The sequence below is a fragment of the Oncorhynchus masou genome, chromosome 16 (genome assembly GCF_036934945.1).
Source record: "Oncorhynchus masou masou isolate Uvic2021 chromosome 16, UVic_Omas_1.1, whole genome shotgun sequence".
Taxonomy (NCBI): Eukaryota; Metazoa; Chordata; class Actinopteri; order Salmoniformes; family Salmonidae; genus Oncorhynchus; species Oncorhynchus masou.
Window position 1 is genome coordinate 20,606,022 of NC_088227.1, and position 288,358 is coordinate 20,894,379.

The 288,358-nt window shown below is 44.6% G+C and overlaps 7 protein-coding genes and 1 pseudogene across 13 annotated transcripts in view; 4 read left to right on the top strand and 4 right to left on the bottom strand.

The window, feature by feature from the left end:
• LOC135557638 (nuclear receptor coactivator 1-like) overlaps positions 1 to 3,446 on the bottom strand; it is a 96,862-nt gene extending 93,416 nt beyond the window's left edge. For both annotated transcript variants that reach the window (XM_064991109.1, XM_064991107.1), the window contains exon 1: positions 3,303 to 3,446. The gene's annotated coding sequence lies outside the window, so the exon portion shown is untranslated. The remainder of the gene's footprint in view (positions 1 to 3,302) is intronic.
• Positions 44 to 10,114, top strand: LOC135557640 (ribosomal protein uL30-like; annotated as a pseudogene).
• Positions 10,115 to 12,809: 2,695 nt separating this feature from the next.
• On the top strand, positions 12,810 to 37,827 carry LOC135557639 (sodium-dependent multivitamin transporter-like). Of its 2 annotated transcripts, XM_064991111.1 has the most exons (16): positions 12,810 to 12,900; positions 28,964 to 29,450; positions 29,917 to 30,399; positions 30,775 to 30,840; positions 31,074 to 31,125; positions 31,303 to 31,370; positions 31,493 to 31,647; positions 31,765 to 31,905; positions 32,017 to 32,146; positions 32,784 to 32,872; positions 33,075 to 33,187; positions 33,416 to 33,483; positions 33,670 to 33,756; positions 33,926 to 34,113; positions 34,268 to 34,493; positions 34,656 to 37,827. In XM_064991111.1, the coding sequence occupies exons 3-16, from the start codon at positions 30,052 to 30,054 to the stop codon at positions 34,833 to 34,835; spliced, it is 1,911 nt and encodes a 636-aa protein (XP_064847183.1). In that variant the 5' UTR covers positions 12,810 to 12,900; positions 28,964 to 29,450; positions 29,917 to 30,051; the 3' UTR covers positions 34,836 to 37,827. The 2 variants fall into 2 exon arrangements, with proteins under 2 accessions (XP_064847183.1, XP_064847184.1); XM_064991112.1 differs by lacking the exons at positions 12,810 to 12,900; positions 28,964 to 29,450 and having other exon boundaries at positions 29,474 to 30,399.
• Positions 37,828 to 42,405: 4,578 nt separating this feature from the next.
• On the bottom strand, positions 42,406 to 44,361 carry LOC135557289 (transcription factor 23-like). Its single transcript, XM_064990474.1, has 4 exons — positions 44,331 to 44,361; positions 44,194 to 44,240; positions 43,090 to 43,380; positions 42,406 to 42,834 (listed from the first exon to the last, which is right to left on the bottom strand). The coding sequence occupies exons 1-4, from the start codon at positions 44,359 to 44,361 to the stop codon at positions 42,697 to 42,699; spliced, it is 507 nt and encodes a 168-aa protein (XP_064846546.1). The 3' UTR covers positions 42,406 to 42,696.
• A 383-nt stretch (positions 44,362 to 44,744) lies between these two features.
• LOC135557642 (epoxide hydrolase 1-like) lies at positions 44,745 to 51,683 on the bottom strand. 2 transcript variants are annotated; one of them, XM_064991113.1, is made up of 9 exons: positions 51,365 to 51,683; positions 49,516 to 49,734; positions 49,238 to 49,418; positions 47,344 to 47,562; positions 47,070 to 47,199; positions 46,643 to 46,857; positions 46,406 to 46,514; positions 46,147 to 46,269; positions 44,745 to 45,961 (listed from the first exon to the last, which is right to left on the bottom strand). In XM_064991113.1, exons 1-9 carry the CDS (start codon positions 51,563 to 51,565, stop codon positions 45,757 to 45,759), a joined length of 1,602 nt encoding a protein of 533 aa, XP_064847185.1. In that variant the 5' UTR covers positions 51,566 to 51,683; the 3' UTR covers positions 44,745 to 45,756. The 2 variants fall into 2 exon arrangements, with proteins under 2 accessions (XP_064847185.1, XP_064847186.1); XM_064991114.1 differs by having other exon boundaries at positions 49,516 to 49,709; positions 51,365 to 51,448.
• Positions 51,684 to 54,826: 3,143 nt separating this feature from the next.
• On the bottom strand, positions 54,827 to 57,659 carry LOC135557205 (signal recognition particle 9 kDa protein-like). Its single transcript, XM_064990408.1, has 3 exons — positions 57,352 to 57,659; positions 56,818 to 56,886; positions 54,827 to 55,472 (listed from the first exon to the last, which is right to left on the bottom strand). The coding sequence occupies exons 1-3, from the start codon at positions 57,421 to 57,423 to the stop codon at positions 55,359 to 55,361; spliced, it is 255 nt and encodes an 84-aa protein (XP_064846480.1). The 5' UTR covers positions 57,424 to 57,659; the 3' UTR covers positions 54,827 to 55,358.
• Positions 57,660 to 59,778: 2,119 nt separating this feature from the next.
• Positions 59,779 to 205,453, top strand: LOC135557643 (protein enabled homolog). 4 transcript variants are annotated; one of them, XM_064991115.1, is made up of 14 exons: positions 59,779 to 60,130; positions 135,603 to 135,768; positions 143,904 to 144,087; positions 164,622 to 164,703; positions 187,047 to 187,414; positions 191,583 to 192,329; positions 194,167 to 194,483; positions 194,731 to 194,888; positions 195,124 to 195,172; positions 195,761 to 195,815; positions 196,081 to 196,147; positions 201,592 to 201,676; positions 202,108 to 202,165; positions 202,530 to 205,453. In XM_064991115.1, the coding sequence occupies exons 1-14, from the start codon at positions 60,126 to 60,128 to the stop codon at positions 202,565 to 202,567; spliced, it is 2,379 nt and encodes a 792-aa protein (XP_064847187.1). In that variant the 5' UTR covers positions 59,779 to 60,125; the 3' UTR covers positions 202,568 to 205,453. The 4 variants fall into 4 exon arrangements, with proteins under 4 accessions (XP_064847187.1, XP_064847189.1, XP_064847190.1 ...); XM_064991118.1 differs by lacking the exon at positions 59,779 to 60,130 and adding an exon at positions 112,059 to 112,181 and having other exon boundaries at positions 192,225 to 192,329; XM_064991117.1 differs by lacking the exon at positions 135,603 to 135,768.
• Positions 205,454 to 208,676: 3,223 nt separating this feature from the next.
• Positions 208,677 to 221,038, top strand: LOC135557644 (delta(14)-sterol reductase LBR-like). Its single transcript, XM_064991120.1, has 14 exons — positions 208,677 to 208,801; positions 211,383 to 211,557; positions 211,776 to 211,973; positions 212,290 to 212,361; positions 214,710 to 214,881; positions 215,112 to 215,305; positions 215,904 to 215,958; positions 216,157 to 216,351; positions 216,544 to 216,647; positions 218,315 to 218,440; positions 218,527 to 218,695; positions 218,820 to 218,900; positions 219,010 to 219,132; positions 219,291 to 221,038. Exons 2-14 carry the CDS (start codon positions 211,387 to 211,389, stop codon positions 219,449 to 219,451), a joined length of 1,821 nt encoding a protein of 606 aa, XP_064847192.1. The 5' UTR covers positions 208,677 to 208,801; positions 211,383 to 211,386; the 3' UTR covers positions 219,452 to 221,038.
• The last annotated feature ends 67,320 nt before the right edge of the window (positions 221,039 to 288,358 follow it).

The following is a 288,358-nucleotide window of genomic DNA, read 5'->3' on the forward strand; positions in this document are numbered from 1 at the left end:
TTTCTGCGACAGCACATATTGTTACGCATGCATGGGATTCGTGATGGCAGAACAGGATTCTGAGTACGTATTTGTTTTCATGTCGATCTAAATGCATCCTTTGCTAAATTAATAATATTCATACATTCTCTAGTTTAAATGTAACAGTCCAATAGAAGTCCGTCAAGCCGTGTATGTGTATGATTTGTCTGAAAGATAAGCAATACAGAGCGCGAGATAAATGGGTCAGTTACACATGATAGTCCCATCAGCCGGAACTATGCAAACATAATGACATTTTACGGGTTCGACACGGGTAATACGACACAATCTGCAAACAAATAATTGTGCAATGTGATCAGCATGGCATGAAACTAGTAACTTTATTTTCGTTTGCTTTCAAATACTGGCTAGCTTGCCTCATTTCACTCAATCAGATCCGAATGTCATGCATTTTTTTGTCACAGCTGGATAGGGGAATAATCTTGTCAATATACCCATTTCTATGTTTGCAAACATTGTCGCACGAGGGCGATGCGCACAAATTGGTGACTGAACAAGGGGGAGTTTCTTATGTGTGCATTTAACACTACTTTTGGATTTTAATGTTCGCATGAATGTCACGCTTAATGTGTTTGTCATCGCAAATCAACTGCGTTATACTTAAAACACTTCAACCAGTAAAATGGCTCTTTGGCTAGCTTTAGCTACAGCCTATATCAGTGAGCGTTAGTAATCTAGCCAACTGCTGAATATACCACAACCAAATGCAATCTTTGCGACTGTTCAATCAATAATCAAAACATAATTATTAGCGTATAAGTAATAACGTAAATATAGGCTGTTGAATTGGCGCAGATGGCGACGTCTTTCTTACTGCCACCAAGAGTCGCTCGCATCTGTGCATGACGTCAGTGTTATGTACTGGGAAGTAGTCTGTAGTTCAGTGTGCTTTGTCATTTTTGTCTCACCATTGTATAATCTGTATATAAGTGTTGAGATGTCTTTTTATGTTGTCTTGTGCATTTATTTTGTTCGTTATTATCTTATAATTTCTTATTGTTGCATTGTCGAGAAGGAACCAGAAAGTGTGCATTTCGTTGGACGTGTATACCATGTGTATCCTGTACATACGATCAATCAAACCTGAAACGTGTTTAGAGCGAAGAGGGTGATACAGTTGGTTCCTGAGAACCTTCTGAAGAAGAGGAAGGCCTATCAAGCCATCAAAGCCACAAAACCGTGCACTTCTAGAGAAGGGAAAGGTAGTTAGCTGTGGTCAGTTTTACCATAGTGGTCTTCCAGTCATTTACCATAAACGTTTTGATGAATTTGTTGGACATCAACAAGTGTAGATTGTGTTCATCCAGGTATCCAAAGGCAAACCCTTGAAGTTCAAGCGCTTGGAGGACTTCCTGAAGGATAGCCATAGAAAGCATCGCGATGAGACCCGTGTCAGGAGAGCAGCTCACAGACCAGCTCCAGCCCTGCCCCCTGCAAAGAACAGACTGGCCTTCGCTGTCCGCATCAGAGAGTGAGTGACTGAAATCTGTAGCTACATGATCAGCTCATAGACCAGCTCCAGCCCTGCCCTCTGCAAAGAACAGACTGGCCTTTGCTGTCCGCATCAGAGAGTGAGTGACTGAAATCTGTAGCTACATGATCTGATTGCAATGGTGGCGCAAATAAAGCTGTTGGCAGCCCTTTTTGAGCTAATCTTTTATTCAGATCCCCATTAGCTGTTGAAGCAGTATCTATTCTTCCTGGGGTCCACACAATACAGAACATGAGAAAACTATTGTACAAGAACACCACAACCAAAGAACACGACTGCTTCAAAAAAAATAACCAGACTAAGAACAAATTAAAATAAACACTATTCTCAAACCATTTTAAGTGCTTTGATATGTAGACACTTTAGGCTGTTGCAGCTGAAGAATAGAGCTGAAACTTTTGTGTTCACACACCTATTGTGTATACTCACAATGGAGTAGTGACTATGCACAATCATCTGGAATTACACATTCACCAGTTCCTCTTTAGTGGTCTGGCTGAATATCGAGGTAATATTTTCATATTTTCTCTCTGTGCAGGATTGAAAGAGTCCCGGAGTTCAGAAGGTGGTTCAGATGTTACGACTAAGAAAGATCTTCAGTGGTGCCTTTGTCAAAATGAACAAGACCTCTATGGCCATGTTGAAAATGGTTGAGCCTTATGTGGCATTGGGGTAAGTAAGAGGGGAGGGTCTGACTTGAGAATGAAAAGCTTAGCAACTTGATGTCATGAGGTGACTCCACTTTGATGTATCTGCTATCATTTCTTATAACCGACAATAACTTTTGAACACCAGATCGGCAGTTACTTACATCAATTCCGCCTTCAACTTCGATTATCTGTTCAGTCACTTGATAATAAGATGGATGACCTCCGATCGCGGATTTGCTATTAAAGGGACTGCAATACTCTCTGCTGTTCTGAAACATGACTTTTGGACAAGATACCCCCCCATGCAATGTTCCCTCTAATATTTTTAGTCACTGAGAATTTCAGGTCTGCTGAGGGCAAACTTGTGAACCTTGTGAAATTTCTGGTGCGCGCTTACTGTGAACAGTGAGGCTGAACCCAATTTAATTTACCATTTTAAGTGGCCAAGTAGTGTGGGCCTATCAGAGCGGCCTACCATAAAAAAAAAATTACAAAAAAAACAATGGAGAAAATGCATCCCATAACATCTTAACATGTAAATAGCTGTTTTATCGTTCCGCCTATACTAGTAGCCAATGTGTGGTGTTCAATGTAGGCCTACGTTCCGTGAGACTTTTGGGAGAAAGAAACTTGACATTAACCTGTTTATCCACTTGTCCTTTAGATAAGGTGACTAAACATGTTGTTGTGGTGTTTGATGCAAGAAACTAGGAACAGGAACAATAAACAAAGTTCCTTATTCCCCATACCATTATTCCAGACAATGAGACATATTATGCTACACTCTGCCTATTGGCGACTTCACTTATTCAAGCCTGTCTCAAATAACAACATTGCCCCATTGTAAGACATAAAAAGCTCGACCTGACTCTTTTCAAAGATGGCTAGAAATATACATGTTTAGTGCCCTTATTGGAAGCAATCACTCCCACATTGCTGACTATAAATGAGCTATGGCCTTGCCTAATAACTCACTATCTAGCAAAGAATATGAACAAAAGTGCACACGTGGCTACATGCAGCTCTTTCTTTGATTGCAAAACAAGCACATAATAATTGACGCCGCTTATGTTGTAAAACAGTTCAAAGTGAATGGCATAAATCCATGTGTGACTCACCAGCTGGATTCGGTCTTGTAGCAACATTTTGAATTTCTTTTTGATTTCTTTTTTACATTGGCTACAAGTAGAGACTCTGAGCTACAAAATGGTATATCATACACCGCATTTGAGGAAACAATGGGAAAGTAATTATGCTTTAAGTCTTTCACTGTTTTGGTACTACTATTGGAGTGCCCTTTGTCTACACCCATTCAACATTGTTCTCACCCTCTTATGCCTTAGCCACACCCATCTCTTTAAGAGTTGATCTGAGCATTCTGTACTAACTTGCCAGCTACTTCCAGACCTTTTAAGAGAGAGAAAGAGAACAGCTCACTGAACATTACTCACACTAGCATAGCTGGTTAGGCTGTTATGTAATCCAGAGCGTTGGTGACAGATTGTCCTTTTGTAAATGCAGAGCGTTTCGCCTACAGAGCGCACACTGGACGCTCTGGCCAATAAGTAAGGTTGATCCAAAAACTCTGACCTCACAACGACAGTCAAGCACCCAAGCTAACTGGCTAACATTGGCTAGCTACTTCCAGACACATAATGAGAGAACACCCTACTCTGACCATTTTATTCAGCCTAGCAGAGCTGGCTATCCAGAGCGTTGGTGACTAACTGTGCTGCTGGCAACAATTGAATTGCGCTTTGTTGCCAATGTTTACTGACACGGACATATTCAACAGGTATTGAGTGTTCAAAAATGAATCAGTTATTCTGCGCTCTGGCACACTAAGACGAGTATTTTGTTAAATGTAGCTAGATAACATTTTTTACCTTCTAACGGCTCTCCTGTGAAGTTGTGACTTGCGACATACGCCTAGTTTCCTGAATCGGGTCACATAGACCAATGGTCTATTTGCATATAGGCTTACTGCAGCTTAGATTGGTTATGGGGCACTGTTCTGTGTAGGGTACGGGTCAGTTGCAATAGAATCCTACTCTGATGCGCTCTGCCACAAAAATCTCTTGCATAGCTCGTTTTTGTTTTGGTATGTTGCATTGAAAGTGGATATTGCGTTAATTTGATCACACTTCCCACGGTAAAGGGAAAAGTTAATGGTGTTAACTAACATGAGAAAACTAAAGGAAGTTGAGTGGAGTTCAATCTTGTGCTTCTCTGAACGGGCTGATTTTTCTTCTGCCCAGCAGTCCCCGTGGAGCTGTGCTCCCACGCGCAGCTTGGAGGAAACATTGCCCCAATGGCGATCCAGCTTGATGGCTTCTCCATTCACTAAGCGGACTGTCAAGGAAATGGGGAGGAGTTTGTCTCATCAACAACAAATGGTTTTCTGACTCGAGCACTGTGGAAGTCTCAAACCATTGTTCACCTGATGATCAAATGCCGACCCTTGTACCTCCCGAGGGAGTTTTCAGCTGTTAGCATGACTGTTGTATACATTCAACCTCAGAACAAACAAATAACAAATTATAAACAAGCAGGAAAACTTGCACCCGGAGGCTGCTTTTCTTGTTGCCGGCGATATTAATTCTGCGTCGTTAAGACACGTGATGCCCAACTTCCAACACTTCTCCTTCACCACTAGGGGCGATAAAGTCCTAGACCACTGTTACTCTACCCACAAGCAGGCATACAACACCCTCCCTCATCCCCATTCTGCAAATCAGATCAAGTTTAGCAGAAGCTCAAACAGGAAGTATCTGTGACTTGTTCTGTTGAGAAATGATAATCGTAATCAGAGATTATGCTACAGGACTGCTTTGCTAGCGCTGATTGGAATATGTTACGAGACTCAACGAGCTCACCACCTCAGTCACCGGCTTCATTATGAAATGCATCGGCGATGTCCCTACAGTGATGGTTCATTGCTTCCCCAATCAAAAACCCTGGGTTAACACTGAGGTTGGCGCTAAGCTAAAGGACAGGGCTACCGCGCACAGGGCAGCCAGCCTTGAGGCTATGGCTGAGGACGGGATCAAGTACATGAAGTCCCACTAAGACCTCCGCAGAGTCATCAAATGAGCAAAAGGACAATGTAGGAATAAGGTGGAATCATATTCCAGACTCCGACTCCAGCATGTGGCAGGGGCTACAGTCGATTACAGATTACAAAGGAAGATCCTGCCATCGTTTTCCCAATGATGCCGCTCTACCAGAAGAACTCAACAACAATAACAACAGCATACTGTGCTGTGCGTGAGGGCCTCCACCGACTCAGAGGACTGGGCGATTTCGCTCTCCTAGGCTGAAGTGAGTAAGGTCTTAATCAGGTCAACACTCGCGGGGCCGGACATCATTCCAAGATGCGTTCTCAGAGCATGCGCAGAACAGCTGGCAGGCATCTTAACATTTTCGACCTCCTTGTCCCAGTCTGTAATCCCCACGTTTTAAATTGACCACCATCCATCATTCCTGTTCCTATTAACTCTAAGGCGTCATGCTACAATGACTACCACCCTGTAGCACTCACATCTACAATCATGAAGTGCTTAGAAAGGCTGGTTATGGCACACCCACAACACCAAGTTTACTGACGACACGACGCTGGTAGGCTTGATCACAGCGACAATGATATATCCTACAGGGAAGAGGTCAGTGACCTGGCAGTGTGGTGCCTGGACAACAACCTCTCCCTCAACGTCAGTAAGACCAAGGCGCAGATCGTGGACTGCAGTGGAGCGGGTCAATAGCTTCAAGTTCCTCTGTGTCCAAATCACTAAGGTCTTAAAATGGTCCACGCACAGTCGAAGGCGCAACAGCGGTGTGAAAGGACAATCGTTAGACTCCAGTCACCAAAGCCATAGACTGTTCTCTCTGCTTCCCCGCGGTACCAGTGCATCAAGTCTGATGTCACCCGGGTCCTGAACAGCTTCTATCCCAAGGCCATAAGACTGCTAAATATTAAACAAAATGGCTACATGGACTGAGTTTACCCTTGTACACTATGTGAACAAAAGTATGTGGACACCTGCTCTAACATCTTATTCCAAAATCATGGGCATTAATATGTTGCTTTGTTGCTATAACAGCCTCCACTCTTCTGGAAATGCTTTCCACTAGATGTTGGAACATTGCTGCGGGGACTTGCCTCCATTCAGCCACGAGCATTAGTGAGGTCATGCACTGATGTTGGGCGACTAGGCCTGGCTCGCAGTCGGTGTTCCAATTCATCCCAAAGGTGTTCTATGGGGTTGAGGTCAGGGCTCTGTGCAGGCCAGTCAAGTTCTTCCACACCAATCTCCAGAAATCATTTCTGTGTGGACTTCACTTTGTACTTGGGAATTGTCATGCTGAAACAAGAAAGAGCCTTCCCCAAACTGTTGCCACAAAGTTGGAAGTACAGATTTGTCAAGAATGTCATTGTATGCTGTAGTGTTAAGATTTCCCTTCACTGGAACTAAGGGCCGAGCCCGACCATGAAAAACGGCCCCATACCATTATTCTTCCTTCACCAAAGCTTTACAGTTGGCACTATGCATTTGGGCAGGTTGCGTTTGCATGGCATCCATCAAACCCAGATTCATCTGTCGGACTGCCAGATGTTGAAGCGTGATTCATCACTCCAGATAACGCATTTCCACTGCTCCAGGGTCCAGTGGCGGCAAGCTTTACACCACTCTAGCCGAAGCTTGGCATTGTGCATGGTGAACTTAGGCTTGTGTGCGGCTGCTCGGCCATGGAAACCCATTTCATGAAGCTCCCAACAAACAGTTATTGTGCTGACGTTACTTCCAGGGGCCGTTTGGAACTTGGTTGTGAGTGTTGCAACCAAGGACCGACCATTTTTGACACGCTACGAGCTTCAGCACTCGGCAGTCCCTTTCTGTGAACTTGTTTCCTACCACTTTGCAGCTGAGCTGTTTTTGCTCCTAGACGTTTCCACTTCACAATAACACTGATTACATTTGAACCAGGACAGATTTGTTGAAAAGGTGGCTCTCAATGATGTTGCCACGTTGAAAGTCTGCCAGTGTTTGTCTATGGAGATTGCATGGCTGTATGCTTGATTTTATGCACCTGTTGGCAATGGGTGTGGCTGAAATAGCAGAATCCACTAATTTGAAGGCGTTTCCACATACTTTTGTATATAGTGCATTTTATTTTTGCACTGTCTATGCACACTCATGCACAGTCATTTACTGACACACATAACATGCATACACATTGATACTGACCCTATACTCATGCGCACACATTCACATACAAATATGTACACTGTTGCTACTCTATCATATATCCAGAGGCCTAGTCACCTTACCAATATACCTTTCTACCCCTATCACTCTAATATCCCTGCACCTGATAAATATGGTATTAGAACTGACCCTGTATATGGTTTACTTTCTCATGTCCTGTTTGTATTTCTTGTGTTTTGTTCTACCTTATTTTCACAGAACAAAAATATAAACCATGTAAAGTATTGGTCCCATGTTTCATTATCTGAAATAAAACATCCCAGAAATGTTCCATTTGCAAAAAAAAGCTTATTTCCCTCAAATGTACACATTTGTTTTCATCCCTGTTAAGGAGCATTTTTCCTGACGACAGGTGTGGCATATCAAGAAGCTGATTTAAACGGCATGATCATTACACAGGTGCACCTTGTGCTGGGGACAAAAGGCCACTGTAAAATGTGCCGTTTTGTTACGCAACAAAATGCCACAGATGTCTGAAGTTATGAGGGAGCGTGCAATTGGCATACTCGCTGCAGGAATGTCCACCAGAGCTGTTGCCAAAATGTCATGTTCCCTTCTCTATCATAAGCTGCCTACGTCATTTTAGAGAATTTGGCAGCGCGTCCAACCGTCATCACAACTGCAGACCACGTGTAACCACGCCAGCCCAGGATCTCTACATCTGGATTCATAACCTGCAGGATTGTCTGAGACCAGCCACCTAGACAGCTGATGAAACTGTGGGTTTCTGCAGAAATTGTCTCAGGGAAGTTGATCTGCGTACTCGTCGTCCTCATCAGGCTTTTGACCTGGCTGCAGTTTGGCGTCGTAACCGACTTCAGTGGGCAAATGCTCACCTTCGATGGCCACTGGCAGACTGAAGAAATGTGCTCTTCGTGGATGAATCCCGGTTTCTACTGTACCGGGCACATGGCAGATAACGTGTATGGCGTTGTGGGCAAGCAGTTTGCTGATGTCAATGTATTGAACAGAGTGCCCCATAATGTGGTTATGGCATACGCTACGGAGAACTAACAAAATTGCATTTTATCAATGGCACAGCGATACCGTGACAAAATCCGGTGGCCCTTTGTCCTGCAGTTCATCCACCGCCATCACCTCATGTTTCAGCATAATGCACAGCCCCATTTCGCAAGGATCTTTACACAATTCCTGGAAGCTGAATGTCCCAATTCTTCCATGACCTGTATACTCACCAGACATGTTACCCATTGAGCATGTCCGAGATGCTCTGGATTGACGTACGACAGCGTGTTCCAGTTCCCGGCAATATTCAGAGACTTCGCACAGCCATCGAAGAGAAGTGGGTCAACATTCCACAGGCCACAATCAAGTCTGATCAACTCTGAGAAGGTGTCTCTCTGCATAAGGAAAATGGTCACACCACGCCCCTTTTTTATTTATTTCTATGGATCTGTGACTATCTAATCCCAGTAATATGACATCCATAGATTGGGGACCTAATTGACTGATTTCCGTATGAACTGTAACTCAGTAAAATCTTAAATGTTGCATGTTATATTTTTGTTTGGTAATACTGCATTGTTGGGTTTAGAGCTTGCAATGAAGACATTTCACTTAACTTGTAGAACCAGCTAATTTGACAATTGTATTGTACTAACGATGGTGAATTATTCACACTAAACAGGTTTCCCAACTTGAAGTCTGTTTGTGAGCTGATGTTGAGGAGAGGACTGGCAAGTGAAAGGTTGCTCTCACAGACAACACACTCATTGAGCAGCATATGGGTAAGGATCCATTTATAGTATGTATTTTTCGTCAATATGATGTAACAAGTCTTGATACAATTTGTATGTGCATGTCAACTTTAGCAATCAAAATGTTGCATCACGCTCAGATCATACAGAAAATATGAAATGGTGGTTTTCCGACAGTGATTTTCATTGAGATACGTGTACAATGTTTCTATCTCCTCTCAGGCAAATACGGCATAATCTGTCTAGAGGACCTGATCCATGAGATCTACTCTGTGGGGATGAGCTTCCGTGTGGTCAGCAACTTCATATGGCCGTTCAAGCTGTCTGTAGCTCGTCACACTGCCAGGGACAAGGCAGGTCTTTTGAAGAACATTGGCAACCCAGGGCTCAGTGGGATGGACGGTAACTCAATCATCAGGCAGCTAAGCTGAGGCTGCACGACAGACACTTTCACGTCATACTTTTTCCTACAGCCAGTGATTAACTTTTTTTGTTGTTTTTTTTTTCTTATTTTTTTTCATAGCCTACTCATTGGTGGCTCTGTAAGTAATTTCCTTCATGTCTGCAAGATTATGAATTGCCCAGTGTGGCATGAGAATGTATATATTTTTTTTGATCCCTTCCAGATTAATAAGGATTCAATTCATCTTTGTCTTACCACCACTGGGACCCAGCTGGCAGAGATCATACTGGACCTGATCAGAATTTTACACATGGAAAGACTGCCCCTCTCTGGACTACGTTGTGATTAGACAGCAGTTTGTCTCTCCGTTTTGTTGAACAGTCGGTAATCTCATGTTACCACCTCTGCAGAGGCTCCGTATGTAGGAGATTCTAATAGCTTTATCACTACTCACTTTTACCCCCCAGGATGTTGAGGGGATGTAATTATGCTTACTATGTTTGTGAGATGAATGTTTCTCAATAAACTGAAACGATTTTGTACTTGGGTGCAGACAATGTTGCCTTTTTTTAATGCTTTAATTCTTGCAATTTCTTCCTCAAAAGGTTCACCTGCCACTGGCTGCTCATTGTGTCAATCAATTTAGGGAGATGTGACTCGTCCAGCCCAGTGGGGGGGGGGGGGGAGATCTGGGGAAACTGCATCCCAGGGTGCTGCAATGCAGGGACACGTGCTACTTGTGCCTGCAACATTTGATTTGTCTATGTATGCATTTTTTTATTTCGGTACATGAATGGTTGACAATGTAAGACAATGACATGATATGCATGTTAAAATTTATAGTAGAGCATGACAGTAAGTATATATTGAGGGACTTAAAAGGGGGTACAAATCTGTCTCGCTGCTCGGCGTCATATCAGGGTGGTCTGGTCCAATATTTTCATGAAAAAAAAAATCACATTGCCTTGCCTTTTGAGAAATACGTGTTTTAATGACACCACACTGAAGATGTAGATGATAAAGCCCTAACCAACCACAATGTGTCTGTATTGATGTACGGTCCTGATGCTGGAGTAAGAGAAAAAAAAGATACCTGGATTCGGCAGTATTGGATGTTTTGAAATGTTAAGATAAATAGGCTATGTAGATCAAACATGCCTTTCTGACATGTATACTTAAACATATAAATGCAGCATGCAACAATTTCAAAGAGTTAGTTCAAATAAGAAAATAAGTCATTAGAAATAAATTAGGCATCTGCTTTGCATGGGGTTGATCAGGTTGTTGATTGTGGCCTGTAGAATGTTCTCAATCCTCTTCAATGGCTATGCGAAGTCGCTGGATATTGGCAGGAACTGGAACACACTGTCGTACATTGATCCAGAGCATCCTAAACATGTTCAATAGGTGACATCTGATGGCCATTGAACATTTTCAACTTCCAGGAATTGTGTCATGCTGAAACAAGGATGGCGGTGGATGAATGGCACGACAATGAACATCAGGATCACGTCACGGTAACTCTGTGCGTTCAAATTGCCATCGATAAAATGCAATTGTGTTGGGTTTCCCTAACCCCACCACCAAATGAACAAACCGCTCGCCCACACAATGCCATATGTGGTCTGCTGGTGAGGCCGGTTCGACGTACCAAAAAATTCTCTAAAACAACGTTGGAGGTGACATATGGTTGAAAAATTAACATTCAATTCTCTGGCAACATTTCTGGTGGATATTTCTGCAGTCAGCATGCCAATTGCACACTCCCTCAACTGGAGACATCTGTGGCATTGTGTTGTGTGAAAAAACTGCCCATTTTAGAGTGGCCTTTCACTGTCCCCAGCACAAGGGGTGCCTGTGTAATGATCATGTTGTTTAATCCACTTCTTGATATGCTACACCTGCCAGGTGGATGGATTATTTTGGTGAAGGAGAAATGCTCACAAATAGGGATGTGAACACATTTGTGCACAACATTTTAGAGAAATAAGCTTATTGTGCATTTGTTAAATTTCTGGGATCTTTTATTTCAGCTTATGAAACATGGGACCAACACTTTACATGCTGCAGTCATATTTTTTTCAGTGTAGAGTAAGGAGTCACATCGGCTCTATTCATGACCAGCTACACGCATAAGCAGTTGCTTAGGGCCCCCGGCCGCTAGTGGAGTACACTAAGTAACATTTTGAAATTTGGTTGTGCATCAGCAGTGTCTCTCTTGTTTTGTCAGTCACTCAATTAGTTGATCAGCTAACTATTTAGATTGATAAGTTAGTTTTAGCAATTAATTAAACTTATAGTAATCATGGCTGTATACCTACTGGCCATGTTCCCAGATGTCCTGACCTCCAGGGGGCCCCCATTGATTTTGTTAGTCACTTTTACTCAGTTATCATTATCATGACATAAGTCATGGCAAAATGTGTAAATTTGCAGGAAAATAACTTTAAAACGGCAAAAATGTATCTCTGCCCCTTTTATAACAACTGTCACGTAATTATACTCATTTTGCATTTATCCCCACCCTACGGAAAAATGTATAGAATTGTAGGAAATTAACTTAACATTTTCTCCATTGTCAATGTTGCCTGCCCCCCCCCCCCCATCTAATTTCCTTAATTTTGTGGCATAGGTCAAATACCTTCTCTATAGAGCAAACTTCACGTTTGGCAACCAAAATTAATTTTTAATGTGTTATATTAAAACAGAGGAGGGAGTAAAATGTAGGCAAGCAATAAACATTTCAGAACAACTAGTCGAATAAGACATGGGAGAGATGACGAATTTTGGCAAAGAGATTTATTTATAGACTAATACACTTGAAACAAATAGCCAAACCGAAAATTGCAGACATTACTAGTGCCTCCCCGCAATCAAACCGACATTAAAAAATATAATGAAATGCAGCCCAACGTGAACAGAAATCTCAACTAGCAACAGGTCGCAGCAACGAAAAATAGAGTGCGTGGGGGGGATTCTGGGAGGGGGAGCTTTTCGGCACAACACCGGCACCTCCTGATTTACAAATTAAGCACTGTATATACACATGTCCTGTATGATCCATGCATTTTAAGGTCACGATTAAATTGGTGGTAAACATTCTGTTCGTGATAAACATGAGGACCCCCAAGTAAGGGTTTTCTGCTATTACTCGAGATGGACATTATTTGCACGGAAGACTATTAGAAGCAATTTAGTAGCATATGTTAGTCATGTGTGAAGCAAGGCAGTAGTGTCGAAGCTATCAATGAGAATGGGCGGTTCGTAGAATCGCTTGTTCCTCCTCCATAACGAACCGAATGAATGGCGACTCACGCATCTGATCACGGTGAGATGTGCATGTACTCCTTACAACTAAATCAACAAAGTCGCCCGATATGTGTACTTGACATTTAAACAAGCCATCGTCATGACAGTCTTGAATGCTTACATCAGCACATTGGTTCAAACCTCATGCCGGTAGCCCGACGCACGAGTTGAAAGTTCGCTTCAGTGGAAGCTCATTAAACTCATTTATTTATAGTTTAACATTTGAGTTATATAGTCAACTGGGGACTTGGCTTGGGAAATACGTTATGTTGATGTCCATGGTAGTTAGTTTCTTGTTTGAAATAGAGCTAGCTTGTTACTGTAGCAAGCTAATGTTACACGTGCTATGTAGCAATCGCTGATGACCGTGTAACGTTATAATTTATCTAAACATTGTTGAACCCAGCGTGTCGGTTGCTAGCGTTTAACTTGAAAAAAAATAATATTTTGATTTGTTATTTTCAACTTTTGCTGTTGTGTCTAGCTCTTGTGGCCAGGTTGTAACATATTTCAAGACAAAGTTCCATGTTTCGAAATTGACCTGTCAAACATCGTGATATCAACCCGATTCCATTCTGCAGAGTAGGGTTGTCAGGTAGTTACCACTCAGAACCCTACCACAAGTCCAGAAAACTAGCCCAATTGTTTTGTTTCGCAGCAACAAAGTTGTTGCCACACTTAGCCAAACCACTTTTAACCCCATAACGCGAAATCAAATGAAGGAATATCAATTTAACTTGTAATGTGAATAGCAAAAATCGGTTTTCCATCAGAACAATTATTGCTAGTTAACTGACTAACCTAATAAAATAATTACAATGTCCTAAGAAATGATAAACTAACAAGAGCATAAATGCAACATGTAGAGTGTAGGCCCCATGTTTCATTAGCTGAAATAAAACATCTCAGAAATGTTCCATACACACAAAAAGCTTACTTCTCAAATGTTGTGCACAAATTTGTTTACATCCCTGTTAGTGAGCATTTCTCGTTTGCCAAGATAATCCATCCACCTGACTGGTGTGGCATATCAAGAAGATGATGAAGCAGCATGATCATTAAAATCAAATCAAATTTTATTTGTCACATACACATGGTTAGCAGATGTTAATGCGAGTGTAGCAAAATGCTTGTGCTTCTAGTTCCGACAATGCAGTAATAACCAACAAGTAATCTAACTAACAATTCCTAAACTACTGTCTTATACACAGTGTAAGGGGATAAAGAATATGTACATAAGGATATATGAATGAGTGATGGTACAGAGCAGCATAGGCAAGATACAGTAGATGGTATTGAGTACAGTATATACATATGAGATGAGTATGTAAACAAAGTGGCATAGTTAAAGTGGCTAGTGATACATGTATTTCATAAGGATGCAGTCGATGATATAGAGTACAGTATATACGTATGCATATGAGATGAATAATGTAGGGTAAGTAACATTATATAAGGTAGCATTGTTTAAAGTGGCTAGTGATATATTTACATCATTTCCCATCAATTCCCATTATTAAAGTGGCTGGAGTTGAGTCAGTGTCAGTGTGTTGGCAGCAGCCACTCAATGTTAGCGGTGGTGGCTGTTTAACAGTCTGATGGCCTTGAGATAGAAGCTGTTTTTCAGTCTCTCGGTCCCAGCTTTGATGCACCTGTACTGACCTCGCCTTCTGGATGATAGCGGGGTGAACAGGCAGTGGCTCGGGTGGTTGATGTCCTTGATGATCTTTATGGCCTTCCTGTAACATCGGGTGGTGTAGGTGTCCTGGAGGGCAGGTAGTTTGCCCCCGGTGATGCGTTGTGCAGACCTCACTACCCTCTGGAGAGCCTTACGGTTGAGGGCGGAGCAGTTGCTCACCTGGTTCACCAACTACTTCTCTGATAGAGTGTGTCAAATCGGAGGGTCTGTTGTCCGGACCTCTGGCAGTCTCTATGGGGGTGCCACAGGGTTCAATTCTTGGACCGACTCTCTTCTCTGTATACATCAATGAGGTCGCTCTTGCTGCTGGTGAGTCTCTGATCCACCTCTACGCAGACTACACCATTCTGTATACTTCTGGCCCTTCTTTGGACACTGTTAACAACCCTCCAGGCAAGCTTCAATGCCAGTCAACTCTCCTTCCATGGCCTCCAATTGCTCTTAAATACAAGTAAAACTAAATGCATGCTCTTCAACCGATCGCTACCTGCACCTGCCCGCCTGTCCAACATCACTACTCTGGACGGCTCTGACTTAGAATAACGTGGACAACAACAAATACTTAGGTGTCTGGTTAGACTGTAAACTCTCCTTCCAGACCCATATCAAACATCTCCTATCCAAAGTTAAATCTAGAATTGGCTTCCTATTTCACAACAAAGCATCCTTCACTCATGCTGCCAAACATACCCTTGTAAAACTGACCATCCTACCAATCCTCGACTTTGGGGATGTCGTTTACAAAATAGCCTCCTATACCCTACTCAACAAATTGGATGCAGTCTATCACCGTGCAATCCGTTTTGTCACCAAAGCCCCATATACTACCCACCATTGCGACCTGTACGCTCTCGTTGGCTGGCCCAAGCTTCATACTTGTCGCCAAACCCACTGGCTCCATGTCATCTACAAGACCCTGCTAGGTAAAGTCCCCCCTTATCTCAGCTTGCTGGTCACCATAGCATCTCCCACCTGTAGCACATGCTCTAGCAGGTATATCTCTCTAGTCACCCCCAAAACCAATTCTTTCTTTGGCCGCCTCTCCTTCCAGTTCTCTGCTGCCCATGACTGGAACGAACTACAAAAATCTCTGAAACTGGAAACACTTATCTCCCTCACTAGCTTTAAGCACCAACTGTCAGAGCAGCTCACAGATTACTGCACCTGTACATAGCCCACCTGTAATTTAGCCCAAACAACTACCTCTTTCCCTACTGTATTTAATTAATTAATATATTTTGCTCCTTTGCACCCCATTATTTTTATTTCTACTTTGCACATTCTTCCACTGCAAATCTACCATTCCAGTGTTTTACTTGCTATATTGTATTTACTTTGCAACCATGGCCTTTTTTTTGCCTTTACCTCCCTTAAATCACCTCATTTGCTCACATCGTATATAGACTTGTTTATACTGTATTATTGACTATGTTTGTTTTACTCCATGTGTAACTCTGTGTCGTTATATGTGTCGAACTGCTTTGCTTTATCTTGGCCAGGTCGCAATTGTAAATGAGAACTTGTTCTCAACTTGCCTACCTGGTTAAATAAAGGTGAAATAAAATAAAATAAAAATTGTCTGAGGGGAGGAGGGACGGGTGCTGAGGAGTATTTCTGTCTGTAATAAAGCCCTTTTGTGGGGAAAAATTCATTCTGATTGGCTTGGCCTAGCTGCCAAGTGGGTGGGCCTATGCCCTCCCAAGCCCACCCATGTCTGCACCCCTGCCCAGTCATGTAAAATCCATAGATTAGGGCCTAATTCGTTTATTTCAATTGACTGATTTCCTTATGTGAACTGTAACTCAGTAAAATCGTTAATTGTTGCATGTTGCATTTTATATTTTTGTTCAGTATAACTTGAGGGATGAAAGTTGGAAAGAGGATTTCGATCTCTGTTTAAGAGACACTTGGACAAACTTTAAAAAATTATTTCAATTGTGACTTGTGTGCCAGGTATGAAGACTTCAAACTGTTATAAATGGCCTATATGGGAGATTAACATGTCATTTCAATAGGCTAGGCCTACAGACTAAAATCTGGGTTTATGATTGTAATTCAACTTTGTCATAGTTTGGTTAGCTAGATGCAGGTAGCCTACAGCCCCTGATAGGACGGCATCTAGTTTCAGCCTACAGTAACCTAGGCAATATGTAAAATGAACACTTTAGCAGCTTGTTTAGTTCAAATTGACAGACAAATGTATTCAACATGATAGCGAGGCAATTTTGAGATAGGAAGTGCTTCTGTTGCCCTGCTTGAATGGACTAATGAGGATGGGGGTCATCATTTTAACCACTAAATCAAATATTAATAATATGGATATGAACTGAATCGGCCTATGCTTGTCATCAACATTCAGGTAAAATTGTTTTTTAATATTATTTTGTAATTGTTGCCTAATCTGATTGACTGTAACCTTCAGTCTAATGCATTCTAATAACCGCTGATTGGCAGTTGCGATAGAACTGTGACCATGATCACAATTGAGAACTTCCACCTGCATTTAACTAAACATGGCCATTAATAATTGCATAATAACACAAGGCTACAACAACAATAAACACAAGTTATAGGCTATGTATTAAATATGTTTGCCAACTCCAGGTAGGTTACCCAAGGGGCACAAATGTATTTGCAATGACTCCAGTGATATCATCATTTCAACATATTTATTGAATCAAATGGTAGGCTACTTGATGCAAATGGAGGCTATCATTCTCCACTTTTGATGTCAGTTTCATTGTGGACTTTTACCAATATCACGGCACCAAAATGTCATGATACTTATACCAACATTTTAGAGTACTTTTTCAGCCCTACTGATCCAAAGAACCTGCTACAAAATGTTTATAAATTCAGTTGAATTTAACCGAGAGCCACTATAGTCTCAATAATATCCAGTTCACTTTCATGCGCATTGCACAGCTGTAATCAGCCAGCCTCATCCCCAACCAGCCCTACCGCTACTCTCTGTCCACTCTTCACCTGTCTATTCCACCTTCAGTTCTAAAACAATATATCATTTAGCCGTGATGGCTAGCAGGGATGCACACCCAGACCCTGATGAGTCTTCTGTTAGATTTGTACATTTTGTTACATTGGAGCGTAGTGCAAAGCGAGCAATGTTGACACGTCGTATCGTTTCATCACCTGTTATAACCAAGAGCACAGATCAGTCAGAGTAGACTTTGCAAGTTCACTGTCATGCTGCCTCTGAGTGTCAGGCTACACGCATGCAGCTTTCCAGCAAAGAAAACGACGTGTCTCTAGCTTAAACGGTTAAAACGATATGACCCACGTTACCAGATATACCTTTTTTCTTTCTGTCAGGATTCGTGCGCATTTTATATGATTTCACACACCATGTCGCGGGCCGTTTTAAACTAATCCCGGGTCACGAGTTATTGGTTTGATAACAAAAAACGTTGTTCAATCATGTTACTAACTAACAACCTAGTAACTTGACATTAGGTTTAGGCAAATTTGTTTGGCCCAGGAAGAAAGGAAAATGGTTTGCTACTCATGAGATGTGCCTCAAAAGGTAGGATTATAGCTGCTCCAGTTTCAACTGTTCTGCCTTATTATTATTCGACCATGCTGGTCATTTATGAACATTTGAACATCTTGGCCATGTTCTGTTATAATCTCTACCCGCACAGCCAGAAGAGGACTGGCCATCCCACATAGCCTGGTTCCTCTCTAGGTTTCTTGCTAGGTTTTGGCCTTTCTAGGGAGTTTTTCGTAACCACCGTGCTTCTACACCTGCATTGCTTGCTGTTTGGGGTTTTAGGCTGGGTTTCTGTACAGCACTTTGAGATATCAGCTGATGTACGAAGGGCTATATAAATAAATTTGATTTGATTATAGGCCTAATGTAAGCCTAAACTATATCAACAATCGATTCAATTCTGGTGCTCCTTTAATTCTCTGTTGCCGAACATTTTAAAAGTTGGGAGCTGTGTGTGTGTTTTACGAGAGCGAGGAAGAGTGTGTGTGTGTTAACTGAAGAGTAAAGGTTTCATGCAGTGTTTTCTCCTTACTGACACAATAACATGCAGATCATTATGCATGTATATCACAGGAGGTTGGTGGCACCTGAATTGGGGAGGACGGGCTTCTGTTAATGGCCGGTGCGGAATGAATGGGATGGTATCAAACACATGGTTTCTATGTGTTTGATGCCATTCCATTTGTGCCGTTCCAGCCATTAGTATAAGCCGTCTCTCTTGTATATTCCTTCCTCCCGTTCCTCCAGCCAAATCACAGGTAGGCCTTTGCAAATATGAGTAAATCAGCCATTTCTACGCAGCATTCTATTATACAGTGTGAAGTTGTTGTATTGAGTAGAAGTGTGAATTTCAGTGACAGGTTTTTGGAGAATGTTTATAAAACAGGAACAAGCTTCCGGGGGGCGGAGCTAACCGGATGCTAGGCTACTTTTCTTTTTTAACCGTGGTATCGCCATACTTGGCCTGGTATCATATTGTTTGTAAAATGTTGGTATCGTGACAAGCATACTGCCTGATAGTCAGCCGCAGGTCACAGCAAAAAATATATACAGTGGGGCAAAAAAGTATTTAGTCAGCCACCAATTGTGCAAGTTCTCCCACTTAAAAGATGGAAGAGGCCTGTAATTTTCATCATAGATACACTTTGACTATGACAGACAAAATGAGAAAAAAAATCCAGAAAATCACATTGTAGGATTTTTTAATGAATTTATTTGCAAATTATGGTGGAAAATAAGTATTTGGTCACCTACAAACAAGAAAGATGTCTGGCTCTCACAGACCTGTAACTTCTTCTTTAAGAGGCTCCTCTGTCCTCCACTAGTTACCTGTATTAGTGGCACCTGTTTGAACTTGTTATCAGTATAAAAGACACCTGTCCACAACCTCAAACAGTCACACTCCAAACTCCACTATGGCCAAGACCAAAGAGCTGTCAAAGGACACCAGAAACCAAATTGTAGACCTGCACCAGGCTGGGAAAACTGAATCTGCAATAGGCAAGCAGCTAAGTTTGAAGAAATCAACTGTGGGAGCAATTATTAGGAACTGGAAGACATACAAGACCACTGATAATCTCCCTCGATCTGGGGCTCCACGCAAGATCTCATCCCGTGGGGTCAAAATAATCACAAGAACGGTGAGCAAAAATCCCAGAACCACACGGGGGGACCTAGTGAATGACCTGCAGAGAGCTGGGACCAAAGGAACAAAGCCTACCATCAGTAACACACTACGCCGCCAGGGACTCAAATCCTGCAGTGCCAGACGTGTACCCCTGCTTAAGCCTGTACATGTCCAGGCCCGTATGAAGTTTGCTAGAGAGCATTTGGATGATCCAGAAGAAGATTGGGAGAATGTCATATGGTCAGATGAAACCAAAATAGAACTTTTTGGTAAAAACTCAACTTGTCGTGTTTGGAGGACAAAGAATTCTGAGTTGCATCCGAAGAACACCATACCTACTGTGAAGCATGGCGGTGGAAACATCATGTTTTGGGGGCTGTTTTTCTGAAAAGGGACCAGGACGACTGATCCGTGTAAAGGAAAGAATTAATGGGGCCATGTATCGTGAGATTTTTAGTGAAAACCTCTGCAAGGGCATTGAAGATGAAACGTGGCTGGGTCTTTCAGCATGACAATGATCCCAAACACACCACTCGGGCAACGAAGGAGTGGCTTCGTAAGAAGCATTTCAAAGTCCTGGAGTGGCCTAGCCAGTCTCCAGATCTCAACCCCATAGAAAATCTTTGGAGGGAGTTGAAAGTCCGTGTTGCCCATCAACAGCCCCAAAACAACACTGCTACCGAGGAGATCTGTGTGGAGGAATGGGCCAAAATACCAGCAACAGTGTGTGAAAACCTTGTGAAGACTTACAGAAAACGTTTGACCTCTGTCATTGCCAACAAAGGGTATATAACAAAGTATTGAGAAACTTTTGTTATTGACCAAATACTTATTTTCCACCATAATTTGCAAATAAATTCATTAAAAATCCTACAATGTGATTTTCTGGATTTGTTTTCTAATTTTGTCTGCCATAGTTGAAGTGTACCTATGATGAAAATTACAGGCCTCTCTCATCTTTTTAAGTGGGAGAACTTGCACAATTGGTGGCTGACTAAACACTTTTTTGCCCCACTGTATATAAAATAATCACACAGTGCATTTGGAAAGTAATCAGACCCCTTCCTTTTTTCCACATTTTGTAACATTACAGCCTTATTCTAAAATTGATTTTTTTTAAATTCCCCCCCTCAATCTACACACAATACCCCATAATGATAAAGCGAAAACAGAAATACAATATTTACATTATTATTCAAACTCTTTGGTATGAGACTCGAAATTGAGCTCCGGTGCATCGTGTTAACATTGATCATCTTTGAGATGTTTCTACAACTTGATTGGAGTCCACCTGTTGTAAATTCAATTGATTGGACATGATTTGGAAAGGCACACACTTGTCTATATAAGGTCCCACTGTTGACAGTGCATGTCAGAGCAAAAACCAAGCCATGAGGTTGAAGGAATTGTCCGTAGAGCTCCGAGACAGGATTGTGTCGAGGCACCGATCTGGGGAAGGGTCCCAAAATAATTCTGCACATTGAATGTCCCAAAGAACACAGTGGCCTCCATCATTCTTAAATCTAAGAATTTTGGAACAACCTAGACTCTTCCTAGAGCTGGCCGCCCGGCCAAACTGAGCAATTGAGAAGGTGACCAAGAACCCGAGATCACTCTGACAGAGCTCCAGAGTTCCTCTGTGGACATTTTTGTCCTTCTGGAAGGTTCTCCCACCTCTGTAGCACTCCACCAATCAGGCGGTAGAGTGGCCAGATGGAAGCCAATCTTCAGTAAAAGGCACATGACAGCCTGCTTGGAGTTTGCCAAAAGGTACCTAAAGGACACTCAGACCATCAGTTTCAAGATTCTCTGGTCTGATGAAACCAAGATTGAACTATGTGTCCTTTAATGTCAATTGTCACGTCTGGAGGAAAGCTGGTACCATGCCTATGGTGAAGCATGGTGGCCGCATCATGCTGTGGAGGATGTTATTCAGCGGCAGGGACTGGTAGACTAGTCAGGATCGAGGGAAAGACAAACTAAGCAAAGTACTGAGAGATCCTTGATGAAAATATGCTCCAGAGCGCTCAGGGACCTCAGAATGGGGCAAAGGTTCCCCTTCCAACAGGAAAACAACCCTAAGCACACAGCCAAGACAACGCAGGAGTGGCTTCGGGACAAGTCTCTGAATGTCCTTGAGTGGCCCAGCCAGAGCCCGGACTTTAACCTGATCAAACATCTCTTGAGACACCTGAAAATAGCTGTGCAGTGACACTCAACCATCCAACCACACTGGAGAGGGTCTGCAGAGAAGAATGGGAGAAACTCCAAAAATACAGGTTTGCCAAGTAGAGGTTGACTGATTTTCAAGTTTACATAACAATCGGTAATCAGAATTTTTGGACGCAGATTATTGCCGATTTACATTTCACTCTACGAGGAGACTGCGTGGCAGGCTGACTACATGTTACGCGAGTGCAGCAAGGAGCCAAGATACGTTTAATGCTCGCTAGCAACTTATCTTATAAAAAAAACAATCAATCTTAACATAATCACTAGTCTCTTCGTGGAGTGCAATGTAAGGCAGGTGGTTAGAGCGTTGGACTAGTAACAGGAAGGTTGCAAAAACGAAACCCCGAGCTGACAAGGTAAAAATGTTGTTCTGCCCCTGAATAAGGCAGTTTTAACCCACTGTTCCGAGGCCGTCATTGAACCTAAGAATGTGTTCTTAACTGACTTGCCTAGATAAATAAAGGTGTAAAAAAAAATAATAATTTGGCAAATCGCCACTGGTGCTCTGTGCTCTTCACAGATGAAAGCAGGTTCACACTGAGCACATGTGACAGAGTCTAGAGATGCCGTGGAGAACGTTCTGCTGCCTGTAACATCCTCCAGCATGACCGGTTTGGCAGTGGGTCAGTCGTGGGGTGGCATTTCTTTGGGGGGCCGCACAGCCCTCCATGTGCTCGCCAAAGGTAGCCTGACTGCCATTAGGTACAGAGATGAGATCCTCAGACCCCTTGTGAGACCATATGCTGTTGTGGTTGGCCCTGGGTTCCTCCTAATGCAAGACAATGCTAGACCTCATGTGGCTGGAGTGTGTCAGCAGTTCCTGCAAGAGGAAGGCATTGATGCTATGGACTGGTCCGCCCGTTCCCCAGACCTGAATCCAATTGAGCACATCTGGGACATCATGTCTCGCTCCATCCACCAAAGCCACGTTGCACCACAGACTGTCCAGGAGTTGGCAGATGCTTTAGTCCAGGTCTGGGAGGAGATCCCTCAGGAGACCATCCGCCACCTCATCAGGAGCATGCCCAGGCGTTGTAGGGAGGTCATACAGGCACGTGGAGGCCACACACACTACTGAGCCTCATTTTGACTTGTTTTAAGGACATTACATCAAAGTTGGATCAGCCTGTAGTGTGATTTTTTTTTTCCACTTTAATTTTGAGTGTGACTCCAAATCCAGACCTCCATGGGTTGATAAATTTGATTTCCATTGATCATTTTTGTGTGATTTTGTTGTCAGCACATTCAACTATGTAAAGAAAAAAGTATTTAATAAGAATGTCATTCATTCAGATCTAGAATGTGTTGTTTTATTGTTTAGTGTGTTGTTTCTTTATTTTTTTGAGCAGTGTATTAATACTTATTGTAATATACTAATGGTAATATATATATATGCGAACGGAGTAATAGTGACCAGTAGCAGGATAAATACTAATGTTTATGGCAGTCAATAATCAATGAACAGCAGCGTAATGGAGAAATGCATCTAATCAATGTTAATTTTAGAGACCTGGGTAGATACCTGTGGATGGGTATATAATCTGTGTGGATAGTCTGTGGGCGATGGAGAGCAGTAGTTGTTTGGCCATTTAAGTCTTATGGTCAGGGGATAGAAACGGTTTTGGAGTCTGTTTGTCTGAGCCATGATGCACCGGTTCTGCGTGCTGGATGGGAGCTTAGAGAACAGTCTATGTCTCGGGTGGCTGGAGTCTTTGGCACTTTCTCATTCCTTTCTCAGACACCGCTTGGCATGTACGTCCTGGATGGCTGGGAGCACTGATTACTTTATGAACCTCAATGACCTACATATATTGGAAGAAGGCAACCAAGTTGTTGGCAACACATTTTCAATTGCCCCTGATCATGCATCAAGACTGGCATTTTAAGTAGCTTTCCCTGTTTCTATAAATACCTCTGGCTCTGCAGTAGTTATTTTTCTACCCTGTTGGAGACACACACACAATGCTGACCCATGCTGTGGCTGACTTTATGGCCTGAGACCAGACCAGCAGGGACTCTCATTAAAGGAGCCATGAAAAATAACCCTCTGTAGTGACAATGAGCAGTGGGCACAGTGTTTGTGTCTCTCTGTTACACGGCTGGCACAGGGCAAGTGAAACCCCATAAGACACCACTGCTGTTTCAGCAGCTGTACAACCTGTAATTATATCAAACCTCACTACAAGTGAGTACGTTGATTTGAATAGGCCCTAAACATGTTTGCGTTTGCCAATGACTGTATCTAGCCTATTTGATGAGTCTGGAGTCACTCATGACCTTATTTACCATCATTTTCCTAACTGCTGGTATATTTAGGAGCCCAATGCATCGGTTTTCTTTTCCTGTAGAGATTATGCTGCGGCATGGACTGCTCTCTCTCGTTGTCTGTTGTACCTCAGAGGTGATGACTCCTAACGAGTGGTGTTTAATTGGTCAGACACCCTGGGTTTGATCACATAGGCTCAGGAGAATCACACAGACAGCCTGTCAAGGCAGGCTTTCACCGTTTGATCATCACAGACCTTGTGACTGGAAGAGATGATTCAACAGGACCACTGAGCCTTAGCCCAAAGCATTTAGCTGGTCAGAAATTGTTGCGATAGATGGTAGGCATTTTGCACTCTCTAACATTGCAGTAAGGACATTTTTTAAAATGTTTTATGTAATTTCTCATGGACAGATCTACGTAAATATAACTGGTACCGTAGAATCTGTTGGGACTGAACGAGATGCGAGAAACCATAGTTCTGGTGTTTAGGTTTTTCGCTGGTTATTTGGACAAATCTCGATTCCGCAGGTGTTAGCATCTTTGGAATTTCGGAAGGGGAGATTGTATTTGGCCTGTAACTTGCGAAGAGAGAGGGTGGAGCTCCTCTTTCCGCCTTTCATTCTAGTGTCACTTGGTGTCTTCTCTTATGATGTATCGACCCATAACTTAATTGAGCAGCTGACCAATTACGCAAGACTTCAGTTCTGGGTTAACTGTTCAAAATGGATTAAATCTTTATTATTTCCTCACCCATCTACACACAATACCCCATAATGACAAGGTGAAAACATTGTTTTTAGATTTGTTTGCGCATTTATTAAAAATTAAATACAGTTATCTAAATTACAATAGTATTCACACCACTGAATCACCTTTTAGAATCACCTTTTAGCAGCGATTACAGCTGTGAGTCTTTCTGGTTAAGTCTTAAGAGTTTTGCACACCTGGATTGTTCAATATTTGCATATTTATTCTTAAATTCTTCAAGCTCTGTCAAGTTGGTTGTTGATCATTGCCAGGCAGCCATTTTCAAATCTTGCCATAGATTTTCAAGCCCATTTAAGTCAAAACTGTCATTCGGCCACTCAGGGACAATCAATGTCATCTTGGTAAGCAACGCCAGTGTGCCTAAATGATTATCACCCTTTTTCTAAACTTTCTTGCCGAGCTAAAATATGAGACTTGATTCATTCTCAGCTAAGGTCTTTGAAATATATTGCAAATGTACGCCAGTTTGGTTTTAGACCAGGTCATAGCACTATCTCTGCTGCATCCCTAGTTATAAATTATGTGGTTAACTGTATGGATAAAGGCAACGTGCTGCCCTCTTCATTGACCTGTCGAAGGCTTTCGATACTGTTGATCACCCACTGCTAATTCAGAGGCTTTCCTCAATTGGTCTAGACCAGGCTGCATGTAACTGGTTTAAAAATGACTTGACAGAGAGAACTTTATCTACTTATGGTGTTAAATCAGGTTTCTTGGATATCACGAAAGGTGTCCCGCAGGGGTCGATTCTGGGTCCTGTACTTTTTGCTGTTTACCTTAACAATATTGACTTGTCTGTGAACAATTGTAACCTGCACTTGTATGCCGATGATACTATCGTGAATGCTATTTACCCCACGGTTGACCAGGTTCTGTGAACTACAGTTTGCCTTTATTGTGTTAACGACAAACTTTATTGACCTGAAATTTGTATTGATTGCAGGTAAAACTAAGTATATGTTCTCTAGAGCGCATAAAATTAACTCTGATTTAAGTATATGTACTTTGGATGGTGTCCATATTGATTGTGTCCCTGCTTACAAATATCTGGATAGATGAAAAGCTGTCCTTTTTAAATAGAATATTGACAAGTTAGTTAAGAAGCTCAGAATAAAAATGGGCTTGTATAGAAATACACTACTGGACCAAAAGTTTTCGAACACCAATTCACTCAAAAGTTGAATTTTTACTCTTTTCTACATTGTAGAATAATAGTGAAGACATCAAAACTATGAAATGACACATAAATAATGTAGGGGAAAAAAGTTAAATCAAAATCTATTTGATATTTTTCAAAGTAGCCACCCTTTGCCTAGATGACAGCATTGCACACTTGCATTCTCTCAACCAGCTTCAGGAGGTAGTCACCTGGAATGCATTTAATTTAACACGTGTGCTTGTTAAAAGTTAGTTGGTGGAATTTCTTTCCTTCTTAACTTCTTGGCGCACCCATCCCGTTAGCGGGATCATTTTCGTCAACATCCGCTGAATTGTAGAGCGCCAAATTAAATTACTAAAAATATTTAATTTTCATGAAATCACAAGTGCAATATAGCAAAACACAGCTTGTTGTTAATCCACCTGGCGTGTCAGATTTCAAAAAAGCTTTACAGCTAAAGCAAACCAAGCGTTTATGTAAGGACATCTCTCTCAGCAGACAAAACATTACAAACAGCTATCAGCAAAGTAGATTGGTCACGAAAGCAATAAAATGAATCGCTTACCTTTGATCTTCGGATGTTTGCACTCACGAGACTCCCAGTGACACAATAAATGTTCCTTTTGTTGCATAAAGATTATTTTATATCCAAAATACCTCCATTTGGTTGGCGCATTATATTCAGTAATCCACAGGCTCGAGCCGTCACGACGGGGCAGAAGAAAATTCCAAATAGTATCCGTAAAGTTCTTAGAAACATGACAAACATTTTTTATAATCAATCCTCAGGTTGTTTTTACAATAAATAATCGAGAATATTTCAACCGGACCGTAGCTTTTTCAATAGGAGAGAGAGAGAGAGAAAATGTCTGCTCCATGCTGTTGGCGCATGCAAAACTCTGCTGGCACCCAGCCATCCACTGATGCGATGTGATCGTTCTCGCTAATTTTTTCAAAATAAAAGGTTGAAACTATGTCTAAAGATTGTTCACACCATGTGGAAGCCATAGGTTGATATCCCTTTAAATGGATGGTAGGCATGCAATGGAACAGGGAGCCTTCAAAATGAGGCACTTCCTAGTTGGATTTTCCTCAGGTATTCGCAGTAAACAATATTTTGACAGTTTTGGAAACTTTAGTGTTTTCTATCCAAATCTGACAATTATGTGCATATTCTAGCTTCTGGGCCTGAGAAATAGGCAGTTGAATTTGGGTACGTTTTTCATCCATACATCAAAATACTGCCCCCTACACTCAACAGGTTAAAGCGTTTGAGCCAATCAGTTGTTTTGTGATAAGGTAGGTGTGTGTGTGTGTGTGTGTGTGTGTGTGTGTGTGACCCCGTCTGGCAGACTACTGGTCCACTATATTTACCTGTCTGAAGCATTTGAGTTGCAGCCCAGTGTAGAAATATCTATTTTTGTAGTACCAAAAGACAATCCTTCCCTGACCAATAAGACTGCTAGATACCATTGCCTCCCTGTTGGCCTGCGGAAGGATTTTGGATTGTAAATCTGTCAGTCCTCCCTTTGCCTCTCTTTGGCTCAAAGATTTGATGCGATTCCTAAAATTAGAACAAATAAAGTATACCATTAGAGGGTCAACCAACAAATGTTATTCCACCGGGGACACGATGATATCTTATTTTAAACACCCCCAAGGCTTTCTCCAGATTAGTACTCTTGGACCCCACCCCCACCCATTGAGGTTCCAGCTATATGGGCCTATAAGATCACCTAAAGTTTTTGCTTTGTATTTAAGAAACATTATGTTGTAAACGTTTTTGTTTTCTGATATGTCCCTCAATGACTTTGCCTTTATTTTTAGAATGTGTTTGAAGGCATTCTGGAGGGGGGGGGGGTTGAGGGGAGTCAAAAATGGGAAACGTACAATATCTTAATCTTTCATTTAACTGTGAATAGAAATCTGATGTATAAAAAAGGCAACGTGAGAGGATAATTTACTGTCAGACATACTGGCGTCCTACTTTGAAGTGTAACATGGAGTGAATGAGGAGAAGTCGGGTAGTTTATTGTTAACACACAGCCGGAGCTTTAAACTTCTGCATCCCTTGGAATCTAGGATTTATGATGATGATGATGATTGCACAATGTAAGGACTGAAGTCATGGCACTGACCCCTCACTTACTTACACCAGCTCACCCTCTCATACATTCACACACACACTCTCGCATTAACACATGACCGCTTGCTCTGAGGACTAATGGAATGAGAGCTCAGCGTCTCACCAGAACTCCTTGACTCGCCTCGCTCTGCAGGAAGCTGCCAGTTATGCAGGACAGGACAGTTCAGATCAGCTGAAATTGGGTGTGTTGTCAAAAGGCACGTTGTGTGAAAGAAAGTATTGCATGTTTTGACTGGTAGAACAGTGAAAGTGATTAAGAGTGTGGTGGGTCCTGATGTTTTGACTGGTAGAACAGTGAAAGTGATTAAGAGTGTGGTGGGTCCTGATGTTTTGACTGGTAGAACAGTGAAAGTGATTAAGAGTGTGGTGGGTCCTGATGTTTTGACTGGTAGAACAGTGAAAGTGATTAAGAGTGTGGTGGGTCCTGATGTTTTGACTGGTAGAACAGTGAAAGTGATTAAGAGTGTGGTGGGTCCTGATGTTTTGAAAGTTGATAATACAAATATTGTCAGTAAGTACAGACTGTAAATGATAGTTTGTTTAGTGGCAGTGCAAACGATGGGTAGGATCAAGTTTGGTATTATAATGTGCACTTATACTTTTAAAACAATATCCAAGATGTTCTGAATGATTATTTCTGTTGTAACTATGAAAACCACTTTATGTTGTTGCAGGTCTTCCCTTTGCCTTCTACAGGGGTTTATGATTGACGCCTATGAGGAAGACACTCCCACAGCTTGGCTATTATTAAGTTCCAGGTTCTGTGTGAGACGGCCAACCTCAGACCAGCGTTCGCCAGCCAGACCAACCACTGACACGGTAAGACCTGCTTCAAGCGTATCAATTAGCTCTCTCTCTCTCTCCCTCTGCCTCTCTCCTCTCTCTCTATTCCCTGTCTTGTCTATATTCCCCTCCCTCGCTCTCTTTTCCCTTTTTCCCTCTCCCATGCCTATTAGTTATTTAACGATCAGTATTCTCCCTGTCCTGTAAATGCACGAGTCGGGGTCCCAACAGGATGTTATCCTTGCATCAGTGAGGTGATGTAAACGGCATACTGTAAATACTATAGGCAAGCCCCACTATAATGCCTGTCTCCTCGCTGAGGGAGCGCGAGACTGTGAAGACCTCGGACACCGCGATCTCTGTCAGTTGCACCTTGAGGTGAATTTATCATTGTGTGTTTGGCCGCTGATTAACTAAATGTTGTTATGTTAAGGAGTTAGGCTAGGTCAGTCTGCCCTGGCTCACACTCACTGTGGTGTGTGTCAATAGACCGCCAACCGTCAGTGTGTTGGAACCTTGAGAACTAATGCGCATTTGATTAGCACTTTTATCAGCAGCGACTGTGTTGCCATGGCAGACGGACCTACCGTAGAGAGGATTTACCATGTGTTTCAATGTTCAACTTTTAGCCGTTACTGAGACGCTCTGTAATGGAAGAGTAACCAAGTGGAAAATTAATAGATGTGAGTTATATTTGGTTATAGGGCGGTGTAAAATGTTCCCATCAGAGCACCTACTGTATGCATTGCGTGTATCTAGCTCTTCATGCTTGTAGAGGAAAAACTAAGAGCGCAGGCGATGAGAATAACTACGCTCTCCGTCTCCCAACTCTTCCTCACTATAGCATTTTATCCTTCCACTTCGGTGTCTGGGAGGAGACCTATAGGTGAGTGTCCACTAACACCGTCCTCATCCACCCGGGCTGCGCCACCCACGGGCCAACCCCACCTCCATTCCCAGCCCCTCACCCCGCGGCATCATGGGGGACGTAGTCCAGATGCACTTCTCCACGCCGGACTATGTGATCTTTGCCCTGCTGCTGGTGGCGTCCACGTGCATCGGCCTGTTCTACGCCCTGTCCGGCGGGCGCCAGCGCACCACGCAGGAGTTCCTATTGGCCGACCGTTCTATGAGCTGCCTGCCCGTGTCGCTCTCGCTGCTCGCCACCTTCCAGTCGGCCGTGGCCATCCTGGGGGTGCCCTCGGAGATCTACACCTACGGAACGCAGTACTGGTTCCTGGGAGTCTCCTACTTCCTGGGTCTGCTTGTCCCCGCCCACGTCTTCATACCTGTCTTCTACAGGCTCCGCCTCACCAGTGCTTATGAGGTGAGCTCTAAACCCTAACCTTACCTAGAGAGGAAACCGTGTCTGTGAATGATGAGGAGTTTGTGTGCAGCGGTGTATCTCGCTGTGCCTCTGTCTCGCCAGAACCCTGGCAAGGGAGGCTAGTTGAACACAAAAACAACATTCTCAGCATGTTGTCTGCTTTTTCATTTTGACAATGGCTAACCAGAGTAGCGGAATCAGAGTGAGTACAGCAGAAGAGACGGTGCTGCTGACAACAAAGGACTGTGCCCCGGCCCTTAGAATCTCCACTTCTATTGCGCTCGGAAGCGACCGTCACAGATGACTAAGGCTCTATGATCAGTGGTAGACTTTAACATCCCTCTTTCCTTCCCCCGTCTTTTCTTCATTGTGTAGTATTTGGAGCTGCGCTTCAATAAGACGGTTCGCATCATGGGCACCGTGACCTTTATCTTTCAGATGGTGAGTGTATTTGTGTCCTCCAGACTGTTGGTAGTTATGTCTGTCTGTGTGTGCTCCTGGTGTGTTCCCACGTGACTAATATCCTGGACATGCTGTGCTCTGCAGAACAGGGACATTCTGTACAAGTAGGAACTCACCACTTGATGTGTAATTGATATGTATTTTAATCAACCACCTATGGCTCCTACTCAGTTTGCGTCTGAATTTGGACCGTTGTTTGACTGTCTCTGCAGGTGATCTATATGGGAGTGGTCCTCTATGCACCAGCACTCGCACTCAATGCAGGTAAAGGGATCTGTCACGTGTATTTCCAATATAAAGTGGTAGAATAATACTAGTTTCACTGAGTATGTTCGGTGAGAACTTTAGTACCTGTTCTGGCTTTATAGACGATGAATGACTGGTGTGGTGTAAATGTGATCCATGTTGGAAGTGTGTGCTGTTGATACTGTCCACCTGCAGTGACTGGATTTGACCTCTGGGGGGCAGTGCTGGCCATGGGACTGGTGTGCACCCTGTACACAACATTAGTGAGTGTCTCTTTTTTTTCGTCAGTGAGTTTTCAATTTAGCCACCCATCTCCCTACAACTCCAAATGCAATTATTATATACAGCTGGATACACAGTATGTATATCTTGTCTTGCGTGTCAGGGAGGGCTGAAGGCAGTCATCTGGACAGACGTGTTCCAGACCATTGTGATGTTTGCTGGCCAACTGGCGGTCATCATAGTGGGGGCCCACCAGGCAGGAGGCATGGGAGAGGTGTGGAGGAAAGCCATCAACGGCAGCCGCATCGCAAGTCTAGAGTGAGTCTTTTCCTTAGTGGATCTAATGAGACTTAGAACTGTCCCTGGACCAGTTACAGAGTATTTTAAAAGTGTAGTGTTGTAACCCTCCTCCTCTTTGACCTGTGTCTCATGCAGCCTGAACCCTGACCCGACGGAGAGGCACACGTTCTGGACGCTGGGCGTGGGCGGGGTGTTCCTCATGCTGGCGCTGTACGGGGTCAACCAGGCCCAGGTCCAGAGGTACCTCAGTTCCCGCACTGAGAGGGAGGCGGTCATGTAAGCAACTGAATTACATCATGTAAACAAACAAAAAAAAAATATATATATATAAAAAGGAACAATCGCTTAGACGCAATGGTAATATTATACGTTGTGGTGTGTCGCCAGGTCGTGCTACGTGGTGTTTCCCTGCCAGCAGGTGGTGTTGTGTCTGGGCTGTCTGATGGGCCTGGTGATGTTTGCTCGCTACGGTGAGGATAGCCCACTGGATAAGGGTTACGTCAAAACCAACGACCAGGCAAGTAGGACTTGCTACCTCCATAACAACACACTTGGTGGTCCCTCGCTGTGCTGACATCCTGATGTGACTGTTTGGCTGTGGTTATGTTAACGGCAGCACGATATGGGCATTATTGTAATTGTTTTATCAAAGATTGCTATTTTTGTTGTTGTTGCTGTTGATCAACTCTTGGGTGAACTGTTGAAATCAGTGAAGTATAATGTCTTCTATTAAGAAGCAAAGTGGAAAGCGGCATCGTTCTTGTTTGGAACAATATGTTGACTGCATTTGACCTACAGTAACAGAACCGCATGCAAACTTAATAGTGAATCTAACAGCGAGATTGAGGAACTGCGCTGCTTGCGTGACAGGGTGTGGGACTTGGCGTGTACGCGAAGCAGCCGCACGAGGAGAAAAAAACCCGGATGTTACACTTTTCAAAATATTGCGTGCGATATGAATATTGCACATATCAGTATTTTGATGTGAATCTGATTCATTTTGAAGCCCTAGTTAATGAATATCTCTTCAGATCATAGACAAAGAAAGGCTTTTGTAAAGATGTTTGAGTTGAGGCCATTGTTTGGTTAAGTAACTCCTATAAATGTAATTTTGTCACTGCTGATCCAGTCTAAATGTTCCTTCCGGTCTGCAGATGGTGCTGTACTTTGTGATGGATGTGTTCAGGGACCTGCCTGGCCTACCAGGGCTGTTTGTCGCCTGCCTGTTCAGCGGCGCTCTCAGGTACTTCACTTAACTGCTACTGGCTCTCATGTTCTCGGTCTGTAGTACAAGTCAGACCCCAGGGAACTGTTTCTCTGCTACATTAATGTCATGGTGTTGTGGGACACCAGTAAAGGTTGTATTATGATACCGTTATGAACACACTACACCACACACGCCCCATGACATTACTCATTCAGCTTCCCTCCCTCTTGTGTTGCAGTACCATCTCATCAGCGTTTAACTCCCTAGCGACGGTAACCATGGAGGACCTAATCAAGCCTTACTGCCCGACCATGACGGAGGCCAAAGCCACACTGCTCTCCAAAGGCCTGGGTGAGCTGCTGTTCTCTGAGTGGCCACACGCTGGCAGTGTTTATGAACAGTGGCAGGCAGTGTTCATATTTTATCAAGCTTTTTGTTTTATATATATATATATATATATATATATATATATATATATATATATATAATTATTTTTTTTTTGTTTTTTTTTTTGTACACTATCAGGATTGTACTACTGTGGTCCTGACCTGTTTTTCCCTTCCTCTTTTCTCCTCCCAGCGTTTGCCTACGGGCTGGTGTGTCTGGCCATGGCCTACACCGCGTCTCACATGGGCTCAGTGCTGCAGGTGACTGACCCATGTCCCCTGCTGTCTTTGCTGTAGTTCATGGTTACTCCTCTACCCAGCAGAATGACATTTAGCAACGTTGCCTCCACCCCCATAGGATCACCTACTACTATCTTTGACAGAGGCTTCATATTACATAAGAGTAAAAGATGATAAACCTCTTTTTCTTCTCTCTCTCTCCTCCAGGCAGCATTGAGTATCTTTGGGATGGTGGGTGGTCCTCTCCTCGGTCTCTTCTGTCTGGGAATGTTCTTCCCCTGGGCTAACTCCACTGTAAGTCAAAATAATGCATTGGTATCACGGGTCAAGTTGGCTGGCATTGAGGGATACTAATGCAGAGGACATATGGGTTTCTTCACTGAACAGTAAAATATACCGTAAGATTGTGATGACTTTTTTTTTCCTTATCTGTGGTGAATTTTATGTAACTCTCTGTCCACAGGGTGCGATAGTAGGGTTGGTGGCAGGCCTGGTTATGGCCTTCTGGATTGGCATTGGGCATTTCGTGTCCCGTATGGGGGTGCCCACTACTCTGCCCCCCATCATCAACGGCACCGCTATGCCCCTCCCCGGCAACATGACCACTGCTGTCATGACCACCCTGATTACCTTGATCACCGCCAAACCAAAGTACAGTGACTTCTTGTCCTCGTTGAATTGGTAGCATTGTAACCAGAACACCAGCATCAAACATAAAGAACTTGAACTGTATCCCTCCAAAAATATTCAAACTATTTTAAGGAAGATGATATGAATCTGACCAAGTACCTGTTTGTCTCTCCAGGCCTACGGGTGTGCAGGCCCTGTACAATCTATCCTATTTGTGGTACAGTGCCCACAACTCTACCACTGTGGTGATAGTGGGACTGATAGTCAGCCTGCTGACTGGTCCTATGAAGGAGCAGGACCTGACCCCAGGGACGGTGTACCCTGTCCTGGGCAACCTGCTCTTCTTCCTGCCTGAATGCTACAGGGAGACACTCTGCTGTGTCACCCCACTGCCACAGAAGGTAGGCTGTAGGCCTCCGAGATGGAGGATACCGCCTATGAACCAGTGACAACCAACATACCAGCCGTAACATTGTCACAGAGTAGTAATTGTGAATGACCTTTACAGTTATTGTGATAGCCACTCGCTGTTTCTTTTCTTCATCCTTCTAAATGTAATTCAGCCCAAGGCTATCGACACGCATCCTTACCTGATGGCTCGGAAGGAGAGCAATGGAGTGTCCCATCCCAAAGAGGAGATGAAGACTGAGGAGACGGAGCGAGAGAAGGATGAGGACGAGGAGACCGCAACTCCTCAGCCTTCCTGCCGACTGGCTCACACGTTGCAGGAGACGGCCTTGTAGACACACACCCCCCCCCCCCCCAACACACACACACACACAGCCCCCAGCCAAGTCCCAGCACTTTCACAAGCCCCCCTACTGCTCAGCTTTCTCTGCCCCAGGGGAGAAGATCCACATAGGACCGGAGGGCAATGGAGACTCAGGGTTCCTGGACATGACTTCCATCAAGCGCCACAGGGTCAATGTGGAGGAACAGGGAGTTTCACCTCTGACCCTTACTTCCTGGAGAAACTGATACACCACAAATCGCTGGTGGTTAAGAGAGTCAGGGCCCGAGTCCTTTGCTAGATTGAAGAATGGTGTAATAAAACGCGTTTAGTGGATGGGGGTCCAGGGGTATCTTGAATTCATTGGTACCTCATTAACGATGGCACTGGTCAGTTTTCCTGAACTGAAGTAACTGGAAATCACTAGTTATGAAACTGGAGTTTTGAGAAGAGCCAAAATGTCTGAATCAAGGTGGATTCCTGGATGGAGAAATACTAACGCAACACAAGTGGCAATCACGCTCCGAGCTGAGGAGAAGTCTCGTCATTGTTGGACTGAACTAAAGCCTGGACTGTGATTGTGTCACTCTGTGATTTTGTCCAATTATGATTGAAGGATTGTGGCCGCACATGCACACAATGAGTTGTTCCAATGACTGTGAAAATGGACCCAAGTCTTTTCTGTTTCTAGAAGAGAATCAGGTAGCGACCAGGCAGTGAAGAGCGAGGTACTTCAGATGTAACTGTCACTGCATGTTATTTTTATAGAGAAGATTAAGCAGGTACGTCAGATGGACTAAGAATATGACAAAATATTTTATGTCCCAGTAGACAACTTAAGGCATAGTGACCGTGTTCTAGGTCCTTTTCACATATGAAATTCGGTATCCTTGATCGGTTTCCTGAATTGTGACAATCTACAAAAATACGTTTTGCTTTCTCAAGATCTGAAAATAACTGTTTCAGAATGTGATTTGCGAGACACATTCCACATGCCGTTGGGAAGCTAGCTTGTTAACAACGGGCAAAAAGTTTCACACGACTCACGCTGCTGCGTCACAATACCTTGTACTCTGGTCCTGGAACTTGGACCCGCCATTCAACCAGGTCCAGGATCAGTTTGAGCCAGGGCTCATTTGCGTTTCACATGTTTTATAGCTCGGATCAGGTACCAAATGCTCTAAGATACGGATCACACAGAAATATGTGAAAGTGCCCTTAATCGATAGCTTTGGTTTCTTAAGCTCCGTACGTCTGTTTGCTTTACATGGCCTTTGTTTAACGTTTGCCTTTCAAGCTGCTATAATAAATGAATACGTACTTAGATAAGAGCGAGATAAGTGCAGCATACAGATCTATAGAGCACAAGGGATCACCCTCATTTGCCATTTACTGGGATCATGTTTTTAGAGAGAGAAAGGCCATTGAGTCTCTACTTACTTCATTGAGACAACCAGACAAACTGTTGGTTTGCTCGTGACATTATTGAATGTAGAATACCATGTCCTCTCAATGCATCCACACTGTAGATCCCATAGTTGAATGTAGAATACCATGTCCTCTCAATGCATCCACACTGTAGATCCCATAGTTGTCATGAAGTGCCTCATCAGTAGTCTGTGTTAATTGTAGTTCTGTTAATTTGACAACTGATCAGTGTGTAATCAGGATGGTGATCAAGTAGACTTCTGCTGTATCGCACAGCTATAATGATTCTCCATGTGTGTCTTGGATGTTTGCTAACTTGACGTACATTACTTTTGGCTCGTCCCCCCCCCCCCCCCCCACTGCTTTAACAGAGGATATTTATGTCCTGTGACTGACAACGTTGGTGTTTTGTTGATTTAAGTTGATGTATAGAGAGAATCTATTTAATTGTCTGATCAAATGGGACAGCATTGATTCCTGTATTATACTTTAAGTTACTTGAAATGTGTATCTGTAATGCTACCCTTTAAATGAAGTGAAGCCCACCTCATTCCAGGACATGTTTCAGGTGAACTTAGTCCGACGTGAACAGATGTCAACTTACCCAATGTGGGTTCATCACTGTGTTCTAGTAATACTGAAATACACTCTGAGCACCATCAAGACCAATTCTGTTGCTGTTATCTTTCTCTAAAGTTGGCACGGCCATCTACCTAGAAAATATGTAGAGCGACAGGTGCACATGAAGGCCAAAACAGTTGTATTGTGTTTGCTTGAATTTTAAACCCCTACAAATCACACCAGGAAACTCCAAGATCGAATAACACAAAATGTACCCATGTAAAGTGAACCTGTAAATCATGGCCTCTTAAATGACCAATCCTGAGTAGTCTATAACCATAGCATCAATACCAAGTTACTATGAAGTGTGTTTAGTTTAGGGTACATTTAGAACGCACTTGGCCATGACAGAGAAGCACTTGATCATTTCAAACGATGATAAATATTCTGACTCTATTTATTGTCAATATTTGTTCTCCCATTTGTATGAATTATTCCTAGTATGTATTCCACAAAACCATAAGCAGTGGAGTTTGGTCAACTACACTGCTTTGGCTGGGCCTTCATTTGATCTCTGTATTGTAATCTTTTTTTAATGTTGTTCGATTTCATGGATGTTGATTGGCTCATCCTACCAGCACACTACACAGGGGCGGCTGTGACAGGTTGGAGTAGAGCTCCATTCCTTCACCAAACAGAATGTCTGTGTCCTGTTCATTAAGTCAAAATGGGAGTGAACGTTTTCAAAAAGGGAACAGAACTGAGCTTCCCTATTGGAAAAGTGGTACCTTTTCCGTTTGCAAATAGTTTCTCTATTTTGGACACTACCGAACATGAAATGAGTCTTCAATAATTCTGTGCTAATTCTGTGTCTGACCACTCTAGTGGTCATTATTTCACAACATTGGCATGTATTTGTCCTCTCAAGATGAAATGTTTAAGTGAATGAATTGTAAGTGGTAAGATCCGTCGTTGCTCTGTTTTTGAAAATAAAATGTTTGATTGGATGATTTGAAGTTTCTTGTAAATCAATGTGATAGAGCCCTCGCAGGGTTTGTTTAATCAGCATTCATTTTGAGCGAAAGAGTGGGGGCCTTCCTCTTGTGTTTATGCCTTCCCCATCCTGAGGGAGGGCTGTTATCATTGCAGTATCCTGTAGCCTTCATTCTCCCTGCTTCTTTCAGCTCCTCTCTCTCTCGCTCTCTCTGGCGGGTCACTCTGACTCTGGGTCACTGGCAGGGTAGCCTAGTGGTTAGAGCGTTGGACTAGTAACCGGAAGGTTGTGAGTTCAAACCCCCGAGCTGACAAGGTACAAATCTGTCGTTCTGCCCCTGAACAGGCAGTTAACCCTCTGTTCCTAGGCCGTCATTGAAAATAAGAATGAAGAATGTGTTCTTAACTGACTTGCCTGGTTAAATAAAGGTAAAATGAAAAAAAAAAATGTGCCACTCCTGTGGCGTCTCGTTCCCCATGTTGGAACACTATTATCCCAGCTTTGTGTCAATGACCGCAAACCGTCTGTTGCCACCACACCAGGCCCCTCGCTCAGCCCCACTGCAGTACCTCCTACTGGTGATATGCTAATTCAAGTGGTAGACTCAGAGGGAACTCTATCCGTTGCCAAGTATTGTTGCCTCTGACTGAAACCTCAATAGTTGAAGTAAGTAGCCTTGTATGAGCCCTGGCTTGTGCGAGCCAGAACGGTTCATAGGAGCAGGTGAGGCACCAGGTCCCTTCTGGTATGAGTCAGCTGTACAAGTACACCACCTGGACAGGACAGTAGTCTATCGCAGGGCCTTGCCCCCAATATTGGTCCTTAATGCGGAGTGCCAAGCAGAGGTCCCTTTGGTATGAGTCAGCCGGTCCCTTTGGTATGAGTCGGCCGGGGATTGAACTCCCAAACTCAGGGCAGACACTCAAATCACAAGGCCACTGAGTTGGTAAATAGACTTGGATTTGACACATTTTAAGCAGGAAGGAAGCTAGACAGAAGGGGATGTTGTGTGTATTAGGAACCTCTCTTAATTTCCTCTCCTGGACCTTTCCCTGGATCAAGCCATCAACATGTCTTGTATGTTAAAAACGCTCTATTTTTCTCATGGACCAAGTTGTTGAGTTTTACCGTACTCCCTACTCCTCTTCTTCCTTGTCTGCCTTCTCTACTTCCTCTGCTCGGTTCCAGCTAAGCCAGGCCAACGAGGGGAAACTGGACAGAAAGCTTCATAAATTTACTCAGAAATCAGTGTGTACTGGATATAATGAGCTGGAGATACAGAAACAATTATCTCCTAACATGAAGGGAGATCAGGGTTATAGGGGTTTATTGGCACAAATATCCACATTCACTCACACCTAAAGATCTGTTTGCGGTTCAAGCCAAAAGGGACGTTTTAAATCAAGTTTGTTAGTTGATGACCCTCACTTTGAGGACACTTGGTACATTTAGTTAATACAATTGGAGAATCCATGGCCTGGCATGCAGTATGGGTTTGTCATTAAAAATGAGTATATGAGAATTCAAATTTATACCCATTCATTATATTGCCCAATGCAACAGATCCTCCCTGGCCAGTCGGCTTTATGCACTGAGATCTCGACTTCAGAATAACCTTAGTTGGAATGCTGGAACGTTGGGCAGTACTGTCTGTCTAGCATTCCCACGTTCTTTCACCACAATGTCTGCCCTCTCCTTTCCCTCCGTAACCCCTGGCTTAGTAGCACAGCTCTGGCAGGTCCAAATTATCCATTAATATGAGAGTGAAGGGGGGTGGGGGTTTATCAGATCCCCCCCCAACAGATTTATAGAGCTAGCCTTGAACGTTGTACCGTTCCTTGTGGACCTGAGCCCATGTTGCTCAAGGGGGAGACATGACGACCATGCTTCTATGGTCTCGTCCATGTTACAGCCAACAAAAGCGGTTTCTGTCTGCCTGAGCACAAATACGTGGCAATAGTCTGTTTAGACATTAGCTGTGTGCTAGTGGAGTTGAAATCATTGTGCATTGTGTTTGTCACAAGTGTATTTCTTGGTCAATATCAGAATATGAAATATGTGTCTACCACGTCTCTCCTGACGAAATCGCCTCATGATTTCACGGTAGTGTACATTTTCTGGGCGATAACTCCAGCACTTTAGATTTGAAATGATACAATGACTATGAGGTTAAAATGCAGACTGGCAGCTTTAATTTGAAGGTATGTTTTAATCCATATTGGGTGAACTGCTTAGAAATTACAGCTTTCTGTACATAGTCCCCCCATTTTAGGGGATCAAAAGTATTGGGACATTCACTTGTGTATTAAAGTAGTATTTGGTCCCATATTCAATCAATCAATCAAATGTATTCATAAAGCCCTTCTTACATCAGCTGATGTCACAAAGTTCTGTACAGAAACCCAGTCTAAAACCCCACACAGCAAGCAATGCAAGTGTAGAAGCACCTGCATATTCATAGCACGCAATGATTACATCAAGCTTGTGAGACTACAAATTTGTTGGCATTTGCTTTTCATTTTGGTTGTTTCAGATTATTTTGTGCCCAATACAAATGAATGGTAAATAATGTATTGTGTAATTTTGGAGTCACTTTTATTGTAAATAAGAATAGAATATGTTTCTAAACACTTCTACATTAATGTGGATGCGGCAATGATTATGGATCATCCTGAATGAATCGTGTATAATGAGTCAAAGTTAGACACATCAAACCCCTCCCAAAAAATTATTGTAATGGTGAGTGGTTATTGTAATGGTGAGTGGTTATTGTAATGGTGAGTGGTTATTGTAATGGTGAGTGGTTATAGTAATGGTGAGTGGTTATTGTAATGGTGAGTGGTTATTGTAATGGTGAGTGGTTATTGTAATGGTGAGTGGTTATTGTAATGGTGAGTGGTTATTGTAATGGTGAGTGGTTATTGTAATGGTGAGTGGTTATTGTAATGGTGAGTGGTTATTGTAATGGTGAGTGGTTATTGTAATGGTGAGTGGTTATTGTAATGGTGAGTGGTTATTGTAATGGTGAGTGGTTATTGTAATGGTGAGTGGTTATTGTAATGGTGAGTGGTTAGCATGTCTTGGGGGGGTGATATTTGTGTCTAATTTATTCAGGATTCATTCAGGATTATCTGTAATCATGGTAGCATCTACATTCATGTAGAAGCATTTACAAACATATTCTATTCTTATTTAAAATAAAAGTGACAAAGTGCTCTAATTTCTAAACGAATCACCCGATATGGATGAAAATGCCATTTGAAATCCAAAGTGCTGGAGTACAGAGCCTAAACAACAACGTGTCCCTGTCCCAATACTTTTGGAGCTCACTGTATGTCAGATAGCTCAAACAAAGCCATAACATCAAATTAATTACATCAATTTAGTCATGTTTGTCTGCTGTTTTACTCTAAAGCAGTCATTATATCAGGGCGGCAGGGTAGCCTAGTGGTTGGACTAGTAACCGAAAGGTTGCAAGTTCAAATCCCCGATCTGACAAGGTACAAATCTGTCATTCTGCCCCTGAACAGGCAGTTAACCCACTGTTCCTAGGCCATCGTTGAAAATAAGAATTTGTTCTTAACTGGGTTAAAAATTAAAATAGCACAGAGCTGGACTAGTACTCAGGGCTCCACAGCTGAATGCATGGTTGCCAAATATTTTCACAACAATCCTCCCTTTCTGTCCATCCTTTCACTCCAACCCCTAATACAACTATACCACTAAAAATTAAACAAATCCAGGAGATCAACTTTAATTCATCTTAAAGCTGAAAACACAATATAAGTCACTGGAATATTGCTTTGAATGTAAAATAAAATAAAAAAATAGGAACCACAATGGAAATAAGTCCCTGACTTTATTGTGCAATCCGGGTCACTTTTCAAATCTTTACAAATGACATTTATCCTTCAATCAATCCAAACTGTGCAGCTGCCAATTGCTGAATGGAAAGAGACATCTGTTACAAAACACCAAAAAGTGAAATGACATTCTGAGATTGTCAAGCCATCGAGTCTGGTTAAGCCTACAAGGTAAGGTGGGGAATTTTCTGTTTGTCGATATTTATCTAGTCTATTTATTGTGTTGAAAACAGAAACCACGATATTGATTTATTTGACCTTTATTTAACTAGGCAAGTCGGTTTAGAACAAATTCTTATTTTCAATGACGTCTTACCCCCGCCAAACCCGAACCCGGACGAAGGTGGGCTAATTGTGTGCAGCCCTAATATTGAAGTGGCCGAAGTCGGTATGCTTTGTTTATCCGTAGTGTGGTGCATTGGCACAGAAACCTGTTGGTGGAAAATTCGTAGCATATATTTTATATAATTATAACTACGGCATCAAAATGTTGAAAATCTGATTTCCCCCGAGCTGATCATTGTCTGCAGCCAGCTCTGATCGCAGTGTAAGGAAACACTACCTCAACCTTCTGGCCCGTAGTCCTGCATGGCATCGACTGTACCACAAAAGCATGCTAAAGTGGCACAGTCGACATCCCCGTTTATAAACCGTTATTATTTGTGGTCGTATTAATAATTTAGAGTTAATTCGACGAGAGGGGAGGGTGTTAAATTTTATTTTTCAGTACAATGGGAGGGTCATGTGAAAATATTGTTTTATGTTTGGGAGAGGGTGCATTTATTTTGACACCTTGAGTTGGACCTGCCCCTCCCCCAGTAAATTTTAGAAATGTCCCAAACAAATATTTCACACACTTTTCTCAAGTAGTGGTTTATGCTTCTGTAATAAATGAGTGATTTAATGTGCTAATCAAAGCGATCCTTTGATTTTGGTGTATTTGATTTCTATCTTATACATTACATTGCCATTCGCTGCAGTTTCATAAGCATCACAGTTGGATATATTGTATTTCAACGCTCCTAGTCCTAAACGGATTGGTCCATGTCGACCTCTGGGGTAGGGGACAGTGGATGTGTTTCCTCCTCCCCCGACGCTGGCTTCTGATTGGCTGACAGTAGTGCTCCCACACTCCCACAGTACAGCAAGGAGCGCATCGGCCACTTCTGTCAGGACAGGAGACATGTTAAACTTCAGTTAGTCTGTTTGATTGTAATAAGTCATACCAAATTAAAACTCTTTGTGAATGTCATAGAGATAATGTAAGAATTAGTAATGCCTGCTGTGGACATCCTACTACAGTGCTGTTACACTACAATTCATGTCTGATTTTAACTGAGCATCTGGACAGATCAGGGTTATAAGCTATGATAACCAAGGAACGAAAAAGATAGGCACCCAGGTAGTTTGATGTCACCAACCTTGACTGGGTGGAGGTAGCCCCCTGCCCTGGGGGGCACTGTGAGTTCAGAGAGGGCCCCGCCCTGGTCCAGGGTCTCAGTAAGGTGGGCGATGTAGTCGGTGGCCAGGACCAGGACGTCCAGCTTGGAGAGCTTGGTGTCACGGGGGACGGAGGGTAGGGCTGCCTGCAGGCTGTGGAAGGCCTGGCGGAGGTTACGTACACGGCTCCTCTCCCTGGCCGCGTTCTCTGGGGAGTGTTGGGACTTCATAGCCCTGCTGGGCTGCACACCCGTCACACCCCCAGACCTCACCTGTACCACGCAGTAGGAACACTTAAGTTTCATTACATTTATAGGGTAAATGAGAAAGTAATGACATACCAATTAATGTAACATTTAAAGAGCGCTATAAAATCAGTTTTCATAACACAAGCAGTGCTGTAAAGTGCTTAAGTAAAAACACTTTAAAATACTACTTAGCCCAAAAACATGTTATCTGTACTTTACTATTTATATTTATGCCAACTTTTGCTTCACTACATTCCAAAAGCAAATAATGTACTTTTTACTCCATACATTTTCCCTGACACCCACAAGTACTTGTTACATTTTGACAGGAAAATGATCCAATTCACACACGAAAACATCCCGTCATCCCAACCGCCTCTGATCTGGCAGATTCACTAAACACGAATGCTTCCTTTGTAAATGAGTGTTGGAGTGTGCCATTCATCAAACCATCTGGTTTGCTTAATATAAGGAATTTGAAACGATTTATACTTTTAGACTTTGACTCTAGTATTTTACTGGGTGACTTTTACTTGAGTCATTTTCTATTAAGGTATCTTTACTTTTACTCAAGGATGACAATTGAGTACTTTATCCACCACTGACCACAAGATCTGACGTGCGAATTTGAATCTTCAAATACCTAACATAAAGGGTCTTAACATTGTCCAGACATCAACAATGAAGGAGTTCAGTAATTCAGAAAGAATTCACAATTTCATTTCGTAGAGCTACTTAACATGAACAACAGCTGAGAGGACCTTCCAAATACTTAATTTCTTTCCAGCTATAACCCTGAGGGGTGGATCTACTGTGTTCTGTAGAGGTTTAACTCACCCACTTCTTAGGATCCCTACGTGGCTGTGGTGCCCTCAGACTGTCCACTTAACTCAAGAGCAACCAGCTCCAGACACCCTACGGAAAACCAACCGAGACCCAAAGCTCGCCTGTTTTCTGACCGCAGCCCCTCTGACAATCTCCAGTCACAGCTTCTCCTCTGCGCATCGTGGTCCTATGTCCTCCCTCTCCCACCATCCCTCTTTCTCCGTCTCTCTTTCCCTCCCCTTGCCTTATCTGGTGAGGTCCTGTGGGGATCTCAAGCGGCCCTTATCTCCCCCACCCACACCTCCCCCGGGTGTGCTCTGCCAAGGGGAGCAGCCTCAGAGTAATGGGGTGGCCCAGGCCAGGACACAGGGCTTGGGAAACACCAGGGCCTGGCAGCAGCTGGAGGAACCTCTGGTCTCCCTGCCATAACAGACAACTAGGAGAATGGCACTGCACTTGGTACCATCATCATACCATTTTTGGGTATTAAACCTTGAATGGGGACCAAGGCCACATATCTTAGGTGTGATTCCATAGACATTAGCAGAAAGACAGAACAAGAATTGAATTTAAATGTTTATTAATATAATTTTTCCAGAAAATATAGATCAGGAGATTAGTTTCTGAAATAAATGCAAAGTGCTATTTATGGATTGCTATAACATTGTAAATAACAACAGAACAGGTGATCAGAATAAAATACACATTTCAGTCTCTGGCAACTATTGCAAGAAAGAAAACATATCTGATATTTTGTGCATCATTTGATAACCACTCAGAGCTAGACTATGCCAGTAATCAAAACATAACTATCTGTGCTCTCCTCAACATTGATTCAGGAACAACCTTCACGAAATTGTCTTCTATTCACTCTTCTCAATTGGTCCATGGATCATTTCCTAACTAGAGAGTAAGTTGAGGAACACTTGTTCCCCATCTCATTGGTAGTAGTCATTGGGAGGCTTTACTGTACTATATTAGCCTGGTCACAGATCTGTTTGTGTAGTCTTGTCACATATCCTTCCTCCAGGATTTCATGGGGATCCTTTGTGATATTTGCAGGCAAAAATGCTTGATTTTGCTGCAGCAATTCTGACATTTTGCTTGGCAATATGCAATGAATTTGTCCAATTTGTCATGGAAATGCGCTGATCAGGGGAAAAGTTTGTTGACGTGTGGCTTGATTGAACCACATAATGCAGCAAAATGTGCGGTGATTGGTTGAAATTGCAAGCCCTATGCGATAATATTGCAATGCTAATATTGCAATATTGCAGAAATGCTTAAAATGCGGTGATTGGTCAAATTTGCAAGCCCCTCGCATAGTATTGAGTTGCGATCGCAGAATCCTGGAGGGACTGTCATGGTCGTTGTCATGCCAAAACAGCACAAACAGATCTGTGACATGGCTAGAATCATTTCCAGATGTGTGTAAAAAGGCAGCTATGGCAGAGGATTCTCTCTATGGGCCGATCAGGGAGTAACTTCACATGTCAGTGCTATTGTAATACCAGTGCTCGCTGACCTAGCATCTGGTGCCGTTTGGTAAACAGGGAAGGCAGACGTGCAGAGCGATCACTTCATCTTCTCCTGCATCTTGGTGAAGTTCTGGATGTCCTGGGCCATGAGTTCTGGCTCCTCCATGGCGGCGAAGTGTCCTCCTCGGGCCATGGGCGTGAAGGTCTTCAGCTCGCGGTACTTCTGCTGCACCCACAGCTTGGGGGTGTGCATCAGCTCGTTGGGGAAGCAGGCAAAACCGGTGGGCACGTGCACCGGCATCCTGGGTAGAGAGGAAGTGAATACGTGCAATAGTTAACCAAAACATCAATTGAGTTTGTCTTTTCTACTTCAACAGCATCACTTACCAGGACAAAGTGATTTATGTTCTGAAGGTGGACCTTCTCGTGCTAGTTAGACTATTACACAGCACAAACATAGATATTCCATAGCAACATTCCCACTGACTTTGAGTGTGGCTGGTCAAGACCCTTGCTGAAGTTCTCCTTGTAGAAGCGCATAGAGGAGATGATGCAGCCAGACGTCCAGTAGATCATCACGTTGGTCAGCAGGTCATCCAGACTGAACTTCCTGCAAGGAGAGAGAGGTGCTAAAAAACCAAAGGCCATAAAACTAGACATGGTGATCTGATAAAGAAGCCTTTTGAATACTAACCAACTATCCTATTCTACAACAACGGCTGCGGTTCAGGTCTAAGACGTTCTACCTCGTAAGTCCTCCGTCATCCAGGTTCCTGAAGTCATGGTCAGTCCAGGTGGAGAACTTCTCCAAGATATAGGCAGCAAGACCCACCGGAGAATCATTCAACCCTCGACCTAATAGAAAGAGATCAGACATGATACAGCACAGTTTCTTATTCCTGGGCCTGGTCTATACAGAAGCAGCAGTTGAAGCTGTGTGTAGCCCAGAACACTTCCCCTTCTAAACTGGTTCCATCTCTTACCCACAGTGTCAGGCTTGGTGGCCTGGATGTGCATGTATCCTGACTCCTTGACAGACTCCACCACTAGGTTCTGCACAACGGGGTAGATGCGCTGAATGTCGTGTTCGTTGAAGCCAAACAGCTTGGGGAAACTGCGGCCCAGCATTATAGACAGAACCATGGGCAGACCCGGTTTGGAGGGGGGAGCAAAGTTGAGATGTAAGCCTTTGATTATTCTGGGGTGAAAAAAAAAAATCAGAGAGGAGAGATGAAGTACAACAAACATTGAATCTGAGTCAAACTGAGGCTTTTTCACTTCCCATCATTCACTCATAAAACATTATCATGCATTCTAAATCCCATAAATAAGGAGGCAAACATAATATTGGATATGTCTCCCATTGCTTAAGATAAGATCTGGCCATATTTCTGTGTCTGTCTGTCTTACTTGGGCTCCAGCTGGGCCATGTTGGTCGTGACGATCCATCCCCAGTCTCCTCCATGAGCATAGAACTGTTGGAAGCCCAGTCTCTTCATCAGCTTGTGGAACACACGGGCCGCACACACCGAGTCAAAACCTGCAACATAAACAGAATCATTCATTTGAAAAAATGAATATAAAGTCACTGAATATAAATGTTCATCTGGCAGAAATACTTTGTTAGATTCAATGGGCTGGGCATATGTGACCCTTAACCTCAGACAGGACTCTAACCACTTACCTTTCTTATGTGGAGCCTCGGAGAAGCCGTACCCAGGGATGGAAGGACACACCACCTCAAACACGATGTCGTCTGGGTTGGAGGGTTGAGTCAGAAGGGGTATCATCCTGTAGAACTCGTAGAAAGAGCCTGGCCAGCCGTGCACCATGAGCAGAGGCACAGCAGTCACGCCCTCAGGGAGGTTCTTGGGCCGCACATGGACGTAGTGGACATCAATGCCTGAGACATCATCAAATCAAACTTTATTTGTCACGTGGGCCGAATACAACAAGTATAGACTTTACAGTGAAATGCTTACTTTACAAGCCCAACAGTGCAGTTCAAAAAGAAGAAAATATTTACCAAGTAGACTAACACAAAAAGAATAACGAGGCTATATACAGGGGGCACAGGTACCGAGTCAGTGTGTGGGCGTACAGGCTAGTTGAGGTAATCTGCACATGTAGGTGGGGGTGAAGTGACTATGCAGAGGTAATAAAACAGAGTTGCAGCAGTGTACAAAATGGAGGGGGGGTGTCAATGTAAATTGTCCGGTGGCGATTTTATGAATTGTTCAGCAGTCTTATGGCCTGGGGGTAGAAGCTGTTGAGGAGCCTTTTGGTCCTAGACTTGGCGCTCTGGTACCGCTTGCCGTGCGGTTGCAGAGAAAACAGTCTATTTCTTGGGTGACTGGAGTCTCTGACAATTTTATGGGCTTTCCTCTGACACCACCTAGTATATAGGTCCTGGATGGCAGGAAGATTGGTCCAGTGCGCACTACACTCTGTAGTGCCTTACGGTAAGATGCCGAGCAGTTGCCATACCAGGCGGTGATGCAACCGGTCAGGATGCTCTCGATGGTGCAGCTGTAGAACCGTTTGAGGATCTGGAGACCCATGCAAAATCTTTTGTCTCCTGAGGGGGGAAAAGGTTTTTTCGTACCCTCTTCACGACTGTCTTGGTGTGTTTGGACCATGATAGTGCATTGGTGATGTGGACACCAAGGAACTTGAAACTCTCAACCCGTTCCACTACAGCCCTGTTGATGTTAATGGGGGCCTGTTCGGTGCTCCTTTTCTTGTAGTCCACGATCATCTCCTTTGTCTTGCTCACATTGAGGGAGAGGTTGTTGTCCTGGCACCACACTGCAAGTTCTCTCCTCCCTATAGGCCGTCTCATCGTTGTCGGTGATGTTGTCTCGTCAGCAAACTTAATGATGGTTTTGGAGTCGTGTTTGGCCACGCAGTCATGGGTGAACAGGGAGTACAGCAGGAGACTAAGTACACAACCCTGAGGGGCCCCAGTGTTAAGGATCGGCGTGGCAGACGTGTTGTTGCCTACCCTTACCACCTGGGGGCGGCCCGTCAGGAAGTCCAGGATCCAGTTGCAGAGGGAGGTGTTTAGTCCCAGGGTCCTTAGCTTAGTGATGTGCTTTGTGGGTACTATAGTATTGAACACTGAGCTGTAGTCAATGAATAGCATTCTAACATAGGTTTTCCTTTTGACCAGGTGAGAAAAATAAGTGTGGAGTGCGATTGAGTCATCTGTGGATCTGTTGGGGCGGTATGTGAATTGGAGTGGGTCTAGGGTCTCCGGGAGAATGCTGCTGATGTGAGTCATGACCAGCCTTTCAAAGCACTTCATGGCTACATGAGTGCCACAGAGCAGTAATCGTTTAGGCAGGTTACCTTCTCTTCCTTGGGCACAGGGACTATGGTGGTCTGCTTGATACATAGGTCAGAGGATGCTTGAATGAACCATTTCCTGGAGACTCAATTTGTTTGTTTTTTGTGTGTGCAAAGTTTCACGTAGAATTACAGTTAGTTATGTTGTATTTACTGGCAGCCAATAGATCTGCTTGTTCAGTTTCATCTTGTTCTATACATAACTGATAAATCTCTACACACCATCTCACCTTCAATGTTGGTTTTGTAATGTGGGAATTTGTTCAGTTTTTCCACTTGTCTCCTCCAGTCAAAGTCACGTCTCCAGTAGGTGACCACCTTCTGCAGATAGTGGGAGTTGAAGCCGTAGTTGAACTGGCTGTCCTCTAGAGAGGGGAAGGGTCGGGTCTGGTCTATTCGCCTGTACAGGTCCTGGGTGGAGCATTGAGCATGAGGTTCAACTAAAGACTGTTGCATAAGCCTTAACTCTAGGAGCTCGGCCCTCTAGACCCATAATCCCCCACCTCACCTCCAACTCCTCCTCATCCGTTTGGACTGTGTAGGGGCGAATGCTGAGATCTTCTTCCCCAGCCATGGGAGTCCCCTCCCCCCACCAGCCATCCTCACTCTTCAGCTGATGCCTCTTACTCCTCTGCACCAGGAAGTAGACCACTCCTCCCACCACCAGGGCTAACAGAATCTCTGTAAACATGGTACTGCCTTCTGGGTACCCAGTGAACAGAATAAACTACATCGGGGACAGCAGACATGTTACAATGCACGCCTTTCATAATGCCATTCACTGTTCTTATGTAATGCTTAGTAGGGGCGGCAGTGTAGCCTAGTGGTTAGGGCATTGGACTAGTAACTGAAAGGTTGCAAGTTCCAATCCCCGAGCTGACAAGGTCCAAAATCTGTCGTTCTGCCCCTGAACAGGCAGTTAACCCACTGGTCCTAGGCCGTCATTGAAAATAAGAATTTGTATTTGTACTAGACAACTGACTTGACTAGTAAAATAAAGGTTAAAAAAATAGTTTTTGTTTGGAGGCAATGTGTAGCATGTCATTTAGAACAGAAAAATAAGAATTTGTATTTGTACTAGACAACTGACTTGTCTAGTAAAATAAAGGTTAAAAAAAAAATAGTTTTTGTTTGGAGGCAATGTGTAGCATGTAATTTAGAACAGAAAAATACAATCGGCAACATCTGAAATGTATAGTTACCAGCACAACAGACTTGACTATTTTATCCATTATGCAAACAAATTGCTACTGAAAAATTATGACAATTGGCCAGAGGTTTGCAGACAATGTGAAAAATAGAACAAAAGTACTGGAGCACTGTTGTTGCACAGAATTCTGTTCTGAAAGGATTAGGTAAAGAATGAGGTGGACAAGGCCCCATAGTCACAATTCATTGGGGTCAAAATGCATGACAAAGCTTTTCTCTAGCCGGCCTCTGATACCATGACTTTCATGGAGAATTTAGAAACATAGATCTGATTTCGTTGTGAGCATCTCTTTATTGATAGACATAACTTGTTTTTTACCTGACAGAAAGTTATATAAATATATCCTTACAGCAATTCAGAAAATAAATGTGTTCCTTTGGATCTTCTGATTACAAATTATGAAATGAAAGTAGTGAGCCCTAGAAGTTCCCTCCATGGGCGCCGAGACAAAACCTTTTTCTGGAACAAGCAGATGGCAACTAGCAAAAACAGGCCTGTGATGAGAGCCGACTGAGGTTGTACTTCAAAATGCCTAGGGCAACACATTTACAATGGTGACAACTTGGCATGCATAGTTAATACAACATAACTTGTCTGCTCTGCTATGGACCTGATTGTTGTCCAATACTGCAGCTGTTCCTAAAAACAGGTCGAGTTATGCACTAATCTGACTAGACAGGCAACCAATTGAAAAACAAAGATTGCATTGAGATGACTGGAATTACAAGTACGGTATGAAGCGTATTCAATGTTGAATCTATTCACAGATCATTCCTAACATATTTAGATATTTCAGATAACAGTTGGGTAGGCCTACAATGGATATGCTACAATAAGCATAAGCACTATAAACAGGTAGGCTACCGTAGGCACTGCTTTCCAAAATTGTTACCAAATTACACCAAAATATACTTATTTAAGGGGACATACGCCTACTAATATTATTTTTGTCAAAAATTCTAGCATTCCACGCACCGTGATTTCGTCACAACAATCAAAAATACACTTTTCGACTTGCAACCGTGTTTCATTAGTCTCAATATCCTACATGATCGATTAATACATTATCGATAAGAAAGACATATCGACCAAGAATACTTTTAGCGCTATTGTTTCAGGTATTATTAAAAGCAAGAGTTAATCTTACTTGTTGCTGTTCCACAAGATGCAGTGTCAATTCTCCCGTCCGCCAGTTTATAGTGTCGAAATAGAGACCAGTGGTTCGTGGGAAATGTAGTTCTTGTCTACTGGACTCAAACCAGTGCAAATTTTGGCCACGTTCAGTTGTCAAACATTCTCGAACTTTGCAGTTAGAAATTCCACGAATAGAGCTGACGTGATTCCTCATTCTCCCATGTCAGAAGCATGTTTGTTCTACATAGACTATTTCTATTATGAACGTTGTAAAAATGTATACCGACTCTACACACACATACAAGCTGCTGCTATTCTGTTGATCAAATATCCTGCCTAGTCACCTTACCCCTATAGATATATATAGCTCTGCAGCCTGGTCTCAGACTTGACGTAACATAGTAAGAGAAAATCCGGGACACTCAAATTGGTATGATATGTTATGTTTGGTATGGTTACGAAAGACAGGTGGTTACTTAATGCAAAAAGGGTGGTTGGTCGGGATGGATACAGGGTGTATAATGCGAACGTCTATCAACCGAAAGGTTACGAGTTTGAATCTCATCACAGACAAGTTTAGAATTTCAGCAACTTTTCAACTACTTACTAATTTTTAGCTACTTTGCAACTACTTGATGCTAGCATGCTAGCTAAGCCTTCCCAAACATCTACGGACGACTTTAGCATTTTAGCTAATTAGCGACTTTCATCTACTTACTACTTTTTAGCTACTTAGTATGTTAGCTAACCCTTCACCGTACCTTAACCCTTTTAGCTAACCCTTAGCCGAACTCCTAAACTTAAGCCTAGCTTTAACCCTAACCCCTAGCCTAACTAACATTAGCTACCTAGTTCAAATTCGTAATATATACATTTTGCAAATTCACAACATCATACGAAATAAGTGGTGGACATCCACAAATGAATACATACTATTCGAAACGTAACATATCATACTAAATGGAGTGTCTTGGATTTAAGTACAGAATAATAGGAAATGTTCTGACAGAACTATAGATCCAGTACCCCCCCTGCACATTGTACGTATGGTACTGGAACTGACCCTGAATATAGTATGTTTGCTTACTTTATCGTGTTTCTATTTCTTATTTATATCTCTTGTGTTTTTGTTCTGCCTTATTTTTAATATTACATTGTTATTGATTACTGCATTGTTGGGGTTAGAGTTTGCAAGGCATTTCACTGTACTTGTGGATGTAACATTAAATCTTGAAATGTCCCCAAAAAAAACATGCTACACAAGGTGGGATCTATTTGTGTTAGTAAAATCAATCATGCGAGAACTGTCGACGGAAAAGCTTTTATGCGCAAATATTGATATAACAACCATCATATCGAAGTAAACTTGGGAGTCACGCAATGACATGTGTGGTCCTCCCACTACGACTCATCAAGAAAGCTACAGATTAAATAAATTGTTAACTTCACAGTGTGGTGAAAGGGCAAAGGTGATGAGCTTGATGCTCCTTTCCAAAAAATTGTGAAGGTTTTATTCTGGTGACATGATCATCGATGCTTGGCTGCCGTTTGACAAATAAAATATTACATAATAATCTCATCATGTAGGCGATGTATCTGCGTGCTGTTGGCCATATAACACAAAACAACAAATTGTGAGAGAACGAACGGTACAGCCCCCCCCCCCCCCAAAAAAATAGATGGAAACCCATTTAACGTGTTAAAAAATAATAATAAAAAAATAAATTAAAAATCGGTAGATGGGAACTTAACCGCAAAATGTAATAGTGCACTACAGTGCCTTCAGAGAGTATTCAGACCCCTTGATTCTACTATACATTGTTACGTTACAGCCTTATTTTAAAATTGATTACATAAATAAAAATCCTCAGCAATCTACACACAATTCCCCATAATGACAAAGCAAAAACAGGTTTAGACATGCATTAAAAAAACATACCTTATTTATAAAAGTATTCAGACCTTTTGCTATGAGACTCAATGTAGCTTAGGTGCATCAGATTTCCATTGATAATCCTTGAGATGTTTCTACAACTTGATTGAAGTCTTCTTGTGGAAAACTCAATTGATTGGACATGATTTGGAAAGACACACAGTTGTCTATATAAAGTTCCACAGTTGACAGGGCATGTCAGACCAAAGACCAAGCCATGAGGTCGAAGGAATTGTCCGTAGAGCTCCGAGACAGGATTGTGTCAAGGCACAGATCTGGGGAAGGGTACCAAAAATGTATGCAGCATTAAAGGTCTCCAAGAACACAGGAGCCTCCATCGTTCTTAAATGGAAGAAGTTTGGAACCACCAAGACTCTTCCTTGAGCTGGCCGCCTGGCCAAACTGAGCAAATGGGGGAGAAGCGCCTTGGTCAGGGAGGTGACCAACCCGATGGTCCCTCTGACAGAGCTCCAGAGTTCCTCAACCATCTCCGCAGCACTCCACCAATCAGGCCTTTATGGTAGAGTGGCCAGACAGAAGCCACTCCTCAGTAAAAGGCACCTAAAGACTCTCAGACCACGAGAAACAAGATTCTCTGGAGGCCTGAATGCCAAGCGTCACATCTGGAGGAAGCATCATGTTTTTCAGAGGCAGGGACTGGGAGACAAGTCAGGATCGAGACAAAGATGAACAGAGCAAAGTACAGATATCCTTGATGAAAACCCGCTCAGGACCTGACTGGGTCGAAGGTTCACCTTCCAACAGGACGACACAAAGCACACAGCCAAGACAATGCAGGAGTCCCTTCAGGAAAAGTCTCTGAATGTCCTTGAGTGGCCCAGCCAGAGCTCGGACTGAATCAAACATCTCTGTAGAGACCTGAAAATAGCTGTGCAGCGACACTCACCTTCCAACTGGACAGACCTTGAGAGGATCTGCAGAGAATGGGAGAAACTCCCCAAATACAGGTGTGCCAAGCTTGTAGTGTCATACCCAAGAAGACTCAAGGCTGTAATCACTGCATTAGGTGATTCAACAAAGTACTGAGTAAAGGGTCTGAATACTTATGTAATTTGATTGTTTTTGTTTTTTTAAACTACTACTTGCTTTGTCATTATGGGCTATTGTGTAAATTGATGAGGGGGAAAAACAATATTTAATCAATTTTAGGGGTCTGAATACTTTCAGAATGCACTCTTACCACACACAGTCTTATCTGCTTCAACATCTGCATGACTTGCTGTTTGGGGTTTTAGGCTGGGTTTCTGTATAACACTGACATCTGCTGTAAAAAGGGCTTTATAAATATTTGATTGAATTTGATGGATGGTGGGAAATTGGATATTGTTTTTATGCAGATTTACAAACATTTGCATGAAAATCTGTCACCAATTGGATGGAAACCTACGTAGCTAGTGACCTGGTTTGGAGACAAATTATTTTCAATGATTAAATAATGTCACAAAATCTGGCATTCTTGATGAATAAAGATAAATCTGAAGACATTCAGGAGGGCCGTTATGGCAGCTTGATCAGCAGCGATATGGGGAGACATTGACATTTAATCATACATTAAAATCAATCTTTCAGAAAGTTTATAGATGTTGGCTGTTGAGGTTATATAAACATTTATTGAGTAATGCAATAATATGCAAAGTTAACTAAGTGGCATTGGAGACATTGTTCTTTCACTGAACTAGCAAGCAAAAGGACCTGCTTCATTCATAGTCACCTCAACATGGTCATGAACATTTCTCCTTGTGGAAATGGACATTTAAAAAAAAAAAGCATAACAAAAATAAATCTAACCATATAAATAAATAGACATGCGTCCCACCATCTTAAAACTGAAAATAAATACAAGCTCTTTAAAAGAACTCCAGCAAAAACCTCTTCAGAGCACCGAAGGTTACGCTCGCCATTTTCATTTTTGGATTCCACCAACCCTCCCATTTCCCCTCCCTTCCTTCTCTCTCACGATCCGATGTAGTCATTCCAGCTCGGTTCTCTTCCATTGTTTAATATTAACAAACCACAGTACAGACTCAAAGGAGAGTTAACACAACTAAGGGGTTCAGTCCGTTTCCATGGCACCACTTTCCTTGGACACCATAAGCCTCATCAGTTTGCCATGTAGTTTCTCGATCTTCTTCACGTCCTGGGCCTGGTCCGTCTTGTATTGTAAACACTGCAATGGAACAAAATGAGTCGTGGATTAGGTAGAGGGAAACAGACATGAGGCAAATATTTTATATACAAAAAATAAATAAACATGTCTCATAAGCAACTGCTTAGTTTGCCTAATAGAGCTCCACAGTGGTGTTGTCATATTACCCATTAAACCTAGCGGTTAAACAGGAATATGGTTCCAATCGTGATTAGGATTAGGCCTGGCTCTTCGTCAGCGTTCCAATTCACCCCAAAGGTGTTTGATAGGGTTGAGGTCAGAGCTCTGTAAAGGCCAGTCAAGTTCTTCCACAATGATCGACAAACCATTTCTGTATGGACCCCGCTTTGTGCATGTCATGCTTAAACAGGAAAGGGCCTTCCCCAAACTGTTGCCAAAAAGTTGGAAGCACAGAATCGTCTCATTGTAGCGTTAAGATTTCCCTTCACTAGAACTAAAAACAGCCCCAGACCATTATTCTTCCTCCAATACACTTCACAGTTGGCACTACTGTAGTCGAGCAGTTAACGTTTACCTGGAATCCACCAAACTCAGATTTGTCTGTCGGACTGCCAGATGGTGAAGCGTGATTCAATACTCCAAAGAACAAGCTTCCACTGGTCCAGAGTCCAATAGCTGCAAGCTTTACACCACTCCAGCCGACACTTGGCATTGCACATGGTGATCTTAAGCTTGTGTGCGGCTGCTCGGCCATGGAAACACATTTCATAAAGCTCCTGATTAAGAGTTATTGTGTAGACTTCCTTCCAGAGGCAGTTTGGAACTCGGTAGTGAGTATTGCACCGGAGGACAGGTGATTATTTTTTTTACACACATCGTGCTTCAGCACTCAGCGGTCCCTTTCTGTGAGCTTGTATGGCCTAACACTTTGCAGCTAAGTCATTGTTGCTCCTAGAGGTTTCCACTTCACAATAACAGCACTTACAATTGACCGGGGCAGCTCTAGCAGGCCAGAAATATGAAGAACTGACTTGTTGGAAAGGTGGCATCCTATGACAGTACCATGTTGAAAGTAACCAAGCTCTTCAGTAAGGCCATTCTACTGCCAATGTTTGTCTCTGGAGATTGCATGGCCGTGTGCCCTATTCTATACACCTGTCAGCAACAGGTGTGGCGGAGATAGCTGAAGCTACTAATTTGAAGGGGTGCTTTTGTATATACAGTCCAAATGAACGTGATTTCAACATTCTGACTTGTAATGGGACTGTTCGGAAATGTTTAGCCTCCATGTTAGATACATGTAAGTCTTCCACTCTCGGATTCTTAAAACAGGGACTAGTGGTTAGTGTAATGTAGGATACAAACAGACGTGCACAGTGAACAGACCGTGTTCTCTTGAACATACCACTGCATCATCGGTGACTTTGATGCGAAGGTGACCATCACAGTGTCTGTATTTGAGAACCACCCTGACCTGCATTAAAAGGAGGGAGAAGAAAATATTTTACAAACGTTAGCTAACTCGTTTCAACAAAGGCAACTGAAAAGACCTTAAACCTGTTTATTGAATTTAAATAATATCCAACAAACAGAGCTACATGTATTACAACGTGGTTGATTATCTTAATAGTACTCAGACTTCAACAGTTGACTAACCTTACGATTAGGCCAATTTATAGTTTCCTTCCTATTCACATTTGCCAGCATATTTAACGTTAACAGTTGGCTTCTCGTAAACTGTCTGCATTGCTTGAAAACGGCAAGCTAACAGTAGTTCGCTATCCTGGCTGCTCCTCGAGACTGCATGGCCCTCCAGCGGTGATGGTTATTATGGGCTAGCACATTTATTTGTGCTGTGACATAACCATTACTAAATAAATGTTGCTAGGTAACGTTAGCTAGTTCCTGTAGCTGACAAAGTTTTAAACTTCATGGTTACCTTCATTGGCGCTGTCAGATATAGTTTTTCTGCTGCACGGGCGAACTCTTCCCATGTTTGATAATAAGGCATAATCCTTGTGCATAAGAAGTCAATTCCAAAAGAAAAACTGTTGAAGACGGCCTGTTAGGTTTACCAACTTCTTAAAAACCACATCAGCGAACTACCAGGTAGAAAAGAACCGATGAATATAAACGTCTGCGATTGGACGAGCGCTCTGAAGACCAATCACAGAGCACAATACTGTGGAGTTCAAGGTATGTCGTAATTCTAGAAAATATTCTATTTAGCTACGAGACATGATACTCCTCCAGAGAGAAGCCCAGTCTTTGCTGCTTTACACTCATGGCTATACACTCATGGAGGCCTTCACGCATCAGCCAGTAGATGGCAGAAATAGTTATGTTTTTTCAAGAGCGCAAGAAGGGTGCTTTCATTAGAAAGTGAACATAACAGAAATGAATAAAATTAGATTTCATTCTTCTTGATAAAAAATATATTATTCTCAACAGTATAAGAAATTCAACTAAATTTCACGTTTCATTGAAAAGTGGCCTGTTTGACAACAAACCAAAGAGATTTGACAAGCAAAAGCAGTCCATAGACCTATTTGATTATTGATTAAATATACAGTACCAGTCAAAAGTTTGGACACACCTACTCATTCAAGGGTTTCTTTATTTTTGCTATTTTAGTAATAGTGAAGCCATCAAAATTATGAAATAACACATATGGAATCATGTAGTAACCCAAAAAGTGTTAAACAAATCAAAATCTATTTAATATTTGAGATTCTTTAAAGTAGCCACCCTTTGCCTTGATGGCAGCTTTGCACACTGGATCCTGGACTTCCTGACGGGCTGACCCCAGGTGGGGAGGGTAGGCAACATCGCCTCCGCCACGCTGACCCTCAACACAGGGGCCCCACAGGGGTGTGTGCTTAGTCCCCTTTCTGTACTCCCTGTTCAACCACGTACGACTCCAACACCATCGTCAAGTTTGCTGACGACCAGCGACAATGAGTCAGCCTACAGGGAGGAGGTCAGTGACCTGGCAGTGTGGTGCCAGAACAACAACCTCTCAATGTCAGTAAGACCAAGGAGTTGATCATGGACTACAGAAAACAGGGAGGAGAGCACACCCCCATCCACATTGACGGGGCAGCAGTGGAGTAGGTCGAGAACTTCAAGTTCCTCTGTGTCCAAATCATTAAAGACTAAAAATGGTCCGAACAAGTTTGGTATGGGCTCTCAAATCCTCCACTACTACCATTGAGAACATTTTGACTCGCTGCATCACTGCCTGGTATGGCAATAGCAATGCCCTTAATAGCATGGCCATACAGAGGGTGGTGTGGACAGAACAGGGATCGAACCCCAGGCTGTAGTGACACCGCCTTAGACCAATGCACCACTCAGGAGGCCTCATTTAACACACTTTAAATGGTTTAGATAGTTATCACAGTGTAAATAGCTATTTATAATTCAATACTACTCTTGCTCCCCAGACCAGGTGAAATTGAACTTGAATGAGAAATCAAATAGCCCACTGAATCTCTCGGCCAGTAAGTATTTTCTGTCTCTAAGATAGATGTGTCTTCTCTCTTCCAGAAGCAGGTTGATGTTTATTAGAATGAGTCTTGTTCTGGAGGCAGAACTGAGCAATTTCTGCTAGATGGGCTATATTGTAAAAATTATTGTGGTTAGGGTTAGGTTTCAAATCAGTTTAATGACTTTGTGGCTGCCGCTTTGCAGAGCTACCTAAAGAACAAGTTAAATTACGAAAAACACGCTAACCTGCCTTCCAGGATTTACAAAAAATTGCACAATAAACTGTTTTGTTTTCATGTAGCCTATAATTAATATTATATCTGAAATAACAAAGCAAAAACTTGGGCCAATTGAGACATCGATCGTGACTAACAAATGTCAGTCAATTACGATAGCTCCCAGTGTAATTTTGTAAATGCCGGATATCATGGTGCTTTCAAGACAACTAGGAACTCGGAAAAAAAACTTGGTCAAATTATGAAGTCATTGATCTTCAGGTCGGAAAGTTGGAGTTTGAGGAAAAGATGCCCGAGTTTCCGATTTAGAATTCCGAGGTCGATGACCTTTCAAAAAAAAAATCCCAGTCGTTTTTGCCGAGTGGCCAGTGGTTTTGAACGCAGCATGAGCTGGTACGAACGGAGACAGACCCACAGTCCCCTCCCAAATTAATCGTGGGGGACAATAACTGACATCCACATAGTGGCGCACTGAGGTTGTTTATTAGCCCCCATAAACGTCTCACTCAAAAATCCCGTTACTCCCCTTTTTTTGCAAGGGGTACTTGCTATCAAAAAATCGAGGGGGTGTGGCCTGGTATGTTCTGTACGTCTCCACGTAGTTGAGAAACGCTTTGCGTCAGTGTTGTAGCAGAGACGGGGATCCCAGCGGCACGTTGTCGCTGTATGAGACAACTGCAGTCTCGCAGTAGCGAAAACCATATACTTTTTTCCCCGTCTTTTCTTTCATTAGAATTTCGTAAACGGTGGCGCGATGCACTCGATCATGTAGGATAAATACTTTTTACATTTTAATTTTTCTTTTTTTTTATACTATACTGGATGTAACTACGAGCCTTTTTCATACCGCGGCGTTCCATTGATATTATTTTGTGGCATACTTAAGTGCGAACTTTCTGAAAACCATTGCAAGATAAGTCATCAGTTAAATAACTTATTTGAAGCCCTTGACGAAGACCCTGTTCTGTGACAGCACTGTGACTGAATCATGAGGTGAGTAATGATCTAAGTCTTGATTAAAAACATTGAAGCAACATGACGCGAACATTTTGTATTACATTCACACAGGTAACTTTTTGAGAGGCTATATGTCCAACAAACTTTCCAACCGGATGCGATCAAATGCATGTTATTCATTAGGTTATTTGGTCGTTTAAATATAGGAAAAATTGTATTCTATTCTGCATATACAGCAAATTGCAGTGCAGCAATGTCGATGTGGATCTTGTCTCGTTGTAAAATAGCAAGGCATGCAGTGCGCAATTGTATTATCAGTGGCTGCTACAGAGCTTACTGAAAAACACATTTGTTTTTTTATTTCAAACTGTGTCACACCTCCACACGCCTCCAGAAAGAAACATTTGCCCAGTATTTGCAATCAATACAGTAACGGGCAGGAGCAATAACCGCAAATTGGATGGTTAAACCGAGGCTAATTGACCAGTGTACTTTCAGTCAACATGAATGTCAATTTGATCATAGCAATTTCCCATGCATATTGTCAAAAAAGACCCGTGGAAATGTTGCTAGCGTTGTATTCTACGTGCAATGGGCTTTAATTCATTGTGGATTTTTTTTCGCTGGTTAGACATTTTGGGATTATTTACGACGATAATGAATATAATTGTTTTGATGTCACATTAATTCAAACATCCGTTTTTTTCGTTGATGTTGACAATTGCATAGGGGTATGACGGTTTATTACGCAGGGCTTGCGCACTAACTGACTTGTGCCTTAAAAAAATACATGTATTTGCATTGAACACATTTAATATCACACAATTCAAAACCTGTATTTAATATGTATGATGATTTCATTCTTAACGTTTTATTGGTCCTCTAAGGTCGTTCTTCCACCAATGTCACACTTGACTTGCTGATGATGACCACTGCACTTAGGTGTCCCATGTCGCTGCAGTGCAGGTGTGCAGTTTACTGTAACCCCCGGATGAAACAAACATCTCAGATTTGCATGTTATAGTATACAATATTTACTCTTCCTCTATTTAAAGGAGTTATGTTGCCGATACAGATGTTTATAAATATAACGGCTTTGTGACTGTTTGAAAAGGGCTCTCGTCGCGTTGCAGCGCACTCATCACATCGTAGTGGAGGGAGTTGTCTGTGGGCTAGGGAGAGTTCAGATGTCAAGGCTTGGTCCACAGGCAGAGGGTGAAACACTAGGGTGACCCCTAGTCAGATCCATTACTCAATATGGCGGGGGTGTGGGGCGGATGAGGCCCCTCGAGAGAAAGGCCTAAATGAGGCCAGCTGCTGGCATCTCTCCACTCGACCAAGCTTCATCTAACAATGACTCTGGCTGCTCCAAGGAAATCCAGCGCTGCTGCAATTCTCAAATATATATATATATATTTATCCATCTTGCTGATTGGTGATCACATTACTTATTGGAAATAGTAAATTACTAGGTTTCCATCCAATTGGTGACATATTGTCATGCGAATATTATACAATCTGCATAAAACAATATGCACATATTACCATCAAACTGGCTATTTGCGGATTAAAGATTTTGCATGATGACGTAGTGCACATAAAAAAATCATTTTTGAAGTTAACTTCCCATGTGCCGAATAAAAATAAAATAAAAGTTAAATGGGTTTCCATCACATTGTCAACTCTACTGATGGTTTTGTCACAACTGTTGCGTTATATAGCACGTGCGCTCTAACCAACAGCTCACAGATACAGTGCGAGTAGGCTACCTACATTAGATTATGGATAAGAGCGAGATTATTTTTATTTGTCAAACAGCAACCAAGCATCAATCGTCATGTCACTAGAATAAGACCCCCAATATTTATCGGAAAGCAGCATCAAACTCATCACCGTGCACTTTCACCCCGCTGTGAAGTTCATCACAATTGGTGTAATCTGTTGCCTAATAAACTGCATGGTTTCCCGGGTCATAGTGGGAGGACAACACAATATATCACCGCGTGACCCCAAGTTTACTTTGATATCACAGTTATATCAATATTTGAGCATAAAGGCGTTTCCACGGCCGTTTCTCGCATTATTCATTTTACAGACACAAAAAAATCCCACCATGTCGAACGAACAAATTCTCTGTTGACATTTATAAAATTGTTTCCGCATCCGCATGGAATGGTTGGATGGAGACCTTGTTAGTGATAGTAAATGGTGGGTGAAATTGAAGTTGTCCTTTCTGTTTTGATTCATTAGACAACAAAGATCAATGTCAAATGGGGGGCTAGGCTAATTGATGTGCCTGGTGGGTTTGTTCAACAGGTGTGAGGTGGTTGCTTGGGTTGACTGCTAGGCCAAGTTGCTGGCCTGACTGACTCATGACCATTTGTTCGGTGTGTGTGTCAGGACAGACAGACAGCATGGAAGTTGTCTTTCTCCATGTCAACTGATCAGTCACTATAAGCCCAAAGACCTGTCAACATAAGACACCTTTCCTATGTCAGTGGTGATTCCTGAACTGTCTGTTCCTTTAAAATTCCTCCCCCATGATGTTCTAAAATAGAGCCCCCAGTCAGTTATGCATCATGGGAAGTGACGTTGACGTTTTATCGCTCCTGGTTGACGGTGAAGCAGCAGGCTGTGATGTGTCACAGTCACATCCCCTGACAGCCTTTTCCTTTTGAGGAGCCTGTGACATTTACACGGATCCTGAGGAATAACAGCTGTGGAAATGCTGCTGCTATTTTTTGTATACATTTCTTCTTCAGGTTTTCCTGATAAATGCCACAATTGTATTCAGCCTCTGGATTCTGAACGGACTGGAGTAACCCTCCGAATAAAAAAATCATTTAGTCCAAGTTTGTCTTGAGCCGAGCGACGCAAGTGGCTCATCAGACAGCAGTCAATAGGGATGAAGTGTGTGTATGTGTGTGTGTGTGTGTGTGTGTCCACAGTCAGCCGTGAGTGAGCGGAAAACCCGGGCTTAATACCAGATAGTGTTACCATGCAGTAATAATTGGACGTAATTTGTCTGTTTCATTTGCTAGGGGACTGTCATAAAACGGTGGCATGAGTCTTCGGAGTAGGATGTGAGGAAGAAGTTATGGTTCTCCAATGATTTATTTTGTCAGTTTTCTCCGATTCTATCATCCACCCGACCCTCCACCCTCTGATCTCTGCTTTTCTCATCCCCCTCTACCTCCAGCTCTCTATCTGACAGTCCATCCCTTATCGCTCAAATTTCTCTCCTCTGTTCACAGATAAACTGCAAACCAACCTTTCTGTAAGCATTTTTTTTGGGGGGGGGCCTCTATCTGATGTCATTGCAGAGGAGTTTCATCTTTCACTCTGTGCACTTCACTCATCTCTGAGTGATTGTTCGTCCAAGCAAAGTGGACCCAGGAGAGAACTAATCACCACAGTGTTTCATCTTCCAGGATTAGGGCTGATTTACAGGAGACTAGAGATTTTGTGCTCAAATATGGTTTACGTAATGTTTAATCCACTGACTGCGTTAAAACATTTTCGGCTGGTGTGTTTCCCCTCCTACCTGTTGTGTGTGAATCGAAGTTTAACTGGGTGTAAGTAAGCTGCTCTGTCTTTGTGTGTGTGCATGTGTGTACACATTTTACTATACTTGTGAGTACCAGAAGTCCTCACAAGAATACTAAACCAACTAAAATTCAGAGAAATGAGGACATTTCGTCATCATGAAGTGCTTTGAGAGACTAGTCAAGGACCATATCACCTCCACCCCACCTGACACCCTAGACCAGGGGTGTCAAAGTCAAATGGACGGAGGGCCAAATAAAAAATTTAGCTACAAGCCGAGGGCCGGACTGTTCGAATGTTCATTGAAAAATTTTTAAATGACGCATATAGTCTAGTGAACCTAATTGAACCTACTGAAAACCTAACAAATATATTCCAATATGATCAGATAAATAAAGCAATATTTTCTTATGGCTCTGTCAGTAATCTTTAATTTTCAACAGACACAAAAGACAAATTTCCTTTATATAAAAATCCCCATAACATGAACATTAAATGAAAGAAACCGGTATTCAAGGCACCATCAGTAGCCTATATTTTCTATTTTAGCAAAAGTGGGCTAAATTTACTTCAAAGAAAAAAACAATAATAGCAATTTTCTATCATCCACTCAACTGAAATATTTTTAAAATATAATTGGATTGAAATACAATAAAATAAAGTGCAAAAATCTATTAATCAAAAACAACACTTTGTTTAAGGAGAAGTAACATGCAGTGAAAACAAATATTAAACTTTAACTTTTAAACTTGAACTGAGTAAAAACTCTAAATATGTGATTGCACAGTAATGTTCACTTGCCAAGGAATATGCAATGAAATCTTTTCCCTTTTTCACAAGCTGCTCTTTTAGATTGATGGACAACTGGTCTACTCTCTCGGCAATGGTGTTTCTGCTCAGACTCACATTTAAAAAGAGTTGCCTTTTTTCTGGGCAAACTTCGTCACAAACTTTAATCATGCAGTTTTTGATGAAATCCCCCTCCGTAAATGGCCGGGCTGATTTAGCGATCTCTTCTGCCAAAATAAAACTGGCCTTGACAGCAGCCTGGCCTTGTGATTTGGCTTTTTTGAACAGAGCCTGTCGAGATTTGAGGCCTCGTTTTAATTCCTCTGCCTTTTGTAGCCTTTGTTCCATGTCCATATTCTTGTTTTTGTCCGCGTGTTTCGTTTCATAATGTCGTCTCAGATTATACTCTTTCAGTACCGCCACACTTTCTCCACACAGAAGACACACAGGTTTTCCAGCTACCTCCGTGAACATATACTCCGACTCCCACCTTGTTTGAAACCCCGGTTCTCAGTGTCCACCTTCCGTTTTGCCATTTTTGATGGGTGTCTGAAAGTTAATTTTACTGTGATGCTGACGACTGCTGTGCCAATAAATATTGAAATGAAGCAGCCTACTGCTCGGTGCGTCACCGTTGCATTGTGGGAAATGTAGTATTGGTGCGTGTAAAAGATCTGCGGGCTGCCGGCTTGCTGCGGTCTGCGGGCCGGTTCTAATAATAAATCAAGATCATCCCAGGGGCCGTAAAAAACCTTCTCGCGGGCCGGATGTGGCCCGCGGGCCTTGACTCTGACATATGTGCCCTAGACCCACTCCAATTTGCTTACCGCTCAAATAGGTCCACAGACGATGCAATCTCAACCACACTGCACACTGCCCTAACCCATCTGGACAAGAGGAATACCTATGTGAGAATGCTGTTCATCTCTCTCTGAGCTCTCTCTCTCTGAGCTCTCTCTCTCTGAGCTCACTCTCTCTCTGAGCTCACTCTCACTCCCTTTCTGAACTCGCTCGCTCTCTCTCTCTCTGAGCTCACTCTCTCTCTGAGCTCACTCTCTCTCTGAGCTCACTCTCTCTCTGAGCTCACTCTCTCTCTGAGCTCACTCTCTCTCTCTGAGCCTACTCTCTCTCTGAGCTCTCTCTCTCTCTCTGAGCTCTCTCTCTCTCTGAGCTCTCTCTCTCTGAGCTCTCTTTCTCTCTGAGCTCGCTCGCTCTCTCTGAGCTCTCTCTCTCTCTGAGCTCACTCTCTCTCTGAGCTCACTCTCTCTCTGAGCTCACTCTCTCTCTGAGCTCACTCTCACTCCCTTTCTGAACTCGCTCGCTCTCTCTCTCTCTGAGCTCTCTCTCTCTCTGAGCTCACTCTCTGAGCTCACTCTCTCTCTGAGCTCACTCTCTCTCTGAGCTCACTCTCTCTCTGAGCTCACTCTCTCTGAGTTCACTCTCTCTGAGCACACTCTCTCTCTGAGCTCGCTCGCTCTCTCTGAGCTCTCTCTCTCTCTCTGAGCTCTCTCTCTCTCTCTCTCTCTGAGCTCGCCCTCTCTCTCTGAGCTCGCTCGCTCTCTCTCTGAGCTCTCTCTCTGAGCTCGCTCGCTCTGTCTGAGATCTCTCTCTCTCTTTCTGAGCTCGCCCTCTCTCTCTGAGCTCGCTCGCTCTCTCTCTCTCTGAGCTCGCTCGCTCTCTCTCTCTCTCTCTCTGAGATCGCTCGCTCTCTCTCTCTACGCTCACTCTGTCTCTATCTCAGCTCACTCTCTCGCTCTTTCTCTCTCTCTGAGCTCGCTCGCTCTCTCTCTCTCTGAGCTCGCTCGCTCGCTCTCTCTCTCTCTGAGCTCGCTCTCTCTCTCTGAGCTCGCTCTCTCTCTCTGAGCTCGCTCTCTCTCTATCTGAGCTCGCTCTCTCTCTCTATCTGAGCTCGCTCTCTCTCTCTGAGCTCGCTCTCTCCCTCTGAGCTCGCTCTCTCCCTCTGAGCTCGCTCGCTCTCTCTCTCTGAGCTCGCTCTCTCTCTCTGAGCTCGCTCTCTCTCTCTGAGCTCGCTCTCTCTCTCTCTGAACGCGCTCTCTCTCTCTCTGAGCTCACTCTCTCTCTGAGCTCACTCTCTCTCTGAGCTCACTCTCTCTCTGAGCTCTCTCTCTCTCTCTGAGCTCTCTCTCTCTGAGCTCTCTTTCTCTCTGAGCTCTCTTTCTCTCTGAGCTCGCTCGCTCTCTCTGAGCTCACTCTCTCTCTTTCTCTCTTTCTGAGCTCGTCCTCTCTCTCTGAGCTCGCCCTCTCTCTCTGAGCTCGCTCGCTCTCTCTCTCTCTGGCTCGCTCTCTCTCTCTGAGCTCGCCCTCTCTCTCTGAGCTTGCTCGCTCTCTCTCTCACTCTCTCTCTCTCTCTTTCTGAATTCGCTCGCTCTCTCTCTCTGAGCTCACTCTCTCTCTGAGCTCTCTCTCTCTCTGAGCTCTCTCTCTCTGAGCTCTCTCTCTGAGCTCTCGCTCTCTCTGAGCTCTCGCTCTCTCTCTCTATCTCTTTCCGAGCTCGCCCTCTCCCTCTTCGCTCGCTCGCTCTCTCTGAGCTCGCTCGCTCTCTCTCTCTTAGCTCGCTCGCTCTCTCTCTCTGAGCTCGCTCTCTCTCCCTCTCTCTGAGCTCGCTCTCTCTCTGAGCTCACTCGCTCTCTCTGAGATCTCTCTCTCTCTTTCTGAGCTCGCCCTCTCTCTCTGAGCTCGCTCGCTCTCTCTCTCTGGCTCGCTCGCTCTCTCTCTCTGGCTCGCTCGCTCTCTCTATCTGAGCTCGCTCTCTCTCTATCTGAGCTCGCTCTCTCTCTATCTGAGCTCGCTCTCTCTCTATCTGAGCTCGCTCTCTCTCTATCTCTATTCCCTCACGACGCCAGGACAGCGGAGTCAATCACCACCTTCCGGAGACACCTGAAACCCCACCTCTTTAAGGAATACCTAGGATAGGATAAAGTAATCCTTCTCACCCCCCTTAAATGATTTAGATGCACTATTGTAAAGTGGCTGTTCCACTGGATGTCATTAGGTGAATTCACCAATTTGTAAGTCGCTCTGGATAAGAGCGTCTGCCAAATGACTTAAATGTAAATGTAAAATGTAATCTGAGCTCGCTCTCTCTCTATCTGAGCTCGCTCTCTCTCTATCTGAGCTCGCTCTCTCTCTATCTGAGCTCGCTCTTTCTCTATCTGAGCTCGCTCTTTCTCTATCTGAGCTCGCTCTCTCTCTATCTGAGCTCGCTCTCTCTCTACCTGAGCTCGCTCTCTCTCTACCTGAGCTCGCTCTCTCTCTACCTGAGCTCGCTCGCTCTCTCTCTACCCGAGCTCGCTCGCTCTCTCTCTACCCGAGCTCGCTCGCTCTCTCTCTACCCGAGCTCGCTCGCTCTCTCTCTACCCGAGCTCGCTCGCTCTCTCTCTACCCGAGCTCGCTCGCTCTCTCTCTACCCGAGCTCGCTCGCTCTCTATCTGAGCTCGCTCGCTCTCTATCTGAGTTCGCTCGCTCTCTCTCTGAGTTCGCTTGCTCGCTCTCTCTCTGAGCTCGCTCGCTCTCTCTCTGAGCTCGCTCGCTCTCTCTCTGAGCTCGCTCACTCTCTCTGAGCTCGCTCTCTCTCTCTCTCTGAGCTCGCTCTCTCTCTCTCTCTCTGAGCTCGCTCGCTCTCTCTCTCTCTCTCTGAGCTCGCTCGCTCGCTCTCTCTCTCTCTGAGCTCGCTCGCTCGCTCTCTCTCTCTCTGGCTCGCTCGCTCTCTCTCTCTCTGGCTCTCTCTCTCTCTATCTGAGCTCGCTCTCTCTCTATCTGAGCTCGCTCTCTCTCTATCTGAGCTCGCTCTCTCTCTATCTGAGCTCGCTCTCTCTCTATCTGAGCTCGCTCTCTCTCTATCTGAGCTCGCTCTCTCTCTACCTGAGCTCGCTCTCTCTCTATCTGAGCTCGCTCTCTCTCTACCTGAGCTCGCTCTCTCTCTACCTGAGCTCGCTCTCTCTCTACCTGAGCTCGCTCTCTCTCTACCTGAGCTCGCTCTCTCTCTACCTGAGCTCGCTCTCTCTCTACCTGAGCTCGCTCTCTCTCTACCTGAGCTCGCTCTCTCTCTACCCGAGCTCGCTCTCTCTCTACCCGAGCTCGCTCGCTCTCTACCCGAGCTCGCTCGCTCTCTCTCTACTCGAGCTCGCTCGCTCTCTATCTGAGCTCGCTCGCTCTCTATCTGAGTTCGCTCGCTCTCTCTCTGAGTTCGCTCGCTCGCTCTCTCTCTGAGCTCGCTCGCTCTCTCTCTGAGCTCGCTCGCTCTCTCTCTCTGAGCTCGCTCGCTCTCTCTCTCTGAGCTCGCTCGCTCTCTCTCTCTCTCTCTGAGCTCGCTCGCTCTCTCTCTGAGCTCGCTCGCTCTCTCTCTGAGCTCGCTCGCTCGCTCTCTCTCTCTGGCTCGCTCGCTCTCTCTCTCTCTCTGGCTCGCTCTCTCTCTATCTGAGCTCGCTCTCTCTCTATCTGAGCTCGCTCTCTCTCTATCTGAGCTCGCTCTCTCTCTATCTGAGCTCGCTCTCTCTCTATCTGAGCTCGCTCTCTCTCTATCTGAGCTCGCTCTCTCTCTATCTGAGCTCGCTCTCTCTCTATCTGAGCTCGCTCTCTCTCTACCCGAGCTCGCTCTCTCTCTACCCGAGCTCGCTCTCTCTCTACCCGAGCTCGCTCTCTCTCTACCCGAGCTCGCTCTCTCTCTACCCGAGCTCGCTCTCTCTCTACCCGAGCTCGCTCTCTCTCTACCCGAGCTCGCTCTCTCTCTACCCGAGCTCGCTCGCTCGCTCGCTCTCTCTCTACCCGAGCTCGCTCGCTCGCTCGCTCTCTCTCTACCCGAGCTCGCTCGCTCGCTCTCTCTCTACCCGAGCTCGCTCGCTCTCTATCTGAGCTCGCTCGCTCTCTATCTGAGCTCGCTCGCTCTCTATCTGAGCTCGCTCGCTCTCTATCTGAGCTCGCTCGCTCTCTATCTGAGCTCGCTCGCTCTCTCTCTGAGCTCGCTCGCTCTCTCTCTGAGCTCGCTCGCTCTCTCTCTCTCTGAGCTCGCTCGCTCTCTCTCTCTGAGCTCACTCGCCCGATCTCTGATCTCTTTCTGAGCTTTCTCGCTCGCTCTCTCTGAGCACACTTGCTCTCTCTTTCTCTCTCGCTCTCTCTGAGCTCGCTCACTCTCTCTGAGCTCGCTCGCTCTCTCTGAGCTCGCTTGCTCTCTCTCTCTCTCTGAGCTCGCTCTCTCTCTCTCTCTGAGCTCGCTCTCTCTCTGAGCTCGCTCTATCTGAGCTCGCTCTCTCTCTCTCTCTGAGCTCGCTATCTCTCTCTCTGAGCTCGCTCTCTCTCTCTCTGAGCTCGCTTGCTCTCTCTCTCTCTCTCTGAGCTCGCTCTCTCTCTCTCTCTCTCTGAGCTCGCTCGCTCTCTCTGAGCTCGCTCTCTCTCTCTGAGCTCGCTCTCTCTCTCTGAGCTCGCTCTCTCTCTCTGAGCTCGCTCTCTCTCTCTGAGCTCGCTCTCTCTCTCTGAGCTCGCTCTCTCTCTCTGAGCTCGCTCTCTCTCTCTGAGCTCTCTCTCTCTCTCTGAGCTTTCTCTCTCTCTCTGAGCTCTCTCTCTGAGCTCTCGCTCTCTCTCTCTGAGCTCTCTCTCTCTCTCTCTGAGCTCTCTCTCTCTCTCTCTCTGAGCTCTCTCTCTCTCTCTGAGCTCTCTCTCTCTCTCTCTGAGCTCTCTCTCTCTCTCTGAGCTCGCTCGCTCTCTCTTTCTCTCTCTCTGAGCTCGCTTGCTCTCTCTCTCTCTGAGCACCCTCGCTCTCTCTCCCTGAGCTCCCTCGCGCTCTCTCTCTCTGAGCTCCCTTGCTCGCTCTCTCTTGGCTCGCTCTCTCTTGGCTCGCTCTCTCTCTCTCTGGGCTCGCTCTCTCTCAGCTTGCTCTCTCTCTCTGAGCTCGCTCACTCTTTCTCAGCTCGCTCGTTCTCTCTCTCTCTCTGAGCTCGCTCGCTCTCTCTCTCTCTCTGAGCTTGCTCGCTCTCTCTCTCTCTCTGAGCTCGCTCTCTCTCAGCTTGCTCTCTCTCTCTGAGCTCGCTCACTCTTTCTCAGCTCGCTCGTTCTCTCTCTCTCTCTGAGCTCGCTCGCTCTCTCTCTCTCTCTGAGCTCGCTCACTCTCTCTCTCAGCTCGCTCGCTGTCACTCTCTACTATATTTATTGAATATTATATGAGTCCACAAAATTAAAATGGCCAATTTTGGAAGCGGCCAATTTTGGAAGCAACCGATTAACTACATTTCACAGACATCCAATTATATTTCAGCCAAATAATGTTTCAGGAATGCTAATATTGTCAGTGTTCAAACTACAGAAACGATTTCAGAGCAATCTGAGATGGTGGGTGTCATGACTTGCTGAAATTACATGGAATGACCCCCCGTCAGTTGACTCTTAATCATGTGACCCTTCGCTCTGTCCAAATGCACCTCGGGCTAGAATCACTGCAGTACCCATGCGTCTAGAGCTGTGCACTCTGCTACAATTTTCTGTGTGTTATTGTGCTTGTGTGTGCATCTGTGTTAGCAAACCCGTTGCATAACTCTGCATAATATTCTGGGTTCTGGGTGCTTGGACATGTGTCTGTGTCTTTTCTCCCTTTTTCAGTTGAAGCTCATTTAGGAGAGACTCATCAGCAGCACAGCATCGAGACTTGCCTGCTGCACGGCCCTGCCACTACACATGGAGACATTTAAAACGTTAAAGTTGTCATTTGTGAGGAGCTTAGGGCCAGTATGGGAAGGGGGTGGATGTATCTGTGCTTGTATGGAGGAGGACACGGATGAATATACAGACCCGGAACACATTGGAAACAGTATTATTGAAGCCTCCTCTATCTTCGCTCACAGTGCCTTCAGAATGTATTCACACCCCTTGACTTTTTACAGCCTGGATTTAAAATGGATTACATTTAGATTTAGATTTTGTCACTGGCCTACACACAATACCCCATAATGTCAAAGTGGAACTATGTTTTTCAAAAATGTAACACATTAATTAAACATGAAAAGCTGAAATGTCTTTAGGCAATAAGTATTCATGACAAGCCTAAATAAGTTTCGTAGTAAACATTTGTTTAACACGTTGCATGGACTTTGTGTGCAATAATAGTGTTTAACATGATTTTTGAATGACTACCTCATCTCTGTACCCCAAACATCTCGAGGTACATACCAGGGAGGTAATCCAGATATTCCAATACCTCACAAAGAAGAGCACCTTTTGGTTAAAAAAAAGACAGTGAATATCCCTTTTTGCAATTAAAGTGGATGGTGTATCAATACAGTCACTACAAAGATACAGGCATCCTTCCTAACTCAGTTGCCAGAGAGGAAGGAAACCGCTCAAGGATTTCACCATGAGGCCAATGATGACTTTAAAACAGTTAGAATTTAATGGCTGTGATAGAAAACTGAAGATGGATCAACATTGCAGTTTAATCCACAATACTTACCTAATTGACAGAGTGAAAAGAAAGCCTTAAATCTACTTAAATCTATGGCAAGACTTGAAGATGTTTGTCTAGCAATGATCAACAACCAATTTGACAGAGCTTGAAGAAAGTTTAATCGAGTAATGGGCAAATGTTGCACAATCCAGGTGTGGAAAGCTCTTAGAGACTTACCCAGAAAGACTCAGGGGTGTGAATACTTTTGTAAATGAGACATTTCTGTATTCATTCTCAATAAATTTGCAAGAATGTCTGAACATGTTTTCACTATGTCATTATGGGGGTATTTGATTGATTAGGATCCCCGTTAGCCGACGCCAACGGCGACAGCTAGTCTTACTTGGGTCCGACACTACAGACAAAATACTTTGTAATTTACATACACTACATGTTAATGTTTTTAAATGTACAGTGCCTTCGGAAAGTATTCAGTCCACTTGACTTTCACATTTTGTTATGTTACAGCCTTATTCTAAAATGAAAAAAATAATAATATATATATCCTCAGCAATCTATACACAATACCCCATAACGACAAAGCAAAAACAGGTTTTTAGACATTTTTGCAAATGTATTCAAAATAAAAAACCGATACCTTATTTACATAAGTATTCAGACCCTTTGCTATGAGACTCAATTGAGCTCAGGCGCATCCTGTTTCTATTTATCGTCCTTGATGTTTCTACAAGTTCATTGGAGTCCACCTGTGGTAAATTAAATTGATTAGACATGATTTGGAAAGGCACACACCTGTCTACATAAGGTCCCACAGTGTATGAGCAAAAACCAAGCCATGAGGTTGAAGGAATTGTCTGTAGAGCTCCGAGATGGGATTGTGTTGAGGCACAGATCTGGGGAAGGGGACCAACACATATCTTTCAGCATTGATGGTCCCCGAGAAGCACAGTGGCCTCCATCATTCTTAAATGGAAGAAGTTTGGAACCACCAAGACTCTTCCTAGAGCTGGGACAAGGGCCTTGGTCAGGGAGGTGACCAAGAACCTGATGGTCACTCTGACAGAGCTCCAGAGTTCCTCTGTGGAGATGTGGGAACCTTCCAGAAGGACAACCATCTTTGCAGTGCTCCACCAATCAGGTCTTGATGGTAGAGTGGCCAGACGGAAGCCACTCCTCAGTAAAAGGCACATGACAGCCTGCTTGGAGTTTGCCAAAAGGTACCTAAAGACTCTCAGACCATGAGAAACAAGATTTTCTGGTCTGATGAAACCAAGATTTAACTCTTTGGCCTGAATGCCAAGCGTCACATCAGGAGGAAACCTGGCACCACCCCTACGGTTAAGCGTGGTGGTGGCAGCATCATGCTGTGGGGATGTTTTTCAGCGGCAGGGACTGGGAAGATCGAGGCAAAGATGAACAGAGCAAAGTACAGAGATCCTTTATGAAAACAAGTTTCTAAATGTCCTTGAGTGTCCCAGCATGACCGGACATCTCTGGAGAGACCTGAAAATAGCTGTGCAGCAACGCTCCCCATCCAACCTGACAGAGCTTGAGAGGATCTGCAGAGAAGAATGGGAGAAACTCCCCAAATACAGGTGTGCCAAGATTGTAGCGTCATACCCAAGAAGACTTGATGCTGCCAAAAGTGCTTCAACAAAGTACTGAGTAAAGGATCTGAATATATATGTAAATGTGATATATCAGATTTATTTTATAAATCAGCAAAAATGTCTAAACTTGTTTTTGCTTTGTCATTATGGGGTATTATGTGTAGATTGAATCAATTTTAGAATAAGGCTGTAACCTAAAAAAATGTGGAAAAAGTCAAGGGGTCTGAATACTTTCTGAAGGCACTATGTGTGTATGTGTGCAATAACAGTTACACATGTCAGTACATACACACAACAAGTAGGTCACATGGGGGAGAGGCATGGTAAGGTGTTGCTTTATTTGTAGTTTTAAACCAGGTTTGCTGTTCTCTTGCGCTATAGAAGATAGAAGGCACTCATGGCTCTGTATAATACTGTATGTTTCCTTGAATTGGTTCTGGACCTGGGGACTGTGAAAAGACCCCTGGTGGCATGTCTGGTGGGGTAAATGTGTGTCAGTTCTGGGTGTAAGTTGACTATGCAAACAATTTGGAATTTTCAACACATTGTTTCTTATAAAAACAAAAAGTGACACATTGTCTCTCCTCAACGCTTAGCCAAAAGAGACTGGCATGCATAGTATTTATACCAGCCCTCTGATTACAATGAAGAGCAAGACGTTCCGCTCTGTTCTGGACCAGCTGCAGCTTAACTAGGTCCTTTGCAGCACTTGACCAAATGACTGGACAATAATCAAGATAAGATAAAACTAGAGCCTGCAGGACATTTATTCCCAGATTCAGCTGTCTGGCCATAGAGAGGCTTTTTATTCTCTATTTTGGTTAGGCAAGGGTGTGATTAGGGTGGGCATTCTATGTCCTTTTTTTCTATGTTTTGTATTTCTATGTCTTGGCTTGGTATGGTTCTCAATCGGGGACAGCTGTCTATCGTTGTCTCTGATTGAGAACCATACTTAGGTACCCTTTTCCCCCCACCTGTTTTGTGGGAAGTTAACTTTGTAGTTGTCCAGGACACAAGCTTCACGGTTGGATTTTTGTTCTTCGTTTTGTCTGCGTCATTTTAAAATAAAGTTCAAATGTACGCTTACCATGCTGCACCTTGGTCCAGTCCTTCAGCCAGCCGTGACAATGCTCTTTTTTTTGAGAGATGTTCAGGACCAGTTTATTACTTGCCACCCATTCCTAAACAGACTGCCACTCTATGGTGTGTCGATGGGTGAGAAAACACATCCGTTTAATCCATTTTGAATTCAGGCTGTAATGCAACAAAATGTGCAAATAGTCAAAGAGGTGTGAATACTTTCTGAAGGCTCTATATGTCTTCATGAATTGTCAGTGTGGTGGCCAACATAAAAAAAAATGGTCATGCCTATAGGAACATTTGTGTTAACTATGGAGTGAGCAGGGTGCGTTGATCGACACGCACAGAGACAGACCAGCAGTTTAGCTCAGGTACTTAATGCAGCCTTGATTGACCTCCTATGCGCGTGTGCAGTCTTCCATGCTGAGCGCATTGAATAGTTCATGCAGAACGTTTTGCCGGGGGCACCGGCAGGACGCTCCCGCCAGAGTTGAACCTGTCCTCTATGTGCGGAGAACGCTTTCTAATGATCCATTATCAAAACTAAACACGCATCAGGCCCCTATTGTGGAGAGAGAGTTTGTTGTTGGCGAATGTGTTGTGGTTAAATAACACTTGCTTTAGCCTAGCTGAACTACGTCATAATATGAACTTACAGTCTGATTGTTTCGAGACTTTTAGCTAACACTTCCATAGATGTTGTTTCAGAGCTGGAGCAGTCGTTATCACTGACTACTGTAGCTTTGAACAGAGCCACTCGGCCCGAGTCTGACTGAAACAAACGCGCACACTTCACCTGACCTTTTGTACAGCTGGGGATCTCATTATCCACACTGCACCTCCCGTCCCTCTGCCAGTGTCTGTTTAAATGTGACAAGATGTTTCAGTCCTTTGGCCAAGGATATGTGATTAAGTCCTTGCTCTGCTAAGAGGCTCTGTGTCAGTGTGAGATCTGACACTAGCTTTTATTCCCCTACGATTATTTTTCAGCAGCTGTGGCAGTTGGTGGTGGTGGGAAGGGGGGGGGTTCTGTTTGATATTAAGAACACAGAATTTTTCCATGGCAAAATGCGTAGAACTGCAGGAAATGAGCATTCATTCTGCAGTATTTTCCTTTGACTCCATGGAAAAATGTATAGAATTGCAGTAACCCAGCTGTCCCAGTGAGCCAAGAGAATAGAGCGGGATGGAGAGAGCCATGTGACGCTCCACAGGGAACCCCTAATCGCCACCGGGTCAGGATAATCAAAGTGCCTACTAACACACTGCCATACGACACTACTGCTGCTCAACATGCAGGACGTGAAAGTTATTTGGGTCCAATGCAATGTTGTCATTGTATGATTTTAGCATTTTGTTTTACCAGTATTGTATTATCATTTGATCGTCATTCTGATATCAGTTCAGCCTTTTCTATATCCAGTAAAAAACAATCTATTCTTCCAGTTGGGTTGAAGTGACTAAATATCCAGCATATAACTTCCCTGAATGAATGGTCAATACCGTTGTCACAAAGCTGAATGAGAGGCTCTGCGCAACAGGGGTGTGTCAGTGAAAGTGTGTGACACACGACCTTCTACTAGCCCACAGCAGCTGACAGCAGATTCTCGACCCTTTTAGCCTCTGACCTTCTAAATCGCTCATGAGGACAAGATGCTGTTCTGGCTGTTGCCATTGTATGATTCAGTTTTCTGGGGAAAAACCTGTCCGAATGTTGAAGAACGGATAGAAATTGTCTGTCACGATCAAGATCTTATTGAGTAAAGGCATTCCATTCATACTCAACCCTTTTTTCCCTGGTATGTATAACATATTACCCACGAGGCATTGCTTTAAATAGCCAATGTTGGTTCTGTGTAATGTTACTTTGGCAGGTGCAGATCACTGTGTATAGGGCAGTTCAACACCAGCATAGCACAAATATTTTCTGTCTATCTTTGATTTTTCTGGCAATTCTCACACACTTCATTGGGAGGAAGGATGTTTGACATGCTTTTTACATTTTGTATCATTTTTTGGTTAAGAAAATCATTAGTAAAGTGTCCACTTTAGGCCCTTTTTAGACCTATACATGTCTCCTGTAAGACCCTATGACCTGCGAACTGTACTTGATACAGACAACCATACTCCTTATCTTGTGCTCTAACCTAATAGAGTATGTCTAGATTCTGAAATACAAATTCACGTTTAATTTATTCACCATTACAAATATCTCAAAAGTACTCTTTGATTTTGTTCATTTTTTTCCATTTGGAACAATATACTCGACAAGTACATCACATTTCCAGAGTGGGCTCTCTGCTATTTCTGAAGTTCTGATCCATTTTATGAGCACCGCCATTACAGTGAATGGTACATGGATTTAAGGGAACTCTGCTGGTGGTTTGTTGAATGTGCAACCCTAAAATAGGACTGTGATTGGTTAATGACCACTAATGTCAATTTCTACATAAAATAGGTCGTATCATGAAAAGTACTTGAGATCCACTCTGGAAATTTGACGTGTTTGAAGAGTATATTGTTCCAAACAATATGTATAAAAATAAGCAAAATCTAAAATAGTATTTTTGAGATTATTGTTAAAGTTGAATAAATTAATGTGAAATTGTATTTCAGAATCTAGACATTCTCCATATTTTAGAGCACACTATAAGGAGTATAATGACACCAAGATGTTGTCTGTATCATGTACGGTTCACAGATCATAGGAGTTGCTTCCTATAAGACCTCATCCCCATATTGTTATTTATTTCTTGTGCTTCTTTGCACCCCAGTATCTCTACTTTCACATTCATCTTCTGCACATCTATCACTCCAGTGTTTAATTGCTATATTGTAATTACTTCGCCACCATGGCCTATTTATTGCCTTACCTCCCTAATCTTACCTCATTTGCACACACCTGTATATAGAGTTTTTTCCTATTGTGTTATTGACTGTTTGTTTATTCCATGTGTAACTCTGTGTTGTTGTTTGTGTTGCACTGCTTTGCTTTATCTTGGCCAGGTCGCAGTTGTAAATGAGAACTTGTTCTCAACTTACCTACCTGGTTAAATAAAGGTGAAATAAAAATAAATAAAATAATGTCTAGGCCTGAAAAGTGCTTAAAATGTCTGCTTTCATCATGATTTGTGATATGAATGTCAAACATTCTTCCTCCAAATGAAGTTTCTATGTGAGAAATGCCAGAAAAATCGGAGATAGGGGAAACATTTTCTGCCTATGCTAGCATGGAATCGCCGTAGAGCAGTGGTTCTGTAACTTTTTATAGTCCCGTACCCCTTCAAACATTCAACCTCCAGCTGCGTACCCCCTCTAGCACCAGGGTTAGCTGTACCCCCTCTAGCACCAGGGCGCACTCTCAAATGTTGCTTTTTGCCATCATTGTAAGCCTGCCACACACACACTATACGATACATTTATTAAACATAAGAATGAGTTTTTGTCACAACCCAACTCGTGGGACGTGACAAAGAGCTCTTATTGGACCAGGGCACAAATAATATAATGATCAATCATTTTGCTCTTTATTTAGCCATCTTGCATATAAAACTTTATTAGTTCATCAAAAATTGTGAGTAACTCACCACAGGTTAATGAGAAGGGTGTGCTTGAAAGGATGCACATAACTCTGCAATGTTGGGTTGTATTGGAGAGAGTCTGTCTTAAATCATTTTCCACAAACAGTCTGTGCCTGTATTTAGTTGTCATGCTAGTGAGGGCCGAGAATACACTCTCACATAGGTACGTGGTTGCAAAGGGCATCAGTGTCTTAACAGCGCGATTTGCCAAGGCAGGATACTCTGAGCGAAGCCCAAGCCAGAAATCTGGCAGTAGCTTCTGATTAAATTAAATTTTCACTTGCTTCACTTGCTGCAATTTTGAGGCTCCCTTGTTCAGATATTGAAAAGTGGACTGGAGGCAGTGCATGAAAGGGATAACGAATCCAGTTGTTTGTGTAATCCATTTCGGGAAAGTACCTGCGTACTTGCGCACCCAGCTCGCTCAGGTGCTTCGCTAGATCACATTTGACATTGTCCGTAAGCTTGGGTTCATTTACAACAACAAAAAATCATACAATGATGGAAAGACCTGTGTGTTGTCCTTGTTAATGAAAACAAGAAGAGAAGAGCTCCAACTTCTTAATCATAGCCTCAATTTTGTCCCGCACATTGAATATAGTTGCGGAGAGTCCCTGTAATCCTAGATTCAGATCATTCATTTGTGTGAGAAACTCGTCATCATGCAAACGGTCAGACAAGTGAAAATTATGGTGAGTAAAGGAAACTTTAAGCTCGTCTCGCAATTTAAAAAAATGTGTCAATACTTTGCCCCGAGATAACCAGCACACTTTTGTATGTTGTAAATGTGTTACACGGTGTCACTTTCTGACCTTAGTTCTTTTGTTATGTCTTTGTTTTAGTATGGTCAGGGCGTGAGTTGGGTGGGTTGTCTATGTTCTTTTTTCTATGATTTGGGATTTCTGTGTTTGGCCTGTGTTTGGCAGCTGTCAATTGTTGTCCCTTATTGAGAACCATACTTAGGTAGCCTGGTTTCACTTTTGAGTTGTGGGTGCTTATTTCCTGTTTAGTATTTTTGTCTTTCACCTTACGGGACTGTTTGTTTGTTATTTATTGTTTTGTTCAGTGTTCTAGTACGTCATTAAAACACTTACCACGCTGCGCATTGGTCCTCCTCTCTTTCTCCCAACGATGAACTTTACACACGGTCGCTGACCATATCATTGCATAGTGCAGAAAATACACGAGAGTTCAGGGGCCTTGCTTTAACAAAGTTAACCATTTTCACTGTAGTGTCCAAAATATCTTTTAAGTTGTCAGGCATTCCCTTGACAGCAAGAGCCTCTCGGTGGATGCTGCAGTGAACCCAAGTGGCGTTGGGAGCAACTGCTTGCACACGCGTTACCACTCCACTATGTCTCCCTGTCATGGCTTTTGCGCCATCAGTAAAGATACCAACACATATTGACCACCAAAGTCCATTTGATGTCACAAAGCTGTCCAGTACTTTAAAAATATCCTCTCATGTTGCCCTGGTTTCCAGTGGTTTGCAGAAGAGGATGTCTTCCTTAATTGACCCTCCATTAACGTAACGGACATATACCAGGAGCTGTGCCAGGCCCGCCACGTCTGTTGAATCATCCAGCTCATCCATGCATAGAATTCACTGGCTTGTATGTGAAACAGTAATTGTTTCAAAACATCTGCCATGTCACTGATGCGTCGTGGAACAGTGTTGTTTGATGAAGGCATTCACATGAAGGCAAGGGACAGTTTTTTTGGCCTTTTCCCTCAGCATTGTCCCAGCCTTATCTGCGTTAGCAGGGAGAATTAAGTCCTCCATAATAGTATGGGGCTTGCCGGTCCTAGCCACTCGGTAGCTCACCATATAATGATCTTCTAGCTCCTTGTTAATGGTATCTGTTGCGTTTATACATGTCTTACTACTTGAAAGTCGTCTTAATTCTCGCTCAAACTCCCGTGGTTTATTTTTCAAATTGGCATGTTTTGTTTCTAAATGTTAGCGCAAGAGTGAAGGTTTCATCAATTTGTGAGATAGTACTTTTGCACATATAACACACTGTGGCTGAGGAAAGGCACTACTCCCAATATAAGTGAACCCCAAATCAACGTAGTTCTCATCATATTTGCGCCTCTTCGATGGTCCAACGTCCCTGTCTGTTGTTCGGTGCTTTCCCGGGTATGTGGGCAGTAGCTCTTCGGCTGCTTCAGATTCACAGCTGTCAGTGTCCATGCTAGCTGGGCTAGCAACAACACGTAGAAATACTGATGCTAAGCATTGGATGTGCTCGTGGAAGCAGAATAACTTGTGTCGTGGACAGGTGCAGGTGGAGTACTGATGACAGTAGCAGTACTACCAGTAGAGCTGTATGTGTCTCTATGGATGTGCTTGTGGAAGCAGAATAACTTGTGTCGTGGACAGGTGCAGGTGGAGTACTGATGACAGTAGCAGTACTACCAGTAGAGCTGTATGTGTCTTTATGGATGTGGGCCTTACTTTTCTTTAACCATTTATCAATTTTCGAGCAAACTGAATGAGCAGCAGCTACGTTTGGCCACGTACGGACCGTTAGTGGAATTCCCGTGAGAGAGTAACGGTTGTGATTGGATGTTAATTATTTGACTAGGCTACCTGTATTTGATGTTGTTATTTAGCTGAACACTAGATGGTTTGAATTTTTACTTTTGCAATGAAACGAGGCTATTCAGGCGAGGGGGAAAAAACTCAGCCAAACGTATAGCCCCATTGAAAAATATACATGGACTGTTTGAAAATGTTAATCACATTTTTATTTGGCGTACCCCCGACGGCATTGCGCCTACCCCCGTTTGGAAATACCTGCCCAATAGAAATGGGTCTAATAGGAGTGCTGTTGCAGTGCTGGAAAGGAGTGCTGTTGCAGTGCTGGAAAGGAGTGCTGTTGCAGTGCTGCCATTTGGTGGGTGTGAATGTTGATCCTTTTGACCACTCAGCTGTTCTGGAATGGCTTTCACTGAGGAGAGTTAGACCACAAAAAGGAGCACTTGAAAAGCTATCTGCTCACAAAGAAAAGTGAAGGGAGAAGAAAACCCTGTTACTCTGTGAAAGCCAGTGCTATTTGTACTATTTGAACCTCTAATGGATTTCAGTCTTTGTGTGCTAATCTAAATCCAGGCTTTTCTCACTGACTGATTGTTTTAGAGCTGGGGCTCCACTTGGCTTTGATGGCACTCCATAGTTGAGTTCCTAATGTCGTTTTGGATGGATAATATTCCCAGTAGCCTCCCACTGAGCAGTGAACACTAGCCCGTACAGTACAGTCGAGAGGAAGCTGTCAAAAGCTCTCTTACAGAAAACAATCTAAAAGAGAGCTGATATAAACTTTTAAAAGGCTGTTCTGTAGGTTGTGTTTTTCATGCCTGTTTCCATTGACTCACTCTCTGCCGCCCAGCTGCCTCTGAAAAGCATTTGGTTAATCACTTGTCGCACGTCTAAACACCACACACACACACACACAGCTGTGGGTGGGTCTAGTGGCCTATTTGACAGTTGTCGTTTTCTGCCTTCCTCTGGTGTCCATGTGTGTTGTTGTTTACCCCACTACAGTATGTACTTGTTTTTCCTGCCACTGGTTCTGGCTCAGTGACTAATCCCACTAGAGAACATTAGGCTGATTACTCCTTTCTCGCCTGGCCTGTCTTAAGATTTAGAGGAGAAGAGCTCAGTTGAACCAAGACATCCATCCAATGATACGCTATTAAAGCTCACCCCCGCGCTTTACCGACCTTTCTCTTACAATTGTCCATATGGGTTAGCCGCGAGCTAGCCAATGACGTGAGTCTACCAGACGAGCTAAATGCCTTTTATATTCGCTTCGAGGCAAGCAACACTGAAGCATGCATGAGAGCACCAGCTGTTCCGGAAGACTGTGTGATCACGCTCCCCGTAGCCGATGTGAGCAAGACCTTTAAACAGGTCAACATTCACAAGGCCACGGGGCCAGACGGATTACCAGGGTGTGTACTCTGAGCATGCGTGACACGACTGCCATTTTCAACCACTCCCTGACCGAGTCTGTAATACCCACGTTTCAAGCCGAACATCATAGTCCCTGTGCCCAAGAATGCGAAAGTAACATGCCTAAATGACTACTACCGCCCCGTAGCACTCACATCAGTAGCCATGAAGAGCTTTGAAAGGCTTGTCATGGCTCACATCAATAACATCATCCTTGAAACCCTAGACCCATTCCAATTCGCATACCGCCCCAACAGATCCACAGATGACGCTATCTCATTCGCACTCCACACTGCCCTCTCCCACCTGAACAAAAGGAAAACCTATGTGAGAATGCTGTTCATCGACTACAGCTCAGCGTTCAACACCATTGTGCCCTCAAAGTTCATCAATAAGCTAAGGACCCTGGGACTAAACACCTCCCTGTGCAACTGAATTCTGGACTTCCTGGCGGGCCGCCCCCAGGTGGTAAGGGTAGGCAACAACACGCCTGCCACGCTGATCCCCAACACCGGGGCAACTCAGGGGTGTGTGCTTAGTCCCCTTCTTTACTCCCTGTTCACCCACGACTGCGTGGCCATGCACGACCGATAAGGAGGTCAGAGACCTGGCAGTGTGGTGCCAGGACAACAACCTCTCCCTCAATGTGAGTAAGACAAAGGAGATGATCGTGGACTACAGGAAATGGAGGGCAGAACAGGCCCCCATTAACATTGACAGGATGTAGTGGAGTGGAGCGTGTCGAGAGTTTCAAGTTCCTTGGTGTCCACATCACCAACGATCTATCATGGTCCAAGCACACCAAGACAGTTGTGAAGAGGGCATGACAAAACCTATTCCCCCTCAGGAGACTGAATGGGTCCCCAGATCCTCAAAGTTCTACAGCTGCACCATCAAGAGCATCCTGACCGTTTCCATCATCGCCTGGTATGGCAAGTGCACGGCCTCCGACTGTAAGGAGCTACAGATGGTAGTGCGTACGGCCCAATACATCACTGGGACCAAGCATCCTGCCATCCAGGACCTATATACTATGCAGTGTCAGAGGAAGGCCCAGAAAATTGTCAAAGACCCCAGTCACCCAAGTCATACCGGGGTGCCAAGTTTAGGTCCAAAAGGCTCTTAAACTCTACCCCCCCAAGCTATAAGGCTGATGAACAATTAATCAAATGGCCAACTGGACAATTTACTTTGAAATGTCCTTGTTTCCCATGAAAACATACATGAAATGAGTTGCAAAATGAATAGGAAATATTGTCAAGACGTTGACAAGGTTATAAATAATTTTTAATTGAAATAATAATTGGGTCCTCCCACAACAGCTCAATAGGGTTGAGATCCGGTGACTGTGCTGGCCACTCCATTATAGACAGAATACCAGCTGACTGCTTCTTCCCTAAATAGTTATTACAAAGTTTGGAGCTGTGCTTTGGGTCATTGTCCTGTTGTAGGAGGAAATTGGCTCCAATTAAGCGCCGTTCAAAGGGCATGGCATGGCATTGCAAAATGGAGTGATAGCCTTCCTTCTTCAAGATCCCTTTTACCCTGTTCAAATCTCCCACTTTACCACTACCAAAGCACCCCCAGACCATCACGATTGACAGATGCCGTCAAGCACTCCTCCAGCATCTTTATTTTTTCTGTGTCTCACGAATATTCTTCTTTATGATCCTCAAACCTCAACTTAGATTTATCTGCCCATAACACTTTTTTCCAATCTTCCTCTGTCTGGTGTCTGTGTTCTTTTGCCCATCTTAATCGTATCTTTTTATTGGCCAGTCTGAGATATGGCTTTTTCTTTGCAACTCTGCCTAGAAGGCCAGCTTCCTGGAGTCACCGTCTCACTATTGACGTTGGTACTATTTAATGAAGCTGCCAGTTGAGGACTTGTGAGGCATCTGTTTCTCAAACTAGACACTCTAATGTACTTCTCCTCTTGCTCAGTTGTGCACCGGGGCCTCCCACTCTTTCTATTCTGGTTAGAGACAGTTTGTGCTGCTCTGTGAAGGGAGTAGTACACAGCGTTGTACGAGATCTTCAGTTTCTTGGCAATTTCTCACATGCAATAGCCTTCCTTTCTCAGAACAAGAATAGGCTGATGAGTTTCAGAAGAAAGGTCTTTGTTTCTGGTCATTTTGAGCCTGTAATGCTCCAGATACTCAACTAGTCTAAAGAAGGCCAATTTTATTGCTTCTTTAATCAGCACAATGGTTTTCAGCTGTGCTAACATAATTTCAAAAGGGGTTTCTATTGATCATTTAGCCTTTTAGAATGCTAAACTTGGATTAGCTTACACAACGTGCCATTGGAACACAGGAGTGATGGTTGCTGATAATGGGCCTCTGTACGACTATGTAGATATTCCTTTAAAAAATAGTTGTTTCCAGCTACAAAAGTCATTTACAACATTAACAATGTCTACACTGTATTTCTGATTAATTTTAATGGACAAAATGTGCTTTTCTTTCAAAAACGGGGTCTAAGTGACCCCAAACATTTGAACATTAGTGTACATGTGTAGAAACTACCCGTGACTAACCTGATCCCCCACACTTTGACTTGGTACCGCTACCGCCTGTATACAGCCTCTTCATTGTTATGTCATTTTGTTACTTTTATTTTGTTACTTTTATTTTTAGTAAATATTTTCTTAACCAACAACGCAGTTCAAGAAATAGAGTAAAGTATTTGGTGCACGGTATTTGGCGCATGTGACACATTTGATTTGATTGGTTCTCTGGGAGTGTGTCTGTGTACATTAGAGGTGTGTATTTTGTGCTCTTCTGTTAAGTAACAGGTCATAAGAAGCAACTGAGAAAGATGAAGAGGATTATAGTTAAACCTGGTCTAGACGCAAAGCTTGCAGCCAACTCTTGACACATGGCAGTGTAATTCCTTGTGCGGTCGTCTACATGACAATAAATGTCTCAGGTTAAATTATTCTTCAATTCCTCCACTTAAACACCGTAGGCTAATTATGTCCCAATACAAAGGGCTGCATGGCATGTTCTGTAACAAATTCATTGATGCCATATCTCCATCAGAGCCTAGCAGCCCAGTCCGCTGCGCCTTCTGTGGTGCGGTCAGTAGGCGGACGCAGATCGGTCGGCATCTCTATGACCTTTATGGTGTGTGTATGTCGGCGCACGTCAGCGAGCTGTGAGCACCCAGGGACACCCATGGGGGCGCTCAATACTGTCCTGATGGATGTCTCTCTGTGTGTATCTGTATCATACATGAGCCAGGGATGGGCCTGTCTGCTTGGATGCTGGCATTTAGCAGCAGCAGATGTCACTAGTGAAAAATGGAAGGGCTTAGGGGGGGGGGGGGGGTTTGGTGCTGCGTACCCGCCTGCTGATGTGGCAAGCCAGACAGGAGCCTGGACAGGACATAGCCACTACTGAGGCATGCTACCACGGGCAGGCGCCTTTCACTGGATGTTGATTTATCACACTGTTTATCTGATGGACTGAATGAAGTCATCTTGACCAGGGAGGTGTTTTTCTCCCCAGTAAATCACCTCCGACAGACGTGATGGACTCCCAGAGCAGTGTCATCTTACCTGTCATTTCTGCATGATTGCAGAATGAGGATGTGTCTGTCTCCATCTTTGTCATGTATTATCTCTTTCTCTCTCGTGCTTCACTCTCCCTCCCTTTTCAACTCCCTCCTCACTCTCTCTCTCTCCTGTTCTCTCTCTTCTCTCTCTCCTGTTCTCTCTCTACTATTTGTTCATGCCAACCCCATCCCTCTATATCCCCCTGTACTCTCCTCTCCTTTGGTCTTTGAAACCCCCAGGAAGACTTGGTGGTGCTGGGAGCCGTGTGGCTATTTGAGGCCAGAGCATTGGGCATTCCATGCTGGGCAGGGTTTCTAAACAGGTGGCACCTATCTCTGCCCATCTGTCCCTGGTAAGAGCAGCTGTCCCTTGGCAACTTTTCCCTTTCTACCTCCCTGCCATCTTTTCTCCAGACTGGGTGTCATGTTGCTTGGTTCCCATAGGTAAGATTTCCAACCTCTTTCTTTCATAGTAGGTCAGGGAAGCCCACGGGAGCTAAGCACAGTCAGTGGAACACACCTGATGTCTCTGCAACAGTAACGCCTTTGTTCTTTCCAGGTTTTTGTGTGAAATGTGTTTTGTTTCGGGGGTGGGGTGACTGTAGGAGCTGGTAAGACTCACCTTGAGACCAGATCTTGATAAACCAGTTTCACATTTCTCATTAAAGTGACAATATGGAACCTTTTGGGCGACCTGACCAAATTCCCATAGAAAGATTTATAACTCACATATCATTGTACCTGAGAGCTAGTCTAAGAAGCAGTAGATCTGTTCTATATGCACTCTTTCTATGCTTCCCGTTAAGTTTAGTTTTTGCGTCTTTTACTTTCGGTTTTGTACACCAGCTTCAAACAGCTGAAACAACAATATTTTTGGTTATAGAAAATATATTTCACAGCGTTTTAAATGGTACAAAGATGATCTACACTATACCAGTTTATTTTGTCACGAAGTGAAACTAGGTGTCACGTTCTGACCTTAGTTCTATTGTTATGTCTTTGTTTTAGTATGGTCAGGGCGTGAGTTGGGTGGGTTGTCTTATGTTTGTTTTTCTATGAGTTGGTATTTCTGTGTTTGGCCTGGTATGGTTCTCAATCAGAGGCAGCTGTCAATCGTTGTCCCTGATTGAGAACCATACTTAGGCAGCCTGTTTTCATCCTTGATTTGTGGGTGATTATTTTTCAGTTTCAGTGTTTTGCACCATTTGGGACTGTTTCGGTTTTCATTTTGATTCTCTTGTTCTTTTGTATTCATTTTCCATTAAATTACATTATGGATACATACCACGCTGCATTTTGGTCCTCCGATCCTTCCTACTACTCCTCCTCAGAGGAGGAAGAAGAAACCTGTGACACTAGGCTAATGACTATTAGAGTTTTAGTAACCAGGAAATGGCTGAGTCATTTATACATAGTGCAACTTTAATACTTACTGTATCTGTTAATGAACTACAACTGGTGACCATGTCTGTCAAAACTCTTAAAGCTTTTTGAGCTGGAAGTTGTTTAATCAGGGTTAGTTGAGGGCAAGGCTGTTGCTGGTCTGCAGTGTTTTCAGCCTCTGATGTTAGGAGTCTTAGGGAAGAAAGGAAATGACTGGACTAATTGGAATCAGCACTGGGTTCTGCTGCTCACAATCTCATACTGCAGCATGGCCAAGCTGTTACCCTGCAACAGACTTTTCCCTAATTCCTTAACACCCAGAAGTACTGAAGTCGTAGCCCCAATTGTGGATCTCTCACAAAGTTCTAACATGTTGTACTTTTTTATTTGTACTACAAAACATTTGGTTATGGTTTCATCATGGCTACATAAAGATGTGTTCCAAGGCCTCTTCACTAACGGTTGAAACTTGTTTTGTTTTTTAATCTATCAAATCGAGAACACACTTTGCACACCTACTGGCTCTAGCAACATTTGGGTGGCATTGTTGGATATGTCTCCAATCCCGGGAAAACAAGATGAAACGGTAAACAAGAAGACACGACGAAGACCAGCAACAAGAAGGCGGATGCTAACGGATGCTAACCATCCACACAGAAATGGCTACACTACGCTCTGATTTCATGACCGAACTTCGTTCCTTTGTGTCAAGTCTTCAAGCTGAAATTATGAAAGAAGTCCAGTCAACTATGGCGACACTACAAACAACTATCTCGACACAAACCCAAAAAATAAAGGATGTGGAAACGTTGTTGACCTTCATCGATAAGCAGCTTACTGAATTGGAGACCAAAAAGGATGCGCTTACCTCTTAGAACGTGAAGCTAATGGTTAGTCTATATGAACAGGAAAACCATTCCCGGAAACAGAACATACGTGTGGTCGGAATCCCAGAAGAGACAAAAGGGCGCAACCCTACCGAGTTCATGGCCTCTTTCCTGCAAGACGTCCTCGGAGGAGAGACATTTGACAGGGCGGTGAACACTCTAGCTGCTAATCCACAGCCCGGTCGCCCTCCAAGAGCAATGTTGGTCTGCCTACATTACTTCCAGACCAAAGTTTCTAAAATTCTCCGGACCTCCCGCGAACGAGAACAGCTGGACTGCAATGGCAAACGGATCGATATCTTCCCAGATTAATTGGCAGATCTGGCAAAACAAGAGCTGCATACAAAGATGTGAAAGCCCACCTTCACAAGGCAGCAGTCAGATTTGGTCTGATACACCCGGCGAAACTGAGGATTACTTTCCAGGGGGCTAGCCACACATTTGACAACCCCCAGTCTGCGCTCACCTTCTACCGGGACAATATCCACTCTACAGCAGCACAGAACCCAGATCCGCGAAGGCAGCTAGTTATGTTATTAAAGTGCACACATGGTCAGTTTATGGACGTGAAAGTGAGTAACTTTTATTTGCCTTATTTGGGCAGTCCATGCACCGCATAGATGGCTGACTACCACGGGATGGAACAGTCTACCATGCCATGGTTTACAACATAATCGTTAAGATGTAATGTAACTAAGCTTTTCATTTATAGAATGGAGGTTCTTTATAAACATGTCAGGAATGAATAAGCCAAAGCCCAATGACATTCCTGTGGATTTGCTCATTTAGTTGGGCCTCGAAGTAGGCAAAGGGGTGTAATTACTAGGCTATATTAATTTACTTTAGGCATGCAATATATATTTTATTTAATATATTTTATTTATTATATAGGCTCAGTTACGTGTGTGTGTGTGTGTGTCACGTGATTATGAGTGCAATAGTGATAATGCTTAGGACAATTTAAAAGAGGAGGTTATTTATTTTTCATCCACATGTCCATAGATCTATGTTAATTACCCTTTATTCAATATAGGGCATAGTGAAATTTTTTCTTTCTTCTTTCCTTCTTCTTAACTCTTAGTGGGCTTCTTGTCAGTAACGTGACAGAAAACAGGGTAGGTACTGTTTATGGGGTCTGTCGTTTCATTTGGGGACTCTGTAGGTGGTTTTTATTTTAGTCTAGGGTTACACAAATGTCTAATTGTTTTGTTTTTGTGATGCACTACTCAGTCTGTGTTAAGTTATTCTTTAATACTACTGTAACATAAACAGATCATTTTAAAGCATTCTCCTGGAATGTTCGGGGCATTTTTAAAGGAAAGAGTTTCAATTGCTGTGCTACAGGAAACCCATTTATCTTCAACAGAACATGCTAAGCTAAAGAGCGACTGGGTGGGCCAGGTGTACTTTTCTTCTTTTAGTTCAAACAAAAGAGGCACGTCTCATGTATATTTGAGCACCAAGACACAGACCCTGAAGGATGATTTATTTATTTTGATACTTGGTCAACATATTACTATACTAAATGTATATGGCCCGAACAGACTCCCCCAAATTTGTGTCTGACATGATTGTATTATTTAATCAACACTGCAAGGGATTTGGGTTTATTTCAGGAGATTTTAATTTTACTTTGGGTAAATCATCAACTGCTCCAGTCTCGAATCATAGAGCCTCAAATGCTCTCAGAAGCATTTGTGATTCATCTGGTTTAGTAGACATAAATCCTAAATCCTAATGTCAGAGACTATACTTTCTACTTTCTACTCTAGACCCCATTATTTATATTCTAGATTGGACTATTTTTGTATGCCCTCTACTTACATGAATGTTGTCCAGTCATGTGCTATTGGTTCTAAAGTAATTTCTGACCATGCTCCAGTGTATTTCAATGTTGAAATTGGCAAAACAATCCCCAAAATGAGATATTTTGACACTTAATACATTTCTGCTTAACAATGAAGGATTGCGCTAAAATATAAATTAACACATTTCTGTCTCGACAATCAACTCTCTCCTGTCTCAACTGCAACTATCTGGGATGCTGCTACAGCAACCACAAGGGGTCATATCATATCCCAAGCCCCTCTGATCAAGAAGCTTAGAATGGAAAATAGGGAAAAACTGGAGGCTGAAGTAAGAATTTAGAACCTTTTCATAAACAACCAATCCAGGCAAATTGGAATTCACTAGCTTGTGCTAAAGCCAAACTCCATTTAGATCATACAAAGCATGTCAAAAAACTTGTTTTTCACCAAGCAAAAATATTAGACGGCTCAGCAATCGTCCGAGCCGTCTACTTGCACACCAACTTATAAAAGAACAGAGTGAAAGATCTACTAAGTCTATAAAGATGGCAGATGACTCCACTACTTATGATCCATTGCTTATCAATAATATGTTTTGCGACTTCTATAAATCTCTTTATACTTCACAATGTACAAAATCAAACAACGAAATTGACAAAACATCTGAATAAGATCATCTTGCCCACTATATCAGATGAGCATAGAAATAGAGTAAATGCTCTTTGTTTAGACCTATCAGTTTGCCAAGAGTTGATGTTAAAATAGTCGTTAATACACTTGCCCGCAGGTTGGCGGTCCTACTTCCAGACCTCATTAAACCCGATCAGACTGAATTTAGTAAAATTACTTTATTCTGACCAATCAGCGGCAGTTAACAAAAATGGCAAATTATCAGAAAGATTTTCTATCGGTAGGGGCTGTCGTCAAGGCTGTCCTTCATCTCCTGCTTTGTTTACGTTAGTCATAGAATCACTAGCTGAGGCAATAAGGTCTAGTAATAACGTCAGGGGCATCTCTATGGATGAGGAAGAGCATATAATCTCATTATTTGCTGATAATATGCTTTTATACAGTTGAAGTCGGAAGTTTACATACACCTTAGCCAAATACATTTTAACTCTGTTTTTCACCATTCCTGACATTTAATCCTAGTAAAAATGCCCTCTCTTAGATCAGTTAGGATCACCACTTTATTTTAAGAATGTGAAATGTCAGATTAATAGTAGAGAGAATGATTTATTTCAGCTTTAATTTCTTTCATCACATTCCCAGTGGGTCAGAAGTTTACATACACTCAATTAATATTTGGTAGCATTGCCTTTATATTGTTTAACTTTGGTCAAACATTTTGGGTAGCCTTCCACAAGCATCCCACAATAAGTTGGGAGAATCTTTGCCCATTCCTCCTGACAGAGCTGGTGTAACTGAGTCAGGTTTGTAGGCCTCCTTGGTCAGGGCTTTGTGGTGGCCACTCCAATACCTTGACTTTGTTGTCCTTAAGCCACAACTTTGGAAGTTTGCTTGGGGTCATTGTCCATTTGGAAGACTCATTTGCGACCAAGCTTTCACTTCCTGACTGATGTCTTGAGATGTTGCTTCAATATATCCACATCATTTTCCATCCTCATGATAACATAAATTATGTGAAGTGCACCAGTGCACCAGTTATTGGATTCGCATGGAATTGTTGTTCAATTTAAATGTTTGAATATCAAATTATTTGTGATGGGATTAAATGTGATTTTAGCTTCTAAAATGTGAGAATTGTTTTTTTATAAGGTTAGGGCTTTGCTCAATCAGTGGCCCGCCCCTGTGAAGGGACATGGGCTATAAAACCTTTCAAACACGCCCTCCTCTCCCTTCCTATATAAAGCCTTGACGACAATATAACCTCCTGTTCCGAGGATGTGAGGACGACGGTCCGATGTCAGAATGGTTCAGATAATAACTACAGAACGAAGCCAACCTCAGCGTGAGCTTTGGTTGCGAATGGTATGGACTTTGAACTCTTATTCACTACAGAATTGATACCTCCTAGCCGTTAAGTTAGCAACAGCAGCTGCAAACGTAGGTTAGGAAGGAACAGACAGAGTATCCTGTCTATCACACAACGACGTTGCTACAACGTATCCAATTGACCACCAGAGACATTCTTCAAAGGACAAAGGACTCAGTTTGGCAACACAGCCTTCCATCTACCACCAACCTACCGAAGTGCAGCTCAGAGTAAATATTTATTGCATTTTCCTTTTCCAAATGGGCGGTCATTTAGAATGCATAACATACTGTATTTACAATAACACAGCTTCGCCCTTTGTTCCTCAGTCTTCTCGCTATTTCACTCAAACCCAGACCTTTTCTTTTGTGTCACGAACTGTCATATCTGTTCCGCCCGCTAGGGATGTTTTCCTTAATGACGTAATTTGTAATCAAGTTCTGATTTAATTATGTGTGATTAGTTAGGTATTTAGTAAATAAATAATTAAACCCAATTTTGTATTGCGGATTCAACTTGTTAGCCAGGGTTCTTGCAGATAACCAAGAATTTACAACTTTCAGATGAGACTGAATTAAGGTGACGATAATATTGACTGCTTTTGATGGAAAATATTACTAGGACTTTAAGAGTTTATTCGGAAGATAACAGCTCTATAAATATTATTTCGTGGTGCCCCGACTCTCTAGTTAATTACATTTACATGATTAGCTCAATCAGGTAATATTAATTACGGAGAAATTATTTTATAGAATAGCATGTCATATCACTTAATCCGGCATAGCCAAAGACACGACACATGGTATTTACACTTGCGTACTACTGTTTGTACAGATGAACATGGTACCTTCAGGCATTTGGAAATTGCTCCCAAGGATGAACCAGACTTGTGGAGGTCTACAAATTTGTTTCTGAGGTCTTGGCTGATTTCTTTTGATTTTCCCATGATGTCAAGCAAAGAGGCACTTATTTTGAAGGTAGGCCTTGAAATACATCCACAGGTACCTCTCCAATTGACTCAGATGATGTCAATTAGCCTACCAGAAGCTTCTAAAGCCATGACATTATTTTCTGGAATTTTCCAAGCTGTTTAAAGGCACAATCAACTTAGTGTATGTAAACTTCTGACCCACTGGAATTGTGATACAGTGAGTTATAAGTGTAGTAATTTGTCTGTAAACAATTGTTGAAAAAATGACTTGTCATGCACAAAGTAGATGTCCTAACCGACTTGCCAAAACAATAGTTTGTTAACAAGAAATTTGTGGAGTGGTTGAAAAACTAGTTTTAATGACTCCAACCTAAGTGTATGTAAACTTCCAACTTCAATTGTACATGTAGGTAGCGTTAATTCAAATGACTATGCACAGATGACCTAGATTTGGCGCTCCGGTACCACTTGCCTTGTGGTAGCAGAGAGAACAGTCTATAACATTTTTTAGGGCCTTCCTCTGACATCGCCTGGTATAGGGGTCCTGCATGGCAGGAAGCTTGGCCCCAGTGATGTACTGGTCTGTTCGCACTACCCTCTGTAGTGCCTTGCGGCCGAACAGTTGCCATCCTAGGTAGTGATGCAACCAGTTAGGATGCTCTCGATGGTGCAGCTGTAGAATCTTCTGAGGACCCATGCCAAATCTTTTCCGTGAATAGGTTTTGTCGGGCCCGCTTCACGACTGTCATGGTGTGCTTGGACCATGTTAGTTTGATGTGGACACCAAGGAACCTGAAGCTCTCAACCTGCTCCACTGCAGCCCTGTCGATGAGAATGGGGGCGTGCTCTGTCCTCTTTTTCCTGTAGTCCACAATCATCTCCTTTGTCTTGACCACGTTGAGGGATAGGTTGTTATTCTGGCACCACACGGCCAGGTCTCTGACCTCCTCCCCATAGGCTGTCTCGTTGTTGTCTGTGATCAGGCCTACCACTGTTGTGTCACCGGCAATTTAATGATGGTGTTGGAGTCGTGCCTGGCCGTGCAGTCATGAATGAACAGGGAGTGCAAGAGGGGGCTGAGCATACACCCCTGAGGGCCCCTGTGTTGAGGATCAGCGTGGAGGGAGTTGCAAAGGGAGATGTTTAGTCCCAGGGTCCTTAGCTTATTGATGAGCTTTGAGGGCACTATGGTGTTGAATGCTGAGCTGTAGTCAATGAATAGCATTCTCACATAGGTTGAAAATGAGTTGAAAATGTCAGTGAAGACACTTGCTAGTTGGTCAGCGCATGCTCGCAGTACACAACCTGGTAATCTGTCTGGCCCTGCAGCCCTGTGAATGTTGACCTGTCTAAAGTTCTTACTCACATCGGCTGCCAAGAGCGTGATCACACAGTCTTCCGGTACAGCTGGTGCTCTCATGTATATTTCAGTGTTATTTGCCTCGATGCGAGCATAGAAGTAGTTTAGCTCGTCCGGCAGGCTCGTGTCAATGGCCAGCTCTCAGCTGGGCTTCCCTTTGTAGTCTGTAATGGTTTGCATGCCCTGCCACATCCGACGAGCGCCAGAGCCGGTGTTGTACGACTCGATCTTAGTACTGTATTGAGGCTTTGCCTGTTTGATGGTTTGTCGGAGGGCATAGCGGGATTTCGTATAAGCTCTAGCCTTTAGCTCAGTGCAGATGTTGCCTGTAATCTATGGCTCTGGTTGGGGTATGTTCACGACTGTACAGTCACTGTGGGGACGACGACATCGATACACTTATTTATGAAGCCAATGACAGATGTGGTGTACTCCTCAATGCCATTGGAGGAATCCCGGAACATATTCCAGTCTGTGCTAGCAAAACAGTCCCGTAGCTTAGCATCTGCTTCATCTGACCACTTTTTTTATTGATCTAGTCACTGGTGCTTCCTGCTTTAATTTTTGCTTGTAAGCAGGAATCAGGAGGATGGAATTATGGTCAGATTTGCCAAATGGAGGGCGAGGGAGAGGTTTGTATGTATCTCTGTGTGTGGAGTATAGGCGGTCCAGAGTTCTTTTTCCTCTGGTTGCACATTTAACATGCTGATAGAAATTTGTTAAAATTGATTTAAGTTTCCCTGCATTAAATTTCCCGGATACTAGGAGCGCCGCCTCTGGGTGAGTGTTTTCTTGTTTGCTTATGGTGGAATACAGCTCATTCAATGCTGTCTTGGTGCCAGTCTCTGACTGTGGTGGTATGTAAAACAGCTACATAGAATATAGATGAAAACTCTCTCGGTAGGTAGTGTGGTCTGCAGCTTATTATGAGAAACTCTACCTTGGGCGAGCAATAGCTCGAGACTTTCTGTTATGTACTTGAGTGAAGACCCAAAAGCGGCTTTAACAGAAAACAGAGTTCTTTAATGAAAAACAGGAATGGCATAAATCCTCTTCAAACGTTGACAATGGAACAAAAAGAACGTAGTATAGTGCAGGGTGCACCTGCCAGGCAGACTCCGACAGGATAGGACAAGGTGGAAGCAAACGAGACGACAGCTTGCTTCTGGCATCAAAAACACAAACAAGAATCAGACACTGAAAGTAGCAGGAACAGAGAGAGAAATAGAGACCTAATCAGAGGGGGAAGAGAGAACAGGTGTGAAAGAGTGAATGAGCTAGTTAGGGGAGATGTAGAACAGCTGAAGAATGAGAGACAGAGAAGGTAACCTAAAAAGACCAGCAGAGAGAGACAGAGTGAAGAGAAAGGACAGGAACAGACATAACAAGACATGACAGTACCCCCCCCACTCACCGAGCGCCTCCTGGCGCACTCGAGGAGGAAACCTGGCGGCAACGGAGGAAATCATCGATCAGCGAACGGTCCAGCACGTCCCGAGAGGGAACCCAACTCCTCTCCTCAGGACCGTACCCCTCCCAATCCACTAGGTACTGATGACCACGGCCCCGAGGGCGCATGTCCAAAATCTTACGAACCCTGTAGATGGGTGCGCCCTCGACAAGGATGGGGGGAGGGACGAGCGGGGGCGCGAAGAACGGGCTTAACACAGGAGACATGGAAGACCGGGTGAACGCGACGAAGATAGCGCGGGAGAAGAAGTCGCACTGCGACAGGATTAATGACCTGGGAAATACGGAACGGACCAATGAACCGCGGGGCCAACTTGCGAGAAGCTGTCTTAAGGGGAAGGTTCTGAGTGGAGAGCCATACTCTCTGACCGCAACAATATCTAGGACTCTTGGTCCTACGCTTATTAGCGGCCCTCACAGTCTGCGCCCTATTACGGCAAAGTGCCGACCTGACCCCCTTCCAGGTGCGCTCGCAACGCTGGACAAAAGCCTGAGCGGAGGGGACGCAGGACTCGGCGAGCTGAGATGAGAACAGCGGAGGCTGGTACCCGAGGCTACTCTGAAAAGGAGATAGACCGGTAGCAGACGAGGGAAGCGAGTTGTGGGCGTACTCTGCCCAGGGGAGCTGTTCTGACCAAGACGCAGGGTTACGAAAAGAAAGACTGCGTAAAATGCGACCAACAGTCTGATTGGCCCGTTCGGCTTGACCGTTAGACTGGGGATGAAAGCCGGACGAGAGACTGACGGAAGCCCCAATCAAACGGCAAAACTCCCTCCAAAATTGAGACGTGAACTGCGGGCCTCTGTCGGAAACGACGTCAGACGGAAGGCCATGAATTCGGAAAACATTCTCGATAATGATCTGAGCCGTCTCCTTAGCAGAAGGGAGCTTAGCGAGAGGAATGAAATGAGCCGCCTTAGAGAATCTATCGACAACCGTAAGAATAACTGTCTTCCCCGCTGATGAAGGCAGTCCGGTGATGAAATCTAAAGCGATGTGAGACCACGGTCGAGAGGGAATGGGAAGCGGTCTGAGACGGCCGGCAGGAGGAGAGTTCCCAGATTTAGTCTGCGCGCAGACCGAACAAGCGGCGACAAATCGACGCGCGTCACGTTCCCGAGTGGGCCACCAGAAACGCTGGCGAATGGAAGCGAGCGTACCCCGAACGCCGGGGTGGCCGGCTAACTTGGCAGAGTGGGCCCACTGAAGAACGGCCGGACGAGTAGGAACGGGAACGAACAGAAGGTTCCTAGGACAAGCTCGCGGCGACGGAGTGTGAGCGAGTGCTTGCTTTACCTGCCTCTCAATTCCCCAGACAGTCAACCCGACAACACGCCCTTCAGGGAGAATCCCCTCGGGGTCGGTGGAGACCTCAGAAGAACTGAAGAGACGAGATAAAGCATCAGGCTTGGTGTTCTTTGAGCCCGGACGATAAGAAATAACAAACTCGAAACGAGCGAAAAACAGAGCCCAACGAGCCTGACGCGCATTAAGTCGTTTGGCTGAACGGATGTACTCAAGGTTCCTATGGTCAGTCCAAACGACAAAAGGAACGGTCGCCCCTCCAACCACTGTCGCCATTTGCCTAGGGCTAAGCGGATGGCGAGCAGTTCGCGATTACCAACATCATAGTTACGTTCTGACGGCGATAAGCGATGAGAGAAAAACGCGCAAGGATGGACCTTGCCGTCAGAGAGAGAGCGCTGAGAAAGAATGGCTCCCACGCCCACCTCTGACGCGTCAACCTCAACAACAAACTGACTAGAGATGTCAGGTGTAACAAGAATAGGTGCGGATGTAAAACGATTCTTAAGAAGATCAAAAGCTCCCTGGGCGGAAACGGACCACTTAAAGCACGTCTTAACAGAAGTAAGGGCTGTGAGGGGAGCTGCCACCTGACCGAAATTACGGATGAAACGACGATAGAAATTAGCGAAGCCCAGAAAGCGCTGCAGCTCGACGCGTGACTTAGGAACGGGCCAATCAATGACAGCCTGGACCTTAGCGGGATCCATCTTAATGCCCTCAGCGGAAATAACGGAACCGAGAAAAGGGACAGAGGCGGCATGAAAAGTGCACTTCTCAGCCTTCACATAAAGACAGTTCTCCAAAAGGCGCTGGAGGACGCGTCGCACGTGCTGAACATGAATCGAGAGAGACGGTGAAAAAATCAGGATATCGTCCATGTAAACGAAAACAAAAATGTTCAGCATGTCTCTCAGGACGTCGTTAACTAGTGCCTGAAAGACAGCTGGAGCGTTAACGAGGCCGAAAGGAAGAACCCGGTATTCAAAGTGCCCTAACGGAGTGTTAAACGCCGTCTTCCACTCGTCCCCCTCCCTGATGCGCACGAGATGGTAGGCGTTACGAAGGTCCAATTTGGTGAAAAACCTGGCTCCCTGCAGGATCTCGAAGGCTGAAGACATAAGAGGAAGCGGATAACGATTCTTAACTGTTATGTCATTCAGCCCTCGATAATCCACGCATGGGCGCAGGGACCCGTCCTTCTTCTGAACAAAAAAAAACCCCGCTCCGGCGGGAGAGGAGGAGGAGACTATGGTACCGGCGTCGAGCGAAACCGACAAATAATCCTCGAGAGCCTTACGTTCGGGAGCCGACAGAGAGTATAATCTACCCCGGGGGAGTAGTTCCCGGAAGGAGATCAATACTACAGTCATACGACCGGTGTGGAGGGAGAGAAGTGGCCTTGGAACGACTGAACACCGTGCGCAGATCGTGATACTCCTCCGGCACCCCTGTCAAATCGCCAGGCTCCTCCTGTGAAGAAGAGACAGAGGAAACAGGAGGGATAGCAGACATTAAACAGGTCACATGACAAGAAACATTCCAGGATAGGATAGTATTACTAGACCAATTAATAGAAGGGTTATGGCGCACTAGCCAGGGATGACCCAAAACAACAGGTGTAAAAGGTGAACGAAAAATTAAAAAGAAATGGTTTCGCTATGATTACCAGAGACAGTGAGGGTTAAAGGCAGCGTCTCACGCTGAATCTTGGGGAGAGAACTACCATCTAAAGCGAACAAGGCCGTGGGCTCCCTAACTGTCTGAGAGGAATGTCATGTTCCCGAGCCCAGGTCTCGTCCATAAAACAGCCCTCCGCCCCAGAGTCTATCAAGGCACTGCAGGAAGCAGATGAACCGGGCCAGCGGAGATGGACCGGAAAGGTAGTGCGTGATCCAGAAGGAGAGGCCTGAGTAGTTGCGCTCACCAGTAGCCCTCCCCTTACTGATGAGCTCTGGCTTTTACTGGACATGAGGTGACAAAATGACCAGCGGAGCCGCAGTAGAGACAGAGGCGATTGGTGATTCTCCGTTCCTTCTCCTTGGCCGAGATGCGGATACCCCCAGCTGCATAGGCTCAGCATCCGAGCCGGCGGAGGAGGGTGGCAGTGATGCGGCAGGTGGCAGTGATGTGGAGAGGGGAGCAACGGAGAACGCGAGCTCCTTTCCACGAGCTCGGCGACGAAGATCAAACCGTCGCTCTATGCGAATAGCGAGGGCTATTAAGGAGTCCAGACTGGAAGGAACCTCCCGGGAGAGGATCTCATCCTTAACCTCGACGAGGAGACCCTCCAGAAAACGAGCGAGCAAAGCCGGCTCGTTCCAGTCACTAGAGGCAGCGAGAGTGCGAAACTCAATAGAATAATCCGTTATGGATCGATTCCCCTGACATAGGGAAGACAGGGCCCTGGAAGCCTCCTCCCCAAAAACAGAACGGTCAAAAACCCGTATCATCTCCTCCTTAAAGTCCTGAAACTGGTTAATACACTCAGCCCTCGCCTCCCAGATTGCCGTGCCCCACTCACGCGCCCGTCCGGTAAGGAGAGAAATGACGTAGGCGATGCGGGCTGCGCTCCTGGAGTAAGTGTTGGGCTGGAGAGAGAACACCACATCACACTGAGTGAGGAATGAGCGGCACTCAGTGGGCTCCCCAGAGTAACAGGGCGGGTTGTTGATCCTGGGCTCCGGAGACTCGGAAACCCTGGAAGTGGGCGGTGGATCGAGGTGGAGTTGGTGAACCTGTCTTGTGAGGTCGGAGACTTGGACGGCCAGGGTCTCAACGGCATGTCGAGCAGCAGACAATTCCTCCTCGTGTCTGCCTAGCATCGCTCCCTGGATCTCGACGGCGGAGTGAAAAGGGTCCGGAGCCGCTGGGTCCATTCTTGGTCTGATTCTTCTGTTATGTACTTGAGTGAAGACCCAAAAGCGGCTTTAACAGAAAACAGAGTTCTTTAATGAAAAACAGGAATGGCATAAATCCTCTTCAAACGTTGACAATGGAACAAAAAGAACGTAGTATAGTGCAGGATGCACCTGCCAGGCAGACTCCGACAGGATAGGACAAGGTGGAAGCAAACGAGACGACAGCTTGCTTCTGGCATCAAAAACACAAACTAGAATCAGACACTGAAAGTAGCAGGAACAGAGAGAGAAATAGAGACCTAATCAGAGGGGGAAGAGAGAACAGGTGTGAAAGAGTGAATGAGCTAGTTAGGGGAGATGTAGAACAGCTGAAGAATGAGAGACAGAGAAGGTAACCTAAAAAGACCAGCAGAGAGAGACAGAGTGAAGAGAAAGGACAGGAACAGACATAACAAGACATGACACTTCCTTAGATATCGCGCACCAGCTGTTGTTTACAAAAATACATAGACCTCCGCCCCTTGTCTTACCAGACGCCACTGTTCCATTCTGCCGGTACATCGTATAACCAGCCAGCTGTATGTTGATATTGTTGTCGTTCAGCCACGACTCCGTGAAGCATAAGATGTTACAGTTTTTAATGTCCCATTGGTAGTTTAATCTTCCCAGTAACTAAGTAATCTAAGTGTCTTGAGTGACGTCGGTAAGTGTGTCACGTGCAGCACAGTTTATCAGGTCCTTACTAAATTGCTCTGACACTCTGACAGGTTAGCATAATTCTCACCTCTCCACACACGTCAGCTGTTCCCTGGTTGTTGCTCACCCTCTCGTTCCCTCCCTCCCTCCATCTTCACACCCACAACAACAGGTGCTCCTTCAATACAAAGAACTGAAGGCAGTTCTCTGACATTCATCAGCCTGTTCAACACCGAGCGTTTCACTAAGCATTCAGGCTGATGCTGATGTAGTGCGACTATGGGATGTCTTGGGAGGACTCATATTGCATGCAATACATCATCTCTCCTATTACCACAACCAAATGTATCTGCCGTGTATGTCGGCTCTGAAGTGTCCTCTCCAAAACACACACCACCTCTCCCCCTCTCGTCAGCGATGTTGACAGCAGGCCTGAGAGACTGTCTCTGAGCTCAGTAGGCCAGTTAGAATATTAACACGCAGCCCCCTCCCTCTTCCTCCCCTTTCTCCTGCTCATTCGTCTCCTCTCTTCCTCCCCTCTCTCACTCTTCCTGCTGTCCGCCCGCTGAAAAGGCATTTAGGGTTCTCATGGCACACAACCAGCCTTTGTGAAAATGTAAAGAATTCCCCTGTTCAATTCCCCTATCCTGCTTTTCTCTAGTCTTGCATGGTAATTCTACCCCACACAGAGCATCTTACCCAACAGCCAAGCTCAAAGCAAGGCTTAATTTTAAAAAGGCAAAGCAATGGGATGTGCAAGGAGAGGAGGAAAGGGGGTGGTGGTTTCATCAACACATGCAGAAATGTCATTCGGAAGAGAGCCTGATGTTTCTCTTGCTTATCTTGTTGTGTTCTTAAGCTTCATTGCCAGCACGGCACCCCTGGAAGCATTCTGACACAGTAAAACTGCTGACCCCTGGACATTTCCTAAGTCCTCTTGGCCTTGTATTAGATCATTCTACCCGTTCTCTTCGGTTCCCTTCCTAGTTCAGAGGGACGCCTACTGCTCCTGGAAGATGCAGTGAGAAGAACAGACCCATGTTAGTCTGCATGTCTCTTCTCTGATTCGTATTGCTCGGGAGACTGTTCTTCTCTGGGAGACTTGTTCAGCTGTAGCTTTGGCAATCTTCTGGTCTATGGGAGGATTTGAAGGCTCCGGTTTGGCAAACCTTAGGCATGGGGTTTAGTGGCTTTAGAGTTACTTCCTCTTTAGTCAAACTCAAAACACATTCACATCTCTAAGGAACAGCCAAATGGAAGTGTGACTCTCCACTTCTTGAGGCATGTCTGAAGTCAACAAAGCAAAGTGCAATATAGGTTACCCACCCAGTGCATGTTCAGAGTGATACTTTAGCTTGGTGCATTCACGAGATAAAGATGAACGGCAAAGTCCAAGTAGGCTGGGTCTCTACTTGTCTTCTGTTATGATGTGTGGCTCATTCACAAGATAAAGATGAACGACAAAGTCCAAGTAGGCTGGGTCTCTACTTGTCTTCTGTTATGATGTGTGGCTCATTCACAAGATAAGGATGACGACAAAGTCCAAGTAGACTAGGTCTCTACTTGTCTTCTGTTATGATGTGTGGCTCATTCACGAGATAAAGTTGAACGACAAAGTCCAAGTAGGCTAGGTCTCTACTTGTCTTCTGTTATGATGTGTGGCTCATTCACGAGATAAAGTTGAACGACAAAGTCCAAGTAGGCTGGGTCTCTACTTGTCTTCTGTTATGATGTGTGGCTCATTCACGAGATAAAGATGAACGACAAAGTCCAAGTAGGCTAGGTCTCTACTTGTCTTCTGTTATGATGTGTGGCTCATTCACGAGATAAAGATGAACGACAAAGTCCAAGTAGGCTGGGTCTCTACTTGTCTTCTGTTATGATGTGTGGCTCATTCACGAGATAAAGATGAACGACAAAGTCCAAGTAGGCTAGGTCTCTACTTGTCTTCTGTTATGATGTGTGGCTCATTCACGAGATAAAGATGAACGACAAAGTCCAAGTAGGCTGGGTCTCTACTTGTCTTCTGTTATGATGTGTGGCTCATTCACGAGATAAAGATGAACGTCAAAGTCCAAGTAGAGTAGGTCTCTACTTGTCTTCTGTTATGATGTGTGGCTCATTCACGAGATAAAGATGAACGTCAAAGTCCAAGTAGAGTAGGTCTCTACTTGTCTTCTGTTATGATGTGTGGCTCATTCACGAGACAAAGATGTTCCAAAACGTCTTGGTACAGTCTGTAAAATGAGTGTGAGGCGTAGAGATGAGATCTGGAGATATGTTTATGTAGGCCTAGCTCTTCCTACAAATGTCAACAAGCCACATTCAGAGTAGCACAGTCCACCTATAGATGACGACGTCGTCGTTGTTGTTGTGCATGGGAGCACTTCGTCTCAGCGTCCATGTGTATTAGAAGATGCCAGGCCAGTTGGAGACTAGCTGACCACACCACTGCTGATGTCTCCCTGGGGACTGCCACTGCTACCTCCCTGTCTCTCCCTCTGTGTCAGCACTATTACTGCCACTAGGTCACCCAAAGGTCATACGGACCGCTCCAGACCCTGCTCCTGTTTCATAATCTATGTCCAGAAGTTTGCATAATCAATTCACTCACTCTCCACAGTAATCCAGAGTAACCACTCTTCACTCAATTGTCGTGAGAGTCAAAAGTGGCAGGGCATGACACCACTCCCCCTCCCCCACGTATCACACGGTCTGTTTGGGCTATAAACAGCACTGTCGGCACAGTTTCTCCTCAGGCCAGAGACTGTGTTTTTCCAGGCTATCTCTGTCCTTCCTCCTGTCTACAAGGCTTTACAGAGATGGATGTTTGACAGAGAGCCTCGTGAAACTTTGACCCCCCAACCCTGACCCACCCTTCATAGCCTGGACTCCTAACTGAATATTGCTCTGTTTCAGTATGGATTCCAGCGATATTCAGTGTGAGTTCGTACAGATTCCAGGCTACCTGCCGAAACCATTCTATAACAGTCCAGAATGTGGATGCTTCTCAGCACCAGACTGGGACTGGAGGCGGGCGATAGCTACAGATCCTATTCCATCAAGAGCTGAATTAAATACTGGGCTTCCAACCAGAGTGGTGTAATTTGCGTTTAGAGCAGCATAGCTCTCCTGTGCATCTCCTAGCTTGAAGGCTTTTCATTTTAGGCCTCCCTGGCTGACTGTTGCAGTGCTGATGTGGAAGGAATGCAGTGTAGACATTCCTCTTGTTGAGTGATCCGCTGTGGAAAGAGGCTCATGGGAATAATGGGATGTGACGGTGTGGAGGACGACAGAGGCCTCTGTCTCTCTGTTTCACTGATTTTAACGAGGGCCTAATATGCAGAAACACACACACACACACACACACACACACACACACACACACACACACACACACACACACACACACACACACACACACACACACACACACACACACACACACACACACACACACACACACACACACACACACGACATCCCAGACAGTAAAACACCTCTCCATAACCTGGAGGAGAGGATTAGACCAACATCCCAGACAGTAAAACACCTCTCCATAACCTGGAGGAGAGGATTAGACCAACATCCCAGACAGTAAAACACCTCTCCTTCACCTGGAGGATTAGACCAACATCCCAGACAGTAAAACACCTCTCCTTAACCTGGAGGAGAGGATTAGACCAACATCCCAGACAGTAAAACACCTCTCCTTAACCTGGAGGAGAGGATTAGACCAACATCCCAGACAGTAAAACACCTCTCCTTAACCTGGAGGAGAGGATTAGACCAACATCCCAGACAGTAAAACACCTCTCCTTCACCTGGAAGAGAGGATTAGACCAACATCCCAGACAGTAAAACACCTCTCCTTAACCTGGAGGATTAGACCAACATCCCAGACAGTAAAACACCTCTCCTTCACCTGGAGGATTAGACTAACATCCCAGACAGTAAAACACCTCTCCTTAACCTGGAGGAGAGGATTAGACCAACATCCCAGACAGTAAAACACCTCTCCTTCACCTGGAGGATTAGACTAACATCCCAGACAGTAAAACACCTCTCCTTCACCTGGAGGATTAGACCAACATCCCAGACAGTAAAACACCTCTCCTTAACCTGGAGGATTAGACCAACATCCCAGACAGTAAAACACCTCTCCTTAACCTGGAGAAGAGGATTAGACCAACATCCCAGACAGTAAAATACCTCTCCTTAACCTGGAGGAGAGGATTAGACCAACATCCCAGACAGTAAAACACCTCTCCTTAACCTGGAGGAGAGGATTAGACCAACATCCCAGACAGTAAAACACCTCTCCTTCACCTGGAGGAGAGGATTAGACCAACATCCCAGACAGTAAAATACCTCTCCTTAACCTGGAGGAGAGGATTAGACCAACATCCCAGACAGTAAAACACCTCTCCTTAACCTGGAGGAGAGGATTAGACCAACATCCCAGACAGTAAAACACCTCTCCTTCACCTGGAGGAGAGGATTAGACCAACATCCCAGACAGTAAAACACCTCTCCTTCACCTGGAGGAGAGGATTAGACCAACATCCCAGACAGTAAAACACCTCTCCTTCACCTGGAGGAGAGGATTAGACCAACATCCCAGACAGTAAAACACCTCTCCTTAACCTGGATGAGAGGATTAGACCAACATCCCAGACAGTAAAACACCTCTCCTTCACCTGGAGGATTAGACCAACATCCCAGACAGTAAAACACCTCTCCTTAACCTGGAGGAGAGGATTAGACTAACATCCCAGACAGTAAAACACCTCTCCTTAACCTGGAGGATTAGACCAACATCCCAGACAGTAAAACACCTCTCCTTAACCTGGAGGAGAGGATTAGACCAACATCCCAGACAGTAAAACACCTCTCATTCACCTGGAGGATTAGACCAACATCCCAGACAGTAAAACACCTCTCCTTCACCTGGAGGATTAGACCAACATCCCAGACAGTAAAACACCTCTCCTTCACCTGGAGGATTAGACCAACATCCCAGACAGTAAAACACCTCTTCTTAACCTGGAGGAGAGGATTAGACCAACATCCCAGACAGTAAAACACCTCTCCTTAACCTGGAGGATTAGACCAACATCCCAGACAGTAAAACACCTCTCCTTAACCTGGAGGAGAGGATTAGACCAACATCCCAGACAGTAAAACACCTCTCCTTAACCTGGAGGAGAGGATTAGACCAACATCCCAGACAGTAAAACACCTCTCCTTCACCTGGAGGAGAGGATTAGACCAACATCCCAGACAGTAAAACACCTCTCCTTCACCTGGAGGAGAGGATTAGACCAACATCCCAGACAGTAAAACACCTCTCCTTAACCTGGAGGAGAGGATTAGACCAACATCCCAGACAGTAAAACACCTCTCCTTAACCTGGAGGAGAGGATTAGACCAACATCCCAGACAGTAAAACACCTCTCCTTCACCTGGAGGATTAGACCAACATCGCAGACAGTAAATCACCTCTCCTTAACCTGGAGGATAGGATTAGACCAACATCCCAGACAGTAAAACACCTCTCCTTCACCTGGAGGATTAGACCAACATCCCAGACAGTAAAACACCTCTCCTTAATCGTTCTGTTAACTCTATGTTGGTACTGTAGTGCTCATCATAGAGAACGTTCTAGCAGTGATACTGACAGTTCAGATGGTGGGATCTTTTCGGTGCAATTTCCTCACGGTCCACTTTGCGTACAGGAAAGTCTGAATTTACACCACTGTAATAAGCACAGCAAACAGTCGTCTCGTTACATTTGCATTGCAGAATTCTGCCCGCATCCACTTCAGAGGTTGCAATGTGTAAACTCCTCTTATCCCAAACAAGCAGATAGATTTCTGCTGTGAAAGTTTACTTCCTGACCAGTCTTTGTTATTTTAATCAGAAGCAAATTTCTTGTTTGTTTAACACCTCTGGAACTGGCTTTATGGTGACTGTGGAATTCCACTCACTCACTCACTCACTCACTCACTCACTCACTCACTCACTCACTCACTCACTCACTCACTCACTCACTCAATTCCACTCATGTGGGAGTTATTTCACTGAGATTCATGGCTTCCTTCCATCAATATATGTTTGTACTCTATAGCTGTTATTGAGTCTAACAAAAGTACAGCCTTAACTTGTTTTAGTACGCTGTAGATCACAGGAAGTTGGTGGCACCTTAATTGGAGAGAATGGGCTCGTGGTAATGGCTGGAGCAGAATAAGTGGAATGGTATCAAATACATCAAACACATGGTTTCCATGGTGCCATTCCATCCACTCCATTCCAGACATTATTTTGAGCCGTTTTCCCCTCAGCAGCTTCCACTGCTGTAGATCCACATTGGTGGGTCGCACTGAGCATTGATGCTATCAATTATCAGACCAACGGAGTCAATTTGCTAAGTGGATGTTTTTAAGGTCAATTCCTCAATATATTGATTTTTCAGTTTGTGTATATCGACTTATTTCACTGACTCTGCATATTACCCATATACTGTAAAGCTTTGCTTCTGCCTCTTCTCTCTATAAGGTGTCTTTGGAGGTTACAGGGATAAGTTAAGGCCCGGTTTATAGTCGACGACGGTAGCATAGGCCTTGAGGTTTGCCGTGTGTATGAGTGCTGCATGTTCGAGAGTTGTCAGATTCAGCCCAACCCCAGAGTCCAACCTCACCGTTGCTGTGAAACCAGATCTTTGTCCAGCGTGGCATTTCTGTCCATACAGCAGAGCATTTTCAACATGATATTAAAAGATTTAGGGATTACGGTCTCAGCGTTGCAGTGGGCCAGATCCAGCTTGTGACCAGGCTGGGAAGTCCGCTGACAAGCTGACTGATAGAACCCACAAGGCAGACTACTGCTTCTGTTGACCTGTCACTCAGGGGGCCTCAAAGGATAATTTATCAACTATGCCGAGGGTCCCAGGGGTGCCCGTCTGTGATGCCAGGGAAAAGACACAGCAGACCTTCCCACCTATCCATTTTTATATTCGATTCATTTAGCAGACACTCTTCTCTAGAGCGACTAACAGTTAGTGCATTCTCGTCTTAAGATGGCTAGCTTTCCCGTCGTGTACGTCTTCTATCGATCAGGAGAAATGTAGAGAAGGAATCACTGTTGCGATTTAGCCCCTCATCAGATACATTTGATATGCTTGTTGGGTGCAATTACAGCATGGTGTCTTCAAAATCTCTTAAGCGATGCTTGTGTTGTAGTTCAGGAGAAAATGTCCCTGGGGTGGTTTTACCTCGACATCTCTCACACCACAACCCAGTCCCCTCTGCTTTAGATAGACAATAACAGTCTCTGCTGGATTCCCAAGCATACGTACGTCTGCAATGAAAGCAGTGACTGAGTTTGGGCCACAGAGATCAGGGCCATAGAGGAACAACCAGCCCTCATCACTCAGCTCTTTACTGCTCAGAACAGAAAGCTCTTTGGCAGTTAGTTACACAGATCAGACCAGACCAGGGCCCATATACACAAAGAGTCTGAGTGCATATCTAGGTTTGAACCCCAAAAAAGTACTGCTTTATATCGTTCCTTTCTGTTCCTTTTTTAACCTGTGAAATAACGTTGTTTTTTAAAAAACATTTATCTCATTACATTACATCGGTCAGACTCTACTCACAGTACTAAGGTAGTGCCTGACTTCAAGCTCATTGTGCGTGTTAGGAATAGTATGCAGACAGACATGAGTGTCCTCAGATTCCCCCCCCCAGCTCTCTGCTGTGCATCAGTGAATATTCACAACCAGTTTCAAGGTTATTGTAGCAACGGCTGGTTGCTAACAAATAATACAAGCTTCTCCCCAGCCACCCAGCTAGCTCAGCAGGCCTCTGATTTATGTGCGGATTCAGACACGACTGTGATTCCCTCCATGGGACAATTTCCTCTCCGGCATCTCACAGATGCAACTCCACTTACGGCTGCATTTTTAACAGGTGGTGTAACTTTTTATATATATTTTTTTTCACTGTGAAATCATTTTTTAAAAACTTTTAGCAAATGAAATGACTCCTCCAATCAGTGCTGATAGAGCAGGCAAGCTAGTTGTTTACGTGCGTGATGGACAAGTGTAGCCTATGGCGCAAGATGCAACTGAAATTTTGCAGGTTGAAATAGAGCGAGAAAGTTTGAGGAGGAGGCTCGAAGGCTGGACATCTTGTGACCTGCATCATTTGACTTAAGTCCACAGAATTCTACAGTCGTGGCCAGAAGTTTTGAGAATGACACAAATATTAATTTTCACAAAGTCTGCTGCCTCCGTTTGTATGATGGCAATTTGCATATACTCCAGAATGTTATGAAGAGTGATCAGATGAATTGCAATTAATTGCAAAGTCCCTCTTTGTCATGCAAATGATCTTATAATCCCCCCCCAAAAACATTTACACTGCATTTCAGCCCTGCCACAAAAGGACCAGCTGACATCATGTCAGTGATTCTCTCATTAACACAGGTGTGAGTGTTGACGAGAACAAGGCTGGAGATCACTCTGTCATGCTGATTGAGTTCGAATAACAGACTGGAAGCTTCAAAAGGAGGGTGGTGCTTGGAATCATTGTTCTTCCTCTGTCAATCATGGTTACCTGCAAGGAAACATGCCGTCATCATTGCTTTGCAGAAAAAGGGCTTCACGGCCAAGGATATTGCTGCCAGGAAGATTGCACCTAAATCAACCATTTATCAGATCATCAAGAACTTCAAGGAGAGCGGTTCAAATGTTGTGAAGAAGGCTTCAGGGTGCCCAAGAAAGTCCAGCAAGCACCAGGACCGTCTCCTAAAGTTGATTCAGCTGCGGGATCGGGGCACCACCAGTACAGAGCTTGCTCAGGAATGGCAGCAGGCAGGTGTGAGTGCATCTGCATGCACAGTGAGGTGAAGACTTTTGGAGGATGGCCTAGTGTCAAGAAGGGCAGCAAAGAAGCCACTTCTCTCCAGGAAAAACATCAGGGACAGACTGATATTCTGCAAAAGGTACAGGGATTGGACTGCTGAGGACCGGGGTAAAGTCATTTTCTCTGATGAATCCCCTTTCTGATTGTTTGGGGCATCCGGACAAAGCTTGTCTGGCGAAGACAAGGTGAGCTCTACTCTCAGTCCTGTGTCATGCCAACAGTAAAGCATCCTGAGACCATTCATGTGTGGGGTTGCTTTTCAGCCAAGGGAGTGGGCTCACTCACAATTCTGCCTAAGGACACAGCCATGAATAAAGAATGGTACCAACACATCCTCCGAGAGCAACTTCTCCCAACCATCCAGGAACAGTTTGGTGACGAACAATGCCTTTTCCAGCATGATGGAGCACATTGCCATAAGGCAAAGGTGATAACTAAGTGGCTCGAGGAACAAAACATCGATATCTTGGGTCAATGGTCAGGAAACTCCCCAGACCTTAATCCCATTGAGAACTTGTGGTCAATCCTCAAGAGGCTGGTGGACAAACAAAAACACAGAAATTCTGACAAACTCCCAGCATTAATTATGCAAGAATGGGCTGCCATCAGTCAGGATGTGGCCCAGAAGTTAATTGACAGCATGCCAGGGCGGATTGCAAAGGTCTTGAAAAAGAGGGGTCAAGACTGCAAATATTGACTCTTTGCATCAACTTCATGTAATTGTCAATAAAAGCATTTGACACTTATGAAATGCTTGTAATTATACTTCAGTATTCCATAGTAACACTGAAGCAGCAAACTTTGTGGAAATGAATATGTGTGTCATTCTCAAAACTTTTGGCCCCGACTGTACATAGGAGGAGCGGCTTCTATGGAGTAACTTTGATTGTCCTTTGAGCTAACTAGCTAACTATGCCTATAGCATCCTTTACTAGCTCTGAAATGTGAATCCATTCTTCTCTAGCTTATAACAAAAAATCTCCCTATCTTCTGAATTATGCTCGTAACATCCGTACAGTAGCCTGACGTTCGGAGGGGGGAGTGGCAGGTAGCGTAAACATGCCCGCGCACACTGGCAAAGATTTTCAGCTTGCAGGCAGACACTGGAATATGTTTCTGAGTGTCAGTGAGGGCTTTGGGGGGGGGGGGGGCATGACGACTAGAAAGAAAAGCCTGGGACATAAAATAATGTTATTAACCGGTTCCCATGCTTTAAAAAAAAACGAATTGTCCGGTACACTAAAGATCACTTTCATTCACGATTCTGTTCCTTGGAAGAATGTCATCCTGGTGATCTGCAAGGCCCTGTGCCCTCCCTCCCTCTGCAAGGTTAAGAGACTTGGCCTACAGTGAGCTGTGTTTAGTACCAACCCACCAGACTACTGACCTGGGCTGGACCGGGTCTTCATTCTGTGTTTTTAGCAGAGCAGGATGTTTTTAACCCAGGACAAAAGGACACACACACAATGTGTCTGGGAGTCAGAAAGATGTCTCCCTCATCCTGAAAATCCACTGGCCCATTTCCCTGCGTTGGAATGAAAGGGCCACGTCACCATAGAAACAGGATCAATGGACCATAAGGATCAAATGTTAACTGGGGAGGGAGAGAGCTCTTTTTATTAAGTAGTGATATATTTGATCGCTGTCTTAAGACAGTGACTTGTTTATTGTGTTGGTGGGTTTTTGTTTCAGTCACAGTTGCAAGTTTCTCCTCCTCTTGTTCTCTTCAGTCCACTCTCATGGTGGTGCCATCTTCCCCATGGATACAGGAGAAAGTCCCAGAGGGCGGGCAAGGCCGCTTTGGTTGGGGGGGGACACAGACTCAAAATCTACCCTTAGATCACTGTCTATGGGCAACTTCATCCTACTCTGGCAAGGATGCCACAATCCTTTCAGCTCCTGCAGTCTGATGGCCAGCAAATGACAAAGTATTAATTAATCCTCTTACAATAGTTGTGGATGGGGGGCCAGTGGCCTGCTCTGCTGAGGGTTCAGTGAGTATGGATTCTATTTGGGTGCTGATTTAGGACCCCATTGTTCTTGTAAACTCCTCCTAGCCCTGGCGGTCTGGAAAGGGACCTTGTGACCTTTTGGTCCTTGACATATAACACACTAAAGTCTTGACCCACATTTCCTATTTGAATTAGGTTGGCCTTTCAGAATGGGCAGAATGTCGTTCTCTTAATTACCAAATCACAGTTTGATGGAAAAGACTAGATGTTGTTTTAAAACACCTCGGGAAGTCTGAGAGTCTGATGAACCAATACGACGAGGCAGTGCTTCACACGATGTATGACAAGACCTATATCATATCTCTCTGTGAAGTCAAGGGTCTATCATTATGTCACATGGTTCCATTGATTTAGCTCGAGACTTGGACTGAGTTGGGTGATACTGTATGGCCAAACTGATACTCCATGGTGATACAGCTTTACAGTCAAATATATATTGGCTTGTCCGTCAGTCTAAAATGTCCCCCTTGCTCACCGGACCAACATATCAGAGCGCTGTACTGCGAGTGCTAAAGGGTTGTTGGGCAGGGGGTAGGATGGGTTTGGAGCAAGGGAGGAGCCCTGAGAGGTGAGAGGTGAGGTGGTGGGGTGCTCTCTCTCAGAAAAGCCCCTGGACAAAACCGTCCCAATGACGCCTTTCAGTCAGCATGTTTATTCCTGGGGTGAGGGATTCATTCTGTGGGGGGCTGCCTGAGCGCCCGATTTAGCCCCTTGGAGGAGGGGTCATAGTGACAGCAGGCCCGTTGGAGCCTCTAGTCTACACAGTCGCCTCACTGTGCTGTCGGGCAGTTCTTTGGACACCTCTCTGGACCTCGCAGGACACAGACGAAGGCAGACCCTCTCAGACAGACAGACGTTTCTCAGTTGTTGGTGCTGGATACACCTGTTGCTGCCTCCACCGCCATGACACGTGACTCGTAAGTCCTTGCTGTGGCAATTCTGTCGAGCAGGGGAAGAGTGGGAAGGGAACGTAGTGGGTTTGAAATGTTAGCAAGCGGTTTCCTTTGAGGCCTCTTCCTCCATATGTCTCTGTTTTTTAAGAAGGCTCTAGAGTTGACCTAGTCAGTGACTACATTATTCCCAGTTTGGATTAGGGCAGAGTCTGTCTGTGCTGATTTCATAGCTGCTGATTTCATAGCTGCTTCATGAGCCTCTCTACTCATCATCCCAGCACTGATTCATTAATAGAGCCTAGTCTAATAGGGGCTTCTTTCTACCAGCAGAATAGCTCATATTAATAGACCATGTCCTCTTAGAATCCATTCAGATCTAGTTCCTGTCCAGTTACAGGACAGTATTTCTCCTGTGATGAAGTGACTGGAGCATTCAGCTGCTTGCTGCTGTGGGTCTATATTTATTGATGCACACTCGGTACGAGTTCATAAAAAGCCTTTTAGTTAAGTCCTACCCTGGGGGTGTGCATGAGTGTTCATGTATGTACTGTAAATATGTATGTACACTGCTGTTCAAAAGATGGGGATCACTTAGAAATGTCCTTGTTTTTGTCCTTTAAAATAACATCAAATTGATCAGAAATACAGTGTAGACATTGTTAATGTTGTAAATGACTATTGTAGCTGGAAACGGCTGATTATTAATGGGATATCTACATAGGCGTACGGAGGCCCATTATCAGCAACCATCACTCCTGTTTTCTAATGGAACGTTGTGTTAGCTAATCCAAGTTTGTAATTTTAAAAGGCTAATTGATCATGAGAAAACCCTTTTGCAATTATGTTAGCACAGCTGAAAACTGATGTTCTGATTGAAGAAGCAATAAAATTGGCCTTCTTTAGACTAGTTGAGTATCTGGAGCATCAGCATTTGTGGGTTCGATTACAGGCTCAAAATGGCCAGAAACAAAGACCTTTCTTCTAAAACTCGTCAGTCTATTCTTGTTCTGAGAAAGGAAGGCTATTCCATGTGAGGAATTTCCAAGAAACTGAAGATCCCGTACAATTCTGTGTACTACTCCCTTCACAGAACAGCGCAAACTGGCTTTAACCAGAATAGAAAGAGGAGTGGGCGGCCCCGGTGCACAACTGAGGAAGAGGACAAGTACATTAGAGTGTCTAGTTTGAGAAACAAACACCTCACAAGTCCTCAACTTGCAGCTTCATTAAGTATTTCCCGCAAAACACCAGTCTCCACGTCAACAGTGAAGGGGTGACTCCGGGACACTGGCCTTCTAGGCAGAGTTGCAAAGAAAAAGCCATATCTCAGACTGGCCAATAAAAATAAAATATTAAGATGGGCTAAAGAACACAGACACTGGACAGAGGAACTCTGCCTAGAAGGCCAGCATTCTGGAGTCGTCTCTTCATTGTTGACATTGAGACTGGTGTTTTGCGGGTACTATTTAATGAAGCTGCCAATTGAGGACTTGTGAGGCGTCTGTTTCTCCAACTAGACAATCTAATGTATTTGTCTTCTTGCTCGTACAAATTAAGGTGTGTTTATCCCTATTTCGTCACGTTCGCTTCATTTAAGAATTTTTTTTTTAACAGAATCGCCGGAATGAATACACCCCATATCACATACAAACACAGTTCACTTTCAGAGCAGCCACATATAAACAGTATGATCATTTTGCTTGTTGTGGAATTCCTTCTCACATGTACACTCTTCTCAGCTTTTCCCTTCACGTGTGGATAGCTGTAGCCAGTTAGGTCCCTCTCTGTTTGCCAGTCCCTCTCCATCCCTCTCTGTTTGAGCCATATGTTTGAGTAGGCCAAACTAACTAGCTGCATTGGCTAGCTAAGTAAGTGAAAGTGAAGAGGACTGAAGCTAGCTGTCCTCCAGCTACACCATGGTGCTACCCTGCAGAGTTCTATTGAGGCAACTGTAGACTTTCATTGGAAAACAGTGTGCTTTAATACATTATTTGGTGATGTTAACATATCTAGGATAGTTTTATCTAAAAAAGGATAACTTTTTTAAATGTTTCACTATTTTTATTTGTATGATACTCTTCCTCCTCTGAGAAGCCTCCACTGATGTATATGTACTGTATGTTCAGCCATGTGTTCTATATGTAGCTGTTTTACATTAGTGTACAGGACAATGGGACGTAGTATAATGTGTATATTGTCTTTCGTTGTGTGCTGTGCTGTTCTACAGAACACGTTTATCAGCTGCTGAAGTGTGGCTGTAGCCTCCCCCGGGTTTGTGGAATCAATTTGACTTAATTGCCGTAGCTGTGTGTTTTGTCTCTCTCCCCCGATGGTCATGTTCCTAACCAGCTGCACTTTAGAGAGCCCTCCCCGGTGCCTCCGAGGAGATGCAGCTACAGAAAATTGGACACATTGCCATATGTCAAAGGCATGAACAGATGGCGTTAGGGTGGTAGTCCATTTCATCAAGAGTTAGTATATAGATCACCGTGGTTTTATGGAACCGGCGTGACAGTCAACTTCTTGTTATTGAGGGACTGGTTGAGCCATTTTCTCAAGACATGTTTTTAATGGGTGTTCTATTCCTGGTTGAGTTGGTTATGAATTTGTCCGGCATGGTTGTTTTTCTTCTTGCATCGCTATAATTGTTTATCTCTTCATGGCCACACCATAGTGAGAACTTTGTTGTTTCCCCCCCCCCCACAGGCACTTGTTTCAAAGCAGTCTCTGGCTTATGACAACAGTACCTAGCAACAATAACATCATCGATCAGACTGGAGCTGGAGAGGATGCCAATAGAACAACAACAACATCAGGAGTTAGATATTGAGCTAAACATTAGCACTAGAGATGTGGGGTGTGGTAGTAGTCCTGTCCACCAGCCAGCTCTCTAGCAATTAGCCTGGGGGACAAGGTTATGTAGCTAGGGCATTAAAACTGAGCCTTCTCTTCACATCAGGTGAAGTTTCCTCACCATCATCATCATCCTGACAGTTCCCATACACAGGTAACAGAGCTAGCCCGTTGGCAATGGCGGGTTCTGTTGGGTGACACACCTGTGTACATAGATGTCACCTTGCATCAATGTTGGCAAGAGACGAGAGTCGAGACATACCCATTAGGTTCCATCACTCTGGATTGGCTCGGAGATGCTCACACCAAAGTTGCTGCGTTAACAAGCTTTGGCTGAAGAACAATAAAGTTGAATGAATAAACAACATTACTATGCAGATCTGTCTCTGTTGGGCGACCTTGTCAGAAATGAAGAAAGTTATTGCTGAAATGAGAGAGACTCTTTATAGCACACCACGCCTGCTATTCAACAGATTTGTGCAATTTCTTTGTACTTTTTCCACATTTGTTGTCATTGATCCAGAGAATATTATTTGTCTCAAAGGTCCCTGGGGGGAAATGTGTGAAGGAAGAAATACTGCTTCCTGTTCCTTTAGGTCAAAGGCTGGAACTCAGTCTGCATAATAAACCATATGTGCCCAGGCTTTGACAGATGTCTTGTTGTCTGTCTGAATGCTGCCCCCAGGCCTAATTTTGTCATTAAAGCAAATTGGTGACAGAGTGGAATTGATGTACACCTACTGTACCAGTCAAAAGTTTGAGTTTTTCTCAACTTTCCTAAATAGTGAAGACATCAAAACTATGAAACAACAAATATGGAATCATGTAGTAACCAAAAAAGTGTTTAACAAATCAAAAATAGATTCTTCAAAGTAGCCACCCTTTGCCTTAATGACAGCTTTGCACACTCTTGGCTTTCTCTCAACCAGCTTCATGATGTAGTCACCTGGAATGCATTTGAATTAACAGGTGTTCCTTGTTAAGTTAATTTGTGGAATTTCTTTCCTTCTTAATGTGTTTGAGCAAATCAGTTGTGTTGTGGGGGGGGTAGGGGTGGTATACAGAAGATAGTCCTATTTGGTAAAAGACCAAGTCCATATCTTGGCAAAACAACTCAAATAAGCAATGACAAAGGGCAGTCCATCATTACTTTAAGACATGAAGGTCGGTCAATCTGGAAAATTTCAAGAACTTTGAAAGTTTCTTCAAGTGCAGTCGCAAAAACCATAAAGCATTATGATGAAACTGGCTCATGAGGACCACCACAGGAAAGGAAGACCCAGAGTTACCTCTGCTGCAGAGGATAAGTTCATTAGTTATTAGCCTCAGAAATTGCAGCCCAAGTAAATGCTTCACAGAGTTCAAGTAACAGACACATCTTAACATAAACTGTTCAGAGGAGACTGCGTGCATCAGGTCGTCATGGTGAATTGCTACAAAGAAACGCCCACTAAAGGACACCAATAAGAAGAAGACACTTGCTTGAGCCAAGAAACACGAGCAATGGACATTAGGCCGGTGGTCCATATTTTTGGTTCCAACTACCGTGTCTTTGTGAGACGCAGTGTAGGTGAATGTGTAGTTTCCACCGTGAAGCATGGAGGGGGAGATGTGATGGTGTGAGGGTGCTTTGCTCGTGACACTGTCAATGATTTATTTAGAATTCAAGGCAAACTTAACCAGCATAGCTACCACAGCATTCTGCAGGGAATATGCCATCCGATCTGCTTTGCACTTAGTCTCACTATCATTTGTTTTTCAACAGGACAATGACTCAACACACCTCCAGGCTTTGTAAGGGCTATTTGACAAAGAAGGAGAGTGATGGAGTGCTGCATCAGATGACCTCGTCTCCACAATCACCTGACCTCAACCCAATTGAGATGGTTTGGGATGAGTTGGACCGCAGAGTGATGGAAAAGCAGCCAACATGTGCTCAGCATATGTGGGACCTCTGTTTTTCATGGTTCGGTCTAGGCCCCATAGTTCCAGTGAAAGGAAATCTTAACCCTACAGCATACTATGACATTCTTGACGATTCTATGCTTCCGTCTTTGTGGCAACAGTTTGGGGAAGGCACTTTCATGTTTCAGCATGACAATGCCTCCGTGCACAAAGCGAGGTCCATCCCGAAATGGTTTGTCGAGATTGGTGTCGAAGAACTTAACTGGCCTGCACAGAGCCCTGACCTCAACCCCATGGAACATCTTTAGGATGAATTGGAACGCCGACTGCGAGCCAAGCCTAATCGTCCTAAATCAGTGCCCGACCTCACTAATGGAAGCAAGTCCCTGCAGCATTGTTCCAACATCTAGTGGAAAGCCTTCCCAGAAGAGTGGAGGCTGTTACATCAGCAAAGGGGGACCAACTCCATATTAATGCCCATGATTTTGGAATGAGATGTTTGACGGGCAGGTGTCCACATACTTCTAGTCATATAGTGTATCTACCGATCATCACAGTCCAGTTCTGCAGCTGGTGAATAACCTACCCTTTTGTGTGCAGTCCCATCTGCATCCTCGGTCCTTTGATCAGTGTAAGAAAATTAGATTTTTTTAAATTATTTTTTAATTGATTATTGAATTAAATAGATTTTTGTCTTGTTAGGGCTTTTTGTTATTTATCCTCGTGTTTAGTATCCGTCAGTGTTTGTGGGAGTTGCCCCTCACGCTGATCCAAGTTGAGTTTTACATATCCCTCACGGGGACTTGTTGTGATCCTGTCTCTCTACTGAGCTGGATGCCAGAAACATGTCACCTTCTCATTTGGAAACAGAGCAGCCCACCAAGGAAAGTATTTGCATACAGGAAGCCTACGCTATATACCGGAAAAAACCCCCACCATCTGTGATGAGGATCCTAAACCATTTGATAACACTGTAGCTCATCAAAATGCAGCTTCGAATTCCACCAGTTGCCCAAAACGCAGCAGACACATTTCTGTAAAACATACCTCTGTTTGACATATACATAAATGTAAAACCCGTTGCAGCACAACTGTCTGCAGAGCTGTTAAAGGCATCTGGTGGAGCAGGGAGTCTTTTCCATGTGTTGGTTATCCATTACCTCTGTCTGGGCGTGTGACAGCCCTAATACTTTGAACGGTTATCACTAACCCAGCTTGGCGAGCTCCTTTTAAAACCCAGCCTTGGCGGAACGTCTACCTCAACTCTCTTCCTCTCACACTCTATCTTGACCTATCTCTGTCTTTACCTCTCAACCCCTTCTCTCTTTCACTTTCCCCATCTGGCTCTTTCTGATCATTCTTGATATCATGAATTGTCTCATGCTTACTGGCTCTTTCTGTCCTCCTGTCTCCAGACTCCTGTCTCCTGTCTCAAGACTCTTTCTTCTCTCTCTCTCTTATCTGATATATAATGAATAGTCCCGGTGCTTTGAAGTCAGTGATGCCATGATGCAGTGCATTGCGTTGCCTGGCAAAGTGGCAAAGTTAAAGGCAGACGACTGGAGAATTGCCTAACACTTTCCTGATTCACTCTTTTTATCACCGTTTTTCTTCCCCAATCTGTTTTGTTATTCAGGCCGGGGTCCCACAAGGCTCGGTAGCACTGCCACACGTGACTGTTTTTGCCAGTGTGATCTGAACAGCGACTGACTTGGCTTGTCTGTGCAGAGAAAACACAAGTGAACGAGAAGAGCATTTGGGCAGCTGGGTGTCGTCCTTAGTTTAGCAACAAAAGACACATTTATTCAGCACTCTGTAGTTTCCCTGCTGTTCTCTCTCTGTTGTACATTTCCTTGTGAACTGCCTCGGTTGCCTGTCACTGGTCAAACTCAGCCATGACCCTTTTCCCACCCCGTGGGCAGAAGAGTGCTGACTTACTGCTTGATTACTCATTCTACTCTTAGTTACTCAGCTTTCATCCAGACATGCTCAGATGCTGGACAGATAGCGGGGAAGACAGAGGGGATACTGGCATATCAGTCCTGATGTATGTCCCTTCAGTGGGTTGAAGGGCTCCTTTTCCGGGCATTCGGATGTCATGTAGTCATGGAGCGCAGCTGGAAAGGGTGAAGGTGATCTAAGCAAGGTGTCGGTGGTCCTGTACTGTTGAGTGATGAATGGCTCCTCGTCAAGCCTCGCCCACAAAGTGATAACGCTGAAGTAGATCATGTGATCATCTGCCGCCTGCATGGTATTGGTGCTTCTGAGAATAAGAGCCTCCCCAAAGTCCCTTCAGGATTCGTTACTTAAGATCCAGGAAGATCTATGATGTTGTCGTCCTCAGCTGCCTGCGCCATTCATTTTACTGAACAATTGGTTCCTGTCAGTGATGTCATGCTTGTCTGAATGTGTTTAGCTATGCCTCCCCCTATCTGTGAGGTACTGGAGCCTAAAATGGCTGTGATTATTGTGAACATGACCAATGGAAAAACACTCATTTGTTTGTGCTTTTAGAAAGGACCACCATCTTCTTCGTGACTCTTGTATGGTCAAGGCACAATCTTAATACTCCATCACTGTTTCAGGAATCCCAAGGTGAATATAATGTTCAATTTCAGCTCTTCTGACTGTCTGGCATTGTGGCTGTGTCTTAGCTGCAGGCTGTAGAAGTGAAAAATGGAATCATTCATGCCTCCTTGATAGTGGTCTTATCTCTCTCTACACTTTGTTTTGCCTCCATCTTTCTTTCACTCTTTCCCTCCCTTCCTTTCTCTTCCTGTTCTCATTCTCGTTCTCGTTCTCTCTCTCTCTCTCTCTCTCTCTCTCTCTCTCTCTCTCTCTCTCTCACCCCTCAGTCTCTCTCGCCCCTCAGTCTCTCTCTCTCTCACCTCAGTCTCTCTCTCTCTCTCACCTTAGTCTCTCTCTCTCTCACCTCAGTCTCTCTCTCTCTCTCTCACCTCAGTCTCTCTCTCTCTCACATCTCAGTCTCTCTCTCTCTCTCTCACATCTCAGTCTCTCTCTCTCTCTCTCTCTCACCTCAGTCTCTCTCTCTCTCACCTCAGTCTCTCTCTCTCTCACCTCAGTCTCTCTCTCTCACCTCAGTCTCTCTCTCTCTCTCACCTCAGTCTCTCTCTCTCTCTCTCTCTCACCTGTCTCTCTCTCTCTCACCTCAGTCTCTCTCTCTCTCACCTCAGTCTCTCTCTCACCTCAGTCTCTCGCCTCTTTCTTTCTTTCCTTCGCTCTCTCGCACTCTCTCTTTCTCGGTCTGGCATCTTAGCTGCCTCCTTGAGTGGTCTTATCTCTCTCTACACCTCCCTCCTTTTCTCCCCTTTCTCTTACTATCTCTCTCTATTCCTATCCTTCACTATTTCCTCTCTCTCTCTCTCTCTCTCTCTCTCTCGCTCTCTCTTTCTTTCAAGGCTGTGGAGAGATAGATGGCTTTGACTGAGTAACCTGCCAAACATGCCCCAGCCACCTGTTGTGGCACTAAACTCAAAATACCATCACATTCCCAGGAGGTTGGCACAGAGGAGTCTCACACCCCCCTCCCTCGCACCATGTGTGCTCCCGAGAGGTGGCGGGGGAGTGAGGGGAGGCAGGGGTGGGAGAAGGCAGAACTCCTTCTCACATATGGTCAGCCTGGCTTGCCTAGCTTTAGGGGCTTGGCAGTATACAGGTGAATACCACTGCTTGCTGTCAGTTTATGGCTGTGGTGGTTGGGGTACCAAACAATGTGTGTTGCGGTACATTTATAGATCATCTGCACTCTGTTTTTTGGGGGGGCATTCTGTGACAGTAAACGTGTCTGTTGTCAGTACATGTTTGGTACTCCTTTGTGAGTGCAGGCCCTAATTGAATCGTACAGCTCTTAATGTGAGACCAGTGTTTTGACAGTTATTGACTTTGCAGGTTGCTGAACGTGTGAGGAGTAGCTCTCATGTAAGTGCTTTTATTCATCTTTGAAATGAATTCCCAGGACAGATGTATTTCTTCTCAACCAGGGTTTTATACTGTCCCCATGAGGAAACAGAAACCGAGGTGGACAATATTGTCACAATTCATTGTGTCATTTTTTGTTTAGCATGTAAACACACTCTGATCTGCTCTGTGATTTAGTCATCTATAGATCACTGGTTCTCAGTCCTGGTCCTGGGGACCCAAAGGGGGGCACATTTTAGTTTTTACCCTAGCACTACACACCTGATTCAAATGATCAACTTATCAAAAGGCTTTGGTGATTTGAATCAGGTGTGTAGTGCTAGGGTAAAAACTAAAATGTGCCCCCCTTTGGGTCCCCAGGACCAGGACTGAGAACCAGTGATCTATAGTGAGATGAGTCGCATAAACGAGGTATGGAAATGTTTCTGGAAATGGAAATGCCTTAATCAACACTCAGATTAACAGCAGTGTTTATGGGTGCAAGGGTGACTGGGGTCCTGATTAACAACTGTGCATCTGCTGGGACAGCCCTGCTCTGTCCTGTGACCGACTGGGTCCTTATCCTGCAGCTGATTTAACACTCACTCCCGTTCCCATGGCGAACCAACAGCCGCTTCACATGCGGTGAGGTCTGGAATCCCCCCCTCTCTCTGCCGCCCACCCTCGCCTCACGCCATGACCAGAATGCATCTGTTCTGTCAGACTTCCTGGGGCCTTATGGACGGGGGAAGTAGAATCTTTGGAGTTGGTAGACGTTGTCTCAAACCACTGATACAGGGACAGATATTTTTCACCCCTCTAATGCTTAGACTAAGATTAGGATTATGGGTCTGGTAATCTGATCCTAAATCTGTGGTTAAAGACAACTTTGACCTCAAGCTGCTAAAGTGACGGTGAGCAAGTGGTAGGGTTCTATGGTTTAATCAGCCAGGGTTAAAAATATCCCCCCTGTTGTAGGGGCTACAACATGGGTTAATCCTGTCCTCTCTCACTGTGCTGACAGACCGTTTATATCAAACATGGAGTAGCCCGTATGTAACCTTTATTTAACTAGGCAAGTCAGTTAACAACAAATTCTTACTTACAATGATGTGTTCTTTCTATACTGGAGCCTACATATGTTACATAAGCCTTTAACACAGGTGATTCAGGTGCATTCATTTTCAGACAACGGCTCCTCCTTAGCTTTGTAGTGTTATAATCAGTATCACCTGCAGGAAGGGAGAATTCCTCCCCGTCGAACGTGCCATGACAACGCTTGGTTCAGGCTCGTTAAGATGCTACGAATCGCCGATAATTCTGCCTGGTTATTATGATGAGTATATTCTGGAGGGAGACGCAGATGAGAGAGGAAAGACTGGGTTGGGAGAGAGAGAGAGAGAGAGAGGGGGGGGGGAGAAGAAATCTCTGCTGAACTGCGCCCCAGTGTGTGTGTGTGTGTGTGTGTCGTGATTTCATCTTCTCCAAACGTGATCTTCCTTTAACAACTGGCTGCCTGCGACGGATGGAGAGGAGAGCGCCTGTTGCCAGGTTACCCCTCTACCACTGCGAAAAGCCGGATTCAGCATCAGCAGCCGTTCACATCACAACGCTAGGCTAGCATGGAGGAGCATCACTGACTGGCTGGTTGACTAGCTGACTGGCTGACTTGCAGCACCCATGCATCGCTTCATCATGACTCACGGATGCCTTTTTAAGAAGTGGGCATCAACATGAATCAGACAGGGTGGTAGAGCGGAAGGTGGAGGGAGGGACGGACTGCACCACAGAGCGTCTGGCAGCAGTAACAACCGTTGGGCACTGAGTCTTGGGGAGCGTGGAGGTGGGTGGAGGGGGGCCTGGGGGAGAACCATGCAGCTCCACATCTCCACACACTGCAAGGCTTCCAGCTTCATCCTCAATGAAAGAGCATGCATCTTGTCTTCCAAAATGGACATCTACCGGTAGGTACTGTAGCCCGCCTGCCTGCTGTACTGTATAGTCTAATATAGTACTAGATCCCTCCTCTGCGTTGGATCTTTGATGGGTTGTCTCTCAGTACAGAATGTGTCTTGTCTTCCTCATCAAAGCAACTGTTGCATATTCATGCCAAGCAGAGCCTCTTGGCTTTTGTTGTCTTGAACACATCTTGATGGGTTAGACAGGAGTGGCTTGAAGCCTTGATGTATGACAGAGATAGAGGCGAAGGAAGAGTTTGGGCTGTTAATGTCTATTGTGAAATGATTCCCCTGGTATGATGTCGGATATCTTTTTTTGACGCGGATGTTGTTACTGTTACAATGAGTGGTTCCCAGATGCTGCGGTTTCTCTGTTCATCGTATCATTCTGCTGCATCGCTCCCTAAGGAGCTGCGGACATGTACTCTACTGCATGTGGCCGCCAGGAACATTAAGCAATACATCATGGTAAGCAAAGGAGGATCCTCGTCAAATATTTATATCAGTTTATTCACATATCAGCCCAATGTGCGCTGACACAAAATCCTTGTTTGTAACTAGGCACATACATTTGGGAATGTCACTTCTTTTCACTCTACTTTTCAAGTAACATTTTTCAGGGTTCTCTCCCTTTCCTTTGAACGTTCCACTGTGGATTGATGCATTAGGAACGAGTCTCGCTTTCAAAATCCCATGTTCAGTAACAACAACACCAACAAACAACTTGGCCAGTCAACCCTGAGCCTAATGAAAACCAGTGGTTCCGAGCCTGCTCTGTTAGCCCACGGGGTGATGGGAGATTGATTGCTGTCTTCCATATGAATCCCTCTCTGTGACTGGCTGAATGGACTCATCCAGTGAAAAAACTCCACAAGAGGAACTGCTTACCTGCTACTTTCTCACCGCCCCGCCAGCCACCCTGTAAACACCTGATGAGGTTGGCGGGTTCACAAACACAGTGCTGCTGCTGTCACTCACACACGCTAGCAGTGTGCTCACAAGGTCAAAGCTTCTGGTGGGTTGTGGCAGCATGCAAACTAAGTTTCCCCCTCAAACACCTTCTGTATGACGACATGTTTGTCTTTGGGTTGCAATTGTCTCTGTCATCATGTTGTTGATGTGGAACCTGTTTTGGGTTGTTGTTGTTTTGCTTTGTGATTTGAGTTATGATTCTGTCACACCCGGTGAACGCAGAGGAGGACAGTTTTGGTATGACAACAATGGATTATGATGTCTCTCCCACGCCTCACCACGAGTCCCTTTCTGGTATTCAGAACCCCAGAACGACACAGTGTTTCCTCCGCCACTCCCCAGGGGGTCTTTCTGGCGCTCGTTGGCATGGTGCTGTCGAAGGTCAGACCAATTACAGCCAATGAGAGCCGTCTGTCTACCTGTTGATCACACCAGGGAAGGACCCCAGTAACCTAGTGCTCCTCTGTGTCCTATGGTGAATGGCTTCATTCGGGTGGAACTGAATCCACAGGGATGTTTTCAGTGTTCTTCACATGATGTTTTTTCCCTGTTAAAGGTCCATTGGAATTTGACTAGATTCCTTGGACCTGACGCAGTTACTTGCAGTTACTCTGTGTTGTAAGTGTTGAGGTTCCACTCAACAAGCTTTGCTCAGGTGAACAAGAGAAGGTACTGACGCTCGTCATCTGGCCTGAAGATGCACGGAGAATACCACCTGTTCAGAACGAAGCTTCACAGAAGCGAATCAAGTTGAGTGCCATTTCCACTAATCTCCTGAAAGCAAGCAAAGGCCTCCTGTTCCAGCTGAGCTACATGTCACATGTTAATTGTGCCCAAGTACTTTGCACTCGCCTCTACTGCATGAGGCCTAGTGTGACCAGCCCACAAAGTCATCGTTATGAAGGTATTAGCGCTCAGTCAGTCGCCTCCCAACCATCCCTTTTTTTTAGAGTGTGTTCCTGTCTGTGTGCCAGTCGACTGAGAGCTGCCTCCCCTGGCTCGTCAACACAGCCCATCTACTGGAGCTGTGGCCCCAGCATGCCTGCTAGAAGAGATCACCTAAGGGGCCCGCCCGCCTGTTTTTACAGTGGTCATGCCTCACATTGTCCTGCCTAGTGAGCAGCATGAATGAACACTGGCTCTCGCTATCTCTCCCTTTCCATCTTTGTCTATCTATCCCTCTCTTCCCACCAAATCTGCTGGTGTTATGGATGACTCATGGCCGTGAGTGTTTTTAGGCCGTCAGCTCCCTCTGTGCTGTACTGGGTTGGGTAGGGTTGGTGGTGGGGAGGAGTGGGCTGCCTGTGTATGGCTGTCGTGGAGGATAATCAGACTGCATTGTGTAATGACAGAGTCCAGGCTGTGGCCATAAGTCTTACTCGCTGTGAGTAGTAACAGTTGTTTTAGATTTTCTCGATTCTTCACTCTCCCTCCCCACCCGTGGACATAGTGACACACACACACCGTCACACACACAAAGGCGATAGGTCAGTCCCTCCTGTCTGATATTCATCAGGTGTGTGTGTGTGTGTGTGTGAGTGAAATAGTGAGAGATTAATGGTTAAGTCTAGGAGTGTCTCACTCTCACAGCTATGTGGAAGCAGCCAGGGATCCACATTAAAAACCCACCCACATACACACAGTGTTGCTAAGGCGATGGCTATAGTTTCTCTCAGCCTATTAAAAGACTGGAGGAAATGTCAATGAAGGATTGTGACTAGTGTAGCAGGGCTGAGGGGAGGGGACTCACTACGTATTTCTACAACATGCAATTAGACGATGAGGAACTGACATTTATCACGCATAGTCTACCCCCCTACCCCAATAGTCTACCCCCATAGTCTACCCCCCTACCCCCATAGTCTACCCCCCCATCCTCGTTACTAGTTTCACCTGGTGAGATTGAGGGGCGTGACTGTTCCCCCTGCACTCTGACATGCTGTGGAGGGGATGGAGAGCAACACACATGGGTAGGCACACACACACACACACACACACACACACACACACACACACACACACACACACACACACACACACACACACACACACACACACACACACACACACACACACACACACACACACAACCTTGTCTTTTAGGGACCAGTCAAAGTTGTCAGTACAAATTGTAACCATTTTAATGCAACAGCTTGGACTTAAACTCCTGAATCTGCTGTTGAGTAATGCTACTCCTGATGACCAAGGCTATTCTTTCTATTTCTGTTACATTATTTAGTCAGTTCCAAAAAATGTAGTGTATTCAATGGTATTTCTTTCTTACACTGGGACTGACAGTGCTAACAAGACCACAAAGTGCTCCAATGCTCCTGCTAGAAACGATTCTGGCTACAGATCGCTATGTTGTCTAGCCAACTCTTATAACGATCTGCCACGGACTGTTGTCATGCCAGACATGTTTGCTAGAGCACATACAGATGGGACCAGACTATCGATGAACCGTTTCACGAAGCAAATGAATTCCTTATTGATGACATCGTCACTCGGGTGTCTTAAGTTGTATACACGTCGAAGCGGAGGGAGAGGGCACGGTGTTTCCGTGAGTAGCCTGCTGGCGTCAGCCTTGATACTAGATCTCCCATATATTTCTCAACAGAGGCCAGGTGCTGTTGGTCCTACTTTTAGCCGAGGGGAACACCTCCACCTGACTGGGACACTACTAAGACCTGTGTGTCACCACTGTTTTATGTCAGTGTGAACTCTAGTGCTGTTGTGTTTCCATCAGGACTGGGACTCTACTCAGACCTGTGTGTCACCACTGTTTTATGTCAATGTGAACTCTAGTGTTGTTGTGTTTCCATCAGGACTGGGACACTACTCAGACCTGTGTGTCACCACTGTTTTATGTCAGTGTGAACTCTAGTGCTGTTGTGTTTCCATCAGGACTGGGACTCTACTCAGACCTGTGTGTCACCACTGTTTTATGTCAATGTGAACTCTAGTGTTGTTGTGTTTCCATCAGGACTGGGACACTACTCAGACCTGTGTGTCACCACTGTTTTATGTCAGTGTGAACTCTAGTGCTGTTGTGTTTCCATCAGGACTGGGACTCTACTCAGACCTGTGTGTCACCACTGTTTTATGTCAATGTGAACTCTAGTGTTGTTGTGTTTCCATCAGGACTGGGACACTACTCAGACCTGTGTGTCACCACTGTTTTATGTCAGTGTGAACTCTAGTGCTGTTGTGTTTCCATCAGGACTGGGACTCTACTCAGACCTGTGTGTCACCACTGTTTTATGTCAATGTGAACTCTAGTGTTGTTGTGTTTCCATCAGGACTGGGACACTACTCAGACCTGTGTGTCACCACTGTTTTATGTCAGTGTGAACTCTAGTGCTGTTGTGTTTCCATCAGGACTGGGACTCTACTCAGACCTGTGTGTCACCACTGTTTTATGTCAATGTGAACTCTAGTGCTGTTGTGTTTCCATCAGGACTGGGACTCTACTAAGACCTGTGTGTCACCACTGTTTTATGTCAATGTGAACTCTAGTGCTGTTGTGTTTCCATCAGGACTGGGACTCTACTCAGACCTGTGTGTCACCACTGTTTTATGTCAGTGTGAACTCTAGTGCTGTTGTGTTTCCATCAGGACTGGGACTCTACTCAGACCTGTGTGTCACCACTGTTTTATGTCAGTGTGAACTCTAGTGCTGTTGTGTTTCCATCAGGACTGGGACTCTACTCAGACCTGTGTGTCACCACTGTTTTATGTCAGTGTGAACTCTAGTGCTGTTGTGTTTCCATCAGGACTGGGACTCTACTCAGACCTGTGTGTCAAAACTGTTTTATGTCAATGTGAACTCTAGTGCTGTTGTGTTTCCATCAGGACTGGGACTCTACTCAGACCTGTGTGTCACCACTGTTTTATGTCAGTGTGAACTCTAGTGCTGTTGTGTTTCCATCAGGACTGGGACTCTACTCAGACCTGTGTGTCACCACTGTTTTATGTCAATGTGAACTCTAGTGCTGTTGTGTTTCCATCAGGACTGGGACTCTACTCAGACCTGTGTCACCACTGTTTTATGTCAATGGGAACTCTAGTGCTGTTGTGTTTCCATCAGGACTGGGATTCTACTAAGACCTGTGTGTCACCACTGTTTTATGTCAGTGTGAACTCTAGTGTTGTTGTGTTTCCATCAGGACTGGGACACTACTCAGACCTGTGTGTCACCACTGTTTTATGTCAGTGTGAACTCTAGTGCTGTTGTGTTTCCATCAGGACTGGGACTCTACTCAGACCTGTGTGTCAAAACTGTTTTATGTCAATGTGAACTCTAGTGCTGTTGTGTTTCCATCAGGACTGGGACTCTACTCAGACCTGTGTGTCACCACTGTTTTATGTCAGTGTGAACTCTAGTGCTGTTGTGTTTCCATCAGGACTGGGACTCTACTCAGACCTGTGTGTCACCACTGTTTTATGTCAATGTGAACTCTAGTGCTGTTGTGTTTCCATCAGGACTGGGACTCTACTCAGACCTGTGTGTCACCACTGTTTTATGTCAATGTGTACTCTAGTGCTGTTGTGTTTCCATCAGGACTGGGACTCTACTCAGACCTGTGTGTCACCACTGTTTTATGTCAATGTGAACTCTAGTGCTGTTGTGTTTCCATCAGGACTGGGACTCTACTCAGACCTGTGTGTCACCACTGTTTTATGTCAGTTGTGAACTCTAGTGCTGTTGTGTTTCCATCAGGACTGGGACTCTACTCAGACCTGTGTGTCACCACTGTTTTATGTCAGTTGTGAACTCTAGTGTTGTTGTGTTTCCATCAGGACTGGGACTCTAAAGACTTGGGGTAAGCAGAATTAACAACCTCTGCATCAACACTGTTGCTTTGTGAGAAGGTGTTAAAGGTCACAGACATGGTTTGTTATGTAAACGCCACTGAAGAGCACCAGTGGCCCGGCATTGGCCCAAGTCAGAGCAGGTCCACCCGGAGCCGTGGTCCAGTGAGACAGGCGTGCCGGCCCGCGTAGATGGAAAAATGCAAGTCTGAGCCTTTTGGTTTAAACACCAGGGTATATCTCAGATAGAAACCCAACATTATGTTAAGGCTCTGAAACCCAACACCTCCACCTACATTGGGCCTCTAACAGTTTGAGGACCAGCAGGCTCCTGGCACCTCAATCATCACTGAGTTTTCAGGCATTTCTCTCCGCTTCCCTTCCGCTCTTCTACTATATGCTGAGAGGAATGGAGAGTGTTTTCTGCTCCGGGTTTTTAGGTGGTGAACCGCAGGAGTGTATAAACTACCTCTGTGGATGTTTGCTGAGCAAACAATCGCGCCACATTCTGTGATCTGTTGAAGGAAGAGCTCTTGAAATGGAACAGTCCACTATCTGCACACATGATGAGTTGTAAGGTTAAAGTGTTGTCCCATCTCTAGCCAGAAGTACTCTGGTATCAGGCTAGCCCTGAGCTTCTGCTCCTCCTCACTCCTGTGTGATTGACACTAGCCGGGGGCCACCTGAGAGGGGCTGGTTGTAAGGCAAAGTGGGGACCAGTACTGTACTGGCATTCTCACTCTGCTGCACTGAATGCCCATGTGGGGAGGTGTGCTGTCCTGCTGCACACTCCAGCTGCGGTGTGTATGCGTTTGCACTTTCTGGGTTTTGGAAATATCTTGGCAACCAGCCGTTGGTGGATCAAAGCATTCTAGGCTCGCCTCAGTGGTGTTTGTCTACAATCTACCATGCATTGGGAAAGTGTTCAGACCTGTTCCACATGTTGTTACGTTACATCCTTATTCTAAAATGGATTCACATTGTTTTCCCTCATCAATCTACACACATTACCCCATAATGGCAATGCAAAAATTGTATAAATTAAATATCACATTTAGATAAGTATTCAGACCCTTTACTCAGTACTTTGTTGAAGCACCTTTGGCAGCGATTACAGCCTTGACTCTTCTTGGGTATGACACTACAAGCTTGGCACACCTGTATTTGGGTTGATTCTACCATTGTTCTCTGCAGATCCTCTCAAGCTCTGTCAGGTTGGATGGGGAGCATTTCTGCACAGCTATTTGCAGGTCTTTCCAGAGATGTTCGATTGACTTCAAGTTCGGGCTCTGGCTGGGCCACTCAAGGACATTCAGAGACTTGTCCGGAAGCCACTCCTGCGTTGTCTTGGCTGTTTGCTTAGGGTCGTTGTCATCTTTCCCTCGATCCTGACTAGTCTCCCAGTCCCTGCCACTGAAAAACATCACCACAGAATGATGCTGCCACCACCATGCTTCACTGTAGGGATGGTGCCAGGTTTCCTCAGACCAGAGAATCTTGTTTCTCACTAAAAGGCTGTCGTGCATTTTACTGAGGAGTGGCTTCCGTCTGGCCACTCTACCATAAAGGCCGGATTTGGTGGAGTGCTGCAGAGATGGTTGTCCTTCTGGAAGTTTCTTCCATCTCAACAGAGGAAATCTGGAGCTCTGTCAGAGTGACCATCGAGTTCTTCCCTGATCAAGACCCTTGTTCCCCGATTGCCAGACAGCCAGCTCTAGGAAGGTGGTTCAAAACTTTTTTCCATTTAAACATGATGGAGGCCATTGTGTTCTTGGGAACCATTAATGCCGGAGACATTTTTTGGTACTCTTTCCCCAGATCTGTGCCTCGACACAGTCCTGTCTTGAAGCTCTATGGACAATTCCTTCGAACTCCTGGCTTGGTTTTTGCTCTGACATGAACTGTCAACTGTGGGATCTTATATAGACAGGGGTGTGCCTTTCCAAATCATGTCCAATCAATTGAATTTACGACAGGTAAAAACATCTCAAGGATGATCAATGGAAACAGGATGCACCTGAGCTCAATTTCGAGTCTCATAGCAAAGGGTCTGAATACTTATGCAAATAAGGTATTTCTGTTTTGTTTTTTTTATAAATTTGCAAACAATTCTAAAAACCTGTTTTTGCTTTGTCATTACAAGGTATTGTGTGTAGACTGATGAGGGAAAAAACTATTAATTTTAGAATAAGGCTGTAATGTAGAAAAATGTGGAAAAGGGGAAGGAGTCTGAATACTTCCCGAATGCACGGTATGCGTCGGTGTGTCCCGTAGGAGTCCTCACTCAGACTCTACTGGAATTTCTGCGTCCAGTTGGAGTCTTCAGCCCTAACTTTGAACCAGGCCCTCAATATGTCTACGACTGCCTGTCGGCCTCCCCTACATCCTTCCCCATCCCCTAATATCTTACAGATGGACTGGCTGGCTGGAAGAAGGCTCTTGTTTCCCCTCACTGACATGTGGTTGACATGTCATCACGTCAGGCAGAATGCTGAACTGACACATCCATATTGTGTTGGGTCACTGTGGAGATGATAAATCCACCCTGGCGTGTTTCATGAGACCCTCTCCATGTAAATGAGCCCTCGTTAGATGACTGAGGTACTCTGACTACTTATCTGACTGTTTCTAGGTAGCTTCTAGTAGGGTTGTACAGCCTCCCTGTGTTTATTTCTGGATGCTACTACGCCCTTGCCAGCTCTGTCTGCAGTGGGCAGTAAATCTGCCCCAGTGTTGGGTGTTCTGTGGACAGGTTGGAACCGGATGCTCCTGTCTCTCATCACTGCTCCATGAACAGCCCCCCAGCCCTCAACCCTGGTCCTCTCATCCAGCCACAGGAGCCAATAGATGTGGTCCCCAGCATCCTCTGTGAGTCAGAGCAGACACCATGGAAATTCCATTCTCTTCTGTCTTTGGGCCTCAGAGCTGAGTCAAAGCCCAAAACAAACATGTTCTATCGAAATCTACTCAGAGCCTCAACATTAGTCGTGGGGGAAAAACACTGTCCTTCGTGTTTCTTTGTCTTACTTGGTTTTGTTTAGATTTGACAGGGTTTGTCCTCTTTTTTTCAGCTTGGAAACGGGTCCCTCTGCCCAGACTATGAGTGTAGAGCCTAGTTCAGCGTCTTATTAAAGCCAACAATAGCCATGGCATTAAAACTGTGGACAGATACCTATGCCAACATTCCTGTTTGTTAAGTCCTAACCACTGCATGCAAGTACACAATTTAGAGATCAGGATTTCCTCTGCTCTCTCTGTGGACATGTGGAAAATACACAGCCGTCGACCAAGGCCTCTCTTTGGTGTTGCGCCTACAGGGGACAGAGGAAGCGGAGGAGGGAGTGATGTCTGTCTGCTGACGAACCTCCAACGGGGTCTGTTCATTTGACTGTGTTGAAGAAAATAATGATTTGGAGCCTTTTACAAACATAAAAAGTATTTGCCTTCCTGTTCTTAGCAATAACAGGCCTAGCTAGTCCCTGGAGCGCCTCTCACAGCTTTGCTGGCTCTGACGTCAAGAGGCGCTAGCTGCCTGCTCTCTCACAGCTCTGCTGGAGGCGCCAGCTGCCTGCTCTCTCACAGCTCTGCTGGAGGCGCTAGCTGTCTGCTCTCTCACAGCTCTGCTGGAGGTGCCAGCTGCCTGCTCTCTCACAGCTCTGCTGGAGGCGCTAGCTGTCTGCTCTCTCACAGCTCTGCTGGAGGCGCTAGCTGGCTGCTCTCTCACAGCTCTGCTGGAGGCGCTAGCTGCCTGCTCTCTCACAGCTCTGCTGGAGGCGCTAGCTGCCTGCTCTCTCACAGCTCTGCTGGAGGCGCTAGCTGCCTGCTCTCTCACAGCTCTGCCGAAGGCGCTCCACAACCACCTCCATTGAGAAGCTAGCTTCTTTTCTTTACATTTGCTTGGCTTTACAGCCATTCTTCCTATTCCCATTAGCTTCACAGTGATGTGAAGAGCCTTTTGGGGTCTCTCAGTCTCTGTGTTATGACAACAGTAAGCCGTGGTAACTAACACGCATTACTCAACCCATATGTGTTTGGGAGGGTGCTCAGCCAATGGCAGCCATTGCTTAGATGACTGTGCAGATTTTGGGGTGAAAGACGTGATAATGAAGGGGTAATGAGCAACCTCTGATCCGACTGCTGATTTTATGGGGAAGGGCAGTCCACCACCAAGGCCGTGTTGCTGCCTCAAGCTCACTCGGAGGGCTGAGAACATCATGCACTAGAAGGCATGTCCCCCCTGCCTTGGACACTTGGTTTGGGGTTGGATTCCTCTGGGTTTCAGTTTCCTGTGGTTGGAAAGTGGTGATGGATCGGAGCCAAAGGCCTTAGTTAGGTTCCAGATTCTCTCTGGTGGTTTAGAAGAGAGCACTTTATTACACGACTTCTACAAGAGTCCCGTGAAACAAGAAAACTGGTGGAAATGTGGAACAAGGGAATCTTGTAATAAGAGCTTGGTTATCAAATGTATTTCAGTACTGATTAGAGCAGTAGCCCATGAATAAATTAGTGTTTTATTTCCATTGTTCTTCTCCATTCATTTGCATTGTATATTATGCCCTAGTTCGTGGTCGATGTGAGACTATATCTGATTTTGACCAGGTCCTTTACTATTCCATGTCACCATTATGTGTTGTTCTATGTGTTGTTCACCAGTTCTTTTCTACTGAAGACTGTAGGGTTTCTATTGTTGTCCTTTAGGAGCATATTAAGGTGCGCTGTAGCGTCAGGTGTGTTCACACTGGGAAGGTGACGTGTGTGTGTGTGTGTGTGTGTGTGTGTGTGTGTGTGTGTGTGTGTGTGTGTGTGTGTGTGTGTGTGTGTGTGTGTGTGTGTGTGTGTGTGAGACTAGGACGTTGGCTGTGTATTGGGGGGATAAGTGGGTTCATGTCTCTTGGCAGGTTATTAGTACTCTGTCACTACAGACCGACTACAGCAGGCAGGCAGATATAGAACTGCCTGGCGAAAGCAATTCAGGTCTGAAGATAGTCAGGGTAGCTAATGGAATGATGATTTTCTCGGATGAAAGAGCATAGATCACCTTCTAGCGCCGCCACGAATATAATGCGCTTTAGTTATAATACAGTTGTTTTTTTAATAAAAAAACAACAATCTGTGAGTGGTCTTAAAGGGTAAATGGTGCTGAGGCTCAGGTTTCCTGTTGTTGACAAAGCAATTTGCTTGTTGCAATTACCTTTTAATGGACAGCCAGTAACCACAGCTGTTATTATGTCTGTGCCTACCCTGCTTTCATGGGTCATCGTGTCGTAGATGGAGTGATGCTTGTCTCAGTGAGCAAGAGGTTGCTTTGTGTTTATAGCTGTTTTCCTTTGAAGAGAGAGGCTGGTGACCTTCATGGCTATGTCTGTTTGGCAGGGCATAGTTCATTTGTTGTACTGCTATATGCTGATGGGTGCTGACAGTGAGGCGTGGGTGGGGTTCTCCCTTGCAGAGGGAGTGAGATGACAAAGGTACTGCTGAGTAAGAGACCCTCCCCTGTTCTTCCATTCCAAAGCATCCACTTCCCACATCAAGTCTGGGAGCTCTGCGCTTCCCTCTAGGGCCTGTTCGTGTTTCGCAAGCTTTGCAATTCCTCTTATTCTTTTCTTTTCTACCTTCGAGAGCAATTCCACAAAAGTCTCAGGTCTCTGCCATCCCCGGTCTGACTAGAGTTCAATAATCGGGAAACGACCGCCAGATGAAATTGAGTCTGATGTATCACGCTGCGGAGGGGAGATGCATGTTTCAAGACTCTTTCAAAGACAAAAGTGGAAAACAGGCTTTCCCCTGCATGGTTTAATGTTGTCGAACAACACTCCCTTCTCCCCTGCTGACACTCACCTGAGAGAGCTTATGTGGCGGTTCTCTTCCCCTGGGCCTCTACCCTCTCTCTTTGCCTCTCTCTCTTCACATTCTGCCCCCCTCTCTCCTGTCTGTCTCCTCCTGTTGGAGTAGTTGCTATGGAGTGGGAGGGAGGGTGAAGGATGTTGGTGAATAATTTACTGCCTGACAGGGCCTTGGCCTAATTGTTTTGTTCTGCTGGTCGGTAACAGAGTTGGCCAAGTCTCAAATGACACCCACTACTGCAGCCTATATAGTGCATTAGTTGTGACCAGAGCCCTTGTGGGGATGCAGGAGTGTGGTGGTGTGTGTAGTTACCAAGACTCTGTTAAATTCTAGGCCTAGGCTGAATGGTTTCCCTTCCACAGGTGAACTGCCCATGTATATTGCACACTCACCCTGATATGCTCTCTATATATACTAAAGTATGTGGACACCCCTTCAAATTAGTGGATTCGGGCTATTTCAGCCACAGCTGTTGCTGACTGGTGTATAAAATCTCAGCACATAGCCATGCAATCTCCATAGACAAACATTGGCAGTAGAATGGTCTTAGTGAAGAGCTCAGGGACTTAAAATGTGGCACTGTCATAGGGTGTCACCTTTCCAACAAGTCAGTTTGTCAAATTTCTGCCCTACTAGAGCTTCTCCGGTCAACTGTAAGTGCTGTTGTTATGGTGAAGTGAAAACGCCAAGGAGCAACAGCAGTGGTAGGCCACACAAGCTCACAGAACGCGACTGCTGAAACGCGTAAAAATTGACTGTCCTCGGTTGCAACACTCACTACCAAACTACCTTTGGAGCAACGTCAACACAAGAACTGTTCGTCAGGAGCTTCATGAAATGGGTTGTCATGGCCGAGCAGCCGCACACAAGCCTAAGATCAACATGCGCAATGCCAAGCATCGGTTGGAGTGTTGTAAAGCTCGCCGCCATTGGACTCTGGAGCAGTAGAAACGCGTTCTCTGGAGTGATGAATCACACTTCGTCATCTGGCTGTCCGATGGACTAATCTGGGTTTAGTGGGTGCCAGAAGAATGCTACCTGTCCCAATGCATAGTGTCAACTACCAACTATAAAGTTTGGTGGAGGATAAATAACTCTGATCAACTGTTTGGGCTAGAAACCAATGTCCCCTTGTGTACTGCTGTTTAACGTGTGCACCCCTGTTTCTCTCTCCTCTCTGCAGTGAACAGAGTATCTGTCAGGCGCGGGCCGCTGTCATGGTGTATGACGATGCCAATAAGAAATGGGTTCCAGCCGGCGGCTCCACGGGCTTCAGCAGAGTGCACATATACCACCACACGGGCAACAACGCCTTCCGGGTGGTGGGACGCAAAATACAGGACCATCAGGTGAGTCAGACTGGATGATTTGAGGAGTATGTAGTGCTTGAGAAGACTTTCTGAATGCAATAGAAATACTTTAGAAGTGGGACTAGGACTTCATGTGGCTGAACCCTGCGCTGGTCGGAGTTCTTTACGTTATTCCGTCTCTGACGTGTTTCGTTTGGGGTAGTAGCCTGGCAGCCATCTTGCTTGTCTCAGTGTCTCTCAGGAATGACCCAGCTCTGTAATTGGAAACAGATAGGAGAGCTCTGCTGCTCCACTAGTCACCGTCACATCACAGCCGTGACTGGACTGCTCGAGCCAAGCTCTCACAAACATCCACCTGTCAGTGTGTTTGTCCCTTGTCCAAGAGTAAAGCCCATGGTGAGCTAAAGAGTCAATAGACAACAACAGCAATATAGATCCATTCCAGAGAGGAAACGTAACTGTCTCCTGTACTCCTATCCTCTCTCTTGACTGGTTTACTGCTTTTACTCTGTACGATATGATCTGGCCAGGCAGCCAGAGATACACATCTGCATTTAATGACGGGAACATTTATGTGGAAAATGAGTGGATGGCCTGTTTTTTTAGGAAAAATAGGATACATATTTGGAGAAACAAGACACTAGGTGCTGCTGAATTGTTTCCACGGTACCAGACTACACCTCTCCGATTGGATTAGTGTTGGCGCTGATTGTTGTCTGTTTGGTGTTTGTTTGGTATTTGGTAGCCCTCTGTGTGTGTTGCTAGCTTACACAATGCCGCTGACCCTTGTCCAAACCCATCTCCTGGGTTTTAAATGAATTCCCTCTAAATTCAGTTATGTCAGCGGGAACTCTTGTTTTCCCTCTTTGTCGCCTGTTATTCTCATTACAAACATATGGCTTTCCCTGAAATAGACTTAAAGGAAGCCATGATGGGCTGTTTTCAGCATTGAGAGTGAATAGGTTTTAGTAGAGGTTTATTATACTGCCTGGGTTGGGACTGAACAGACGGTTAGCTTGGTCTGATGGATCCTGCGTGTCCTGTAAGAGTTAACTCTACATGTCTGGGGAGTATCTCTCTGTCAGTGCACCAGACTGTTGGGATTTAGTAGATTTCACTGTAACGGTGCTAGCGGATAAACTTGCACAGAGAGCACTTCTGCCAGTCCATTAGTTGGGGGATGATCACTATAGGATCCAGTCTGTTGCATCCCAGAACATCAGTGCTGTTTCCCAGGGCCTCGTTGCCATGCAGGAAGAGTGTTTGTGGAGATGGCTGAGTGCAGTACTAGTGTAGTCCACTGAGGCACTGTCTACAATCAGAGCCACTGCGGGCCAGGGGCCTTTTCTGCAGTAGCAGATCCTGTTAAAATCTCCTGTCTCAGGAGAGGCCAATGGAGAGATGGAGCATCGTAGGACAGGTCAGACGAGTGGAGAATAGAGGCACTATTTCTGTTCTGGGTCTAGTATCCTTGTTTATTGGGATTATCTTACTATCCCAGAAGCATGAACTCCCTCTCACTGTCAACTGTGTTTATTCTCAGGAAACTTCACGTGTAAATAAATATGTGTATGAACAAAACAAGATTCAACAACTGAGACATCAACTGAACAAGTTCCACAGACATTTGACTAACAGAAATGGAATAATGTGTCCCTGAACAAAGGAGGGGGGTCAAAATCAAAAGTAACAGTCAGTATCTGGTGTGGCCACCAGCTGCATTAAGTACTGCAGTGCATCTCCTCCTCATGGACTGCACCAGATCTGCCAGTTCTTGCTGTGAGATGTTACCCCACTCTTCCACCAAGGTACCTGCAAGTTCCCAGACATTTCTGGGGGGGAATGGCCCTAGCCTTCACCCCCCGATCCAACAGGTCCCAGACGTGCTCAATGTGATTGAGATCCGGACTCTTCGCTGGCCATGGCAGAACACTGACATGTCTTGCAGGAAATCACACACAGAACGAGCAGTATGGCTGGTGGCATTGTCATGCTGGAAAGTCATGTCAGGATGAGCCTGCAGGAAGGGTACCACAGGAGCGAGGAGGATGTCTTCCCTGTAACACAGCGTTGAGATTGCCTGCAAAGACAACAAGCTCAGTCCGATGCTGTGACACACAGCCCAAACCATGACAGACCCTCCACCTCTAAATCTATCCCACTCCAGAATACAGGTCTCAGTGTAACACTCATTCCTTCGACGATAAACGCGAATCCGACCATCACCCCTGGAGAGAAAACTGCGACTCGTCAGTGAAGAGCACATTTTGCCAGTCCTCTCTGGTCCACGCCCGTAGGCGACGTTGTTTCCGGTGATGTCTGGTGAGGATCTGCCTTACAGCAGGCCTACAAGCCCTCAGTCCAGCCTCTCTCAGCCTATTGAGGACAGTCTGAGCACTGATGGAGGGGTTGTGCGTTCCTGGTCCAACTCAGGCACTTGTTGTTGCCATCCCATACCTGTCCCCAGGTGTGATGTTCAGGTGTGATGTCATTTCGATTTTTTACGAATTATCTTTGAAAGACAGGGTCCTGAAAAAGGGCAGTGTATTTTTTTGCTGAGTTAGATAGTTACTGGACTCAGCCGTTTAGTCCCTCTGACGTGTTCCTGGTCAGGACCATGCAGTGATTGAGACAGAGCTGTTGGAGCGTAGTGGTCAGACATGAACATGCAGGTCACAGTGGGCCCCTTGGTGCACAGAACCTCCAACAGAACCTCCATCCTGCGGGACTTGTGGGCCCTGACGGAGATCATTGCAGTGCAGTCTGCATTTTTCATGCTGCGGACGGTCAGACGACTTTGAGATGAAAATGTAAAAAAATTGTCCCGCAGATTGTTTGGGGAAACTGTCTTCTTTTTGCTTTGTTAGTATGTGTTATCCTAGGCATGCCTATTGTATTAAAACCACCTCTTTGTCATGTTATTCACACACTCAGTAGCCTACTTCCTCTCCTAGTTGGGCGTGATCAACATCAAGTGTGCCTATACGGTATTTGTGGTCTCCTTGAAATGGAGTAGGCTGCCTATGCATGGGCGGAGAGCCAGGTGGCAGTTGTCTTTCCAAGGAAATTAACTTCCTAAATATGATTTAGGCTAAAGTTTACTAAATTGCCTGGAAAGAAATATTGATCACCTATATTAGTCTTCGTCTGAAAACCGCCCCACTCCTAAAAGGTAGGCTATATGCTAAATGTAGCTTGAGAGAAAGTGCAGAAGTGTCCTCTCTCTCACCCACTCTGCGCTCTTCAAACTACGTCTATCCTATTGGCTGATGTATCCCAGTAATACCGATAGCCTAATATGATGGGCCACGTGAGAATTGCTGGTAATTTAACAACTCTTGAAATTGCCTATAGGGTGCAAAATTCCTGGAAAATGGCTGGCAAGTTAGCTTCGTTACTTATGCCTAAGATAACATTGTGGGACTGCCGTTGGGTTCGGGCCCAGTGGGTGGGAGTCGGACAGAAAGCCAGCGGGAGCGGGTGGGAGTCTTACAGAAAGCCAGCGGGAGCGGGTGGGAGTCGGACAGAAAGCCAGCGGGAGCGGGTGGGAGTCTTACAGAAAGCCAGCGGGAGCGGGTGGGAGTCGGACAGAAAGCCAGCTGGAGCGGGTGGGAGTCGGACAGAAAGCCAGCGGGAGCGGGTGGGAGTCGGACAGAAAGCCAGCGGGAGCGGGTGGGAGTCTTACAGAAAGCCAGCGGGAGCGGGTGGGAGTCGGACAGAAAGCCAGCGGGAGCGGGTGGGAGTCGGACAGAAAGCCAGCGGGAGCGGGTGGGAGTCGGACAGAAAGCCAGCGGGAGCGGGTGGGAGTCGGACAGAAAGCCAGCGGGAGCGGGTGGGAGTCGGACAGAAAGCCAGCGGGAGCGGGTGGGAGTCGGACAGAAAGCCAGCGGGAGCGGGTGGGAGTCGGACAGAAAGCCAGCGGGAGCGGGTGGGAGTCGGACAGAAAGCCAGCGGGAGCGGGTGGGAGTCGGACAGAAAGCCAGCGGGAGCGGGTGGGAGTCGGACAGAAAGCCAGCGGGAGCGGGTGGGAGTCGGACAGAAAGCCAGCGGGAGCGGGTGGGAGTCGGACAGAAAGCCAGCGGGAGCGGGTGGGAGTCGGACAGAAAGCCAGCGGGAGCGGGTGGGAGTCGGACAGAAAGCCAGCGGGAGCGGGTGGGAGTCGGACAGAAAGCCAGCTGGAGCGGGTGGGAGTCGGACAGAAAGCCAGCTGGAGCGGGTGGGAGTCGGACAGAAAGCCAGCGGGAGCGGGTGGGAGTCGGACAGAAAGCCAGCGGGAGCGGGTGAGAGTCGGACAGAAAGCCAGCGGGAGCGGGTGGGAGTCGGACAGAAAGCCAGCGGGAGCGGGTGGGAGTCGGACAGAAAGCCAGCGGGAGCGGATGGGAGTCGGACAGAAAGCCAGCGGGAGCGGGTGGGAGTCGGACAGGAAGCCAGCGGGAACGGGTGGGAGTCGGACAGAAAGCCAGCGGGAGCGGGTGGGAGTCGGACAGGAAGCCAGCGGGAACGGGTGGGAGTCGGACAGAAAGCCAGCGGGAACGGGTGGGAGTCGGACAGGAAGCCAGCGGGAACGGGTGGGAGTCGGACAGGAAGCCAGCGGGAACGGGTGGGAGTCGGACAGGAAGCCAGCGGGAACGGGTGGGAGTCGGACAGAAAGCCAGCGGGAACGGGTGGGAGTCGGACAGAAAGCCAGCGGGAGCGGGCTGGTGCGGTATGAAAAGCTGAGCGTGGGATGAAGAAATCAGTCCCATACAGACCACTTTGAGTGGCGCAGCACTCTAAGGCACTGTATCTCAGCGCTAGAGGCGCCACTACAGACCTTGGTTCGATTTCAGGCTGTATCACAACCGGCCGTGGGAGTCCCATAGGGTGGCGCACAATTGGCCCAGCGTCGTTAGCGTTTGACCAGGGGTAGGCCGTCATTGTAAATGAGAATTTGTTCTTAACTGACTTGCCTAGTTTAATCAATCTTTTTTTTAAAATAAGTACTTTCTACCATAATGCCAGTAAATCCTGGAGGTTTGGAATCCCAGTGCAGCACCTCGCTCCCCTCAGAACTTACACCACAGAGGCCAGTTAAGGATGACATCAAACCCGGCCCTGATGCAGGGTGACAAGTAATATTTCACTCTGGCATGTTTTTCTTTCTTTGAAAACTTTATTTTTTTTAAAACTCAGTAGTCGCTATTTGTTCCCCCTGAAGCAATAAACCCTGACCACTTTTTAAGAATCTAATTTAGAGTTCCTACCCCCCATTAACTTTGAAGGCCTTATTTCTAGAATGCCCGACCCTGTTCTGCCGGTCTATTACTTAATGTAGAGCAGCAAACTGGAGCAGAAGGATTTAACGCAGTGGAAAAAACTCAATGTTATTGGTTTAATTTGACCAATCCAATAGAAAGCTATTGCTGGTCCCCTCCTTCTCTTGGTCTCACACTTGTCCTTACAATTGCTGTAGACCTATACTGCATGTGAAGGACACTTTGATATAGATATCAAAAACAGACACCACAGTTTCTAAACACTGATCCAATAGATCCAATAGTCTCATTCCTGTGATGAGTGAAGTGTCTATAGTGTCTATAGTGTATATAGTGTCTATAGTGCAGTGTCTTCAGAGTAGGAAGGTCTTGCTGTTGTCTCTACAGCCGCTAAGCGTCGCAGAATCCATACCCTCAAGGCCCTGCAATGTCTTGTGATGGATGAGTACTGCACATAGACCCCAGGTGTCACGGGCGTTGTAAGAAGCTGACCAAGGTGCAGCGTGTTGAGCGTACATTTCTGTTTATTTAGGTAAATGTCACCAACAAAACAAAGACACGACCGTGAAGCTTAACATAGGCTATGTTGCTACCCACACTGAAGGAGGGAAAAAGGGCTACCTAAGTATGATTCCCAATCAGAGACAACGATAGACAGCTATCCCTGATTGAGAACCATACCCAGCAAAAACATAGAAATAAAGAAAAATAGAAAACAAAACATAGAATGTCCACCCCACATCACACCCTGACCTAACCAAATAGAGAAATAAAACGTCTTTCTAAGGTCAGGGCGTGACACCAGGAGTGTGTGTGTGTGTGTGTGTGTGTGTGTGTGTGTGTGTGTGTGTGTGTGTGTGTGTGTGTGTGTGTGTGTGTGTGTGTGTGTGTGTGTGTGTGTGTGTGTGTGTGTGTGTGTGTGTGTGTGTGTGTGTGTGTGTGCGCGCGCGCGCAGTCACGGAAGGCTGTTTGTCCGCTGACACTGTATGACGGCGAGGCGGGACTGAGAATCCATCTAACACACAGCATTCCTCCTGTGAGGGAGGGCGAGGGAGTGCTCGCCGGTCAGCATGTGCTTCATCAGCAATCCCAGAACCCTCTCCGTCTTCTCCCTGACGTCTCCCGTCCCGTGGGAAGAGAGGAGGATAGGTCATTACGAGGCCCCGCTCTCCTGCTGTTGTTGTTTGTTTCAACACAATGGGAAAGGTCCTTCACGCCACCCCTATAGACACTCACAGCGACATTTGTGTCCTCAACATGTAGGAGGGACTTGACTGCTCTTTGAACTGGGTTCAGATGATCCTTGGACTCCATTGAAAGGTCATGTTGACACCCTGTTATGGGTTCATGGCAGCAAACTGGTTTGCAGCCCAAGGACCCCTAAAGGCTTAACGAACACGGACCTGATGTAGGATTTCTGTTATTACATATGTAAAGTCGCCACTCTCTACTTAGTAAGTCAATAAGCTCACCATGAATGGAGATGTTAAAAACATTTCTTCATAACTCTTTTAATAAGACTTTAATCCGACAGCAATCCAGATGCATGTTAATTAGGCCCTCTGATGGATTTCTGGTTTCTAATTATTATGAGCAGAGATTTGCAACACTACACACGCTGCACTGTGTGATTTAATATGGATTAATATCAATAACATGTGATTATTGACTTATCTAAAATGAGACGGTATGGAGGCAAGACGTGTGAAGATTTGATGCTGCTTATCATTATTCGACTGATACAGCCACCTGTCTGCGTCTGTTTAGTGCAGAGAATCGATCATAGGAAGATGGACTTGTCTATCTGGAGTGTTGAGGCTTTGGCTTGTCGAGGTAATTTCACACACTTATGACGGCTAAAGTTGAAACGAGTTGGTCTAAAATCGTTTTAGAAAATCAAAAGATGATAAATTATTCGTCAATTGATGCATCTTTATTAGACTGTAAGGTAGCAATCTACTGTGGAATACTTTCCTCTGCTCGGACTCTTTCAACGGGGGACTGCAGCAGTGAGATCTGTAGCCTCGGCCCTGAATACCACTGAGACCCTGACGAGGCTGAAGAACTAACAGAGTTCCTGAGTGTTTCTTGGCTGGGGTACAGTACTGCTGATTTCTGATAGGGGCTAGACGAACTATGTTTGTTATTCTCCGTTCCTCTACTGTTCCTCTGTCTCTAACTGGAGTTGAACCGACTGCCTGTTTTGTTTTCTCTGCTCCGTTGTGTGCCTCAGTGTGCTCATCAACAAGAAACGAGAGAGCAAGATTATGTAAATCTCTGGGCCGGCCGCCCAGAGGAGGGAAAAAAAGAAGCTAGTAACCAACACATCTTCACGTTCAAGAGCCAAAGGAATGTTCAATTCATTTCTAGATATTTAAAATAAACGTGGTGCGGATATCAATAGGGTTTGGCGAAAGCTGTGGAAAAAATAGCTCACATTCTAGAACTGAAGAACTATCTTGATCCTCACGCTTTGAATGATTGCTTGGGAGCTAAACGCAGCTCATTTGATTCCCTCCATTTATTTATGAAAGGTGTGCTCATGTTTCTCTGACCTGAAGACTGACACAGCGTTTCTTCTTGGTCTTGTGCCAAAGTGATTAAATAACCACACATATAACATTTCAAGGTGGCTTGTACTTTACTGTAGTGAGTGTGGCGGCTCTTAGGTGCTTTTACACTGACTGAGGTGTCTTGGCTGTAAGGTATGACTCACTTTATAGAGGAGACCTATTATGTGCTCTAGAAAGCTGCATTTCCTGTTATCATGATAAACACGCTCTGAGCAACACAGTTCTTTCTGTGCTTCAGACACCATCTCACCTCTCCTTCTCCCTGTAAGTGAGTAAACTTGTTTTGAGTAACACAAATAGTCCTTTCAGTACTTCAGAATAACCCCCCCCCTCTCTCCGTCTCCAGGTGGTAATAAACTGTGCCATTCCCAAGGGGCTCAAGTACAACCAGGCCACACAGACCTTCCACCAGTGGCGCGATGCCAGGCAGGTCTACGGACTGAACTTTGGCAGCAAGGAGGATGCCAACGTATTCGCCAGTGCCATGATGCATGCCCTGGAGGTGCTCAACTCTCAGGACACAGGTGCAGGTAAGCTCCATTGACTGGCAGGAAGACTGCTGTAAAGACCTGAGTCATCCAATCAGCTGTTGGTTGGGTTTTTAACAAATGAGAGGTGGTCTTGCCTGTTGCCATCCTGTTGCCTCACTCACTGCAGTGGTTGGAGTGAGAGGTGTCCTGCATGGTAAGTAGGCAGGCATGCAAACCTTATGGCTGATCTAGGAGATGGGTATGGGTTAGGCTAGGAGGGCCTTGCTCAGACACACAGCTGGTTAACCCCTTACGCTTGTGGAAAGTGGCCTATATGGACGGGGCCAAATTGAAATGATTCTAACAGAAGTAGTATAAAAAGCATATGCATGACCATGGTAGCAAATGACCATGGTAGCAAATGACCATGGTAGCAAATGACCATGGTAGCAAATTGTGCATTTGAACATCTTGGCCATGTTCTGTTATAATCTCCACCCGGCACAACCAGAAGAGGACTGGCCACCCCACATAGCCTGGTTCCTCTCTAGGTTTCTTCCTAGGTTTTGGCCTTTCTAGGGAGTTTTTCCTAGCCACTGTGCTTCTACACCTGCATTGCTTGCTGTTTGGGGTTTTAGGCTGGGTTTCTGTACAGCACTTTGAGATATCAGGCAGGACCAAATCAGAGAGATAGGTAAGAGCAAGCCCATGTAATGCTTTGTAGGTTAGCAGTAAAACCTTGAAATCAGCCCTAGCATTAACAGGAAGCCAGTGTAGAGAGGCTAGCACTGGAGTAATATGATTAAAAATAAATTCTAGTCAAGATTCTAGCAGCCGACATCACCAAGAGGTCAAATATATAGTGAAAACAATAGTGGTCCTAAAACGGAACCTTGAGGAACACCGAAATGTACAGTTGATTTGTCAGAGGACAAACCATCCACAGAGACAAACTGATATCTTTCCGACAGATAAGATCTAAACCAGGCCAGAACTTGTCCGTGTAGACCAATTTGACTTTCCAATCTCTCCAAAAGGATGTGGAGATTTCAATGCAACATGCCGAAAAAAACAAACAAACATGCAAGACATTTTGTTGTTGAACGCCTCAAAGTAAGATTATATTGCACGCATGACTCAGCCTGTAATCTACACAGACCGGTCCGTTATAACCAATCAGAGCTGCAGTAGGCCTATATGCAAATCGACCATTGCCATATATGGATCTGTGTCATTTACTTTGAACTGGACTGTGTTTACAGCATGAGCGGTCGTGAGGAGATGTGCTTGTTTTGAGATCAAAGCGAGAGCTGCATGTAGCCACGTGTGCACATTTTGTTTATATCCTTTGCTAGTTAGTGAGTTATTAGCCCAGTTATAGATAATGTGTAGTCAGCAATTGGGGAGGGATTGCTTCCTACAAGAGCACATAACGTGTACATTTCTATGAAAAGAGTCAGGTAAAGAGTTTTTTTAAATTTCTTAATGGGGTAGTGTTGTATTTTGAGACAGTCTTGTATAAGCTAAGAAGCCAATAGGCAGAGGGTAGCATATTTTTTTCTGATTCTCTGTAATAATGGTATGGGAATAATGCATATTTTTTTGTAAAGTGGTTTCTTGCATCAAACACGGCACAATTTTCAGTCACCTCCTTCTCTGAAGGACAAGTGGATAAACAGGTTAATGTCAAGCCCTTCATGATTTTATTGAATTTTTTCCAAAAGTTATTTTCCAAAAGAACACCACACATTAGCTGATACTGTAGGCTGAACGATAGAACAGCTATTTCCATGTTACAATTCTAATTCGATGTATTTTCTCCATAGTTTTTTATGGTAGGCCACTCTGATAGGCCTACAATATGATCAACTAGCCACAGTAGCCTATTGGCCACTGTTAAAACTGTAACTTAAATAGGTACAGCTTCAGGGTTCACAGTAAACGTGCGTTGGAAGTTGCACAGAATGTTTACAACGTTGAAGTTTGCACGCAGCAGACCTACAATTTGCTCAATGCCGAGAAAGATTTGAGTGAACATTGGCTCTAATGTCATGTATAGCATGTTACTGTACAGCAACTGGGTTAAAATTTTAGGCGTTTATCATCTGCCATTTTCAACCTGTATTAAGTGGAATGTGTGAACGTGACTAGGTATTTGAGCAGGACCCAAGAGTCAGAGAGATGCCGGAACCCTCTATAAGGGTGTTATCAAACACTGTTTATCATTCATATCACACTTGAGCATAACACTAAAACTGCAGTACTTGGCCAGACATTTTCCAAAGGCACTTTAATGTTTGAGTGTTTAAAGTCCACATAGATGACTCATCAATGTTTTACCTGACTTTGCTGATTTTTTTTTTTGCTTCACTAAGCTGAAAAAATTACATTTGCGTATATTTCTCTTTGAACCACTGTTTATATTGGTTTGGCAGAATAACTATTTTGTCCTCAGTAGAGTGAGGTCATATGTTAAGTGAGGACCTGCTCTTGTAAAAATTTGATGTAATTAGTCGTTCTGATGTATGTCTTGTGATGTATGTTTTGGCTGATAGTGGTCAGTGTGTGTGTGATACAGGAACTCTGGTATGTTTCAAGTTTTGTCACGTGCACAAGTACTAGAGCCGGGACGATACCAATATCACTGTTGTGGTAAGGAAACAAAACACAAAGTGGATTGAACTTCTTTAGGAAAACAGCCCAAATGTTGGAAACAAACATCATTATGTTGTCATCCAGAGTCACATTTATTTTCCAAGCTATAGATTGCAGTATTTTACGTACACAAGCTTTTTAAAGTACCAAAGAGTTTAGTCTACTTGGTGTTTTTGTTATGGAAAAAATATTGCGTCCCGGCTCTAAAAAGTAAAGTGAAATGCCTTTCTTGCAATTTCTGTCCCAACAATGCATTATATCAGTAGTAGTATCAATATCAGTAGTAGTATAAAATAAAGTAGAACATAAACGCACGAGAAATAAGAATTGGACGAGCAAGTAAGCTATACTATATATACAAAAGTATGTGGACACCCCTTCAAATGGGTGGAGTCGGCTATTTCAGCCACAGCCGTTGCTGACCGGTGTATCAAATCAAGCACAAAACCATGCAATCTCCACAGACAAACATTGACAGTAGAATGGCCTTACTGAAGAGCTCAGTGACTTTTGACGTGACACTGTCATAGGATGCCACCTTTCCAACAAGTCAGTTCTTCATATTTCTGCCCTGCTAGAGCTGCCCCGGTCAACTGTAAGTGCTGTTATTGTGAAGTGGAAGTGTCTAGGCGCAACAATCTCACAGAACGGGACTGCTGATTCCATATGTTATTTCATAGTTTTGATGACTTCATCAATCTTCCTGATTGGTTAGAGTTAAGAAGATGGTTCTGAAAGAGATGAGAGAGTTGGTCAGAGATTGCATGCTATAGGGCCTCCAGTGTGGCGCAGCGGTCTAAGGCACTGCAGGGCTTGAGGCGTCACTACAGATCCGGGTTCGATCCAGGACTTTGTCGCAGTCGGCCTCAACCGGGAGACACATTTGGCCCAGCATCGTCTGGGTTAGGCGAGGCGTTGGACGGCCGGGATGTCCCTGTCCCATTTAGCGACTCCTGTGACAAGCCGGGTGCATGCATGCTGACGTGGTCGCCAGTTTTATGGGGTCTACTCCGACACATTGGTGCTGCTGGCTTCCAGGTTAAGCGAGCAGTATGTCAAGAAGCAGTGTGGCTTGGTGGGTCGTGTTTCAGAGGACGCAAGGCTCTCGACCTTCGCCTCTCCCGAGTCCGTACAGGAGTTGCAGCGATGGGACAAGACTGTAGCTACCAATTGGATATCACGAAATTGGGGATAAAAAGTAAAACAAAAAGAGACTGCATGCCCAAGTGTTTTGGAAAGAAGGGAGACCGGTCTGTAGGTGACCTCAGAGGGGTCGATTGTTGGTTTCTTGAGGAGGGGAGCAACTCTGGCTATTTTGAAGTCAGAGTGCACACAGCCAATGATCCGGAATGAGAGAAGGTCTCCAAAGATGGTCTGGATAAGGGGATGGGGTTGAGCGGGCAGGTTTATCGGGCAGCCGGACAAGGTGTCAAGCCCATTGAGGAAGACTCTACCGTTATGGGTTTCATATTTATATTTATATATCAAATTTAATATGCATTACCAGGCCTTGAATCTTGAGCCTCGTTAGTCTATGTACCTTAACATATTGGCTGAGATATAGTGTAACTGGTTGTAGTCTACTACCCATAAAGGGTTATCTGAGGTATTGTGCTTTGGACATGCTTTTGTGATCATATAATCAAGGTCCTTGTGAATCAGATGTAAAATGAACTGGAATAAAATGAGTTTCACCTAAGGTCCTTGGCTCCCGCTGAGACTTTCACCTCAGCCGCCGTGATCGAAGTTAACAGACGTGAACGTGGCAACTTTGAATCGGGTGTAGTTTCTTCCCTCTAAAGTTTCCACTTAATGGTTTCCACCTCAGCAACTTATCTTCCATTTCCATTTCCAGCAGTCTGTGCTGCGCCAAGCCCATAGAGTGACCTCAGACAAAGAGGCCTTAGAACAAACTGAGATTATGCTGCTTGTCTGCTTGTTAGCTTCATTTGTGGACTATCCTGAGTAATATCCACACAGTGGATTTGGTGCTATTTCTCAATGAGGGCTGGCTGTTTTGGACAGAGGGAGGGATGTGTGTTTTTGTTGTAGAGAGGCTTGGTAGGATGGTTGCAGAGCAGGCTTGGTAGGATGGTTGCAGAGCAGGCTTGGTAGGATGGTTGCAGAGCAGGCTTGGTAGGATGGTTGCAGAGCAGGCTTGGTAGGATGGTTGCAGAGCAGGCTTGGTAGGATGGTTGCAGAGCAGGCTTGGTATGATGGTTGCAGAGCAGGCTTGGATCTTCTGCCATTTGAAAGGATCTGACGGTGGTTATGTTTCAAAAGTGTGTTTTCAGTTCAGAGTCACTGTCATGAACGTATTGCAGCAGCCACAGCTCTGAGTGCAGTCACTCTATTTCAGTGTCCTTGTCAAAGTGTTTGGAACAAGACTGACTGGTCAGAAAATGGTTTGACCAACTGTGAATTAATCCAGGTTTAACACAGTTGATAAGGGAACGCTGAACATTGAATAGCCTAGCTGCTGATAACATTATGCACCTCTGCCTCTCTCCCTGTCCTTCATCTCTTTGTTCCTGACTAGACCATTTCCTGTTTACCCCATTGACTTGTAGCCCTTATCTCTCTCTGAGGCTGGATGCTTGGTTCTCACTGCTCTCTAATAGCCTGTGATAATAAGCTGATAGTGATGTGCTTGGTTATGGAAATTGTTTTAATGAGGCATTCTCCGGTGGTGTGGGTGTTATCACACTATCAGAGCCTGGTGCAGCCTGCTGCTGACAGGAGGAGACCCTGGGGGCTGCTTTGACGGAGTCTATAAGAATATCCTCAATGTGTGTGAGAGCGTGGGGATATTTCTGCCTTCTCCATTTCCCCTGTCTGTCTGTTTGCAACAATGTTTCTAATGTGAGCTGTCTTAACCAAGAACCTTTTGCCTCATCAGGCCTCCCCCGGGCTAGGCTTTGGGATACAGAGCGTGTTAGCCTGGCCTTAACAAAGCCCTACCTGGCAGACAGAGGGGAGGCGAAGCCCGATTGGACACTTTAATTGGCCCTGCCTCAGTCAAAGTTCCATTGTGCTGAGTAAGCTGTTTAGAGCAGCATACTCCAGCACGGGCTGGGACTGACGAGATGGGGCTACAGCGACCGCTGAGGGCTGGAACAGGTTACAGGCTGAGGTACAGCAACCCTGTGTGTGAGCAACTTTGTTTGAGGACTGTGGTTGAGATATGGATCTGATTCTCTGCTCTTCTCTACCACCTGTTGGTGGTACATAGAACTGCACCCATAAGCAATGACAACCAGAGGGTTTAACACCCCAGTGTTTTCTATAGTATATTCTTATCATCCTAGGTGATGATACTGCTATTCTAATAGGTGTCCCTTTTAGACACGATAAGCCTTCAATGACACATGCGGCTCAACATCATTCACTCCCAGACTGGGTGATCAGCACCGGACAAGAGAGGAATGGAGTCACTAGTCAATCTTTTTATGAGACTTGTTATTTATTTCACAGCTGGCTAAATCCAGTATTGACATGGTTGACTGAGGCCTGCTGTGGTCTGTGTTTGGGTCTCTGGTCATGCAGGCTGAATGTAGATGCAACTGATGTCTGTTCTGTTGCATGCGCTGCACTAATGCCATTAATTAGTAACCTGCCTAAATGACTACCGACCCGTAGCGCTCACGTCTGTAGCCATGAAGTGCTTTGAAAGGCAGGTCATGGCTCACATCAACACCATTATCCCATAAACCCTAGACCCACTTCAATTTGCATACCGCCCCAACAGATCCACAGATGATGCCATTTCTATTGCACTTCACACTGCCCTTTCCCACCTGGACAAAAGGAACACCAATGTGAGAATGCTATTCATTGACCACAGCTCAGCGTTCAACACCGTAGTGCCCTCAAAGCTCATCAATAAATAAGCTAAGGGACTCAACACCTCCCTCTGCAACTAGATCCTGGACTTCCTGACCAGCCGCCCCAGGTGGTAAGGGTAGGTAACAACACATTAGAGGTTGACCGATTATGATTTTTCAACGCCAATACTGATACCGATTATTGGAGGACCAAAAAAAGCCGATACCGATTAATCTGTCTATTTTTTTTATTTTTATTTGTAATAATGACGATTACAACAATACTGGACGAACACTTATTATAACATGATATAATACATCAATAAAATCAATTTAGCCTCAAATGTTTTATTTTGTAAATTTTTTTAAACCTTTATTTAACCAGGCAAGTCAGTTAAAAACAAATTCTTATTTTCAATGACGGCCTAGGAACAGTGGGTTAACTGCCTGTTCAAGGGCAGAACGACAGATTTGTTGTACCTTGTCAGCTCGGGAGTTTGAACTTGCAACCTTCTGGTTACTAGTCCAATGCTCTAACCACTAGGCTACCCTGCCGCCCAAATAAATAAGAAACATGTTCAATTTGGTTTAAATAATGCAAAAACAGAGTTTTGGAGAAGAAAGTAAAAGTGCAATCCTTGTCTCATCGCGCACTAGCGACTCCTGTGGCGGGCTGGGCGCAGTGCACTCTAACCAGGTCATCAGGTGCACGGTGTTTCTAGTTAACTGTAAGGTTGCAAGATTGAATCCCCGAGCTGACAAGGTAAAAATCTAGTGCAGGTGGCTTCCGGGTTGGATGCTGTGGGGTTGGACGCTGTGTTAAGAAGCAGTGCGGCTTGGTTGAGTTATGTTTCGGAGGACGCATGGCTTTCGACCTTCGTCTCTCCCGAGCCCCGAGTACGGGTACGGGAATTGTGGCGGAGACAAGATACTAACTATAGGATACCACGAAATTGGGGAGAAAAGGGGGTAAAATTAATTTAAAAAATAAATTTAAAAAAGACTCAAGCCACCCTAGTCATAGACTGTTCTCTCTGCTACCGCATGGCAAGCAGTACCAGAGCACCAAGTCTAGGTCCAAGAGGCTTCTAAACAGCATCTACCCCCAAGTCATAAGAATCCTGAACATCAGAGTGAAAAGAAGGAAGTCTGTACAGAATAAAAATATTTCAAAACGTGCATCCTGTTTGCAACAAGGCATTTAATTAATACTGCAAAAAATGCTTTTTTGTCCTGAATAGAAAGTGTTATGTTTGGGGCAAACACAACACATTACTGAGTACCACTATTCATATTTTAAAACATGGTGGTGGCTGCATCATGTTATGGGTATGCTTGTCATCGGCAAGGACAAGGGAGTTTTTTTTAGTATAAAAATAAACAGAATGGAGCTGAGCACAGGCAAAATCCTATAGGAAAACCTGGTTCACTCTGCTTTCCAACACACTGAGTGATGTATTCACATTTCAGCAGCACAATAACCTAAAACACAAGGCCAAATCTACACTGGAGTTGCTTACCAAGATGACATGAAATATTCCTGAGTGGCCTATTTAATTTTGACTTACAAATCTATGGTAAGTCTTGAAAATGGATGTCTAGCAATGATCAACAATCAACTTGACAGAGCTTAAAGAATTAAAAAAATAGTAATGGGCAAGTAATGTACAATTCAGGTGTGCAAAGCTCTAAGAGACGTACCCAGAAAGACTCTTTCTGTAATCACCTCCAAAGGAGAGTCTACAAAGTATTTACTCAGGAGGGTGAATACTAGTGTGATTGAGATATTTCTGTATTTCATTTTCAATAAATTTGCTAAAATATCTAAAAACATGTTTTCTCTTTGATTATGGGGTATTGTTTGTAGATGGGAGAGAATTTTTTATTTTATTTAATCCATTTTATATTTCAGGCTGTGAAATAAGTCAAGAGGTAATGAATACTTCCTGAAGGCTCTGTATCTCCCTGGAGTCTCTACAGTAGCATGTCTAATTTTAGCAGAGTGAAATGTGTGCCTTGCAATCACATGGCAGGCAGTCGGCGCTAGGCTGGTTAGTGTGACGCTGACACAGGAGCTGTGTGCTCACTGTGCTGCTACTGTCTGAGACTCAGGCATGTGGGCTTTTCTAAAATGTCTGTTGCCACCTTCTCTCCCAGTCAGATAACACACTGGACCACTGGACGACTGGGGAGAGAAGGGATGAACTGCTGGAGGTCAGGGTCAGGGAGGTCGGGGGTTAAATGTAATGTTTGCTCTGTATAAGGCCTGTGACAAGGTGGTGTAGCCTGCTGACAGACATGAGTGCATAATCTAACTATGAGCTGTCTGACTGTCTGTGTGGAAATGCTTAAAAGCCCACTGCAGTCAAAAACGAGATTCTTCTGTGTTTTATATATTTTTCCACACTGAGGTTGGAATAATACTGTGAAATTGTGAAAATGATGATAATTCCCTTTTAGTTTAAGAGCTGTTTTGAAGACTGCCTGAAATTTTTGCCTGTTTTGGTTGGATGTAGACTTGCCTGGTGAATTAGTTAATAGACCAATAAGAAAGGGTTCCACACCTCTCTGCCAATAACGGCTAGTTTTCAGTTTTCCCCTCCCCATTCGAACCACTCCCAGACAGTCCTAGAAAAAAATCTTGTTTGAGCAATTGCTCTTTGCTAAGAAGCTAGTTTTGTTTCTTTTTGACCATTTTAATTTAAAACTATCGCAGTAAGGAACTTAATTGTTAGCCAGAAATGATTTGATATCAACTTAAAAATGGTCGTATTGGACATTTTTTAATGTGGGATTTGGTTTACACAGAAACCAGCTAGACCACACCTTGGCAGACCTCACCCATTCTGCTTCTCGAGTCCCAGGTGCTGTGAATTGAACCTTTGTCAGAACAGGACAGAAACAGCATTGGTGTGTTTTTTTTCTCTTCCTCTTTAACAGGAAGGAATGTGTGTGTGTGTACCAGGACAAAGGAGCGATCGGTTACCATCGGAGACAAGGTGGTGGTTGTGGTCTGGTGAGGCCATGTGAAGTTTGGTATTACACGTCAGTCAGGTGACTGGTGAGGGGTTAAGTCTGATGGAGGTCTGTGACCCTCCTCCAGTCACACCAAAGCAACCCTCTTCTCCCCATGTCTAGGTCCAACATTAAACCATAACTTCAAAGCTGGAAACCACCACGCTACTTCAATCAACATTATTTCCCCCCTCGAACATCACTGAACATCACTGAACATCACTGAACATCACCTAAACATCATTGCGCACATGATAGAACAGCAGGCTATGTACCCCGATTTTCTTTTTTACCATGAAGCTCATCTCCTCGGTTTAAAAAACAAAACAATAACAACTGCACCTGGGTCAACCAGGGGCGCTATTTCACCTTATGCAGATCTCAGCTTTAACATTTGTGACCATCCCTATGTATAAAGTCAGAGAGGCAGTCTGCTGGTGAATGTTTTGGGCAGTAGCGGACCTTAGTTCTGGGCTGTGACCTGAAGTCACTCTGTGATTGGTCAGTCATGTCCAGTAACCCATACAGACAGACATACAGCCATCGGACTCCTCTCTGTTCTCCTAAAATGGGTAAAAGAGGACTGGACTGAAGGGATGGTCAGGCCGCTGGACGCCTGTCGGTGTTGTGGTCTGGCTGTAATCCCTCCTTTTCTTCTGGTTGTGGACAGATTGATATAGAGAGAGAAGAGAAAGGAGGCAGTGTGTGAGAGAAAGGGCCATGTAAGGCTACAAAACACAAGTTAGACGGCGGAGGGACAGTGCTTTTCAGACACGTTTCAGTCAACTCCACAGCTTCTGTTTGGACCTTCATTTTGACAGACGCCGGTCTGTGCCCTGGGACAAACAGCTGAACACACTGACTCTACACAGTGGGGTCCCTCTCTTTATGGGTCCCCTGGCCCCCCTCAACCACCACCCCGTTCTGCCCTCTACAGCCCTAGCAACACAACCCAGCATGGTGTCAGGGATCAGGGGTAGATTTATCAACGTGCATCTTTGTGGTATTAATACCATGTTGTGATGGCCTGTTGACAGAGAAGAATACAGAGCGATTATGCCTGTTACCATGACCTCATCAGTGTGTGAGAACAACACAGGAGCAGGGCTGACTGATAGTCTGTCATGTTGGTCCCGGGTCCCTGTCGTCTCCTTTTGTGTCTGGACCTTGAAGTTGTGTTTTCCTTGGACAGGGGCAAAATGTAAAGTTGTTTAGTATTTTGAGCCTTTACAGCCCAATCTCGGTGGCATGTGAAAGTCTTTCAAGTAGTTGAATATTGGAATGTATTTGAAAATACTCAAATACTTTCAAGTACAATTTGGTTGAATATTTGGTTTTTACAAATAACCATTCAAATACAAAATAAAACCAGATTTAAATAACAAATACTCAAATATACATATTTATACCCAGGTCTGGGATGTGTTTGTGTGTGTGTGTGGCCTCCCCTTGCCAGGGACACTGTCATAGAAACAAGCTGCATTCCTGAGCCAAAATGAGTTTGTTTTTGCAGCCCCAGGGCCTGGCTTTGAGGGTTGCAGACAGACAGAGAAGGGGAGGGGGGTGCAGACACCTACCACAGTGTCTCAGGATGTCTGGCATGTGTTTTGTTTCTTAACTCGTACCACCATGTGATCCCCATTGCATCATTCGCCCAGTAGATATGGAGGTTGGTGTGACGTGACGCCCGACTGCCTGCCGCACTTTTTATTGACGAGCTCATGCTCTTTGGCACCAGATTGTCATAGCCCACGCTGCTGCGAGGTTCTCCGCTAGCAGCCAGCTTGCTACTACTACTATTACTACTAACAAAACTGACAGAACAGCTGCCCTGCACAGCCCAGCACAGCCCAGAGAGAGAAACTCCAGCACTGTGCCTACCAGAGACTACAACTCTGTACTTATCAGGGAAGGAGACTAGAGAGACCAGACATCAGGAGCAGTGAGAACCAGAGAGCGAGGGCCCCTGGTGTGATCCAGCCCAGGGTTGGTGCTGTGCTGTTTGGTGCTCTACTCCCTAAGACTGCTGCCTCTAACTCTTCTGTGAGGGGGAGAGACTGCTGCCTCTTGGTGTAGGGCTGCAGAGACCGAGGAGGAGAAGGCCTCCCAGGCGTCCACAGACATGCCTGCTCCCAGAGTGAGCCGCTTCCAGCCGCAGCAGAAGATCAGTCGCGCTCAGATCATCCTCAGCAGTAAGTAGAGCTGCTCTGGTAGGGTGGTGGGTGAAGGGGTTGCAGATATGGTTGGGTATTGGTGCCATGAGGCGGGGTAGGGTGTTGTTGTATAGTGGGACAGCTGATGGGCGTAATGGGTAGGCCAGTGATGGAGGGTAAGGCTACCAAACCGCCGACAGCATGCTCTTCTGAATCATTGCAGTAGTTGAAGAGTGCCTCTCTTATCAAGTAGTGCGAACAAAAGTCTTTATGTAAATTGTATAACATTAATTTGTTATGCTCTATCCGAGGTGTCAGTGAAAACAAGGTTTTAGTTGCCTGTAGTGTAATCTACTCTAAATGCACTGATGGGCACAGTTCTGCCAGAAGGAACATGAGTCCTCTTATGGTTGGTCACAGATCAGTTGCTCTTTCTCCTGATTTGCTAAGCTGTGTTCCATAAGTTGGTGCCCTGTAGCAACCAACAGTAAGCCTCTGGCAGAAGGAGAAAAGGCAAGGAGAGAGAGGGCAGCCTTGACCTCTGCTTTTGTGCATGGCTGATCTTTGAAAGAAAAAAAAATCACATCAACTTTGTCACTGAGTTTCCAAGCTGCAAAGTCAGCGACGCACAGGCTCTGTCGAGTCCACACAACCAGTACAACCCTCCAGTACTGACAGAACAGATACAGATAGGCATCGTCCTGAATGCTAGAGTGAAATTCACACACCGTTTCAAAGACTGAATCAGCAGACTGACAAACGGTGCCTGGCTGCACCATTTCACACTCATCTGCTCAGCACCGGTGTTCAGTTAGCTCCGTTCAGCTAACTCGGAGTGTTCAGTTAGCTCCGTTCAGCTGACTCGGAGTGTTCAGTTAGCTCCGTTCAGCTAACTCGGAGTGTTCAGTTAGCTCCGTTCAGCTGACTCGGAGTGTTCAGTTAGCTCCGTTCAGCTGACTCGGAGTGTTCAGTTAGCTCCGTTCAGCTGACTCGGAGTGTTCAGTGCAAGCTGAGCGTTTTCGTTACACGGCGTGCCCTGTGGAAAGCTTTGTCTCTAAATGCATGGTTACTAATCAAATTGGGAATGTCCTAACAATGCAAAACAGTTGCATTTGGGGTTATCCCATGGGTGCTGGATCTTTGTGGCTGGGGTCTAGTGCTCTGTAGCGGCTGCTAGTTCCGAGGCTGGGGTCTAGTGCTCCATAGGGGCTGTTAGTTTCTGAAGCTGGGGTCTAGTGCTCCATAGGGGCTGTTAGTTTCTGAAGCTGGGGTCTAGTGCTCTGTAGGGACTGTTAGTTCCGGGCCTGGGGTCTAGTGCTCCATAGGGACTGTTAGTTTCTGAAGCTGGGGTCTAGTGCTCTGTAGGGACTGTTAGTTCCGAGGCTGGGGTCTAGTGCTCTGTAGCGGCTGCTAGTTCCGAGGCTGGGGTCTAGTGCTCCATAGGGACTGTTAGTTTCTGAAGCTGGGGTCTAGTGCTCTGTAGGGACTGTTAGTTCCGAGGCTGGGGTCTAGTGCTCCATAGGGGCTGTTAGTTTCTGAAGCTGGGGTCTAGCGCTCTGTAGGGACTGTTAGTTCCGAGGCTGGGGTCTAGTGCTCCATAGGGACTGTTAGTTTCTGAAGCTGGGGTCTAGTGCTCTGTAGGGACTGTTAGTTCCGAGGCTGGGGTCTAGTGCTCCATAGGGGCTGTTAGTTTCTGAAGCTGGGGTCTAGTGCTCTGTAGGGACTGTTAGTTCCGAGGCTGGGGTCTAGTGCTCCATAGGGGCTGTTAGTTTCTGAAGCTGGGGTCTAGTGCTCTGTAGGGACTGTTAGTTCCGAGGCTGGGGTCTAGTGCTCCATAGGGGCTGTTAGTTTCTGAAGCTGGGTTCTAGTGCTCTGTAGGGACTGTTAGTTCCGAGGCTGGGGTCTAGTGCTCTGTAGGGACTGTTAGTTCCGAGGCTGGGGTCTAGTGCTCTGTAGGGGCTTAGTTCCGTGGCTGGGGTCTAGTGCGCCGTAGGGGCTGTTAGTTTCTGAAGCTGGGGTCTAGTGCTCCGTATGGGCTGTTAGTTTCTGAAGCTGGGGTCTAGTGCTCCGTATGGGCTGTTAGTTTCTGAAGCTGGGGTCTAGTGCTCTGTAGGGACTGTTAGTTCCGAGGCTGGGGTCTAGTGCTCCATAGGGGCTGTTAGTTTCTGAAGCTGGGTTCTAGTGCTCTGTAGGGACTGTTAGTTCCGAGGCTGGGGTCTAGTGCTCTGTAGGGACTGTTAGTTCCGAGGCTGGGGTCTAGTGCTCTGTAGGGGCTTAGTTCCGTGGCTGGGGTCTAGTGCGTCGTAGGGGCTGTTAGTTTCTGAAGCTGGGGTCTAGTGCTCCGTATGGGCTGTTAGTTTCTGAAGCTGGGGTCTAGTGCTCCGTATGGGCTGTTAGTTTCTGAAGCTGGGGTCTAGTGCTCCGTATGGGCTGTTAGTTTCTGAAGCTGGGGTCTAGTGCTCTGTAGGGACTGTTAGTTCCGAGGCTGGGGTCTAGTGCTCCGTAGGGGCTTAGTTCCGAGGCTGGGGTCTAGTGCTGCGTAGGGGCTGTTAGTTCCGAGGCTGGGGTCTAGTGCTACATAGGGGCTTAGTTCCGTGGCTGGGGTCTAGTGCTCCGTAGGGGCTGTTAGTTCCGAGGCTGGGGTCTAGTGCTCTGTAGGGGCTGTTAGTTCCGAGGCGTTGGCAGAGCTCCATGATGACCTCATCCACAGGTGCCAGCTGGCCTGGCCTGGTCTGGGGCTCTATAGGCCTGGTTGCCTCCCCTAACATTGTGGCTGAGCCAGAAATACAATGTTTACCTTCTCCTATGGAGGGGGGGGATATGCGCTGCGTCTGCTTATGGCCGAAGTGTTTCCAAGCAGAGCGGCTTTTATTAGGTGATGGTACCTCAGACCTGAGCTGAGGCACCCGGCCACCTGAGCTGGCCTGGTGTGGCGTGCTGCGTCTGTATCAGTGGCCCTCCCTGGGGTAATGGAGATGGCAAGCTCTGCTGCTGACATCCCTGTTAAGGACAGGGGGAAGGGGGAGTAGAGGGGAGACGTCACTGTCCTACCGTCACCTCGACTCCCTGTCTCCCCCTCTGCCCCAGAATAAGACCCCACCTTGGAAAGGTGCAAGGGTTTGTGGGTAGTGTATATGGCCTGTCCCGTCATTACATTTGTCTACATGTCTGTACTGTGTGTCTGTCTTCCTATGGGAGACAGGAATGCTTGCACTGCAGTCATTAGTATTCTATCACAGGCCGCCTGCCATCGCAGACAGCTAGACTCCTCTAAAGCTGTCTCTGTAACCGTAAAGGAAGATGTTCTGACATGCAGCACCTCGCATCATCTATCACAGCTGCTTAACCTGATTGGCAGCCCAAACTACAGTGAAACTCTTATAGCCTAGGGATAGCGAACCTGGGGGAGTCAGGAGGGCCAATCATCTGTACCCTGACGACTCTCCGTTTCTCTCCCAGCGTCCGACCATACATCTGTCAGCCTGTTAACAGTAGCAGCACTCCATTTCACAAGTGGGGAAGCCATTGTTTAGACACTGCATGTTTGTGAGTGTTAAAGCTGCGAGACTCTCCAGACTCGTCTGGGGGGATTCATGTGCGGGTGGCACGCAGTGTTACAGCAGTAGTGTTGGGGTTGAAGTAATGAGACAGGCAGCCAGAAGGTGTTAATGTCACTCTGGGAAAGTGATGGAACACTTGGGGATGCATTAGGTTTCTGTTGTTGACACATAGAAGTGGCTTACATCTGTATGGTGAGACGGAGAGAATCAGCTGATGTTTTGGTGGCGATTTAAGACTTGTTTTGGTCCTCTTGCTGTTACTTAGATTATTGATTGGTGGAATTAGATTAGTTGGAAATGAGCAGGAGCTTCTCAGCGCATGATACTATAATGACTTACTACTGGTCACTAGAGAAAATAACTAATGGTTCAACATGTATTTGTCACTCTGATACCGAAGCGCACTGAAGAGTAAACACTATTAACAGCCCACATTTCCAGCAGTATATTTGACCAGAAAATGCATGTGGAATGGAATGGTAATTGTTAGTTTTGCCAAGTCATGTGTAATTTCACTCTGAGTGCCTCCTGCCTTGGGCCTGTCAGCAGAATGTAGAGGACTGTGGGTAATTAGACTGGGCCTGTGGTCTCTCTTGTCAGTGGGGAGCCGGCCTCCCGTCTCTCAACATGATTGATCAATAACCATTACCCGAGATGGCCTCCCAAAAAGTAATTTTGGCTCACCTAAAGTACATCAGTCATAATTTCCCCTCCAACTTTTTCCTGGTCCTCTTCATCAGCACTATGTATAGGGCTCTAACTGTCCTCTTCATCAGCACTATGTATAGGGCTCTACCTGGTCCTCTTCATCAGCACTATGTATAGGGCTCTACCTGTCCTCTTCATCAGCACTATGTATAGGGCTCTACCTGGTCCTCTTCATCAGCACTATGTATAGGGCTCTACCTGTCCTCTTCATCAGTAGTATGTATAGGGCTCTACCTGGTCCTCTTCATCAGCACTATGTATAGGGCTCTACCTGTCCTCTTCATCAGCACTATGTATAGGGCTCTACCTGGTCCTCTTCATCAGCACTATGTATAGGGCTCTACCTGTCCTCTTCATCAGCACTATGTATAGGGCTCTACCTGGTCCTCTTCATCAGTAGTATGTATAGGGCTCTACCTGGTCCTCTTCATCAGCACTATGTATAGGGCTCTACCTGTCCTCTTCATCAGCACTATGTATAGGGCTCTACCTGTCCTCTTCATCAGCACTATGTATAGGGCTCTACCTGGTCCTCTTCATCAGCACTATGTATAGGGCTCTACCTGGTCCTCTTCATCAGCACTATGTATAGGGCTCTACCTGTCCTCTTCATCAGCACTATGTATAGGGCTCTACCTGGTCCTCTTCATCAGCACTATGTATAGGGCTCTACCTGTCCTCTTCATCAGCACTATGTATAGGGCTCTACCTGGTCCTCTTCATCAGCACTATGTATAGGGCTCTACCCGGTCCTCTTCATCAGCACTATGTATAGGGCTCTACCTGTCCTCTTCATCAGCACTATGTATAGGGCTCTACCTGGTCCTCTTCATCAGCACTATGTATAGGGCTCTACCTGGTCCTCTTCATCAGTAGTATGTATAGGGCTCTAGCTGTCCTCTTCATCAGCACTATGTATAGGGCTCTACCTGTCCTCTTCATCAGCACTATGTATAGGGCTCTACCTGTCCTCTTCATCAGCACTATGTATAGGGCTCTACCTGTCCTCTTCATCAGCACTATGTATAGGGCTCTACCTGGTCCTCTTCATCAGTAGTATGTATAGGGCTCTACCTGGTCCTCTTCATCAGCACTATGTATAGGGCTCTACCTGTCCTCTTCATCAGTAGTATGTATAGGGCTCTACCTGGTCCTCTTCATCAGCACTATGTATAGGGCTCTACCTGGTCCTCTTCATTAGTAGTATGTATAGGGCTCTACCTGTCCTCTTCATCAGCACTATGTATAGGGCTCTACCTGTCCTCTTCATCAGCACTATGTATAGGGCTCTACCTGGTCCTCTTCATCAGTAGTATGTATAGGGCTCTACCTGGTCCTCTTCATCAGCAGTATGACAGAGCCCCATCACACAGGTCCCAGGTCAGCAGTCCAGGGAACAGACCGAGGCAGTGATTTACGTCTTCCTGATCCAGGAACAGTGAAGTAGGAATAGAGAGACACTACAGGGGCTGGAAGGGGCTGTAACACAACATGGCTGTTTCACAGAAAGAGGAAAACCTCCGAGACCACTCTCATCTCTTCCTCTCTTCCCTCCATCTCCTCTGTAGACCTGTGTGATGTAACAGGGAGGAAACCAACACATGTCGTTAATTTGAAAATAACACATTAGAAGAGAGCCCATCAGGCTGTTTGTACAATACCTTCACGGTCCGGTGAGGAAAGATACCAAGGCAGTGTGATCAAAGGAAAGCTCTGGTTTGTTGTTTGTAGCTCTTTCTCTAGTATACATCTCTCTTCTTACTCTGTGTGCCACTTTCTGTGTCTCTGTTTCCATTTCGTCATGTCTTCCCTCTGGGTTCTTGACTTGGTTTGTCTCTAGAATTGATACACACATGGTGTGATGAGGTGAAGGGCGATGGGGGGTGGGGGGGGGGTGGTAGGGGGGGGGGCAGTTCTCTGCCCTTCACCCATGAATAATTGATCAAGACCAGGAAGTGTGCCGCGTGGACCAACTGGAGCGTGGGACTACATCCTGTAAATACCCCTCCTCCCTCCCTCTCTCTCTCTCTCTCTCTCTCTCTCTCTCTCTCGCTCTCTCTCTCTACTCCCTTCCTCACTCCTCCCTGCCTGTCTGCTGTGTGTCTTATTGACCTGAGCATCCGCGTAGCCCTGGCTCCAGGCGTGGCGTACTGTTAGTAGCAGCTCGGGACGCTGTGTGTGTCCAGAAACATGGTGCTCTATCTGAGCTCCCAGGGCTCTACAGATGGGGTGGCTGCAAGCGGAGCCATGATGCCTGGGACTGAGTTTGGGACTGGATCTGGGGTTTTAGTTGGTACTTTGTCTATGGTTAAGACTAGGTCCAGGGCTGTGGTCGGAACACATAAAGACTGCCTGAATGGTGGACTGTGGCAGTATATGTGCTGTCAGAAGAGGCCTGCAGTCTCCCTGCCATCATGTAGGTGTGATGATGCTCTCTCTGCTCCCTGGCTCAATGGGACTTCTACTGTTACACTGGATTTGTGTGTTTGTGTGCGGTTTTGTGAGGTATAGCGATCTTACCATTTGTTTCTAAGTCCAGTGACACATTCTCGAGCATTAATCAGAGAATCATGTATGGTCTGTATTTCAGTAACGGGGAAGTCTTGATGAAACATGGTTTATTTAACTGTGGATGCACTGTTGTCGGTCTTTAGCCATAGAAAATGTTGTCAGGATGGATTGTAAAGCCATGCAGCAGAAGTATTTCAGTCCCAGTATTGGATCTAATGATGTGAGAGGATTGAAAAGAGGTGGAAAACTCAGTGCCCATCTTTACAGAGACTAAGTGCTGTTGGGTGCCGGCCAGCCGGGGGTGCTTTGTCTTACCTGGCTCTGGATACCCTGAATACGGCTGCAGAAGCGTTTGGGGGGGGGGGGGGTTACATAAAGGGGTGGGAAGGTGGTGAAGCCTGTTGGTTCCATTTTGAGGAGTGAGTTGTTGACTGTAGAGTACACACACACACACACACACACACACACACAGACACACACCGTGGAGGGTGCGGTCATCCTGGACGCATGGCCTGTGTCAACATATAAACAGAAGCAGGGCTGACTGTAATTCAGTAATGCTGTGGACAGAGGATGGAGCAAACCTCACCCCCACCACCCTGCCTGATGCTATCTGCACCAGATGGCTAGCTACTAACTTAATACTGCTTGATTTAGTGGTTGGAAAAGGAAACTGCTTTGTTATTAGGTTTGGGTGATTCGTTCCACAACATAAATCGAGACATTGTCGATGAGAGCTGGAGTTTCTTTACTGTTCAGTGCTGGTGTACAGGAAGAAAACACAGTTCCCCACGTAGCTACTTATTGTTTCTCATTACATAACGTGATTATCTGAATGCATTGCTCCTAGTCCCATGTCCAAAATTAATTTAGCTCAATGTCTAACTCTCTGCGAGGGGAGGGGTCCTTTCACAACACTGTTACTGTCCAGACAGACATTGATCAAGAGGCCCATGCCAAAGAGGCCAGGCTGGGTCTATATGAGCCTTTTAAAGGATACGTTTTCTTTTTGTATGACCAAATCTCTATTTGTGATGTAAATAGCATGTTGTTGAAGGGTCCAGACGCCTTTTTTTGTGATTCCACTTGTTTTTGATCAACTTACCAAAAAACCACACCAATAAAGGCTAAAAAAATATGGTGTAGTGATGCAGGTCTTTAGACGTTGTAATTGACATGCAATTGTCATTTCGACCTTTATCCACAACATTATATTCCATTTTGTAGCAGTTCATAGGTGGTACATGCTTGTTCAGCAGATCGGCTTGTGGCTGAGGAGTGTAGAGGCCTGAACCTGGTGGCTGTGGACTGTCACTAGCAGGTCTGGTGTATGGACAGAAGGTTATATAGGAGTCACTGCTGCCAAACCGTTCCGGATCAAATCCGTATTCTTCTCTCAGATCTGGAGCCCTCCCTCTACTCCTCGTTGTCCCGCTCTCTGTCTGTCTGGAATAGCATATCAATGTATCACTGCTCGACACAGACACTAGTCAGCCAGAATACTGACAGCCTCTGACGATTCTTCTCTTTTGGGCAGATCCAAGCCCTCCAACTTCGGTCGATACACTCTTAGTCTGGCCACCACCGTGGAGGCTTTTCACCTATCGAACGTAGGCTTCAGTGAATCACTTAGAACCACTTCAGCATGTATACCTTTTGTCAACGGCAATATATATTTGGTCCCTGACATGTGGAGCTCTCTCACTGATTGATCATGTGTGTTTGTGTTTTCTTTCGATGGCCTTGTCTCTACAATCCCCAGGTAATCAGTGGTTTTGTCACTCCATGACCCTTTGGCAGTGGTCCAGTACCGTCAGTGGATATGATTGCTGATTGGTTGGAGTACCTTTGAGAGAAAGCTGACGGACAGCTCTGGGAGTGGATCAGACATTGGGTCACTACCCAGCCGGCCGCCAGTGAATTATGCTTGAAAGGATCGGTTTGGCCTGAAAAGGAGAAGGGAAGAGAGTTTAGGAGGAGGTAGTTGAAGTGCGGTTTGGGTTTGATCTATCCTGATTTTGAAAGAAATGCTGAGAATGACTTGGTGGAACAGAAATCAGACTACATTGACGTCAATGTTTAGGAGTTGAGATTTAAGTCAAAAGCCACGAGTCCAGAGGCCATTTTCTCCGAGCAGATATGTGACCGTCTCTGTGTTCTCTCTACAGGCCCCACGTTGCCAAGACAGAGCCCCCAGAGCCCCCAGGTTCAGAATGGACCTTCGCCAGAGGACCTGGAGATGCAGAGAAGGTAAGATCTAGGCCTACAACGCCACTGGACACAAGAACACTAAACACAACACTATTCCTCAGCCCAGTGATGTTACACACACTTCTAAGTAGAATTCCCTGTTTGAGTTCAGTGTTTCAATCAGATATGAGCCAATTGGACAGTTGCCCTGCTCGACAGTGCCTGCTTGCCTAAATATATTGTTCCAAGTACTTTAGAGTGGATATGGACGGTCTATTGATCCCAAAGCATATCATCTCTCCAGCCTCGCCACTCCCATATTAACCAGGTAGGCGGTGGAGAGTTTGGTTGTCTGCAGGCGGTGGAGAGTTTGGTTGTCTGCAGGCGGTGGAGAGTTTGGTTGCCTGCAGGCGGTGGAGAGTTTGGTTGTCTGCAGGCGGTGGAGAGTTTGGTTGCCTGCAAGTGGTGGAGAGTCTGGTTGCCTGCAGGCGGTGTTCTCTAACATTTGTATTAAATGTTTTACCTTTTATTTAACTAGTCAAGTCAGTTAAGAACAAATTCATATTTACAATGACGGCCTACACCGGCCAAACCCGGAAGACGCTGCTCCAATTGTGCGCCGCCCTACGGGACTATCAATCACGGCCGGTTGTGATGCAGACTGGATTCGAACCAGGGTGTCTGTAGTGACACCTATAGCACTGAAATGCAGTGTCTTAGACCGCTGCGCCACTCGGCAGCCCAACATTCTTGTACCGGGAGAGGCTGATGGTTGCCAGTTTGTGTTCAGGCACAGCGGCAGACACCCCTGGAGAAGAGTAAAGCAGGGCTGGGTGGGAGGATGATGGGGGGGCTGTGACTAGCAGGCTGTAGTAAACAGGCACCACATCAGCATGTCCGGTGGAATCACAAAACACTTATCCCCTGCTGAGTACAATGGTAAACTTACAGCACAAGGTTAGGAGCTGGCTTAATACACACACACACACACACACACACACACACACACACACACACACACACACACACACACACACACACACACACACACACACACACACACACACACACACACACACACACACACACACACACACACACACACACACACACACACACACACACACACACACGTACACACACAGACAGAGAGAGAGAGAGAGCGAGGATCTGAAATGGACTGATACTCAGAGACCTTCTTAATGAAAAGCTATTCTACAGCGAGCCCCTATCACTCTCGGGAGACCTTGGCTCAGGCTTTCTCTCCACTTCTAAAAACCCACTGCTCTAAATCCTCTGAGCCTCCCTCCTGCTACACACATACACACTCAATAACGCTTGGCATGAGATCTCTTCCGCATTCATATTCAGCTTTTACAGAAGGTTAAGTGTGTTGTGTTTTCTCCTGGTTAATGCAGTCCGTTCTGCTTTGCGGGTCTTAGAGGGGATATTGTACCTGTAATTGTTTTTCCTTCTCCTTAAACTGCCAGACTCCTATTCCCCCGTAGGTAATAGTAATGAGTGTATGCTGCTAACTCTGTATTTCTCTGTGTGGAGAAGAGACCCCCTATTCGTCAGTGGGGGCAGTGCAGTGTAGCATTGTAGCAGCAGTATTAATCTGAGCCAGCTGCTCTCTCACCTGATCACAGAAACCTGTCACATGTTATTTAATTACATGCAGCCTAATTTCACAGGCCCACACAGGGACTGCCTCATGTCCTGTCCCTGTGTACACGAAGACGTGGCATCGTGACAATATAACCACCCGGATTGAAGGTGACTGAAGTCAACTCATTACCATATCCTGCGTCACAGCAGTTCAGTAGTGAGTGTTGGGAGGTTGGATTGGCCCTGGGCTTCTCTCCTTGTTCTCCAGCTGGTTACAGAGGAATATGCTGTGGATTTAGATATTCTGCCTGACTGACAGGTAGTATAGGGGGAGAGTGTGTGATGGTTGTAGTGTCAGCGGCTGGTGGTGGTCCAGGTGCTGTACTGTGTTATGAATGAGTTCTGAATCCTGGTATGGCAGCAGGCAGCAGTATATATCGTCTGCATCTCAGACTGTAAAGGAACTGCAGTGATTTGAAGTTAAAGTGGTTCTGTATTTGAAGTGGTTCTGTGTGAGTCAGGGACGTTTCAATCCCAGACACCCTGCCCATGGGATTTTTAGTTTAACAGCTTTACAGTCGAAAGATAAATCATACATGACATTTTTTTGTTAATGGGCCTAGATTTGGTTTCTTTAGTAGCAACTAGTCGTTATGGACAATTAACCGTGACGATTGTTCAGTGAGTAAGAAAGAATGAGAAGATTCTGTGTGTTTGTGTGCGTGTCAGTCCGGTCGTTGTGTATCTGGCCTTTTTGGTCTCTTTGTGGTCCCTTCCTGTCCCCTAATGAAACCTGCCACCATCGTCCAATCATTTATGACTCCGCCAACACATACACTTCGAATGAAATGAATCATCTTATTTCACCAGACTCACTGAGACACCAAGGCCTGCTGTAAGGCCACTTGATCATTTAGTTGGCCACAGTTTATTGGTAGCGACTGCCTTGGGAATGTGTCGTCGTATTGTATGTTTGTAAAACCTCTCATCATTCATACCCATCCATGTTAGACTCAGATGCAGTTACATAGAGTATATCGCATCTCTGGTTCATATCCTGTACTTTAGCCGTTTTTAATGGCCTTGTTCTTAGTGTTACATCGGTGTGCGTGGTTGTGTGCGTGGTTGTACTGGAGAACAAATTCATGAAGTGACTTGTTTAAGTTGGAGCCTCGTAAAGTCGACCCGGCCCGCTCTCTGCCATCTGACAGTCGTGAACTTGTGTCCTGACATGGATTTGATATTAACCCTGTCATTAACAAGCTGGATTATTGCTCCATGCTAACATGCGGTGCACACACACAGGGAGGGGGGCTTGAGAGGTGGGTGGCCTGGTCCTAATAGGCTTGCTGAGTGATTACCTTGTCTAAAATACTTACAGTACACATTCAGACATATGTCTCAGGGGGAAAACATTTTCACCGTATTCTCCCTGTAAAGAATGTCCCTGGACCGTTCCAAATGTTCTGAATGTTCCCTGGTTGGTGTATGACATCATACAGAGACATACCTGACATAGCAATGTGTCGGTCTGTGCCATAGCGCCCTACTCTAGTGTTAGAGGGAGCATTCCTTTACTGTGAGTAGTAGGACAACTCCTTGTAAGGATATCTGACCCAATCTTTGTTTCTCTTCCAGAAACACAAAAGGCCTGAATGTGTTCAAAGGAGTTCTTTTAGTGTGTGTAATGGATCTGGCCCTGAGCCTCCCCCTCATTCTGAATCTCTTCTGTTCTGGTCCGGCCCTCATCTATATTTAGCTGTTGCAGTCAATGTAACTGGCCTGGGTGCTTAATGCCTGATGTCATCCCGGTGACGCAAACTCGCAACAATCCTGCCCGACCAACCCTGGGGAGATGGAGTGGAGAGGGTTGATTATAGGCTACACCCGCGCAGGCTCACACACTCATCCGTACTCTCTCAAAAACACGCACATGCAGAATCACATCAACACTAGGATGCAAGCACGCACTGGTGAACACACACACACACTTTCATTGAGAGGTCTGTTTACTATCAGGGGACAGCCTACCGACCCCAACCCTGAAAGTGCTTTATTTTTACTAACAATTTTGTTGGTCTATAATTCCGCCTTAGATTTAGCCTGAAGGTCAGGCATGCTTAACCATGAGCTCACACTCTAATCTTTAGTGATAGGTGTATTTTAAAGGTCACTGTTGTTTTCTTTCCTTTTATAAATAACCCCAATGATTAAATGACTGTCTGTTCATAGTAGCTTTCCAATAGACCCATCCCATCATCGAGCCTTGTCGTGGAATAGCCTAACACCACCAGGGTTAAGAACTGTTCTGTGGTCGGTGCTGGTGACCCTTCAGTAATGCAGAGGTCCAGTTTGTTCTTGTTCCAGAGCTGATCTCTCCTCTGTGTGCCTCTGCTCTGTCTACAGTTAAAACTAGTACTGTCAGCAACACTACACCTGGCTGCTTCCTCTCTGCATGGAATATCTTAATAAAATACTGATTGCCAAGGGAACAGATGTCAAATTAAAAGGAGGAAAGGGGTGAGAGGGATAGCGAGCAAAAGGCCCAGCTGTTGACTCGTAGCTCCAGCTGGACAGACTAGTGGCGTGGACTCAGCCAAACAGCTCTCTGACTACTCAGCTATGGCCTCAAGGCAGCACATGGTATCCCAGGGATCAGTGTGTGTGATTGAGTGTACAACACATTAGGAACACTTTCCTAATACTAAGCTGCATCCTCTTTTCCCCTCAGAGCAGCCTCAGTTCGTCGAGGCAGGGACTCTACAAGGTGTCCAAAGCGTTCCACAGGGATGCTGGCCCATGTTGACTCCAATGCTTCGCACAGTTGTGTTAAGTTGGCTGGATGTAAATGTAATGTCCTTTGGGTGGTGGACCATTCTTGGGGAAACTGTTGAGCTTGAAAAACCCAGCAGCGTTGCAGTTCTTGACTCACTCAAACCGGGGCGCCTGGCACCTACCCTGTTCAAAGGCACTTAAATCTTGTCTTTCCCATTCACCCTCTGATTGGCACACATACACAATCCATGTCTCAATTGTCTCAAGGCTTAAAAATCCTTCTTTAACCCATCTCCTCCCCTTCATCTACACTGATTGAAGTGGATTTAACAGGTGACATCAATAAGGGATCAGCTGTCAGCTGGATTCACCTGGTCAGACTGTGTCGTGGAAAGAGCAGGTGTTCCTAATGTTTTCTACACAGTGTATGTGCGTGAGGGGAAAGAGCAATAATGTTGAAACCCCATTGACATTACATCCCACAATGACACACAATTCTTGAATGACCACATGAAATCAGCCCTGCTTGTTTGTATATCCATCTCTGAAATCCATTCTGTGCTCTGTCGTGCATTGCTACGTCTACTGTGACTATTTCTGTCATTTTTTTCCCACCACACAATAAATAAATATTCGGATTTCTCTCCTTGGTCAGAATGTTGCTGGTTGTGGTTTCCAGAGGATTACAAAGATGTGGATTTATTTTTTCTCCTTACCCCCCAATCCTCAATCCCAGTCCCTCTGAAGACGCCACAGACACCACAGCCATGGGAAGACTGTTAGGCGCCTCTTTAAACGTACCGGGGATTCCCAGTATTAACCTGCCGTTAGATAAAAAAGACACGAGCTGGAATAATGGCGCATATAAATAACTAGTGTGAAGCTGTAGCAGGTTGGCTGTAGCGCTGCAAGTGCTGAGACCAAAGGCTGATCTCCTTCATACTGATGCAGGGAGATTGAGGAGCTTTTCTTTGCTGCTTGACATTGAGATCACATGGTATTAGTGGTGGAGGGACAGCTTCAATCACCTGCAGCTGTGGCAGCACAAAACATCAGTAACAACCTCCTAATATTGAGTTGCACCCCCTTTTGCCCTCAGAACAGCCTCAATTCGTCGGGACAGGGACTCTACAAGGTGTCAAACGTTCCACAGGGATGCTGGCCCATGTTGACTCCAATGCTTCCCACAGTTGTTTCAAGTTGGGTGTCCTTTGGGTGGTGAACCATTCTTGATACACACAGAAAACTGTTGAGTGTGAAAAACCCAGTAGCGTTGCAGTTGTTGACACACTCAAACCGGTGTGCCTGGCACCTACTACTATACACCATTCAAAGGCACTTACTGTGCATTCAGAAAGTATTCAGACCCCTTGACTTTTTCCATCATTTACAGCCTTATTCTAAAATTGATTAAATTGTTGTTTCCCATCATCAATCTACACACAATACCCCATAATGACAAAACAAAACCTGATCCTTTACTCAGTACTTTTGGCAGCAACCTACAGCCTTAAGTCTTCTTGGGTGTGACGCTACAAGCTTGGCACATCTGTATTTGGGGAGTTTCTCCCATTCTTCTCGGCAGATCCTCTCAAGCTCTGTCAGGTTGGATGGGGAGCGTCACTGCACAGCTATTTCCAGGTCTCTCCAGAGATATTTGATCAGGTTCAAGTCTGGTCTCTGGCTGGGCCACTCAAGGAGACTTGTCCCGAAGCCACTCCTGAGTTGTCTTGGCTGTGTGCTTAGGGTCTTTGTCCTGTTGGAAGGTGAACCTTTGCCCCAGTCGGAGGTCCTGAGCACTCTGGAGCAGATTTTCATCAAGAATCTCTCTGTACTTTGCTCCGTTCATCTTTCCCTCGATCCTGACTAGTCTCCCAGTCCCTGCTACTGAAAAACATCCCCACAGCATGATGCTGCCACCACCATGCTTCACCATAGGGATGGTGCCATGTTTCCTCCAGATGTGAAGCTTGGCATTAAGGCCAAATAATTCAAACTTGGTTTCATAAGACCAGAGAATCTTGTTTCTCATGGTCTGAGAGTCCTTTGGGTGCCTTTTGGCAAACTCCAAGTGGGCTGTCATGTGCCTTTTACCGAGAAGTGGCTTCAGTCTGGCCACTCTACCATAAAAGCCTGATTGGTGGAGTGCTGCTGAGATGGTTGTCCTTCTGGAAGGTTCCCACATCTCCACAGAGGAACTCTGGAGCTCTGTCAGAGTGACTATCGGGTTCTTGGTCACCTCCCTGACCAAGGCCCTTCTCCCTCGATTGCTCAGTTTGGCCAGGCGGCCAGGTCTAGGAAGAGTCTTGTGGTGGTTCCAAACTTCTTCCATTTATGAATGATGGGGACCACTGTGTTTTGGGGGACCTTCAATGCTGCAGACATTTGTTTGGTACCCTTACCCAGATCTCTGCCTCAACTCAATCCTGTCTCGTGGGACCTTATATAGACAGGTGTGTGCCAATCCAAATCATGTCCAAATAATGGAATTTACTACATGTGGACTCCAATCAAGTTGTAGAAACATCTCAATGGAAACAGGATGCACCTGAGCTCAATTCCACGTCTCATAACAAAGGGTCTGAAAACTTATGTAAAGAAGGTATTTCTGTTTTTTATTTTTAATACATTTGCAAAAATGTCTAAACCTGTTTTCGCTTTGTCATTATGGGTTATTGTGTGTAGATTGATGAGGGGAATTTAAAAATATATATATTTTTAGAATAAGGCTGGAACGTAACTAAATGTAAAAGTCTAGGGGTCTGAATTCTTTCCGAATGCACTGTAAAACATTTCTCCTGCCCATTCACCCTATGAATGGCACACACACACACACAATCCATGTCTCAATTGTCTCCATGCTTAAAAATCCCACTTTAATCTGTCTCCTCCCCTTCCTCATCCATCACTGATTTGAAGTGGATATAACAAGTGACATCAATAAGGAATCATAGCTTTCACCTGGATTCACCTGGTCAGTCCATGTTTCTAATGTTTTGTACACAGTGTACTGTATGTATTTGTGTTCTGTTAGTGTCCAACACACACAGGGCTGCTGTTGGACAAAAATGAATTCCCCTCCTTGACTAGTGTTCTGAACTGGTCTCCTGCACTTGGCTAGGGGGACACGTGGTAGTGACTGTGAGCTGTAGATTTGGACTGAGTCCTTTACAGAGTAGCTCCATATGGACTAACTGGGCATCAGTCCACACAGACAAAACTGTTCAGGCCTCTGAGCCAATGAGGAAAGCTGCTCTGACTGACTGGACTGTGGGCTTTACAGGCTTTGTGATTCTGCCGCTTTGCTTTCCTTGGCTGTCGGAATAAAGGATAACAGCATCACACTGTTGCTACACCCAAAAGCTTGGACTGTTTGCAATTTGTTCTCATACCACTCCAAAGACGCTGACTCAATGCAGAATGTTCTCTGTTTGTGAAAAGGATGTTCTGTAACTGTATACCATGTTGCCTAACATCTGTTTGTGGAAAGGATGTTCTGTAACTGTATCCCATGTTGCCTAACATCTGTTTGTGAAAAGGATGTTCTGTAACTGTATCCCATGTTGCCTAACATCTGTTTGTGAAAAGGATGTTCTGTAACTGTATCCCATGTTGCCTAACATCTGTTTGTGAAAAGGATGTTCTGTAACTGTATCCCATGTTGCCTAACATCTGTTTGTGAAAAGGATGTTCTGTAACTGTATCCCATGTTGCCTAACATCTGTTTGTGAAAAGGATGTTCTGTAACTGTATCCCATGTTGCCTAACATTGCTTGTGAAAAGGATGTTCTATAACTGTATCCCATGTTGCCTAACATCTGCTTGTGGAAAGGATGTTCTGTAACTGTATCCCATGTTGCCTAACATCTGTTTGTGGAAAGGATGTTCTGTAACTGTATCCCATGTTGCCTAACATCTGCTCTTGCCCCAACCTTGGTTCTAATTTGGTCATTTCTATTCTGCCCTCGTCCTGAGGCATTCATACTGTCAAGCCCCCCCACCCCCCCCACCCCACCCCCCCCGCACAGTTCTGACTGGTCTCCTACTGTCAAAATAGGTCATTTGTCAAACACATTTGTGATTCTTTTTTTCTTGTAAAATAGAGACCAAGCTTCTTTTTTTTGTTTTTTTTGTCAATAGTAGTAAGTTGTTGGAAAATGTTCGGATTCAGGCCATGTTCCGCCTACACTCCCTTAGCAACCGTTCCCCAGGCAACGCATGTCGGGAACTGGGACGCCAGTAAATGGATCAGCAAGGTTTTTCACATCTTTGAAGCCTTCATTCCCTAAAGTGGGAGAGAGGCAAAGTCCAAGACAAATCCAGCCTTTTTCCACTGGGCTCGTTGTGTATGTTGGTCTCCTGTGAGAAAGTGAGGGAAATTCTGTGTTTGTGTGTTGAGGCATCCTTTGATCATTTCTCATCTGGTTCCATTCTTCTATTCAATAGGACCTGCAGGGAGCTGCCTTCTCTCTCAGCAAGACTGAGATTCATTGTTAATTCTCCATTTTAGCCCACAAGATAATACATTGTATTGTTAATTCTCCATTTTAGCCCACTATGATAATACATTGTATTGTTAATTCTCCATTTTAGCCCACTATGATAATACATTGTATTGTTAATTCTCCATTTTAGCCCACTATGATAATACATTGTATTGTTAATTCTCCGTTTTAGCCCACTATGATAATACATTGTATTGTTAATTCTCCATTTTAGACCACTATGATAATACATTGTATTGTTAATTCTCCATTTTAGCCCACTATGATAATACATTGTATTGTTAATTCTCCGTTTTAGACCACTATGATAATACATTGTATTGTTAATTCTCCGTTTTAGACCACTATGATAATACATTGTATGGTTCAACAGTCTGAGAGATATAGTTGTCATATCCCAAAAAGCTTCTATATTGGAATGAACTTGGTCATTCAGCTAATGGGTACATTATACACTAGTACTCAAACTGACATCTCTGTTTTCTTAATGATCCCTCATCTGAGAAGGCTGATGACCTTACTGCTTCAGAATATCCATGTTTAACTCAAAGAGAACATTGCTCCAACATGACGTCCCTCCCTTGAAAGCTACACAGGATGTAAACGAATCGCTGTCCCCTTGGCGAATGGCAGGCAGTCCGCCCATCTCAGCTTCTCCGTCTTAACTCCCCTCCATCTCCCCCCTCCTTCCCTCTCTCCCCTCCATCTCACCCTCGCCTTCCCTCTCTCCCCTCCATCTCCCCCTCGCCTTCCCTCTCTCCCCTCCATCTCCCCCTCGCCTTCCCTCTCTCCCCTCTCCTTCCCTCTCTCCCCTCCATCTCCCCCTCTCCTTCCCTCTCTCCCCTCTCCTTCCCTCTCTCCCCTCCATCTCCCCCTCTCCTTCCCTATCTCCCCTCTCCTTCCCTCTCCCCCCTCTCCTTCCCTCTCTCCCCTCCATCTCCCCCTCTCCTTCCCTCTCTCCCCTCCATCTCCCCCTCTCCTTCCCTCTCTCCCCTCCACCTCCCCCTCTCCTTCCTTCCCTCTCTCCCCTCTCCTTCCCTCCCTCCCTCCCCTCCATCTCCCCAATCCTTCCCTCTCTCCCCTCCATCTCCCCCTCTCCTTCCCTCTCTCCCCTCTCGTTCCCTCTCTCCCCTCCATCTCCCCCTCTCCTTCCCTCTCTCCCCTCTCCTTCCCTCTCTCCCCTCCATCTCCCCCTCTCCTTCCCTCTCTCCCCTCCATCTCCCCCTCTCCTTCCCTCTCCCCCTCTCCTTCCCTCTCTCCCTCCATCTCCCCCTCGCCTTCCCTCTCTCCCCTCCATCTCCCCCTCTCCTTCCCTCTCTCCCCTCTCCTTCCCTCTCTCCCCTCCATCTCCCCCTCTCCTTCCCTCTCTCCCCTCTCCTTCCCTCACTCCCCTCCATCTCCCCCTCTCCTTCCCTCTCTCCCCTCTCCTTCCCTCTCTCCCCTCTCCTTCCCTCTCTCCCCTCCATCTCCCCCTCTCCTTCCCTCTCTCCCCTCCATCTCCCCTCTCCTTCCCTCTCTCCCCTCCACCTCCCCCTCTCCTTCCCTCTCTCCCCTCTCCTTCCCTCCCTCCCCTCCATCTCCCCAATCCTTCCCTCTCTCCCCTCCATCTCCCCCTCTCCTTCCCTCTCTCCCCTCTCATTCCCTCTCTCCCCTCCATCTCCCCCTCTCCTTCCCTCTCTCCCCCTCTCCTTCCCTCTCTCCCCTCCATCTCCCCCTCTCCTTCCCTCTCTCCCCTCCATCTCCCCCTCTCCTTCCCTCTCCCCCCTCTCCTTCCCTCTCTCCCCTCCATCTCCCCCTCGCCTTCCCTCTCTCCCTCCATCTCCCCCTCTCCTTCCCTCTCTCCCCTCTCCTTCCCTCTCTCCCCTCCATCTCCCCCTCTCCTTCCCTCTCTCCCCCTCTCCTTCCCTCACTCCCCTCCATCTCCCCCTCTCCTTCCCTCTCTCCCCTCTCCTTCCCTCTCTCCCCTCTCCTTCCCTCTCTCCCCTCCATCTCCCCCTCTCCTTCCCTCTCTCCCCATCCATCTCCCCTCTCCTTCCCTCTCTCCCTCCACCTCCCCCTCTCCTTCCCTCTCTCCCCTCTCCTTCCCTCCCTCCCCTCCATCTCCCCAATCCTTCCCTCTCTCCCCTCCATCTCCCCCTCTCCTTCCCTCTCTCCCCTCTCATTCCCTCTCTCCCTCCATCTCCCCCTCTCCTTCCCTCTCTCCCTCTCCTTCCTCTCTCCCCTCCATCTCCCCCTCTCCTTCCCTCTCTCCCCTCTCCTTCCTCTCTCCCCTCCATCTCCCCCTCTCCTTCCCTCTCTCCCCTCTCCTTCCCCTCTCCCCTCCATCTCCCCCTCTCCTTCCCTCTCTCCCCTCTCCTTCCCTCTCTCCCCTCCATCTCCCCCTCTCCTTCCCTCTCTCCCCTCTCCTTCCCTCTCTCCCCTCCATCTCCCGCTCTCCTTCCCTCTCTCCACGCCATCTCTCCTGACCGACAGGATGAGACCTGGTGCTTATTTGATTTGATTTAAACTATATTTCAAATGTTCACAATTATCCCCACACAGGGAGATACTGTACAGTTGAACCTGAATTCATCCGAGGTTATTTATTTTCTTTCCCTCACCCTGGTGCTTATTTGAACTGTTCTCCATGCGTGTTGTGTAGGAATGTTATGATCTCGTATGCCAGGGAATGCAGTACGTGTCAGATAGCATTGCACATAAAAAATAAATAAATATACGCTGTAGGGAATTAGTCTGATCCATGGCTGTGGACAGATGGAATGTCATGCCACTATAACTCAAGTTAATCAAATGCTTGTAAAACGTAGTCCCTTTATGGTGAAGCAAGTCTTGTTTTATATAGAGTGTGTAGCATGAAAATGTACCATACACTATCCCCTGGTATTAGGCTATTCCTATACAGTTGACCTCTGTTTTTTGTATGCTGTAACTACTCCCCATATATGATGGGTCATTGGGATATTGCACGACAGGTGCATTATCCCCCATTGACCTTCTCCAACCCTGTCTGTCTTTCTAGTGGTGTTGCGTAATAAACCCTTCCTGCTGCTCTCAACAGCATCCTGCCAAATGTAACCTCTGACATTCTTATATTAGATATCACTGCCGCCCCTCGTATATTTTTTTATCGTGGTGTTTAAAGGCTTGTGCAGTGGTCTCCAGTAGCCTGTCAGCACTCCTGTCACAGTTTGACGATCATCTAGTTGGTGGAGCTACCAACCTACCCCTCCCAGACTGCCCCTGGGTGGAGTATATGCTAATCTCTAGAGCACTCCTTATCTCACTACATTATACAGTAGACTCTCTGCTGTACTCTCTACTGTACCTATATCACTGTGGTGATCAGGGGATGTTATCCTATAGAGACACACCTGGGAATGGTCCTTTGAGCCTCGTACTCTAGTGGCCCAGCGCTTATTGAACAGTAGGGCACTCCTCACTCCTGCTCTCTTTAATTAACTCCGTGAGGGAGAGGGAGGAGGTGAGGGAGGAGGGGGTTGAGGTTGAGGGAGGGAGGGAGGGAGGGGAGAGGGAGGAGGTGAGGGTGGAGGGTGTTGAGGTTAAGGGAGGGAGGAGGTGAGGGAGGGAGGGAGGGGAGAGGGAGGAGGTGAGAGAGGAGGGTGTTGAGGTTGAGGGAGGGAGGGGAGAGGGGGGAGGTGAGGGAGGAGGGTGTTGAGGTTGAGGGAGGGAGGGGAGAGGGAGGAGGGTGTTGAGGTTGAGGGAGGGAGTGGAGAGGAGAGGGAGTAGGTGAGGGAGGAGGGTGTTGAAGTTGAGGGAGGGAGGGAGGGAGGGATGGGAGATGGGGGAGGAGGTGAGGGAGGAAGGATGGGAGAGGGAGGAGGGTGTTGAGGTTGAGGGAGGGAGTGGAGAGGGAGGAGGTGAGGGAGGGGGGGTTGAGGGAGGGAGGGGAGAGAGAGGAGGTGAGGGAGGAGGGTGTTGAGGTTGAGGGAGGGAGGGGGGAGAGGAGGTGAGGGAGGAGGGTGTTGAGGTAAAGGGAGGGAGGGGAGAGGGAGGAGGTGAGGGAGGAGGGTGTTGAGGTTAAGGGAGGGAGGGGAGAGGGAGGAGGTGAGGGAGGAGGGTGTTGAGGTAAAGGGAGGAAGGGGAGAGGGAGGAGGGTGTTGAGGTTAAGGGAGGGAGGGGAGAGGGAGGAGGTGAGGGAGGAGGGTGTTGAGGTTAAGGGAGGGAGGGGAGAGGGAGATGGTGAGGGAGGAGGGTGTTGAGGTTAAGGGTGGGAGGGGAGAGGGAGGTGGTGAGGGAGGAGGGTGTTGAGGTTAAAGGAGGGAGGGGAGAGGGAGATGAGGACTAAACTGGAACAGTAGTCCTCTGCTCTCAATACTCCCTTTCTTACTGTAATGAGGCTGTCATTATGAAGTGCTCCAGGAGAGAGGAGTTGGGCCTTCCTCTGGGAGCCTGCTGGGCATAGCTACGGTTCGGTGACAGTGCAGTGTGATATGAGGACACCTTGTAGAGTGAGACTGGTGAATATGTAGAATGGGGTCAGTGGTACTGAGGGAAGCCTTGCTGAGGCGACAGCGAGTCAAAGCCTTCTCAGCCTCCTCCACACTGGTCCTGGGAGAGAGAGGATATCCACCAGCTGACTCTGACTTCCTCTCTTCCTCTGGCTAATCCAGCCTACAGAATGGATTGGAGCCGCAGCCTGTAAAACTGTCCCTGTAAAACTGTCCCTGTAATACTGTCCCTGTAATACTGTCCCTGTAATACTGTCCCTGTAATACTGTCCCTGTAATACTGTCCCTGTAATACTGTCCCTGTAATACTGTCCCTGTAATACTGTCCCTGTAAAACTGTCCCTGTAATACTGTCCCTGTAATACTGTCCCTGTAATACTGTCCCTGTAATACTGTCCCTGTAATACTGTCCCTGTAAAACTGTCCCTGTAATACTGTCCCTGTAATACTGTCCCTGTAATACTGTCCCTGTAATACTGTCCCTGTAAAACTGTCCCTGTAATACTGTCCCTGTAATACTGTCCCTGTAATACTGTCCCTGTAATACTGTCCCTGTAATACTGTCCCTGTAATACTGTCCCTGTAATACTGTCCCTGTAATACTGTCCCTGTAATACTGTCCCTGTAAAACTGTCCCTGTAATACTGTCCCTGTAATACTGTCCCTGTAATACTGTCCCTGTAATACTGTCCCTGTAAAACTGTCCCTGTAATACTGTCCCTGTAATACTGTCCCTGTAATACTGTCCCTGTAATACTGTCCCTGTAATACTGTCCCTGTAATACTGTCCCTGTAAAACTGTCCCTGTAATACTGTCCCTGTAATACTGTCCCTGTAATACTGTCCCTGTAATACTGTCTCTGTAATACTGTCCCTGTAATACTGTCCCTGAAATACTGTCCCTGAAATACTGTCCCTGTAATACTGTCCCTGTAATACTGTCCCTGTAAAACTGTCCCTGTAATACTGTCCCTGTAAAACTGTCCCTGTAATACTGTCCCTGTAATACTGTCCCTGTAATACTGTCCCTGTAATACTGTCCCTGTAAAACTGTCCCTGTAATACTGTCCCTGTAAAACTGTCCCTGTAATACTGTCCCTGTAATACTGTCCCTGTAATACTGTCCCTGTAATACTGTCCCTGTAATACTGTCCCTGTAATACTGTCCCTGTAATACTGTCCCTGTAATACTGTCCCTGTAAAACTGTCCCTGTAAAACTGTCCCTGTAAAACTGTCCCTGTAATACTGTCCCTGTAATACTGTCCCTGTAATACTGTCCCTGTAAAACTGTCCCTGTAATACTGTCCCTGTAATACTGTCCCTGTAATACTGTCCCTGTAATACTGTCCCTGTAATACTGTCCCTGTAATACTGTCCCTGTAATACTGTCCCTGTAATACTGTCTCTGTAATACTGTCCCTGTAATACTGTCCCTGTAAAACTGTCCCTGTAATACTGTCCCTGTAATACTGTCCCTGTAAAACTAGCTATGGCTTTAGTCTTAAGTAACATTCAAATCATTCTCATGTGGTTCCTAAACTATGTATGTTAATGATGGATTATATGTCACTGGTGATATTAGTCAAGGGTCATCATTTCAGTCAATGTTAGGCATTTCAAGGCTTTTTAGAGCTCCATCAGGAAAAGAGGAGAGGTTTGCCTTCCATTAAATCCCCTGCCTTAGGTCACTGGAGTCCATTAAGTCATTGTGGATTGATTGATCCTGCAGTTCCCTGAGTTGGCACATTGAGGGTTTACTGATGTCCAGCTTCCACTCTGACTGGTCTCACTGCTTCTCTCAGCACATAGTGTAGAACAGATTCAGCTACAGATGAGTCCTATTCTACTGGGTATCGCTGGGTGGATAATGTGCTGCATGAGTAGTTCAGGGGCAGGTGGGCGGGGAGGGGGGGCTTTTTTTCATGAACAGGTGTATCGTAGGTTGTTTACACCCCAGGTGGTCTGACATCATTCTCCTCCAGGCCTATAATGGACATGGAAGCAATTGGTTCCCATCATGTTCCTCTCTGAAGGGCGTGTGGAGACCTGATGTTGCCTTACCAGGGGATGCAGAGCCAGAGATGTAGGAGGGGTTCAATGACAAGCTGGCCTGTAACAGGTGGTGACAGGTGGGATTCAGGAGGCGTACCTGGAGGGAGGGAGGGGGCGGGGCGGGTGTCTGTTTGTGACATCATCATTGCAGAACAAGTGTGTGTGATTTAGATAGGTCCAGGCCAGATGGAGAGAAGGGGAGATGTGACGTCACACCAGATAGGACCCACGTTGAGCTGGTGATTCAACCCGAACTGGGTTTGGTTTACAGCAACAAGAGAGGGGAGGGAACAATTGTCTGAGGGAAAAGGTCATGCGTACCGTTCGTTTAAGCAATAAGGCCAGAGGAGGTGTGGTATATGGCCAATATACCACGGCTAAGGGCTGTTCTTATGTATGACGCATGGCAGAGAGCCTGGATACAGCCCTTAGCCATGGTATATTGGCCATATACCACAAACCCCAGAGGTGCCTTATTGCTATTATAAACTGGTTACCAACGTAATTAGAACAGTTTTGTCATACTGTCTGATATACCATGGCTGTCAGCCAATCAGCATTCAGGGCTCGAACCACCCTGTTTATAACTCGAAATAAAGCACCACAGATTATTTTGTCATGCCAGTGGAGTTCTTTCCTTGACATTTGGTCAAGACAGGTAATGGAATCAGGTTGGCACATACTGTACACTGAGTGTACAAAACACCTGCTCTTTTTAAGCCTTGAGACAATTCAGACATTAATTGTATATGTGTGTCATTCAAAGGGTGAATGGGCAAGGCAAAAGATTTAAGTGCCATTGAATGGGTTATGGTAGTAGGTGCCAGGCGCACCGGTTTGTGTCAAGAACTACAACGCTGCTGGGTTTTTCATGCTCAACAGTTTCCCGTGTGTTTAAAGAATGGTCCACCACCCAAAGGACATCCGGCTAACTGTGGGAAGCATTGGTGTCAACATGAGCCAGCATCTCTGTGGAACGATTTTGACACCTTGTAGAGTCCATGCTCCGACGTGTTGAGGCTGTTCTGAGGGCAAAAGGTGGTGTAACTCAATACTAGGAAAGTGTTCCTGAGGTTTTATACACTCAGTGTATGATCCAAATTGTGACCAAATCCAAGATGTTTCAACCCCCCCCCCCCAACCCCCACATCATTGACATTACACACACTCCCTGATATCAGCGACATCCATCTGTCCTCTCCACACCTCAACACTGAGCTGTAGCGGTCTGTATGTACAGGAGATTGATAGGGTTCTCCAGTATCATTATGACATTCTGGGTAATGTTGGACAGAGGCCTGGCTGAGGCAGATGAAGCCCCACAGAATGGCAAGGTACATCAGTCACAGCCTCCATGGCAGAGATATGAGGAGAGAGAGAACAGTCTGTGAAATGGTTTGGAGCCTGACTCTACTACAACACAGTTAGCTACAGTAGACTATGCCAGGAGGCAGCCTGCCTCACCTTTTATTGGAGAATGCTGCCCTCTAGTGGTGAGATACAGTGAGCTCCAAAAGTATTGGGACAGTGACACATTTGTTGTTGTTTTGGCTCTGTACTCCAGCACTTTGGATTTCAAATGATACAATGAGGTTAAATTGCAGCTTTAATTTGAGGGTATTGCCATATCGGGTGAACCATTTAGAAATTACAACACTTTTTGTACACAGTCTCCCCATTCTAGGGAACCAAAAGTATTGGGACAAATTCACTTATGTATTAAAGTAGTAAACAGTTTTTAGTCTCATATTCCTTGCACGCTATGATTACATCAAGCTTGTGACTGACGGAATGAATATAATTTTATTTTCGTGTCAAATCTCCAGTTGGCAACCCATCCCCAATGGGATTAATTGACAAATAAACAAACATTACAATAGTTCACTGTGATAATTCTTCTTCCGGTGTTCTCTGCAGTACTCATCACATAAAGAGTGAAACAATTTAAGCTAAAAAATCAATACATAATAGTAAATAAGGTTATCCAAACAATAATAATCCTAGAGCAGTAAAACATTTACATACATGCATACATACATGCACGCATGCACGTACGCACGCACGCACACACACACACACATACATACATACATACATACATGCATACATATGCATACATACAAACATACATACATGCATACATATGCATACATATGCATGCATACATATGCATGCATACATACATACATATGCATACATACATACATACATACATACGCATGCATGCATACATACATACATACATACATACATACATACATACATACATACATACATACATACATACATACATACATACATACATACATACATACATACAGTACCAGTCAAAAGTTTGGACACACCTACTCATTCCAGGGTTTTTCTTTATTTTTACTATTTTCTACAATGTAGAATAACTATCAAAACTATGAAAATAACACACATGGAATCATGTAGTAACCAAAAAAGTGTTAAACAAATCAAAATATATTTTATATTTGAGATTCTTCAAGGCTGTTGGAAAAGCATTCCAGGTGAAGCTGGTTGAGAGAATGCCAAGAGTGTGCAAAGCTGTCATCGAGGCAAAGGGTGGCTACTTTGAAGAAACTCAAATGTAACATATATGTTGATTTATGAAACACTTTTTTGGTTACTACATGATTCCATATGTGTTATTTCACAGTTGTGATGTCATCACTATTACTCTACAATGTAGGAAATAGTCAAAATAAAGAAAAACCCTGGAATGAGTAGGTGTCCAAACTTTTGACTGGTACTCTACATAACATATAATATAACATATAAAGATGCAGAAGGCATTTGAACCCAGTCTGGCACAAAACAGAAGATTCATGTGGGAGACAAGCCTATACACAATCTATATACACACGTACCATTTACCACATAGAAGATTCATGTGGGAGACAAGCCTGTACACAATCTATATACATATGTACCATTTACCACATAGAAGATTCATGTGGGAGACAAGCCTGTACACAATCTATATACATATGTACCATTTACCACATAGAATATTATAATATATTCATGTGGGAGACAAGCCTGTACACAATCTATATACGTATGTACCATTTACCACATAGAATATTCATGTGGGAGACAAGCCTGTACACAATCTATATACATATGTACCTTTTACCACATAGACGCTAAATATTTTCTTATTTAGTTATAGGTAGCCCTGTTATATTCTGCAATATTCTGCAAACGGAAATACACAATGGACAAAAAAAAAACATTTCAGTTTCTCCTCCTCGCTCAGCCACATAATGCCAGTGAATATCTGGTGTGCTTTCTGGAGTAAGAGCAAGCATATACCGTGGTAGGAAGGGGAAAAGAGGATCAAATTAGTTTCATTCTCTATTTCTTAGAGGTCACAATTTAAAAAAATGTAACCTTCATTTAACTAGGCAAGTCACTTAAGAACATATCCTTATTTACAATGACGGCCTACCCCGGCCAAACCCGGACGATTCTGGTCCAATTGTGCGCCACTCTATGGGCTCCCAATCACAGCCAGATGTGATACAGCCTGGATACGAATCAGGAACTGTAGTGACGTCTCTTGCACTGAGATGCAGTGCCTTAGCCCAATAGATGCATAGTCTTTCCTCTCCCATTTAATCACAATACTGTTTCAACACGCAGAGGCAATATCCCTGATCTGACCTGCTTCAATACGCAGAGGCAATATCCCTGATCTGACCTGCTTCAATACGCAGAGGCAATATCCCTGATCTGACCTGCTTCAATACGCAGAGGCAATATCCCTGATCTGACCTGTTTCAATACGCAGAGGCAATATCCCTGATCTGACCTGCTTCAATACGCAGAGGCAATATCCCTGATCTGACCTGCTTCAATACGCAGAGGCAATATCCCTGATCTAATCTGTTTCAATACACAGAGACAATATCCCTGATCTGACCTGTTTCAATACACAGAGACAATATCCCTGATCTGACCTGTTTCAACACGCAGAGGCAATATCCCTGATCTGACCTGCTTCAATACGCAGAGGCAATATCCCTGATCTGACCTGCTTCAATACGCAGAGGCAATATCCCTGATCTAATCTGTTTCAATACACAGAGACAATATCCCTGATCTGACCTGTTTCAATACGCAGAGGCAATATCCCTGATCTGACCTGTTTCAATACGCAGAGGCAATATCACTGATCTGACCTGCTTCAATACGCAGAGGCAATATCCCTGATCTGACCTGTTTCAATACGCAGAGGCAATATTCCTGATCTGACCTGTTTCAATACGCAGAGGCAATATCCCTGATCTGACCTGTTTCAATACGCAGAGGCAATATCCCTGATCTGACCTGCTTCAATACGCAGAGGCAATATCCCTGATCTGACCTGTTTCAATACGCAGAGGCAATATCCCTGATCTGACCTGTTTCAATACGCAGAGGCAATATCCCTGATCTGACCTGTTTCAATACGCAGAGGCAATATCCCTGATCTTACCTGTGCACATAGCGACTCTACAAACTTGTTGGATGCATTTGCTGTTTGTTTTGGTTGTGTTTCAGATCATTTTGTGGCCAATACAAATGAATGGTAAATCATGTATTGCGTCATTTTGGAGTCACTTTTATTGTGAATAAGAATAGAATTTGTTTCTAAACACTCCTACATTGATGTGGATGGTCCTGAATGAATCGTGAATAATAATGAGTGAGAAAGTTACAGACGCACAAACATCATACCCCCAAGACATGCTAACCTCTCACCATTATAATAACAGGGGAGGTTAGCATTTTATATCATACCCCCAAGACATGCTAACCTCTCACCATTATAATAACAGGGGAGGTTAGCATTTTATATCATACCCCCAAGACATGCTAACCTCTCACCATTATAATAACAGGGGAGGTTAGCATTTTATATCATACCCCCAAGACATGCTAACCTCTCACCATCACAATAACAGGGGAGGTTAGCATTTTATATCATACCCCCAAGACATGCTAACCTCTCACCATTACAATAACAGGGCAGGTTAGCATTTTATATCATACCCCCAAGACATGCTAACCTCTCACCATTATAATAACAGGGGAGGTTAGCATTTTATATCATACCCCCAAGACATGCTAACCTCTCACCATTATAATAACAGGGGAGGTTAGCATTTTATATCATACCCCCAAGACATGCTAACCTCTCACCATTATAATAACAGGGCAGGTTAGCATTTTATATCATACCCCAAGACATGCTAACCTCTCACCATTACAATAACAGGGCAGGTTAGCATTTTATATCATACCCCCAAGACATGCTAACCTCTCACCATTATAATAACAGGGGAGGTTAGCATTTTATATCATACCCCCAAGACATGCTAACCTCTCACCATTATAAAAACAGGGCAGGTTAGCATTTTATATCATACCCCAAGACATGCTAACCTCTCACCATTACAATAACAGGGCAGGTTAGCATTTTATATCATACCCCCAAGACATGCTAACCTCTCACCATTACAATAACAGGGCAGGTTAGCATTTTATATCATACCCCCAAGACATGCTAACCTCTCACCATTACAATAACAGGGGAGGTTAGCATTTTATATCATACCCCCAAGACATGCTAACCTCTCACCATTACAATAACAGGGGAGGTTAGCATTTTATATCATACCCCCAAGACATGCTAACCTCTCACCATTACAATAACAGGGGAGGTTAGCATTTTATATCATACCCCCAAGACATGCTAACCTCTCACCATTACAATAACAGGGGAGGTTAGCATTTTTTGGAGTTGGTTTGATATTTATGCCTCTAAAATTCTCACTCATCGTCATTCACGATTCATTCAGGATGATCGGTAGTCATGGTAACATCCACATGAATGTAGAAGTGTTTAGAAACATTTCTATTTTTACTTACAATAAAAGTGACACAAAATAAACTCACCATTCATTTCTATTGGGCACCAAATAATCAGAAACACAACCAAAACAAACAGGAAATGCATCCAGCAAGTGTGTAGAGTCACATGCTTGATGTAGTCATCGTGTGCTAGGAACATAGGTCCAAATAATACACTTTTGACTACTTTAACAATCATAGAAGTGAATTTATCCATCCTAACATGGGGGGGGGGGGGGGGGGGGTGGACTATGCACAAAAAAGTGGTGTAATTTCTAAATAGTTTCACCTGATATGAATGTCAATATCCTCAAATCATAGCTGACATTCTGCACTTACTTCATAGTCATTGTATCGTTTCAAAAGTGCTGGAGTCCAGAGCCAAAACAACAACACAGGTGTCACTGTCCCAATACGTTTTGGAGCTCACTGTCTGTGCCTGTAGAAACACATCATTCCCAATCATGAGTTCATATCAGACCTCTGCAGCTATGTGTTTGGTTGGACTTGAACAAGCTGATATTGAATGTGTTTACGTACAGTGTTCTTGGTCATTGTTATGCAGACCATAAGTACACGCTGGATACAGATGCCTTGTTCTATTGTAATTTCCTACAGATTCTCTCCGTATCAGTACAGAAAGAGAGGATGTAGCCAGAAGCAGACGAGCTACGTTGTTGTGTTTAACAACAGAAATGTGCAGAGCTCGCTGTGATTGCGTAACGGCTTGTCTTGTACAGTAATTACATAATGACAACAAGCTTATATAATGATAACAAGAAGGCCTGTCCGAGTGACAGCGCTGCCTGTGGGTCTGCATGGTGCGTTAGGCCAGCGTGGAAAACCAGGTCAAAGCCTCGTTGGCTCATCTTCTCCACTCTGTTTTTTCCCCCATCTTTGGTCTCTCTGTTCTTCTTCTCCTCCCTTTGCTCATCTCTCCCTCTTTCCTGCACTATATGAGCTCCTTTCCCATCGCTCCTCATCAAACCTGTTCTCTTCCTCCCTCTTGTATCTCCTCTTTCCTCACCCCTCTGGTGTCTTCTCTCTCCTCCTCACCTACTCTTCTCTCCTCTCTTCCCTTGGCAGGCAGCTGCTGGAGCTGCAGCGGCTGAAGGAGGTGGAGCGGGAGCGACTGGAGCGGGAGCGCCAGGAGAGGGAACGGCTGGAGCGTGAGATGCAGGAGAGGGAGCGTGAACGTGAACGCCAGGACCGGGAGCGCCAGGAGCGAGAGCGGGAGCGCTCCGAGAGGGAGCGCACTGAACGGGATCGCCTGGAGCGCGAGCGTCAGGAGAAGGAGAGAGAGCAGCTGGAGAGAGAGAGGGCGGAGAGAGAGAGGGAGCTGATGGAGAGAGAGAAGCAGGAGAGGGAGAGGATGGAGAACGAGATGCGGCAGGAGCAGCAGTTGGACAGCGAGCAGTTGGACTGGGAGAGAGGGAGACACATCTCCAACGCCAGTGAGTAGCCAAGGCTTTTTATTGACCACTTACACACACCTTAAACACTCACACACACATGCATGCACATACTTACACATTTACACACACCAACATCTGATGTCCAGGACAGAGCAAGGTAGAACAATAGACACTGAAGTCACAGGACCGAACAAGATGCCAGATCAGAATAGTCACCAACAGGTGAGCGGGTTTAGCTCTCACTTCCTTTAGCAGTAGTTCTTCCAAAGAGCCGTCTTGGGTGTAAAATCCCAGCGTGGCATTTAACTGGAGTCTGAAGCGAACGTTGACTATTACTCAGCCATCCCTGGCCTCTCGTTACTTCATGTGACTTGTAGCCAGGCTCCTCTCCAATCTCTCTCTGCCCATATGCCTGTGTGTTGGACGGGCACGGGGAACAGCTTGAGTGGCCCTAGGGCATGGGGGGGAGTGTTTGTGTTGTCTCAGCGAGCAAGCAAACACGCGCACACACACACACACACATTCCCCCCTCTCTTCCTACTTTTTGACCAGGGATGGCTATGTCTACTGTATGTGTTGGTGGATAGTAGGCTACCCTAGCCAGCCTGCCCAGCAAAGCATAGGCAGGTGAGGGACTCAGGTTCTAGGAGTTGGTTGGGGGAGGATCAAGGATGAGAGATGGTCATTGCTGCTATATATTAAGCCAGCGGGGGGACAGTGTTGGCATGGTTCAGTGCCACACTCATCACATTAGCTGGGCTAGATTCTCCATGTTAGTCAGAGGCTAAGAATGCATCGACAAGGCTAACATGCTGCCTGCCTACCCAGGGGGAGGGGCCATCATATTAACATTACCATGAACATGTCTAAGGCATTATGGTGTCGAGTAGAATTCATTTTTCCTGGCATTTTGTGCAATAAATGTGTACACGACACAATTTCCACAGGACATGACAAGACAAACACCATCATTAATGTTGCACTGCATGTTAACATTTGGGGTGCTTTTGAAGTGTGCGAATGTACATAGCCTCGCAAAAACTTTGGGTTGGATTTCCAGTTGCATTCATAGTATGTGTAGTATCCCATTGGATGTCTGTGGAAGTCACACTGTGTGTTGATCACCGTGCTCGACCTCTAACTGAACACTTAAACCAACCCGGTGTTGTGGAGGAGGGGTCTGCTAGTAGGGCATGTGCGGATTGGCTTCTTGATGTGTCTGTAACTCTGTAGAGTCTGTCTCATGTCACATTAGAAACAACAAGGAGCTCCTTGTGCGTCGACCTCATTAATCCAGCCATTCCTCACGGTCTGATTGAAATCCCTGCTAAAAAGTGGTTTTAAGCCCGCCCCTCACTCCACTGGTCTCCCTCTTCTTTAGGCCACTCGAGTTAGTGTGTATGTCCATTTTGGGCTTTAGTGAGAGGTGTGTGTGTGTGTCTTTATGGGTTACTACTCTGGGATCACAGAGCAAGGCTGGGGCCTGCCTGTGGCCATTAACCTCCCAGAGAGGGGGATGAAAAGGGGAACAAGAGGGAAGGGGAGTGGAGAAATGAGAAGAGGGAGAGAGGCGGAGAGAGGCAGAGAGAGTGGGGGGAGGGGGATTGGGAGAAGAGTTAGTCTTCTGTTTGGAGCAACAGAAGGAGGAGAGGCGTGGTAGAGAGATGGGGTGGGAGAATCATACATGAGCAATGTTTCCAGTTAGTGGAGTTGTATCAGAAACACAATGAGCATTCAGAATGACTCAATAACAGCCAATCAGGACGTGGTCTGTAAGAAAGTGACATGACATAGAGTGAAGTAGTTTGGAATGGAGGACAAGAATGTTGGTGCGTGTTCATGTGTGTGTGTGTGTGTGTGTGTGTGTGTGTGTGTGTGTGTGTGTGTGTGTGTGTGTGTGTGTGTGTGTGTGTATTCACCACATGAGTATATGTGAATGAGTGTGTCTATATGCTGTAATGTGTGGAGGTGTGCCTAGTGCATCTCTCAGCGAGAGCCCAGGCTTCCCATACGGCGTATGTGTGTGTGTGTGTGTGTGTGTGTGTGTGTGTGTGTGTGTGTGTGTGTGTGTGTGTGTGTGTGTGTGTGTGTGTGTGCGCGTGCGCAGCCTACCACTGAGGGTCAGTGGAGCAGAATGAGGCCGACACAAAGGATTAGCAGCATTAGCCCTCAGTAAACATATGGTGGGAGCGGCCTCAGCTCTAGGCTCCCTCGAGGCTAACTCTTGGCTCACTCTAGGCTAACTCTAGGCTAACACTAGGCTCACTCTAGGCTCACTCTAGGCTCACTCTAGGCTCACTCTAGGCTAACTCTAGGCTAACTCCCGGCTCACTCTAGGCTCACTCTAGGCTAACTCTTGGCTCACACTAGGCTAACTCTAGGCTAACACTAGGCTCACTCTAGGCTCACTCTAGGCTCACTCTAGGCTAACTCTAGGCTCACTCTAGGCTCACTCTAGGCTCACTCTAGGCTAACTCTAGGCTCACTCTAGGCTAACTCTAGGCTCACTCTAGGCTCACTCTAGGCTCACTCTAGGCTAACTCTAGGCTAACTCTAGGCTCACTCTAGGCTCACTCTAGGCTCACTCTAGGCTAACTCTAGGCTAACTCTAGGCTAACTCCCGGCTCACTCTAGGCTCACTCTAGGCTAACTCCCGGCTCACTCTAGGCTCACTCTAGGCTCACTCTAGGCTAACTCTAGGCTAACTCTAGGCTCACTCTAGGCTCACTCTAGGCTCACTCTAGGCTCACTCTAGACTAACTCTAGGCTCACTCTAGGCTAACTCCCGGCTCACTCTAGGCTCACTCTAGGCTAACTCCCGGCTAACTCTAGGCTAACTCTAGGCTAACTCTAGGCTCACTCTAGGCTCACTCTAGGCTAACTCTAGGCTCACTCTAGGCTAACTCTAGGCTAACTCTAGGCTAACACTAGGCTCACTCTAGGCTCACTCTAGGCTAACTCTAGGCTCACTCTAGGCTAACTCTAGGCTAACTCTAGGCTAACTCCCGGCTCACTCTAGGCTCACTCTAGGCTCACTCTAGGCTCACTCTAGGCTCACTCTAGGCTCACTCTAGACTAACTCTAGGCTCACTCTAGGCTAACTCCCGGCTCACTCTAGGCTAACTCCCGGCTCACTCTAGGCTCACTCTAGGCTAACTCTAGGCTAACTCTAGGCTCACTCTAGGCTCACTCTAGGCTCACTCTAGGCTAACACTAGGCTCACTCTAGGCTCACTCTAGGCTAACTCCCGGCTCACTCTAGGCTAACTCCCGGCTCACTCTAGGCTCACTCTAGGCTAACTCTAGGCTCACTCTAGGCTAACACTAGGCTAACTCTAGGCTCACTCTAGGCTCACTCTAGGCTCACTCTAGGCTAACTCCCGGCTCACTAGGGCTATGCTGGCTGGGGCCCCACAACAAAACAGAGCATGGCTAATTTGGAGCATGCAGTCAAACTCTTGCAACGTGACCACCCAGTGATACTACCCCCACCTCTCCTCACTGGTTATGTATATGAGAGATGAGGGGATACTACTGATGGGGGTATTGACTAAAAAGCTCCATGAGAAACTTTATTATGGGATTTTTTTCTGGGTGGTTCAGTAAGACTTTATGCAAACTCCTTGTCAATTCAAAATAGTTTCTTTAGTAAAGGTTTCTGGCTTGAAATCATTACTATATGGTAGTGGTATCATTCTGATAGAAAGCTCGGTAATGGAGAATTGCAAGTGATTGAAACTGTGTAGTCACCCAAATATTGAAGCATTTTATTATCTTGGGATACGTTTCTACCAGAGTCTGCGCAATCAGTCAATTACTGAAACCAAACATGTCCAAATTGGTTAAATCTCTCAATTGTGGTGCCTTGACTTCCAAATGTATAGAATACAACTGTTCTGCTTGCCCAGTCCTGGTATGGACGATCTATGGTTTTCTGCTGCTTCTCTATCCATGTGTACACACTATGACACATTGTCTCTAGAGTCTGCCTCTGGTTTGGTCTAACCCCGTGTACTAATAGTAGCATCTTTTCTGTCAGAGAAAGACATCAAGAAAAAGGAGATTTAGGTCTGCTAGTTACCTGCTTCATTTACCCCTTCTCTATTCTTTCTGTTTTCCCCTTTCTCTCTCTCCTCTTCTGTGTTCTTTCCCTCTTGTGTGGCTGCACGGTGGCTGCTTCTCCCCTCCTGTCCATCTGATGTGTGTAGCATTTGAAAGTACCCTCTACACCCCTCCGCCTCCAGAGTACTCCTCCAAGACCTCCTCTACGTCTGTGTCTCCCACCACCCCCAACTACCCTCCACCCACCCCGTCACCCTCCTCTGCAACACCCCCCACCCCGCCTCTACGACACTCTGCCTCCCGATTCGCCACCTCACTCGGCTCCGCCTTCCATCCGGTCCTGCCCCACTACGCCACAGTCCCCAGGCGACAGCCTGTCCCTCCCACGCCCCCTGCCCCAGCCCCGGCAACACCCTCCAAGTCAGTGGTGTGGTCAGCAACCAACTTCAGCCCCCTGCCTCCCTCGCCCCCCGTCATGATCAGTAGCCCACCGGGCAAGGCCACTGGCCCACGCCCTGTCATCGCCATCCCGGCCCCCAGCCCCCTGTCACAGAAAAACCCCTCTCCCTCCCCCAACGGGCCCCCCATGTTCCCCGCTCCTTCACCTGTCACCATCGGCAACAGCAGCAACCCCACCCCGCCTCCTCCTCCGACCCCACCTCCCCCTCCACCGCTGCCCCCTCTCTCCCTGTCGTTGTCCTGCCAGCAGTCGCCCGTCGTCTCCCACATCGCTCCCCTTGTGTCCTCTCCCTCATCCCAGCCTGCTATTGTCCCTTCTCCTTCCACAGCTCCCCCTGCATCTGCTGACCTCTCTGTAAACCTCTCTGTGCTGGGAGACTCCTGCTCCGTGGCTCCAGAGGCCTCTCAGCCTGCAGACCCTCTGGCCCAGCAGGGTAAGGCCTCACCTCTCTCAGCCTCTCTCTACCTCCACCTCCGCTCACCCACTAATGGGGTGCCAGGGAGCAGGGGGCTGCCCTAACCAACTGGGCGCCAATACTGGCTGCAGCTGTGACTAGCATGGCTAATGTGGTTTTGACTGGGTTCTATGTGGCTGTTGAGAATGGTCTGTCGGTGCTTGTCAATCTACGTTGGTCATGTGTGTCTGTCTGACTCACCTTGGTCAGAATGCTCATACCATGCATGTCCATGCTGTTGCTTTTATGGTCTTGAGTTGTCTGGTGATCTCTCGTGGGTGTGAATGGAGTCTGGTTGTTGGGCATGGCGTGTATGTTTGTTTGCCCTCTTACAGACAGGGGGTTCTGATCCATCTAGAGATCACTCCAGTCCGGGAAGGATCATTGTCTCATTGTTTCTCTTTTTTTGCTTGTTTATTTTCTCACCTTAAATGATTATTTTTCAGCAATTTGTGATGACCTTATTTTGCCATGACATATCAACCTCACTTGTCATGTCAGTGTTAATCAAGGATTGTATGCGTGTTACGAACAGTAAGGGACTGAGGGGTGGAGAGTTGACTCGTTTGAACAGCTCTTTTATTTCTACTCCCATCCTTGTTCACTTGATTAGGTTTGTTATCATAATGCTACTGTACGTTTCAGGGGATGGGGAGGGTTGATAATGCGGAGATATTAACAGAAATTTTGGTTATATTTCGATTATGAAATGACTTAATTGGCCAAACTCAGTGGCAGTTTTTTAGAGTGTCACAAGTTATCCAGGGTACGATTCGCAGCTGGAATCAATAATATATCAATTATAATTTCTCTCTCTGCCGAATAGAAGTATTAGCAGATAAATCACATCTGTGTCCTCTGCATTTGATATGTATCATTCATTTGTTATCCAAACCTGTGTATACTGATAGAGTATATCCTCTATTTACATATTTGCATGTCAAATGAGGACAAGCTATTTATTATTCTCCCTAAACCTAAACCACATTGCTCGGATTACCTTACCAACTTTATTGGAAATAACATTTCATTCAATAGTAGTTCTTTTAAATCTTTCTGAAAACCTTTGCAGTTTAAAATGTTCCGATTCACATAATTCTAATACTGCGTTAGCATTAATGATACAATATATTGTTTTTGTTGATAAAGGGCCATATTTTTATGTATTAAAACTCCCCCTTGAGTAACTCTTTAGTAGCGTTTATATGTAGATTCAGTCTGACTATTTCCCCCACTTGGACTGAACCTCATGGACAGGAGCACATTCCATTTTGGCTTATTGATCCAATCATCTGTCTGTGTTGAGGAATGATTTCATAATGATGATGATGATCATAATGATTTTCTACAAGCTAATTATTAGTTAATACTTCTCTATGTGGTTCAGTGGTTTCGGGCTGCTCTTATGAAGACATTGACCTAACTTAGACCGCTCGAGGTCCTGTGTCCAATGCATTTTTCACTGTGCGTCTGTGTTTGTGTGTACATTTTTTGCCTTGTTTGTGTGGGATGTCTCCATTTGCTTCCATCAAATGGATACATTTAGGCCATAACTCACTAATGTGCATGTTGTATGACAAACAACACGTGGATGTAGCATGTTCATACCGTGTATAAAGTCGACCAATAAATGGTCAAGCCTGATAATGTTAGTATTGATGGTATAGAATGTGTACTTTGGGAAGCCTGAGTTTTGTGTGTGAGGAGAACACTAATCAGGAGAGAACTCCTGACTCTGCTCTTTCTGTCCCAAAGTTTGATAATGACCATTTACTCTTCTTCTTCTCTCCCTCCCCCCCCCCCCACACCCAAACAGACCCAGCGTTGACTCTTGTGATACCCACCCCTCCTCCCCCTCCCCCCCTCCCTCCCGGTTCCACTGTGACCCCCACGGCCGCTGCCCCCCCAGCCCCACCAGGCCCTCCCCCCTCCCCCTTGCCCCCCACACTCACTCCTACCAGCGGCGGGCCTCCTTCCCCACCTGAACCGCCACCTCTCCCCGGTGGCCAGGCCCACCCTCCCCCTCCCCCAGCCCCTCCCCTGCCACCTGGTCTCTTCTCCCCGTCCGAGGACCGCCCCCTGTCCGGGCTGGCTGCTGCCCTCGCTGGAGCCAAGCTGCGTAAAGTGCCAAGGGTGAGAGGCTAACACACACAGAAACACAAACATCTCTACCCTTGCACAGACACAAACTGTTTGTCACATCCCATATCCTCTTCCCAGGATAGGGGGCTTATCCAACACCAGTCACAGTGATCATGTAGCCAAACTGTGCTTCACTCCACCATATACTGTACTCCACCATACCTGACCTCCAGTTATGTGCCTCTGTAACATGGCCTGCCACCACAACACTATCACGTCCTTCTCTCTGTCCCCTCAGAGTGATAGTGGTGGTGATGCCGCAGCTGCTCTGGCTGCAGCCATGGCTGGGGGTTTGGCCGGCTCTGCAGGGGCCAAACCTGGAGGGAACGGCCCTCTGGGTGGAGCACCTGGAGGCGGGGGGCTGATGGAGGAGATGAGCGCCCTGCTGGCCAGGAGGTGACATTACATTACATCCCCATCTACAACATGAGAGGACAATATTGAGGATGGGGGAGGAAATATCACAATAAATCTGTGAATTCCATGAGTCCAATATCTTTGCAGACCATGTAGCTGTCGGGTCAGCCAAAACATTATTTTAAGTTAGAAGTTAGATTATTTTTGTTTAGGCATACAGTACAACCTGTTATGAGGTAGGGAATATATCTTAATATTCTGTATTGTTTTTCAGGAGAAGAATTGCAGAGAAGGGATCATCCCCTGAGCCAGAGCAGCGAGCTGTGAGTATGACTGACTGGCTGACTGACTGGCTGGGCTGGCTGGGCTGGCTGACTGGCTGGCTGGCTGACGGACTGGCTGGCTGACTGGCTGGCTGACGGACTGGCTGACGGACTGGCTGACGGACTGGCTGATTGGCTGACTGGCTGACTGGCTGGCTGACGGGCTGGCTGGCTGACGGACTGGCTGACTGACTGGCTGACTGACTGACTGACTGGCTGGGCTGGCTGACTGGCTGGCTGACTGGCTGGCTGACGGACTGGCTGACGGACTGGCTGACGGACTGGCTGACGGACTGGCTGACTGACTGACATGTTAAACACTATTAATGCACACACAGTTAGTCCATGCAACTTATTATGTGACTTATAATTTACCCATCTATATTTCAGTAGCCTGGTGTTTGTTTTCCCTCTTCTGGATGTCTTTGGGGCTTCATACGTTTCTCTTTGATGGTCATTAGTGACATCAAAGAGGATCAATGGCTTTCCTTTAGTGGATTATAACTTAAAAACAGGTCATATATTCACACCTGTTTATCTGAAGCTGCCTGACCTATATCTTCTGACCCCTGTGCTTCTCTCCAATAGGATGAGAGCGGCGAGGGCAACACAACTCCCAAAGTGTCAGCCTGTAGTACACCTGGTGAGTATAGTATACAGTACAGGACTGTAGTGGTCAGAGATATATGAAGGACCAGAACAGCAACATGCACCTTCCGCATTCAGATCACCAAGATCCTAGGTAGTTTTAGCCAGCTGTTCATGTTGTTGGACAGATCTATTTGTGTCTGTAGTTTAGCTCATATTTTTCAGTCTGTGGTTTGTTTGTATTTTTGTTGTTGTCTCCTGATAGTGGTTCAGTTCTATCAGTGTAATATGTCCAATGCGTTTTTTTGTTTCCTCCTCAGACATGCCCAGAAAACCTTGGGAGAGGACTAACACTATGAATGGTAGCAAATCCCCGGTCATTGGAAGGTAAATACCAGCATTCCATCCCATAAATGGGCTTAGATTTCAACCGTGTGCTTTCATGTGCAAATGTCTATAGTACATAGTTACTGAGTCTAACGCTATAACCGGGTCAGACACGACTACGTCCAAATATCCTCTCCCTATCTGAATCACTGAGCGCCTCAGCATTGCCGCTCATCATCACGTGACTAAAGAAGGAGCACAGAGCATAGCATGTCACACTGCTGGGGTCCGACCCCTGGGCTTGCTGGTTTATGACTGGTTAATAACATGACTAAAACATGCTTGCATCTAGGCTACCGCTAGCTAGGCTGTCCGTAGCAGTGAGTGTTCCTGGCATGTGTCAATCAAAGCCTACAATTCCAGGTTTAATTGCAGGGATTTAAATGAGGGTTTGTCGACGAGAAAGTGTTCTGGAAATACACTTCTAGTATGTGCAAAACAGAATGCTGCCGTTCTAGCATTTTAGCATATTAGCAGGAAAAGACAATTATCAGATCCTTAGAAAATTATCAATGTAAAGTTAACTGAAAACAAATCAATGTATCATCAGTAGCTGTTGTTTTTCCAGATTCCCTGGTAGCTATACTCAGTCTGCTGTCTGGAGCCTGTATGTTTGGTGTGGGCTTGATTAGGGAGGGGACCTGGGGTTACAGGACAGCCCTTTTAAAAGATAGTCTCTCTCTCACAGACGGGTGTCACCATGGAGATGGGTTCTGATATGGTAAACAGGTATACAGGCCTGTAGTGACACATCTCCTTTTTACTCCTTTTGTATAATTTGCTGTGCTTGAAGGGGTTGGGGAGGGGGGTTGGGTTTGTGGGTTTATTCATTTTTATTTCTCCTTTATTTAACCAGGTAGGCAAGTTGAGAACAAGTTCTCATTTACAATTGCGACCTGGCCAAGATAAAGCAAAGCAGTTCGACACATACAACGACACAGAGTTACACATGGAGTAAAACAAACATACAGTCAATAATACAGTATAAACAAGTCTATATACGATGTGAGCAAATGAGGTGAGATTAAGGCAAAAAAAGGCCATGGTGGCAAAGTAAATACAATATAGCAAGTAAAACACTGGAATGGTAGATTTGCAATGGAAGAATGTGCAATGTAGAAATAAAAATAATGGGGTGCAAAGGAGCAAAATAAATAAATGAATTAAATACAGTAGGGAAAGAGGTACATGAAGAACCAATCTAAGTATCTACGAATTCATGTAAACTCTTCCAATTGCTTTGCTTTGGTATACACACATACTCAACACTGACTCTATGGCTGTGTGCTACTGTATAGTGAGCAAGATAGAGGAGACCCCTCCCAGTGCTGTGAATATTCACATCCGTGCCAACTGTCTCAGAAGAACCCCATAGATAAGGCCACACAGCCCTGCATTCGCAGATGGGCGTAAGTAATTCCTCCCCCATAAACTGGTATTCATATCTGACCTATAGAGGAGGCCAGAGGACCAGAGACCACTACAGCAGACATACCGACGCAAACATACATACACACACACACACACACACACACTACAGAAAGACAGCTGTTGGGAATCGTAACAAGCTAACATTCTTGTAACCTAACGTTACACCTTTCCTACTCTCTTGGCTTCCACTTTCTCCCTGGCAAGCTGTTGGCTGTTCACAGAATTCATTTCTTCACCGGTTTCACACTCAGAAAGTGTGTCATTTTCTTGAATCATTTCCTGCAGTTGTAGCCCATGGTGATTTTCTTGTTGGCAATGGTTTCCTGTCACAGCTGATCCAGTAGCGGAGATGCATGGCTGAGTGTGGCTGCTGCACTGTTTGTGCATGCTCTAACTATAGCTGCCCTTTCTGAACTCTGACACACAACGTCAACCTGATTGTCTTTGAATTGGGCTAAACTATCCAATGTTAGCTGTGTGAACTCATATGGCTGGTGTGTGTGTAACATGTTTGCTTTGGTCTGGCTTTACCTAAGGCATTAAGCTATTCTACTAGTGATTCCAGTCAGAGGACAGTTTTATAGTTCATTTACTGGTTCACTTTGCCCTAAATCGACACTGAACAAAAACATAAACACAATGTAAAGTGTTGTTCCCATGTTTCATGATCTGAAATAAAAGATCCCAGAAATGTTCCATATGCACAAAAAGCGTATTTCTCTCAAATTTTGCGCACACATTTTTTGCATCGCTGTTAGGGAGGATTTTATCCTTTGTAAAAGGCCACTTATCACACAACACAATGCCACATACAGTTGAAGTCAGAAGTTTACATACACTTAGGTTGGAGTCATTAAAACTCATTTTTCAACCACTCCACAAATGTCTTGTTAACAAACTGTAGTTTTGGCAAGTCGTTTAGGACATCTACTTTGTGCATGACACAATTAATTTTCCCAACAATTGTTGACAGATTATTTCACTGTATCACAATTCCAGTGGGTCAGAAGTTTACATACACAAAGTTGACTGTGCCTTTAAACAGCTTGGAAAATTCCAGAAAATTATGTCATGGCTTTAGAAGCTTCTTATAGGCTAATTGACATCCTTTGAGTCAATTGGAGGTGTACCTGTGGATGTATTTCAAGGCCTGTCTTCAATCTCAGTGCCTCTTTGCTTGACATCATGGGAAAATCAAAAGAAATCAGCCAAGACCTCAGAAGAAAATGGTAGACCTCCACAAGTCTGGTTCATCCCTGGGAGCAATTTCCAAACGCCTGAAGGTACCACGTTCATCTGTACAGACAATAGTATGCAAGTATAAACACCATGGGACCTTACATCCGTCATACTGCTCAGGAAGGAGACGCGTTCTGTCCCCTAGAGATGAACTTACTTTGGTGCGAAAAGTGCAAATCAATCCCAGAACAACAGCAAAGGACCTTGTGAAGATGCTGAAGGAAACAGGTACAAAAGTATCTATATCCACAGTAAAACAAGTCCTATATCAACATAACCTGAAAGGCTGCTCAGCAAGGAAGAAGCCACTGCTCCAAAACCGCCATTAAAAAAAAAATCTGTCTACGGTTTGCAACTGCACATCGGGACAAAGATTGTACTTTTTGGAGAAATGTCCTCTGGTCTGATGAAACAAAAATAGAACTGTTTGGCCATAATGATCATTGTTTTGTTTGGAGGAAAAAGGGGGAGGCTTGCAAGCCCGAAGAACACCACCTCAACCGTGAAGCACTGGGGTGGCAGCAACATGTTGTGGGGGTGGCGGCAACATGTTGTGGGGGTGGCGGCAACATGTTGTGGGGGTGGCGGCAACATGTTGTGGGGGTGGCGGCAACATGTTGTGGGGGTGGCGGCAACATGTTGTGGGGGTGGCGGCAACATGTTGTGGGGTGGCGGCAACATGTTGTGGGGGTGGCGGCAACATGTTGTGGGGGTGGCGGCAACATGTTGTGGGGGTGGCGGCAACATGTTGTGAGGGTGGCGGCAACATGTTGTGGGGGTGGCAGCAACATGTTGTGAGGGTGGCAGCACGTGTATGGCGTTGTGTGGGCGAGCGGTTTGCTGATGTCAACGTTGTGAACAGAGAGCCCCATGGTGGTAGGGTTATGGTATGGGCAAGCATAAGCTACGTATAACGAACACAATTGCATTTCATTAGCTGCAATTTGAATGCACAGAGATACTGTGACGAGATCCTGAGGCCCATTGTTGTGCCATTCATCCGCCGCCATCACCTCATGTTTCAGCATGGTAATGCACGGCCCCATGTCACAAGGATCTGTACACAATTCCTAGATGCTGAAAATGTCCCAGTTCTTCCATGACCTGCATACTCACCAGACATGTCACCCGTTGTGCATGTTTGGTTGGGATGCTCTGGATCGATGTGTACGACAGCGTGTTCCACTTCCTGCCAATATCCAGCAACTTCACACAGCCAGGAGTGGGACAACATTCCACAGGCCACAATCAACAGCATGATAAAATCTATACAAAGGAGTTGTCACGCTGCATGAGGCAAATGCTGGTCACAGCAGATACTGACTAGTTTTCTGATCCACACCCCTAAAATTATTTTAAGGTATCTGTGACCAACATGTGTATCTATATTCCTAGTCATGTGAAATCCATAGATTAGGGCCTAATGAATCAATTTCAATTGACTGATTTCCTTATATGAACTGTAACTCAGTAAAATCTTTGAAATTGTTGCATTTTGCGTAATTTACAGTGCATTAGGAAAGTATTCAGACCCCTTGACTTTTTCCACATTTTTTTACGTTACAGCCTTATTCTAAAATTGATTAAATTTGGGGGGTTTTCCTCATCAATCTACACACAATACTCCATAATGTATGAATAAAAAAATTAAATAGCACATTTCCATAAATATTCAGACCCTTTACTCAGTACTTTGTCGTAGCACCTTTGGTAGAAAATACAGCCTACAAGCTTGGCACACCTGTATTTGAGGGAGTTTCTCCCATTCTTCTCTGTAAATCCTCTCAAGCTCTGTCAGGTTGAATGAGGAGAGTCGCTGCACGGCTATTTTAAGGTCTCTCCTGTGATGTTTGATCGGTTTCACTCATGGATATTCAGAGACTTCTCCCCAAGCCACTCCTGCATTGTCTTGGCTGTGTGCTTAGGGTCGTTGTCCTGTTGGAAGGTGACCCTTCGCCCCAGTCTGAGGTCCTGAGGTCCTCTGGAGCAGGTTTTCATCAAGGATCTGTCTGCTCTGTTCGTCTATCCCTTGATCCTGATTAGTCTCCCAGTCCCTGCCACGGAAAAACATCCCCACAGTATGATGCAGCCACCACCATGCTTCACCGTAGGGATGGTGCCAGGTTTCCTCCAGACGTGACGATTGGCATTCAGGCCAAAGTGTTCAATCTCGGTTTCATTTGACCAGAGAATCTTTTGTTCAGTATAGATTCAGTTTGCTCAGAGCATAATGATACACAAACTAACAAATCAAGTTAATGAAAGGACCTTATACTGAATGTGGGCAAAGGGTTAGGTACCCTGTCAAATGTGCTCAGCTGTTTTCAACTAGTGTAGTTATCAATTTTGACACATGGATATGAAAATCATTATTGTACATTATTCTCTACCTTGCCAGATTTGTAGATCAATTTCCCAATACTGAATTTTAAAGAATGAATGTTGGGGTATGATGACAATTTTCTCTGTGTGTTAAATTTTTTAACTTCCTATGTTTCTTGCTGTGTTTTGAAATCAAACTGTCAATTTGAATGAATTTGCACTTTCTTTCAAGTTGTTTACCTTTGTAGTTGCAAAAAATGCTTATGTAACTGTTTGTTTTTTTAAGTGATTGAAGTGTGATGAGTGAATGCAGAATGTAGAGGGGAATAACCCAGCCATAGTAGATACTTTTCTGTCTGGTTTTCCTCCAAGAGCGACTTCTGACCTCCCCCTCGACTACAGCCCCAATGTCGGTATACTACTGTAACTGTTTCTGTTTATCTCATCTACAGACCGAAGTCCACAACCACACCGACTGGATCCCTAAGTGCCAACGGGGTGCCAACAGAAGGTCTCGACTACGACAGATTAAAACAGGTATTCAGAGGACAGACTTGCTGTTTGCTGGCAGAACAGTGGAGCTGTAGTATTTTACACAGCATACTACAGAGTCCTGAGAGGGTGTGCCCAATGACTGTGTCCCATGCTGGGGCAATCCCTCCCTCCTCCCCTATGAATGAGTCTGTTAGATAAGTGCAGATTCTCCTTATACCCTCCCTATCTGTGCCCACAGCAGCAGCCTCAGTCAGAGACAGAGGAGTAACACAGAGTGGTAACACTATGGGCTTACTTACACTCATTCAGCTCTCTGGGACAGTATCTCTCACTGATGCTAATGTCACTGTTCCGTCCCTCTGCTTTGGTGCAAGTTTCAATCCATTTCACATGTCCAAAGTGCCTGTTTGAAACAAATGCTTTGTTTTTCCACTGTGTTTTGTCTCTAATTGTCTTTGCAACCTTATTTTCAGGACATTCTGGACGAGATGAGGAAGGAGTTGTCGAAGCTGAAAGAGGAACTTATTGATGGTAACTGATTGCTTGAGCAACCTGATGCACATACAGAGGGCGCTTTATATTTGACCTGTTCCACTGCATGTACAAGTGGGTAACCTGTACGAGTGTGAGGTGTGAATTGGAAACGTGTTTTGTGCATGTCCCAACCCCCCATATGATGCCCTCGGAGAGTGGGGTCACGGCCAGGGCTTCTGCCACGTAATAGGTGACAGGGCGTGAAATAAGTTCCTCAAAGCACAGGAAGATCTTGCGTTCAGTTGAGGCCTACTGTACCTTTGTCATCAGAGAATCAGCATTGCACCATTCACGCACTGCATATCACACCAAAGACAACACAAACCACCATATAACTGACATGTTGTTTGTCTGTCCACAGCCATCAGGGAGGAGCTGGGAAAGTCGAACATGGCGTAGAAGGATCTCACCTGCCTGTGCATTACATCCATTACTGGACATCTGCGACAGGTCAACTTCAGATAGGACAATCTTATAAAGAACCCAAAAAGGAAAACAAAAAAAGTCTAAAAAGGTAGCGACGATAACAATAATAACCGTATTAATACAGAAGACAGTGTTTTGTCGGCAGAACAGCGTCACACACAGCTGGGGACGAGGGAGAGCGGGAGGCCGAGGGAGAGCGGGAGGCGTGTAGCATGGGAAGCACTGCTGGCGTCCATCTTGTGAAGCCTGGCCGTTCCTGCCATTTCCCCGCAGCCTCACCTGGAGGACAGGACACAGTCTTAAAAGAGGAGTGACTGTCATTATGCAAAGATTTCTCCCTTTGTCGATAACACAAGAAAACAAGGAAAATCAACAAATAAAAAAACGAACTAATATTGAACTGTATACTGTACTAACCATTGAAGTGTGAGAAATCAAACAGACAGCATTTACACTAAGAATTGGAACAGTTAGCGTGCAATTGTGATTTCATAGTGAAAAGACACATTTAGTGGGTGAGTGTGAAGTGTGGAGGCAGGAGGATAAGGGAAGTAGAACTCAGTTCCCCATAGGGCCATAGGAGGGAGCCTCTGGGTGTGAATGAAGGACTGACTGATGGACTTGGTATAGTCTACTGCTGCAGGACTCTGTAAAGCTAGTCTTCCTCAAATACAATTTTAACCTGAATATGTACAAATGACGAAAAAACGATATCTAGAAGTCTTTCAATCATGTCTGTTTTAATGTAAACTATGGCCATATCAAGTAGCTTAATCAACTCTTTCTTTACATGATGGTCTGTCTCTTGGTCTGTTTGGCTTAGTATCCGAATATCATTATCTTTTTTTTTTCTATAACGAGCTACTGTTCTGCATTTCTGTGTGTTGCAGGCTGATGAGACAGTCACAAAGGGTATGCCTTTCTAAATGTCAATCATTGTAGCTCTTTACCAAACAACCTCTGTCAATTAGTGATGGTTAATAATACTAAAATAACCGTGACCAGATCTGGAGATGGAGCTATTTGAAATCTCTGTACTGTTATTATGAGCTGAACTCTTTTCTCTCTCTCTCTCCCTCGCAATTTCTGGACGATTTTTGGTGCATGTAAGGTTTTGTACGGTGAGGGTCGTGAGGCTGCCACGAAATTGAATTATTGTCCATTGGTTTATAAGCAATAAGTGTAGCATCTGGGTTGAATTTCCCCCACATTATTCCTTTTAAATGTTTGTGTTCTTTTAACTCCATTCTGAACACCCGTTAAGGATGTGACTGTGTGACAGTATCTCCTCCTTTCCACTATATCCATCTCCTCCATAGATTGTAACTGTGTGAAACAGATGGGTTGAGAAGAGATGGTTGAACAGACCCTCCCAGTTTATAGCCATTTATGTACTGAATTTACTGAGGCATGCCATTATTTTTTTCAATTCATGGTATTTTGTTTTTGGGATTCAAGGCTACTGTATCTTTTAATTGATATTGCAGCTAAATTCTATATTCTATTTTTTTTGTTGCTGCATTTGAAAGAACTAGTAATGAAGAGGGGTGTGAGGGACACCCCAGAAATAGGTTTGTCTGCATGATGTATCCATGGACATGCTTGTGCCATTAAGTTAAGTGTTTCACTTGCGCTTAATGATGATTTATTTTTATTTTTTAAACGCCTTTATTTCCTCCCCTTTAATTTGAAGTTCTGATAATGGCCCACCTTGTTTGACTCATTTGGTCATAGGAATGGCAACAACTTTTCATTGAAAAATGTTTCCTTTTCAAAACAAAACATTTTGTGTACAGTGCCGAGTTCGCTTTCCTAATAATCTCGATGTACAATCAACTAAGAGAAACCAAGTCAACCTGAGACTGGTGTGAAAGAAAGAACTGTCTTCAATGTAAACCTCTATTGCTTCTATTCTCTTGATTTGCTGGTAAGGGGATCGACTTTGATCAGGGTTATGTCATGGCAACAGCTGAGGTGTGGTGGTGAGCATTATTCAAAACACTCCCCTTGTGTGTATTTTGCTCAAACACAACTCATTTAATTCTCTCTGGATCAAAGCATAGGAAGGTTTGCACACGAGTGTTTACAGCATCGATTGCACTTTATAAACCCATCGAAATTCATGATACTATGATGAACCTGCTTACAAGATGCAGCCATCGCCAAGAGTGTGACTATCGCACCAAAGGTTTCAGCTACAATCTCCTCCTACACACGTCACGCTCTACTGAGTCGCCTTTTGTTTCATCATTGTCAAGAGAAGGATACATATCTATATATCGATTTCTTTGGATTGAGTAGTGAAACGTTCTGATCAAGGATCATTCGTATCTACGGATAATTCTGTTTGTAATCTTCATGGTTTGTGCCTTGTTCTGAATTTGCATTTAATATGTAACAGATTTAAAGACCAGTAATAATACTAGGAACTGTCAAAATCTTCTTCTTTTTTTGCATCCTGGTATAGTTATTTTAAAGGGAGAATAATATCCGTTTCAAAGTACAGACAGGTTGTATTTTCCTCATGCCATTTGTATGTTGCAGAGCGGTTTAGGTTCTTGGCGCTTGGAAATCTGAAAATAAATATATCCTCTAAATTGAAAACATTTGATATCAAATTGTTGATTTTTGTCCCCAAACTCAGATTTTGCCATTTACTGAGGGAACTGAAGCTGGTGGACATAATAAAAATCATGCGGGAGAAATTAAACTGAATGTCTCTGAAATTAATTTATCAGCTTCCTTTATTTTTTATTTTATTCAAATTGTATCATACCATTCTCATGTTAATTACAATTTTCTTACATGCTAACATTGTTTTGTTTGAGCGAGTAAAATAAAAAATTGCAATACATGATCAAAAAGTACATTTGAATTGTGTGTTGTTAAATTAACATGGTTTCAATAACTAATTCCTACAACTTTTTAATCTGGATAATTCTCTCCTGTGGGACAGAATATGATGCACAGTATCTCTGAGACTGATCCAAAGACTTGTGCTGCATCAGCAGTTTCTCTGAGTTCTTCCCGGCCTTTGAAAATAACCTGTTTAGATCTGCACCAAAGATAATGTGTGGGATAGCATACCTGCTATATATACATGGCATTCATCAAATATTAAAAAGCTTGATAACGATGATTCAGCAGAAATACTGAAATTGAGCTTCGGCGAGCACCTTGGACTCTTCTTGTCACATGGTTATTATCAGCCTTGTTTTACTCTTCGTTTCAGTGTTGAATACTCTGCAGATGTTGAGTATAAAGAGGTCATTACTGTATAGGGATTGTCATAAGACTGAACCAGCGTTACAATTCAGTCCGACGTGTTAGTTACTCCCTTGCCACTTGTTCCTTGAGTAGGTCTAGGGAATTTTCAGCAGGCCTACTCCAATCACATCGGCCCTTACATCACTATTTCACACCCCATTAACAGACACGTTTTCTGTCTGAGCCCGAGCCCATCACAATTGCTAAGCGCAACCAGTCATCTGCATCTGGTCTTGCTGCTTCTTTTCACATGGGTGACAAGATCTCACAGTGGGAGTCTACTATTGTGTGCAGTTGTTTTCAACATAATGAACTGTATAAAGACACTTCCTGGAGGAGGGCTGAGAAGTCGCATTTGAGGTTTTGGTGTTGCAGCCGGAGTAGAGCGAATGCTCTGCAAGGGCGGAAACTGCTGTAAAACAGGAAGACCCTAAGCGGCTGCTTGGCTTCATGAACTCAGAGGGAGAGAGAGGGCTGAGAACGCTGTAATTGGGCAGTAGAGATTATTTTTATTTTTTCTAAATCTTTACGTAGTCATGAACTGTGAATGATTTGACACCTCTGCTCAGTTGTTTTCACTCTCCATGCAATCATTGCTTTTGCTGCACAAGATAATGTTTCATGCAGTGGTGGGAAAAGTCCCCAATTGTCATACTTGAGTAAAAGTAAAGATACCTTAATAGAACATGACTCAAGTGAAAATGAAAGTCACCCAGTAAAATACTACATGAGTAAAAGTAAAAAAATATTTGGTTTTAAATATACTTAAGTATCAAAAGTAGAGGGCCTCCCGAATGACACAGTGGTCTAAGGCACTGCATTGCAGTGTTAGAGGCGTCACTAAAGTCCCAGGCTGTGTCACAACCGGGTGTGATCAGGTGTCCCATAGGGCGGTGCACAATTGGCCCAGCGTCGTCCGGGTTAGGGGAGTGTTTGGCTGGGGGGCTTTTCTCGGCTCTTCGCGCTCTAGTGACTCCTTGTGGCAGCCCGGGTGCTTGCAGGCTGACCTCGGTCATCAGTTGAATGGTGTTTCTTCCAACACATTGATGTGGTTGGCATCCGGGTTGAGCAGGCGGGTGTTGAGAAGCGCGGCTTGGCGGGTCATGTTTTGGAGGACGCATGACTCGTCCTTCACCTCCCGAGCTGGTTGGGGAGTTGGAGCGATGAGACAAGATCGAAAAGGGGCTAAAAAATATATCAAAAGTACATGTAATTGCTGAAATACACTTAAGTATCAAAAGTAAAAATCTTTTCAAATTACTTTTATGTAGTTAACCAGATGGTGCCATGTTCTTGTTTTTTAAATTGACAGAAAGTCAAGGGCACTCTACAACACTCAGACATAATTTACAAACAAAGCATGTATGTTTAGTAAATCTACCACATCAGAGGCTGTAGGGATGGCCAGGGATGTTCTCTTGATAAGCAAGTAAACTGGACCCTTTTCCTGTCCTGCTATGCATTCAAAATGTAACATGTTCTTTTGGGTGTCAGGGAAAATGTATGGAGTAAATTATTTTATTTAGGAATGTAGTGAAGTGAGAAAAAAGAAGAAATCCTTGCACTGCTCTTGAAAGTATCAATGCTCTTTAATAATCTTTACGTATCGGCCTCAAGGCCTTCATCAGAACTTTTGTTCTGTTCAGTTTTTTTTAGGAATGACGTGAAGTAAAAGTAGTCAAATATATCAATCTTAAAGTACAGATACTAAAAAAGCTACTTAAGTAGTACTTTAAAGTATTTTTACTTAAGTACTTTACAACACTGGTTTCATGATAATCCTCCTTCATTAATTTAACATTACATTTACATTTAAGTCATTTGGCAGACGCTCTTATCCAGAGCGACTTACAACATTCCTTCATAATCAGCATGTTTCAACATTTTCTTGCAATGTCTGATTCCTTGAATGTGGTTTTGCAATCATTCTAAGCCTATAAAGCGACATCCTAAATTAAAATCACAGTTGTACAGTCAGTCAGAGCAATGTGTTGAAATTGAAGATTAATCAGAGCTTCATATTGTGAGGATAACACCAGCTGGTTTGTAAAGTTGAAAGCAACCCTGCAAAAATATGTGAATGTGAACTTGATCTCATATAGACATTATTTGGTTGATAGAGGTATATCCCACTGGTTCTGCGCTGTTTCTTCTAATTTAGTTTCAGCTAGATGAAAGAACAAGCACTATATACCCTGGGCTTGAATTAGATTAAACATCTGCTCTGGTCTAGAATGCATGAGTACAATAGAAAGTTGGGAAATTATGTGTTGGTGACCTGTGCCATCTAATGCTAAGATCTTTCAACAGGTGTTTGTTTCATGAGTAATCAACAGCCTGTAACAAAGCTACCTGAGACATTTCTTTACAGGTTTGGGGATTTTTAATTGTGAATTGTTACTGTTTAAACTCAAAATACTAATATGCTTTTATTTGTATTAAATTAAACATGTATATGCTTTACAATTTGACTACAAATCCAGAAAGTATGGTGTCATAGTATTTTCCATGCATACATTATGCTGCTGTCATGAACAATTCATCTAATTAAACATGAGTTAATCTTTGTTGTAGTAAAAAGTATATCTCCCACAGATTAAAACATAATTTCCTCCATTTTGTCCGGCGCTGGTAGACGTCTGACACCATAAACAAAGAAAACCGTAGGACACGCCGGTTACTACCAATCCGCACTCTGTTAAAATCCTCTGGCGACCAATCAGAAAATTAAATAATTTAAAAAGAATAGCGTTGTAGCCAATCAGCGGGCTTCGCGCCATCCTATTGAGTGGTGGGCTTGGCGGATAGAGGGAGGGAGAATTGGCTCGACATTTAGCTGCAGTTTTTGAACGTACGTTAGCGTGCGATTCACTTTCGTTCCAGGTTTTAAAGGGATATCTATGTTATTTTCCAAATTTGAGTTGTACGTGTTATCTGAGGGTAAGGGCGTTAATTAATTTTATAATTGATTGTGCATGAATGTGGCCACTTTAAATGTCTTTCCTGAGAACTTGGTCGCTGAACGTTATGGTATTGACTGTTTTGGGCTGCGTGGCCGTGGGATCAGAATAGTAACACCTGCGCTGCAGCTGAGCAATTTCGCTAATAACCTAACTGCTTATAATGAATAGGCTAGCTAACTACCTATCTATTGTCTGCACATGTTAAAGCGTCGGTGCAATGATTACAATTGCAAAAATGTAAACATGCCCTGAAACGTTAGCTAGCTAATGTTATCTAACATACCCGACTTACCACTAAGCAGCCTGCTAGTTTACGTTGCGTAGCTAGCCAGCATTAGCGGGGATTTGAATGCATGGCATTTTCCCTCCACCCGCTGTCACTTGAAGCTATTACAATGAACTTTAACGGAGTAGAGACGGCTAACATTAACACAAATCTAGCGAACGTTAGCTAGCTAGCCGTCTTGCGAGCGGTTATTTATTTGTACATTGCCTCATATTTTGGAATACCGTTAGTTGGGGTCCCGGTAGTTAGCTACAACCTGTAGCTACCGTTTGGGACTGCTCTTCCAACCCAACCGTGTTGCTAGGTAACGCTAGTTTTTGGTTACTCATCACTCTGGTGTGCTGGTTAATGTTATATATTCAACTGTCTGCATGTTTTCATTTAAATGTTATAATTTAGGCTAAATCTCTGGAATATGTTCACAACTGACTTGCGTGCACCATCATTTAGGGCGCTTTCACAAATCCCCTACGACCCCGTGTCCTGTAGTGTTTGGCACCCCGATGTCGGGCTATAAATCATGTGTGAAACGCAAACAGATCCTGGAGCTGTGTGGGTCCAGGATCCACAACCACCGAGCACGGGGTTATTGTGACTCGGCAGCGCGAGTCGCGTGGAGCTTTTCTGCGAGTTGGACACAAGCGCGCTCGCTAACGTCAGGTAGAAGGCGCCTTGCTAATCACGCACTAAAACGGTGGTTTTCAGGTCTTGTGAAAGTAAAACGTATTCCGTCAAATTCTCCCAAACGCTCCAGGAAACCGAACCAGGGTACCGAATGTCATATGTGAAAACGCCCCTAACTGTTAGCTGACATTAAGATGGATGGCAACAAAAACAACTAATTGGACGGTTGAACCACAGACAAGTCTTTGGTTAAACTTCTCTAATGAACACCTGGCGGTGGTTTGGTGAACTTTCTTTTGATTAGCTAGGACTGTTTAAGTTCTTCATAAAGTGATTGAAACGGCTTTAATTTAAAATGTCTTTTAAAGGGCTGTGTCTGAGGTATGGCACAAAACAAAAGACCAGGGCCTGACTTACGAAGCTCCCACCACATCAAAGCTGGCATCTTTCCTGGAGTAGGGTATCCTGTCCGCAACGTTTAGCTAGCTAGACCTTTAACCATATGGAGGAATTCAACAGGGACGCCAGGACAGCAGGGTTTTGCATTCATTAAATTGCATATATTTCAGCAGCTGTGATGTAACATACCATTTTGACTTTTTTGATGAAAAATGACACATACCAGTGAATGGTTGCTTGTGATCATTACAAGGACTGAGTTGTCCAAGTATGTCAGGCACTTCAAGTCTACAGTTTTACCCCTCTATTTAATATGTATATTCACAGGGACTATGTTTTCATAGTGTGTATGTGTTTTAAATAGTCCGTGGCAAGAACAGTTGTATAACCAGAGCAGGCTTTCACTTGTTGATTTGACATGGGTAGACATGGGAGCACAACTTCTATTAAACTTCTAAAATGCAGTTTCTGATGTTACCTGAACATTACTGGAATTCTGTGTACAAATGCTATTGAGAGAGTGATAAAGGGGACAGGAATGGCAATGACTAGTTTTAAAACTACAGAGTTAACTCTCGTGGGGATGGGAACGTCAGCAATTCTGTGAGCTCTGCATCCCCTTCCATACCGCTGACCTCACTGCTCCATTGTGTCAAGTCTTGTGCTCTTCTGTCCCCCATTTGCATGTTCTTAATGCACACTGTGAATGTCTCATCTAGCCTAATCTGCCTGAATCTAGTGTGATTGGGGAAATGTCTGGAAGAAAAGTTGTCCCCGTCGTAGACCGTTTTGATATGCACACCCAATTCATCTGAAAAAGTGGATCATTGTAATTAGGGATGTTAACGTTTAGCTATTACATACATTTGACCGCGGTTGCTTATCAGTCTATGGGTGGAATTAAATAAGCTTGTATTTTCCTTAGTCGTCATGTATCTTATTTATCACATGAGCACAGCATACAGATCCTAGTTTGAGGAGTGGAATAGCCTATCACCTGTCAGACAGCACGATAGCAGCTCCTCAGAAAGCTGGTACTGGAGTGAAACTTACTTTTATAAGCCCAGTCATGAAAACGGAAGTTTGAGCGAGACTGCAGTTTCAAAACCCTCTTGTATTTGAAAGGGAGAGAGAAACATCCCTGATTTGAACCCATCCTGGCAGCGCTACATTATACATGTGGCAGTGGCTTAGACCACCCCATGATACTCCCCTGGTTTTTAACATGCTCTCTCTCTCTCTCCGTCAGGTAAATGAGGATGCTGGGTACTAGGTTTCAGAGTGGGGACATGGTGATGGGCCGCTGGCCTGGTAGCAGCCTGTTCTACGAAGTCAAGGTGCTGAGCTACGATGCCAAGATTCAGCTCTACACCGTCATCTACAAGGATGGCACTGAGCTGGAGCTCAGAGAGGCTGACATGAAGGTAGGAGCACTCTCTATCTCCATGGCAACCATGTCACTGATGACATGACACAGATGGATGGAATTTCTCTATCTTGACAAGATTCAGGAATTTTGATCTTATTTTACTCAAATATTATCTTATGATATGTTGATTGCGCCATTGGTGCTGGCCTTTCTAAATTCAGCTATGTAATAACAAGTTTGTAACCTTGCTAAATGTGACAACTTATGTTCCAGAATCCAACTGGCTTTAAACCAAGCCGTCGTTCTCGCTCCCGCTCTCCGTCGCGGCGGCGCAGTCGTTCCCGTTCTCCAGCCAGGACCACCCGGCGCTCCTCGTCTCGCACCACCAGTGGCACCTTCGCCACAGAGACGCCTGCTGCACGCAAGGAGCCCAAAATGAAAGAAGTGCTGGAGATCAGACTCAGCCCTGTGGTGAGGAACACATGTCACACACACTGCTGGGATTTAGAATGGCTTTTTGTTTTTGAGTGTTGCTCTGCTGCATGTGTGTTGTATTCAGAATGCACTGTAAAACGCATGACCTCAGAGGTGGCATTATTTGATAGTAGATCAAGTGTTGGCTAATAAAATGTAATAAATAATAAATATTTTTAAACTTTTTGTGTATGTGTGACCAGTGGGTCCATCTTTACATAGTGACACGTGTGCCTCTTTTTCCGTATTGTTTGTCATCGCGTTCCTTTTTCCTCATGTTGACGTTTTGCTTCCCTCATTCCATTTACCACAGACTAGGCCAGTTGAGAACAATGGCCACAAGCATGAAAACAAAGAGAATGATACTGCTGACAAAGTCGATGAGGTGAGACTTTAGATAAAGTACATATTTTTCTATATTTTTTTAAACGTTTGCATCTATCCATAATGATGTCAATGCTCCTAGAACAAAATTAAATGTTTTTTGGGCTGTATGCAAGTTTGGCATTAGACTTGTAACGAGGGACGCACGATATATCAAACATATCGTAATCGGACAATATTAGGTAAAAAAGCCAACATGGTATCGGCCGATGTCTAGTTTAACACCGATGTGCAAAACCGATGTCAAAGCTGACGTTCATACCTATATAACGTAGGTACATGGCGTAATGACAACGCGTAAAATGTTGCGCTATACGTGCAATACAGCATTCATATACTAGCCTATAATGTCTGCTGTGTGGATCGAGCAACAAGTCGAGCAGTCATTTGAAAGAGTAACAAAATTTCAGTGAGACAACTCGAAGGTGAAATCCGTTAAAGCCAAGATAATGGATTTTATTGCCCTTGACAATCAACCGTTCTCTGTCGTGGGTGGTGTTGGCTTTCGCCAACTGGTTGAGCACCGGTTAACACTACCAAGTACGCTATTTTCCCAATGTTGCCCTACCGGAGTTACACAGTAATGGCGTCACTGCTATTCGCTTCATGACATGCATACGAAGGCGTGCCGTTTTGGGTCTTTGCGTGTCAAAAAAGATAGAGTAGCACTCAAAGCTGTACAAAAAAGTCTGCAAACACCGGTCATGTTTTTACAGTACTGCGTTGGTAATAAAGCATAATTAGTTCAACCTTAACTTCTGGGGTAGCTAGCTTTAGCTTGGTACCTAGCTTGCACCAATACAACCAGCCTGATAACAATGATCAGTAGAAACTGCAGTTATTTTCATTATTATTAGCAATGATTTAGGAATCCTTGTAAGTATTGTTGTTCACCTATTGAAATTGAACTTTAGTTCATGAAAATAAATAGCAAGCCAGCTACTTATCCCTGTTGCCCAAAGCTAATGTTATAAGCAGCCAGCTAGCTTCATCTGGCTAGTGAGGCTTGATCTGACTGTGTTGTGAAGCTAGCCACAATGGTAGAATTTGCTGTTTGCCTTCAAAATAAAAGTATGTCATTGACAGTGATGCAAATAGTATAATTATGATATACTTTTATTTTGAAGGCTAACCACAAAGTCCACTATTGTGGCTAATCCTTATTGTGGCTAGCTTCACATAGATGGGTCCGCCCATTAATCAAATAAGAACTGTCTTATAAATGAGCGTTATTTTAGATGACAGCTAGCTAACTATATAGCTAGTTAACTAGCTACTGAAACAGATTGTCGTTTTGCTGTTTTTGGGGAAGAACATTGTTTGCATCCATGAGCTAGCTAGCTTCTTTTTTAATGACCAGCACTGTAGATGCTCGAGACAACTTCACCAGCATCATAGCATACGTATTGATGAATCATTGTGACATATGAGTGAGAGTGTAACCGATGTGTGATAACTATGTAAAAAAAAAAATGTATGGATGTGTTAAATTATTATGTGACGTACAGTCATATTCAGGTCCTGATTGGTCAACAAGCTTATTTGACACGCAAACACCCAAATGCCGTTCCATTAAAAATCCTGGTTGAGAATGAAACGACTGAACAAATTATCAACTGAACAGCACAGCGAGTAAGTCAAAGAAATAGGTTTTGATTAGGTTTTACTGGTAATGGGGACACAAATAAACAAGTTTATTTTTATTTTTAAGAAAGACCAAAGTTAAGACGAGATTCTCTCACTCTCAATGCCAACAAAATAACTTTTTTTGTGTGTGTGTAACCTTTATTTAACTAGGCTAGTCAGTTTAGAACAAATTCTTATTTATTTAGCTTGTTTGTGAATGGGCTTTTATATGTAGGAATGTCATGATTCATGTTGTACCTCCTGTGTGTTGGGAGGACTCTGCATGGGAGACTCAACCTGTACCAAGCCCCAGCTGACTGAGCCACACACCACTTAGGGTCCTGCTAATGTTCCAGAAGTCAGTCACATGCTGTTTGAACATGTGCTACCTCTTTTCTCTGCTCTATTCAGAGGCTCTGAGAACTTCTCATTGCAGTTTGTGAAGACTTTGCTCATAGTTTGTTAAATGAATACTTAGAATGCCCATACAACGCTGCCAACCTTGTAGTAAAAACAAACAATGGTTTATGGTGGTATTTCCTGCTATAACAAGTGTTCACTTTTCCTTTTTAAGAGATGCAAATCTACAGATAATTTGTGTGGCAAATAGAATGGATGTGCATTATGTTCCCTATGAGCTTAAGTCACTGAGGGTTAGCCATGTCTGTGTAAGTGAGTACCACCACTCAGCCTGACTGTGTGTCTAACCATGTCTACCTCCAGAAACCTGCAGAGGCGGAGCAAGAGAAGGTATTAGAGAGCCGCTACAACCTCAGACGCAGAAAGGATGACGGTGACGCCAAGCCAGCTGAGCAGACAGAGGAGGACGCTGAGCTGAAGCCTGCAGCAGCCACAGCCCCCATCACCACTGAGCTGGAGTTTGGAGGGAGGCTAGGTGAGAGGAGGAACAGAGAAATGTGGCTGCTGTGCCTCTCCCAGCTGGATAGATAATGTGAGGGGGAGGGGTACTAGTCTGCAAACTGTTATGCCAATCAAATTGCACTAGGATGCACATTGTTTGACAAGAATGCATTTCGGGAGGGACAGTAACTGGTTGAAAAAAAAAGACAGACAGACTACCTTATGGCTCCATTCACTCAGTGTCTTTCCCCCCTGTGTTTGCAGGAGTGTCCTGCATGATGCTGTTCCTGCCTGTGGCCGTGTTGGGACTGATGGTGGTTTGCAGTCAGGAGGATGCTAGCCTGATGAGCCCCCCCTCTCTGCCTGCCCTGGACTCCCTGTTGGATCCACATGTGTTTGGCATGGTGGTCCTCTGGTTCCTCTTCCAGGCCCTGCTCTACGTGCTGCCTGTCGGAAAGGTAACGTGATCACCAATAACCTCACTGCTCTTCTGGCACACATGTAGGATCAGCTTACTCTGTTCTAGTCATTGTGGGGAAAACACAGAACTGAACTATAGATGATCTAGTGGGCCAACCATATTCTCAGAATTCTACTCCCACCATGATTGAAGACTACACACACCAACCCCCCCTAAAGTACAGGCCATACAAATGACGCCCATCCGTGACCTGGACAGAGCACATGACTGGCGCTCACGCCTCGTTTCTGCTCCTTAGCCAGGGCAGAAATGAGAGGAATCAGCAGTAGTAGGCTACTGTCCACGCTGGAACACTACAGGTAAGAATGGGAGGTTTTGTTCAGTTTCCTCTCCTGCTCATCTGCCTTCTGAATACAGTTGAAGCACACGTGCCTTTTTGAGAATGTAGGAAACGTTCATCACATGGCTCCCATGAAATCCTGTTCTCTAGGTCTGAGGAGTGTTTACATTAGTGAAAGGGGATAATATAAGCTTTTAACATGTACAAAAAGTCCCCTGTCCTAGCTACATTATCCCTCTCATAATGTATTTCCTGTAAGGTTGAATGATGGTCCAACCTGTGTTTATGTCCCCAGGTTGTAGAAGGAATCCCCCTGAAGAATGGAGAGTGGCTGAAGTACAGAATGAACAGTGAGACATTCTCCTGTGTTTCATGTCTTCTTGTTTGTCATTTTGAAGGAATTAACTGGTCAGTTACTCCCAGCACATTGAGATCTCTAGTAAAGCACTATGCCGATGTATTTCATTAACATATAATTCATGTAAGGAAAGACCCTTTGGTTGAAGAACTTCCTGTGTATTAACCCTGCATGTCTCCTCCACCACCAGCCCTCCATGCCTTTGTGCTGACGGTGGCTGCCCTGGGGGCTGCAGTCCATCAGGGGGTGGACCTCGGCTACATCCACAGCCACTTCCTCCAGCTGGCTGTGTCTTCCCTGCTCTTCTCTGTCCTGCTCAGTGTCTATCTGTACGTCCGCTCTCGCTGGGCACCCCAGGACCAGCTGGCCCCTGGAGGAAACTCTGGTGAGTGGGTGTGTTTGTGTAGTTATCACTGGTAGAGAAACGCTTCTACAATCTAGGCCTGATTTATTCCATGATATCGGTATATTATGGCATGGGCCAGCATAAGGTTAAGGGCAAAGATTACTGTACTGCCCATTGGCATGATGCCTCCCAAGTGGGTAATGTAATATGATTAATCTGTTCTCACCTCAGGGAGTGTGATTTATGACTTCTTCATGGGAAGTGAACTCAACCCCCGGATCAAGGGCTTTGATCTCAAATACTTCTGTGAGCTGCGCCCAGGATTGATGGGTTGGGTAAGTTTAGTGTACCTAAACATGTTCCCATTTAAAGTACTTTTCAGCTGTATATTAGCCATTTAGTGTAGATTAAACTGTTTTTATTTCCTCACACACACAACTGCAAAAAAGAACAAGCTCAGTGTTCAGTTTCCCATTATGTGGTAAATGTGAACAACACAGAATAAATCCTAAAATCATACTACAGTAAATTTTGGCGCTAGTTTGTCTGAGGTGCACTATATATACAAAAGTATGTGGATAACCCTTTAAATTAGTGGATTCTGCTATTTCAGCCACACCTGTTGCCGACAGGTACAGTACCAGTCAAAAGTTTGGACACCTACTCTTTCAAGGGTTTCTCTCTTTAAAAAAAAAACATTTACTACATTGTATTATAACAATAATAATAATAATAATAGTGAAAGACATTAAATCTATGAAATAACACAAACCATGTAGTAACCAAAAAAGTGTTAAACAAATCAAAATATATATTTGAGATTCTTCAAAGTAGCCACCCTTTGCCTTGATAGCTTTGCACACTCTTGGTGTTCTCTCAACCAGCATAATGAAGTAGTCAACTGGAATGTAGAAAATAGTAAAAACAAAGGAAAACCAATGAATGAGTTGGTGTGTCCAAACTTTTGACTGGTACTGTCTATAAAATTGAGCACAGCCATGCAATCTACATAGACAGACAAACATTGGCAGTAGAATGGCCTTACTGAAGATGTCTGCCCTGCTAGCGATGCCCCGGTTAACTGTAAGTGCTGTTATTGATAAGTGGAAACGTCTAGGAGCAACAACGGCCACACAAGCTCACACTACAGAAGCTCACTGTAGTGTGTTAAACTGCCCCTGGAAGTAATGTCAGCACAAGAACTGCTCCTCTGGAACTTCATGAAATGTGTTTCCATGGCCGAGCAGCCGCACACAAGCCTAAGATCACCATGCACAATGCCAAGTGTCGACTGGAGTGGTGTAAAGCTCGCAGCTATTGGACTCTGGACCAGTGGTAATGCTTTCTTTGGCGTGATTAATCACAGTCCAACATCAGGTGAGCGCTACCTGCCCCAATGCATAGTGCCAACTATAAAGTTTGATGCAGGATGAATAATGGTCTCGGGCTGTTTTTCATGGTTTGGACTAAGCCTGTTACTTCCAGTGAAGGGAAATATTAACGTTACAGCATACAATGACAGTCTAGACCATTCTGTGCTTCCAACTTTGTGGCAGCAGTTTAGGGAAGGCCCTTTCTTGTTTCAGCATCTCAATGCCCCTGTGCACAAAGCGAGGTCCATACAGAAATGGTTTGTTGAGATCGGTGTGGAAGAACTTGACTGTTCTGCATAGAGCCCTGACCTCAACTCCATGTAACACCTTTGGGATGAATTGAAACGCCGACTGCGAGCCAGGCCTAATTGCCCAATATCATTGCCTGACCTCACTAATGCTCTTGTGGCTGAATGGAAGCAAGTCCCTGCAGCAATGTTCCAACATCTAGTGGACAACCTTCCCAGAAGAGCTGCTATAGCAGCAAAGGGGGACCAACTCCATATTATTGCCCATGATTTTGAAAAGTGATGTTCGATGAGCAGGTGTCCACATACCTTTGGTCATGTAGTGTATGGATTGTTTTGCTGTCCGTTTAATCAGGCTTGTGACGTCTGTGTTCTGTCCAGCTGGTGATCAACGCTGCCATGGCTCTGGCTGAGATGAAACTCCATAACCTGGACTACCCTTCACCAGCCATGATCCTGGTCAACTGCTTCCACCTGTTCTATGTGCTTGATGCCTACTGGCATGAGGTACAGAAACTGCTGCCTAATGTTTTATTTGGTCTCTATTTATTTGGTTGTAGGATGTAATCTGATGGTTGACTGTTACTCCCCAGGAGGCTGTCCTGGGCTATATGGATAAAACCCATGCTGGATTTGGCTTCATGCTGGTGTTTGGAGACTTGATGTGGGTTCCCTTCACCTTCAGTCTACAGTCCTACTACCTGGTTTACCACCCCAACCACCTCTCTCTGCCCTGGGTCGTTGGCATCGTTACTCTCAATGGTTAGTCAGTACAGGAATTTTTTTAGTTTTGGCATTTGGCATACGTTTATATAAATCCTACATGTAATCTGTAATGTACTTTTTGTTGTATGAGTAACAGTATGACGTTGTCTTCACGTGTTAGTCATTGGATTTAGCATCTTCCGTAAAGCAAACTCGCAGAAAAACGCCTTCAGAAGAAATCCTTCAGACCCTACATTATCCCGTAAGTCCTCAATCCCAGTACGTCTTATTCCTGTATAAACATTAGCAGGCCACCTGCCTTGATAAAGGGATGAAGTTATTCTCTGTCATGTTGTTGCTGTGTTTTCCAGATCTGAAGACCATCCCTACTGCCACGGGGAAGAGTCTCCTGGTGTCTGGTCTGTGGGGGCTCGTCCGTCACCCCAACTACCTGGGTGACCTCATCATGGCTCTGGCATGGTCACTACCCTGTGGTGAGTTAGTCATAGCTGGTTAGTTACCAGGTGCTGGTTAATTTGTTTGATTTGTTTTTCTGAGCTGTGCTGACCATGCACCAGAAACAGACCAGTAAATCTACACGTCTTGATATGTGGAGACGCTGAAGTGTGTGTTGTCTGTGGTCGTCCTGTAGGGTTCACCCACATCCTGCCATACTTCTATGTGATCTACCTAACCACCCTGCTGGTCCACCGGGAGGCCCGGGATGAGGCCCACTGCAGGAGGAAGTACGGCTCGGCGTGGGACGACTACTGCCGAGAGGTCCGCTACCGCATCATCCCCAGAGTCTACTGAAACCTTCGCCACCCCGACCTCCAACCAACTCCACGGCCTCCAATTCTGCAAGCTCACAACTCAGCGCATGGCTACATGAGTTTGTAGAAACAAGTTGTTTGGAAAATAGAATTTAAAGACATTGGGAAACTTGAATTTCAAAAAGGGGGAAGCTTGATTCTTGGAAGTTCTGCAGGAGCAGCTTTCTTTGAAGTGTGATGGTTTTATGAAGGTACACTAATTAGCTGGCTGAATTTGATTAATGCCCTTTAAGAGCGAAAAGGTTTCAAAATTGAAGAAAAAAGAAGCCTCAGTCTGTGGAAGGGATGTATATATTTTTTGTACATAATTATTTTTTTAAACTTTAAGATGCCTGTTAACATTGCATATTTGATCTGTTTTTAAGTTTTCACTCCCATATCCAATTACAATATTTGCTTGGCTTTAATTTTGAAGTATTTTGTAATGATACCTTTGGTATACATTGCTTTTTGTGTATATTGTCAATGATGGGATTTAAATGCTCTTTTATCTGTACAGTTAAAATGGGATTAACGATCTTCCTCAGGACTACAACATTCACAAAATAGCATTTAGACATATTTTTATATAGATGTAGCCTAGTGTTAACTGAGTGTAAAATAAAAAGTATTTGGTTGTTTTAAATGCACTATGAAAGATTGTATTTTATACCAAAAGTCTATGATTTGACTCTGCTTACTCCGGTTCACTGTCAAATTCTTCCCCAGTCCTCTGGATCGTAGTATTGTTTAGCTAAGCTCCTGTTATAGTCACAGTCCCCTTTCCAGAGGGAAGACAACCAGTCTGTTGATCAAATCCACAGTATCTTATTTAAAACCATTACCAACTGCAAGGGCACTTAGACAGTATCCATGTTAAGCACCTTAAGTTATTCAAGACCTTACTTTTCAAAAAAGGCATCACAACCATATTTTTCATTTAGTGTTCAATTTTGAGTTTGTCACGGTGAAAACAGTCATACTTTCTGTACGTGCAATGAATGCTGTGTCGTGTGGTAACCACCTGGCAACGGTGTTTAATCCTGTGCAAGTATTTTCTGACCCAGCTGTAGATGAGCAGTATAGCAGCAATAGAATAACTAGAATAGGTGGCATTTTATGCAACTGAATGCAATGTAAATATTAGATTTTTTTTGTGTGATTTTATTTTAAGTACAAAATGTACAAGTGATGTTAGATCTTGTTTTACAATAGATATTTGATTTAAACTGTTAATTGCCTAAATTACCACTAGCCATTTTTGTTTACAGCTAGATCTGCTGTTCTCTTGACAATATTACCATGTAATCTTAGAACATAACTTGTGATTTGTCTTAACTATTTGTCATTGAGACCCATTCTGTACTCAACCTTTTGTTTTGACTGATGGGACTGGCAACAATTTCTTGTTTGGGTCAGCTGGCTGTTTGTTGAAGCTAAAACAAGTTGGATGTAACTAGGACAGTGGAAGAAGACCCAATGTTCATGATTTGTTCAATGTCCGTCTCCAACGGAAAACGTGACAATGGCTGGAAATCTCGCCTTGTACAAACGTTTTTGCAAAAAATAAAGGTTTACACTTACAGTATCCATGTTACTCAGACATGTCTAACGATTCAACACATAATGCACTGAGGCTAGACTCCTAGAAAGAGAAGACAAGTGAAACAATGGAAGGTCAAGCAAGCAATTCAACACTTCTGCGATGCAGCCAGAGGTCAATCTGAGGATGGGGCTGGCTGCTGCTGCAGATCTGAACAGGACCAGAGATCAGCCCCCTGCTGCAGACACGGAATCAATTTGAGATGCTCTAAGTCATGTGACCCTTCGTACTGACTGCAGTGTGAATGGTAGATCCCCAAAATAATGTATTTTGCTCTCAGCACGTCACCAGAGATGTAAAAGTCTTCTCTGCAGGTGTTTGGTAGCCTGGTCTAACGTCTCTTACTCTTGCCAACTCCATTGCTCATTGTCAAGCCAAACATCACAAGGAGTTTGCATGATAGTAATCAGGATGGCACTCGGGCTAGGTTGTTTGGTTATACTGTACCTTATTTCTATTCTCGCGAGCAGATAATGTATTGCTGCAGCACTTCTACATAATACAATCTCCAACTGCTTTCAGTTTTTCCAAGTTTGAATATTGTCTGACAATAGTCCAGTTACAGGGTTTGGAGCATCGTTTTGAATCCGAGATATTAACAGGTTTTCATTGAGACTATACATTGTATAATCCTGCCTGTGAGCATAGTCCTCCTTACCTTGCTCCCTAGCAGGGCTGAATCATCCATACAAGCAGGCAATATTTGAACTTGCAGTAAAGCAACGGAATAGGAAGCAATGGTGGTCTCAGAGGACTAAAGTTTAGCAGATCAGCTCCCCTACCCTGCAGTCAGCCTCTGTCTCTACTATAGGCTCTCTTCCACCCCTCACAGTTCTGCCACAGACACCATCCCAACATCTAGCTGAGGTCAAGAAACAAACAAGGTCACTGACATGGGGTAGCAAAGAGTTCAGGAAGTAACCGGAGAGATAAACATTTTGTACTTTTCATTTACCGAAAGCACCGGATTTACTTTTTGCTAGGTTTAATACTGTCTGCAATCTCTCCTTTTTAGTTAGTGGTATATTTCCATACCAGATCCTAGGATTGTAGAGCGATCATTATGGTATGTGAATTGAGCCTATAAATAATTTGGACAATTCTATTTGAATAATTGCATGAATGTAGAGAATGGAATGGTAATGGAATCACATAAACAACACTGGTAAGCACCTGTAAAATACTATCCCCTTTTTAAACTTTAAACCTACCTTGCATTATGGTAAAGGATATGTGCAGTCTTGCCATAAGGCCAATGCATGAGGAAGATGTGTGTATTGTCCTTGCAGACATCCTTCGAGTCCATGTCGACCTGACCTGTACTCTTAGACGTAATTCTATTGCCAAAGCTAATTCCTATGGAATCACATTCCCACCATCAATTTTATTTTATGTCAATAGTATCTCAAAATGTTGAGATATGTAAGTCAAAAGATCATATAGGTTATGTTTCTTCATTTGTGGCTCTGGAAAGCTCTTAAAGACGTACCCAGAAAGACTCACAGCGGAGGAGCTTCTACAAAGTATTGACTCAGTGGTGTGAATATTTATGTCCATTATATATTTCTGTATTTCAGTTTCAATACATTTGCAAAAATTCCTAAAAATTGTGTTTTCCCTTTGTCATTATTGGGCATTGTATGTAGATGGGTGAGAAAAATATATATTTCATCAATTTTGAATTCAGGCTCTGACACAAGAAAATGTGGAATAAATCAAGGGGTAAGAACACTTATTAAGAGAAAATCAGAATGTGATCAAATTTGGTTTATATTCAAACTTCGGGTGACTAGGCTACCTAGGCCTTTTTAATAAAATATTAGTAACTAGAATCAATCAGTCAACACAATAGTGATGACATACTGTATGAGTCATTTGTTAATTCCAGATGCAGTCTGCTTTGAGTGTGTATAAGATTTTAAGAAGGGTTCAGATTATATACTTTGACTCCACCACTTTCTTGACAGCTTCTAGACATACAGTAGGTCACAGATGTGTTGCATGCCGTCAGCAGTAGCGTTGCGTGGGTAAAATCACTTGGGAAGACAAGCCAGGGGGGAAAAAGTCATAATACAACCCATGTCAAATCAAATGAAAGTTTATTTGTCATGTGCGCCGAATACAACAGGTGTAGACCTTACAGGGAAACGCTTACTTACAGGCTCTAACCAATAGTGCAAAAAAGGTGTTAGGTGAACAATAGGTAAGTAAAGAAATAAAACAACTATGTGTTGTGGTAATTGAGTTGTTTGCTCTATAACCTGTTAGTTCATATGCCTTTCCACTGTGATATATAGGCCTAAAGGCCGAGACAAGAAGAAGACAGTAACGTTCGCAGAATAAATTCAACTATCTCTTTGTTCCATCAGAAAACCGGAGAGCAACATCTGTCTGGTGAAGTTCACAAAGCCTTTTGCATGTAAATAACAGTTACATGACCTACAGCATGGTCGAAGAAGGTTCATGTTGACAACATTTTTGGACTACTAAACAACCATTGATTTAGAACCACAGAGAGTTACCGCAAGTCAAACAGAAAACAGGAGCTGCCTCCACTATTCCAGCACCATTTCCATGGTACTGATTCTGTGTGTGTACTGTATGCGTGTGCATAAATGCAAGTAGATAAAACATGTTGACCCTACTTGTAGAGAAACGCCAACGCCATCCTTGTCTCTTTCGTGTTGCCGAAACGGTCTATGACACTGTCATACAGTACACACTTTAAGTTTCTACTGTCCCAGACTATCTGGCTAAAATGCTTGCTCACTAGCCTAACTTCCTTTCATGGGCAAAGATGGGCCAGGCCAGCTAGTCTACTACATCGAGTTACATATTGAACTTCCATCCTCTCAGGCCAGGATCACAACAAAATATATGAATTTATGGTTGGATCAGAATCGCCTTTATAATCATTGGCCAGTACGGAGAATTAAGTAAAACTACAAGTCCAAATCCCTATCTCCGTCCATGGCTAATTTAGGAAAGGGATGATTTTAGCTAGCTAGCTAGTCACCGGAGGACAACAAGATGCAACAATGTTTTATTCTTCTGTAAATGATGCTCTGCTTTTGATGTGATTGGTGTGAATCCAAATCCAAAGTTGTTTCCCTTGAGACTTTTTTTTGGTGCGCCGGGACCATTTATAGTTGAGCTCACTCAGTTTGGCTCAACACTGATTCCCTATTACTTTATTTAACAAACGTATCAAGGGAGGCCAAATGCTCACTGGCTTCCCTTGCATTCAATGCTACGGGCGGAAACAGTGTCATACTCTTTTTGTCTAGACAGCATCAGACGGATGGGCTATATGTGGCTATATGTTGAGAAAGAGGGGAGCTGTTTCACTCGCTTGGATGCTTCCTCAAAGTACAGAGAGCCGAAATACACATTATTATTATTTTTAATTTTTTTAATATCGGTCAATTTTTTGGTGAAGTCTGGCTTACCTTGGCATCCATCAGTACACACTAGCAGCCACCAGTGAAACACCAGTAGTGAGGGAATGGGAGGCCCATAGTAAACTGTCAATTTGTTCCTAAGGCGACATGTTTCCTGTGCATATATGGTCCCCAGACAAATCTAAAGTGTGCCGCATAGCAACAGAGATTTACTCACTTTTTTAAATGACATATATTCAGTAAAAGGTCAGCCTCATTATGTTGCCCAATAGTATTTTATAACATCAAAGTAAAGCAGCACTGCTTTGCATTCAGCAGTGTTTACTCAGAATCACAACATGGAGGTCAAGGTTTGTGGAATACAGCAGGGAGAAACTTCCACTAGAACACAGAAAGGCTGTTATTTTGACAAGGCTAATTGCTTCTAAGAACACTTTGAAGTGAGAAGTAATGAATCATAGAATGCTCAGTGATTTTTTTCTCCTTCATGGTTTGATCTTCCCTTACATAAAATACCTTACCCCCCCTTTCCTGGCTGCTGCCAATTTTCAGCAGAGCCAGCGCCTTCACGAGTGATTATAAAGAGTAAAACATGATATTATGAAAAGGACTGGAGTTGCTGTAATGTTTGTGGAATATATTTGAAAACTCTCTTGGGGAAAAACTATTGGTTGAAAAATATCACCTTTATAATAAAGTATTTGCAGGCTAAGAATAAAATACAATTCCTAATGTGATGAGTAGCCTAAGCATAAGATAAGATTTGGTAACAGCAGTCACTGCATCCTAAAGTAAATTGAAATAAATGTGCCTAAATGATATAATTACTCCTGTCTATACAGAAATAATCAGAGCATTCAAAATACTTCACCAGAGACCATGGCTAAGCCACAGAGAATCATTCGCTTATTGTAAAGCTGTGGATTGTTTCAAATCACAAGTGTGTAGACCTATAAACCTATAGTTGGAAAGCTCACAATCTGGGCAGTGTTTGGCAATAAGCCTCGGCGATTATTCAGATGCATCTGTCAGTAAAAAGCAATGTATCTAAAATATGTGTGAACATAATGTATCTTCAGTATAATTGAACATGTTGAAACAAGAAGAAGGGGAGAGGGGTGAAGATATGGACATATCCCTCTCCAGAATGTGCTAAGCAGCCTGTCTCCCGCCAATTCTTGCACATTCACTGTTTATTGTGTTAATTGTTTGCCCTTTTATTTTATTTTTTTAGCAATTCCTTATTACATGTCACCAGTAGTAAATGTACAGTTTATCCCCTTCATTTGGTTACATTCATTTCTGTTAATGCATGGATTAATTAGGCCTACAGTGAGGTTTACTGTGAAGCCGGAGTGGAGCAGCAAAAGGGGGACCAACTCCATATTAATGCCCATGATTTTGGAATGAGATGTTTGGAGCACGTGTCCACATACTTTTGGTCATGTCAGTGTACATGTTTGACATGGGCAGGAGCAGGCCTTCGAGTCGAGGGCGAGAGAATGCCATGTTCCTTATTTGATATTGTTCCCATTCCCTGTCGCAAAGTTTAGAATTGTAAACTAATAGAAAATATAAGTGAAGTAATTGCGAGCACTGCTCCACATCACTTGATATCAACCACAAGTGGGAGAAAAGGGAAAGAGGGGAGAGGGAGAGAGAGAGAGAGACCCAACTTAACCAAACGAAACTCTCTGTTGTATAGCAGAGCGTGTACGACTCCAACCCCCCACAGCTGAATAGATAAGAACTGAATAGATAAGAGCACACTGCTTACAAAACAGAGCTGAGAGCTCTCCATGCAGAATGGGCTCCATATATAAATATCCCATGTTTTTTTCTCTCTCCTACCCCTACCCCTACACCAATCCCATTATCATTTATATGAAAAAAATGCTAGAGAAAAAGTGTTTTACAGTTTGTTATTGCAACAACACAAATTCTTACAGTTTTACCATCTCACCAGAAGGGTGTACTGCAGGACCCTGAGCACTCGTACTTCCAACTGCTATGACCTATGGTGTGATATGTGGCGCTATCATCCCCAAACAAAGCAAATAGAATATTAATGATAGATTAAAGTGTTGCAATAATTAATATTTCAGGCTTTAGTGGCAAATGTCTCTTTGTAGTCAGTTTGTTTCAAGTCACCCAAATCCGCTTTCAATTAATCTAGACCACCTCCCTGTTGAAGTAATTGACAATTGAGTGTTCCATTACTCCTGACCTAGTATAATGTTTGGAAGTGGCCTGTTTTAAGCAATTCTTATAAATGCATAGATTGTGTTAGAATAGGGTCAGATGATGACGAGAGAAACTAAAGAAAGCAAGAGATAGAGAGAGATGGAGAGAGAGCAAAAGAAAGAAAGCAAGATATAGAGAGAGATGGAGAGAGAGCAAAAGAAAGAAAGCAAGAGATAGAGAGAGATGGAGAGAGAGCAAAAGAAAGAAGGAAGTTTAAGAATCCAGTTAAAATCCTCTTCTATTCGACCACAAGCTGCGAGTCCTTTAAATTCACTCCAAACGCCAAACAGACTTCTGCTACTGAGCAGGGTCAGAAATACTTAAACAACCAGCTATGTATCTATTAACAGCAGGAAGCTTAATCCAAACAAGGTCAAGAATACAGTTCTCTAGGAGGGAATTATAGGTAGGGCCAGGCGATTTTTAAAAAGTATTTGATATATATATATATATATATATATATACAAAATAAACTGCATTTTGATTATCCGACCTCAAGAGGTCGATATATAGCACCTTCTCACACCTCATGTGAATTGTCACTTATGCATATCATGACCATCTAACATAATTATCTAATTAGTCCAAAATAAATTCCCAACCTTGTGGATTGACGTTAAATTAAATATTTATCTTAAGGACATTATCAACACAAATATTTAACTTATTGTCTGTTATCAACAATATATGGGACTAAAAGGCATTTTATCTAAGAAAATGTAGTCTATTTATTAACAAAGTAGACATTTTCATTCGCTATAGAAATACATTTAAAAAGGTAAATGCTGAGGATATGGCTTTTGCAAGCGCCAACAAACACCTCTCGAAAAAGTTGACAAATCCCAAAATGCGCGCATTCCTTAAAACACGTCCAAAATATTTGAGGCAGTCTGTTTAAAAAAACGGAAAGTATCTCCATAATAACGGACGAATCCAGTGACACACAAGACCAATAGACTATTCTCCATCTTTGTAGGAGAGCTGGGTGAAGACGTTAAAGTTGTTCTGGTTGATACAGTGCATTTACAAGCATTGAATTATTCAACAGTCTCAGATTATCATTCCAAGTACATGCGGTTTTAACAGAGTTTTAACAGAGTTGAAGGAGTTGTTGGGTTGGTTTTTCTATAGAAAATGAAAATAGGCATTTATGTTCTGAAAATAGTCTTTATTTCCTTCTACATTTTCTGATATAAAAAGGCCTATCATACTCATATTTTAAGAACAGACGAATACGTTGTGAACTATTTGTGTTGGTTGATGTCTTGTTATGTAAAGATGAGACTGTTTCGCTATAGCTTCCACAACCTTCTAAGGTAGAAGCATTCTTCTGAGACAACATAATGTGTTTTTTTTAATGTATTTCAGATGGCTGTCTAACCTGTCTCCGTTTATAATCTAAATGCTAAACTGCATTTTTGTTGTATATCGTTCTCTGTAAAGAGCGACCCAGTGGGTATTGTCACGCTCTTTTTAAAGCCATATCCTATTTAGATTTGGAATTGTTTATATTTTCTGGTTGGATTCATAGTCTCTCCCTTTTAACGGTCCTTATTGCCCCATTTGTATAACCTCCAATGATAAGGAATTGAGTCTGTTGAGCCTTGTTCACACTGCAGGTCTTAATGATCAAATCAGTTTTGTTTTTCATATCCTTTTGAATAGGGCTACTGACTGTCCAACAACACGTTACAAGTGATCAAATCGGATTTGTGTGTGTTCAGACTGCGGTCATTTGCTGACATGGCTATGCTAATTATCATAGTCATGATGGGTGTGTGCACAATGGTGCAGGCCAGGGTTTCCCAAACTCGGTCCTGGGTCCCCATTTTGTTTTTTTGCCCTAGCGCGTCACATTTGATTCAAATAATCAAAACTTGATGATGGTTATTTGAATCAGCTGTGTAGTGCTAGGGCAAAAAACAAAAACAAAAAAACGTGCACCTGGGGTGCCCAAGACAGCGTTTGGGAAACCCTGGTGTAGGATGTTTGGTGGTGGTGCAGACTGTCACTCGGAGTAATGTAGTAAGTGACAACAACGCCTGCCATGGACGTTCCCCAGTTGCTTTGAATGTTCAACATCGGTGTAAGAACAGTTCTAAAGCCCCAAATGCGATCCAACTCTCAAAACAAATCCTAGCTAGCCTGCCTAAGGCAGTCAACTAGCTAGCCTGCCTGCCTGCCTAAGGCAGTCAACTAGCTAGCTAGCCTAAGGCAGTCAACTAGCTAGCCTGCCTGCCTAATGCAGTCAACTAGCTAGCTAGCCTAAGGCAGTCAACTAGCTAGCCAGCCTGCCTAAGGCAGTCAACTAGCTAGCCAGCCTGCCTAAGGCAGTCAACTAGCTAGCTAGCCTAATGCAGTCAACTAGCTAGCCAGCCTGCCTAAGGCAGTCAACTAGCTAGCTAGCCTAAAGCAGTCAACTAGCTAGCTAGCCTGCCTAATGCAGTCAACTAGCTAGCTAGCCTGCCTAATGCAGTCAACTAGCTAGCTAGCCTAAGGCAGTCAACTAGCTAGCTAGCCTAAGGCAGTCAACTAGCTAGCTAGCCTGCCTAAGGCAGTCAACTAGCTAGCCAGCCTAAGGCAGTCAACTAGCTAGCCAGCCTAAGGCAGTCAACTAGCTAGCCAGCCTAATGCAGTCAACTAGCTAGCTAGCCTGCCTAAGGCAGTCAACTAGCTAGCCTGCCTGCCTAAGGCAGTCAACTAGCTAGCCTGCCTGCCTAAGGCAGTCAACTAGCTAGCTAGCCTGCCTAAGGCAGTCAACTAGCTAGTTTAACCATTTAGTCACATGGTCAGGAATCAGATTTGTATCTGACTTGAAATATCCAATTACATGTGCTTTTTGACTGTTCAGACTGCAGGAAAAGAACAGATTTAAAACAGAATTGCAATTTTTTTTTTGATTTGAGTCACTGCCAATGTGGAGAGGATCAGGTTGAGCAAAGTGAGGTGCAGAATCCCTGATCTACAAATAGTATTCCCTGCCAAATAATAGGCTTTGTTCGATTAATTAAGATTCGTATGCATCGCCTCCCCTGGTTTAGGCGATCCAAACACTCACCCACTGCCAGGCATTGAATGATTGATTGGAGACAGCTTGTGCCAATTAAAGAGCCTTTCCTAGTATTTCCCCCCCCTATTGCCATAATAACAATATATACTGTAGGGTATAGGACGGTTCTGAGTGACTGGGTTAATATAATGCTATAGTGATAATACACTTAGCCACCAGATGATGCAAGTGAGCCACAATCACCCCTGAGCTGCAGATGCTTATATTGCCATGGTAATTGTATTCAATAGGGGTCCTATGTCAGATCCAGGGGACTCAAATTGTAGAGCGAAAGATCATTTGAACTTGAGTGTGAGAGTAGTAAGGAGGATAATGAGGAAGATCCATTAGTGATAGCAGCGCTTGATTTCTCTGTTAAGTAGACAACGGTTGACTCTCTCAGCCATCTAAATGTCGTACATAGGGAATAAGGGCTGCCACGCTTAAGTGAGTATCATTAGACACAACAGCTGTCCACTGAGAACCTAAATAGCTGTCATTAGGAAAGTTATCTCACGTCTTCTAATTTGAGAACCAAGGCTTTTGTCTTTCAAGCATCTACAGGAAGACGAGAACAATAAAGAACTCAGATGTATCACACCTCACTTTTAGCACAATGCATATTTCATGCAAATACTGAGAATGGTCCAATGGTCTCTTAGACTCCTACTTCTCTGACTCCTACTGCTATGTCAGGTGAAATAAAAATGAAGTGTTTGACAGTGAAGAGTGGTTTGGATCATGTTGCTGAGACAATGTTCTTTATTATGTATTGCGTTTTGTGACAAACCACTTTTCACTGTAGTTTGTAAGAGAGCAGAGCTCTCTCAGTGATAGTGTGAAGGATGGCATTACCTTAGAGACACAAAGGGGTTTAGGGCAATCTATAATAAAACCATGAACAAACAATGATTTATTTTACAAAGTAAAACTTGAACAGAACCTTAAGGGCACTGCGACAATGTCATGAGCAAGATGACAAAGACGAATGTTTTAAGAATTGCTATTGTGAAATCTGGTTGGTTAAACCCTCAAGCTGAAACCAGCAGTGAAAACAATCATTTTCTGAGATGTTTGAAGTGTGGCTGTATCCAAACAGAAGGCATTATTATGTGTACATTAGAGCCTACAGGTGTGCAGTGGAGAGAAGAAATATAGTCAGAGTACTTGATACTTTATATGGAGCTGGCTATTAGAGCAACAAAGAAATGGGAAAGAAATCAATGCCACTCCATTAATTGGATGTAAAGACAGCTAGCTTTCTGTTCAATAGAGACTTCTCACATCTACACCTTTACAAGACCTTATACATGGCTGTTAACATCTTACTCCTATCAGTATGCACTAGAAACAGAGGCGGACCACTTGATAGAAACAGCATATGATCAGAATTGGCTGTGATTGGGATACTTCAGGCGTTGATTTCAGCCATGCCAAATGATTGCCCAGCCCACCACATTGAGTTGAGTAGAGTTTGTGAATGACATCATATTGCAGTAAAAGTTATTGTGTGTTCCGCAAAACTCAGTGTGTTAGCTGGGCTTCTCTCTCTCCTCCAGTGAAGAAGAGCTGAGTGGTGTGACTGCTTATCTGAGCCTTCAGTCAAAACAAAATAATTATGCTGCCGCAGATGGCTTGTGTTGTTGTTGGCCAGGCTTGAAAGAGCTTCATCCTTATCATACAATAAAATCGTCTCAGTCAGCAGACATGTCAATCTGAAGCTTTTCTTAACATGTGTCTCTGTAATCCCTCATCACTACTGAGGGAGCTTGGCCTCTCTCTCTCTCTCTTTCTCTCTCTCTCTCTCTCTCTCTCTCTCTCTCTCTCTCTCTCTCTCTCTCTCTCTCTCTCTCTCTCTCTCTCTCTCTCTCTCTCTCTCTCTCTCTCTCTCTCAGGGTTTCCCAAACTCAGGCCTGATTCCCTCATGAGCCATCACCCATGTCACTCTCTGATACACAGGTCCCAGGGCTGAGGGAGAGGGAGGGGGGGGAAGCAGCAATAGAGCTGCCCCCCCCCCCCCCCCCCCGGTGCATGTTTAGTTTTTTGCCCTAGCACTACACAGCTGATTAAGCTGCTCTATTCCTGCTCCCCCCCTCCCTCTCTCTCAGCACTGGGCCCTGTGTATCAGAGAGTGACATAGGTGATGGCTCCTCTCCTCTCTCCCCTCATAAGGAATTACAGTTGAGAGAGTGACTCATTTTCTGTTTGTGTGATGCTGCTGGGCTCCTCACGAGTCACATAACCTCAGTATAATCTCCATGACGTTGGCTGTCAGGGTGGCAGGGAGCCATGCCTTCTGAGATACCCACCATCCTCTCTCTATGTCTTTGACACCCCAGAAGCTCCATGACATCACTCTGTGCGTATTTTGTATATCACTCTTCTTGGCTCCCAGGCCAAGTCAAACACACTTCACGCTAGGCCCATGACTCTTCTCAAACACCCACACCCACGCACAAATGCAAACATGCACACAAATACAAATGCACTGGCACACACACTCACTGGCACATAGTGACTGGGATGTATGTTTTCTCAAACGCCCCCATGCACTCCTCTGGGCCATGGGGGAGTTCACTTGGCGGAGACTTCTCCGTTTGTGTGAGGTGGCTCACATCCATAATCTGTGAATGCCATTTTTCTCCAGGGACTGTGACATTGCAGATGTGCTGAGTTGGTAGGTTTACAGGCTGGCTGCTGGGCAGACGTCTGGGCTAATTCACTCTGACTAGCAGGTAGTTACACGACAGCCGAACAGGCAGCTTAAGAAAATCCGACACTCACTTTGAGAGGCAAAACAAAGTAGACGTCTTAAAGAAGTGGTTTATACTCCAACAAGTTGCACCAACTGTTCAGGTATGTGCTGATGAGAAAATATTGATCGGTCTCTTCTAGCTAACATAAACTGTAGGTGTGTAGCCGTTCACTCTGCACTTGGATATTTTTTAGAGCGTGTCTGCAAGATGTTCATTCTTAAAACTCTCGTCTAATTTCAATGGGATTATCTTAAATTGAATTTCTAATCATCCTTCCAACACAAACTAAATCTTCAATCTTCATCACTCTGCAAGTGCTGAATACTTTCTTTTCCCTGTGGGGGTAGTAGGCATGCAGCTGGTAGCCTGCTTAGCGGTGCTGGTGCTCTGTGTGGCAGAGGCTGTAGAGAATTGTCCCGATGTATGTAAATGCACCAAGCAAACCAGCCCTGAAAGGTCAGAGGTCAACTGCCACAAGAAGGGGATGAGGAAGTTCCCCTCCAAACTGCCCCCGGATTCCTGGATTCTTAAAATGGGTGAGTCCATTGTTTGCAATTGTGGGAAAACCCCCTTCCCGCAATCTTTGTTGAAAATAGCCTCAAGGATTAAACTGAATCTCTCATTGAAATGTAGAACTTTGTGATCAATATGCCCCCTGATGGTGTTTTGCCAATATCCTGAAACTAAATATAAACTTTTTAAAGTATGTGCCAGCTGTCTGTCTCGGAATCGATAGGCTCTTTTATTGACGTAACCACAAGAAATAGGCTGGTCTTACCATTTTCTGTTGTGATTTCTTTCTCATACTATTTCTGTGGTCGATGTCCCAGGCGAGAACAGAATAGTAGACCTCCCGCCAAACGTTCTGAAACCCATCCCCAAGATCGAAAGCATCAACTTGGAACGCAACGTCATCAAATCAATACACCCCCAGGCCTTCTCTGGAGCCCGGAGGCTGATGCTGCTCAACCTGTATGGGAATCAGATCAACAAACTCCCCCTGAAGGGCTTCCAGGACCTGCTCAACCTCCGCTTCCTCATGCTGGGCCAGAACCAGATTTCCAGTGTCAAACCAGACATGTTCACTGGCATGAGGAACCTCTCAGACCTGGACCTGCCTCTCAACTCTCTGACTGCCCTTCCTTCCAACGCCTTCAAGCCTCTGATCTCCCTCAAGGTCCTGGACCTGGCCCTCAACCGCATCCAGAGAATCTCCACAAAGGGCTTTGTGGGCTTGACGGAGTTGCTGTTCCTCAACCTGGACAACAACAGCCTAAAGAGTATCCCGGCTGGGGCCTTCAAGCCTCTGGCCTCCCTGGAGATGCTGGTGCTGGATAACAACCTGCTGTCCACACTGACCTCAGCCACTCTGGAGGGCTTGTCCAACCTGCAGGAGCTCTACCTCAGGAACAATGAGCTGGAGAGGCTGCCCCAGGACCTGTTCAGACACACACCCAAGCTTTCCCAGCTGGCCCTCAGTGGGAACAGGCTGAAGACTGTGGATGGAAGCATGTTCACCCAGCTGTCTGGTAAGAGACTGACTGTTCACCAAACTATTCTATGCCTTTTTTAAATTTGTGAAATAAATATGATTTGTCATATGTGTTCTTCATGTGTACCATAGATAGACAAAGGTCCAATGCACCCATTTTTATGTCAATATCAAACCATTTCTGGGTAACAATAACGTAGCTTACTGTCATTGTTTTCAATTAAAAGGGTCAAAAAGAAACAAAAATAGCTTCTCAAGCCATAATTTTGCTAAGAGTGGTCTGAGTGCTGGAGGTGAAACCTGAAAAAAATGTGCTGTTATTAGCAGAGAGGTTTGGAACTCTCTTTCTTATTGGTCTATTAACTCATTTAGCGCATGGTGATGTCATCATGGAAGACCAAAACTCCATCCCACCAAAACAGGCTGAAACAGCTCTTACAATAAAAGGGCATTATGATCATTTTCACAATTTCACAGTATTATTCCTACCTCATAGTGTGGAAATATACAGGCAACTGCCAAAATAAAGGCAACACAAACATAAAGTGCTTTAATAGGGTGCTGAGTCAGAACAGCTTCAATGCACCTTGGCATTGATTGTATAAGTGTCTACAACCGTATTGGAGGGATGCAACACCATTTTCTCACGAGAAATTCCATAATTTGGTGTTTGTTGATGGTGGTGGAAAATGCAGTCTCAGGCGCTATTCCACAATCTCCCAAGTGTTCAATTGGGTTGAGATCTGGTGACTGAGAAGGCCATGGCATATGGTTTACATCGTTTTCATGCTCATCCAACCATTCATTGACCATTCGTGCCCTGTGGATGGGGGAATTGTCATCCTGTGGGGGCATAGAATGGTAGCCAAAATAATGGCCAAATAATGGCCTGCCCTGCATTTTTATACATAACCCGAAGCATGATGGGATGTTAATTGCTTAATTAACTCAGGAACCACACCTGTGTGGAAGCGCCTTATTTCAATATACTTTGTATCCTTCACTTACTCAAGTGTGTCCATCATTTTGTTACCAGTATATAAAACGCAGACACATTAAGTTTCTGACTGCACTGGGCCTTTAAGTTACATTTGGTAATGCAACGTCATATCCATTTGGATTATGCAGAAAGATGAAAAATGTCACAATAAGCATCTAATCTGACTGTGATTCTGCTCTGCCTCCTACCAGGCCTGAAGGAGGTGTATCTCCATGACAACCCCTGGACGTGTGACTGCAACATCAACAACCTGGTGCGCTGGATGTCCCAGACCAAGGCCAACCTCTCCCCTTTGGAGTCCCTGAGGTGTGTTGCCCCAGCAGGTTACCGTGACAAAGCCCTCAATAGCCTCAAAGACCAGAATCTGCGCTGCCGGGCCTAGACTGAAGCCACGCCAACCCTTACAACGTACTGCCAAGACTGGAGCCAAACCAACCTTTACTCTATTCCAGCATCCTGCATTAGCCACGGTCCTGCTACAGAGTTACCTGTTATACAACACCTACTACTCAGTTATGGTCGAACGACAGGACAGTTACCCATTTCTGTATAACACTTACACTCTTAGAAAAAAGGGTTCCAAAAGGGTTCTTTGTGAAGACAAGAGTTCTTTGTGAGGCAAAGGGTTCTACCTAGAACCTTTAAAAGCATAATAACTGTTTTTGGAAGAATGGGTTCTTTGATGATGCTTTGGAAGGCAAAAAGGGTTATACATAGAATCATTTATCATATATCCCACCATTCTCTATTGCAGGGTGATTTTCAGTATTGTTTGTTTTAATATCTGTGTTTTTGCATGTACATTGATTGATTGATATATTTGATGCTACACATTTTTCTAAACAAATCCAATCTGTTCGTAGTTATTTATTTCACCTGTTACTGAGATGGTTGTTCCAGTTTAGATGATTGAGGTAGTCTCAGTATTCTATCTTCCCTACCCTGGCAGTCAGTCATTTTAAATGCTGGTTGAGGTTGATAAAGAATTCCACTTGTTGTTTATCCTGACTCTGGCTGGATTCCAATAGGAATTAAACATCACTTTGCAAGTCAGCCTAATGTGACTTGCAGGCCTGATGTTGCCTGTAAACCAGGAGTTTCCTAACACAATTGTGTTAGGGTATAACTCTGAAAGAAAGGCTATGTGATATTTGTAATGTATTGCCATAAATAATACAATTTTGAAGGCTAATAAGGCTGGTGGGACCATTTGTAGAGGATTCTAGGAACCCTCCAAAGATACAAGGATTCTCAGTATAACTCTTCAAAGAGGGTTCTAGGAAGAACCTTTAGATGATAAAGTGGTTATTGGTAGAACCCTTCATAGAGGGTTGTAGGCAGAACCTTTCATATAGGGTTCAAGGTAAAACCAAACAGGGGGTTCTATGAAGAACCCTACATAAAGGGCTATACAGGGAGAACCCTCTGCAAAAAGAGTTCCCTTATGGGGACAAACTGAAGAACCCTACATGGTTCTACTAAGCACCATTTTTTCTAAGAGTGTACTGCAAACATCGTCCAACAACACTGTTACCTATTACTGTGTAACACCCACACGAGCCATGGCCCAGCCACAGAATGACATGTCATTGTGCAACACCCACACGAGCCATGGCCCAGCCACAGAATGACCTGTCATTGTGCAACACCCACACGAGCCATGGCCCAGCCACAGAATGACCTGTCATTGTGCAACACCCACACGAGCCATGGCCCAGCCACAGAATGACATGTCATTGTGCAACACCCACACGAGCCATGGCCCAGCCACAGAATGACCTGTCATTTTGCAACACCCACACTAGCCATGGCCCAGCCACAGAATGACCTGTCATTGTGCAACACCCACACTAGCCATGGCCCAGCCACAGAATGACCTGTCATTGTGCAACACCCACACTAGCCATGGCCCAGCCACAGAATGACCTGTCATTGTGCAACACCCACACTAGCCATGGCCCAGCCACAGAATGACCTGTCATTGTGCAACACCCACACTAGCCATGGCCCAGCCACAGAATGACCTGTCATTGTGCAACACCCACACTAGCCATGGCCCAGCCACAGAATGACCTGTCATTGTGCAACACCCACACTAGCCATGGCCCAGCCACAGAATGACCTGTCATTGTGCAACACCCACACTAGCCATGGCCCAGCCACAGAATGACCTGTCATTGTGCAACACCCACACTAGCCATGGCCCAGCCACAGAATGACCTGTCATTGTGCAACACCCACACTAGCCATGGCCCAGCCACAGAATGACATGTCATCGTGCAACACCCACACTAGCCATGGCCCAGCCACAGAATGACCTGTCATTGTGCAACACCCACACTAGCCATGGCCCAGCCACAGAATGACATGTCATCGTGCAACACCCACACTAGCCATGGCCCAGCCACAGAATGACCTGTCATTGTGCAACACCCACACTAGCCATGGCCCAGCCACAGAATGACCTGTCATTGTGCAACACCCACACTAGCCATGGCCCAGCCACAGAATGACCTGTCATTGTGCAACACCCACACTAGCCATGGCCCAGCCACAGAATGACATGTCATCGTGCAACACCCACACTAGCCATGGCCCAGCCACAGAATGACTATTACATTCCAGCCATAAGCCAGAGATATTATAACCGTATCACAGAAAGAGAAAGAAGAGCAAAAAGGGATATTTAATAGCTTGCCCTGAGCTTTCTGCAATTGTGGTGTTCTACTTTCCATCAACCCCAAACATATAATTGACATCTTCGTTAAACTTGCTTTATTGAGGCGCGCTGAGAAACATGCTTCCGTAATATCCTCTGTAATAGCTCATTCATCTGTGCTCCTGTTTTAGTTTCTTAATCTTGTGTATTTTATGTTATCTGAAGTAAATTCATTTCTAGCTTTTCTTTACAGTAATATCCTATGCTAATAAACCTATAACATAAGCTTATTTTCATGACACAATATGTATATAAGGCAATTATATTATTCAACAGATATGCAATCATTTTATGCGTATTAGTGTGATATCTTTGACGATTTGCCTATGTTTCTGAGCTTGTCACTATAGATTGTAGTCAGTTGATCTCCTAATCTAAATATACAATATCTCATTGTTTCCATTGAGTGAAACATATGCTATTGCACTAGTACAATCCTAAAACAGTGTTAACTCAGTCTGTAGTCTAATTGATTTCATACTGTACATTCATTTTGAAATAAAGGCAATTGTGTAATGAATCACTGTAATCACTCACAGTGACTGTACTGCAGTGGTTCTTGTTTATACACATTATTTCACACGTCATGAGTTATTCAAGCCTTTCTTCCAATTGCAACATTTTTCAGAAGTTCTGAAAAGACCTCTATTTTCTGCTCCATCCATTTTTATGGAGAGCAGTGCTGCTTCAAAGAGGGAAAGTAGGTTAAAACGTCCTAGTTGCAACTCCCATCACCACCTGAGAAGGAATTCCTCATTGGATTGTTACAGCTGAATAAGCTTCCATAGAAATCATCGTTCCACCTCCACATTCCAGAGTCAGACAGGCTGCTGAGGCACCACAGACCTGATCGTCCAGTCACGCCCTCCACCATGGCACAGTTCTGTTTCAAACTGAGCTAAATGGCTTTACCTTTAAATGGCTGCCTTTATGTATTAGCAGCAACAACATAAGGTAGTGGTACAGTAGCCCTATAGTACATTGTGAAAATAGGCTATTATGTAACTGGCATTCTACAGCTCAGAATTATACTGTTCATCAAAGTATTTTTGCATCACCTGCATTGGTATAGAAAATGACAACCAAAAACAAACAAATTATGAACAGTGATGCATAAGAAATGAGAAATAAATGTAATTAACTAGCTTCAAATGCATCTATGGCTGAATCCTGGTTGTTCATCATCTCACAGTGCTGATCGAGTAAACCAGCAGATGGTGTTGGAAGGAACAGTTGGAAAACCCTGCTAGCCAGGAGCCAACAGGTAAGCTGACTATTGATGCATACTCACCTGACCAATTCAAACCACATGCTCCACATTTTGGCATAGGATAGAATCAGTAACATAATCAAGAGCAGAAATACAGTGCCTTGCAAAAGTATTCATCCCCCTTAGTGTTTTTCCTATTTTGTAGCACTACTTCCTGAAATGTAAATGGATTTTTATTTGGAATTCAAGTAATGGACATACACAAAATAGTAAAAATTGGTGAAGTGAAATTTAAAAAAAAAATACTTGTTTAGAAAAATTCTTTATAAAAAAAAAGGAAGAGTGGTCCGTGCATATGTATTCACCCCCTTTGCTACGAAGCCCTAAATAAGATCTGGTGCAACCAATTACCTTCAGAAATCACATAATTAGTTAAATAAAGTCCACCTGTGTGCAATCTAAGTGTCACATGATCTGTCACATGATCTCAGTATATATACACCTGTTCTGAAAGGCCCCAGAGTCTCCAACACCACTAAACAAAGGGCACCATCAATCAAGCGGCACCATGAAGACCAAGGAGCTCTCCAAACAGGTCAGGGACAAAGTTGTGGAGAAGTACAGGTCAGGGTTGGGTTATAAAAAATATCAAACTTTGAACATCCCACGGAGCACCATTAAATCCATTATAAAAAAATGGAAAGAATATGGCACCACAACAAACCTGCCAAGAGAGGGCCGCCCACCAAAACTCAGGGACCAGGCAAGGAGGGCATTAATCAGAGAGGCAACAAAGAGATCAAAGATAACCTTGAAGGAGCTGCAAAGCTCCACAGCGGTGATTGGAGTATCTGTCCATAGGACCACTAAGCCGTACACTCCACAGAGCTGGGCTTTAAGGAAGAGTGTCCAGGAAAAAACCATTAGTTAAAAAAATAAATAAGCAAACACGTTTGGTGTTCGTCAAAAGGCATGTGGGAGACTCCCCAAACATATGGAAGAAGTTACTCTTGTCAGATGAGACAAAAATATAGCTTTTTGGCCATCAAGAAAAATGCTATGTCTGGTGCAAACCCAACACTGCTCATCACCCCGAGAATATTATCCCTACAGTGAAGCATAGTGGTGGCAGCATCATGCTGTGGGGATGTTTTTCATCCTGGGAAACTGGTCAGAATCTAAGGAATCATGCGCTAAATACAGGGAAATTCTTGAGGGAAAACTGTTTCAGTCTTCCAGAGATTTGAGACTGGGACGGAGTTTCACCTTCCAGCAGGACAATGACCCTAAGCATACTGCTAAAGCAACACTCGAGTGGTTTGAGGGGAAACATTTAAATGTCTTGGAATGGCCTAGTCAAAGCCCAGACCTCAATCCAATTGAGAATATGTGGTATGACTTAAAGATTGCTGTACACCAGCGGAACCCATCCAACTTGAAGCAGCTGGAGCGGTTTTGCCCAGTGGCTAGATGTGGTATATTGACCATATACCACGAACCCCCGAGATGCCTTATTGCTATTATAAACTGGTTACCAACATAATTAGAGCAGTAAAAATAAATGTTTTGTCATACCCGTGGTATACGGTCTGATATATCATGGCTGTCAGCCAATCAGCATTCAGGGCTCGAACCACTCAGTTTATAATCACCAATATATGGTGCAGTAGAGTAAATATTTCATACGTGTAGATGGCTATGGCCACTGGTTATATAAGTCTTTTGAAAAAAATACAAAGGGGTTTGATCAGAAGTCAGACAAACGATCCACTATTTTTTAAATTACAGCTTGTTTAAAGTGGATCTGACAGCGTTTTAACTACTTTGAACTTACAGCTTGTTTAGTGTGGATCTGACAGCGTTTTAACTACTCTGCAGATATGAAACAAACAGACAATCATAAAATCAGTAAAACATACAACATTCCCAGTTTATGCTTCAAAACCAACTTTATAAGAGGTTTGCTTTAAAAATAGGTTCTATTTGACTCAACGTTCCATGACGTACAGTAGCACATTGCTGACAGAATAGATGGATGCAGTTCAATGAATGATTAATATAATTCACCAATACATTTCTTGGTAGCCCAAAAAATAATGCTATCAGCTTGTAAATCACAGCTGACGTGGCACACTGCTTGCTGCCTCCACCCATTCGGGATGCGCTGTTTCAGTTTCAATGACTCAATATTTTTTTTACAAAAATGGATGAACTAGCAAGGGCAATAAGTCAGTCATAATGTGACTAATAGGCTAGCTCACATATGCCAAACACAAGGCCCGTGGGCCGAATAGGTTACCCATCAAGGATAAATAAGTCAACAGTTGAGTCATTAACTTATGAAATTACAGCCTGATGATTTTCCATCAATTAATTCAACTTCAATTGCACTGCTTTGTGGGTCTTGTTTGTAGCGTGCAGCAGAGGGAAAGTGTACAAATGCCACAGTTCTAGCTACACTACTAAAATGTTGCAGTCCGGCTTCGGTTTTTAAATATTGACAATGAATAACCAAAAAACATCTACTTTGTGCATGACACAAGTAATATTTCCAACAATTGTTTACAGACAGATTATTTCACTTATAACTCACTGTATCACAATTCCAGTGGGTCAGAAGTTTACATACACTAAGTTGACTGTGCCTTTAAACAGCTTGGAAAATTCCAGATAATAATGTCATGGCTTTAGAAGCTTCTGATTGGCTAATTGACATAATTTGAGTCAAATGGAGGTGTACCTGTGGATATATTTCAAGGCCTACCTCACACTCAGTGCCTTTTTGCTTGACATCATGGGAAAATCAAAATAAATCAGCCAAAACCTCAGAAATTGTTGACCTCCACAAGTCTGGTTCATCCTTGGGAGCAATTTCCAAACGCCTGAAGGTACCACGTTCATCTGTACAAACAATAGTACGCAAGTATAACCACCATGGGACAACACAGCCGCTGAGGAAGGAGATACGTTCTGTCTCCTAGAGATGAACGTACTTTGGTGCGAAAGGTGCAAATCAATCCCAGAACAACAGCAAAGGACCTTGTGAAGATGCTGGAGGAAACAGGTACAAAAGTATCTATATCCACAGTAAAACAAGTCCTATATTGACATAACCTGAAAGGCCACTCAGCAAGGAAGAAGCCACTTCACCAAAACCGCAATAAAAAAGCCAGACTACGAATTGCACCTGCACATGGGGACAAAGATTGCACTTTTTGGAGAATTGTCCTCTGGTCTGATGAAACAAAAATAGAACTGTTTGGCCATAATGACCATCTTTATGTTTGTAGGAAAAAGGGGGAGGCTTGCAAGGCGAAGAACACCATCCCAACCGTGAAGCACGGGGGTGGCAGCATCATGTTGTGGGGGTGCTTTTCTGCAGGAGGGACTGGTGCACTTCACAAAATAGATGGCATCATGAGGGATGAAAATTATGTGGATATATTGAAGCAACATCTCAAGACATCAGTCAGGAAGTTAAAGCTTGGTCGCAAATGGGTCTTCTAAATGGACAATGAACCCAAGCATACTTCCAAAGTTGTGGCAAAATGGCTTAAGGACAACAAAGTCAAGGTATTGGAGTGGCCAACACAAAGCCCTGACCTCAATCCCGTAGAAAATTTGTGGCAGAACTGAAAAAGCGTGTGCGAGCAAGGAGGCCTACAAACCTGACTCAGTTACACCAGCTCTGTCAGGAGGTATGGGCTTGTGGAAGGCTACCCGAAACATTTTGACCCAAGTTAAACAATATAAAAGCAATGTTACTAAATACTAATTGACTGCATGTAAACCTCTGACCCACTGGGAATGTGATGAAAGAAATAAAAGCTGAAATAAATCATTCTCTCTGGTATTATTCTGACATTTCACATTCTTAAAATAAAGTGGTGATCCTAACTGACCTAAGACAGGGAATTTTTACTGGGATTAAATGTCAGGAATTGTGAAAAACTGAGTTTAAATGTACTTGGCTAAGGTGTATGTAAACTTCCGACTTCAACTGTATATGTTACAACAACCGATAGCTACATTTTTCTTATTTGAAGTTCTTAAATACCTTAGGGTCACCGCATATTATCTATCTCTTTTTACGTTTTAATATGTTAAAATACTGCATACAGCATCCTATGTACACCAGTGGACATTATAAAGGGTGATATTTCTTCTAACAGAACAATGGCCAGTTTGGGTCACAGTTGCACGTAAAAAAATAATAATATGTCTGTCCTGCAAATTTGTTGTGTTTTTTCAATATGGCCCATGCACTGATTGATTTTGACACTCCTGGGCTAGCATATCTATTTATGTAGCTAGTTATTTATTTCGCAAGAATTTTCACAAATTGCTTACTATATGTCATTCCCAAACATTCCATGAATTTATGAAAATGTGAAAATGACCATGTCTAAGTGCTCGCTTGTCAGAAAATGTCAAGTTTCATGTTCTTCCTGGGGATGCATATGAACAGATTTGAATAAGATTTCATGTTGCTAAAAAGCTGTCAGTTCCACTTTAAATCCAAAAGAGCTACTGCTCCAAATCACTGTGACACATTGAATCTAGAACATAAAGCTTTATGAGGTGGTTTACTCTCAACCCCATAACAAACTAGAGGTGTCAAACAGAATCGGGTGTTGTCACATTGTAGCCAAAGGCGCACTGCATCCAAAGTTGTACATTTCTTCACCCAAGAACACAAGAGACACATCACACTGTGCTGCAAATCCTTCTGTACAAGATGCTTCTGTAGCATCCCATTTTCCACATTGTTACCATGGAAACCCTTACGTATGGTTGCGACTCCAATGGCAGGGTTGCTTTTTTATGCTTCTAAAGCATAGCTGGCTGTCAGTTGTTTAACCTTCTTTCAACTGCCTCTAATAAATATGTACATGCATTGGAAAATCATTGTCAAAATCAAAATCATTGTTGAAGTGGTGCGAAATACAATACTATAATATGAAGTCAAATAAACCAGTCAACTGTGGTGAGGAAACATGTTTAACATCAAAAGGGTTTGTGGGGTCATTTCAAACCTTTATAGGACAAACACGGTTGAATAACATGCTTATCTGACATGCTTATCTATTGTATAGAGGTCCCCTCTACACTCTTAGAAAACATGGATCCAAAAGTGTTATTCGGCTTAATGAGCTTGATGATTAAATGCTGACAGAGAGTACAGAGAGTGTGTTTAACTACCAGCAAACACTCTGATAGTTCAAGGGTATACCCGGACACTTCCCTCTTTGTACATTTTGTCTATTTAAGCTAGAATGAACTCCTATGGAGGAGTGTTCTGGCTCACACTTCAATGCTTTCATGAATTTAAAACATGCTGATAGCCCCCGTTGTGGGATTCTGAATGAATTAAATGTATACTTTTCTAAATAGTCGAAAGTTGATAGTTGAATGTTACCACATACCGCTCAGCAGTACGTACCTGTACGCCAGTAGGTTGATCTGCTTCAGTGTAAGAGGCTAAAAATGCAACTTTTTAGTAATTAATTTATGCCTGTAAATTTGAGAGACATGAGTTTAAGGAAAGGATGTTGAGGGTTGCTTAAGTTCTTCTTGTGCAAAAACCTCAACCCAAATGTACAGGAGGAGACATCAAGCTTGTCATATTGATTTGAGACACACATTCATCTGACATGCTTATTACTGATTTAACACGACTACATAATGCAGGAGAACACAACACAACACTTCAACTGGGGAAGCTCAGGACTGGGAAGCACAGTATTTAGGAAGTCTTCATGGCCACATAAAGTATTAAGCTACTAATAACGCAATCGTCTCTTGAAAATGTGCATTAATAAATGAGTTTGTCCTTCCACAAGAAATCACTTTTAGCGTGATTATTTTTGGGGGTCTGATCTCACTTGACTTTATTGCGTGATAAAAGGGTTTAGAAAACACAGTAAAAGTCGACAAATTGTGGAGATATCGCCCCTTGATGCCAGATTACGTTAAATCTATATCTACATCTCACTGTGAGATGAATTATGAAGCATTTCAGTCCCACACAAAGTGATTGAATATTAAATAAACATTAAAGAATGGGATTGCAAGGGTTGGCACACCCACAACAGGGACACACTTATGACCAGGGCATCTCACCATGAGGTAAGAGATTGTAGAAAAGCAGAGACAAAACAATAAGAAATGTTAATGTGGAAAAAGGTGTCTACTGCTACATCCTATGGCCTAGGTCTAGGAAGTCTAGATTTATCTTAGGAAACAGGTCATGTTACGCTTCATTTCAGTTCTCTCCAAACAAAAGTCTCAGTCTGGCACCAAGGATTACACCAAGGCCCGTTTTGGCCTTGTTCAACCCCAGAATGTTTGTCCAATTACTTTCATTTCTCCCAGACTTTCCCATGGATAGTGTGGCTCCTCTCCAATGGCCATTAGGTCAGGGAATCTAGATCACTGCATCTCAGACGATTAGATCTGGCCTTAGATGTAGTTGGACTAATTCTCCAGCTAATACATTGAGCTCCAGTACTGAAGCCAAGTTGTTTCTGGCTGGAGTACTGATAAAGAGCGTCTCTGTTGTCTCTAAAGTATGAGAATTGCACTTTTTGAACACAAACTACTCGAAAAGTCAATGTTTTTAGTGAATTAGTCATGCTCCTAATATATTTATAGAGACATCTGTGCATTCAACAATGATTGACATGGATTACATTAATTTAGAGTGATTAGATAGTTTGATAACCTCTGCAGATTTATTCCTTAAAATGCTATGAAAAATGAATTAACGATGATGAAAGAATTGCATTTATGCCAATAATAACTGTCACCGTAAATGATTAATAACCGCATTGTTACTCCCAAGATAAAGTTTCTATGATGATGCCTGTTACCTGCTAAGTGATTAATATTCATACACAGATGAATAATATTGGCTTTGCCCCACCTATAACAACATCACACATTTCTCCCTTGTATTGCCTGTATCATGAGCTGATATTTAATTGAGGAAATTGTTTCATCAAACCGTGCTTTCAGAGATAACTGGAGCCTAATAATAATGAACTGGGACCCTTTTGAATGGAATCGGGAGGCAGTCAAGGGAGGAAATCTACAGACGAAAGGACTGAGCCAAAACACAGGGAGGAGGAGGTCAATCGGGAAGTTGGTTAGTGACCTCTACAACAGAGTCATTCCTGTCCATTAGGCTAGTCCACTTCAACATACTTAACTTCTTATTCTTATGATTTAGCGTAGGGCTCATTTCAGTTCATGGTGAGATCTCCTCAATACTCAGAATGGGATGGAGAGATTGGAGAAGATTGATTGATGGAGAGATTGTGGAGAAAGCTGTTAACACTGTTTGTTTTCAGCACTAGAAGGCAATTCTTGTCTGCTCTGGTAACACTTTCTTTATAGCTTGAAATCACAAAAAGAATCACTGTGCTGTGAGGGATAAAACCATGTTAATGGCCTGTTGTTCTTTCATTGCTGGGTTTTAGCTACCTTGCGAGCTGGCAGTGTAACGGTTTTCTGTAGGCAAAGGAGAGTCAAACCAAAATGCGGCATGGCTATTGCGATCCATGTTTAATGAAGCAAAGTAAACACGAATCAAATACAAAAGCAATAAACGTAACACGAAAACCGAAACAGCCTAATACTGGTGCAAAGTAACACAGAGACAAAACAAGGACAATCGCCCAACAAAACACAACACTAAACAGGCTACCTAAATATGGTTCCCAATCAGAGACAATGACTAACACCTGCCTCTGATTGAGAACCATATCAGGCCAAACACAGAAACAGACAAACTAGACACACAACATAGAATGCCCTCTCAGATCACACCCTGACCAAACAAAACATAGAAACATACAAAGCAAACTATGGTCAAGGTGTGACAGTACACCCCCCCCCCCCCCCCGAACCTATTGGGGAGGGTCTGGGTGGGCATCTGTCCGTGGTGGCGGCTCTGGTGCTGGACGTGGCCCCCACTTCACCATAGTCTTAGTCCGCCACCTTGTCCGCTTCCTTGGCCTCCTAACCTACTACATGACCCCACTGGACTGAGGGGCAGATGCTTGGGACAGAGGGGCAGCTGCTCGGGACAGAGGGGCAGCTGCTCGGGACAGAGGGGCAGCTGCTCGGGACAGAGGGGCAGCTGCTCGGGACAGAGGGGGTCTGGCGCCTCTGGGCAGAGGGGGTCTGGCGCCTCTGGGCAGAGGGGCTCTGGGCAGAGGGGCTCTGGCGGCTCTGGGCAGAGGGGCTCTGGCGGCTCTGGGCAGAGGGGCTCTGGCGGCTCTGGGCAGAGGGGCTCTGGCGGCTCTGGGCAGAGGGGCTCTGGCGGCTCTGGGCAGAGGGGCTCTTCAGACTCCAGCAGCGCTGGACAGACGGGAGCACCTGTACGGATGAGCCGGAGAAACAGCCTGGTGCGGGGGGGCTGCCACCGGAGGGCTGGTGCGTGGAGGTGGTGACGGATAGACCGGACCGTGCAGGCGCACTGGAGCTCTTGAGCACCGAGCCTGCCCAACCCTACCTGGTTGCATGCTCCCGGTCACCCTGCCAGTGCAGCGAGGTGGAATAGTCCGCACTGGGCTATGCAGGCGAACCGGGGACACCATGCGCAAGGCTGGTGCCATGTAAGCCGGCCCAAGGAGACGCACTGGAGACCAGATGCGTAGAGCCGGCTTCATGGCACTTGGCTCGATGCCCACTCTAGCCCGGCCGATACGCGGAGTTGGAATGTATCGCACCGGGTTATGCACCCGCACTGGGGACACCGTGCGTTTCACAGCATAACACGGTGCCTGTCCGGTCTCTCTAGCCCCCCGGTAACCACAGGAAGTTGACGCAGGTCTCCTAACTGGCTTCGCCATACTTCCTGTGAGCCCCCCCCCCAATACATTTTTGGGGCTGACTCTCGGGTTTCCATCCATGCCGCCGTGCTGCCTCCTCATACCAGCGCCTCTCCGCCTTCACCGCCTCCAGCTCTGCCTTGGGGCGGCGATATTCTCCAGGCTGTACCCAGGGTCCTTTACCGTCCAACTCATCCAAATAATGCAGCCTCTCCCACTGCTGCTGCTGCTTGTTGTCACGCCGCTTGGTCCTGTTGTGGTGGGTGATTCTGTAACGGTTTTCTGTAGGCAAAGGAGAGTCAGACCAAAATGCGGCATGGCTATTGCGATCCATGTTTAATGAAACAAAGTAAACACGAATCAAATACAAAAACGTAACACGAAAACCGAAACAGCCTAATACTGGTGCAAAGTAACACAGAGACAGAACAAGGACAATCACCCAACAAAACACAACACCAAACAGGCTACCTAAATATGGTTCCCAATCAGAGACAATGACGAACACCCGCCTCTGATTGAGAACCATATCAGGCCAAACACAGAAACAGACAAACTAGACACACAACATAGAATGCCCACTCAGATCACACCCTGACCAAACAAAACATAGAAACATACAAAGCAAACTATGGTCAGGGTGTGACAGGCAGTCACACCCGTGGGATTTCTCACATTGAAAAGCCATTGCAAAAAGACGTCAGTCAGCTTTTTTTTCTCCCAGCAGGTGCAGCAGATAATATATCCAGGAAGAGAATGGGAGCTGATGTAGCAGCAGAAGAAAGAGAGGCTGTCTCAGAATGGTTTCCCATAATGAATCAAGTGGGTGGTGATTACAGAGCAGAAAATACGTTTCCTATGCACTGCCTCTTCTCTCCTTCCCAACTGTTTGCTACTGCTACTGGGAGATCTGTCTCTAATAACATGGTTTGCCTTATAGGCAAGCGTGGGGAGTGATATGCTGGAGACGTGTCCCACACACAGTCATATTGGCATGCTGACCTGGAGTTCACAGTCAAGTGAAGATAATGCCATTTGAGTGGTATTTGGCGGTCAGGGTAGACTCATTTTGTACAATGATGCCAGAGCCTCATTAAATTAATGGTTTAACACCCACACGGAATATGCCCAGTCATTCATACAGAGCATGGCATGTGTGAAAATAAGGGGCTTGTTTTTGTGTGCGATATTCCCAAGCTTGACATCTTGACAACCATTTCTATTTCTGTGAGGTCTTATGAATATGCTTACAGAAGCATCAACAAGCGGTCTTACTGAGCAATGCAGTAGTAAGACAGGGAGAAATCAAGAGAGAGGAGGAGAATAAGAGACAGGGAGAGGGAGAAGGAGAGAGGGAGCAAGAGAGAAAGCGAGAGAGAGAGTGGGCAGCAAGAGAGAGAGAGAGAAATCAGGAGAGAGAGAGAGAAAATCAGGGGAGAGGGGAAGAGAGAAAGAGAACGAGGAGAGAAAAAGAGAGAGAGGAGCGAGAGAGGAGAGAGAGCTTGCTCCATCTGAGCCATTTTATTAAATGGGGGGTATTGTAGAATCTATGACAGATGGCTGGATGACTTAAACCTTACTCTGGTATTACATAAGCCGTTATCTCCTTAAGAGGACCTGACAGCTTTAACTCAGTTTCATCTCATTCTGGCAGCATGGCCAGTGTCACATGAAAGTGGTTATCAAAGCAGTTATCAGGGAATGGGGTCTGGAGATGCACTAGCGCATTGCCAATGTGCATCCCCTAATTCATTGACATGGTTATCACACGGTGCCCCCCTCTCCAGGTGTTCCACAGACAGTACAGTAATCCTGTATGGGTAATGGTTGATGGCTGGCTGTCTGGCTGCTTGTCTGGCTGGCTGGTTGTCTGTCTGGCTGGTTGTCTGACTTGCCAGTTGTCTGGCTGGCTGGTTGTCTGGCTGACTGGTTGTCTGGCGGCTGGATACAAAGCTCCCACAGTCTGAACGCAGGCAGGCAGCTCCTCTGAGATGAGGCGTGAATGTGTGGATAAGCCAACAGAATCACACATCGCTGAGGTTACTCTAGAACCATGCTGTACTGTAAGGCTGTAATGTATAAACAAACATGTGGACTTCTGGGTTAATTAAAACATAAATAATGTACCTCCGTTGTCTAGTTTTTTATGAAGCTGACATGGTGGTCTACTCATGTACTTTGGATTCAGTATGTTACGTATTTATCATTGATGATTAATATAACATTTACAGAGCATTAGCTTTCTTGTTATTGTCATTCATGGTATCAATTTCATTTTGAAGATATTCAATAAAGATCAAAGCTTTGTCTCTGTTCATATTGACAGACTTGTGTGTCTTATAACTTAGATCATTCAGAACCTTATGGCTTTATGTGCTAGCAGAAGGATGGAGGCAGCGAACACACATCAGTTAACATTCACAACCTCATACACACTCATACACACACACACACACACACACACACACACACACACACACACACACACACACACACACACACACACACACACACACACACACACACACACACAGCTAATCTCCCTGCACTATAAAACCATGAAACATGTGACCTGTTTATAACCTAAACATCAGTGTTCAAAACTTAACATTAGGTATTTCGATTTGACAATCAGTGTTATCATCTTAAACACAGGCGTTTAAAATGCAAGATTAAACATAATAGTCAGCTTTTTCCAGCCAGAAGAACACCTACAGTGCATTCGGAAAGTATTCAGACCCCTTGACTTTTTCCACATTTTGTTACGTTATACCCCGTAATGACAGACCAAAAGCAGGTTTTTATTTTTAAAATGAAATATCACATTTACATAAGTATTCAGACCCTTTACTCAGTACTTTGTTGAAGCACCAACTTATTTTTTTTTGCTTAGGATCGTGGTCCTGTTGGAAGGTGAACCTTTGCCTAATTCTGAGGTCCTGAGTGCTCTGGAGCGGGTTTTCATCTAAGATCTCTCTGTACTTTGCTCCATTCATCTTTGCCTCAATCCTGACTAGTCTCCTAGTCCCTGCCGCTGAAAAACATTCACACAGCATGATTCTGTCACCACCATGCTTTACCGTAGGGATGGTGCCAGGTTTCCTCCAGACGTGACGCTTGGCAAAAGAGTTAATTCTTGGTTTCATCAGACCAGAGAATCTTGTTCAGGTGCCTTTTGACAAACTCCAAGCGGGCTGTCATGTGCCTTTTACTGAGGAGTGGCTTCTGTCTGGCAACTTTACCATAAAGACCTGATTGGTGGAGTGCTACAGAGATGGTTGTCCTTATGGAAGGTTCTCCCATCTTCACAGAGGAACTCTAGAGCTCTGTCAGTGTCCATTGGGTTCTTGGTTACCTCCCTGACCAAGGCCCTTCTCTCCCGATTGCTCAGTTTGGCTGGGCGGCCAGCTTTAGGAAGAGTCTTGGTGGTTCCAAACTTCCTCCATTTAAACATAATCGAGGCCACTGTGTTCTTGGGGACCTTCAATGCTGCAGACATTTTTTGGTACCCTTCCCCAGATCTGTGCCTTGACACAATCCTGTCTCAGCACTCTAAGGACAATTCCTTTGACCTCATGCCTTGGTTTTAGCTCTGACATACGCTGTCAACTGTGGGACCTTATATAGACAGGTGTGTGCCTTTCCAAATCATGTCCAATCAATTGAATTTACCACAGGCGGACTCCAATCAAGTTAAAAAGGTCAAAAAGGATGTTCAATGGAAACAGGATGCATCTGAGCTCAATTTCGAGTCTCATATTAAAGGGTCTGAAGACTTATGTAAGTAAGGTATTTTTGTTTTTATTTGTACCTGTTTTCGTTTTGTCATCATGGGGTATTAATGGATTAAACTATTTAATATTTTCAATCACGTGGTGTTGTTATTACTCAAATGTGTTGAGATTGTTTCAGTTAACTCCATCAGATTGGAAAACATGTCGGAGGGGACTCATTATAATATTTCCCAGCATGCTTTGTTGCAGGTAGTTTGTTTTTAAAATCTATGTTTCCGTGTGCACATAGATTGATTAATTTATCTTATACTATACAAAATGTCTCCCTCTATTAAGTACAGTTTTCTAAACTAATACAATCTGTGAGGGGTTGGATTGTAACCATCCATTACTGAGATCCAGTTTACATGGATAAGGCAGTCTTGTTTGTTATATTCTAAACCATAGCAAACGTTCTGAGTGCATGTTGTGGGTGATAAACGTTGGTCATCCTCCCTCTTGTTGGGAGGCTGTCCAATACAAACCAGTGAATTATAACTTGCAGGTCAGATGTGGCCCATAAACCAGGATTTTCATGCCAAAATGTTTTTATTTTACCTTTATTTAACCAGGCAAGTCAGTTACATTTACATTTACATTTAAGTCATTTAGCAGACGCTCTTATCCAGAGCGACTTACAAATTGGTAAATTCACCTTCTGACATCCAGTGGAACAGCCACTTTACAATAGTGCATCTAAATCATTAAGGGGGGGGGTGGTGAGAAGGATTACTTATCTTATCCTAGGTATTCCTTGAAGAGGTGGGGTTTCAGGTGTCTCCGGAAGGTGGTGATTGACTCCGCTGTCCTGGCGTCGTGAGGGAGTTTGTTCCACCATTGGGGGGCCAGAGCAGCGAACAGTTTTGACTGGGCTGAGCGGGAACTGTACTTCCTCAATGGTAGGGAGGCGAGCAGGCCAGAGGTGGATGAACGCAGTGCCCTTGCTTGGGTGTAGGGCCTGATCAGAGCCTGGAGGTACTGCGGTGCCGTTCCCCTCACAGCTCCGTAGGCAAGCACCATGGTCTTGTAGCGGATGCGAGCTTCAACTGGAAGCCAGTGGAGAGAGCGGAGGAGCGGGGTGACGTGAGAGAACTTGGGAAGGTTGAACACCAGACGGGCTGCGGCGTTCTGGATGAGTTGTAGGGGTTTAATGGCACAGGCAGGGAGCCCAGCCAACAGCGAGTTGCAGTAATCCAGACGGGAGATGACAAGTGCCTGGATTAGGACCTGCGCCGCTTCCTGTGTGAGGCAGGGTCGTACTCTGCGGATGTTGTAGAGCATGAACCTACAGGAACGGGCCACCGCCATGATGTTGGTTGAGAACAAGTTAAGAACACATTCTTATTTTCAATGACGGCCTAGGAGCAGTGGGTTTAACTGCCTGGCCTAGGAGCAGTGGGTTTAACTGCCTGTTCGGGGGCAGAACAAATCAAATCAATTCATATAGCCCTTCGTACATCAGCTGATATCTCAATGTGCTGTACAGAAATCCAGCCTAAAACCCCAAACAGCAAGCTAATGCAGGTGTAGAAGCACTGTGGCTAGGAAAAACTCCCTAGAAAGGCCAAAACCTAGGAAGAAACCAAGAGAGGAACCAGGCTATGTGGGGTTGCCAGTCCTCTTCTGGCTGTGCCGGATGGAGATTATAACAGAACATGGTCAAGAGGTTCAAATGTTCATAAATGACCAGTGTAACAGTATAACTTTAGACCGTCCCCTCGTCCATACCCGGGCGCGAACCAGGGACCCTCTGCACACATCAACAGCAGTCACCCACGAAGCATCGTTACCCATCGCTCCACAAAAGCCACAGCCCTTGCAGAGCAAGGGGAACCACTACTTGAAGGTCTTAGAGCAAGTGACGTCATCGATTGAAACGCTATTTAGCGTGCACCGCTAACTAAGCTATCCGTTTCACATCCGTTACACCAGCATGGTCAAATAATAATAATCACAGGCAGAACAGTTGAAACTGGAGCAGCAGCATGGCCAGGTGGACTGGGGACAGCAAGGAGTCATCATGTCAGGTCGTCCTGAGGCATGGTCCTAGGGCTGAGGTCCTTCGAGAGAGAGAAAGAAAGAGAGAATTAGAGAGAGCATACTTAAATTCACACAGGACACCGGATAGGACAGGAGAAGTACTCCAGATTTAATAAACTGACCCTATCCCCCCGACACATAAACTACTGCAGCATAAATACTGGGGGCTGAGACAGGAGCGGTCAGGAGACACTGTGGCCCCATCCAAGGACACCCCCGGACAGGGCCAAACAGGAAGGATATAACCCCACTCACTTTGCCAAAGCACAGCCCCCACACCACTAGAGGGATATCTTCAACCACCAACTTACCATCCTGAGACAAGGCCGAGCATAGCCCACAAAGATCTCAGCCACGCCACAACGACAGATTTGTACCTTGTCAGCTCGGGGGTTGTGCTGTGCTGAATAAATGTCTTGTGTTTAAAAGTGTTCCAGCGAATAAACATGTTCTGGTGTTTACAATCTAAGCACTGTTTTTACCTCAATTCTAAATGCCTTGACACATTTCAAAAGTGTTGTAGAAAATTGTTTAGTTAGGCGTTCAGGTACTTAACACTTAGTTTTACAGTGTGGTGATTGTTTTGTGGACCAGATAGAGGGGTTCTGTCCTCTTTATCTCTTCTTCCCGTTTTACTTCCTCTGTGTTTCCCTTTCTCTGCTCATTTATCTTCTCTCAGCGAGCTCTGGCTCAACCCTGTGGCCATGTCTTTGATGGGGCTGATATCAAACGCTTCAAAAGGAGCCTGCTTCTACTGTGGAGCTGTAATGTGTTTCCTTGCCATAGAGCCTATACCCTTATATGTGCCCTTACAGCAGCTAATTATATGGTGTTCACATCCACTACTATACCCATATAACACTCTTCTTCTGTCCTCTCACTCTATAGCTGACTGAGTGTGATGGAGGATATTCATAAAATCTTTATGCATGCAATGCATACTGTTAACTCAAACAAGAACAAAAGTATGTTTCAGATCATACATTGCTGTGATGCTTGCCTCTCTATGCCTGTTGGTCTTTTTTTAACCCTGTCTCTCCTGCCTCTACCTGTTTCGTTCCCCTCACAGGTACTGTCACGCCTGTCAATCACTGCCCAGTGGGACATGTCAATGACAAGAATCACATTTCACACTAGGACAAGTAATGCTTGGGAAATGTCTCCCTCTATTAATTGTTTTCCCTCATTCATTCTGTTCTCCATTTCTCTGCTTCGCCCCCCCCTTCCTGTCACCACCCTTCTCTGTTTCTCTCTCTCTCTCACTCTATTTCTCATTGCCACTCTCTCTTTATCCCTCTGATTCTCTCTTTTTTTATCTATCTATCTGCTTCTCTCGCTCTCTCTCTCTCTCTCTCTCTCTCTCTCTCTCTTTCAAATCACAATCCCCCCCCCCTTTCTTTCTCTCTGCATATCAGATTCTATCTCTCTCTCTCCTGCTCTCTCTGCCTCTCAATCTCCCTCCCTCTTCCTCTCTCCTTCTCTCTGACTCAGACCCAGCTGGGAGGCTTGGAGGCTCAAACATGCTCTTTTTGAATTGTATATGAGAATTATACTCAGGGTTCAGTTCCCTTCTTCCTCCACAGACAGCGGCTGCCCATTTAAGTCAGCTACTACCTAAACCATACAGACACCATTACCAACTAATAAAGACAACTCACATTTAAAAGGATTTAATACATTTTGGAGACAAATGTCTAATGACGTCTGTAGATAATAATTGACAAAAAAAGCATCTACTTGTGTTTGTTCCCAGATTATACTGGTCATTATCATGTTGTGACTCTGGGCATGGCTTGTGTAATGCCCACATATTTATGTTTCTCTTTCTCACTGTGTGTGTGTGTGTGTGTGTGTGTACCAGCAGGTCTCTCCTAGCTAGCTAAGTCTGCGCCCCTGGTTTGCTTCTGTCAGATTGTCAGTGTGATCCTGCCTCCTGAGGTGCTCTACGCCACTCCAACAGCCTCCCAGCTCTGTCCCAGTCCCTGTCCAACACACCCCCAGTGTGGACACTTAGTTCCAGAGGGCCTCAGGGAGCTGGCATGTCTTTTGTAATGCTGACTATTCTTGTTTTGCTCATCGTTTACAGTGGAATAATAGTTCTGACATCTTTGAGTGGTATGAGTCTCATGATATCCTGAAGCAATTCAACGTTTCTGCGACCTCTGTTCCATCAGGACATTTACAGATTTAAATAAATATGTTTTTCATGTCCCATTGCATTTTGTCCATTAAATATTGTTTTCCACCCCTTCAAAATCCTCCTCTGATTTGAACTTTCCCGTTTGTAGATTCCCACAGAGTCAAGGTGACCTTTCTATAGCCTCGTTTATACCTGGTGCTAACATGGGTCCTTTGTCCTGATCTTGTCTACATTCTGATTGTATCCATATTTCCAGAAATGTGGCAACACGTGGTATTAAAATGTGTTTGTTATCCAACAGATTTTTCCAGTCCCTTCCTTCATGCAAATTATTTCAAAGCTGTTCATTCAAAATATTACTTATGCATTTAATGTAAGACACACATTCATGTAATCAGTCAACGTGGTCACCTGTCAATTATTTTAGGGGGCTTCACTGTCCAGATCTTGAGTGTCTGACTACCTCCGGAAGTGGGCAGGATGATCTGATCACAATGTGTATTTTGATTTTCCCAACCTGTCTAAAAATGTGGACACAATCAGGACAAAGGACGCAAGTTAGAACCAGGTATAAACGAGGCTTAACTCTCAATTACACAGCCGCCAGCTGTTTGCCTGCATTCTATGGAGCAAGGTTCTGTTTCTGTCCCCAAGGACGGCAGACCTGAATACTGTTATTATATATAAAAGATTGATACAGCATTTGACAAAAAAGGGGGGAATTATCACTCTGCAGCAGGCAAGCACAGTCTATCCCTTACAGCTAAAGACAGAAACACAAAGCTCAGTGAAATTGCCAGCCATGGAGCTCGTCATCAGTTTTGTGGTATTGTTAAGGAGTAAGTGTTGAGGACATGAGTGGTGGTATGGATGTGTATGGGGGCTGTCCCTGTTTTACAATAGCAGTAGTGGATTAGGGGAAGGTCAAGTAGTATGACTGAGTAATATCTCAGTGTTAGAGAAACACAGTGTAATCCCTGTCCTACACTGACACCAATCATTACCCTCACAACTAGCCCATAGAGATCCTCGCTCTCACAAAGGACCAAAGCCTAATTAATCCCTCGACAGCCTTCACACTCCTCTCATCCTCCACCCGTTCTCATCTTTACCCCTCCTCCCTCCTTCTTGACACTTTAACCTCTGAAATACAGATTCCGGAACATTGTCAGATATATATATATATATATACATATATATATATATATATATACACACTTCTTCTATCCCTGAGTATTGTGAAATAACTAAACAAGAGCAACCGGAGAACCTGTAGTAACTCTATGTAACAGTACTCTTCTTGCGTTGTGTACAATCAGTCATCGACACGGAACTCCAGTATGTAGCATCAGTCATGGAGCTTTATTCTGATAGGAACGACACAAAATTGCACGTCATGCAATGCACGTCTCACCATCCAACTCTGCACTCACGCACTGTACAAAATATATGAACCCCCCCCCCCCCCCCCACCAGACACAGTAAGTTGCTAGCTAGTACTGGCGGGAATTCTTTACAACAAAATGCACAACAAATATTCTCCAAAAACGGCTGCATCTTATGTGTGATGTTCGAATAACATTTACAAACAATTTGATATAAATTGTACATTTAAATCATCACTTGAGAGTATAAAAATCACTTTGATGTACAGTGCTTGGCAACCAACAACTTACCGCTGGTTTGGTGCTTGTTCACTGGGACGATTCTAACTGGAACATCCACCCTTGTAAGCAAGCCACGCAAACCAGCCAATAAGATGCCATGTTGAGTAGGTGACGGCAAGACAAACTCAAACCAAAAACCCATTGGCTTAACAATAAAGTGGCAAGGGGAATCACCAATATAACCCTGTTACATCTACTCACATGCCTTCAGAAAGTATTCACACCCCTTGACTTACTCCACATTTTTTTGTGTTACAGGTTGAATTACAAATGTATTAAATATGTATTTTTTGCTCCCCATAATGAGGAAGTGAAGAACTGTTTTTAGAAATCTTTGCTAATTCATTGGAAATGAAAAACAGAAATATCTCATTTACATAAGTATTTACACCCCTGAGTCAATACATGTTAGTATAATCTTTGGCAGCGATTACAGCTGTGAGTCTTTATGGGTAAGTCTCTTAGAGCTTTGCACACCTGAATTGCACAATATTTGCGCATTATTCTTTTCAAAATTGTTCAAGCTCTGTCTAATTGGTTGCTGGTCAGTGCTAGGAAACCATTTTCAAATCTTGCCATAGATTTTCAAGCAGATTTAAGTCAAAACTGTAACTCAGTCACTGAGGAACATCCACTCAACTGTAGATTTGGCCTTGTGTTTTATGTTATTGTTCTGCTGAAAAGTGAATTAATCTCCCAGTGTCTGGTGGAAAGCAGACAAACCAGGTTTTCATCTAGGACTCTAGGACTCTGTTCTAAGATCCATTCTGTTTGTTTGTTATCCTAAAAAACTACCCAGTCCACAAGGACTAGAAGCATACCCGTAACATGATGCAGTCACCACTATTCTTAAAAATATGGAGAGTGGTACAGTAATGTGTTGTATTGGATTTGCGCCAAACATTACATTTTGCACTCAGGACAAAAAGGTCATGCTTTGCCACATTTTTTGCAGTATTATTTTAGTGCCTTGTTGCAAACAGGATGCATGTCTTGGATTTTTAAAATTATGTACTGACTTCCTTCTTTTCACTCTTAGGTTAGTATTGTGGAGTAACTACAATGTTGTTGATCCATCCTCAGTTCTCTTGTCACTGCCATTAAACTCCATTGTAACTGTTTCAAAGTCACCATTGGCCTCATCCCTGAGTGAAATCCCTGAGTGGTTTCCTTCCTCTCCGGCAACTGAGTTAGGAAGGATGCCTGTATCTTTGTAGTGACTGGGAGTATTGATACACCATCCAAAGTGTAAATACCTTCACCAAGCTCAAAGGGATATTCAATGTATGCTTTTTTATTTATACCAATAATTATATATTTGTATTTATACCAATAGGTGCCCTTCTTTGCAAGGCATTGGAAAACCTCCCTGGTCTTTGTGGTTGAATCTGTGGTTGACTTCCTCCGAAGTCAGTCCCTCTCCTAGTTCAGGCTGCGTTCGGCGGTCGAAGTCACCGGTCTTCTAGCCATCGCCGATCCACCTTTCATTTTCCATTTATTTTGTCTTGTCTTCCCACACACCTGGTTTCAATCCCATCAATTACATGTTGTGTATTTAACCCTCTGCTCCCCACATCTCCTTGTCCGGTATTGTTGATTGTAAGAGTTTGTGCATGTCATGTCTGGCGTGCGAAGGGTTTAGTCCCATTGTATTTATTTATTGTTTTTTTTCACAGTGATTTTTACTATTAAACTGCACCGTTGTAACAAAGTCTTTGCTCTCCTGCGCCTGACTTCTCTGCCCCCAGTACGTACGCATTACACTTACAGACAATTGTGTGGGTGGGGTACAGAGGTGGTCATTTAAAAATCATGTTAAACAATATTATTGCACACAGAGTGAGTCCATGCAACTTATTATGTGACATGTTAAGCACATTTTTACTCCTGAACTTTGTTTTGCTTTCCATAAGAAAGGGGTTGAATTGACTCTAGACATTTCAGCTTTTCATTTTTAATTCATTTGTGAGGGGTATTGTGTTTAGGTCCGTATCAAAAAATCTAAATTCAATCAATTTTAAATTCAGGCTGTAACACAGCAAAATGTGAAAGAAGTCAAATGGTCTGACTACTTTCTGAAGGCACTTTAATTGATAGATGTACTGTTTGAAACAGGCGGTGAGAGACACAGATGTAGCTATGTGTTAGAGAGGAAGCAGGGAAAAGGGAGAAGGTCACTAGAGAGCAGAGAACCCCCCCCCCCCCCGAGACAGTTTAGACCTCATGGTATCAGAATTCTACTCATGTTGGGATATTCAGAGGTGTACCTTGGTATTCCCAACTATTCAGTTTACAAGAGTTTGCTACTATACAAAACAACGACTTTCTAACAACTTGAGTTGACTCAGTGTGATTAAGTTTGATGACTGTGGAAAGACCAAAGCTTTAGGACAACTCAAGTTCACAGCTGAGAGTGCATTTTGTTGACAAATGGTATACTTGGTATACAAGATTGCAGCGCAAGAGCTGATTTATGGCCCACTTCATAGTATACAGTATGTCATTGCTGAAGCACCTTTATCAAGAGTGTGGATAAGCCTACAGTCTAAATGAAACACTTTTCGTGGATTTTCTGATAAAAGAGATATTTGACCTTACTTTGATCTGCTGAAGGTCAGTGATTGTTTGAAGCTGGTACATTTAACGTTAAAGCAGCTATGGAGTTCATGTATAGAGTATTCTGTGTAGAGCTGAAAACTCTGATGATCTGATCTTGTCAAGGCTGATTGGGCTATTCAGTCCAGGGAAAGAATTATTAGATTAGCTCATTAGAACGTAACGTTATGAATATAATTACTTTTCCCTGAAGGAGGAAAACGAGGTACACCATACTATGGGGAGTCGCACCCTCACAACTTCAGTTGAAAGATGTACAATCACGCTTGACGAGGCCAATGAAGTCCAAGCCTCGCGGGAGGTCACGCCTTCCACAGGTGGTAAGCGTGAGGCTCGGATTCGTTCCTTTAATTTAATACCGCTCTTCATTGAGCCCAGGAACGGGCGGTGCAGGGCCAGACAGGTGTTGTACCTCATTTCCCTCCTTCAGGAAACAGTAGTTATAGTCATAACGTTACTTTCCTTTTCAGCCAGTCAACTTCTGTACAACATACTATGGGGAAATAGAATCAAGCCCCAAGCCGACCCCAATGGCTACTAAATGAAACAGCCCATGGCAGACCACCTAGACCTGACCCTGCCAGATGCGGTAGCCTGGGTATTGGGCACACGGTGCACTGTCTAGTGACTTTCCCCTGTCCCAGCCGTAAGCAACTGTATGTGTGGGTTGTGTGGGCTACATTGCATGTGTGGGCTACACTGGGAATAATGACATCCAAGGGATAAAACCTCACAAAAGTGTGTGGTGATGCAAGACTTGCTGCAGCACAAATTTCTACTATAGTCAACACTTGAATACTTATTGACTCAACACATTTCATTTTTAATTAATTTGTAAAAATGTTGAAAATCATAATTCTACTTTGACATTATGGGCTATTGTGTCTAGGCCAGAGACAACACATCTAAATGTAATCCATTTTAAATTCAGGCTGTAGAACAGGCTGTAGAAAAAGTCAAGGGCCGTGAATACTTTCTGAAGGCGCTGGAATTGACAGATGTTCTGTTTGACCCAGGTGGAGAGACCCACCGATGTGTTAGAGAGGAAGCAGAGAAAAGGGAGAAGGTCACCAGAGAGCAGAGAACCCCCCCCCCACCCCCAGATACGGTTCATCATGGGATCCGAATTCTACTCATTCCTGGGAAATTCAGAGGTATGCCTTGGTATTCCTAACTATTCAGTCTGCTACTATACAAAACAACGACTCTTTAACAACTTGGGTTGACTCGGTGTGATTAAGTTGGACGACTGTGGAAAGGTCAACTCAAAACAACTCAAGTTAAGAGTGCATTTTGTTGACAAAATGGTATACAAGATTGCAGCGCAAGAGCTGATTTATGGCCCACTTCATAGTATACAGTATGTCATAGATGAAGCACCTTTAACACTTCGTGGAGTTGACTCAGAGCGTGAATAAGCCGACAGTATAATTGAAAAATTGTCATCGATTTTCTGATGAAAGAGATATTTGACCTTACTTTGATCTGCTGAAGGTCAGTGATTGTTTGAAGCTGATACATTTAACTTGTGAAGCATCTATGGAGCTCATGTGTAGGGCATTCTGTGTAGAGCTGAAAACCTGATCTTCGTCGATGCTATTCAGGCTATTCAGTCCAAGGAAAGCATTAGTGGATAGTTCACCAGAACGTAACGTTATGAGTAGACCTACTGTTTCCTGAAGGAGTGAAACGAGGTCAAACATACTATGGGGGAGTCACACTATCACGACTTCGGTTGAAGGAAATACAATCACCCCCTAGAAGCTGCTGGACCCCTGGGGGAGTGGGGGCGTGGGTGAGTGGTTAAGTTGGGGCGTGCACCGCTAGTTAACCCTTGTCCCTTGCTGCTATATGCCAGGCCTCCGCAATCCAGTGGGAGAGACGCTGCTTAGAGAGCACCCTGTTGCCAGCTGGATTTACAAAACAGATCAAAAGCTGGTAACATAACTGGATATCCCGGGTCCGTTCAATGTGCGTGTGTCAATCTCACAACGGACGCTGGCCATGTATCCTCTATTGCTCTTCAGAAGCAAACGGAGGATGCGAAAAGGGGGAAAGCTCAAAGCTAAGGATCTGTAGGACATACAGTAGTTATGACGTTCGGGGCAAAGGTTGTATTTAGACGCAACATCACCTTAGAGTCTCCCGGGATGAACTGAGTACAGGAAGGATGTACGGATAATGTGTAGAGGTCCCCAACACGTTCAGCAGAGGTACCTCTACCTCTGTGGTAACAGACAGGGGCAATTCGTAATTGAATCTAATTCCAAGGACCGAAAAGCGTTGAGTTGGAGACAGACAGCTCTTTTCGGGGGCTCAAATGAACCACAGAGACTGTGTGTGGGATAATAGAGAGGTCATGTCCAACCCTGCTCACTCCCTCGACCCCGCTACCAACAACTAATCACCTATAGAGCCCATAACCTGTATCAATAAACACCTTATTGGGACTAGTGAGCTATAGAGCAGGGATCATCAATATATCTCAGTAATAATCCACCTATGGGGGGATGGGAGGGGCGCCCCCTTGTGAACAGAGACCTGACTTATCACTCTCACCCCGGGGAGATTGATATACTCCTTGAACCTTGCGAATGCTACAGAATGAGTGGTAACAGATTGGGCAGTATTTAAACACAGACAAGATTCCAACATACTGTATGCTGTATAACCTGCATGAAGCCCGGCCCCTTTAAGGGCACAGGGGGCTCCAGCAATGTCTTACCTAGTACCCCATTTAACGAAACGTGGGGGCCCTGTTGTCACAGTAATGTTTTTTGCAGAAGGGCTACTGGTCACTCAGATCTGTTCCAATGCCTCTCGCTCCAGGGTTACCCCAGCCAAGTGTTCGGGGCGCTGCTTCCTCATAGAAGGTGAACATAAACCCGACCCCATCCAACTCCAGTAATTGAAAATAGTCTACCACAGTATGAGTCATGATACCCTATAAAACCTAGCGTCAAACACGGAAATGGTTCCAATCATTTTTCCACCATTAGCTGGAACAAACGCTTATACACACTCCAACGCATGCTCCACTTTCAAGTTGAAGTTGAACTTGTTGATCACATGGCAGCAGCTACTAAGAAGAAAGGAGCAGCTGCGAAACCAGAAGACTGCAGCCAAGGCAGCACTGGTCCACACCAGTGGTGTGTGTTCATGGCTGCCAAGGGAAGCCAGGCTTCCCCCAAAAATTGACCAAGTAAAAAAAAAAAAAAAACTGGCAAATCTCTGAGTTTTCATAATTTCCCTTCAATTCGCAATAGGCTGAACGTATCTAACCGGAGAAAGCGTCCAAGCGAGCGAAACAGTGCCCCTTCGTTTCTGTATGTGTAGGCCATCTATCTGATTCTGTCTGGTCATAAAGAGCATGACATTGTTGCCCCCCTGTAGCTTTTGGCCTCCCTTGTTAAAAAAAGTTTGAAATAATAATCAATCAGTGTCGATCTAAATTTAGTGAGTTAAACTGATAATGGAACTGGCGCACTAAAGAAAAGTGTCAGGTGAAGACAGTTTGTATTTGGTTCACTCCTATCACATCGCATCAATAGAAATATGTCTCTGACAGAAACAACTTGAATTGTTGCATTTCGTTGTGTTGTTGTCTTCCGGTGGCTAGCTAGTTAGCTAAAATTGACCCTTCCAAAAATTTGCCATTGATTGAGATAGAGATTTGGACTTGTAGTTTTACTTAATTTTCCGTACTGGCCAATGATTATAATGGCGATTAAGATCCAACCATAAATTTGTACATCGTGCCCCTGGACTGAAAGGATGTAAATTCAATATGTAGTTAGATGTAGAAGGCTAATGTTAACTAGCTAACGTTGACCACGAAAGGAAGTTAAGCTAGCGGGCATGCATTTTAGCCAGGTAGCCTAGGACAACAAAAAATAGTAGCGTGTAGCGTTTTGTCAACATGAAAGAGAGGAGGATGGCATTGGCGTCCTCACCAAGTAGATCATATAATTGTTTGTTACATGCAACATGCTTTGTGGACTTCACCGGACAGAGATTGTTTCATCACAAAAACGGAGAGCAAAGGTGTGGTTGAATTTATTCTGCCACTGTCTTCTTACTGTCTGGTTCACACCGAGGTGAAGAGCAGAATAATTTAAGGAAAGAATCCGAGCCTTAGCCTATCACCTGTGGAAGGTGGGACTTCCAGCAAGGAATGGATTTCACTGGCCTTGTCAGGTGTGATTGTATATCCTTCAACCGAAGTCGTGAGAGTGCGATTCCCCATTGTTGACTTACTGAAACGGAACCTTGTTGTTGTCCTATGTCACTAGAAGAGAATAAAAGAGAGAGAGAGAAAGAAAATTAGGTATCAAAAGTACATCAGTGAAATAGCATTGATGGGCTATGCTCCACAGCACCATTCACCAAAATGTAATTATGAATGTCCCGAAAAATGAATACAAGATCTGTGATACTGCTCAAGACTCAAACATCTTTGTTTCAGTGTCATCTGGCTCTTTCAATTTTAATTACAAGATATTGAAATTTGGTCAGTTCTAAAATGAACAAACATCCATGTGATGTCAAAGGAATGTGTACTTAGATTGGAACTATAGCTGCATGATGAAAACCAATGAGCATTTCCTCATCTACAGTTTTCTCATCTAGAGTTTTCATATCATCTACATATTTTCATATAGAAAGGTCAAATGGTGAAGCTAAGCATTTTTCTCCAGCATTTGTATACTTTAGCACCAAGAGGCATCAATTAACATGAAATGCATTAAGGAGAAATGTAGTAACGTTGATCTGAAAAGATGACTCTTAGATCCAGATGCAAAGTTCTTAAGAAAAATAAAATGGTTTAAGTGAACAGTATATGACCACTGTGGGTACAGTAGATCTGTGTTCATCCATGGATTATCCCAACCCAACGATACTTTTACATATCTAAAATACATTTGGTAATAAAAAAATAGTCCCAGAAACCCGAACCCAATACTCAGCATTAATCCTTTACATACTGATAAGATGATGCTTTAAGGCAACATGCTTGGGGGAACTGGAGTGGTGTGATAGTGATGTGAAGACCGAAATATAAAACCTGAATTACACTAGAATCATTGCCTCATTGTTGGTGAGGTGTTTAAACATGTAGCAAGGTCAACCAACTCCATCCCACAATGTCCCAGTGGATCACATCCCCTCCCGTGTCGGCACTAATGTAGATCTAATGTTAGCATAACATAGGTTAGCAGTATGGAAATAGCAGTATGGCAAAAGCTCCATCATGCCTTCTGCAAGGTAGTTAGGTTTAGGGTTAAGGCTAGGGTTAGGGTTTGATCCATTTTTCTACATTTAAATTATCATTAAACCAAGAGATGTAAATCCCCCTTACCTAAAACATTCAATTCAATGTCAGAAGCCTCCTCCAATCCGTCCCTGTAATTCCAGGTGACTGAGATCACAGATGCATAGAAATCTGTTTTTTTTTGGCTGAAAACTCTTCTTTGGATTAAGGGGTTCAGTCCTGGTGGGTTTTGGACTGTACAATCCTGTTATCTCCAAAATGCAGAACATTCCCATGATGGTTTCATAACTCCATCTGTGGTTTATGCCTCGCTGTATGTTGATTTCAGTATAATTAAAAACATAAATCTTCATTTCTGGAGTTTGAAACTTTCTGGCGGAAATATCAAACTACAGTTAACTGCCAGAACAAAAGGTTTAATATTCTTAGGAAACAGTTTTTTGTCATACCTCAATGCTAATTGGAATAGATAGAGCCCTTGGTTCAGTCCAGACCTGTCTGCCCTTGACCAGCACAAAAACATCCTGTGGTGTTCTGCATTAGCATCGAATAGCCCCCGTGATATGCACCTTTTCAGGGAAGTTAGGAACCAATATACACAGGCAGTTAGGAAAGCTAAGGCTAGCATTTTTCAACAGAAATTTGCATCCTGCAGTACAAACTCAAAAAAGTTATGGGACACTGTAAAGTCCATGGAGAATAAGAGCAACTAATCCCAGCTACCCACTGGCTCTGAGGCTAGAAAGCACTGTTACAACCGACAAATCCACTATAAATGAGAATTTCAATGAGCATTTCTCTATGGCTGGCCATGCTTTCCACCTGGCTACCCCTACCCCGGTCAACTGCCCGGCACCCTCCACAGCAACTCGCCCCAGCCCCTACCATTTCTCCTTCACCCATATCCAGATAGCTGATGTTCTGAAAGAGCTGCAAAATCTAGACCCCTACAAATCAGCCAGGCTAGACAATCTGGACCCTCTTTCTTAAATTGTCTGCCGAAATTGTTGCAACCCCTATTACTAGCCCGTTCAACCTCTCTTTCGTATCGTCTGAGATTCCCAAAGATTGGAGAGCTGCCGCGGTCATCCCCCTCTTCAAAGGGGGAGACACTCTAGACCCAAACTGCTACAGACCTAAATCTATCCTACCCTGCATCTCTAAGGTCTTTGAAAGCTAAGTTAACAGATTACTGACCATTTTGAATCACATCGTACCTTCTCCGCTATGCAATCTGGTTTCCGAGCTGGTCATGGGTGCACCTCAGCCACGCTCAAGGTCCTTAACGATATCATAACCGCCATCGATAAGAGACATTATGGTGCAGCTGTATTCATCGACCTGGCCAAGGCTTTCGACTCTTTCAATCACCACATTCTTATTGGCAGACTCAACAGCCTTGGTTTCTCAAATGATTGCCTCGCCTGATTCACCAACTACTTCTCTGATCTGTTTTCTGATAGAGCTCAGTGTGTCAAATCGGAGGGCCTGTTGTCCGGACCTCTGGCAGTCTATGGGGGTGCCACAGGGTTCAATTCTCGGGCCGGCTCTCTTCTCTGTATACATCAATGATGTCGCTTTTGCTGCTGGTGATTCTCTAATCCACCTCTACGCAGACAACACCATTCTGTAAACTTCTGGCCCTTCTTTGGACACTGTGTTAACTAACCTCCAGACGAGCTTCAATACTCTCCTTCCGTGGCCTCCAACTGCTCTTAAAACGCAAATATAACTAAATGCATGCTATTCAACCGATCATTGCCCGCACCTGCCCGCCCATCCAGCATCACTACTCTGGACGGCTCTGACTTAGAATACGTGGATAACTACAAATACCTAGGTGTCTGACTAGACTGTAAACTCTCCTTCCAGACTCACATTAAGCATCTCCAATCAAAAATTAAATCTAGAATCAGCTTCCTATTTTGCAACAAAGCTTCCTTCACTCATGCTGCCAAACATACCCTCGTTATAACTGACCATCCTACCGATCCTTGACTTTGGCGATGTCATCTATAAAATAGCCTCCAACACTCTACTCAGCCAACTGGATGTAGTCTATCACAGTGCCATCTGTTTTGTCACCAAAGCCCCATATACTACACACCACTGCAACCTGTACGCTCTCATTGGTTGGCCCTCGCTTCATACTCGTCGCCAAACCCACTGGCTACAGGTTATCTACAAGTCTCTGCTAGGTAAAGCCCCGCCCTATCTCAGCTCGCTGGTCACCATAGCAGCACCCACTCGTAGCACACGCTCCTGCAGGTATTTCTCACGGGTCACCCCCAAAACCAATCCCTCCTTTGGTCGCCTTTCCTTCCAGTTTTCTGCTGCCACTGACTGGAACAAACTGCAAAAATCACTGAAGCTGGAGATTCCCATCTCCCTCACTAGCTTTAAGAACCAGCTGTCAGAGCAGCTCACAGATCACTGCACCTGTTCATAGCCCATCTGTATACAGCCCATGTATCTACCTCATCCCCATACTATAATTTATTTTGCACCTTTTGCACCACAGCATCTCCACTTGCACATCCATCTTTTGCACATCTACCATTCCAGTGTTTAATTGCCATATTGTAATTACTTCGACACCATGGCCTATTTATTGCCTTAATAACTCCCTTATTTGACCTTATTTGCACTCACTGTATATAGACTTTTTTTCCTTTTTTTCTCTACTGTATTATTGACTGTATGTTTTGTTCATTCCATGTGTAACTCTGTGTTGTTGTGTGTGTCGAACTGCTATGCTTTATCTTGGCCAGTCACAGTTGCAAATGAGAAATTGTTCTCAACTAGCTTACCTGGTTAAATAAAGGTGAAAAAATAAAATAAAAATCACTACATTGATTTGGCTGTCATTTGTTTAAAATGTGTCTGAATATACAGTATACAATATTGTATACAATGCCATCAGAAAGTATAACAAGCCCCTGACTTATTCCGCATTTTGGTATGTTATAGCTTCATGCTCTGTCAAGTTGATTGTTGATCTTTGCACGACAGTTATTTTCAAGTCTTGCCATAGATTTTCATACTGATTTAAGTTAACTCAATATTAGGAATGTGTAATATTTGGTGTACTCAGTGTATACATCACAAAAGACTGAAATATAACAAAACTGTTTGACATAGAATCACTGGATTTCCGACAGGTGTTTCCACCCATGAGGCCACTAGAGAGTGATTTGTTCATTTGACTGCAGGAAAGGGCTACAGAGTATTGTGTGTAGACCAGTGACAAAAATGTGAATGTAATCATTTTTAAATTCAGGTGTCACGCCTTGACCATAGAGAGCTTTTTATTCTCTATGTTGGATAGGTCGGGGTGTGACTAGGGTGGGTCATCTAGGTAATTATATTACTATGTTGGCCTGGTATGGTCCCCAATCAGAGGCAGCTGTTTATTGTTGTCTCTGATTGGGGATCATATTTAGGCAGCCATTTCCCCTTTGTGCTTTGTAGGATCTTGACTATGTATAGTTGCCTGTGAGCACTATTGTTGCGTCACGTTTCGTTTTGCGATTTATTGTGTCCTTTGAGTTTCACTTCCTAATAAAGAGAATGGAACCATACCATGCTGCATCTTGGTCCACCCATTATAACGATCGTGACATCAGACTAACACAACAATGTGTAAACATAAAAGCGGCGTGAATACGTTCTGTAAACAGGGAAATTGATAAAAGATTTGTTTCTTTAATTATATTCCTGCACTTTTGACTTCTGTGTCTTCATGTGCGAGTGTGTCATCAGATCATGTGTTATATCACTAATGGTTACTCACACAAGTTTGAAACAAAGTAATAACTCCACTGAGTGTCATTTGCCCTGGATTATGGTCGTGAGAGAAGAGAAGAGGGATGATTAGCACATTCTGAGGAAGGAGTGGGTCTACATTCCCGTGGGAGTGCTTGGCTAACAGCTAACAGTGACAGAGTGTGACTGACCTCTTCCTCAGCACCATCTCCATTCCTCTGAGAACTAACACGTACAGTACAGTACAGTACATCTGCCAACGGCACCTCAGCCTCTCCCCTTCTTCCTAGAAGTCACCCAGGGAGCTATTGATGAAACCATGTGCACTGTATTCTGTTCCAACTGCCCTGCTCAAATCATGCACCCCTGGCACTCAGCTTTCTGATAACAAAGACCGCACCTGCCTAGTGCCTATGACCAGGGTTATGAGGAGATACAGTGCCTTCGGAAAGTATTCACACTCCTTGACTTTCTCCACATTTTACTGTGTCACTGACCTACACTCACTTCCCCCTAATGTCATAGCGGAATCATTTTTAGACATTTTTACAAATGAATAAAAAATGTTGAAATGTCTTGAGTCAATAAGTATTCAACCCCTTTGTCATGGTAAGCCTAAATAAGTTCAGGATTTTGCTTAACAAGTCACATAATAAGTTGCATGGACTCACTCTGTGTGCAATAATAGTGTTTAAGACGACCTTGTTTCTTCATCCCACACACACAATTATCTGTAAAGGTCCCTCTGTCGTGCATTGAATTTCAACCACAGATTCAACCACACAGACCAGGGAGGTTTTCAACAAAGACTAGGGTGGGCACCTGTTGGTAGATGGATAAAAATAAAAAAGCAGACATTGAATATCCCTTTGATCCTGGTGAAGTTATTAATTACACTTTGGATGGTGTATCAATACACCCAGTAACTACAAAGATACAAACGTCCTTCCTAACTCAGTTTCATGGAGAGGAAGGAAACTGCTCAGGAATTTCATGATGAGGCCAATGGGGACTTTAAAATAGTGACAGAGTTTAATGGCTGTGACAGGAGAAAACTGAGGATGGCTCAACACCATTGTAGTTACTCCACAATACTAACCTAATTGACAGAGTGAAAAGAAGGAAGCCTATACAGAATAAAAATATTCCAAAACATGCATCCTGTTTGCAGTAAGGCACTAAAGTAATACTGCAAAAATGTGGCAAAGTAATTAACATTATGTCCTAAATACAAAGCGTTATGTTTGGGGCAAATCCAACCCAACACATCATTGAGCACCACTATTCATATTTTCAAGCATGGTGGCGGCTGCATCATGTTATGGGTATGGTTATCATCTGCAAGGACTAGGGAGTTTTTTTGGGTTACATTTACATTTACATTTAAGTCATTTGGCAGACGCTCTTATCCAGAGGTATTCCTAGGTATTCCTTAAAGAGGTGGGGTTTCAGGTGTCTCCGGAAGGTGGTGATTGACTCCGCTGTCCTGGCGTCGTGAGGGAGTTTGTTCCACCATTGGGGGGCCAGAGCAGCGAACAGTTTTGACTGGGCTGAGCGGGAACTGTACTTCCTCAGTGGTAGGGAGGCGAGCAGGCCAGAGGTGGATGAATGCAGTGCCCTTGTTTGGGTGTAGGGCCTGATCAGAGCCTGGAGGTACTGCGGTGCCGTTCCCCTCACAGCTCCGTAGGCAAGCACCATGGTCTTGTAGCGGATGCGAGCTTCAACTGGAAGCCAGTGGAGAGAGCGGAGGAGCGGGGTGACGTGAGAGAACTTGGGAAGGTTGAACACCAGACGGGCTGCGGCGTTCTGGATGAGTTGTAGGGGTTTAATGGCACAGGCAGGGAGCCCAGCCAACAGCGAGTTGCAGTAATCCAGACGGGAGATGACAAGTGCCTGGATTAGGACCTGCGCCGCTTCCTGTGTGAGGCAGGATCGTACTCTGCGGATGTTGTAGAGCATGAACCTACAGGAACGGGCCACCGCCTTGATGTTAGTTGAGAACGACAGGGTGTTGTCCAGGATCACGCCAAGGTTCTTAGCGCTCTGGGAGGAGGACACAATGGAGTTGTCAACCGTGATGGCGAGATCATGGAACGGGCAGTCCTTCCCCGGGAGGAAGAGCAGCTCCGTCTTGCCGAGGTTCAGCTTGAGGTGGTGATCCGTCATCCACACTGATATGTCTGCCAGACATGCAGAGATGCGATTCGCCACCTGGTCATCAGAAGGGGGAAAGGAGAAGATTAATTGTGTGTCGTCTGCATAGCAATGATAGGAGAGACCATGTGAGGTTATGACAGAGCCAAGTGACTTGGTGTATAGCGAGAATAGGAGAGGGCCTAGAACAGAGCCCTGGGGGACACCAGTGGTGAGAGCGCGTGGCGAGGAGACAGATTCTCGCCACGCCACCTGGTAGGAGCGACCTGTCAGGTAGGACGCAATCCAAGCGTGGGCCGCGCCGGAGATGCCCAACTCGGAGAGGGTGGAGAGGAGGATCTGATGGTTCACAGTATCGAAGGCAGCCGATAGGTCTAGAAGGATGAGAGCAGAGGAGAGAGAGTTAGCTTTAGCAGTGCGGAGCGCCTCCGTGATACAGAGAAGAGCAGTCTCAGTTGAATGACTAGTCTTGAAACCTGACTGATTTGGATCAAGAAGGTCATTCTGAGAGAGATAGCGGGAGAGCTGGCCAAGGACGGCACGTTCAAGAGTTTTGGAGAGAAAAGAAAGAAGGGATACTGGTCTGTAGTTGTTGACATCGGAGGGATCGAGTGTAGGTTTTTTCAGAAGGGGTGCAACTCTCGCTCTCTTGAAGACGGAAGGGACGTAGCCAGCGGTCAGGGATGAGTTGATGAGCGAGGTGAGGTAAGGGAGAAGGTCTCCGGAAATGGTCTGGAGAAGAGAGGAGGGGATAGGGTCAAGCGGGCAGGTTGTTGGGCGGCCGGCCGTCACAAGAAGCGAGATTTCATCTGGAGAGAGAGGGGAGAAAGAGGTCAGAGCACAGGGTAGGGCAGTGTGAGCAGAACCAGCGGTGTCGTTTGACTTAGCAAACGAGGATCGGATGTCGTCGACCTTCTTTTCAAAATGGTTGACGAAGTCCTCTGCAGAGAGGGAGGAGGGGGGGGAGGGGGAGGAGGATTCAGGAGGGAGGAGAAGGTGGCAAAGAGCTTCCTAGGGTTAGAGGCAGATGCTTGGAATTTAGAGTGGTAGAAAGTGGCTTTAGCAGCAGAAGCAGAGGAGGAAAATGTAGAGAGGAGGGAGTGAAAGGATGCCAGGTCCGCAGGGAGGCGAGTTTTCCTCCATTTCCGCTCAGCTGCCCGGAGCCCTGTTCTGTGAGCTCGCAATGAGTCGTCGAGCCACGGAGCGGGAGGGGAGGACCGAGCCGACCTGGAGGATAGGGGACATAGAGAGTCAAAGGATGCAGAAAGGGAAGAGAGGAGGGTTGAGGAGGCAGAATCAGGAGATAGGTTGGAGAAGGTTTGAGCAGAGGGAAGAGATGATAGGATGGAAGAGGAGAGAGTAGCGGGGAGAGAGAGCGAAGGTTGGGACGGCGCGATACCATCCGAGTAGGGGCAGTGTGGGAAGTGTTGGATGAGAGCGAGAGGGAAAAGGATACAAGGTAGTGGTCGGAGACTTGGAGGGGAGTTGCAATGAGGTTAGTGGAAGAACAGCATCTAGTAAAGATGAGGTCGAGCGTATTGCCTGCCTTGTGAGTAGGGGGAAGGTGAGAGGGTGAGGTCAAAAGAGGAGAGGAGTGGAAAGAAGGAGGCAGAGAGGAATGAGTCAAAGGTAGACGTGGGGAGGTTAAAGTCGCCCAGGACTGTGAGAGGTGAGCCGTCCTCAGGAAAGGAGCTTATCAAGGCATCAAGCTCATTGATGAACTCTCCGAGGGAACCTGGAGGGCGATAAATGATAAGGATGTTAAGCTTGAAAGGGCTGGTAACTGTGACAGCATGGAATTCAAAGGAGGCGATAGACAGATGGGTAAGGGGAGAAAGAGAGAATGACCACTTGGGAGAGATGAGGATCCCGGTGCCACCACCCCGCTGACCAGAAGCTCTCGGGGTGTGCGAGAACACGTGGGCGGACGAAGAGAGAGCAGTAGGAGTAGCAGTGTTATCTGTGGTGACCCATGTTTCCGTCAGTGCCAAGAAGTCGAGGGACTGGAGGGAGGCATAGGCTGAGATGAACTCTGCCTTGTTGGCCGCAGATCGGCAGTTCCAGAGGCTACCGGAGACCTGGAACTCCACGTGGGTCGTGCGCGCTGGGACCACCAGATTAGGGTGGCCGCGGCCACGCGGTGTGGAGCGTTTGTATGGTCTGTGCAGAGAGGAGAGAACAGGGATAGATAGACACATAGTTGACAGGCTACAGAAGAGGCTACGCTAATGCAAAGGAGATTGGAATGACAAGTGGACTACACGTCTTGAATGTTCAGAAAGTTAAGCTTACGTAGCAAGACTCTTATTGACTAAAATGATTGAAATGATACAGTACTGCTGGAGTAGGCTAGCTGGCAGTGGCTGCGTTGTTGACACTACACTAATCAAGTCGTTCCGTTGAGTGTAATAGTTTCTACAGTGCTGCTATTCGGGGGCTAGCTGGCTAGCTAGCAGTGTTGATTACGTTACGTTACGTTAAAAGAACGACAATAGCTGGCTAGCTAACCTAGAAAATCGCTCTAGACTACACAATTGTCTTTGATACAAAGACGGCTATGTAGCTAGCTAGCTACGATCAAACAAATCAAACCGTTGTACTGTAATGAAGTGAAATGAAAATGTGATACTACCTGTGGAGCGAAGCGGAATGTTGACCGGGTTGTTGAAGTTCTATTCGGTAGACGTTGGCTTGCTGTTGGCTAGCTAGCTAGCAGTTTCTCCTACATTAAAGACGACAAATAGCTGGCTAGCTAACCTCGGTAAATTAAAGATAATCACTCTAAGTCTACACACTCTAAACTACAGAATTATCTTGGATACGAAGACAGCAAAGACAACTATTTAGCTAGCTAACACTACAATAATCAAGTCGTTCAGTTGAGTGTAATAGTTTCTACAGGGTTAAAAAGAAACAGAATAGAGATAAGCACAGGCAAAATTCTAAAGGAAAACAGGGTTCAGTCTGCTTTCCAACAGACACTGGGAGACAAATTCACCTTTCAGCTAGATAATAACCTAAAACACAAGGCCAAATATACACTGGAGTTACTTACCATGACGACATTGAATGTTCCTGAGTGGCCTAGTTACAGTTTTGACTTAAACCGGCGAGAAAATCTATGTCAAGAAAATGGCTGTCTAGCAAGCAATGATCAACAACCGTCTTGACAGAGCTTGAAGAATAAAAAAATAATATTGTGCAAATATTGTACAATCCAGGTGTGGAAAGCTCTTAGAGACTTACCCAGAAAGACTCACAGCTGTAATCATTGCCAATGGGGATTCTAACCTGTATTGACTGAGGGGTGTGATTACTTATGTAAATTTGATATTTCTGTATTTAATTTTAAATCCATTTTCTAAAATGTCTAAAAACATGTTTTCACTTTGTCATTATGGGGTATTGTGTCTAAAAATATTGAATCCATTTTGAATTCAGGCTGTAACACAACAAAATGTGGAATAAGTCAGGCGGTATGAATACTTTCTGAAGGTGCTGTACATCGTGCAGTGATTCAACACAATACAATTACATTGAATTAAATGCATTTCACTGACCAAGTCAAAGAATAATGTCATCATTTTGAACAGATTAACATCGCCTGTACATCAAGACGGGTCTCCTGGATGAGAGTTTGTCCAGTCCAGTACACAGCTGTGAATTTCCCCCTGCGGCAAGCCAGGACCCTATACCCAAGTGTGTGATTGGCATATTGGTAGAGTCTGACTAACAAGGGCCTGCTCTCCAGCCCAACAGAATAACAACGACTCCTAGCATGTTCTCAGAGGGAAGCTCATAGCATGTTTCAAGGATGTTAGCATGATTATCTTAATTGTATCACAGACAATGGCCTACTCAACACTAACTGTGAACAAATTGGAAGGAGGCTATGATGCTGTGCCACTGTACGTTACTGCACTGTTCTCTGTATGTTGTTTGAGGAGCTCAATTTCAAGTGAGAGATATCAAGTGCCTGAAGGTTCATGTCTTCATATCGGGATAATAAGTCATGCGTTTACATACGTATGGAGACAGTGGAGCGTAATGGTTATTGTGGAGAGGAAAAGACGTCTGGGGAATTTGTACCTTTCATGTGAGGTGATTAGTGCGATTACATCTCAGTTAATCACAGCTTTCCTAATTGTCATGTATAAAGTAGCCAATCTCCAGGAGGCCAAAGCAATCGGCGCAGTCAACAGTTCAATGATGCGTGTCTCGCACCAGATGTTAGTCACAGGGAGAGTCGACCAGTCAGTCACAGCCTGATTTCATTTCATACTTTGTTTTTCTTGTTTCTTGTGCGGGACTCAATAAACATTACTGATATTTGGAGACGCACAATTTCCCTCTCTCTCTCTCAGGGTTTGATCCACAGCTGAAAACGATCATATTAGTGGGTAGCGCTATGAGTAGTAAAACCCTGTTAACTAGGTTCAGAAGGCTTCTCTTCCTGCTGTGTGCAGCCGGTCCGAGAGAGTTTCATATGGTTACATCACTTTCTAAGCAGCGCTCACAACAGCCACCTCAAAGCAGTTCTAACCACACCACGTTAGTAACTGAGTCCGGAGGCATCAGTCATATCCTTTGGATATGGGCCTTTAAACTACAGAATGTGTGGGTTTATCACCGACCAGTACTCCATCATTTTGACAGGTCAAACTCTCTCCACAGTCAGCAGACTTAAAGTAAATCTCTCAGCAGAACAACATGCCGGTAGAATGCAATTGAACACGTTGTCTGAAGGATCAGTGGGTTTGATCATGGTGCTGGCAACACCAAGGATGTGGGTTTGATCATGGTGCTGGCAACACCAAGGATGTGGGTTTGATCATGGTGCTGGCAACACCAAGGATGTGGGTTTGATCATGGTGCTGGCAACACCAAGGATGTGGGTTTGATCATGGTGCTGGCAACACCAAGGATGTGGGTTTGATCATGGTGCTGGCAACACCAAGGATGTGGGTTTGATCATGGTGCTGGCAACACCAAGGATGTGGGTTTGATCATGGTGCTGGCAACACCAAGGATGTGGGTTTGATCATGGTGCTGGCAACACCAAGGATGTGGGTTTGATCATGGTGCTGGCAACACCAAGGATGTGGGTTTGATCATGGTGCTGGCAACAACCAAGGATGTGGGTTTGATCATGGTGGCAAATCAGGGTTGTGGGTTTGATCATGGTGCTGGCAACACCAGGGGTGTGGGTTTGATCATGGTGCTGGCAACACCAGGGGCGTGGGTTTGATCATGGTGCTGGCAACACCAGGGGTGTGGGTTTGATCATGGTGCTGGCAACACCAGGGGTGTGGGTTTGATCATGCTGGCAAATCAGGGTTGTGGGTTTGATCATGGTGCTGGCAACACCAGGGGTGTGGGTTTGATCATGGTGCTGGCAACACCAAGGATGTGGGTTTGATCATGGTGCTGGCAACACCAGGGGTGTGGGTTTGATCATGGTGCTGGCAACACCAAGGTTGTGGGTTTGATCATGGTGCTGGCAACACCAGGGGTGTGGGTTTGATCATGGTGCTGGCAACACCAAGGATGTGGGTTTGATCATGCTGGCAAATCAGGGTTGTGGGTTTGATCATGGTGCTGGCAACACCAGGGGTGTGGGTTTGATCATGGTGCTGGCAACACCAGGGGCGTGGGTTTGATCATGGTGCTGGCAACACCAGGGGTGTGGGTTTGATCATGCTGGCAAATCAGGGTTGTGGGTTTGATCATGGTGCTGGCAACACCAGGGGTGTGGGTTTGATCACGCTGGCAAATCAGGGTTGTGGGTTCGATCATGGTGCTGGCAACACCAGGGGTGTGGGTTGGATCATGGGTCCTGGCAACACCAGGGGTGTGGGTTGGATCATTGGTCCTGGCAACACCAGGGGTGTGGGTTTGATCATGGTGCTGGCAATACCAGGGGTGTGGGTTTGATCATGGTGCTGGCAATACCAAGGATGTGGGTTTGATCATGCTGGCAACACCAGGGGTGTGGGTTTGATCACGCTGGCAAATCAGGGTTGTGGGTTCGATCATGGTGCTGGCAACAACCAAGGATGTGGGTTTGATCATGGTGGCAAATCAGGGTTGTGGGTTTGATCATGGTGCTGGCAACACCAGGGGTGTGGGTTTGATCATGGTGCTGGCAACACCAGGGGTGTGGGTTTGATCATGGTGCTGGCAACACCAGGGGCGTGGGTTTGATCATGGTGCTGGCAACACCAGGGGTGTGGGTTTGATCATGGTGCTGGCAACACCAGGGGTGTGGGTTTGATCATGCTGGCAAATCAGGGTTGTGGGTTTGATCATGGTGCTGGCAACACCAGGGGTGTGGGTTTGATCATGGTGCTGGCAACACCAAGGATGTGGGTTTGATCAGGGTGCTGGCAACACCAGGGGTGTGGGTTTGATCATGGTGCTGGCAACACCAAGGTTGTGGGTTTGATCATGGTGCTGGCAACACCAGGGGTGTGGGTTTGATCATGGTGCTGGCAACACCAAGGATGTGGGTTTGATCATGGTGCTGGCAACACCAGGGGTGTGGGTTTGATCATGGTGCTGGCAACACCAAGGATGTGGGTTTGATCATGCTGGCAACAGCAGGGGTGTGGGTTTGATCATGCTGGCAAATCAGGGTTGTGGGTTTGATCATGGTGCTGGCAACACCAGGGGTGTGGGTTTGATCATGGTGCTGGCAACACCAGGGGCGTGGGTTTGATCATGGTGCTGGCAACACCAGGGGTGTGGGTTTGATCATGCTGGCAAATCAGGGTTGTGGGTTTGATCATGGTGCTGGCAACACCAGGGGTGTGGGTTTGATCACGCTGGCAAATCAGGGTTGTGGGTTCGATCATGGTGCTGGCAACACCAGGGGTGTGGGTTGGATCATGGGTCCTGGCAACACCAGGGGTGTGGGTTGGATCATGGGTCCTGGCAACACCAGGGGTGTGGGTTTGATCATGGTGCTGGCAATACCAGGGGTGTGGGTTTGATCATGGTGCTGGCAACACCAAGGATGTGGGTTTGATCATGCTGGCAACACCAGGGGTGTGGGTTTGATCACGCTGGCAAATCAGGGTTGTGGGTTCGATCATGGTGCTGGCAACACCAGGGGTGTGGGTTGGATCATGGGTCCTGGCAACACCAGGGGTGTGGGTTGGATCATGGGTCCTGGCAACACCAGGGGTGTGGGTTGGATCATGGGTCCTGGCAACACCAGGGGTGTGGGTTTGATCATGGTGCTGGCAACACCAGGGTTGTGGGTTTGATCATGCTGGCAACACCAGGGTTGTGGGTTTGATCATGGTGCTGGCAACACCAGGGGTGTGGGTTTGATCATGGTGCTAGCAACACCAGGGGTGTGGGTTTGATCATGGTGCTGGCAACACCAGGGTGTGCGTTGGATCATGGTGCTGGCAACACCAGGGGCGTGGGTTTGATCATGGTGCTGGCAACACCAGGGGTGTGGGTTTGATCATGGTGCTGGCAACACCAGGGGTGTGGGTTTGATCATGGTGCTGGCAACACCAGGGGTGTGGGTTTGATCATGGTGCTGGCAACACCAGGGATGTGGGTTAGATTCCTTCAGGATCCATTATAATATGAATATATAATACCTTTGTATAAACATTTCTGCTAAATGTATATACTTCATCTAGCCATCATAGAAACTAAAATAGTTTTGGTCCATGTCAGGAAAACAACATTTCTGGGTCTTTAGATCAATTCGGTGCCTTTTGAGACTTGGTCCCAAAAAACGTTTTATTTCACCTAATTTTAACATTCTGTCATAAAGAGCACAAGTTCAACTTAATAAAAAACATGTTTTCCCTTCTCAAGATCTTATAGTAAGTGTTTATTAAGTGCTAAATAAAGTAACAGGGTTGACTGTAATGGGGTTGACGATTTCATCTTAAATCAGCCATAAATCCCCTTGTGACAGGGGGAATATAAGCTTGTTGTGTGCAACAGGGAGGGGCCAATTGAAAATGTAATTGTTAAAAACATTTCTAGCCTGTGTATCTCTGGGTAACAGGATTACTGTGGTATACTCAACCTGCTCAGTTTTCCACCACAAAACACCAGATAATGACCAGCTCACCTGCTTTTATACTGTGATTTGACTATTAGATGTTCAATGTTTCTATTGAAAAACACATTTTTAAAGGAGTAGTTTTCACCATATTAAAACGAGAGTTTAGTTCATGTAACAGTGTTGACCTTAAAATGAGAGACAGACGTAAATGAATCACTAATCACATTAAATAAATAACAATCTTTGGAAATGACTTCATCTAAGACTTTACAATGATGGTGGAACTTGGAAACATTTTGGGGATGAGATGGGTTGGAATCTTCTTAGAAGTGACACAGGGTCGAGTTTGGGTACTTTATGTCGTTATTCATATACAAAATCAGATGTATTTGAATTCTCCATGTGGTCTATATTAAAGGGCACTTCATTTAATATTACATGCTTTTAAAATTCTATATTGGTGCACAACTTCTACTTAAAATATCCATCTGTCAACAAACAGAACATCCAGTAATGAATTGTTGGAGGTCAAACCACTTTGACATGACAGCTTCATACACCCACACGTGCTGACGGTGACATTACACTACTGTGCACTCGCTGAAATGAATATAGCTGTTGTGGTACAGTTGTACGGATGTTTTAGACTTGGAACTTTTGGCCAGTTACTAAAAAATATGATCATGATCATACATACTGTACCCCCCCCCCCCACCAAAGTGGGGTAGCACTGTTAAACTTCCTTTCAGTTTGTAAAACTATTGTAACTCCCTTAATGGCATCATTATTATATGGAAGTGCAATCTTGTTGTTGAATTCCTTACTCGTCCATGACACATTCATCCAAGTTCTAAGGTATTCTAGCTTTAATCGAGCTCGATGAGGTTGGATGGAGAGCATTTGTGAACACCAGTTTTCAGTTCTTTCCACAGATTCTCGATTGGATTCAGGTCTGGACTTTGACTTGGCCATTCTAACACCTGGATATGTTTATTTTTGAACCATTCCATTGTAGATTTTGCTTTATGTTTTGGATCATTGTCTTGTTGGAAGACAAATCTCCGTCCCAGTCTCAGGTCTTTTGCAGACTCCATCAGGTTTTCTTCCAGAATGGTCCTGTATTTGGCTCCATCCATCTTCCCATCAATTTTAACCATCTTCCCTGTCCCTGCTGAAGAAAAGCAGGCCCAAACCATGATGCTGCCACCACCATGTTTGACAGTGGGTATGATGTGTTCAGGGTGATGAGCTGTGTTGCTTTTACGCCAAACATAACATTTTACATTGTTGCCAAAAAGTTCAATTTTGGTTTCATCTGACCAGAGCACCTTCTTCCACATGTTTGGTGTGTCTCCCAGGTGGCTTATGGCAAACTTTAAACGACACTTTTTATGGATATCTTTAAGAAATGGCTTTCATCTTGCCACTCTTCCATAAAGGCCAGATTTGTGCAATATACGACTGATTGTTGTCCTATGGACAGAGTCTCCCACCTCAGCTGTAGATCTCTCCAGTTCATCCAGAGTGATCATGGGCCTCTTGGCTGCATCTCTGATCAGTCTTCTCCTTGTATGAGCTGAAAGTTTAGAGGGACGGCCAGGTCTTGGTAGATTTGCAGTGGTCTAATACTCCTTCCATTTCAATATTATCGCTTGCACGGTGCTCCTTGGGATGTTTAAAGCTTGGGAAATCTTTTTGTATCCAAATCCGGCTTTAGACTTCTTCACAACAGTATCTCGGACCTGCCTGGCGTGTTCCTTGTTCTTCATGATGCTCTCTGCGCTTTTCATGGACCTCTGAGACTATCATAGTGCAGGTGCATTTATACGGAGACTTGATTACACACAGGTGGATTGTATTTATCATCATTAGTCATTTAGGTCAACATTGGATCATTCAGAGATCCTCACTGAACTTCTGGAGAGAGTTTGCTGCACTGAAAGTAAAGGGGCTGAATAATTTTGCACGCCCAATTTCTCAGTTTTTGATTTGTTAAGAAAGTTTGAAATATCCAATAAATGTCGTTCCACTTCATGATTGTGTCCCACTTGTTGTTGATTCTTCACAAAAAAATACAGTTTTATATCTTTATGTTTGAAGCCTGAAATGTGGCAAAAGGTTGCAAAGTTCAAGGGGGCCGAATACTTTCGCAAGGCACTGTATGTTCACACTTCTTGTGTCGAAAAAAGACCCCATATTTCCTTCTATTATTTGACCTCAAATAGGTGAGAATAACAGCTGAGGAGGGTTGACTGAGCTTGACCTAATAATACATAAAGGCACATTGTTTACACATCCAGTGTTGAGGGGGATTGACACCACAAACAGGCCTGGCCAGCTGTTCGCCTTGGACTTGTCCCTTAAAACCTCTCTTCCTGCTCCTCATGAACATAATATGTTTAATAAAGCACTAATAGTACATGTGGAAACAGAAGGCCTTGAGAGGGAGCTAACGAGAGAGAGAGAGTCTGCTCATGAATCCTAATGCTACTGCTGCTGCGTGCCTCCAGGGGTGAGAAGTTAAAAAAAATAAATTGAGGGAGTTACTGGACCAACTTGAAAGTCCTAAGGCTCAGCTGCCGCCACAATTCATCCCTGCAGATAACCATGACGTCGAGTTGGCTGTGATCAAACTTTGTATTTAACTTAAATCCTTGTCCCCCTCCCTCCTCCTTCTACTCCACCCCCCGAAACGTTATAATGTCTTCAGGTTGCATAGTTTGACAGCTATTCAAGTGGGAGGCAGGATGCACCAACGTCGCTGTGGAGAGCTGTCTGTCTGAGGAGGAGCAAAGCAGGGAGAAGTGGGAACTAGCTGATGAAACCAGGATTATGCAGCTTTAAAACACTTCATTTGCATTCAGGATATTAATGACCTAAATTGACATGCCGCCTTTTGACTTTCACTTCGTATCTCAGAGCAGAGCAAGAGAGACTGTGTAACAAAGATAACAGGTGTGGGAAAAAGGTTTGTTGCTTTTCCAATGTCGATCCACCTCATATACCCCCACCCAATTAAAGCATTCCAACATTGATCAGTCAACTCTCTTTCAATTTACTCTCTCTCAATTCACCTGTGCACCATACCTGTAACTATTGTAACATGACCAATTTCATCTTTCTTTCATTTCTTATTTCACAGACACTAGTCGATGCTACTATTTCGGCCTAATTGTGCAGAATAATTTCTGGGCAATGTTTCCGTGTTTAACACCATAGTTCATGAAACCAACTAAACATTCATTCCCCTTTTTACTCCACTCAGTAACAGTTATCTACCCATTCTGTGTCACTCCTATCTTGCTCATTTCCTGGCCCCCCTTCGCCTCTCGGCTCTCAAACCTTTCACGGTCTCAGCAGTGCGAGGAGGGCTACTCCGTCTCCCTTTTCCCCTATCTGTCTGTAGCTCTTCTTCTCAATACAGTCAGTAACAATTATGTGTTGTTTCCAAATATTAAAGCCAAACAGTGAGACATTTAGTTATCTAAACTCATGGATTTTTTGGAAAAACATGTATTTGGTGGCAATTTCTAAAGTCCTTGCCTAGGTTAATTAAGGTTCTCGATCCTATCAATAACCCTGAATCACCACAGATATCATATATCCCTGTCCACTTTATACTATTTACATAAAAAAATCTTCTAATGATCAAAGGAAACCAAAACGAATGCTAACAATATCACATGCTTTCTGTACTAATGAAATCTCTCATTCGGGAGTCCACTGTGTTTTATCTAACAATAACATGGGTTAACCTTAAAATCAGCCTCATCCATAATTGAATATATGTTGCATAGTGTGGGATACATTATCTACAGTAATTTACCATCCCTAAGAACTTATTTATTTTCATTAATAATTTGAATGCTTATAAAATGTATTTTCCTCCCCTATTTATTATAAATGATAAATATGATTTCTGTTCCTGTTGTAACACCAAATCAATAGTCGCCAATTCGAAACCTTCACAGTCAGTGTTTACAACAGAGTCCTGAACCTCTTCCTCTTCATCACTAGAGTTTATTCCCCCGCTCTCCATAATTTGTCCTGCCTCAATTCCACTTTCTCCTCTGTGTTTCAAACTACAATTATGTCAAAGAGCTATAAACACCATCATAATGAATTTACCTTAAAACCAGTATCACAAATGACCACAAATTCATTATCCAAATGGCCCTCCCCTGAGGCTGATCAGACCACAAGGGAAAGCCATGATAGCCATGATAGAGTCAAGAGTCATACCCCCCTTTTACTGTCGTGTTCCCTACTATATTAGACAAATTGAAGAACCCTTTATCTAAAGAATTTACGTGTTTAATTAAAACTCAGAAAACAAAATTCCTAATATTCCATATGTGAGTGTACCCCTTTAAGATATCTTGTCTCTGGGAAACATGGAAATCCCCTCAAACTCAAACGTTTACTACAAACAAAACCTAATAATTATAATAATTATATTATACTTCCTCACATCATTCGTTTTACATTACCTCAATGGCTATATCTAAAACCCAATCAGTCTCCCTTCAAACAGTCTCCCCAAAATGCTTGATAGGAATACCCTACCTTTAAAATTAAAATAAACTCAGCCTGCAATCCACTTTGCGGACCTTTCATTGTCCCCCGTAATGAAAACAGATTATGATGTTAGTATACCTTAATTCCCTGTTAAATTTCACTGGTGTTACCTGAACAATCAAACCAAAACCATAACCGGGAACTATTACATAACTTCAGACCTTATAGCCAAATATAGCCCAGTTAACGCCACTAACCAGTGATGGCCACCTCGCAATTTTAGCATCTTTTCAGACTACCCTGACGATATTCATATTTTTTTAAACGTATTTGGAACTTTTAGCAACTTTTGAAAAGTGACTCAAAGCTATAATGCACACATTTTCCCTCTAAATGACGCAAACAATTCTCTGTCACCCTCAGTCACATCATTGCCTGGCTGCAAAAGTGCATTGTGAGTGATGTCAGCAGCAGGCATTCAGCCCGTGCCCTGGCAGCAGCAACTTTAGCGAATTGCAAATCATTGTAGCAGCAGTAGTACGGGTTCGACAAGCCAAACCCAATTAATCACAAATGTTGGATCTTGAATAGAACTTACAACATCAGTTAACTTCTCTCAATAAAAATTGTACTACCAGAAGTACAGAAAAGAGTGTACCTGAACAACGGTCAAATCAATTTGAGTAACGTTATTGTATTCAAGGTAATGACGCAGTTTTACGTTATCACGCAACAATTCAACCTACCTTTAGACATAGATATACCCCCCACTCGGACTGAGTTCTACTTTAATTCTATCGTAAAAGTAAAATCAAACTTTCTCTACTCCAAAATGTAAACGTACCATGTACTTCGCTAAATTTATAACGTATGTCAGTCAATCCATAAGAATGATAACATTTCGATGGACACAACTCTATTGTAATTATCTCTTCGTTGTTATTTAGAATTCATTAGATTTAGGTAACTGTCTCTTCTATGATTCAGCATTTTGAATACGACTCTATTCCCAATACGTTATTCCAGTGGGCCATTTAGGCAAGACAGCGTGTTCCAACGACATCGCCCCGCTATTAGTTAGAATGGGTTGGTCTTTCAATTTCACCTAAACAATCTATTACGAAAGGTCTATTTAGCCCTTCTATCAATCTGAACCAAACAAGCTATTAAAGCTTTCAGTTTATATCTCAGACAAACACTAGCGACCGTATATTTCCTGACAAAACATACAAATAGTTAAATTCAATCAAACATTTTAGTCAGAGCATTTACCGGGAACCGAAATCGGGTCTCAAGCTTAGAAAGCAGCTATTTAACCACTGAACCTCCATCACTATTGGAATGACGGAGCCTCCCCGCCAACAACCCTATTATTATAATCGTCTGTAGTCGCAAACTCCGGCACCGAGACAATTCCCAGAAAATAGCCCTAATTCAAAGGTCCAAGCTTTTACCTAGCGAGGATTCTCCATATTCTCTCTCGTTCTGTCTGTATGTCCCCTTACCTTGTAACCTTCTTGTCACGCCCTGACCGTAGAGAGCGTTTTATGTCTCTATTTTGGTTTGGTCGGGGTGTGATTTGGGTGGGCAGTCTATGTTCTATGTTCTATGATTTTCTATTTCTATGTGTTTGGCCGGGCGTGGTTCTCAATCAGAGGCAGCTGTCTATCATTGTCTCTGATTGAGAACCATACTTAGGTAGCCTTTTCCCACCTGTGTGTGGTGGGTAATTGTGTTTGTGTGCACCTCGGTTGCGTCACATTCTTTGCTGTTTACCTGTTTGTTTTTTTGGAGTGTGACACTTCTTTTCCTTTTTATCCTGTTTGCAATCTTCGTTCCCTTCTTATCGCAATGTTTACATGGGGCCTCACATTCATTAGCAAAATGTTAACCTATTATTTCGGGTTATGTCAAGGGCTTTTAAAGTACACCAATATCTTGTATCTCACTCCACTATATTAGGCTTCCCTCTCCTCCTTTTTGGACACTATTTCAGTACTGTCTGAATCGGATCGATGGTTAATTATACAAGATCACCGCCCTATCTCACAGCACCAATTTAATATCCCGGCTTAATCTCGGGCGAACGGGCCTCTGTTATAAAGTTTAGTTTTATTTATCGTAGCGCACCTTACCTCGGGTCATTGCGGACCTGCTACAACTGTGTATATTAGTCATACAAAACCCTGTGTATATTGGTCATACAAAACCTCGTGAATCTGTTTGGAATAGCGAAGCTCCTATTATTGATCAATTCTTAGAACATCAAATCAAAGATATCTTAATTCATTCCCCCCAAATTTGAGAATAAAGACTACTGACCTTTGTCTTGAAGACTGGGAAAAGCAATGCCGGTTGGATCTAGTCACCGTTCCTGTCAACCTGGGGTGTATACCGACCTGTTATAGAGTCCCAATGTCAGGGGACAGGACTTCATTTTACGGGACCACGTCCCGCCAGTGCACGGTTCTCGGCTTGTTACCTTCAGATGACAGGGACAGATAATTAGAGCCGACTTGAAGGACCAAATTGTTCGAGGAATTTAATTCCTTATATGTTCGTTAACCAATTAAATTATGACAAAGCAAAACACTTTGTCCGTTTCTAAGAATTTGTAAGGTTCTTATTTGCATAAAATAGACAAAGATCAGTCTCAAAATTAATCAATAGCGTTTACTCCCGAGAGCTCTGCTCAAAATACCATGTACATTAGTTTATGTACCCGTCTAACCTACGCACATACATACACACTAACATTTGGATTCTCTCTTTTTCTACTCACCACAGTTTATTACCACTCAGCTGACAGTTCTAGCCCCCCCAGATATGGGAAACCTGGAGGGGCTCTACCTGTCCTATCTTATCTCTCCAGAGTTATAGCTAGGTCGGTTCAAACATAGGTTAAGGAACCTCTTTGTTTTCGTAAGACACACACATGCATTCCTCTTCCCCCCCTCCATCCTAGTTGGAGCTATGTTTATTATTTTTAATTACTCCTTGTTCATGCTACATAACCTCTAATCCCTAATGGTTAAGTTTCTGGGTAGAATAATTTAATATTTTATGTTAAACCTTGATAAAATAAGGTCACAGGTTCGAAATTCATGAGCTGACTAGGTTACAAATCTGTAGATGTGCCCTTTTTTCACACAATTCCGTGATGTCAAATTGGTAGTTACCGTCTTCTCCCATCACTGCAACTCCCGTACTGACTCGGGAGAGGCGAAGGTCAAGAGCCGTGCGTCCTCCAAAACACAACCCCACCAAGCTTCTTGACACAATGCACTCTTAACGCAGAAGCCAGCCACACCAATGGGTCAGAGGAAACACCGTATACCTGGCGACCATATCAGCTTGCATGCACTCTGCCCACCACAGGAGTCACTAGAGCAAGGACATCCCAGCCAGCTAAACCCTCACGATTCTGGGCCAAATGTGTGTCACGACACAGCCTGGTATTGAACTAGGATCTTTACTGACACAGCTAGCACTGCGATGCAATGCCTTAGACCACAGTGCAACTCGGGAGGCTCTTGAGCAAGATACTTGACCCCAATCGCTCCTGTCAATCTGGATAAGAGTGTCTGCTATCTGACTAAAATGCTTATACTCAATGCCAAAAAATCCCTCACCAGCCCTACCACATCATGGTCTGTCTCAAAGATACGACATATTTGTCCGACATCTTCCATTGTCTCTATGACTCATACCCCTGCCATTGTTTCTTGTTAAAGTCCCATCGTCCGTTAATTAATTCTGTGGTAATTTTATGAAATTCAAAAGAATGCTGTTCAGACCTTGTTTAATTCCCTGCTCCACAGTGGAGTGTTACTAGTATAGAGCAGCAGATTGCGTCATTCTAGACGGATTCCCCTTGTTTCTACACCTTTCCAGCAGCGCTCACTGCTTTAAACAGCTGCACGGTACATGATGTTACTAACTCAGTCATTCATGCCTTGCGAGTCATTTGAGCATGCTGCCATGTTTGTACCTTTGACTGTGCAGTGGCATTATGCTTCAATAAGCCCAGTCATTATTACCACAAAATAAATATATCGTCTGGGTTGGACACGGTCGGCTACACAGATAAAATTGTCTCCTTTTGTCTGAGTTGATAAATGTTTTTTTGTTTTTTTTCTCTCACAAATATGTTGTTTCAGAGGCCTCTCATTCAGATGAAAGATGCTGTTGGGTGTCGTGAGGGGGGATGCATAGCAAATGTATCAGCGACTATGACGTAAGATGGCTGAGACCGAGATGGTTCAAACACTGTTTCTTGTCAGATGAATGTGTCATGCTTGACAGAAATCATTTGCAGTCTTTTTTCTGTCTCCAGTGTTCCTGTTACAGGCGCTACTGGCTGATTGGCCCAGTGTGTATGACCCTGTGTGTTGATTAAGATACCAGACATTCATAGGAAACAAATGACTTGCATAAAAATACAATTTCCTTATACCAGCTTATACCAGTAATTGCTTTGGGGCTATATGTGGAGTAATACATTATCTTGTTTAAAATGTTAAATTAGGATTATAATGATAGCTAGCTCCCTCTCCCAGTATATATAGAAGGCAGAGAGAGGTTCTCTTTTTGGACGAATAGACTGCCATTAGATCT

What these genes read in the sequence shown, in the direction of transcription:
- LOC135557289 (XM_064990474.1), bottom strand. Translation starts at nt 44,361, where the DNA reads ATGCGCAGAGGAGAAGCTGTGACTGGAGATT. An exon ending in AGAAGCTGTGACTGGAGATT is followed by an intron (nt 44,241 to 44,330) that starts GTCAGAGGGGCT and finishes TCTTGAGTTAAG; the next exon opens with TGGACAGTCTGAGGGCACCA. An exon ending in GCTACCTCCACCCAGTCAAG is followed by an intron (nt 42,835 to 43,089) that starts GTTGGTGACATC and finishes CTGTCCTGACAG; the next exon opens with AAGTGGCCGATGCGCTCCTT.
- LOC135557643 (XM_064991115.1), top strand. An exon ending in AGACCCTCTGGCCCAGCAGG is followed by an intron (nt 192,330 to 194,166) that starts GTAAGGCCTCAC and finishes ACACCCAAACAG; the next exon opens with ACCCAGCGTTGACTCTTGTG. An exon ending in GTCAGCCTGTAGTACACCTG is followed by an intron (nt 195,816 to 196,080) that starts GTGAGTATAGTA and finishes TTTCCTCCTCAG; the next exon opens with ACATGCCCAGAAAACCTTGG.
- LOC135557642 (XM_064991113.1), bottom strand. Translation starts at nt 51,565, where the DNA reads ATGAGGAATCACGTCAGCTCTATTCGTGGAATTTCTAACTGCAAAGTT. An exon ending in ATCTTGTGGAACAGCAACAA is followed by an intron (nt 49,735 to 51,364) that starts GTAAGATTAACT and finishes TCCCCGATGTAG; the next exon opens with TTTATTCTGTTCACTGGGTA. An exon ending in CGAGGCTCCACATAAGAAAG is followed by an intron (nt 47,200 to 47,343) that starts GTAAGTGGTTAG and finishes TTTATGTTGCAG; the next exon opens with GTTTTGACTCGGTGTGTGCG.
- LOC135557639 (XM_064991111.1), top strand. Translation starts at nt 30,052, where the DNA reads ATGGGGGACGTAGTCCAGATGCACTTCTCCACGCCGGACTATGTGATC. An exon ending in CTGTTCAGCGGCGCTCTCAG is followed by an intron (nt 32,873 to 33,074) that starts GTACTTCACTTA and finishes CTTGTGTTGCAG; the next exon opens with TACCATCTCATCAGCGTTTA. An exon ending in TCACCCCACTGCCACAGAAG is followed by an intron (nt 34,494 to 34,655) that starts GTAGGCTGTAGG and finishes AATGTAATTCAG; the next exon opens with CCCAAGGCTATCGACACGCA.
- LOC135557644 (XM_064991120.1), top strand. Translation starts at nt 211,387, where the DNA reads ATGAGGATGCTGGGTACTAGGTTTCAGAGTGGGGACATGGTGATGGGC. An exon ending in AGATCAGACTCAGCCCTGTG is followed by an intron (nt 211,974 to 212,289) that starts GTGAGGAACACA and finishes CATTTACCACAG; the next exon opens with ACTAGGCCAGTTGAGAACAA. An exon ending in CTGCTGACAAAGTCGATGAG is followed by an intron (nt 212,362 to 214,709) that starts GTGAGACTTTAG and finishes GTCTACCTCCAG; the next exon opens with AAACCTGCAGAGGCGGAGCA.
- LOC135557205 (XM_064990408.1), bottom strand. Translation starts at nt 57,423, where the DNA reads ATGCCTTATTATCAAACATGGGAAGAGTTCGCCCGTGCAGCAGAAAAA. An exon ending in ATCTGACAGCGCCAATGAAG is followed by an intron (nt 56,887 to 57,351) that starts GTAACCATGAAG and finishes CTTTTAATGCAG; the next exon opens with GTCAGGGTGGTTCTCAAATA. An exon ending in AAGTCACCGATGATGCAGTG is followed by an intron (nt 55,473 to 56,817) that starts GTATGTTCAAGA and finishes GTTCCATTGCAG; the next exon opens with TGTTTACAATACAAGACGGA.